This window comes from Vicugna pacos, chromosome 24 (genome assembly GCF_048564905.1).
Source record: "Vicugna pacos chromosome 24, VicPac4, whole genome shotgun sequence".
NCBI lineage: Eukaryota > Metazoa > Chordata > Mammalia > Artiodactyla > Camelidae > Vicugna > Vicugna pacos.
In genome coordinates this window covers 16,854,026-17,056,998 of record NC_133010.1, presented here as the reverse complement: position 1 = coordinate 17,056,998, position 202,973 = coordinate 16,854,026, and the positions used below count along the sequence as shown (strand labels likewise).

The following is a 202,973-nucleotide window of genomic DNA, read 5'->3' as shown; positions in this document are numbered from 1 at the left end:
GCTGTACAGTAGGAACTTACTGTTTATCTACTTTATATATAGTAGTTTGTATCTGCTAATCCCAAACTCTTAATTTAGCCCTCTCCCCTTTCTTTATACTTTGTTAACGATAAATTTGCTTTCTATGTTTGAGTCTGTTTCTGTTTTGTAAGTAAACTCATTTATATAACTTTTTTAGGTTCCACATATAAGTGATATCGTATGATATTCGTCTTTCTCTGTCTGAGTTACTTCACTTAATATGATAATCTCTAGGTCCATCCACGTTGCTGCAAATGGCATTATTTCACTCTTTTTAATGGCCGAGTAGTAGTCCATTGTGTAAATATACCATGTCTTCTTTATCCAGTCATCTGTTGTTAGGCATTTATGTTGCTTCCATGTCTTGGCTACAGTAAATAATGCTACTATGAACATTGGGGTGTATGTATCTTTTCAAATTAGAGTGTTCTCCAGATACATGCCCAGGAGTGAGATTGCTGGATCATATGGTAAGTCTGTTTTCTAGGGTTTTTTTTCATTTGCTCACTTTGTGTCTCTGTGTCACATTTTGTTAAATATCTTGCAATATTTCAAACCTTCCACCAGCAAAAAGATTATGACTCACTGAAGGCTCAGATGTTAAGTATTTCTAAATTAAGATGTGTATATTGGTTTTTTAGACATAATGCTATTGCACACTTAGTAGACTATAGTATAAACATAACTTTATGTGGACTGGGAAACCAAACAATTTGTATGACTCTCTTTTAATGTGGTGGCCTGGTACCCCGGAGGCTTGTGATGAAGATGGCAGTGCCACCAGGTGGCTCCTCCACCAGTCGGTGGGTGTGTGGTGTCCCGACCATGTCTCCCCTACAGGATTGGACATTGTCTCCCAAACTGGAAAACCGAGGAGAGGAGCCTGGTGTTTCCCCTCTCATCGCCCTGTTCTCCTGGAGCAAAGCCTCTGGCTCCACAATCAAGATGGTAGACCTGTCTTACTTCCAGACCCTTCTGTCCCTAACTGGAGCCCCTTGCCTTCCATTCGGGCACTAACTAAAGGCCTGTTAACCAACCACGGGCTCCCTGGTTATTTTGGGGGGTTGGAGGAGAGACCAGTTTATTGCTTAGAAGCCTAGTATATCCACTGTAGGAAGGGGTTTGAGAGAAGAAATCCCTTCCAAATACCATGGTAGGCTGGTGATTGGGCCCCAAGGGGTTTAGGTGGGGTCAGATGTGCATTTACAGGTACAAGAGAGATGGGCATCTGTCCTGAGACCAGTGCAGCCCCCCTGGTGTGGCCCTCACCGTCCACACTGGAAGAGAAGCCCTGAGTTACAGCGGGGCCAAGGGATGTTACTGGGGGGGTGGGTGCTGGGTGGGGGCCTCACCTGGCTCACAGACCATGTGGCAGAGGCCACAGCTCAGAAACGTGGAGGTCAGGAACGCTCCTGACATTTGTTCTGCACCTCCGTGTGGGACAGGAGGCTGGCAATGTCCCCGGGAGGCACTCCTAGGAAGGTCTCCAAGTAGAACATACAGCCAAAGGGCAGAGGGAGGGACACTGTGGCTTGACAGTCAGTGCTGTCTCTCTCCACTCAAAATCTGGATCGGTGGTTTGACATTGAGGACCCGCAGCTGCTGCTTCTGTAGTTTAAGAGCCTGAGCGTCCCTACGGGTCTGCCCCCAGGTCGGGTTCGTGCTGCGTTTCCTTCGTGCGCTTGTTTCTCACGACTTGCCCACCTGGATGGCGGAGGGGCTCAAGGGAGGAGAGCCGAAAGGGTTGTGGTGGGAAAGAATGAGGATGGGGCAGCAGGCAGCTCTGCCTCCCAAGCCCTCAGTGGCTGAGCAGCCTGTGCTCCCGGGCGCCTTACTCTCCTCTCGGGTCCGCAGGTCCTCCTGTGCCGGGGGAGATGCCTACCTTGCAGGGTCACTGAATGTCTAGTAAGCGAGTGCCCAGGGACGAGTCTGGGACGTGTGAGATGCTTCGTAAACTAAAAGGTAAGCGAACAGACAGACTTCCTGCTAAATCTGACACCCCATAGATATTTCCTTCTGACCCAGGACAAGCTCAGCTTCAAGAATTGCAGCTGTAGGGAAGTTTGGTGGAAAAGAACTTGTGAAATCTGCCCTGGCAGGAAGCACGGAGCTTGGAGACCTGTCTTTGTGCCGCGATCAGGAAGTGTGTGCAGGAAAGAACGTGTAGGGGCTGTTTTCTCTGCACTGACGCCCTGCGAGCTCCCCGTGTCCACTGCCAAACCTCTTCAGGGTCTAAACAAACAAGGTCGAGTGCAGTATATGAAACAGCCATGGGAGGGTCTTTTCATCCTGGATTGAACAATTTCAAACTTTCATCTGATGTTTTTTCAGGGGAAGGGAGGGGGAGGGTCTTAACTCTTAATGAAAAATCAGACCTCAACATCTCCTGTAGAGCCGAGGCCTCTGGTACTGGACCTGGAGCCTTTGAGCTCTGAGAGTTTATTGTAAACATCAGTGTGGCCAAAACCCACAACCGAGTGCTGTTCCTGGGAAGTGAGTGGATGAGTGTGTTTTTTTTTTTAATTCAGCAAATAACATGGCTTCTCTCTGTATCTTTATTTCTCATGGGCTCTGGCTTTGCCAAGACGGTCAGTCTCTTTTATAGATAAATATATGCTTATTTTATTAAAAACAAAAGCCACTTAAATGCAGATGGTACGCTTCCTGCTTGCTAGTCCTCACAGATTCCTTGTTGCAACTGAAGCGGGCGTGTTACTTTGATAGCCGTATGAAATAACCTTAACTCTGCCTGGGGATATTTATAACAAAACATGCAGAATTATTGCACCATAAAGCCTGCTTCACTGATTCTTGCTGATTAAAAACTTTTTTTTAAAGACTAATGTAATAAAAACCAAAGACCCAACAGCTGGAGCTCTGAAGACAGCCCAATTGCAGCCACGGCAACTCCCCCTCTGCCCTTTGATTCAAACCCTGCGCCCAGAGCAGCCAGGCCTGCTCCGTGGCCCCTTCCCAGAGGCGCTTCATGCATCACCGACCTTCCCGCCCCAAGCCCAGGCAAGGGATGAATGGCCTTGGGAGGGACGGGCTTGTCTTTCTGCCACGCTGCAGGCCAGAGCCAAGTTTGGCTTCAGGAAAAACTAAAGCAGAGTAATCTCTGGTATTAAGCAAGGCCAACCCTGTCCCCTGGCAGACAAGCCAAACAGGACAGAGGCATTTCTAATTGATGCTAGAACCTTGCAGGGATAAGAAGTTGGCAGGAACTGACATAACCCTTTATTCCTCCTTCCAAGGTGCCCATTTACCGGGCATATCCTCTAGGGCACTGTGAAATCAGATCCATGAGTGGGGTTTTTTCCCTTGGCTGTTGGCCAGAATCAGACTGGTTTCGTCAGTCTCTGCGTGCGGACGTGGTGTGTGTTAATTGGTGCATTCAGTGTTAATCCGCATTTTCTTTAGGTGCTACCAGGAGCTTTCCCATAACCTCTACCACCACCACCCTCTTCTCTTTTCTCACATCCCCTCTTCCTTCTTCAACCCCTCCCCTGGCCACACACGTGCTCACACAGACTTAACACTTCATCCGTCAGAGTCAGAGGTTTCCCTAAATCTAGCGCGGTTGGAAAATCTGTTAACAGAAAAAAGCATTTTCATATTCCTAACAGGTGACCAAAGAGAATTACAGCACATTCCTCCTAAGCCCCGCTGTCTGGGAGCTCGGGCTGAGAAGGAACTGCTGCTCTGTTAGAGGCGCCTCTGACCGCCGATCGCCGATCCTGGGTGACCCTCACCGCTTTTAATGAGACTGAATGGAATGAAAAGACTCATGAGCCAGGGAACACCCATGCGCCCCACACTCACTTAGAATACAAGCCTGTTGCTCTTACCTCTAGGTCTCCTGTGCACCCTCCTGATCCATCTCCTTCTCCCTCCCCTTGGAAGTGGTTCATCACCCTAAGTTGTGCGTTCATCAGTCCCTCTGATGTTGTTGTTTTTTTTTTTTAACATTTTCATGTATATTGAGTATCTCTCCCTAGAATATTCAGTTTGTAAGTCTCTGGACTTCATACGATGGAATGATATTCTGCACCTTGCTTCTGTCTGGTAACATCAGGCTCCTTGTGCAGTGTCGCTGCCACGCTGAGTACCATTGCGTGGCGATACTGATTCTGATGGACATTTAGACTGTTTTCAGGATTTTACTATTTCAAACTTCCCTGCTGTGCTATGTACATTCTAGGTATGTCTCCTTATTCAAGACTTGCTCTAGAAGCAAAATGACTGGTTCTAGAATGTGTTCATCTTCAATTCTCCAACGTGGCCGGGTCAGTTTCCACTCTGCTCCAGGGTAGTGAGTGTACCGTTTGTTTCCTTACCAACACTTGACATTGTCTTTTACCTGTGCCAATCCAGTGAGCAGAAAGTGGTAGCTCACTGTGGTTGCGATTTGAATTCCCTTCTTGGTTAATGAGGATGGGTATCTTTTAATATGCACATTTGCCATTGTGACGCTCCTATTCAAATATTTTGCCAATTTTTCTTAATGAATTTATAGAGATTCTTCATGTATTTTGGATTTGACCAGTCCTTAGTCAGTTATGTGTATTGCAGATACATACCCCCAATTTTGGCTTATTATTTCACTCTCTTTGTGGTGCCTTTTGATGAATAGAAGTTATTAATTTTAACATAGTTAAGTTCTCTCATCTTTCCCTTTAGAATTTGTATAATTGTGTCTAGTTTCAGGAATCCTTTCCTACCACATACAAGTTGATAAACATAGTCCTCTAAGTTGTTTTTTCAAAGTGTTGTAGTTTTATCTTTTGCACTTAGCTCTTTCTTTAGCCGAGCTTAAATTGATTTATTTTTTAATTATGTGAGTTCAGGGTCCAATTAAAACTTTCCCTCCATATGGGTAAGCCATATTCCACCAGTTTACTGATTAGTCCGTTCTTTCCATTGATCTGTAATGCAGCCAATTTCGTATCAATATTGGTCTCTTTGAGGCTCTCAGTTCTGTTGGTCAGTTTGTCTATCTCTAACACCATACTGTTTTATTTACTATGGCTTAAAATAAATGCTGATACCTTATGATGCCAGTTCCACACTCCTCCTCCCCCGTTCTTCTTCAAGACTGTCTTGGCTGCTACGCTGTTCTTGTCCCTTCACACTTCCATATAAATTTTAGAATCAGCTCATCAAGTTCTACAAAAACTCCATTGGTATTCGAGTAGAACTGAACTCAGTCTGTAGATGGATTTGGGGGAAATTGGTGTCTTTATCGATTAAAAAAATGTTATACTACTGTAAATTGTACTTTTTAAACAGTTTCTAGCATTATTTGTTGATAGATGAAAATGAAATTGATCTTTGTATATTGATTTTATATCCATCCAACCTCTTTACTAAAATTCCATCAATACTAATAATCTTTCTGGTAGATTTTTTAGGATTGTTTTTGAAGACAGCGCGTCATATGCAAATAACAACAGATTTGTTTTTTCCTTTGTGATCTTTACACTTCTTATTTCTTTTTCTTGCCTCCTGTTGGCTTGAATCTCTAGTACAAAGTGAATTAGAAGTAGTAAAGTGTGGACACGTTTATTTGTCTCGTACCTGATATTAAAAGACACACATGTGGTGTTTCACCACATGATGATGTCTGTAGAGTGGTATCTAGGCTGAAGAAGTTCCTTTACGCACTTTGGTTGTTAAGAGTTTTTTGTTTTTTTAAATCATGAGTAGTACTTCAACAGATACTTTTTTTGCTTTAATTGAGAAGATAAGATGACTTTACTCCTTTAATCTGTTGATGGAGTAAATTATATTAATTGATTTTCTTTTTTTTAATTGATTTTCTAACGTTTATGACCAATTAGGTCATAAGTGATTTTATGCAGTGCTGGAGTTTGTTAGTGTTTCTGGTTATTTCTTGTTGCAGAACAGACTACCTCAAAACTCAGTTGATTAAAACAATATCCATTTTATTTTATCTATAATTTTGCTGGTCAAGAATTTAGGCAAGACTCAGCTCAGGGATTTTCCTGTTTCTGTATGGACTCCTTGAGGTCACCTGGTGGAATTAACCTGGCAGATGGGCTGGTCAGGCGGGTCTAAGGCAGCCTCATTCATACGTCTGGTGCCTTGACAGAGATGGCTGAAAAATTACTCATCTGGGATTGTCAGTCACAGCGCCTTCATGTTGCCTCGGTAGCTGGCACTCGCAGGCTAGTCTTACTCCTTACGTGGCTGCTCAAGGCTCCTAGAGGACATTTCTAAGAGACTAAGGCAGAAGCTACGAGCTTCTTCTCACCAGCCTAGGAGGTCATGCCGTAGCACATTCTATTGATGAAGCACTTTTCTAGAGCCAACCTAGATTCAAGGGGGAAAGAGTTAGACTCTACCTCTTAGTGGGAGAAGTAGCAAAAAAAAAAAAAGGTGCAGTCATCTTTAATCTGCCATTGTTAACTAGCAGTTTATTATTTTTACATCTATATTTCATAAATGAGATTGCAGTTTTCCTGTTAACTATGCTTACCTGTTTTTGATGCCAAAGTTATGCCAGCCTCATTAAAATGAGATGGTGAGCCTTACCTATTTTTCTCTATGATAAAATAATCTAAAACTAGTTTCATTTCTTGAATGTTGGTAGAATTAGCTGGTAAAATCATTTGAGCCTTTCTTTTTGGAAAAATTTTCAAATATTGTTTTGATTTATTTAATGGTTACAAGACTATTTGAGTTTGCTATTTTTTTCCTTGAGTTAGTTATATTTATCTAGTAGTTTTTCATTTCATGTATGTTTTCAAACTTTTTGGCATGAATTTGTTTATGATAATCTCTTAAATCTTTGCGGTATCTGCGACATCAATAATTATGCCTCATTTTTCATTTCTGATATTGTTATCTGTGCTGCTCTTTTTGTCTTGATTGATCTTGCCAGAAATGTATAAATTTTATCAGTTTTGCCCCAAAACCAGCTTTTGTCTCTTTTGATTCTCTCTATACTTTTGTCCTCTATTTCATTAATTTCTTATCTCTTTTATCTTTCTTTGGGTTCATTCTATTCTTTTTCTATCTTCTTAGGTTGTATGCTTAGCTCATTACCTCTATTATAAATTATGTATTTTAGTGCCTTTGAGTTATAAGCATAGTTTAAAATTTCTAACCATTAGGAAGTTATCTTTTTGTTATTGATTATCATTTAACTACATTGTAGTCAGACAGTGTGGTCTGTGTGATACTAACACTTTAAAATCTATAGTGTGTTATCACTGAAAATAATTTATGTTTTGTAGTTGGTATAGTTTTCTACAAATATATATTGGATCAATCTTATGGTGCTGTTCCAATCTTCTGTATTTGTACAGGGTTCTTTGCTGTTTTGTTTTATTTTTTGTTGTTGTTTTGTTTTGCTTTGTATTCTTGGTGTCTCAATTGCTGGGACAGGTGTAATAAATGTTCCGACCCTAAGAGTGGATTTATTTATCTCCCCTGTAAGTATCAACATTTTTTCTTTTATATATTTAGAAGCTATATTTTTAAGTGTTATACATGTCAAAAGTTGCTCCATTTTCCCAGTAAACTTAAACTTTAATCACAATATAGTGATTCTGTTTATTTCTAGTAGTGCTTCTTGTCTCGGTGTCTATTTTGTGTGCTATTAATTTAGGCACCTCAACTTTTTTGATTAGCATTTTCCTGGACTATCATTCTCAGTCCTTTTTACTTTCACCTTTTATGTTCCTGTGTTTTAAATGCGTTACCTATAAACAGCATATAGACAGATTTTTTTAAACTGAGATTTTACCAGTTTTTTTATTGATTGTGATTACTGATTATATTTGCCATTTTATTAAAAACTTTCTATTTGTCTTAACTTCATTTCTTTTTCTCTCCTTACCTGGCTTCTTTTATCTTTTTAATATTTATTCCTTATTTTAACTTTTTTATTACAAAAAAATTTTAAACACATACAGAACTGGAGAAACCACTTCTCAGCTTTACTGAAGATCAATAAACTTCTTCTGTCCTCTATATTTTCCACAACCCAACATTAAATTGTTTTTAAGCAAAACAAAGCCATCATATGACTTCATTCATACATTCCTCAGTGTGTACCTATAATATTTAAGAGGTCTTTTATAAAACAAAACCACATTATCATTTCACATAATAAAAAAAGTAATTCTTTAATATCATTAAATATCCAGTTAGTGTTCAAATTTTCCTAATTGTCTCACATACACAATTTTTTTTAACTGTTGGTATCTTTGAATTGGATCCAATAAGGCCCACCTGCTTCTTTCTTCTTTTAGAGTAAAAATTATTTCTACCTCATTTTCCCCTTTCTATTCCCCTTACCTGAAAATGATACACTTTTTTTTTTCATTTTTTCTTATTCTATCACCAGAGTCTAAGGCTCATCAGTATTTTTTCTCTCTTTCTGAACAGTATATGATTTGGGGGGCACTTTAACTCCTATCAACAAACCCTTCCTCTAATTTCAGATTATATGCTATAATGTTTTATATTTTGATTCGCTAATTCTCTGCTCAGTTATATCCAATCTGCTGTTAAACTCAACTACTGAGTTTCACATCATAAACATTTTAATTTCTTGAAGATTTTAAAAATTCTTTTTCAAATATGGCTGCATATAGTCTCTTGTCTTTACTCGTGTTTTAAATTCCTTATTTTGTCTTTTAAGATGTATATTCTGTGTCTCATAATTCCACGGGTCTGATTCTCCTGTGTGCGTGTTTTTCTCCAGCTTGCACTCACTCGTGTTTTGTTTCCTTACGTATTTTGTGACTCTTGACTGTGAGCTGACTTCTGTGGGAATTCTTTGCAACTTGATTGAAGAGTTTCTCTTGGGAAGATTAGTATCTGGGGCACCTCCTGTCATAGACACCTGTAAACTAAATATTCAACTTAAAGTTTTTCCTTCCTCCTCAGTTCAAGGTTCACAGAGTTCCTTGCACCTCCTCGGAGGAGGAAATAGATGAGCCTATTTCTCACTCACTCGTACAAGGAAGATAAAACCCATTGGGGTTCTAACTTTATGTAGGGGGTGTTCTACTAGACTCCGCGCCTTGATTGGACCTGTTTCCTTCCCCCAACAAGGCTGTGAAAAACAAAATTTTAGTTCACTGTCACCACAAATGTCATCAAGGAGAAAGCTGGCTTCGGAATTCTGCTTGTCTCTCTGGTTTTTCACTTGTTTTCAGTCTCCTGCCATTTTTCTGGCCAGACTCAACAATGCTTGTCATAGACCAGCATTGTTCATTGTTTTTCATGGGAGGATGGGTCAGCACATCTTCTCCATCACGCCCTAGAAGCAGAAGTCCTTCCAATGGTTCCTACTCCAGTTCCTACTCCCAGAGCGCTGGTTCTTGTTAGACAAATTTTGGGGAGTTTCCAACTTGAATCAAGCAAGTCCCCCTGGCGGCTTTGCAGTCCGTGTCTCCATCTCTTTCAGATGCACCTTCTCCTCTGCACCTAGACACCAGACCCTCAGAGGCACCTCTGCTTGCTTACACTACAAAGTACAGGGAGACCATCAGGTATGAGTTCTCTCATACTCTGTCCTCGCCGCTTTTCCTCTTTATCCTGTTAATCCTCCCTACTTATTCTTCTTTTAAGTCCCATTTGGAAAAGTCCCTATTTCCAAGGCCAGCTCCTCTCTTCTTGCCATGAATTCCATCTTTGCAGTTGGTACTTCTCCCTCCTCACACGCTTCTGTTGCATCTTTGCCCGTCATCCTGGTGCTAATTTTACAAGGCTGAATATGGTACTTTCTCTTCTGTGATGCCTTTTGAAGTGTCCTTTCCTTTTCATCCCACACTTCCTCTCTGCACTCCAGTAGCAGTTTATTGCCAACATGAACAAAGGACTGAACTCTGTCCTGCAGTATTACTGTGTGTGTAACAGTCATCTCTCCTGCTAAATTGTGGGCTCCTTAGAGAAAGCACTGTTTTTCATTTTATTATGATTTCTTACTGTGCTTTGCACATGGTGGCTCATTGTCAGTTAACACATGAATTCCTCCTTGTCTTTTCTAGAAATCAGCCTTTCCAATTAGCTCTTTTCCTTACTCATTCTCCATCTTCACTAGACCCCTCCCTTCTCTAGTCAGACACATGCAAGTATTTGACTTTGAAGGGAAAGAAAATTATCTTCACTTGGTCCTGCTGTTCCCTTTTTTTAATCTTTTTTCCTTCTAAATATCTCAAACATATGGTCTATGACTTCTATCTTCTTCCTTTGCCCTGAGTCTTTCTCAACCATCTGTAATCTAACCTCCACCCTCAGCGCTTGATTGCGATTACACTCTTAAAAATGAAATTGTTCCTTCTATTACCAGCACCTCCTCTTGTCCGCGACTCTGAGCACTCCTGCTGGGAAAGCATCCTCTGCCCGGGTGACCCTGCAGGGCCTGGTGCCCCTCCTGCCCCGTGACGGCTCCACCCAAGCCTCTTCTCAGTCCACAGCATACCCGTCTGGACTGAGGGCTCCCCTGCCTTCATGACTGTAGCCTTGATTAATGGGGCTTCTTTTCGCACCCTCCATCTAATCTCTTCTAAATCTAAAATCTTACATCCCTAAATTCTCTGAAGCATTTTCATTTAGTGTCCCAATGCTCAAGATGGCTGACTGTCTTTCCTAAATTTTTAACATTCATCTCTTCCATCACCTCCTGGGTCATTTAGATTAAAAAATCTCCATGTAGTTTGGTTCCTCCCACTTTCTCACGCCTCTCTCCCTTGCCTCCTGTTAGGCTGGCTCAGCCTTCACAGCATCCCTGTCCCTTCCGCCTGCCATTACTCTGGTTTAGGGTCTCATCCCCGGATCAGTGTGCCACGTTCTGTTATCGGCCTCTTTCCTTTCTCAGCCAACTTGCCTCGTGTCCCAGGAATTTCCCTTGGGATATGGTGAAAGGCTCTGGAAACAGAGTGTGGATTTTAGAATCAGATGAGCCAGGATCTGAACCCCAGCTCCACTGCTTACTGGGTGGGGAGTGTCAGTTTCCTCAACTGCTACGAGAGTTGGATTTTAGGGAGTTTTAAGTGAGATGATATAAAAAGGTAACTTCCATATTCAACGAATCAGTCTGAGCAGTTAAGTAACCTTCCCAAGGTCACAGTCTATAAAGCAGAGCACATCTGTGAAAAGATTTTTCACACATCTCACAGGTCAAGGTGAATTAAGCCTCTAATTGGCTTGTATTAATGAGCTCATATTCCTAATGTCTAGAAACAAATTCTAGATTCATCTGGTTCTTCAGGCTCCAAGAGAAGCACTGACTGTGACGGGACTGGAGCAGGTCCAAACTGATGTCAGGGGCCGGGACCTTACAGACAGGGCCGTGCGGGGTTGGCGTGGAGGCCAGCACGTGCAGACGCGGGGAGGAGGGCACGGCGAGGAGAGGGAAGATCGTGTCCAAAGGACCCCTGCCCAGCACGACTGTCCCTGGAAAATGAGAAAGGATGTGGAGCTCATTGTGTGTTTTTACGATGTTCAGCGTATTTAATCCTTTTCTGCCTACGGCGGTTCACTCTTCACAGGGGTCTTGGGGATTTGGCCAATTGTGAGAATGTCTGTGGTGATATTAAAGCTCACTGTATGAGGTTGGCAGCCATTACTTTCAAACCATAAATTTCATCCTTTAAAACAATGAGAATGACCGCTTTGAAAAAGTCCATTTGATGATGGAAAGTACAGTCATAGGAAACACAAAAACAAAACTCAGGGTCCCCACTTCTGTCTCAGTCCTGGCTCTGACTGGGGTCAGGCGTCCACGCCATGTGAGGGGCTGGAGTCTCCCCGCCAGGAGCCTCTGTGATGGACACTGTGGTGGAGCCACGAAAACACCCAGGAACATAATCTTAGAAAGAATGGAGGGAGGAAGGAAGAGGAAAGCACCTCGGTCCATGACAACCCCCTCTTCTTGTCTACTTGGGGTCATACGTCTGGTCTTCAACACGGAGGCAGCGTGGCCTCGACTTACTCTCCCTCCCCTGTGTCGGGGAGCTGTGTCTTCTCCCTTCTGCTTCACACTCTTAGACCAGTGGCTCCAGGGAGCCGTTCACTCAGAACTCCTCAAATATAAGCGTTTTGTGCTAAATGCTGCATGTTATTCTCTCCTGGAGATTCAGTGACCATCAGCAGTGGAATTAAGACCCTTCTGTTGCAAATAGTCTTTGGGGCCAGGGCGATAGTCCTTGGGTTGTTCCCAGGGCCCACGGCAGGCCCTGGAGGAGGGCAGCTTGAGGAGTTACAGAAACTCTCACCTCTCCGGGGATGGCTGTGTGTCCGTGGGTTTTTGGCGGGAGCTCACTAGTGAGCTGGGGAGGACACACTGGAGGAGGGAGCAGAGTCTCTTTCCAGCCTGCTCACAACCATAAGCTCTTGGTTGCTCCTCTCTAAGACCCCTTTAAATAATTTGCTTCCCTGTGTTTTCCTCTCTCTGATAGAAGGAGGAAATCCACTTTCCTGTGCTGATGGATACTCTGCTGCTAGTTTAAACACGTAAAGTATGGTATAGGGACGGAAAAACTTGAAACAGTGTTTTGGGAAACAGCTTGCTTTATTATGGCAACTGAAGCCACTGGCTGGTGTGCGGTGGGCATGGGGCAGCAGGGATGGGGAGTATGCTCAGGAGAAGCACTGGGAGTACCCCCGCCCCCGCACCATGGACATTGTCAGAGGCCAGAGGTCACAGATAAAATCCAGGGCAGAGGGTTCACAGGGGAAACTGGTGCCTCTGGATGGGCATCCCACAGTGGTTATTACAGGGCAGTGAGGACAGTAATTTTGTGAAAACTCAGCCTTCCATCCAGACTGGTTCTAACTGCTCGAATTCTCTGAACCCTCTGGATTGAAGATATTTACTTTGGGGAGCTGAGCAGAAGTCCCAACAGTCAGTCAACATTTATTAGACTCTCACCGTCTGCAAGCGTGTCCACCTTCCCACTTCACACTCGCAGCACCGCTGGGACTTGTGGCAGCAGAGTATTTTATACCCATTTTACAGATGAGGAAATTGAGGCTTAGCAGGGCCGCATCACACCCTCCATGAAGCTGGGTAAGAAGCCTGGGCTCCCACTCTGCACGTTCCACTTCAGGGGACAGGTTGGAGTCTTGTGTGGAAAACTCACATTCCAGGCAGAACTTCAAGCACTAGAGAAATAAGAACCTAAGAAATCACATCCACGTTGGAAAGCTTGCTGCCTTTCACGCCATCCGTCCCCTCAGAGAGGGTCTGGCTGGGTCTCTTCTCAGCGGGTGAGAACAGGCAGAGCCTTCTGTCCACAGGGCTTCCTTCTGTGGGACACGGAGTCTGACCCTGAGCCCAAATGGGATTCTGAGATCACCCGGGGCCTGTCCTTGCTGGATGAACCCAGGGCTCGAGGGCAAACGGGAAGTAGGAGGGTCCTCCCCAACCCTGTGACAATGCAATTTCTTTTTTTCTCTCCAACACTACCTTCTCCTAGGGATGCAGTGGGAGAAATTCTCAGGGAGTTCCAGAGGAGTTTGGCTAACTGCTGTAACATATGGAGAAGGGGACTGCGGCTGCCAGCACTTAAACCTTCGATGTGGCAGTGCTGTTTTCAAGGCAGCACTGGCTTCTGACTCCAGCAGCGAGCTGCAGGCCGGCCGCGGGGAAGCCCGAATGATTTACTCCAGCTGCAGCGCAGGCCCGACCGGCTGGAGAAGAGAGAGTCTGGAAAAGTTGTCTCTGAAGTAAGTTGCTTATATGCCATTAAAGACACAAGTTGAATAACTTGTCTTTAGTGGCATATAACATTAAAAAATTTGTCAATATCCCATAAAAGATTTAAAAAATATTTTAAAATCTTGTGTTTGAAGAAAAACCTCAAGTAGACCTTGGAGATATGCAGGTTTGGTTCCCAACCACTGCAATAAAGAGAATATTGCAATAAAGTGAGTCACACAATTTTTTTTGGTTTCCCAGTGCATAAAAAGTTACGATGACACGATAGTCTATTAAGTGTGCAATAGCATTAAGTCTGAAAAACAAAGTACATGCCTTAATTAAAAATACTTTATGGTTAAGAAATTCTGACCAGCATCTGACAACACAGGGTTGTCACAAACCTTTAATTTGAAAAAAACAAAAAGCCTGACATCTGTGAAGCGTAATAAAATGGAGCTGTGCCTGTAAAATAGCAGTAACGCGACGATACAAGCACAGGGCCTTTCCAGGCCGAGACTGGAAACTGCCATCTGCTGGGGACGGGTTCATCCCCTAAACCACACCCACAGCTGGCTGCCCCGGCCTGTGGCCTAGATGGTCACACAGGGCCTGCGCTCAAGACCCTGAACTTGGTGCAGTGCCCTCCTGCTGCCATCCTGAAATTCCGAACACTCGTTCAGCAAGGGGCCCTGTGTCTTCATTTTGCGCTGGGGCCCTGAGCTATGTGGCCGTGCCTGCCTCACTGGTTCCCTGTCCCTGCAGAATGAAGTCCTGACCTGTAAGCTCCCCGGGCCCAGCCCTGCACACTTCCCGGCCCTCCCTTCTGCTCTCTGCTCCGGGCTCAGGGCGGCTCTTCCCAGGCTCGGCTCCTCTGCACTCCCCGCACGGGCTCTCGCCTCTGGCTGTGCTGGGCTGACCCTGGCCTGGGAGGCTTCTCCCTCCTCCACCTCCTCGGGCAGTGTCCTCTTCTCCTTCCTCCCTCCTTGAGCATCCCTCCTCCTGCCACTGGTCCATCTCGGATGCTCACATCCCTGTGCAATCATCCGCCACACCCTCCGTGTTACACCTGCATCCTGTGTGTCTGCCCCTCCACCCAGTGAGCCCCTCCAGGCAGGCACTGGGCCCAGCATCCATCCCCAGCCCCAAACGTCAGAGGCGGGGTGTGGCACGAGGCAGGGCCAACTTCTCCACTAGGTACAGCACACACAGGGCCTGGGGCCCAGCAAAATGTTTTAATTTCTTTTAAAAACAGAAGAATGACTATGATAATAATAAATATATAATATTAATATATAAATCCAGCCTGGATTATATTTGTCTTCATGCCAATACAGTCATAAAATATAATTTTTCCTGTTTTTTTTTTTTAATAGAGGAAGGGGCCCACAGAGGTAAAGGTGCCTTGGATCCCAAAAGGCCCAGCATGGCCCTGTGTGTTTGGCATTACCTGTATTATCAGATGCCCCATAACTTCTGTCCTCAGGTTCCAGCAGCAGCAAGAGAGTAAGCCAGACAATTCTGAAGGTTTGTTAAGAGTGGGTGGGAAACGTGCTCTGAGATCCCCCTGCCCCCAGGCAGCCTAAGAGAACAGTGCGCTGTGATCACGGCTTTAGGGGGGGAGGCTGCCGTGACTGCCGATCCGTCAAGGGCGCAGGCTGGCACCGCTCCTCCGGGCAGGCCCTCCTGGTGAGGCGTGGAGCAGGGCGCACTCTGCCTGTTCTCCCTCCACGGGATGAAGGCCCTCTGGTATCCTGGGGACCCAGGCAGCCCCCAGGAGTCTTTGCTGGAGTGGATGCTGGTCATGAAAGCTTAATTCTTGCGTTTATTTTTTTTCAGGAAATTCCTTTTAACTCCTGGCTTAATGGAATAGTGAGAAGCAAGTGATGAACAACAAAGGTTCTTCATGCCTCACGGGTAAATTCATTACCTCCTCTGTGTCTGAGGGCACTAGGAGCCTTGGGACAAATGCCTGTAGGGTGAGTCACAAAACTCCCCTGAGGTCAAGCACCCAGAACTGACAGTGCAGTGGGCTTGTGGGGGCACCCTTGTGTCACTGCGGGGGCCCAGGATGAGCACTAGGGCAATCTGGATCAAGGTACCAGCACCAGTGTTTCTAGCTGTGAGTGGGGCAGTGCCCTTCCCAAGCCATGATGGTATGCCAGGTTCTGGGCAAAAGACTACAAGCACTTCCCAGTTCAGCCTCACCACAGTGCTCTCAGGGAGGTACCATTGCACCCATTTCACAGAAGAGGAAACTGAGGTATAGAGGGGATATAGAGAAACAAGATGAATTGTTCAGTGGATGACCCTCAAGGTGTCTGGCAACAGGGTCTCTGGGACAGAGGTGGGAGGGCTGGCCATGGTCTTGACTTGCTCACTGTCTCCAGATCCTGGGCACTGGCACTCCAGCACCTCTTTGAACAGACCTGTCTATGCTCAGACTTCTGAGTACCCTGACACGATTTGTCCCTCACCCTTCAAGATTGATTTTATGGCTGTTAGAAAGAGAGCTTTTGTCCCCTGGAGCACAAGCATGGTGCTCCTGCAGGGGGAACAGCACCCAGGCCCCAGCTGCCCCTTCTCCCCGTGAGTTCCAGCATCCCCAGTGACCAGCGCAGCTGCCTGTGTCCGTTAGCATAACCGAGGTCACACAGCTGGCCAGAGGCTGAGCCAGGACTTACACTTCACTGAGTGAGTCTAGAACCTGTGCTCTGTGCGGGAGGGTACAGCTCAGTGGTGGAGTGTGTGCTTAGTGTGCACGAGGGCCTACGTTCAATCCCCACTTCCTCCATTAAAAAAAATGAATAAATAAACCTAATTACCTCCCCCCACAACCAGAAACACACCCAGTTATTAGAACCTGTGTGCTGAACCACTGCTTTCTACTGAAGTCTTTCTGCTTAAGTGCTGTTTCTTCATCAGAAACAGCCTAAGTAAACCTTGCCCTGGCTTTCTCCCCAGGTGTCTGGGAAGGTCAGAAGAGCTGATGCAGGCAAAAGCACTTGGTAAGTTGAAAGTGCTATGCTTCTTGGCTTAATACCCCCCCCATCACTCACCCCCTTCACCTTCAAATTCCTTAGTCAACGGCTGACTTTGTTGTCTTGATTTGGGGCAGAAACGATTTCTGATAAGCAAAATTACTGTCACGTGCAAGGTCAAAGCTCTCTCGGTGGCTATATTTCAGGATGGTGTGGTGACAGGAGGATGGCAGGCCGATGTCAGGATGTCTGACTTCTGGTCTCGGTCATGTCATTGTCCTCATTTTCCACCTTTAAATGTGGGCGCCATCCTTTCATTCTCGAACACTCTGCTATGACCAGACTCTCTTAGACACTGGGGACAGGAAGAAACTCTCACTTCTGGCCTTGAAGAGGTGCAGCCTAGTCTTCCCGGCTGTGTTTTGACTGTAGATCATACTGTTGTTTGCAGCTGTGTGCTGCCCTTCTTGTGAGAGGACTGTTTTCCTCTGTCTCAGTAACGTTGACTTGGGCGGGTGACTTCCACTGGCCACCGAGATGTGAGTGACAGTGGCATGTGGACTTGTGAGCACGTCTCCACCGCTCCTTTGGTTCTTCTTCCTCTGTGATGATACCCGCTTGCCCCAGAGAGGGCTGCACCCGCAGCCTTGGTTCTGGAATGGAAGCAAAGCTGTAGTTGACTCAGAGAAGACGTGAAGTGTGAGCGAGAAAAAAACCTGTTGTTGTTGTTGTAAGACTCAGATTTGGGGGGACATTGGTTCTGCAGCCTAGCCCAGCAAAAGCTGAGTGATTCAGAAGGAAAGAAGTGGGCTCTACTTTTCTGCTCCCTTGTTTTATCCGTTTGGTGATAAACACAGTAATCCTCATGACTAAATTGATAGATTTCATGTAGCGTAAAAACTTGGTTCATTCCTTTCTTGTCTTGTGAGCCTTGGGGTCTAGGCAGCCACGGAGGAAGTCCACCGCCCACTTGCCTACGGCCCTGGTGGCCCTTGGGTCCCAGACTTGAGCATTTCTGTGCCACTGTTTCTGGTGAGTGGTTGGTTCTTTGTGTCGAAATTGCCCTGAGCTGCTTCCCTGCCCACGTGTGTAAAAGGCAGGATCCTGGGGTGGTTTGTCCTTCGTGTTGAGTTAGGAGTTCACACTGGAAAGAAGCTCTCTGTTAGACAATCGTGAACGGGGTGCAGAGGAGGCTGCTGCCTGTCTGCTTTCCTGAGTTCCATCAGAATCCACCCCTGACAGGTGCCCTGAGTCCCTTCTCCCTTTTGTCTCTAATTTCTTCTGTTTACTCGTGGTTACTCTTTTTCTTTCCCGTTGCATGGAACTGGAGGCGCAGAGCCAGCCCCTGCAGACGGTCCGACTTGGAAGACAGAGTTTCTTCGTGCTAGTACTGAGCACCTCCCACAGCCTCACGTCCCCGTAGGATGGCACTACCCAAGGCCCGCCCTGCCTGCCCCCTTCCCTCCCTCTTTCACTCCTTCATCCTTTCTTTCTTCCAGCAAATAGACATTGAGCCCCAGGGATATTCCAAGTCACCACTGTAGGCCCTGGAGAGGCTTCAGTGAATGAAACAGATCAGGAGGTTCCTCCCAACAGCTGGGGGAGTGGGTTGGAATGTCGTTCTTTTATGCAGGAACCTGCAATATTGGTATGATCCCATTATTTTTTCAGTTATTGTAAATGCAGACCTCTGGGTAGAGGTAAGACTGACGGATGAGCAGATGAAGGCAGGACTGGGAACAGAAGGTCACTAACAGTCTCTCCTGGAAAATCTCTCTGTAGGTTTATCAGGCTGGGCCTTGCTATCTTCTAAAGGTTGGAGCTAGGATGGGGATAAGAGACCGTTAAGTCCAGCGCTCTGCGGAATTTCTACCCAGGGGCCCTAGAGGGAGGGCAGCGCAAATCACTGTGCCTGAATGAGACAGACTTAGCGTGAAGCTGCCAGATAGAAGGGAGGTGTCTTTGAAATATCTTTTGTGATTTAAACATTAATCTAACTTTTTGCATGCTTTTTATATCATAGCTATTTTTTTCATATAAAAATTATCCTCCCAAGACTATATATTGTATGATAACACTTACATGCAATGCCCAGAATAGGCAAATCTCTGGAGACAGAAAGTAGATTAGTGGTCGCCTAGGGCTTCAAGGGCCGGGGAACAGGGGAGGAGACAGCTAAATGGTGCAGGCTTTCTTTTTAGGGTGATGGAAATGATCTAAAATTGATTGTGTGATGGTTGCACATTCCGTGAATATTTAAAAAAAACCACATTGAATCATGTACTTTAAATGGGTATGTTGTATGTGATATGAATTATAGCTCATAAAGCTGTTAAAAAAATTGTCCCCCCCAATCTTCATGTAAAGTTGGCATTCTGGTAAGTTGAGTAACGTGTACGTTTCCACCATTGAGTAAGCTGGGGTTAAATGCATCCATTTGAGAAGGGAGATTCTGGTCTAACCTTACCGGTTACAGATTTATAGAAGCCTGAGGAGGAGATGGGACTTGCCCAAGGCCTCCAGAGTAGGGAGCAAAGCCAGGCTTCTGAGTCCCAGTCCAGGGCCACAGGGGAAGCCTCCGAATGTGCTTTGCGCTCAGCTTGGCATCCACCTTGTTTCACTTCCCTGCATCATCTACTTTCTGAGTCGGTTCAGCCACATATGGTCCCTGGTCTGTGTGTTTAGCCCTCTTCTCTTGGCTGTCTCTGGCTTTCCATGTCCTGCATGTTCCCAAAACAAGTGGCTAAACCTGCGGACCCCTCACCCTCACCTTCCGCAGGGGCTGGGTGGCCGTGGCGGGTGGAGGAGGGGCCCCACCCGTTCTTGCCAAGGGCGCCACTGAGCCAAAGGCCGGCTCTGCCTTCAGAAGCTGTGGGAGGAAGAGCCACTGTCTGTTTAATCATGAAAGAACCAGCAGTATCTGGATGGAATCTCAGCCAGGACACTTTCATCCTAACCTGTCCAGCGTTAGGCAAGCTGTGAACATGAGCTGCTGCCATCAGAGGTGAGGAGGGCTTGTGTGTTACCTACAGCCCCCACGCCGGCCTTCTCCACATCACCCGTGCCCAGGGACCCACCAGGGTGTCCAGAGCGAGGCCCCTCCCTGCCAGTGAGGGGCAAGCTCATAGTGTCTCTGGTGACCTTGGGGTCTGCCTTCCACTTGGCTCTGTAGAGTTCCTGCATCCGTTTGTTCTTGAGATCTTTACAAAGGTCTTGTGACATAGGCAAGGCAGATATCATTTACCTTCCTTTTTCAGATATGGAAACCAAGGCTTAATGCAAGTTATTTGCCCAAGGCTTTTAAGCCAAACAAGTGAGGGAGCTGGGTCTGCTCCAGACTGCGAGACCAGGCTATTTCCACCACACCCCAAGCCCAGCTCAGCAGCAGCCATGGGGAATAGTGCAAAAAGTGGCCCATGGCCTTAGAGGGACAGTGTGAACATTCATCATCAAGCATTTGAAGACCAGCTCCAGAATCGTTTCGTTTTAAATCCATGCCCAGGGCTGAAATTAGACTTAGAAGATGTGAGAGACAGCAGTCCTCAGTGTACTCAGAAGTTATCTCCTCACAACTAACTGTCCCCTCCTCCCTTTCAGGCATGTGAGAGGTCAGGAATGAGCGGTCGTCGGCAGGGATGACAGTGTGAAAGAGTTCACATGGACAGTTTAATGCCCAAGTGTCCAGCAGATGAGCGACCGGCCCTGGTCACTCCAACAGGGAGCTAGTCCTTACAGAGCCCAGAGAAGGAAACGTTTGAAGGAAGTCTGGGGTCTGGAATGAGGGGGTCAGGACATAGTTATTTCCCTGCCAGACAAGATCCCCCGCCCCACTGATTGAAGTTCAGATGTCTTATTGTTTTTGAATTAGATTCATAAGATTAAAAATAATCTGATTATCTAGTCTAGAATTTTTAAAGCACTTTTAAAAAGCTTTAGAACTCTTTTTCCCCCAAAATAAATAAAAATTCATACATCTGAGAAAAGGAAATCTGGGTAAAAGCAGCACTTGGGGGGTGAGCTACCCAAGGCCCCATCCTCCAATTGTTATGGGAGCCCCTCCAAGTCCTCGAACTGCCCTGAAGACTGCTGGTTTAGTCTCTCATTTCACATACGGGGAAACGAGGTGTAATAGTAGTGCTCATGAGTATATTTTACCACATCTTACTGTGTGCTTGTCTTTTTATTCCCAATGGCCCCACAAGACAGGTGTTATGTTCTGGAATTATCAGAAGAGGAACTTGAGCCTCAGGAAGGCTAGGCAACTTGCTGGAAGTCTCCCAGAGAATGCGTGCAGGACAGAGGGCTTATGTCCAGGACTGGCTGGCTGCAAAGGCAGCTCTGGGCCAAGTGCTCAAAAACACAGATTTCCCCCAGACCCAGGCTTTGTAGGAACAAGACCTTAATGTTGAGACTTGATGTAGATTTGTTTTTCTACCCCAGAAAAGGCCAGCTTTCATGATACCTACTTTGAACAGTGGAAGAGCCCTAATTGATAGGTCTTCGATCGAGTATGTGGCTGTTGGTGTCCTAGAGGAGGTGTTGGCTGTTTGTCAGTGACTGAGACAAAAGTCAGACCAACTTCTGAAAGTCGCCTTGAAGCTGGGGCAGCAGGGACGAGGTGTCTCCATCCCTGACACAGAACGATGCTGTCACTGAGAATGACTTCTGCTGATAGTTGATGTTTGTGCAGGGAACTTGGCATTGTAGAAAGTTAAGAACTTTGGAAGCATCTGGCCCAGTGCCCTCATTTTACAGATTCAAAAAGTGAGATATGGAGTCACAAAAAAGGAAGAGGAGGAGGAAGAGGAGATGGCCCAGGGAAGCCACGCCCCCAGCAGTGCGGTGGTTGTGGTGGTTGTGAGCTAAGAGCACCTGCATTGGAGTAGAGCACCAGGAACAGCAGCTGTGGCTTCTTCATCCAGCAGCTACAGGATGAGAACTTGTCATGTGCCGGATTCTGTTTGGGGTGTGGGACACATGTGTGAACAAAACACAAAGACCCCTGCCCGCAGGGAGCTCACAGCCCAGCGGGTGAGCCAGACAAGACACAGTCATCCTCTTGGTGGTCTTCAGAGTTCACTGGCCGTGCAACCCAGGAGTGCAAAGTTTTTGATGCTCTTCCTCCACTGTAAGTCTGTTTATTTGTAAATTATATACACGTGCATCTCTACTGTACTGTATTATGTATATTTAAATCTATTCCCGAATAGAAAAATTTAAAGAACAAATTAAAATAGACCCAAGATGGTCCAACATTTTTTTTTTCTCTTCCCAGTTAGATTGGATTAGGAACAGATTTGGAATACTCTGGGGAATTCTGGACCAGTGCCCTACAAGCTAGAAAATTTAAGAATTCTGAGGTCAAACGTTCAGTTTTAGGTTGTTTTTTATTCTAAGTTGCAGTCCTCTCTTATAATATCATTACTTCATTCAAAAATTTTTTTTAAAAATTGTGGCAAATTGACATAACATAAAATTTACCATTTTAACCATCTTGAAGTGCACAGCTCAGTGGCATTAAGCACATTCACATTACTGTGCAACCGTCACCACCATCCATGTGCAGAACTTCTTCCTCTCCCCAGACTGAAACTCTGCACCCATTTAACAACTCCCTCCCCGCCCCCTCCCCACCCTGTGGACTCACCATTCCGCTTTCTGCCTCCATGAATTTGACTACCCTGGGTCAGTAATTATTTTTAAGCTCCTGTGATGACTCAGGTGGCAGTTTGGCTCACGGGATTCAGTGGTGAACAAGGCAAATGAAGTTTCTGCCCTTCAACCTCCAGTAAAGGCTGCTTTAACTCGCCTCACCCAGGACTGCTTTAGGTTAGTGTCTGGAAAGGCAAGGAGGTGGGCAGTGCCCAAGCTTGTGGCCAAGTGTGGTAGACAGGACAGGTGAGCTAAGAAGGGGTGCGGGCGGTGAGGCTGGAACTGAGTGAGACCTGACTGGTGACGACCTAATAAAAGAGAAGTACCTTCCCAAGGAATTCCTAAAACATTGGGGGAGAGGTGGGACTTACTGCATTAGGTAGGTTGAGGCTGTATTTATTTTTATCGAATGACAGAGAGAAGATGATCCCAAAAAGCTGTGTGGACACAGGAACATTAAGGTATCATTTATTAGTAGTAACCTTCAAATGACTGAGGCTTCAGGGCATGGGAAGACCAGGTTTCAAGTGGAGAGCAGGCTAGAGGGACTGGGTGGTCCTCCTCCCGTGAAGCGCGGCCGGGTGGCTGGAAGCCTCCCCCGCCCTGCCCCTCCGCCTGCCTTTACCTTAGGATAAAATTATACATTTCCAATTACAGGGCTGGTCAAAAATCAATACAAAGGTGGGAGAGAACAGATCATTTTTCTTATGGAAGTCACCGTTTTCATTAATTTTTCATTAGTGCTGCCTCTGTTTGGCTATCCATCACAGGCGGGGCTGTAGCCTGCCTTTCCGCGAGGGTGCATGCTTCTTGGATTCAGGAGATAGTGGTTGATAAAGCCAGCACGTTACTGCCAGGACTGCTGCCTGTGGAACCGGTCTGGGTGACTGTTCTTGGACCATTCCGTTGGTTAAAACATGCTTCAGACTATCAGGTTTCCACTCACCAAAACTCAGCCCTAACTCTCTTGCAGACATTCCGTCTATAGAATAAGGTTGGGCGTCTGTTCTGTTTCTTTTCGGGGATGTCTGTAAGTCAGTCTCTTGGTGGGTCCACTTGGCAGGTGCACTTGGCTAAAGCTTGCCTTTGGAGCTGGGGTCTCAGTGGGGAGGGGGGGAAGGGCAGGGTCCTGGGTCTTTGCACGTGTACTTCCCTGTGCTTTCAGTGCAGTTATTTTATCCTTAAACTCCTCCCCTCCGCTCCCTAACCTCAGCCTGCTCCATCCCCCTCAGCAGCTTAAACATCTTCTCCATGAAGACCTCACAATCCTGCACCTTCTCAGAATTGCTCGACCAGTAAATCTTACCTCCGCTCTCCTCCTGATGCCCTTCACGCTGTGCTGTGTGGTCTCCTCCCGTGGGCCTCCCCTAACCAGCCTTGTGTTACCTGAGGACAGGGCAGTGGCTTTTTAGTTTTGGATTTTCAGCACCTTAGAGCACCTGGCGAATGGGAGGTGATTAATGAATGTTTATTAAATGAAAGAAACGACTGGCAGTCTTTCCTTGCTGTGTGTAAGCCAGACTCAGAACTCCCATCAGCAGTGGAGGCGAGGCAGGCCTGACACTCCCCCAGTTGACTTGTTCTATTGATGTCTGAAGAGCTAAGCACTAACCCCAGCTCTGTGGCCAGTTAGCTGTGGACCCAGGAATAAGTCACTGACGTGGTTCTCTTCCAGCCCTAACGTCCTTAACCCCAAGAACCCCTGCCCTTGGGGAAGAATTCCCCATGTGTCACTTCTCCAGCTGCATGACCCGTGGGCCTCCGATGCTAACCCTGGGCGGCCCCTGCCCGGGTCCCTGGGTTGACTCTCTCTCCTTCTCAGGCCTTAGAGGCCTGTCTGGAGTTACGCCTGCGTCTCTGGTTGTTAACCCAGCCCCTCAGCCCGCTCCTGGCCTGGCTCCATCAATTATCTCGGGACCCATTCTTATTTTCTAAGATGTGTATGAACATGACTACATTTTGGATGACTGCCCTCATGAGACGCATTTTCGTTCCCCCAGAAAGTTCCTTCGAGCCCCTTTCCGGGCATTAGCCCCCTCCCCCGTGCCCCCACCCTAGTGGTGCCCACCACTCTAACCCCCGTCCCTGGGAGCCAGCGTGACCGCTACTCTAACCCCCGTCCCTGGGAGCCAGTGTTGCCAGTTCTGGAACTTCACAAGCCAGACAGCACCTGTTCCTTCGGTTGCTCATTTTTCTCATTCAGCGTAACATTTTTGGGATTCATTTGTGCTGTTGCATGTCCCTGGAGTTCATCCTTTTTAATGAGGCTATTTTTCTGTTTGACTAAATCACAGTTTGTTTACCAGTTCTTTCACTGGTAGACATTTGGACTGGTTCCAGTTTTGACCTTTTCGTGTTTTTAACTTCTTTTACATTTGGCTGTTTCCCCTTAATTTCTAAACATAATAAAATGATTTTTTGCAAGTTCACCCTAACTCACCACACACGTGACCCTGAGCGGGTTATTTAGGCTTTCTGAGCCACAGTTTCCTTGTCTGTAAAGTGGGGTCATAACACTGTTTTTTATAAGATTTTTTTCAGGTATTGTTTTGGGTAATAGTATCTTTTTCATAAGATTCTTTTGGGTATTTTTTTTTATTCCTTTCAAGGGTAAAAATTTTAGTTTTGAGGAACTTCATACTGAACATTTTCAAAGAAAGTCACATAAGAAAGCAAAAAAAATGTTATCTTCCTTTCATCCTTGAAATAAATAGGAAGGGCATAAAATTTATTTTAAAATCATGACACTTGGAAGTTTAGTGCCAGCATCCAAAATGAAGAGAAAAGGGGAAAAAAAGCATTTACTATATGTTTCGAAATTCTTTGGTTGGGGTTCTCTCTCTGTGGGGTCAGCATTTCCTCTGTCTATTCACATTACCGAAACAGTAAAAACCAGGAAAAAGATATTTCACATATCCATATGAATATATACCCAAATTATAATTTTTAGGTTTGTATGTTGAAGCACTTAGGATATTGCCTGGAATGTAATAAACACTGTGCACATGTTTGCTATTATGTATATTATTACTGAACGGTTGTGAGGATTAAATGGGTCACACTCGATTCATAGCAGCACGTCTGTGATGCAAGAATTACACAAGGAGCGTGGATTTTGAGCCTCATTCTTATCACTCACACCCATTCTCATAAATATCATGTAAGCTCACTTGTCAACCTGGCATTAAATTTTTTTTTTTTGCTGCAAGAATATGAGATGATATGAATAGATATGGTTCTCAAATATTCCAACTGAAAAAAATAGTCTCACCCTAATGTGCTGAGCCTGTACCCTCCCTCTACAAATGCATTAGTAGGAATCGCTGGGGTAGAAAATATTTCTAATCTTTCTTGGTCTGTTGTCTTGGTAGAAGACAATAACTACAGCAAATGGCTCGTGTTAAGGCATGCCATTGTCATGAAGTAAAAAGATAAAAAAGGATCTACATATTTCACTCTGCCATTTCCTTCTGGCTGCTGTCCTGGCTCTCCTCCTTCACAAGTTCTTTTTTTTTTTTTTTTTTTTTTTTTTTTTTGCGGGGAGGAGAGAGAAGAACAGCTTTATTGCTTTGTCAGACAAAGGGAGTCACAGCCGGAGAATGCCTGAAAGACTGACCTTCACAAGTTCCTAAAAAGAATTATCTCCAATCACTGTCTTCCTTGCCTCTGATTCCCTTCTCAGCTTGCTGTGATCAGGATCGGGATCCGAGCACTTCACAGTTGCTTCTCAGGGGTCAGCAGTGGCCTTGCCGTCACCAAGCCCGCTGGACCTTGCTCTGCTCCTGGACATGCTCGTTCTATCTCTGAAACTCTCCCTTCACCGCAGTTTCCCGCCCCACTTTACACTGGCTTTTCTTCACCCTCTTGGCTGTTCCTTCTGGATCTCCAACTACCTCTAAGAGTTGGTGGCCTTTCCAGGCAAGAGCCACTGCCCCTCCCACCCCCATTGCCATCCCTGGGCCTCGTGGGCAATTTCTTGTGTCCATTCTTCCTGCCCCTAAGTCTGGACATCTGATTGCCCACACGCACCCCTCCTGCCACATGCTGGAAACCGAACCCTGCTGAGAGTCCTCCTTACCTGCCCTACAAATGCAAGCTTCTTCCTGGCCTCCAGCCGTCTCTCTCCTACCGGTCCCCCACCATCTGGGAGCCTGGGGTCCAAACGTTGGAATCACTCTTGAATCTTTTCTCTCCTTCACCACCCACATCAATTGCTCATCGAGCTCTGTCGTTTCTACCTTGAAATCTCTCATGAATTCACCCCTCTTCTACCCTCCAGTTGCTTTCAGGTACCCTGACTCCGTGAGACCGCTGGAATAGTCTCCTGATTTATTTCTCAGTCTCGCCTCCACTTCCCTCTCCACTCTGCCACCAAAAAATAGTATTTCTTTAAAAGAACAGATCTAATTGCATCACTCTTGGGCTTTAAAATGTCACTGATCCCTTGTCGCCTGTGGCTGGTTCCCACACAGGGCTCCTGGCCCTGGTCCCTGGAGGTAGGTTCCTGGGGCCCCACCCCAGGGAGTGTGAGTCAGGGGGTGGGGCCTGGATATCTGCAGTCAAAAGAGCTCCCTGCCTAACTTCCCCAGGGGGTCCTGGAAGCTCTCTTCCCTGCCCTGCTCCCGCCCCGCAGGGAAGGTGCTATTCTTAGCACACTGGCCTCCTGCTGGTTCAAGCCGCTGTGCTTTCCGGCCTCTCGCTCTGCTTTGCCAGGGCTGCTGTCTCTGCCTGAAACACCCTCTGCTTCCTACTCCCCCTCCCTTGTATTCCTGGTGGGGTCATGCTACAAGATTTTGCACTTGCCTGCAGCTCAGGGAAGCCCTCTCTGGCTCCCCTGGGATAAATGACTTGTCCCCTCCTCCATGTTCCCCGGCAGTCTGCACACAGCCTCGTCAGGGCATCTAGCAGCTCTGCTCACATCTGATCAGGCCACCTGCCTCTCTTGCGGGCTGCATCTCCTGCCCATGTCCCTGGTCCCAGCACAGTGCCTGGCACACCAGCCGCACCTTAATGCTCAGCCAACGAGGAAAAGAATGAACCTCCCTCGTCCTTCCCTTTTCTTATTCCAAGCGCTGCTTGTCAGATGATGCCATGGGCAGTGCTGACAGTACAAACCCAGTGTTCTGAGTTTACAAGTGTTGCTTTAGTTAGGTCTCCGAGTCTGTTTTGGTAAATTTTATTTCACTTCTTTCTTTCATTTCAGCAGCAGAAAATTAAGGAGAGATTGAGGAGGGGCAGCAGGAAGGAGAACTCAGAGCCTCCCAAGGGAGCCTTCTCAGCTCTGCCTCCTGCGGGGCTGTTTGGTTTGGGCCTATGAGAGCCCCCCGCTACTTCTCCGTAAAGAACGTCCAGCCTGAAAGCCCCACTGAGGTGCTTTTCCTGGTTGCTGGGAGTAACGTTCATTTCTTCAGCTGCCTTCTGGCCTAACTTTTGTGGCCTGGGGGCCTCATAGCCTGGGGGAGTCCGCAGCCAGGTGTCCTGCTGAGGGTGAAGGCTGGGGGAGAAAAGCCTTCTGGAAAGACAGATGTGGCGTCAGGCACTCACCTGGAGGGTGCGTGCGCGTTCCCGGCGTGAATTTTTCTTCCCACCCGCGCTAGGGCCTTTTGCTAGGAGTTGACCTTAGTTTTATTTTCTTGTTCATAGGAATGCAAGAAAGTCTTCTGGAAAAATAAGATAGGTGAAAAGTGACGAGGAGGCTGAAAGTGAAGCATATGGGAACTTTGAGCGCCCACACAAAAGGGGGCTCTCTTAGCTTTAGTCAGAATAGGAGGAGGCAAAGTAACAGTGAACATTCCTCGAGCCCTGTTCTCTACCTGAAGGGACAGGCAGTTCATTCACGCAGATCCTCACAAGATCTCCATGGGGTAGCTAGTGCTGTTGCCTCCATGTTTTAGATGAGGACTCTGAGGCACAGAGAGGTTGCCTAACTTCCCCAAGGTCACAGAGCCAGTGAGCTGCGGGCAGGGATCTGAGCCCACACTGGTATCCACCACATGGGGCTCCTTAGGGCAGGAAGGAGGGAGAGATCTGCTGCTGAAGGTGTCAGGGCAGCATTGCTCGTGGCCGAGAAGGCGGATCCACCTCACTGCTCTTTTGTTCCTACCTTTCCGATCTCAGAGAACGGACTTCAAATAGGAAGGAATAAAACAAACCCAGTAAGGGAGGACCTGGACCTCAGGATTGGTGCAGAGCGTGGGCTGGCATGAATTTAAGTCTCTTGGCTTAGATGAAATACAATTCCAGGTAAGGAAAGGACTGGGAGTTGTGTTAACTAGTGAGATTTCCTAGAGAAAGTGGGGGGCGATGGGGGATCCAAAATCAGTAAGCATTCCCACTATCAAAAAGGATCCGAAAATAAACTGTTAGTGGCACCTTTTCTCAATTATGTATTAGGTAGGATTTCTTAATTGCAAATAACACAAGGCAATTTAACCAGCTTACCTGAACATGGAATAATAGAGCATTTTATGAGGATACAGCTCAGTCTCACAGAAGGGATGGCAGCAATGCACCAGGCGTCAGGAGGGAACCAGAACCAGGGAATCAGTTGCTGTCATTGCTGCTTCTGCTGTACATTTGCCTCTGAATTTACTCTCAAATGTGAACTTGGCGACCCGCGTGGCCCAGGTTGGTAGTTTCTCTTATCAAGAGCCCAGAATGATCGAGATCAGAGTCTCTCGGACCCACTAATACCTTCTCAGGAAAGGGGCCCTGGACTGATGAATGAGGGAGGGTCCTGGCTAGACTGAGCTGCTCCACCTTTGGTGGGAAGGGAGGATAGTTGCAGAGAGGATGTGTGTGTATGTGGTCAGTGCACAGGGAATTGGGTGGGGGACAGGTAGGGAACTGTTCTCAGGTGACAGGATGTCTAAACCGATATCCAAATGCCTCACAGGCCTGTGAGGTCATAGCCGTTGACCCACGAGTCAGGGACTGGCGTCATCCCGGAGAGAGAACTTGGATGGCGTGCTTCAGTTGGACAAGTACGCCCGTAGCTTGGAGGAGGATGGACAGGCCATGCTCACACAGAAGTCTCAGACGACTCACAGCTGGATGGAGAGTGAACAGCTTCCTAGAGGACAGGATGCAAGATTCCCAAGGTGCCCGAGAGGCAGGAATGAAGGACAGACACCAACTCTGTGAAATTCCACTGGGACTAATGGTAAGTTCTTCATCCAGTTGCAAACGATCAGCTTCTTAAGAGACACGGGATACCTGGCCTGATGGAAGGCGAGCTCAGGGCGGTGTCTGTTTCTTGGGCCGCACTAAGTTGGGCACAGTGTTCACATGAAAATGGGGCTGCCTGACCTGGTGAGGAAAGTTGGAAAGGGTGGAGCCAATGCCTTTCTTCAAACAGCAGGGGCCAGTGGACCAAGGTGAAGGTGATCCAGGTAACAAGGGCACCTTGCATCGGACCACATTGAGCTCCCCATAACGGCGGCCACTTACCCTTGTGCAGGGTTTTGCTGTTTCACATTCTCTTCATTTGTTCCCCACACAGCCTTTGGTAGAGTTGAGACAGTTGGAGACATGCTCTTGTTACAGTCAAAGAAACTGCACAGCTAAAGAAAGAGCATTTAAATGACCTGCCCAAGGTCACACAGCTCACGAGCGGCAGACCTGAGGCTGGAGCCCTGGTGTCCTGGTTCCCCGTCTGATGGACCCCCCCGAGCTTCCTATGATCAAGGTGTTGAAGGAGAAGCTGGAGGAGCATGGCAGGTGTGCTGTGGAGGTGAGTCCTTCCGAGCCCCAGGTCTGAGCGTCTGTGATCGTGAGGCTGCCCCATGCTGGACGTCAGATTCTGTGGCAAACTGTGTCCGTCAGCGTGCAGGTGGTAGGAGGCTGCAAGCAGCTGATGCTCTCACATCCCCCGGCAGCCACCCAGCAAACACCAGCACGGCTGCGAGCGGAATGTTCGCTGTGAGGGCTGGAAGACAGTGCTCTCCCTGACTTCTGCGTTGCACCATTTTTTTTTCAATGAATTATGTCATTTATTCAAAAGGATGATTTAGTGAAATAGCTGCTTCTGCCTTCTGGAGCCATGTGTCTGCTGTCAGGGCTTCACTTCAAGCACTATTACTTCTGAATTAATTGCAGAATCAAGCTTTCGTTTATCTGAGACTTCCTAATTGGTGGGAGCGGCAAATCAGACACATTCAGTGTGGGTTAGAAAGTGCTCGGCAGGAGGACAGCTAAATGTGACATGTGAGCCTTGACTGTTTCCAGAACTGCAAACCAGCCAAAAGGATTCTAGAGGAAATGATTGGGACGAATGGGGAAATCTGAATACTGACCCTCTGTGCACGTGGGTGTGTGGGTATGAGCCATTATCGCATCAGTGTTAAATTCCTTGAGCATTATGTAGGAGTGTGTTTTTCTCTTAGGAGACTTCGTGCTGCTGTACTTTGGTGTAGACTGTCAGGATGGTTGCAGTTTATCTTTAAGTGGTTCATCAAAAACCATGCACACAGTGTGAAAAACGGGAAGAGCAGGTGTGGCAAAATGTTAACAGCTGGTGAATCTAAGTGAAGGGTGTAGGGTTGTATTTGTCCGGGTGTTTGGACTTCTCTGTAGGTTTGAATATTTTCAAATGAAAGCGGAGGCAAAGGTGGTTAACACTGAAATAAAGGCAAGTTTCAAGAAATATTTTTTACTTTATTGTAAGTCTTAAAGTGAAAAGCTCCAGGGGTAAGTAGGCAAGTTGAGGCAAACCATGTTACCTCTTTTCTTTTCTTAGCCGTGTAAAGCCAGTAAGCCACAGAAGAAAACAAAGGCTATTTTGTGTGGTAGATGAATTCATTTATCAGCGCATTCAGACTGGAGAGGCAGAGGGAAAGATCAGACTGTTTAAGTTTCTTTTCTCCACCCCTAGTCCATCGCTCTGATTAACCCTATAGTTACTCCCCGATGCTTGTAAGAATGGGAGGCAGCCCTCCCTGAAACTAATAAAGCCAGATTCCAGCATGGTCTTGCACATAAAGCATCTTTGAAATACAAGCCATGATTATTTTGTGATTTTTTTTGGCCACTACTCTTAGTTTGAAAGAAGTATAGAGTTTAAGAATCTATTTTTTTTAATTATCTTAATTTTGAAAGTCAGATAATTTGCCAAGCAAAAAAGTAATTAAAAGATTACAATTCATTTAGAGAGGAACAAAATATAATATTTTTTACATAGAAGTGTGGCTGAGAAGTGTTTGGGTTGCAAATGTGTCATTTGGAGGATATTAAACTTGTTAGAGGTACTTTTATGGGCCCAGGAAAATTTTACACAAGCCTTGCACAACCAGTTTGTCAATCTGGTGTGCCTCTCGGAACCCTGGAGAGTCCACGGGATCCGAGCGTGACAGGTGGCCAAACGTGGCTGGAAGCTGGGCTCCTCCGCTGAGTGCTCTTAGGCCCATCCCTGATATCGACTGTTCGTGTCCTCTCACTTCTTCCCCCTCATCAGTCTAGCCAGGTGTGTCAATGTTACTGATTTTCTTGAAGAACGAGCTTTTGATTTCATTGTTTTTCTCTATTTCTTCTTTTTTTTTAATTGATTTTTATTCTGGTCTTTATTATTTTTGCTCTTCTGTTTACTTTGGATTTCATTCGCTCTTCATTTTCTTAAGGTGGAAGCTGGGGTCATTTATTGGAAACCCTTCTTCTTTTCTCATATAGACGTTTAGTGTTAAAATTTTCCCCAAGTAGTGCATTAGCAGAATCCCACACATTTTGGTATGTTGTATTTTCATTTTCATTTAGTTTAAAATACTTTCTTTTTTCTTTGAATTGAAGTTCAGCTGATTTACAGTGTTGGGTTAGTTTCTGGTATACAGCATAGTGATTCAGTTATACACAGTCATACACACATACATATTCTTTTTCATTATAAGTTGTTACAAGATATTGAATGTAGTTCCATGTGCTGTATATTAGGACCTTGTTGTTTATCTGTTTTATATATAGTATTTTGTATCTGCTAATCTCAAACTTCTAATTTATCCCTCCCCCCACCTTTCCCCTTTGGTAACCATAAATTTGTTTTCTATGTGAGTTTCTTTCTGTTTTACAAATAAGTCTATTTGTACCATTCAAAATACCTTCTAACTGCCGTTCTGATTTCTTCTTTGACCTATGAGTTGTTTAGAAATGTATTATTTAGCTTTCAAATATTTGGGGATTTTCTAGAGGACTTTCTGTTATTTCTTTCTAATTTAATCCCATTGTGGTTAGAGAACATTCTTTGTATGACTTAACTCATTTCTGTCTTATCTGTTAGGGTTGTTCAAGCTGACTCCATCATTACTAATTTTCTACTTTCTCTATCAATTCTTAAAAGATCTGTGTTGAAATCTCTTCAATAATTATCATTTGCCTGTATGTCTTAGCAATTACATCAGTTCTTGTTTCTATTCTATTCTGTTCTAAATACTGTCATTATGTGCCCCCTCAAAAGGCTAGAAGTGTGTCTTCTTGACCTCTTTATAATTAAGAAATGACTTTTTTTTTATCCCTAGTAATGTTCTCTGCTCTGAAATCTAGTTTGCCTGATATTAATATACTACCTCTACTTTCTTTTGACTGGTGTTAGTATGGTGTTTTTACTCCATCCTTTTACTTTTAACCTTTTTTTTTTTTTGTATTGAAAGTGGTTTTCCAATAGGAAGCATATATTTGGGTGTTATATTTTCATCTGCTCTGACAACCTTTGTCTCTTAATTGAGGTGTTAGGCCATTTACATAAAACGTGATTATTGATATGGCTTAATTCTATTTGGAGGCTCTGTTTTTATTTATTCCATCAAACTTTGTTTGCTTTTCTTCTTTTTTCTTTGATAAAATGAATATTTTTAATGAATTTGTTTTATCCCCCGTGGCTTATCGGTTATAACTCTTTGTTGCATTGATTGAGTGGCAGTTTTAGTGTCATTGTATCATCTTTCACATATCACGGTCTGCCTGTGAGTGACATACATCACCTGACAGATAGTCCAGTGATGTGAGAATCGTAGATCTCTATTTCTCTCTTCTTTGTGCTGTTATCATACATTTTACTTCTACATATGCTAAAAATGCACAGTGCAGTGCATTATTTCTGCTTTAAACAATTACCTTTTAAAACTAAACAGTAAAAAATACAGCCTTTTATGTTTACCTGAGTAGTTACCATATCTGGTGCTCTTCCGTCTTCGTATAGATGCAGGTATCACTTCCCTTCTGCCTGAAGGACTTCCTTCAACATTTTTTTGGGTAGAGAGGTCTGCTGGTGATGAATTCTTTTAACCTTTGTATGTCTGGGAAAAATCTTCATTTGGCCATTGTTTTTGAAAGATATTTTTACTGGGTATAGAAATTCAGGTTGACAGCTTTTGTCTTTCAGGACTTTAAAGTTGTTACTCCAGTGTCTTCTGGCTTCCATTGTTTCTGACAAGAATTTTGCTAGCATCCTTATCTTTCTTCTTCTGTTTATAATATGTCTTAGCTCCTTCCTCATGGCCGCTTTTAAGGTTTTTTATCACGATTTTTAAGCAGTTTGCCTATGAAGTGACTTGGTATGTTTGTCTTCGTGTTTCTTTTCCTCAGAGTTCACTGAACTCCTTGGATCTGTGGGTTGATAGTCACCTTCAAATCTGGAAGATATTCAGCCATTGTTTCTTCAAATATTTTTCTGTTTCTCTCCCCACATTCTTGAAAGAGACTCCAATTACATGTATATTAGGCCATTTGAGGTTGTCCCACAGCTCAGCAATGATCTGTTCATTTTGTTTCAGCCTTTTTAAAAAAAAAAAAATCTGTGCTTTATTTTGATAGTTTCTATTGTTATACCTTGAAGTTCACTAATTTTTTTCTTCTCTAATGTGTAATCTGCTATTAACTCTATCAGGTTTATTTTTTAGGCATTATAATGTTTATTTCTAGAAATTTGATTTTGTTCTCTTTTTTACTTCCTATGTCACCAGTTAACATGTTCAGTCTTCACTTTAGCTCCTTAGAATATAGTTTAACAGCTGTTTTAATGTCTTTGTCAACTAATTCTATCATCTTTGTCATCTCCAGTTTGGTTTGGATACATTGATTTTTTTTCTTCCTATGGGTTAAATTTTCCTGCTTCTTTGCATGCCTGGTAATTTTTTATTAGATGCCGGATATTGTGAATTTTACCTTGTTGGGTGCTGGATATATCTGTATTCCTATAAATATTCTTGAACTTTGTTTTAGCATGAGGTTGAGTTACATGGAAATAGTTTGATCCCTTTGGGATTTGCTTTTAAGCTCCGTTAGGTGAGATCAGAGCTATGTTTAGTGTAGGACTAGTTTTTTCCTACCACTAGGGCATTCTGAGTATTCTAGCCAATGCCCCATTAACTACAAGGTTTTCCACTCTGACTGGTGGGAATAGGAACTGTTGCTGTCCCTGTGTGAGCAGTAGTTTTAATAATCCTTCTACATTGTTCTTTGCCTAGCCTTGGGCAGTTTCCTCAGCCACATGCACTGATCAGTACTCATCTGAATTCTCCAGGAAGACCCTCTTCAGTTCTTTGGTCTTCCTCTGTGTATGCAGCTCTCTCCTCTCTGCTCTACGGACCCTAGATGACTTGGCTTCCCTGGACTGCTAGTTATGTCTCTAAACTCAGGGAGACCACTGGCTTCTGTCTGGGTTTCCCTCCCCTGCACATGCCTGGCAGTTAGTCTGGGCAACTGTAGGGACTCACCGTCCTTGTTATCCACTTCACAGACGTCACTGCCCTCTGTTGCCTGATATCCAATGTCTTGGAAACCATTGTTTCATGTATTTTGTCCAGTTTTTCAGTTGTTTCAGGCGGGAGAGTAGATCTGTTATTCCATACTGGTCACATGTGGAAGTCCTCCATGATTTTTAATTGGGCAAAATCCAAAGGACACATTTAAAAACCTACAGTGCTTGAGCGATTTAATATTACTAGTAAAGGATTCCTTATTGTAGGCTGGTTACTTTACATATAATTTTCATTTAGTCTAGTGTTTATGAGGACTAACTCCCCAAGTGATAGGGTTAGTAACGTGAAACACACACTCTTCCTTGCTCTAGGAGTAATAGACGCCATTTGTTACTTCATTTGTCATCAACAAACATTTCTTTAGCACCCACTCGGTGTGACATAAATATAAATAAGTCAGATTTCTCCCACTGAAGATCTTAAGTTTGGCCATTAGATGTAGACTTGTACATAAATATTTCAATATTATGTGGTAAGGGCCATAATAAAAGTACAAATAGGGTGCTTCAGGACCTTAGAGAAGGATTGCCCAGCTGAGAGCCACATGGGAAGGTGGCAAATAGGTAAAGGGAATCTTCAAGGATGACTAGCAGGTGATTAAGCAAATAGGGGGATAAGCATCTTCCAAAGCAGGGAGACATGACACATGGGGGAGCTAAAAGCTCCCGCACTCATGCAGGAGACCAGGGGTGGCTGACCACAGATGAGGCCGAGAGTAGAACTAGGAGTCTTGGATGCCACACTGAGGAAATGAGATGACTCTGAAAGCAACGAGGAAATACTGTTGGGCCTTTAACCGGGGAATGAGAGGCCACAATGTAGAAGATGCATTTTAGGGATGACAGCCCCATTCCTGGCAGAGAAACTGATTCAGTTCTTACGGCAATAGTACACTTAAGCGGAGCTGGTACTGAGATGCTGAGAAGTGGCAGTAAGGACGGAAGAGGAGGGCCTGGTGTGAGGACGGCTTGGGAGATGCTTGCGGTGTTTACCACCTGCTTTGTCACTATTGTTGGTGTAGGTAAGCCATTTCCTTTGCATATGCTTAATATTAACACAAAAGCTTTTAGTGATGGTATAGAAGTATTTTGATCTATCACTTGACTATTTTTGCTTGGAGGAAAAGATCCGACGAATGGGCAGGGAGATGGAGGGTGGTTAATGAAGACGGGACAGAGGCAAAAAGCTATCGGAAGGAAGGATTTGGGGGTGGGTATGTAGTTCCCCAACTCTGCAGCTGTGGGAAATAACTCTGATTTTGAAAGTATAATGGCAGTAGGGAAAAGATTTTATCTGTCCATGTTCGGTTGTAGAAATACATCTACTCTGCTTAAAGTAAGAGATATAACTGAATTATTTTGACAAATACGCAACCTATTTAACAGAATTCCAAATTTTCTGGTATTTGCATATAGCAAGAAACCACATGTTTGAGACAATGACTATAGGACAACAATATCTGACATAATACAATACCATTTTACATAAAAAGCAATAATGGATGCAGCACTTAAATTTTAAGGCCCACAAGCGGTCCACCTCCCCCCATCTCCTCTTGCCAATCCAGCTGCCCATTCCTGCTGACTGACAGGAAAACGGGCTGCACCACGTAGATCAATCAAGTTGCAGATTTTTAAATGACTTTCTGAAGCCTCCTCAGACTGGATTTAAGCAACTACTGGTCTTGCTGCTTTTCCAACTGATGTGAGACTTCTGTGACAAGGATTTGGTCTTCGGTTTCCAGATCAGGCTTTCTGAGTCAAGTTCCAGAGTTTGAATAGCATGCGCAGCAAGTGTTCTTCTGACTGTTCCAGTCCTGTTAGCCAACAGTATAATTTAACACCTGTACTATCTGTTCCTTACTCTGACAAGCATGATCTGATAGACAGACTGGGAGGAGTGATGAGGGGTGATGAAACGCTGAGTTTCACACTGAGAGGGAGAGGGGAAGGAGAGACCCGAGGGGTGGGGAGAGAGACAGAATGAACTTGAAGTTGTGTGAAATACAGGCACGTTGAGCTCTCTGAATCTCGTGTATGTCAACGCACCTGAAAAAGAGTTTCCTGTTAAAATGATTAGGGTTATAGATTTACACACCCCATCACATTCTGAAGGTCTAAAAATTATCATTTACATTTCAAAGAATCTCACCCAAATGAAAATATATGGGAAACGCTGGACTCCTGCCCACCTGGAGTGAGCTGTGGTTACAGGTGGGAGGTGCTGCTGGCATTAGCTCCTGCGCTGTAGGGTTTCTGTTCGCTCAAGCCTCTGATAGCTCTTTAAGAGGCGGTGAAAGGTTCTGTAGCTGGTAGACTATTTCCACAGGATCTACCTAATTAGGAAAGGATGGGGGCCCTCAGATTAAATTTCAGTTAAGTACTTCCCCACTCCCACTGACGCCATTTGAAGTATTCAATCCGGCCTTCAAAAGAATGGGAGAAGCCCACTGTTGTTTAATAAACATCAACCAAGTTATAAAAAGGCAAGTGACAAAAGCCCCCCAGAGGGTTCTCATCTGCTCTTGGCCTGGGCTGACGAGGACATCGATAGTACCCAGCATTTTCCAACCTTCCCTGATGGGAGACCCACCTAGAAGAGCATTGTTAACATGCAGCCCCCCAGGCTCTTTGCTCGGAGACTGTGATTCAGGGCATCTGTGGGGAGATGTGGTCCAGAGGCAGGTGGTGGAACTGGAACCTATAACTTTAACAGGTGCCTTCTGTGTGTCTTAAGAATGGGCACGTCTGGGGACCCCTGACGTAACCAATGTAAACCTTTATTGAGAAGAGAGCTGCTTGACAGTTACAATGTCAGAGATGACACGTCTTCTCCAGGCTTGGTAATCCTTACCCTATAGCCAGCGACACTTCTGCAGCGACAGTTTTGTCCAGGGTCTTTATAAGGAAGCTGGCTGAAGTTGCCAATGACAGAGTAAAACCATTTTTTGCATGAGTTAGAAAACCAGAAAGAGTTGAGTCCAAGGTATTAATCAAATATGTGTGTACGTGTTGTGGACTCCGGCAAATTTTTTGTGACATACCAATGTTCTTATCTGTAAATTGGGATAATAATCCCAACTTCATAGAGCTTCTATGAGAATTGAAGGAAAGGACAACTGTAAAACCCTGAGCTCAGGGCCTGGCACAGAGTAAGCGGGGAGTGAAGCAGGGAATGGTCATTGTCACCATTGTCAGTTATATACCAGGGTGTAAATTCTTCATAATCAAGTGATATTATGACCGAAAGTTTGCCTTAAATTATCTTACTTCATAAAAGGCATGTTCTGACACCACAGCTTGGTTCTGGTGCCATCGCATATGATTCCACCCAAATGGAGTTCTCCTAGACTGTTTTATTATTTTGTAAATTTCAAAGCTACAAACTCTGCAGATGTCGTTTGGTCTGTGCATTTGAAAAGAAATGAGTTCATTCTAACATTCACGTCTAGAAAATTCACGCACAAATCTAGATTGCCGGGTATGAGAAGTTGGAGGTTACAGGCTTCTGGTTTTCCTGCTGGAGAACCTGCCGGGGTGGAGGAGGGGCTGCCCCCTTGAACAGGGCGCACATGCCCCTGCTTGTCTGCCTCCTAATTTCTGTGACTCACCTGGCCCTTGTAGACATCTCAGTGTGTCACCCTGACATCCAAGGTGGTGTCTTATTTTCTTATACATCTTTGGATTCTCGGCTCTTAGCCTGGTTCGTAGTCATAAATGCATGAACTGGAAGAAGCAGTCACTTCACTGCCCCTCACACCAACACCGTTCCAACCAGTCGTCTGCAGACTTTGTAGGTGAACGTTCAGAGCCTACCTCCTGTGACTCTCCAAAAGCAGCTGCATCGAGTCCAACTCCCACCTGACACTCCAGATCAACCCCCGCTCCAGTCCAGTTCCACTGTCCTTTCCTGCCATGTCCCACTTCTCAGTTAACCGACTGCGTCCCACACCATTCTTTGAACTTGCCTTCTGTGTCCCCAGCTTGGAGCCTCTGCCCTCCCTCTGTACGCCTTCCTTCTGAAAGTCTGCCCCTCTGCCAGGTGCCACCTCCCCTCTGATGCTTTTCTAATTTCCCCAACTAGATGTGATCCCTTATCATCTGGCATTTCTCTTATCTTCTGTTTGTAAATATGACACACATCCATAGTGCCCTGTACCGTAGTGAGCTGTGTCCAGGCCCTAATTCTGCTGCTCAGTGTGCGGATACACCTACCCCTGGTACCCCATGGCAGAGACCATGTCACAGACATCACATTATTACCAAAACCAAGTCCCTGACATATTGTAAGGGATGCTTAAATACAGGAATACAGTTCCAGTCTAAGGAGAAAATGCTACCAACTAATAATCTACTTTCTTCCTCACCCTATTACAACATGAAACCTTACTTTTTCCCAATTATTTTGTTTTGGGTCCCCCTTAGAAGGCATAACCGAACATTCGCCTTTGTTACGTCACTTACTTGATGTCCTAACAGTTCCGTTAGCTGAGAAGCAGGGATAACGCAACCTCTAGTGTGGTCGTAAGGGTTCAGGGAGTTACGTGCTGGTAAAGGGCTTAGCCGAGAGCCTTGGGCAGAGCGAACATGAGGGCATGGCTAATATTATTACTACGTGGAAACTCACCTAATAGTTAGAAACCAGTTTAGAACTGGCTTTGCTTCATTCTATTTTTCTAAAAATACTTCTTAGTAAAGAACAGGTCAAAGATTATAGTTTGTGTGACTTAGACTAAAGAAATGTATTTTGCTCAAAAGAAGAAAAAAGGGGGTTGTTTCAAATACCAATGGTTCAGGCAACAGTAGCTTTTTCAAAAGTACACGTTTATAACCGCCAAGCTGACGACTGATTCAGGAAAAGACGACCGATGAAGGGAAAAACCGTGAGGTGAAAGTGTGCTGAGGAGCAGGGATTTACAGTCTCCCAGTTCCGCCCCATACATTAGTGATTAATTACAAAGGGAAGGGATAATTTTATACTGGGGAAACTTGGTGACTGTCACCTCAACCAATTGGTTAAGAATTACCATCACCAAAGAAAAACCATAATGGACATGCGATAAGGTATGCAATAGCAAAAAATAAAAATAAAAGGAAAAACTAGAGATAAAATTATCACCATTATGAGCCAGTGATGTGATGTGATATAATGGAGAAATAACATCACCTGCGTAGTATTCTTGCAAAAAAAAAATTAACCTGACTCTACCAATAAGGAACCCACCAGACAAATCCAGATTGTGCAACAAACTCCCAAACACTTGACTCACACACTTCAAATAAACCAAGGTCATGGAGAAAGGGAGGGAGGGAGGGAGTGGGGAGGGAAGGAAGGAAGGAAGGAAGATGGGACAAGCTTTCTAAATCAGTCGAAAGAGACAATAATCAATGCAGAGCATGAGCCTTGATCTGATCCTCTGGGGGAAAACAAACACAGCTATAAAGGCCCTCACTGGGACAGCTGGTGAAGTATGAGCCACCCTACATACTGGGTAAGTAAAAGTAGGGAAAAAATAAGATGAACCCAATTATACTTCGACCAGCTCTTTCCTGAAGTACTTTGGTATCTGGGAATCTATTCGTTGTAAGATCTAAAAATGTGAACGTTACACGTGGTATGTTTGCTCTTTTGAAATGGATCAGAGGTTTCATAGAAAGAATGTACAGTTGGGTTGTAGTCATACAAATGGGCATAAACGCTTAGAAATGGATAAAGTGCACATAATTCTGTGGAGTGTTTGGTTGGGACAGTACCAACTGCCCGGAGAGAGTGCTGGGTAAATGTCACCTGCTGACAAGAACCAGCAGAAAGTCCCCAAGTGGGACCCTTGCATCACTGCTTTTAGGAAATTTTACCTACTGGGAATGGACTACTCGTGAAGTCACACAGCAGTTTCCTTCTCCTTTCAGTAGATGTGGGTGCCCAGGCAGCCCTGGCTGCCTCCGTGTGGAAGACAGCAGTGTATTAGTCTCAAAAAAGGGGAAACGAAACAGCCGTGTGAAAGCCAGGCTGGCCGTCACTAGTGTAATCCAGTGTTTGGGCCGCCTCTTCTTTTCAGGGGGTGATAGGAGCCATTAACAGCTTCCTTTTAGTTTCTGAGGCCACCGATATTTTCATTACTAGTGTCCTCAGGCACAGAGTTTTTAATTTAAAAAAAGAAAGAAAGTTCAGGATGGAAATAGTCCTTCACCACAGGAACGTCTCTGCAGCAGAAACATGTTATAGTTTACCTGTCAATCTTATCATGATGCCAGGTTTATTCTGAGTGTCTGGAAGGAGGAAGAGGAAGTAGGGAAGACAGGTGATGGTAGGGCTGTCAGACGCGCCTCTGGAATCACTGACACCTTGGAAAAGCTGAGGGCTCAATTCCAAAGTGGTTCTGAAGTCACAGGTTTCTTACCTCTCTGGCTAACAAGAAAGTGATCATTCTGGCTCCGAGAGATTTTCCCTACTTCTTCCAAAGCCATTAGTGTCCTACTTCTTGGAATTTTTTTTTTTTTTGGACAGGTGTGTAGATTCAGGTTGGCTACAAATTCTTTGTCACTCTCCCCAGCAGGAGCTGGACTTTATCCCCGCCCCTCCTTGCATCATGGCTGGCTCTGTATCTGCTGAACTAACAGATCACCACAGAAGTGCACTGAGCAGTTCCGGGCCCAGCCTTCCGGAGGACTGTGGCTTCCTTCCTCCCTCTTGGAACCCAGCTTCCGTACTGGGAGGAGCCCAAGGCACACGGAGAGGCCCAGAGCCGGTAGGGACTGGCAGCACCATGGGGGAGCCAGCTTGGACGTCCCAGCCCCATCACGTGCTGGTAAGGCCAGTCCACACAAGAGCATCACAGAATCATGACACGGGATAAAATGTTTTTTTAAGTGGTTACGTTTGGGTGTGGTTTGCTCTGCAGCAAAGATAACTGAAACCTGTAAATGAAACGTTCACAAGGAGGAAGGTTTATCTTCTAAGCAATGCAGAACAACAAAGCACAGCGTTACACTTAACTGAGCGGGAACGGAACCGTTCAGAACAGGTGTCAACATCCTTCTCTAGTGGGTTTCGGCCTCAAGACTGGCCTCAGCTTTTAGGCCTCTTTTTGATGCTCGACACAGAACATTTTAAAATAGAAAAATTTCATTTTAATACAGCCTCACACCAACACGTGTGTTTCACACAGACCCTTATTTTTTAAACAGAGTTTATTGTATTTAATACATTATAAAATTTGAAAAATTGTAGGAAAGCAGCAGACTCAAACTGGAGCAACTCTAACAAGTAATAATTCTGGCCCCTTTGCAAAACTGATCAGTTTAAAAACAAAGTAACGTTCACATCTGGGAGGCGGACAAAAAAGTGTGACTTCTGTACAAACTACATTTAAAATTTCATGTCTAACGTCTTTCGAATGCAGTGTGCTCAGGAGAGGTTTTTTTTTTTTTTTTTGAAGTCCTGCCCGGTCCCCGTCTAAAGAGAGACACGAAATGTCCATATGCAAAGAGACGCAATTCTAGGTGTTTTGTTTTTTTTTCAAAAAAAAAAAAGGGAAAAAAAGACAAAGGAAAAAAGAAACATTGGATGGCTGTTGGCAATGGAAACCGTAAGGAGATTCGTCCTCACTGCTCATGGCTTGTTTATTGGTCAGAGGCCTTGGGGGCCCAGGACACTTCACGGCCATCACAGCACCAACTGTAGCTACCACCTTTTTTCTTTTTTTTTCTTTTTTTTTCTTTTTTTTGCATTTCCTACCTTTTGACATATATATATATTTATATATTTTTTACACCTTGAGGATATCACTATTCCCAATTGTTCCCATACGAATACAGGTGTGGTCTCTATTGGATATAAATGTGTCTTTTATTCAATTTTAGGTCCAGGACTTGGTTTGCTGTCCCAACTGCATATAAATGTCCCTTTTTTGTCTGTGTTGTTTGTTGTGTATGTTTCTTTCTTTTCTGCATAAGAAATACGTCCATTTAGTCCAGAGGCTCTTGCTTTATCCGGATGACAGAGGGTCCACGGGGCGTCCGCCTCAGTTCCCGCCGCAGGACATATTCGCTGAACTGAGATGAGTCCACTCCTCCCCCGCAGGAGCCCACGATTTCAAATCCTCTTTGCTGCAACCTCTCGAGGACCTGCAAGGGGCCAAGACAAGCATCCATCCGGTTAGGGGCGAGGTAGGTCCTTTGGCCACACAAACAGCCCAAAGATTGTCCCAAAGTTTGAGATCACGTACAGCTCTGGTACATCTGATCCAACCCCTAAACCTCTCCAAGTTTCTGCTTTCAAATGGAGACTCTGGATTAAAAGACAGGAGAGATGGAGCAACTGTTTCTAATACCTAAAATGTGCCTTTACAGCTAGCTTTGCCCATGCCAGGTCCACTTACTCATTACAACGACATGGCGAAATGGATGGAGTTAGCCCATTTGATTGATAAGAAAACGGAGGCTCACGCCTAATAAGTAATGAAACTGGGTTTCCAACTCAGGTCTCTAGTCTCAAATCCTATGTGTTTTGCAATATGCCATCAACTTTCTCTGCAGAAAGAGAGGGTTCATATTTCAAAGCTCATTTACCACTAAGATATATTCAATTTGTTGATAGAGACTATGGAAAGACCGTGATATTATCTGTATTTACTCCACCTGTGATTCATCCTAAACTTATTCACTCTTGATTCGGCCACTGTTCATGTTTCTTGAGACTGAGTTAATATATTTCAGCTTGGAAGACTGAGGCAATTTCAATCGCAGAACAAATGGACTATTGAAGAGAGCTGAGGTTTATCTACAGCTTTTTGAGTTTGTGGCATTTGAAATGGATTTATTGCCTTGTGTGCATGCAGGGAGGTAAGAATAAATGCAGTGGTTACATACGCTTCTCATATACAAATAACCCACATAATCTCATCTTTATTTTTGAAATCAAATACTGAATGCCACAAAGATCCCTGAGTCTGTCACTACATGTCTGACACTCTAGGATGCACGAAACAGTTCCTGCAACTCTTAGATATGCAAAAATACAGAAAACTGATCTAAAGCATTTTGTTTCTTTTGGAATCCAACAAATATTAGACTTGCAAATGTTCCCTGCCAGGATTCTGGATATAATTAAATTATTTCTACACCACTCTAAAGGCAAGATGACTCAATCAGAACTTAAAAAAAAAAAAAAAGCCTGGCTAAAATTTGTATTATTTTGGGAATGAAATGAAATGTTACCAAATAACTTGCAAAATGTAGTAATGTACCGTGAACCCTCCTTATTTTTTGGTCGCCTACTTTTATAAGGAATATAATCTGCTATTTTGCAAACCAGCTAGATGAGATTGGAAAGCAAGAAAGTATGCTTTCTAAAAAATTAAAACTGCAAGCACTGGCAAATTAAAAAACAAATAAACAACCAAAAATCCAAGTCCTTTCGAGAACAAAATGAACACTCTACCCTGCAGTGCTGTATTTCTGTACATAAATTCACATTGCATATGCACACCAGGCAGCAAAAAGACATGATGAAGAAAACAATCCCTAAGTTCAAAATTAAGAGGTGCTCTGGTAGCAGGTGAATAAAAAGGTGAGGAACAGCTCGCTCTAAGGAGATTTCCCCAGTAGAGGCAGGAATGTAGCTTGTCAGCAAGAAACACTCCAGTTCATTTGGCCAAGCCACTGCCCCGGAAAGGATTCCCTGCCTTGATGGAGAGGAATTACAGGGGGAACTGAACAATAAAGAACTTAACTCTGATATCATTTGTCTTTCACTGTTGTTTGTTAGTTCGCTAAATTGCTAATATAAGGAAATCCCTAAGCTTCCTCCCCTGAGGGTCTGATATACATATGATAATTATTCAATATGATCCAAGGTTACCTTGGACGTGGTAAAGCTTATTCCTATGTAATACTGATAGCTTATGCTTCTTGGCCATTACTTTTTAAATATCAACTTGTTAATAGCAAAGTTTCTTAAAGTGAGTGATGGGGAATATTAAAATCACTCTGCGGGATCAAGCTCCTGTGCCTTATCCCAGAGCCTCTGCAGAGGATGGACCCTATTCCCTGGTCCACGGAGCAGGAAGCTAGTATGGCTGTCATATGACGACGTTAATCCAGACGAAAATTTCCACATCTGATCAGACTCGAATGACAGGGAAACATGACAGGTTTATAAATTCACAATAGTTATTCAATGGCCCGAGGGGTGGGGCCCTAGAGAAATGATGAAATGCTGTCTTGAGAGAGCCGGGGCAGGGCGTGGGTGGGAGGGGAAAGGCCTCTGGGGCTCTGGAGGCCTTTCTCAACAGCAGAGGCCCTGCTCGGGAAGGCGCGGGGAGCACCTGCGGACCTGGACCAGCCGGCGGCCGCTGGGAGTGTGCACTTCCCGTGGGCGCGCCTCGGGCTCCGGCCCGGCCTGGTCCGGCTGCTCTGCTCTCAGACGTCTGTTCAAAAACTAAACATTATAAATAGTTGTGAAACCATCCTCAAAAGGCAGACTAGAGTGGGTGCTTCTAGACTTGGAGTCTGGGGAGAGGTTTTGTTGGCTCAATATTGAATAAAGTCATGGGTCCTTTCCAACGAAAAAGAGGGAGGAAACCCCCCCAAACTCTCATTCCATTAACTTCAAGTCGCTTTGGGTCATGTGGACCTGGAGTCAAGTCCCAGGTGTACTTCCGCTTTCTCATCAGCAAGACCGGAATGACCAGCGCTCACCTGTTAGGGCGGCGTCAGAAGACATCACACGTACAACCCTGGGCCCAGGGCCAGCACATGCTCCTTAAGACGGTGACCTCACCCAGCAGCAGCTAAGGCACACAGCACCTCACATGATGTAGACCAAACCTCTGAATTTCACCCTTCATTCTCCTTCTCCCATAAACTTCTCCATCTCAGAAAATACTGATTCCCTTCAGCCAGGTCCTCCATCAAAAATCTTAGTCATCCTTGGTTTCCGTCTTACAACCCGCAGCCATTGTCAGAAAACCTGGTTAGCTCTACATTCCAGATACTCAGAGTTGGACACGTCTCAGTTGGTGCTTGGACCAGAGCTTTCTAGCCAGTTCCCTCGCTTCCCCTGGTTTCCACCTGTTGCTAGAAGATGCATTTACAAATATGAGGTACATCATGTCACACTTCTGCTCAGAATCCTCAAATGGCTCTCCACTTTACTCACAGAAGCACGGGAACCAAAACAAAAAGAAATCAACACAAAGAACCCCAGAGTGCTTCCCACCGGCTGCGAGGCACCCCACCCTCTGTCCCCGGCCACCGTGGGCCTTGGGTCTGGGCAAGCTCGATTCCACCTTCGCTCAAGCCACGCTGGCTTTCCTGATGCTCCTCAGGATGTCAAGCACACGCTCCTACCCCAGGGGCTTCAGAACTCGCTGCTCCCTCTGCCGGGATGCTCTGTCCCAGGCATCCTCTTCTCACGACCGACCCAACACTTAGGTTGGTTACTATCTGCACCAGCCTCCCCGCCTCCCCGTCCATTCCCATAATGTAAGTTCCGTGAAAACAGTGCTGCTGTCTGTTTCCTTCTCTTCTGTATCTCCACTGCTCACACCAGCACCTGGCACACAGTGGATGTTCAGTGTGTGTCTGTGGGGTGACAGTGCTGTAAAGGGGTGACTAGTTTACCCACAGAAGTGTTACACATGAGAGCTCGCCAGCTTCCGGAAGGAAAGGCACCCTGGGGTGGCAAGGGGGAGTGACAGCATTAAGAGCGACATCTGATGCCACACGGTGTATGACAGCGCTGTACCTGGACTGAGTTGAGGTGACAGTAGCCGTTTAGTGGAAACCTGATGACGTGCGTCGAGTCGTGGTTCCAGCCCGCGTTGACGGAGTTACACATGACGTCGCCGATCTCCGGAAACACTTCTTCTATCAAGGACTTGTCGCCGCTGAGTGTGATCCTTTCTCCGAGGTCTGGGGCAACACGCACCACTAGGCACTCACAGGGCCTTGAGAAGCGGCCAGTTTCTCTGTCCTGCTTCCATCTTTCCATCTCCAACAACATGGGCTGAAGCTGGAAGTATTTTGCCTCTTCATATAACAAAGTGTAGTCCTGAAGGGGAAAAAAAAGTATTTCACAGTGTAAAATATAAACGGAAGGCAGTGAAGATGTCCACATGTAAGAGGTGGGTTTTTCACCGCTGTTATTTCTGCCATCAAATCACTTATGACACATTTGTACAGACCCAGTCTGCACCCACTCGCTTGTCATTCATTCGTTCATTCATTCGTTCAGTGATTATAATAGGAGCTGAGGGGATTAAAGGGCGGGGGGACCCTTTAGGTGCCTTCCATGAATTAAGACCTGTAATCTCATAACTGCCAGTGACTTGGGAACCGTTCTTATTCCCATTCTGCAGCTGAGAAAACTAGGATGTGAAAGGATTCACTGAAGACCTTTCTCTTTCTGTGGGAAAACGCCTTTGGGTATTTAAAGTCTGATAGTGTGGGTGAGGAGGATCCACCTGACCTTCTGGATGGAACATGTCTGTGGGCTGAGGGGCGGGGGGCAAAGCTGAGCACCTGCAGGGGCAGCTCCTGAGCCTCTTGAAGGAGGCGGGGTGGGGGGCAGCACGGTGGTGGCAGCGGGGTGCAGAGCTGGTGGGTGGGCGCCCAGAGGGCCCGCCTCCTGCTTTTACCTAAACTGGCATGTGACGGAGAGACACCCTGCCCTCAGCCAGCTGCCTGCACCGCAGAATGAGAGCGGCGAACAACACTAGGCCTTGACTCCTGCTGGACGAGGGGCAGGAGGGGAAATGGGCCCCCTTCCGAAAGTGCAGCCGCCCTGTCTCTGGGCACGGTTTCTCTTCCTCTTGTCTTTAAAAAAAACATCTGCTGAATCAAAGGAGGAATCTAGCAAACAGGTATTAAAACACACAGAAGCCACCAAATAGGCGGACAGAAGAGGACGAGGGGGAGGCAGCCACTTAGAACAATGTTATCAGCAGGTCAATATTGTGTCTAAACGTAGCTATGGCCACAATCATCTCTGGCTGTGAGGTACGTGGATACTTGTCCAGACACGTTGACTGAGAACATTTTAATCAACTGACACAGGCATTTTGCCTTCCTTCCAGGGGCTGGAGCTGGCGGGCGCTGCCTGGTGCCTGGGCCTGCGGGAGAGCCGGGGCCTGCGTGCCGTGTGCCCGGGACGGAGCGCGGGGAGCGGGGACCCACAGGAGAGCTGCTTTTGTTTGGCACTTTGCTCTTTTTCTTGCAAGTCAACAGCAGCAGCAGCATCATTCAAGCCTTCTAGAGAAGGCAGTGTGGAGAGGCTGCAAAGCAGGATTGGGCCTCTAGCTGGATCACCTGCCTTCCACGCTGAGAAGCCTGGGCCAGGCTGAGACTCATCAGCAGAAAGGGCTGCCTGACTCTGTCCTCTCCTAGTGCCTCCATCGCCATGAGGTGGGAAGCTCCATTAAAAGACCAGCAGGACCCCCAGGCCAGGCCACTACTCTCTTGCCAGCACCACCTGGTTCCACGGCCCAGTGGCTTTATCTCACTTTTTGCCTCTGAACCGGCTTACTTCTAGGAAAGTGGAACTTACCCCTAAAATTCTATTGGTTCCCTGAGCTAACTCCTGATTGGTCCATTTGTAGTGCTCACTCCTGATTGGTTATTTCTCTCACTCCTGATGGGTCCATTTCTATAAAGCTTGTTCCTAATTAGTCAACTTTTGTTATACCTTATTCATATATGATGTGGCAAAGTGTAAACTGGCAGCCTATAAAAGTCTGTGTAAACCTACAGATGGGGTCCAAAGCTTGGAGTATTAACTCCTCTGGGCCTGCTGACGTAATAAACCTGAGTTTTCCAACTCTCCGAGTGCTGCTTTGTCTCTTGCCCAGATCCAGGCTGCTGTCACAACTGAGCTGTAACACTGAGCTGTCACATGCTTTTCTGCAATAGCCACAGGAGCCTTGCTTCCCCGCAGGAGGGCAGCCCACTGCTCTGACCACCTTCCTTTCACCTGCTCAGCCTCTGGACTCACAGGAGACACAGTTTGGTCTGAAGAGTTGAGAACTAAGCAGAACTGAGGCTCCTCCCAGTCGCCACTACCGGGGCCCCCCGCGGTATTTGAAGCCCACCACCTGTGAGATTCCAACCTCAGTACCTTACTTACTTATCAAGGTGACAGCTCCAGGAGATTTAAAAACAGTACTGAGAGTTACACAAGCAAGAGAACTGCTGCTGCTATTTATTCTCCTGTGAGATTTAATCAGAAGTTTTTGCACAAAGAAGAACCTGGACTCTGGTGAAAATATGCCATCAAGTCTTCAACCTTAAAGGTACTCCCAGCAGTCTTCCTGACCAATCCTGACCCTATGGAGGAATCCTTTCTAACATCACTGAGTAGTGACCATTCAGCCTGTGATTGAATGCTTCCAGTGATGGGAAGCTTACTACTTAACAAGGCACAGTATTTACTTTGTTCACAGCTCTGATGGTTGTAAATGTCATCATTAGAATGACCTGAATTTCCCTGTAACTTCAATTTATTTGTTCTTAATTCAGCCCCTGGGATTAGAGTGATCTTAATCTTTCTTTGACATGTTAACCCTTCAAACATTTGAAGACAACTGTTAGGTCTTAATATTATTCAGTCTGAAAATACCCAACCCATGCAGAAAATGGTAACAACAGCAAGCGAGACTTTATGCGTCTGAGCCCCGATCTACCAGTCTGTCCACAATTACCCAAAAGTAACGAGACTTGGGTTACAAGTCCCCCTACGCTGACTCTGAATCCTCTCCACCCTCTTTCCCCTGCTGAGTCCACAAGCCTCACGTGTGATAACCCACTCAAGTCTGACCACGGACTGACAGCACCTCCCTTATACAACGCTGCTCACAGTCATCGTTATCTGCTCTTCGCAAATTAAGGGAACACTGGCCCTTATCAGACTTGGCCCTGCTCAGTGTCATCTGAAGGATTCTGCTAGGGGTCATGAAAGTGAAGGATGAAAAGGGCTCCCCCGAAGGTCATCCTGCACTTGGGACGTCATCTCACGGGCCTGGCCTTGAACTACCTGCAGGTGTTCTTTTACTCTCTTGACTACCCTGGCTCCCAAGTCCCTCACCATGCTGTTCCAGCTGGTCTCCAGGGCAGTGTGCTGGGGGAGCGAATGCAGGAGGACGGCTGAGCAGCTCCCCACGCTCACTTGCCCCCCTGTGCTGCCGGCCCCCAGCCCGAGATTGAAAAGGTCTCACTTGCTTTGTTACCATTTTCTGCACGGTTAAGCTCACGCTGGCCGTTTGTCTTCTTGGTTGGCGCCTCTACATCCGTCTTTCTCCGCTTCCTAGGGCCCGATTCACTTCCCGACTCATCAGAGAACTCTCTGCAGACAGACTCAGTCCCCATGGCCGCTCTCTTTACAGACTTTGGCCTCCTTTCCTTCCTCAGTCAGGATCATTTAATTTTACTGCCTAAATTTCACATTTTTTTACGGTTTATCCCATTTCTTCTTAGATTTTTCTGGCCTTGTGCTCATCTCTTCTGGTCTGTCAGTCTTTTGAAGTCTTTTTTTCCTGAAGCCTCCATTCTTATCTGATGATGTCCACCTTCTTCTCTTTGGCTTTTACAAACTCTAGATGACTCAGACTCTTGTTCCCAAGGAACGAGGTGGAAATGGGCCAGAGTTTTTGGGGCTGCAGCAGGTTTGGCCCCAGTTCTTCTTCTGAAGGAAGTGAATCCATGCATCCATGTCTGCTTTCAGCAAAGCAGCTCCAGAACGTACCAGATACCGGCCCTCTGCTCTGCTCCCGTGCGATCTTACCTGCTCCAATTAAGAAAGCACCAACCGCATTCTTGCTTAGGTTCATATCCAGCTAAGGAGAATGAGCATGCCCACAGACCCTTATCGTGTCTAAATGATTTTGAAATCCTAGAATATTTTTATTTAAAAAAAAATTAAAGACTTTCAATAGGCAAATCTTTAGGCAGGAAGATCAAGATCTCACTTTACAGATGTATACACTGAGCTTCCCTGAGACCTTGGAAATGGGGACACGGAACAAGACGGTAAATGTGGGTGGACTCCAAAAGGCAGATGGGCCATGTTTCAAAAGCTTATTTCTCGATTAAATATCTGGAACTCAGAAGACATCTTCCCTACAGGGAGGAAAGTGATATACATAGTGTATTAGTTTCCCACTGCTGTTGGCAGAAATTTGGTGGTTTAAAACAGCACACATATATTCTCCTACAGTTCTGGAGGTCAGAAGTCTGAAATGGGTCTCGCGGGGCTAAAGTCAGGGTGCTGGCAGGGCCACTGTCCTTCCGGGGGCTCCAGGGGAGAATCAGTTTCCTTGTCTTTTCCAGCTTCCAGAGGCTGCCACACTCCTTGGCTTGTGGCCGGCAGTCACACCACCCCTTCCATCACATCTTCTCTGACCCTGACCCTCCTGCCTTCCTCTCTCACATCTAAGGACTCCTGTGGTCCCATGGGGCCCCCCTGGATAATCCAGGATAGTCTCCCCATCTCATGACCCTTAAACTTAGTCACATCTGCAAGGTCCCTTTTGACACAGAAAGTGACATATTCACAGGTTCTGGGGATTAGGATGTGGCAACTTTGGGGGGTCATTAGCCTACCACACGTGGCTTCTAGTCCACAAAACAGTTCAAAGGCTTATTTAACTCCTACTGTACATGAAGTTTTACATGGTGGCACGCAGGTTCTTCCCCTCAAGGGGCAACTCAGCCACTCACGTGTTCGACATCTGGTTACGTGCAGCTGCCAGGGCACCCACCCCACGCACCGCGGCACAGCCCACCTCGTGCACCCTGGCCACAAACAGGCTTTTCCTAGGGGACCACATCCAACCCCTCCCCGGGGCTCCAGGAGCTCTCCTGCCCACGCTCGGGGCAGTGGGGTCCGTGCTTGGGTCCCAAGAAGGCAGGGTATGCATGTACCTGCAAACAAGAGGCACCAAGAAGATAAGGGGGCACGGAAGGGTTTTACAGTCTACATTTCGACAACAGCACTCATGGAGTAATAATTAGAAACAAAACCAGATCCCTGCAAAACTTTCCTAAAAAATTGGTTTGGTTTTTTTTTTGAGGGGGAAGTGGCCTATCACAGGCTTTTTCAGAGTTTGAGATTTGGGGGCCTCTAAGGTCCGTATTTCCCTGGCTCTGCAATACTTCCCCGAGCTAGTGTTCTTTCCTCCCTCCTCCCTCCCTCCTTTCTTTTTTAAAGGATTTTAGTTTTTAGAGCAGTTTTATTCACAGCAAAATTGAGCAGAAGGACAGAGATTCCCCACATGCACAGCCTCCCCAATGATCAACACCCCCATCAAAGCAACAGCCCCCAGAGCAACACCCCCACCAGAGCAACACCCTCACCAGAGCAACACCCTCACCAGAGCAACACCCCACCAGAGCGCTCCGTTTGTTACAACCTGTGAACCTATGCTGACACATCATAGCCACTCAAAGTCCACACATGAGGGTTTACTCCGGGTGTTGTACATTCTATGAGTTTGGACAAATGTTTAATGACGGGTAGCCACCATTACAGTATCAGAGAGTAGTTTCCCTGCCTTAAATCTCATCCTGAAAGCCTGTTCTGGCCTCCCCGCCCCCAAACCCCTCTCTTTTCCTCAAAGCCCAGACGGACTGGCCCACTTGCTCCCTCTCCCCTGCAACCAGTTGATACTTGTGGCCAGGAGGCTTCCTCCCTGTTCACTGCCATCGACTTTCAGCCTCTCCCGACCACTCGTGTTTTCCTCGGGCAGGATGCCCAGCCTGAGATTTAACCTGATGGCCGTTAAGGGAAACGTGAGTGGTGGCAAAGTCCCTCCTCTGCCCGGCCACCGTCTCCATGCCCCACTCTCTGACTCTGCTAGAGAAAGGCTGAAGGCCACACCGGCAGTAATGACGGGCTGCCTAGGGCAGAGCAGAAGGCAGATCCATCTGCATTCTGAAGCCACACCCTGGCTTGGCAAGTCACCTGGACACAACGCTGTAGGAGTTGAGTCTAAGTGTAGGGCGTGGCGAGAGCAGGGGGTAGAGATGCTCTCTGAGATGGTGCCGGGGCTGGCTGACGCCCGCCTCCCAGTCCTCCTTGGTCACTGCAGCTAGTCCTGCCTCAGCGGGAGCGTCCCTGAGAGAAAAGGAGTGGGCCTCGGCAGGAGTACTGTGAGTAGCAGTCTCCGTACCAGGGATGCAAATTCTAGGAGGCAGCAGCTGAGACCATGGGCTGGGGTAGATGTCCTGAGTGGACCCTCTCTTAGGTACTAGAAAAGAAGAAACATCTTGAGGGTCTACCCAGCTCCCCACTCCGCCTTCTCTGAGAAAAGTTCAACCCTCAGGAAAGGATACCTAGAAGCCATTCTGTGTTGCCCCAGCTGATTGGCTACAGCATAAGCATCCAAGCCAACGTAAGCCAATCAGGTGGTCTCTCTGCAGAACCCAGGAAGGGGAGAGAGACCCTGGGCATTGCTGGGGCAGAGCCACGTTAGGGGCAGCATTCTAGAAGCCTGCAAACTCCCACGACCGACTCCCTCAGAGCTGCCCTCCTGTTTCCACTCCTGAGAGAATGTCCCCACTAATCCTACGAGATAAACTAGAATCCTTCCCATGAATACTTCCTCTTTTCCTTAAACTAGGACATTCTGCAGTGTCTGGAGGCACCCTCGGTTCTAAAACTGAGAGGGGTTGGGTGCTACTGGCGTCTGGTGGGTGGAGGCCAGGGATGCTAAACAGCATCTATGATGCACAGGACAGCTCCCCCCGACACAAGAAGAATCACTTGGCTCCAAACATTAATAATGTGAGGTGAGAAACTCTGAGCTAGACAGGGATCACGTCTGTTGCACCCGATCCAATGGTCAGTCCTGGCAACATTAGTGGTGGTCCAACCACATATGTTTGCTGATGTGATGTGATATGAAGTACACAGCATCACTGCAGACGTGCTCTTGCCAAAACACTTAACTTAAACCCATCAAGCCTTCAGATGCAACTTGCAGTTTATAGGAAATGAGAGGATAGAGGAATGAGCTCAGCTGGCCCTGTCTCCTCAGCAAGTCAGCATCATATAAAAAAGGGCTCTGCCGCATAATAATTTTTAAAAAGGGACAGACCTAGATTCAGTGAAGTCCTGGATCAGATACCAGCTTGGAAAAACTGCCCAGAAAGCGCATTTTGGGGTCAACCAGGGAAATCTGAATATGGTTGCAGTATTAGAGGAAATACAATTTGATTACAATGGAAAGGTAGAGATAACTGTCTGAAATAAGCATAGAAGAGGACCCAGAAGTCTACACACAAAGATTTTAACATTGGCAATCCCTGGGTGGTGAGGATATACTGTTCAAAAATTTTTTTGCTCGTGTATATTTTCAAATTTTATACAAAGTACATATACTTCTTCTATAATATGAAAAGATTTTTTGAAATAACTAATAGATTTTCAAACTGAAGCCAGGGAGAGGTAAGCTGGGGACTGTCTGCCAGCAAATCTTTCTGTAAGACATTCACCCAGACCACAAAAGATGTTAGCAACATGGAGGACACTTCCAAAAATGTTCAAAACACAAGCCTAGAAAGAGGTAATTTTGTGGTTCCCCATCAAAAAAGGAACCAAAGCTCTGGACTCCTGGTGTACCAGGAATTACAACTGTGTGCGTGTGTTCATGCGTGCACGCACATGCTCATGTGTGTGTGGGTGTGAGCAGAAAACAGAGCAACCATGAACAAGGCAGTACGGTGGGGGTGAAGGGAAGAGGGACGAACAGTCATATCCGTGATAAAACACTGCAGGGAAGTTCCACAATCGCTTATCTAGGGAACACATTCCAACGCCTTTCAGTGGGAGCAGGGCACACGCAGCTGCCACTTAAATGGTGTTGTGAAGTATGAAATTATCTAAATTGTTAAATGGGTATCTAGCTCAGACAGCACATTTGCAAAATGAGATTTTAAGGGGCGTAGGATGCTGTGATTTCAAGATTTCATGCGTTTACTCAACCCAGCATTAAATAGCTGGAGAGGGAAGCAGGTAATCAAGGAACACACTCCCCAGCAAATCCAGTCAGAGAGAGTCTCTCCACAAGCCAAATGCCGTGTCCCTTTTCCAAGGTCAGGGAAGAAATTGGCGGGGAAGAAAGAGAGGGGCAGACTGAGCGCTCAGCTGCGTGTGCCTGTATCTGTGATTTTGCACAAACTGCTCCATCATCATCCCCAAGAGCTGAACCTCAGCTTCCTTCTGCTGCTCCGCCAGGTTCCAGACTCCCTGTGATTTACCGCCCGTCACCCAGAGGCTCGTGGGAAACAGTCCAGGGCCCTAAGTGAGTTTCATTTGACATGCTTTTTGTCTTCTTCCTTGAGCATGGGCTATGGTTAAACCCATAGCCAATTAAAGGGTGTGTTCTGAAGAACAGCAGGTCCTTTCCAAATCCCAAGGGAGCACAAAGGTGCAGAGAAGCACCAACTCAATCCTAGCCAGCGGGGGTGACTGGGTGAGTCTTCAGCAGGCTGTCCTCTGCAATCGGCCGCAGGTGAGCTCCCATGTAGGGGTTTTTCTCCCTCCAGCATCTAACCTGAATGTTCTTGGAGGAAAAATCATGCCTGCCACATCTGACTGTGTTTCAAACCCCTAGCTCTGCATCTGGAACGTATGCAGCTAAAAACAAACGGCTACTACTATTTTCGAACTGTAATTATTTTGTATTTCCTGGAGCCTGCATCTCTATTAATCATGGGAATTATAAATTAATATTACCCTGGTAAGTAGCTTAGGATGATGATATTACATACATACAAGTTTTACTTTTTCCATTTAGTCCTATATGGTTTTAAATAAAAGTTCAGTGCCTACTTATAGTTAGCTTCCGGTCTCCTGTGACTTTTTCTTTACCTTTTTCTGCTACGTTTAAATTAATACTAAGCAATTATCATGTGTCCAACACACAATGTCCTTTAAAAAAACATAAAAATGCCCCTGTTTCTGACACACTTACAAAGTAGTTAAAGAGTAAAGATACACGCACAAAATATCCAGAGTTCAAATATAAGGAAGTATCGGCCTAGGTATGAACCAGAATCTGGTTTGAATGTGGGACCCACTCCATTCAATCTACTCATCCATCCATGTGTTCATCCGCTCAAGGCTAAGCCAGTGTGACAGGTACTGCAGGCTAGCTTCCCCAGAGCCATTGTCCATTTCTCTCACTATAAAGACTGAAAAGGAAAAAATCACCTTTTGGTCTCTTCTGCAGCTCGGGGAGGCTCAGTTCTAGCCAGTGAGTTAGTATACTAGGAATCTTCCAACAAGGACAAAGTCTTGTGAGTTACAAGCCTTCTGCCCTCCCTCTTCCTGCCTTGGATGAGGATGTGATGCCTGGAGCTGTGGCAGTCACCTTATGACCTTGAGGTGACAAGCATGAGGCCAAAACGTCAACACTGAGGAAGACAACAAAAAGACAGAGAGTCTTGTCCTTGATAACATCACTGAGCAGATACCACTGCCAACAACCATGGACCTCTGACTTCTTATGTGAGAAAAACAAATCTCCATTAGTTTAAGGCACTGTTGACTGGCTATTTCAACACTTGTAGCTGAAAGCACTTCTTAACATACAGCTAGGTGTATAGTGCTAAACAACAGAGACAAAAAATTATATATATACTGTGTGTGACTACAGAATCAGAAGGTATAGGCAAATCTAAGCTAGACCAGGCACAGGACAGCTTAGTGATGAATCCAATGAGCCCTAAGTGACAAATAAAAGCCAGGCCAAGAGCATCAGACAGAAGGAACGGTCTGCTCTGGGTGGGGCAAGCAGATGGCATGGCGTATGCGCAGAGGAGGAGCCGGGTAAGGTGGGTGAGCCTGGGCCCCGTGGGCTCTGACGAGGAGGTGCTACGGTCCAGGACTGGGAAGCCTCTGCAAAGTTTTAAGCAGGAGCAAGTCACGATACACTATGTTTGGAGTCCCTTGGTGAAGGATGGGGTGGGAGATGGAGGAGGGGGAGAGGGAGAGGCTGTGACTCTAAAAGGACAACAGGAGGGACCCCCGTCATGATGGAAACGTTCTGCACCTGGGCTGTACATCCCAGTTGTGAGGCTGAAGTATAATTTTGCACAATGTTATACTGGGGGGAACTTGGTAACACAGGATCTCTCTGTTGCTTCTTACGACTGCATGAGAAGCTACAATGATCCCAAGAGGGAAAAAAGGTAATGAAAAAAAGTGTCCCCTGGTTTCAACATGGAGAGAGGATGAGAGAGGGAAAGGGTGGGACTCTGAGTCACCCAGAGAGCTCTCTGGCCTTGGACTGGAGAGGGCGTATGAGAGGGGTGGACTGACCCGAGAAGTATCCGGAATGACGGATGCATGTGGGATGGCCCGGCCCGGAGCAGGGAGGTGGGTTCTGGCACTTTCACGGAGACAGGACGCGACGGAAGAGGAGCAGGTTTCCCGGTGCTGGTGGCAGGAGAGGGGGAGGTGGGACTGGCCAGCTCATGTTTGGACAGCTCAAGTTCAAGGAGCCAATGAACAACCTGGGCAGAGGTTCTGAGTGGGCATCTGGAAATGCAATCACCTTAACATAGACCAAAGGTGAGATTTCTCTCCTCTAGCCCCTCTCCCACTTCTTCTGCCTGCTGTGGAGGAAAACACGAGGGAGGGAGGGACGGAGGGAGAGAGGAACAGATGGCTCTCTGGCCGCCGCCCTGTCACACACTCAGCCCTCCCTCTACTTGCTTTCTTGCTCTCCAGGACCTACTGGGGAGCCAATGCCCGGCAGCGGGGCGCCCGCTATGATGAGAGGCCGGGTCACTGCGGACGTCGGTGCCCATGTACTGCAGCTCCTTTCCCCTCCCCGACTCCATCCTTCACGCCCTGTGCCCAGTGCAGACCTCGGCGCGCTTCCCATCCCCTCCAGGGCCCCCGGCTGCTTTCTTCCCGGCTCCCTGTTCCCGCCAGCTCTGCCGTCCTGTCCCAGCAGGTGCGGCCCCAGGTTTGGACCGAGGGCTGCAGGTAGGAGACTCCCTTCCAGCCTCTGGAACCATGCTTGCCAGACGAATGACATGGCTCGAGGGATGGAGGGGAAGGCAGGAAAGGGCCTCGAAAGTTGGAGGGTAGAGAAAAGAATGTACACGTTGAAGAGCATCCTCGAAAACCGTCTAGGAAGGGGCCGTGTTGGTGCCTCTCAATACGTCATCCTTCCTGAGTTGGAAAAGATCACCGCTGATGAAGCTGCAGACTTTCATTGTACGAACCAGCTTCACGTGTCTGTAAACGCTGGGATCACGCTCGGCGCCCGAGGGGCGCCCCCGAGAGGCCCCCCGGGAACTGCCGCCGGCCCGGGAGCAGCGGGGTCAGTCATTTCCTCGGCTCGTTGCAGGGCTGCAGGGAACTGCACGCACTAGTTGCGGTGCTTCCGCTCTTATTTTTCTGCCAAATGTATATTGTTTTCACGTAAGATAAATGCGTACACGGTACGACTCTTTACACGCTCTTTTCCACTTGGCTAATCATGCCGGCACGTGCCCCACTGTTCAAAGTCCTGAAGGAGAGGCGGGATGGGAGGCCCCCTGATGCCCTGTTAACTTGGGGTCTATTCTTCCAGATCTTTTTCTATTTACAGACACATACGCATCATTTTTAACATACACAGAAACATACGACACATATTCTGCAACTTAGTATTTTCACTGAATAAAATCTTGGTGATTTCCGCCCCCACCACACATCAACTATTTCACAGCATGAATGTTCTATAATCTCTGTAACCCTCTGCCGTTGTTGAACATTTTTGAAATTGAGCCCACTTTTTGCTTTTACAAATATAACTACATTAAACATCTTATGTACATATATCTTTGCTTATTTGTGTCTTATTTCTGGAAGATAAACTAATAGACACGAATCGCTAAATCAAAGAGTATATCTGTTTAAAAATTTTTAAATTACTACTAAATTGTCCTTCAGAAATGTTTAGTAGCTTTCACTCCCAACCACATTGTATATCCCCCAACACTGTATATTACCAATTTTTTAATCTTTGCCAATCTGATGGATAAAAAGAGGTATCTCATTTAAGTTTTGTTTCTTTAATACTACAGGAGTTGAACATCTTTTTAAATGTTTATGGCAATTTCTATGCTTTTGGAAAATTATTGTTTAAATTTCAGTATGTTTCCCACTGGGTTGTTCTTATCGATTTTCAGGAGCTCTTTTATGATGGATATTACTTTTGGTGCAAATATTTCTTCTAGTCTGACTCTTGTTCTTTATGTGTATGTGGTGTCTTTAATGCAACGTTTGTTTTTCTTTTTTAAAGGATGCCTTCTGGGTAGTAAGTCTTGCTTAAGTAGGCCTTCTCTGCCTGAAAATTATGCTTGTAGAAATTCCTTGTTATTTTCTTCTAATACTTTAATAGCTTTAATTTTTATGTTTATTCCTGGAATTCTGATGAACTTATGAGATAGTACACTTTTCCCAAATGTCTTGGTGCCCAATTGTCTCAGAACCAATTACTGACAATTCCTCTGTTTTCCCACTGGTTTGAAATACCACCTCTATAATATATTAAATTCCTATATATACACATATCTGAACCCTACTCCTCCCTGTTGATCTACGTGCATATTTTTAGCCCTGCCAGGATCACACTTTCTAATCACTATAGCACCACAGTATGTTTTGATGTCCACCTTGCCTACCGTTACTATCACCACCAAATATTTTTAGCTATCCTTGAGCATTCTTCCCTTCCACACAAACTTTATAAGTGGGTCCAATTTCATTAAAAAAAAATCTGTGACTTAAATGCCTTTGCATTGAATGTATAGGGTAATTTGGGCACAGCCTACATCTTAACAATATTGAGGCTTTCCATTCAGGGACACAGAATGTCCCTTCACTCTTGTTTTAAAGTTGTATGGTTTGTATGGAGAAATCTGCAGTTTTCTTTTATCAGACTTTGCGTATTTCTCAAGTTTATTCCTAGGTGTTATAATTTTTACTATCATTGTAAATGGTATATTTTCCCACTATATCTTGATTGACTTTTGCTATTCTGTTGGAAAGCTATGGCTTGTAACACATCAATCCTGAATGTAGATGCTTTAATGAGTTCTTTATTAGTTCTAATAGTATTTAGTTGATTCTTTAGAATCTTCTCCTTAGAGAAGTATTAACAGCTACAGAGATAACATTTTTGTATACTCTCGTCTAATATTAACATTTTCTATTTGTTCTCCTTGTCTAATTTCATTGCCTAGAGTTGCCAGCACCATGTAGGACCAACTTTAACACTTGTCAGTAACTTTCAAAGGGGATAATTCTAAAATTTTACTGGTATGTATAAGGCTTGCTTTACATTTCTGGGAGAAAAAGTCTTTATTAAGCTAAGGAGGTTTCCTTTTATTCTCTGCTTCACTAAGACTTATCAGAAATAAGCTTTGAATTTAACTAATTTATTTTCAATGTGTTAAAATGAATTGTGACTCAATTCTTCAAATAAAAAGCGGTCCTCTTTCGGTTGTGTAAAACTTAATGACCATATACTCTGTTTCTTAAAGACAGTATAACCATGAGAGAGACCTCGGATGCCATTAGAGTTGGTATATGTTAAAAATGTAGAGCTGGAAATATCTTTTGGAGCATATCAAAACAAATCACATATTTACGCTATTGGTAATTTAAGATGAATCCCTCACCTTGAAATCATCGGGAATGAGGAGTTTTGATGTTCGTAGAAAATTCAAGATATATCTGAACATCTGTCCGTCTCTGTCAATGAAATAGTGCTGTTTGAGACTGTCCAAAACAATGGGCTCTGTACCATCAAAAAGTCTTCCGATTCTGTGATAGGAAAGAGGGAACAGTGAGGACAATTAGAATTGCTTAAAACCACTAAGGCTAAGAGCTGCTACTTTGTGTCACTGTCAACGGTGGCACTTTTGCAGATGACAGTCAGGAAAAATCACCTGTTAAGCAGTTATGGTTCTCTAAGAAGTACTGGTCCCTGCTTGATAAATATCTCAAGACCAGACAATTCAAAATGATCTCAGGCTTTCTCAAGTAAATTCTGTTATTCAACGTCTTTTACCTGTAGAGAAAATGTTCCTGACATGGTGATTATGGCTCAGTGCTATCACTGTAATGAAAGATCACGTCTTTCCCTTTGTGTTACTTTAAACAAACTTCTCCGCTCCTTAAAAAAAAAAACTACTGTTCCGAAGTGTCTTTTAAGCAAATTCTATGAAAAAAAGCAATTTTGTCTTTAAGAAATCTGTTTTCTGAGCTTTCCCCACCCATGAATTTCAAACTTTCTAAAAAGAAAGCAATGCCTATATGCTAACATCTACATTTAATTATAAAAAAGAATAATTGAGAATATTATTCATTTAGAAGAATATGTTTTCCATGAACAATATACAGTCTCATTTCTTAGGTCTCAGCAAAATTCATTTGCAACAGCCAGGGATCATTATAAAATATAAATATTTGACCACCCCAAAAATACGAGCTCGTTCTGGAATGTAAGTGCTTATGGGTAATTTTTAAAAACAGAAATCCATAATATGTTTACCCATTTATAGAGGTAACATTGGAAAAGTGTGCTACAGTTAAAGTGCTTTGTATCCATTATTATTTATCTCCTTAAGGAAGGCTAAACCTACACTCTATATATTTAATACATACTCAACTAATAGAACGTGGTAACATCTATACTAGGAACAAGCAGAGAGCATGCTGACGACAAATAAATATCCTACATCAGAAAACAGGATTTACACACTTGAAATCACTTTCTTTACCAAGAAGTGTATTTACTTTCATTAACAGTATAGGCAGAAAACTTGCTCCATTTTTTAAGAAAAGCTTTTGTGGACCTCATCACAAGTCTCTGATGTGGAACACCATTTTATTGCTTTGATGATGACTCTGATTTGAAGATGATTTTGAAATCATACATTTTCTAATCCGGTTGTTGAAATGGGACAGATGGAATGGTAAATCAGTAATTCCACTCCTCTTAAAATATCACAAACAAACCAACAAATAGGAAAGCCTCTTTTCGCCCTCCCAAAAAAAGAAAGACTTGTGAATTTCTGCTTCAATGAAAATCTTTCAAAGATAATTAGAAAATTCATGTCCTACCTGAAGGTAGTAAGCACAAAGAAGAACAACTAACTTGTCAGGTCATATTTCTAAAACTCAATATATTTTTCTCACCTAACGTTTTTGACCAACATTCCAGAAAATGAGGGTGATCGGCCAGGGTACAGATTACAACCATCGTAAGATTCTTTTACTGCATGCTGCCTTGGCATTCATTTCTCACTAACACATCAATCAAACAGTAGACTATATAAAAAAAGAGGCAGTGAAATGAAAACACACTTAGTCACTTATTTATAGTGTTTCCAGGACAGTTTGGTGCAGGACAGGAAAGAATGAGACTTGTTTGCCTATTATTAAAACATTTTGCTCTTCACTGTCAATGATAAATTTACAGTTGACAGGGGAAGAAAAGGGAGCTATATTTATTAAGTGCTTTCCAGATACCCTGCACTTGCCTAAGCACTTTATGTATGCAACAAATCCATTATCCTCCTTTTAAAGATGAAAAATAGGCTCAAAATGATGAGTAACTTGCCCAACTAGTTAAGTAGCATTGGGGGATTTGGGCACAGTCCGTTTGATCTTAAAGGGGCCTCCCTACAATGATTGGAATGAAAAGAATTAACCACTACTGAATGAAAGCTTTTGGTCTAGAGTTTTCATTTCTATCTTACACTTGTTCAGCAAGAGTTTTATAATGAAACCCCAATGTGTATACTGATTATTTTTGTGGCCTGGAATAAATTAGTATCAGTGATTACAAGGCACTTTACTAAGGAGGTGAAAAGTAAATATTTTACTTTAAAATAAATTCCATGCTTTTAATTCTTAAATACTCATTTTCAAAATCTAGTCTTGGAAGGTCGCCAGCACAGAATAAGCGATTAATAAATCTTTACTACGTGAGTGAGTAAAGGGGTGACTGAGTGAGGAGGGGAACAAGGCTGGGCCATTACAAGCTGTCATCTGCGTGAATCAACTTCTCTGCGTCTCCATTTTTTATAAAAAATAAAATTGTTTCAGTTTACTTTATAAAATTACCTTTTTTCTCAGGGTTAATGAAAAAAATCAGAAAGGATCATGGCACATTCAAAAAGAACACAGCAAAAGAAGATTATCTCAAAGTAGCAAACAAAACTTTCCACGAAAGCAGCTCTTGGAAGGCTGCAGGCACTACAGGGTACAGGACTGAAGGAGCAAAAAGTTGAGTCTTGGCTTAAGTGTATCGTTATAGCCCTTTCCAAGATAGTAGAGACACGTCAATTAAGAGGTTTTTAGGATACAACTCAAACAAAACAAAACAAACCCACCTCTAGCAGACACAGGAAACTGCACACAGCTGGACTCAGAAGCACCTTCACATCTGACTGCGATGAAATAGGAAAAGATGCAGAAGAAAGAGGAGAGAAATGTGGAAGGAGACCCAGCGCGGGGACAGGGAAGTGGGCACCGGAGAGAAAGGGTGCGAGTGGCCTGGGGAGAAGGCCTAGACTCTACCCGGGAAGTGAGGAACCCCAACCCCGCAAGGGTGGGCGAGGGCCCGGAACCCCTTTGGCCCCGGAACCCTTGCTGTGAGCTCGCGGCAGGCTGGGGAGGGCGCGCTTGGGGGACCGGAGGGCGGGGAGGGCGTGGCCTGAAATTGGTGGGAAAACTCTTCCTGCGGAGGCTGCGTGGTCTACGCGGGAGTCGAGAGGGAGGGAGGGTCAGGAGGGAAGAGCCTCTGGGCCGCACGGCTGCGCATTCCTGACAGTGAAAGCCCCTCGGGGAAGAAAGAGGCCCTGCGTTTCAGGCAACAACTGTTAGGAGTAATAAAAGGAGGCAGAGTGCTGCTGATTTCTGCAAACTCTAAAAGGAGAAAGGTTTTGAATTTGTGAAAACAAGGCGGAAGGGCAGGGTGGTGCCTGTGATCGTAAAATGGGGTCCCGGCCGGTCTCGAGATTCAGTGTGCTGTGAAAAGCATTGTTTGGCTAAGCAAATAGAGGGGAACCTCGACACAGGCTGTATTTCTTGTGGACATATGAATGGAGTTACAAATCAACTGCAGTGATTTGTAAACTCTGGTGCCTGAAAACTATGTGGAACTGATTACAGTTTACTAACCTCGGAGAACATTCCTGTTTTTCAACTGACCAAGACCAAGCTGGCTCCGGATGATGTATGCGCTGCCCTTTTTTTAAAAAATTTTTTTTTTTAAAAAACACTCATTGAATCAAGTGGCAATGCTGAGAAAAATGTCCTTCCACAATTTTCCTTTTATTTTTTGACTTTTTTTTTTTAACATTGTGTTTTGGGCAGTTTCAAACTTTATGCCAAAGCAAAAAAAAAAAATAATATTATGAACTCCCACGTGTCCATCCGGCTTCTAAAGCTGTCAACTCTTGTTCAGTCCTGTTTCACCTATACCTCTATGCCTCCCTCTCCTGCTCTGGGATTTTTAAAGTAAATTGCAAATATCCTATCATTTTTATCTGCCAATATTTCATTAACTAAGAGGATTATAAAGGTCGCAAAAATATGCATTAACACATATTGAAAAATATTCCTCTTTCTTGCTTTTTAGTATTAGCACTCTGGTGATTACTCTCGTTTATGGAGCAAATAATGCCGCCCCAAATCTCCAAGGAAATGAAGCTTCTTTTGGTGAAAAGTTAGTCAGCTTCCTCGCTATGACTCCCCCACCCCTGGCATTAAAGAATGGTCTTAAGTGAAAGAGAGTATAGGGGTAGGACCTGACTTACCTAGTTCAGTATGAATCAGTCATTAAGAATTTATTGTTTCTTGTGTATTCATTCATTTACAGGACCTGGTTTCTCTAATTTACTGTGACTCAGTTCCTTAAGAATTTCTTTCCTTTTTTCTTGTGTAGTCATTCAGTTATTTGTTCATTCTTCCCACCAGAATTCACTCAGCCTGATCATGTGAAATACAGGGGATGCAGTGGTGAATAAGCCACACTCCTTGCTTTCGTGGAATTTAAATCTGTGGGGCTGGGAGTGCAGATTAAGTACATTTTGATCGAGTGTGTCAGTGGGTATGCAGAGTGGGCTACAGGAGGACACAGGGAAGAAGCAGAAAGTTCATAGGAGAACCTGAAGAATAAGCAGAGTGGGCCAAGTACAGGCGTGGGAGGTTAGATAAGAAAGGAGAGAGGTGGAGAAGACATAAAGGCTCGAAGGTAGAAAAACCTGGCATGTGATTACTCTCCACTGGGGTGTAGAGACAGGCCAACTGAAAAAGGAGGCTGGGGCAACAGAAGTCAGATCACGAAGAGCTGTGTAAGCCTGGTCAAGGAGTTTAGATTTCATTCCAAGGGCGATGGGGAGGCTATTCTCTCAGCGGTGTTAAGGAAAAGAGCAATTGAAAAGTGAGACAATCAAACTACAGTATCTGAAATCACATCTCCTCGCAGAAGCAGCCTGTGGCTTATCCAAGTCCTGTTTCCTTTGCCTTGCTTTTTGACTGTGTCATTTACGTAGAGCAGTGCTTCTTAAGCCTGGCTGCACAATGGAATCACCTGGGGATGTTTAAAAAAATACTGATGCCCAATGCCAGATATTCTGATGTAATTATTGGTCAGGGTTAGGACCCAAGCATCTGGATTTCTCAAAAAGCTCCCCCAAGGAAGTCTAATGCACAGCTGAGTTGAGAACTAGCGCAAGGGAGGATGCGCAGAAAGACTAAAGAGAAGCAAGTCAACGCTGTCGACCTGAGATGCTCTCAGTTAGTCATTCTGTCCCTTTGAAGTGTCATAGCACTTTTTCGTAAATAGCCAACCACACTTTTACAAGTGAAGGATCTCCAGGATGACCTAGATCAACCTCCCGTTCTAGCATTGGAGAAACGTAACGCTCAAAGATGCACAGCTGGCTAAACACAGAGCAGGCTGTAAGCCCCCCATGCTGCCCCTGGGGTGATGGGCAGAGGATGGTCACATCCAAGCCCCTGGAGGGCAACCGCTCTAATGCTAGTTACTATGTATTGAATAGTATTAACAAAGCGTGAGCTGCCTGTTTTATGGCCTTTACCTCATTTCATTCTTACAATGATCCTATGAGGTGGCCACATTATACCCATTTCACAAATGAGGATGTTGAAGCCCAGAATGGCCATCACCTGGCTTAGGCTCCAACCTAGGTCTCATCCTAAAGCCTCTGTTCTTCACCACTGAATATAATGCCTCTTCATTTGTAATTTCAAAAGACAAAGCCAAAAACAAACGAACAAGGAGACAACAAATAGACAATGCCCTTTGGGAAATGCACAGTTTTTATACAGTTCAGTAAGAGTCTGCTAATGTTGCACCTTCTCCCAAGAAAGCTTGATTATTATCAGCTTTGTAGGGAAGCTAATTTACTTAAGTTGGGATACAAAAAGTTGAGGCTTAGGGAAACTGAACTGAATCAAGCCAAACTGAACCCAAACACCCCAAGACCTCAGAGGCTATGTTCAAAGTGTTGGTACAACCGTGACATGATGGGGCAGAAGAAGGGAACGGAAAGTCAGGGTTCTTAGGACAATGAAAACTTCTTCTGGGGAGAGGAATACACATGAGGTTCTAACTCCATTTCCTCGCAGCTCTTATGCTCCATCGTGTGCTGTGCCCTACATTTCATCCTGCCAACCTGCGTGGGATTGTCACTTTACAGCTAAAGAAATTCAGCTTGGAGAGGTTTCCAACCCTTCAGAGCTCCCTACACCCAACAGTCCTCATGCTGCCTAGGGAACACCGTGTCATGCGACATGTACGTGCGGCACATAACACAACACCAGGCCCTACTTTACCAGAAGCAGGCGGGTTAATCCTTTCAACTCTCCGGAGGAGCCAGTGCACACACGGCAAATTACAGGGGAGGGAGGAGGCAGAAGAGCTCATGGTGGTGCCAGCGCTGCAGGACCAACTTGCTCAGGGAGGGTGGAGAAGACCCCGCCCAGGGGTGGGGTGGAGAACAAAGACAGACGGATAAAGATGGTGAGAAAGGGCAGGACTGGGGTTGTGGGAGCCTCTCACCCACTCAGCTGTCCTTGGCCAAGAAATGGCTTTTCTCTTCACCTCTGGGTTTCTAAGCTGTGGAAAATACAGTCTGAACTTGAGGAAAAGATTTCCTTTAGTTTCTGGCCCAGATTTATTTTGCTGGCTAAGAGATTCAGAGGCAACTTCCAAATGACCTCTTTAGCACAACTTCTGGGGGATATTTTTAAATTATGAAAGCGACACCTACTCATTGCTGAAAACTGGAAAAACACAGAGGACGAAGCAGCAAAATTCAGAAAAACAACTGGCCAGGAGTCCACCAATCAGTAGAACAGTACTTAAAAAAAAAATCTGATTTACAGAGTATTTTTCTATAGAATAATTTTATTTTCAGAAACGCTTGCGGCTTCATACTTTTTAATGTCTACGAACCCAAGTTAGTAGATTGCCAACCAGAGTTCTGTCCTAATAGCTGAAACCCAAGGTGGGTAGAGGGCTGGGTGAAGGTGTGTGTGTACCTGTGGATGTGCACTTGTGTGAGTATGTGGGTGTGTGTGTCTGTATTTGTGGGTCTGGGTAGACAAATGAGAGGTATGTGGGGAGCAGTCACTGCAGGTGGAATCCTGGACGTGGAAATAGCAGGGAAGGAAGGAGATACAGGTAGAAAAGCCAACATTGCGACCAATGAGTACCCTGCCCTCCTTTCTGCTGAGATGGGCGAAGATGGAAACACAGTGAGGGGAAGGGAAGAGAAATGCTAGGTTGATACCTGAAACTTTTTAAACTTGAGGGTTCTATATTGTATTTTCTCTAGTTTTGCATATATTTTTTAATGTCACAATACAAAATTTTTCTTAAAAGGAGGGGACGGGAAATGCTATGCTGGGCATTATTATAAAAAAAATCACCAGTCAACTTACTGTTTTAGAAACCTTAATTATAACAAATAGCATTTATAAGCAAATTATAACTTTTTAAAAAAAATCTAGGAATAGTTCTTTATAGTTTTCACCACTTGGGAAGTTTCATCTGTATTTCATGAACACAGATAAAAATAAATTCAGAGCTTGTTACAGAAATGGACAGAAGTAATTTAAGAAAATGGAGAAAATACCTTCTAAGTAAAAGCAAAGCAAACAAATTCCATCTACTTATGGGAAGTAATGCTTCCAGTACGTGCTCCCGGCGGCAGCATCATTTTCTATGATGCACAGAGCTGAAGAAAGTAGAGGGGAAAGGAAAGGAAAGTTTAAAACACAAGAAGAAGTATGAGAGCCCCGACAGTCCCGGAACTTGGCCTTGTGGGGCACTGACCACGGGAGCCCGGGGCCACAGCGGGGCTGCTAATCCTCCAGAAGCCTCTTGAGTCCTTCCCATCGCTCTGGCTAGAACAGTGTTTTGAATCAGGAGGGTTACATTGATGGCTGACTATAAGAAATATATTGTTATAATTAACCTGATTTCTTTAAAAAACCCAGAATTTATATAAGTAGGCTCCTTATTTCTATATTTATTGAACATCTACCTGGTGTTCCTGGTGCTCTGCTGGGCCTTTTAAACCTAGGCATGATATAGTCCTATTGGGTGGCATGGAAGGACAAAGGAGAGGGACCCAGCCAGCCTGGAGCAGGCAGGGAAGGCTTCCTGTAGGAGGCAATGCCTGTGCTGGGTCGTCAGGATCACCAGGTGTAAGCAGAATGGCACAGGGGCTTGGGAAAGAATTTTAGGCAAGAAACAGCATGATGGGTGAGGTGGGGACCTGGCACGAGAGGAGCATCTCTCCCCAGGCATCAGCCTGAGCAGAGCACATGAAGGCACAAGAGCTTGGGCGCAGTGCTTTCAGTAACGTCAGTGCTTTCAGGAGCCCCCCGACGACGTGCAGCTCTAAGACTCACAGACCTGGGCTGGAATCCTGGCTTTACCATCTTCAAGACCAAACCTGTTTGAGTTTTGGTCTCTTCATCTGAGGGATGGGATAACACCTTGTCCAAAGGATTCTTATGAGGAATAAATGGATGTCTTGTAAGAGCTACATTGACTGAACGTCCGCTACGTGACGGCACGGCACTGAGTCTCCACAACAACTCTCCTAGACGGACACCATCACCCCCATTTTACAGGTGAGGACACCGCACGGCTAATCAACGCCCAGCGCGGAGCCACAGCCTTACTGCCCCGTGGTCACTCTGCTCCTCGGGCAAGCGCTGTGCCCGCCTGGCCCAGGCTCAGTAAATGCTGCCAGAGTTTCATCCTTCAGAGAGTATGTGCTGCACCAAAACAGAATTCGATTGTATGTAAAGTCCTGTTGTGCAGCTTGAACTGGAAGAAAACTTTTAAGATCACCTGGTCCTGCTCTTTGGTTTGAGCAAGTGTCTGTTTAAAAATGATTTCCAGGGCAAACGGCTATTTTTTAAGATCAGTCCTGGATCAGATCGTCATAATGTCCCACGGGAGCCCACGTTGGTATTTTCGGTTCCAACGGTTTCTGTTTAGGTTTCTCTTGCTTTCTCTTCAGGCAGGCAAGCACGCACATGCGCACACCCCCGCCGCCCACTCCATCCTCCTCCCAGCAGGCTGTTCTGTATTTGATGTGTTCCTTTTTTCTCTTGATTTAAAACTCTAGCATGTTTCCCATTTTACAATAATAATTACTATTCAGAGAAGCAGCATTACAATAGCTAATTTTTTGTGTGTGTGTGAGGCACTCTGCTAAAAACTATGGATTATCTGATGTAACCCTCACAACACCTCAGAGGTACTGACAGGTGCTGTTTTGATGGCGGTGATGGTGACACTGAGGCGCAGAGCAATCGGGTAACCTGCTGAGGGCTGCTGGGCTATGTATGCAGTCTCTCGTCCCGGAAGAGTGGGGGCCGGCCCAGCCTCATCTCTGTCCCCCACTCTCCGGGTCCGCGGTCCCAGAACTCCTGCCATCCTTTCTTTCTCACACAGCCCCCCTCCAGCCTTCCTGTTTCTAGTTTCTTGTTACATAAACGAATTCTTTCACATGTGTTTCCACTGAATTTAACCTATTTGTGAGTGGCTGCTCTTATTCCTGGAATTCTGGGTACTGGCATCCCCGAGTCTTGAAGGAGTGCCTTCTGAGATGATGAGACAGTCCTGACTCCGCCGTCTCTGCCACCAGTCTCTCTAGGAAATGGAACGGACTCAGCCCATCACCCCGAGAGTGTGCTGTCCCAGTGGCCCCACTCCCTCCGCCACACTTTGAGACGATCAGTAACAACAGGGTGTGGAGTGGAGCCTGTCCCCATTGCCTCGGGTGTTTCGCTGTTCCAGACTGTTGGAACTGGCTTACAGGACGTCACAGGAGTCCCTCCAAATTAAAAGCATCCTATTAATTATATGACACAATAAGAGGACCGTGGCGAAGCCAGCTGTTTCTATTTTCAATTTAACAGCTTTTTGCTACTTGTAACGGGGCCAGCAAAACAGCAGTTTACAATGAAGTATTTAAATATTTTGCTTAGTACCTAAAAGTGAAAATCCAGAGTCTTGACACAGTGCTTAATAAAAAAAGAATAAGAAAAGGTGATTTATCTAAAGATTCATTAAATGCTTTTTGAAAATGTACCAGAAGACATAGGGAATACGTATAAGTAAATTATACTGACTCCTTTGTACCCCTTTCCTACTTGCTGTCTCTCACACACAGACACACGCGCGCACGCACACAGTCATTACTGACACCACTCAAGGGTCTTACTACAGCAACAGGGTATCATGTGAATACTCAGGAGTATGGAAAGGTGGTTGGATGAATGAAAGTGAATTATTCTGTCATTGTATGACTTCAGAGTGACTAGGAAGCTTCTTAAAAACACGTTCAGGTGACAATGAATATATATATGTTCATGTGTAACTGAAAAATTGTGCTCTGCACTGGAATTTGACACAGCATTGTAAAATGACTAGAACTCAACATAAAAATGTAAAAACAAACAAACGAAAAACACTTTCAGAGACTAGGCTTCGAGAAGACAGAGCCAAAAGGAGGAAATCGCGCTCCGGGGCTGTGAGTTTCCTCCTTAGAAGAAGGAAAGAAAGCCGCTAATTGGACAAAAGTCCTATTTACGTGGCCTCAGACGTTATCTAAACATTTTAAAGAATACAGAAAATGTCCGCACCACCCTTTTGTTGAAAACAATGTCTAACTGCCTCTTCAAATCATGGTGGATGATGAGCCTGGCTGGCTCTGTTCTCTGAGAAGCTTTAAGATTTCAAATTTATGTCGCAAGATTATTTACACAGTCACCAAATCAAAGTGACATGTGAAGAATACGAAGTTTCTATCAGCTCATGATTCAAAGACAACATCGCTGGGTGTGTGTGGTTGGGCAATGAGGAGGGTGGCCGCTGACAGCGCCTGCCTTTGGCTGTGGCGTGGTTGCCGATGTGCTGTCATAGGTGCGTGTCTTGTGGAACCTTCCACGCCCTTCTGGGGCTCAGGCTTGGTTTATCACAGTTTAAGAATTTGCCCGAAGGCGCCAAGCTAGTTCATAGACTCGCCGGGCAGTTGGTGTGTCCCCGTCCCTTCCAACAAAAATCAGACCCAAGCCCTGTGCTGCAAAACATTTAAAGGAACAAAGGTATCCCAGCTGAAGACAAGAACTTCTCATGCTCCCTCTTCCTTTTCACGATAGACACAGAACAGGACAGACCGCAGGAGCCATCTGATACACTGCTTCCCACACTGCTTATTCCCAGACCTTCTAGTTTGCAAGCCCTGAGTGAACAATGCACTAAAGCCAAAGCTTATTTTACAAATAACTACTTTCTCAAAGTTCTAAAATCTACTTGAAGGATTACAGATAGATCCTTCAAGAGCCTGGGAGGATGTGTCCTTGGAGATACAAACTGTATCGACACTGTTGGGTTTTCCTAATCATCACAGACGTCTGCCAGAGTGGAGACCAGAGCTTCGTTCACACTGAACGTGGTTCCCCACGTGTGCTGGCTTGTTTCAACCTTTATTCCAGCCCATTTTAATGTGTCCAACAATTTCCTCTGAATTCCACCCCTGGTGCCATCTGGTTCCTTCTGCAGCACATCAACAAAACGGCGATGCCTTGATGAAGTCCCTTCCTTAGGGTCCCTAAGATTATGGGTCAGCAAGACACACTTAAAAGACACTCCTTTTTTTTCCTTTGATATTGACTATTTTGCACCACTTTGAGACGAGGTGCGTTTTCATTTTTTAGGTAAGCTCTGAAGACCTTCGGGCCTTCTGAGCTTTTTTTTTTAAATCAACTTTTGAAGGGGTGGCAGGGGCCTGGCCAAGCCCTAATGAGGCTGGGTTGGAGTTCTGGAACACGTTCTGCTCAAATCAAGGGAACAGGTTTGGGCGAGTCCAAATTCAGCCCTCGGTTATGAAGCCCTCTAAGCCTGGCGAGGTCTGCGGCTGCTTGAAGGTGGTGGTTAGCTTCTATGCACAGTTGTAATTTATCTTCCGAATACGGGGAACACAATAAGAAAAGCTGCACCAGAGTCAAAATACTCATTACCACTAAAAAAGATAAACAGCCAGGTCATTACTAAGCAAACCAACACACGGCTTTTACGTGGCAGCAGGCAGCCATTATCCCAGTGACAGAGGCATTTCTACTGACACTGCACCTTGATTAGATTCAGACGGTCCAGCAAATAGCTGTGATCATTGTGGGACTGGAAAAGAGTTTTTAAACGTTTTATTTGTTTATTTACTTATTTCCGCAAATGGGATTGCCACCGAAATGGAGCTTCGGGGTCGTCTGCCTTTGGAATATGACTACATGAAATGCATACGCCTCGTAAGAGCACATCTGACTTCTCATCACGCACCACCTCTCACATGCCCGCATCCTCCCACCTGGGACCACCCCGGCACCTGCAGCAGCCCACACAGCATGCATTATGCACCCACTTCAGCCTGCTGCTGGGGGGCGAACAGTTGCTACTTTCTATCCCAGGTACCTTGAGAATAATCATTCAGAAGCAGGAGAGTGATAATTCATCCATTTGAGGCTATACATCCCGCATATTTCCAATGAAGAGCAATGACATTTTAATGAGTTATTTATATATTAACAGTAGAACGAGCTGCCGGACATGCAAACGCGGTGACATGGACTCTTCTATGACCACAGCCTAGGTTTCAGCAGAGGGCATCTGTGTGTGCAGTGGACCCACAAGGGACCCTTCAGTGTCACTTTCTGAGTTTTTTTTTTTATTTTTAAGTCCTCAGAGTTTACATGCAAATTATAACATCATGTGTTTTGGTTCTGAATAGATGCTTCCCTTTGGAAGTTAAGGGGGTAAAGTTTTATTTTCTGCATTGGCTTAATAAAAAGGACTCCCCTAACTTTAGAATAACTTGTGCATTATTTCACTCCAGCCAAGAATACACACAGCACAGACACACCACTGTGTCCCGACCCCGGAGTGCTTCCTCTGATGCAAAGAGAAGCATGTCTCTGAAGGAGATCTAGGAAGATGGTCTCAAGAGCTACGAGGTAGACACAAGGTTAACACTGGGGCGTGTAATATTCCTGCCCACAAAGCTCCCAACGTGGCCAACATGCAGTTTATCTTTTGGAAATGCACCTGAAATTAATATTGGTTCTCATTTGCTGTAAAGAAGTTCTCAAACGAAGCCCTCAATCAGCATCGGAGTTATGTGACCAGCAGGAACTCCAGGGTGTGAGGAACAAGTCAGAGGAGATTTGTGAGCTGGGTTGTATAAAATAACGTTGTCAATTTTTAGCCCTTTTACTGGAATTGTTCTCAAAAACACAGTCAAGAGGAGCTTATTTTTCACATATTAATCTTGTACGAGATTACAGGAATCTTCTTGAAATACCTACAAATTAACTTGCCAAACAAGTGACTAGAATATATAGCTTACTATGATAAAAGTACTTCTTGTATGATAACACAGAGCAAAGCGACCTTGGCACGGCTCGATGACCCCGCTCATCACGAGGGACCAGAACGAGCAGAGTCAGGACAACGGTCCCTGTGCTGAGTCTCGGCCAGAATCAACAGGAAAAGCTTCGCTTTGACAGCGTGTCTGCGGCCATGCCCCCGCCGTCGCTGCTGCGCTGCACGGTGATGCCTTCCCGTTTTACTCCCCTCTCTGCAGGTCCAGGGCCCAGACTCTGAGATGCAGGCGGGTCACCTGGATCTCTGCTCATTTCCCTCACCTCCTGAGATACAGAGGGTGGGCGGGGCCCAGGAATCTGCATTTTTCAAGCCTCTCCGATGCTTTGACCCTGATCCGAGGGGATCAGGGAGCAGGTTATCAGCTGGAGGAAAACATTCTAAAGGCAGGTGTCACCCTTCTGTTAATCTGGTTCATGGGTGTCTGGGTTGTAACTAGATGGATCTGTTCCCTTCTCCTTACTTTTTCCCCTGCAGGGACACTAGACTAGAAAACCCCTTTCTTCTCTTCCTTGACGAAAAAAGGACGTTACTCTTTGCCACTCACACTGGACTAGGCCTGCTGAGACCTAACGTCACCCCAGCAGCTGATGATTCCAAGCATTCGGCCCTCAGGGCGCAGCAGCCCCGTGGTGGCTGAGCGGCTCCAGGTCATAGCAAAACTCCTTCAACATCCAACAAATATTGATCAAGCACTGCCAGGCACAGTTCCAGGCACTGAAGGCTACTGGTGGGCCCATTATTGGTTTAAAAACCTAGGGCATGGGCTTAAAGGGCAAGTTTTAGAAATAAAATGTTTAAAATCTTTAAAACAATTTTTCTGACTGGTGCACGCACGTGTGTTTCGTGCACTGGCGCGAACCTGGGAGAGTTCTGCGGCACTGCAGGGCGCGCTCGCGTCTCCTGTTCCATCAGCAGCAGGAAGGGAGGAGCCCGGCACAGAGGTGGTGACTAAGACATCCGTGGGCCCAGACACCCCTGACCTGACGAGCTGCCCTGCCTGGCCTGACGCTGGCCAGGGCCCCGGCGTGCTGGAGCCAAAGCTGGGCACTGGATGCTTTGCACTGACAGATGATTTTCTCTTCACAGGCACGAGCAAGCAGCCATTGGCAGGTGACAAGGTTGCTGGTCCAAGGCCAGCTTAGTCCCTTGCTGCGGGAAGACTGCATGCATTGGACGTGGGGGCCCCCAAAAAAGAACTTCCTCAAACGTACAGGCAAATACAAAGAGCCATTTAGCACACTGCCCAGTCGAAGGTGGCGCTTTTCAGACTTTCTGAAGTCATGACACACACAGGAATTAACAGCACCGCATTTGTACGACACTGGGCACAACCGAAGGCTGCTCACGGCAGGAGGAGACCAGCCAGGGAGCACTAGCACGTCGGGGACTGCAGGGGTCCCCGCGCGCAGCGCGACCCCAGCTCTCGATAGGAAGACGAGGTTAGGGCCACCTGGAGGGCAGAATAGCTCGAGATACTCTAGAGACCTGCCCTCTTGGCTAAAGCCCACCTTCAGAACAGAGTTCAGGAAGGAGGAGGGTGGACTACAAGGCTAAACGTGGGGAACATGACAAACCCCGCGGCCAGGCCCTGCTCCAGGCCAGCGACATCGGAATTTTTGCGGGCAGGGCCAAAGTTTTTTGGGTTTTGTTGTTTTGTTTTTTGTTTTGCTTTTCTTGAGTCCCAGTTGATTCTGACATGCCTCCAGGACTGAGAAGCACGTCTATAAAAGAATAAAAACCAAGGTCCTGGAGTCAAGTGGGAGCTGGAGTCCTGGCTGTTCCCCGTCTGCCAAATAAGAAGCCGATCCTCTCAGAGCTGCAGGTGCCCACGTGGGAACCAGCTAACTCACAGCCCCTCCTGTGAAGCACAGAGGCGAGGAAGCCAGCCCACCCTTAAACCCAACTTTCTATTTTGAATGGCTTTACTCAATTGATGGCTTTCATTCATTATTTTGAGGATCTGGCCTCTGTGTACAATATTTTACCCAGTGACTAACTCATATATTAAGCAACCTTCGGAATGTCCACTCTGCAGCAAGCCCGACAGCAGGTACCGGGAAACAAGGAGGGAAACTAAGAAGAAAGAGCTTTCCGGGGAGGGGCTTTCTGTTTAAGCTGAGGCTGAGTTCTGGGCAAGGGAGAACTCACTAAAGGTCAGGACAGTGACCCCCAGTCCTGTCCCAAGTTGTTTCGCACTAACTACCAGTGTTACTCGCCACTGTCACTGCCCTGCCATCAAAGGTACCGCATGGGTGACAAGGTGGCCACACCTTCTCACCTTCTCCCTGGTCTGAGGAACGCACTGAGGGATACGCCGGCCTCATCAGTATTTGCCTTTAAGGGGCTTCTCCCCACATGTCCTTGAATATCTGTTAACTCTCTACTTTGGTCAACACCAAATGTAACTTCAATCATCACCAAATGCAAAAGTAAGGAACGTGTACCAGAAACAGTAGGATGGTTAATATCACCAGCGAGGTGATCTTGAGATGACGGTCTGGCCTGGAGCTGCCCCACACCCATGGCCCAGGCAGCACACCTCACCACGTATCTCCCTCCTGCTGAGATGCAGGGTGAACATACGTATTTGCCACACATCAGATGACAGGAGGTGAGTGCCAGACCTCGGCAGAGGCAGCTGACCATAGACTGGGGGTGATGTGTGCTCCTGAAGTGACAATAATCTGCTTCTAAATCTACACCAACACACAAACTACATTTTGTCTCAAAAATGTAGATGAACAAATACAGATGTTTCCTGAAGAAATGAAACACAGAATAAAATTATCTTTATATTTAACCCAGGAAGCAAACTGCATCCCAAGGCTGGCCTGTTTATCCTGTGTGTTAGTTTTCTTCCTACTTGACTTACTAGCAACTCAAATACTGTTGATTGATTGTTTACTTGTTTACTGTCTGTGCTCCCTCCCCACCCCCACGTGAACTACGAGAGCAAGGACTGTCGTCATCGGCCGGTATGTGCCCTGGTGGCCGGGGAGCACAGAACAGATCCGCTGAACGAACTAAAGAACGTGACAGCGGAAGTGAGAGACACCGTAGTATGGCTGTGTCTTTCTTTGACTCAGGCTCAGAGGTAAGACTTCATGAGTTAGGTTACTTTAAAAGCCAGGCCTATCCTGTTCCCCAGCGGCGAAGGAAGTCTGCTGGATCTGCCAGCGGTGTGCTGTGCGTTACTGAAGCTGGCTTTTCAGCACTAAACAGAAAACCCAGTTTCATCGTTTTGGGGAAAAAAAAAAAAAAGAAGTCTTTCGGAGCTGGTGTCATTTACTGTTTGCCTGTATAACTGAGAAGCAGTTTCGGAAAAGCAATATTGTAAGATGAAAAGAAGAGACAGAAGAGGAGAAATGGCCCCTATTTTCCTGGAGAAACTTTCTATTTTTCATTTGCCAGGTGATGCTGTCCCTCCTTTTACCTTCCTCCTTAACTGATTTTCTTTTTCTTCCTTTTTTTTTTTTTTTTTGAGATCAATCTACTTTACCAATCAGAACTGCTCAGCCTTAGACCGCCCTCACTCTGTCCATTTCCACAGGCATCTTCCCAGCACTGAGGACACATTCTCCCTTTCCATTTGTGCTCAGACCGTACGCCCCAGGGTGACTCCCACTCACCTAAACTCCAGGAACCTATTCTGTGATTTTTTTTAAAAACTTGAGATAAACATAAAATTATAAACCATGCAGATCTAAAGAGTGGGTTATAATAAAAAATGCTGTATTCAGTGCCCTGGAATGGTTCTGAATGAAAGTTTAGGGGACTACTTGGTAAACAAGATGTATTCATTTGGGGGCATGTTTGTTGAGGTCCTGAAATGTGGGCCTGCATGATGACACCATGGGACCTGCCGAGTCTAGGGACTGTGACTCTATGAAGTCAGAGCACAGAGCCCCCAGCCCCAACAGAGGATTCCAGAAAACTCTGAGGCGGGTTCACAGCAGTCATATGGAAATCCAAACATGAGAACTCAGTTGTCCTGAGAGTGCGCGCGCCAAGCCCTTCATGTCGCAGCACCCGACCTTGCCTCCGTCCTGGAGTGGCTGGCACGTGGAGGAGGAGCATGCCACGCCGGCTCTCCGCTGGCGAGGCAGCCGGCCTGGCATTGCCATCCTAACGCTCCAGCTACACTCACCCCTTGGGTGGCCATGGGTGTCGACTGCGGGGCTCAAAGCCGAGTCTCTTAGGTTTTGCAATTACCTACGTATGCCAGTGTGCTTAGTAACTCTGCTGCTATTTAGAAGAGACTAATTTAGCATAATCTCCTCATGTGGGAGTTGACTCATGTACTGGGTTTAAAATATACCAGAGCTCTGTCAAGCAGGCAGATCGGGTGGCTCAGGGGATTGTAACAGGAGATCTTGTCTTTCCCCTCAAGGTTGCATATCTCCTTCAGCTAAGATCCCTGCCTCATTGCTACCCAGTAAGGTTGGCTAATTACCAATATCAGCTTGCTTCCTGGTATTGAAAAGTCCACATGTGAATAACCATCAATAGAGCTGCTATTAGTGGAGGAGGGTATAGCCCAGTGGTTAGAGTGCATGCTTACCATGTGCAAGGTCCTGGGTTCAATCCCCAGTACCTCCATTAAAATAAGTAAATAAATAAACCTAATTACCTCCACCCCCTCCAAAGGTGAAACAAACAAACAGAGCTGCTGTTAATATTGTTTCTGTTTGAGATGACAGTAAAGGAGGAAATAGACCTAACTTTGAACTCAGACTTCTTCTTTTAAAGCACAGAATATTTCTTTAGTATCACACACACACACACACACACACACACACACACACACAAGGCTAAGAGGATATTGCAGAAAGTCAAAGGTAGATTTTAAAGAGGCCATGTCATGTGGCACCAATCTTAATTACTCATGACAAATTAGACACCCAGATTTTGTTACCAATGATGTTAATGGGTACCGTGGATTTCTGAGTCAGACACAATTGGATCTGTCCTTAAAATTTGTGAGACCCAGGGCAAGAGTACAAATGAGCCCTCCTCTTGTATGTCAATATATTTATGACTTACACACCAAGCTAACACACTGTGAAATACAATACGTTCTATCTTCTTTGTGTATCTTCTATTTAAAACATTTTCATGCTGGAGGTATATTTTTCTTGACTCTTTTTTTTGGTTTTGCTTAGGGGACGTAAGATGACTACAGATCTGAACTGGGTGTTTTTTCTTGGTGATCACAATTCAAAATAGCAACCGGCACTGGAGACTTGGAGGCTCCTCGGAGAGGGAGCAGCGTCCATCACTGAGGTGCTGTGAACCAGCCTCTGTCTCATAAACTCCTCTGAGGACCAGCTGTGCATCCTACACAAAACACTGGTAAAGGCAGACCCCACCACAGACGTGTGCCTACTTGAAACCTAAAACCCCTTTTTTTCCCCCTTCGGTTTTAGGGACCAGTGAGGACCTGGAGGGAGCATGGGTGTGGGCCAGGGGCTGGGGAGAGAGACTTAACGTCCAGTCCCTTTAGCTAAAAACCACCTGATAATGAAAGTGAATAACAATGTGAGTGATTAACTTTGTTGTAAAATTTAAAAGTCAACTTGCTTAATGAATCTTTCCTCAGGCTTTACAAGCCCCCTAAAAAAGCACCATGTGTGTGCACACACAGTGGTACCAGGTAACCTTGCTAATTAAAGAAACGAAGATCAAAATGTATTTTCTCTGGTGGAATGGCCATTATGACATAGCCTGAAACAGTCATTGAGTAAGAGGTCTATATTCAGTTTGAGGGACCCTACATCTTGGTGTTGCTTGAAGCCAGATGGTGAAAACCAGGATCTCTTAGGAAGAACCACAGAGATTCCTGTTTTACTGGTCTGGGGCAGAGCCTCCGTGGCCTTTTACTGCTTCCCGGGTGCTTTAATGTTCAGCTGTGTGGTCCAGTGCACCACTTTCTGGGGAGGACGCTCTAGAGCTAGTCTTTAGCCCAGAGGGCAGTGAGCAGAGATAGAATGAAAAATCACCTACAGTCTTTCAAGATGGAGGAAAGGCCTTTGGCAAGACCTTTGAAATTGTAGAAGGACATTACATCTTTTAAGGCCACTTGTTACAAACACCTTTGGTACTTTTACACTGCAAGTCTCCCCTTGGAATCCAAGAAAAGCAAACGGAGGAAAAAGCCCCCTTCCCCTCCGGGCTACACCAAGGGAAAGGTGGCTGAGAGAGGAACCAGGGTGCTCTAAGGGGAGACGGGGCAGGGAATGGTCCCTTGGGGTGAGATGGGTTCAAAACACCCCAGAATCCAAAGAACTCGACTTGGAATTATTTGTAATTCTATGGTCACAGACAACCCAATGTCCTACAAGTTATCTCCAAAGGGTTGGTGATATACAAGATACCTGCCCTGAAGGTGGAGGGAGCACCTGGCACCGATGGGGACAGCATGAAGAACTACTTCTCCCCTGCATCTCTGACTGCTAAAAGTTGTGGACGGGTCCCCTTAAACTGACTTGCTTTGAAATGAACATTTAATTACTTACTAACCACCCTCCACCCGGCCCCCCAAAACCCAAGACGAAGCAAAGCAACAGACAGTGGTCAATTCAACATCTACGCCATTGCTATCAGACCAGTGTCGTCTGCTTTAGGGGTAAGCAACGGAAACAGACGTAGCTTGTAGGGCTTGTTTCAAAGAGTCTGGACACGTGCTTAGAAATACCTCCTAACAATAAAGATGATCTTGAAGTGGCTCCGCAGGTCTGCGACAGGTGGGAGCATTTAAGATAAAGGGCCAAGGACCAGAAGGTGCAGGCAAGGAGTTCCCGGGGCCTTTAGGAACTCAGGCAAGTATCCAGAAGTGAAGCTGTTTCCGTGGTCTAGGAAATGAAGGAATGGGATATATTTGGAATTTGGAAGGCAGTTTGAAAAGAAACAATTGCTGGATTTGGCAGAAGATTAAGTAAAAGGCAATACTATGTGTTGGGCACAGGGCCTTGGCGTGCTTTCCGTAATCACATTTAATCCTCCCAATAACCTCGGAGAAAGACGTGTTTGTATCTATTTTACAAGACAGAAGACAGACGCTTAGAAATCGGCCCTATCCATGGCCAACTGTTGAGTGGGAGTGCCAGCATTCAAACCTGGGGCGAACGAACCACGGATTATTTTTGATGTTGCTCCTGTGAAACTGTGGTCCACTGGTGACAAAGAAGCATAAGGAAAGATCACCAAAAAAAAAAAAAAAAGAGGAACAACTTTATCTTTTCTAATTCAGTTGGTGAAAGAGAAATTCAATTTATGATGCATGTAAATATCAGGTTTGGGGAGGGGCAAGGATTAAAAAAAAATCTGTGTATATACAGTTCAGTGCTGTCCAACAGCAAAAAAAGCGAGACACATCTGTGATTTTGCGTTTTCTGGTAACCACGTTGAAAAAGGTAAAAAGAAGCAGGTGAAATTAATTTTCGTTTTTCTTATTTAACTCAATATATTATCATTTATCATTTATTTAACTCAGGATATTATCATTTATATAACTCAATATATTATCATATCATCACTCCAACACGAAATCGATATGAAAAATTTTTGAGATATTTCCTGTTCTGGGGGTACTGAGTCTTTAAAATCCAGTGTGTATTTTACACTTGGAGGACATTTCAGTTTGGACCAGCCACATGTCGGTCAAGTGCTCAAAGCTGCATGTGGCTAGTGGTTCCCATACGAGACGGTACAGACACCAGGAGTCCTGATTCAATGCTGAGACGCCAGGAACGTGATGCAGGTCTTGTGGGTGGATAGCGAGGAACAAAAGGGGGCCTTTTGGGGGGAGGGTATAGCTCAGTGGTACAGTGCATGCCTAACACGCATAAGGTCCTGGGTTCAATCCTCAGTACCCCCATCAAAGATAAAAAAAACCTAATTACCTCCCCCCTCAAAAAAATTTTAAAAAGGGGAGCCTCTTAGAACAACCCATGTTAAGTTGGCACGAGGAAGGTTCTCCAAATGAGATGCTCTCAGAAATCTCTAAGGTGATTAAACTGATTGAAGTGGCGAATTATTTGAGAAGAACTGAATAAGCCAACCCACTCACCGTCTGTCTGTACCAATGCCAACACGCCCAGTGACACCAGCGAGCGTCACAAAGGCCCAAACCCTGTGGGCCCGAGTCAGTGGGGAGAGACCCACCCAGCTGCGATAAGCACTAGACGAAACCAACCCTTTACGCCTCATGCAAATCGTGTCATGAGCAAATAGTGTAATGATCGCCTGCCCCCCCGTATCACGGTATAAATATCAGGATGGAAGCAAAAGGCCACCAGACGTGACCGGTGAACTCTGCTACGGTTGGAACCTGCTTTTTGATTCTTACGTTTGCTTTGTGACTTGCCCCCAGAATTAAGTGTTTGTCTAAAGAGGCACAGTGATTCTCTATTGTCGATGTTGGTATTAGCAGGTTAGAAGGAATGCAAATAGACATTTTGTTTTTAAAAAAAGAACCCACTTACATAATGAGATTCTTAGAAATAAAGCCATCACGTAACCACTATGTAGTCTCCAGTAACAACGCACTTAGGGAGGGTGGAGACTCAGTGTTACTGATAACTGATGATACGATCATTTCATTTAAAAAGGTACAGGTTTTCTTGGATAATTGAATTTATAGACATCTATTTTTTTAAAAATCATTTCATGTCAACTGCAGAAATTAAATCTAGAAATCGAGAGGGAAAACATTTCATCTTTCTTCTCAACCGTCACATTCTTTCCTACCAGGTAGGGGAGTGAGAGGAACAGAACAAAACAGAAATGCAGCCTTTGCGGAGCTGTAACAGGACAGTGATTTTTACGTCGGCGCTCTCTACTTAGGCTGTAACTTCCCTGATACCCGTCACATCGTAAGACGTTCTCAAAAGTGCGATCCGTGCTTTTCTGAAGCCCAGGCGCTGTGTTTCCATTTCATCTGAGCAGAAACAAGCAGAGAAACACCCTTCCTCCTGACGTCAGCCCTCGCAAGTCCACGCCTCCTCCTCTGCCCACCAGCCAAGCGGCTGAGGACCAGTCCCCTGACAGGAGCTGCCACAGCCCCCACATCCAGGCAGAACCAGGAGGGACGCAAAGGAAATTGTTTCCTGGGAGCTCTTGTCGGAATGGGTGGGCGGGGCGTGGAGGGGCGCTCTCTAAGCCTAGGGTGCACTGCCTGCCTGTAAACCACTCTCCCCTTCAGACGCTTTTTGCATTTACTTATCTGCCTTGAGCTCTCATAAGCTCCACTGCCCTTTATTATTTTTCTCAAACAAGACTCTTGGCTTCCTGGACTTTTGCCTACTATTCTAAATATGCTGCCCCACTGATAAGAGTCTCTCTTATTATGATTCTTTTTCCCTCCAGTTTACAAGTTGGTGGGCCCAGGGATCCCCTATAACATTCTAAGAATCGATAAGAAAGGGTGTTCTAGGAGATGAGAACAGAAGAAAGGTCGGGGGTAGAAATTCATCTTTGATCTTTGAGGAGTGAAATATCACAGAACTCCATTCTCAGTGACACTTTTACATGCACTTGACTAGGCTGTGGGTCAGACCCTGACTCGTACGACATTTACAGTCACGTCCCAGAGCAGCCCCAGGAGCAGGGGGCCTGCACGAGGCTTTCCCATCCCAACCCCGGCCCCGGCCAGGCCACGCTGCTGGGCTGGTCAAAGGAAAAACAGATCATCAAACACATGCATTTCCGAGTGTGACTTTTCGGTTGTTCGATTTACCTTGATTCAGGGTATTTGGTGAGGGTGGCCAGGCTGCTGGTGTACATGTGGCCGCCCACGTCAATGTGGACGGGCGCATTGGACTTCGTGAGCTGTGCTGGAGTAGGAATGCCTTGGTTGTTCAGTGGAGAAGCAGGAGATCTAGTGATCAGAGGTCTTGACATATTGGGCCGACTGTCCTACAGAGAGATAAGCAAGTTTAGACACGTTTTCTTTTTTCAGTGGAGAGAAAGGAAACACATACATCATAAAGAATAAGCCAGTGACTAGCGCTGACATTTGTTCAGCGATAGAATCTGGAAAAATCGGCAAGCTCTCGCTTTTGCTGTAATGAATGTCGGAAAAAAGCAAAACAAAGGAAAGCATCCCATGTTCAGAATCAAGGAGCTGAACTAATGTTCACTTCAAATTGTCCTGAGCACGATGATGGCTTATTTTACTAACGAGCTCTCGCATTAACAACTGGTTAATGGCACGTGGAGAACTACTATTCACTGCAAAATGAAAAGATGATCAACACTTAGTCCACAAATAAATAAAATACGTCTGCTCCATCCTTCTGGAAAACATCCTTATGGCTGTGGGCTCGGGGTAGATATAGACCTTCAACACTTGGGTTCTGCGAAATGTTTTCTTTAATTTCTATTTTCCAGAGCAGGAAAAAAGAGGGCATGACTGGACTAGCCACCAGCTCAGCGTACTCAAAGCAACCTTGTGAACAGGCACCACAAATTCATCTGTCAACAGACAGAGAAAAGAAAAAAATCAACCCACACTCTATCCATTTGGTTCCTGCTTCTCTCCCTGTATAAGACTTTGGGGCTGGGGACACTTTGAAAAGCGTGTCCCCTGCAGTGATTAAGGACATGCTTGGGCGGGACTTCTGGAAGATTCTGGAGATCAAGTTCCCAAGGTGGGGCTGGGGCAGATGTCCGTGGACAGCGCACTGCCCCACAGGCGAAGGTCCCATGGGAGCAACGGAGCAGAAGGAGGCTACCACGTGATGGCCGCGAGAGCACGGTGAAGAAACCGTCCTCTTGAGAAAATAAAATATTACATCCTTTCCATGGATACAATATAAATATTTCAGACACTATCCAAACATGGTTGATTGCTTTTCAATTACAGCCCAAACCACAGACAAGCCAAGTCAGGTCCCTGGCATTCAAGGAAGGGGGTCAACTACTCAGAACCTACGACCGAGGAATAAGCTAAAATAGCATTTATGTCTGAATTCTGCAAGGCGAACGCCGGCGAGGATACGCGCAGATTTACAATGTAACCAGAGATTGTTTGCAAACATGCAAACGATGTGTGGCAAAGCCAGTAATAAGGCATAAAAAGGGAATTTTGAGAAACGCCTTTGATGGAGATGACAGAGGAGAAGTCATCTAGTTTTGGGGCATAAAACTCAGCATGGTAAAATATAAATTTGCAAAACATCCTAGATTTTATGATCCGGAACAGCTTGAGGAGTTACCTGGGGCACAACTGCGAGACTACTTAGCATGAACCACATGTCCAGGCAAGACGGAACGCACACGCTTTCTGAAGCTCGGCGGCTGCTGCGACCGGGCCTTGACGCACTGTGCTGCCCGTCCGTGTTGCCCTCTGCTCCACGCCGAGTTAACAGAGCCCGAGTACAGTCCCAGAAAAAAGACTTCAGGTTTTATTTGTTAAATGGCGCGGTGGACTCATGAATATTCACCGTATTATTCTTTGTATGTTCCTGTACATATTTAACAGTGAAAAATTGATACCCAAAACCACAAAGGGATGTTTGTAACACAGAGAGAAAAGTTAAAAGTAAGGCACTGGACAGGGGGAGAAACTAAAATTAAACAGACACAGTTGGTGGCAAATGTAAAACAGCTAAGGTTTGGAAATAGGAAAAGTAACATTTTAAAATGTGGATGTCAGAAAAATGTATTTTTCCCTTAAAAATTCAATCATATAATGTCTACTTTTTAAGAGAGACATGCTACCAGACTTCCTCTTAGAAAATGATTTCTTGGCTAAAGACATACACACACGCACGCACCCTCCCTGTTACAATTCAGCCCATCACAGCACCGCGGCGTCTGTAATAGTTTTTCAATTGGACACATTCTATACTCTGCCTCAGGGCACTCGGGTGAAAATGAACAGATTTGCAGGGTTAATACTGTAGTTAGACTGTGACCTCATTCAGCACGGCTCTAACACTGCCAGGTCTATATGGAGGGAGAAAAAAAATCAAAGCATAACTGATCGGTTGAAGGATTCCAGATTTCTCAGAATATATACCATTTACCTTGAAAATCACATATGTATGGATATTGCTACATTTAAAATTAAACCAGTGTTTCCTCAGCTGGGGGTGGGGTGGTGGGGGGGCGGAATTAACCCTTAAGGGTGAGGAGGGAGTTTCCGGCTGGCTGGGCTCAGGCAGACTCTACAACTTGAAGCTGGAACTGGTCTTCGGTGAGCTCTTCTGCGAGGCTCTCTCTTCCCCATTCTGGAAGATTTCTGTGTTCTCTATTTTTCCCCTTAGTTATAATCATTTCTAAGGCACTAACTGCTATCAGCTAATGGAGCAAAGGATCTTCACTCTGTGTTTTCTGTATTGGTGCAGGCTGCAAGAACTTTTTAAAGTCCATGGGCTGGGAGGTCTTGGCGCTGGTAGGAGGCACTCAGCATCCATTGCATCCACACCAGATGCTTCATCTAACACGACTGTGGCTGCCTCCTTCCCTTGCCAATGACCGGAATTGACACTTTCTCTTCTTCACCTGGACACCAAGGTCCCCGACGGGAAGTGGCTACTTCCCTGCCAACCTAAGGATGAAGCCAATGCCCAGGGTGGCTAAGCTGAAAGCTGGAGAGAACCTGGGTCCCCACTGGCACTGGTGAGACACAAATCAACCAACTCGGAGCCGCCAATCTCTAGATTTCCTGATACTTGGGAAAATAAAATCATTTTTAAAGCTACCTGGGTTGGGTTTCTGTTACCTCTCCTGATACCTGCCCCTCCTTTATACCACCGCCTCCCCTTGAGGCCACTTGGTTCTGTGAGACTTAGCTGTGGTGCCGAGAACAGCCGCCTGCTAACAGATGCAGCAGAATTTTCTATCATATTATCACCATTCTTCAACTATACCTTCCCATCTTCACCCATCACCATCTCAGTTTGTATACATCTTCAGCATTACTTCCGATGAAATGCAAACCATAAATTTTAACCAGAGAGAATGTAAGTGTCTCGGATGTATCATTGTCACCACCAGAGAAACAGCTCAGAGCACTGGGGTGTATTTGGAAAGGTGGCCAGACAGACAGACAGACAGAAAGGCGTTTCTGATAATCGCCCTTCTGGAACAGACTCTTCACCCAGGCGAGCTGGAGGGGAGGAACGGTTCCCTCCTTCCACAATATTTGTTAACATCCCCTAAGCACCAGACACTGTACCAAGGGATGGATGCATATACAGCAGCGAACATGACAGACTGGTCCCTGGCCTCACCAAACTTGTTCATAGGCAGAGAGGAGCCAGGAAACGAGCAACTACAACCAAGCCGGGAAGGCAGCTTGCTGCTCCGGCTTCACTGAGGGGACGGCGACCCAGGCTTGGGGGCTGGGAGGAGGGGTGGGGAAGGTTCCCTGGAGACAGTTGCAGCTGAGATCTGATGGATGAGACATCAGCACACGATGGGATGCAGGAAGGAGAGCACGTGGTACAATCTAGAAATTAAAATGTCAGCACACTATGAGGGTTCTCCCCAAGTGTGGAGAGAGCAAACAGAAGCTTGTCGGATGGTGGTCAGAGAAGCACAGAATTAAACAGTAACTTACAATGAAAAAATTAAATAAACCCACCATAACAATCTTAGGACTGGAAAAGGGGAAGAGGAAGCAGAAGGAAGCTCAAACAGCGCTGTCTAGTAGAACTTCCTGCAAGAATGGAAACATTTGGTCTCCGCACCATTTAGTGGGGTAGCCACTAGCCACATGTGGCTATCTGAACACGTGAAGTGAGGCTGGTGCACCTGACAGACTGAATCTGGCATTTCAATTTATTTCAACTAATGTAAATTTTAAGGTAGGTAGGCCACGTGCGGCTAGGAGCTGTCATTCTGGGCAGCGTGGTAAACCCTGCTTGAATTTTTCTGAAGATTTGGAAGCCCAAATCGTGACAAACTTGAACCCCTCACTCACGTTTAAACAGAGAAGCAGGGGTCTCTTAGAAGGAAATACAACTGGTTTATGATCCTCCCAACATGTCCATTTCCCTCTCCCCTTCTACCAGTATCTCCCCTGCTTTACTGAGGAGCGCGTCCTGAGCGACTCCATTCGCACCAGGTTACAGACAGCAGAATGAACTGTGATGACACAGCTCTGAACACTGGCCACCTTTGGAGGTGGCGGTGGGCACGTGGGGTGGGGGAGCTGACTAGGAGCGGGTAAGAGGGAGCCTCTGAAGAGCTAGGGAAGCCCTGAATCTTGATCTGGGAAGTTAAACAGTTGTGGACGTCTACCCCTAAGATTTATTCACTTGACTCTTCAGTTATACATAAAAACAAACCAAAAGTAATCTTGGAAGAAGCTTCTCCAATCAAAACACTTTGCCGCTCAGATACTCCTTTCCATTTCTGTGAAGTACTGCCTATCACAAATGTGACTCTGACACTCTTGACATGAAATGGCAACTGAAATTTTCTAGCTCCTTAGAAACTCTTTCCACCCTGTAGAGATCTCCCAGGCACACGGATCAGTTTATCTTTCAAATTTCCATTTCCCTCTGTTTTCAGGCTTCGGCTTCCTTGTGGCTTAATCACCCATCCCACCCGCCCAAGGGGGCGGCAGTCATTTTTTTAGTAGGACAACCCTTCAAGGGATATGACTTTGGGCGGCTTTCAAAAGAAGCTAATGAAAATTCGGCCCCTAAATCCAGCCTGGCTGTGTGCTGTTCAAACAGGAGCCCCAGGGGCATCGCCGGAACAAAGGAGCTGAAGTTTACTCTGAAAGTTCCAATGACTTTATTTGTTAAAACTATACTTCAATTTAAAAAAAAGTTGAAAAAAGAAGCCTATAAAAAAAAAACACACACCCCCATCTTACGTCATGTTTCACTATCAAGTTGGACTGTGTTACCTCTTTTACTGGGAAAAGAAATAGGTTTCTTAGGGATGTTTCCAGAAAAGCACATCAATAGTAAAGTATTTATCTATATTATTTGATATTGTAATTCATCATGTACACTAGAGCAGCGAAGAAACTGAATACAAATCATAACTTCCCGCAAATTTCAATCTGGGTTTAAAATACATGTATTTATATCACACACACACACACACACACACACACACACACACGTACTCTAGCAGCGTCTATGTTCTGTGCAACGCCTGCAGAACGGAGTGTTCTGATGAATTCTGTTTTCTTATAGCTGGCCAACCATTCAGGCCAGGCAGCCTGCAATCAAAGTATCCTAGGCAAGGATCCTACTCCTCGGATGGAAATTTGTGGGTGCCTTGGCGGTGTTAGTTTGGGGCTGACACAATCCCATTGGACTCACAGTAATGGCTCTTGTGGAGAAACATCACTTCACTGACCGTAGTTACTTAATCACAGGACAAGACTCTCAGCCATAATGTCAACATATCGGTTAGGGCGCTCCTTGTTTCTTCATTCATTCAAGTATCATTTATTTGGCTCCTGTCGTGTGTTAAGCTTTAATGGTCTCTACTGACTTTAACTAAACAACAGAATGACCCTGGAGAGAGAGGGAAGAGAAATCTTTTCTTACAACTTCACAGAAGTTTTAAAGAAAAACAAACCCCCAGCAGTACTTCAAAATTGAAGACAGTTTCTATCCATCTCTGAAGTCAGCAGAGAATTATCCTTGAAAAGTCTTCTGAGCATCCAAATTGGATACTGAATCTTCCATGCACTTTATTCACAGGAACTCCCTTTTAACTCATAGAACTTGCTTACTCTTAATTCAGACCGTCCTCACAAGAGCGGTCCCTGGTCTTCCCTAGTCTACCCAAGAGTTATCCAAAACGAAGTCACCCCCAGATCAAGCCCCAGACTAACTTAGACTGAAAAGTATATGATATATTGGAGAAAAGTTTCTACCCAAATATGGTAAAGAAAAACTTTTTTTAAAAAAAGGTAAGACAACTTTTAAAATTTCATATAGCTGGAAAAAAAAAATCACCTACACAGAGCACCTAAAAGGTGCAGGGGAAAGAGCCCGGGTTTTTGGAATCTGAAGACATGGTTTGAGCTCAAGTTCAGCCTTTGTGTCATCCTGGAAAAGCTACCAAACCTATAGGACTCCTGTGCTCTCACCCCTAAGACAGAGATGAACCTTCTCACCCCACGGACGGAAAGCTGGCAGCGGAGGGGGGGATGTTGGTGAAGGCATACAACACAATGCACGGCACGGGGAGAAAGACAGAGGAAGTTTCTTTCCTCCTGCACGTGAAAAATGACATTTGATGCCCCAGTCCACCTGATAGCCAGAGAAGCCCGCGTCTATGGATCGAGTGAGGGGTACAGAGGACTTTGAAAGGAGTTGAGGAGGTAAGATCCATGGACGAGAAAGGCAACAATTTACACTGACAAAGTATGACACTGCAGCGTCCAGATAAATAAAAACAAAATGGGATAAAGTGAAACAAGATGTGAGTTAATGTGCTTTGGACACAGCGGATGAACAGAAGTGAAGAGTGAGATCATCACAGTAGGTTCGTAAAATGAAATGGCACTTGAGCCGTATTGATTTTCTTTTTTCAGGTCAAATCTTAATTTCACAGATTTTTTTTTTTCACAGATTTTTTTTTAAATGGAAATAAAAAATAGGAGATTTCAACATTGTTTCAAAATTACATGCAATTGTGTTAAATTAACCTGTAATTACTTCCCAATCTGAAATAGCAAAAGATTGCTCTTCTTGCCTGGGGCCAGGAGGAGGGGTTACCACCGTTCATCTATTTTAATGCCCAACCTTTGCCAGGTAGGGAGTGAGTGCCCTCAATGGGCCTCTTTTTCCCGCAATAGTGAAATATGTATGGGAGAAGCTCCCTTACTAGATTACCAAGCTGAGATCACGAAAAGAACAACTATTTGCCAAGATTTCTCTGCTTTTTTTTTCCCCAAAAGCAAAGTAAACTTGTAAAAAGAGAACATTTTGATAGCATTTTCCTGTGCTTATTATAGCTGATTAATTTTAAATTTGATTTCTTGGATATTTTAAAATGTACTTAAAACATCACAGAGTATTTTAAAATAGACATGACAGCTCAGCTATGCCTATGACTGATTTTTTAAAATTAAAACACGGCATTGAAGTGAAAGCAGGCTGTGTAACAATACTATAGGGAAAAATATTTGCAAAACTATGTGTATGTGCCATGAAAAATTGTGAAATTAAATTAAATTACCCTCAAAATACCAGTAGAGGGTAAGACTGGGGGACGATGTCACAGGGAAATTTTGTTTTTGTTCTTTTGTGCTTAATGGTGCTGAACGTTTGTTACTCTTGAAATTAAAACAAAAGCTGTTTTAAAAAGGAAGAAACAGCACTATATTGCCCAACTAAATCAATTAGTACATACTCTTGGCACGCTGTTATAATTTACTTTCTTAATCAGGACTTTTTTGACATTTTTAAATGAAGGACTGAATGAAGAAATACAGAAGCGGAACAGAACTTAGGGATAAAGCTTCCTTTCCCTTTATTTTCTGACCAGGGAAGATGTGTGCGGAACAGAAAATTAAATGGGCCCCAGGTCACGGTAAGCTCATATTTAGCTGACACAGAAGTCTATTTCGTTTGATCCTGAAAGAAAGGGACAGGAGTCTATGGTTTCCACACTCTTGGGAGCGATCCAGTCATCTGTCCCCTCCCCAGGGTCCCCTCCATCCTCAGACCCAAAACCCTGTAAGAATAAGACAATAAAAGCTGTGCACGCACACCTCCTGCGTTTCCAGAAGTCAGGTCCACACACCTGTCTTGGAAGGAGGATCCAGATGGTAGCAAAGCTTGGCAATGAAGTAGAGTCTAACGCCCAGAGGGGGACGTCTCTCCTGAAACCAGAAACCTCAGCCCAGCGTTAAGTATTATCACTATTTCGCAGAGAAGGAAGCTGACTCCGAGGTCAAGTGGCTTAGCCTACAATTATCTGGTAATGAATTTACTGTGATACTTTACACGCTGGCCATGGTGCAGCGGGATGAGGTTACAGCTCTCCATCACCAGGCGGTCCCCGCTCTGGCTCTCACAGGAGGTGGGAGAGATCTGCCTTGTTCCACCCACATTCTTCTACACGGTCTGTTTTGGGCTGAAGACAACTGGCTGGAGGGTGTGAAGGATGGTCAGTGGTCAAGCAGGAGGCAGGAGCCACCAGCTGGCCCAGGAAGTGGACACTCACCCCTCCCCACCCCGCCTCCATTTCCCCAGCGGGGAACTGGCATTTCACCTACTCCTCTAACTGTAAGTCCTAGATGTTCACTCCAGGAAACGTCTGCCTCTAAATTAACAGTAAACCTGACTGACGGATTGCTTGGATGTGGTCATAAAAATTCCTTGTCCCGCAGAGTGTCAAAAACTAAGTGCGTCCCTTCTGACCTTAACTGAATCCCAGAGAATCTCCTCTTAAAGATTCTTAGATGCCTATATGCCTGGCCTTTCTGCATTAAAAAATAAAAGATTAAGACTCTAGTTTATAAGTGCGCTGACGTACTCTCACATACATAATGTGTGTGTTCAAAAATTTCATTTGCTCACTTGTTCATTCGCTGAGAAAAGACTGGCTGGCTAGTCTATTCGGTGCCGGGCTGAGGCACCATGGATGTGAACAATTCAGGGAGCTGAGGGTCTCTTTTGCGAATTAACCTCATGCACAGAGAATTCCTGGTGACAAGAGATTCCTATGTAAATAAGAAAGTTAAATCAAATTATGCTTTAAATGTCATGAGAACTACTTATTGACAATCGTAAGCGAAATCATTTGAAGGACAAACAATACTTTGGAGCTGTAAAGAATAAACCACCCTTGGTTTTATGAATCCAGAGTACATTATTTTTAAATCAGACGTATCTATACTTAGTAATTCCACATTATAAGGATTGGACTCCTAACTTTTGACCCAATAACCTTTTAAAGAGGGAACCAGTGACAGTGTTTCTAACAGCGTTGACATAGATCATTTCCAAATTCAGAGTTTTTCTGAGGATGTGACAGAGTGGAACCCCAAGTTTTAGCCTGAGCCATGGCCCTGATGAGTTAGGTGGCCTTGGCAAATTATTTCATCTCTCACTTCAGTTTTCCCATTTATAACACGCAGTTGAAACAGCTGGCCTATAACGCTTTTTTTAAGTTCTGATTTTTAAAATAAATTCTATGATTTTTAAAAATATAAACCATTGAGATTCAAACGCCTTAAGAAAGTTAGCATTCTAGGAGGGCAGAATTGGAATTCAAAATTGTTTTGAAAGAAAGAAGAACTGGTCATGAAATGAAAGTCATTCCAAAAGTATGAGTGGAAAAAAGAAAGAAAGAGAAAAGAAAAGAAAAAGAAGCCAACACAGAGAGATTTCTTAACAATCACAGCATTTCTCTAGCTGATTAGGAAGATTAAATTTTAATCACTACCGCTTTTTATTTCCCTTTTATTTGCCTTCCTTGACAGGAGGAAATGGCCAATAAAATATGGTGCTTAATGAGCAGAATGGCTACTTCACAGAGATTTTTTACATAGTGCTATTTCACTAGAGTATTGTTACATATTTGTATCTTTCCCTGTTTTAAAATACTAGAGTGGTCTGAGAGCAGCTTATTTGCGGTTCCCTTACAGAATAGAAAAATCTATTCTAGTCACAGAAAACTAATGCTTTTTTAATAAAGTGAGACTCTCTTGTAAGCAGAATTCGTGCCATCTTTTCAAAAAGACGTATTGGGTAATTTTTAAAAATCAGGGCAACTGAGAGTAGCAGCCTCAAAGTTTCAGGCGTGTCCTGGTGACAGGCCTGCCAGGGGTCCAGCGGTTTGCCGAAAACGCTTCTCCCGGGTGACATCTTGCGCTAGGCAGAAGCTGCAGCCGCAGAAGAGGTTAGCTGGTTCTCTTCCGGCTGTTTGGCTCATCCCGGTTCTTGGTTACATTATTCCCACTGGAGCTGCCAGTGGGAACCGGCGTTAAGTAAGAGCAGAGGTGAGTCCATGGGCTACTCTGGCTCTGCTCCTTAAGACGGGGTTCAAGCCGGATCTGCCGGCGACCGTGGGAGGCACGACAGCTGAACCGCCAGCCCTAGCATGCGCCCAGCAGCCGTGTCTCCTGGGGAGTTTTAGAGGGCGCGTTCATTGATGAAATCTCCTGCTTAGGGGCAGATGGATGAGGAGATAGCACTGAAGGCACAACCTCGCAAGGAAGCAAATGGGCAGCAAAGGCAGCAGCGAGGCGGTCACCATCCCTCCGTATTTTATTGCAACGAGCAATTCCTTACAGTTTTCTTACCGTAAAAGAGGAGACATCTGTGTTCTTGGAGAAGTATCTTAAAATAATTACCAACAAGAGTTTAAAAACAAACTCACTTTTTAAAGATCAACCTGACTGGGAAGAAAAGTTTGGTACAGAAATGGAAACGGAGTAGAAAAAGAAAATCATACCTGGAATTCACATAGTGCCTTATGCACATGAAGCAGTTAGTTATCTCTGAGATCTCAGAACGCCGAAGACCTCTGACAATCTTAACCCGTCAGCCTTCTAAAAGGTCCAGAGAGGGAGAGGGCAAGGCCAATACCACCTTTTGTAAAGAAGGAAAACCCAAGCAGGAGTATTCAGATTTTGCCCTAAGCTGCCCAAGGTCATAAAGTAGTTGATTGAAAAATCAGAAGCAAAAGATTCCAGGCTCTACGCCTACATTCTCGCCTCTGAAATTGCCTCAGTTTGGGGCAATCCAGACCCACTAGGACTTGGACCGAATTTTTAAACGAGCCCTTTGATTTGCCTGAAGCAGCAGATAACACTGCACTGGACCATTTCCACGTAAGGAAGCAAAATGTGCGGCAGAATGCCTTTAGTAGTCTTAAAAGCCCCGGCTTAATTTTATTAACTGGTTATTTAACCACAAGACATAGTTATATGATGCCACAACAATGCTGGGGGGGGGGTAATGAAATTTCATCTAAGGGGAAAAGTGGTCGCTACTAGGGCAGCAGGAAAAGGACAGAAAATAGCCCGAAAACAGAGCCTAAGAAGAAGGGTCGGAAGAGGGGCAGGAAGGGAGAAAAGGCCAGTGATGTGGGAGAGAGACGGGAAGAGAAGCTGATGGAAAGGGAAATTCAGGAGAGACAGGAAGAGACAGAGGAAAAGCATGTGTGATGGGGGAGTGGAGTGGAGTGGATCGGACTAGCTTTATCTTCTCACTCCCCAGCCACCTGTCCACTTATCTACTCAGGAGGTCAGTTTCTAATGCCCGGCTGTGGCCCACAGGTCCTCTTGTTCCGTCTGCCGTCGAACCTCACCCGATCTCTCTAAGTGGGTGCCCATGAGAGAGCTCTGTGGGGAGGGTTTAAAGGGTTCTCTGGGTCTTGCAATTTGCTGTGGCCTCCTCGATAACCAAGCTGAATGATCCCTCTCTGTACTGCTTCCTTCTGAAGATCGTGGGCACGAAGCCTAGTTTTTGGAGAACCATGTAAATAGATGCTTGATGCTGATGGATAGTCGCCCGATAAATGAGCTCCCAGGTCAACAGTTCTAGCCCGGACGACGGAAGGTCACAGGCACCTATGCAAGCCTACAGTCACAAGCAGAACGAAGTCAGGGGGGTAAGCACTACCCAGTTATTTCTCCTACCAACTCCCCACAGCACCTAATGAAAGACTTTTTAATTTTTGCACCCAGTGGAAAATGAATAAACAGTACGGATGGTGATGAAGCGAGTCCACAAGGCTCCATAATTGAGAGCTCCGATGGCCTTCCAGTCAGTGACCTCAGTGATTTCTCCCTGAGGGCAGTGGCCCTCAAACACTTTTTGACTTGTTATTGACCCATCCCATCCATCAAATAAAAAAGAAAAAAATAAAACCCACTGTCTCGTGGTGTTAATAGGCACAAATGCCAATTAAGGAAAAAACCAAACACGAATGAGGCGACAGGGATGTGGGGGGAAACGCAGAGGCATAATACTGCCCGAGAAGACAGAAGCCTGCCACTACCATAAAAACACGGCGCGGGGAGGAACCCCGGCAGCGAGCAGTCCGCGTTCTGAGAAGCAGGGCGTGCGCGGCGGTGGTATTGCTGAGGTTTACATTATAATGACACGGTGGCCAGTTGCCCTGGGGGCTGACCCTGGGCCCCTGCAGTTCCAAGGTCCCGACTCTGGGTGGGGTGGGGCAGGCCGGACCAGAGAAGAAAGTCAAATGCCACCACGTCCCAGTCTGGGGTGAAGAGTTTCACAAATGCGATGTGCTCAGCGTCACCCCTGGAACTCAGCCAGACTGCGGCGTCCGCGGAGACCGGAGCAGGGTTTCGTTCACAGTCATGGCACCGAGCCTGACACTGACGGGGCACTAATAAAACTGAGTATCTGAATCACTGAGTACTGAATTCCAGGAGAGGCTGTGAGAGGTGGGTGCACCACGGCTCCCCATCTTCCATCTCCCTTCACAGAGGCTTCCCTCTCTTCTCTCCACTAACCATGCAAGGTGCGAGAAACCATTTGAGAGAGAATTTGTATAGAGACTAAGAGCAGAAAGAGAAACAAAACACTAACCCAGGGAACGGAACAGAGCAAGATACAGCTGCACGTTATTTACACACCAAGGCTGTGAGAAACGTTATGATTAACTCAGGCGGACGTTTACTTGGTAATAAGAGCATAACATTTTTAAATGAAGTGAAATATTTTATGGTATAATCTTATGAACAGACAGCTACTCTTTATAATTCTATTTGGAAAAGTATTTGCAACACATCAGCAATGGCAGACAGAGGCAGAACGGACCGGAGAGCTGCAGGGCCAGAGCCCTGGGCTTCAGTCCTGCCTCCATCACGTGCCGCCTGTGTGATCTAACCACTCCGTGCCTCAGTTTCCCCATCTTTAAGAAAGTAATAATGCTTTTCGTGATTATTGTGGAAATTCAATAATTCATGTAAAAGAGTAGACAGGTTATGAAAAGCACTTATCCAGTGCCTGGAGTATAACCTTAAAAAGAATGTAAGCTCTTCTTTTTTTAACAGAGGTACTGGGGATGGAACCAGGACCTCATGCATGCTAAGCATGTGCTCCACCACTGATCTGTACCCTCCCTACTGTAAGCTATTTTTTGGTAAGCTATTATTTTTAACGATGGTTTTAAAAATTTTACAGATGATAACTGCTATTTCTAAAGGATTTGATGATTATTGTTAAGAGATACTCACAAAATACCCATCCACACATCGGTCGCTCCTACAACCGTTCCTAGTCCTTTTTCCAGGAGTTCTGAACTGGCTGCGAGGTCCCAGCTTACTTTACACTGCGCTGTACACTACACAAACACCAAGAGACTTGTTATCTTTCCTACCGAGAAAAGAGAATATATATATTATCCAATATACGTTAACATCTATCAATGAACTTCTGATGTCATTAACTCCCAAGAATAATAAGCAGTACATTCCTTTTTTTCCCTACTTTTATTTTATTTTTATTTTTACTACTTTGTTAATTTTACTACTTTATTCTCAAATCGGTTTAAGTACAACTTCGAGCTCAGTGAAGACAGCAGGTGAACGAAAACTTGCCTGACTTTCACAATGACGTTAAATCCCCAAATACTGCTTTTCCCATGTCTTCAGGAACGCCGAACTCTGCTGAGGGTCTTAGTCAGCCACAGCCCGGAGAATGTCCACGTGGATGGACGTACCCTCAGAAACAGAGAGCGTGCCTCCCCTTTGTAAGACAAATAAGGGGAAGATGAGTCTGACATGAGAGTGAGGTTAAAATATCAACTGCTTTGGGGAAACTGAGGCACGGAGTGGTTTGTCAGTCAGTCCAGTATCGTTTGGGGAAGTGCCATGTTAAAACAAATAGATATTCTAAATCTTTACATTTAAAAAACACGCTGGCCCTCTAAGGGAAATCCTAAACTAAAAGGTAATCAAATGAAGTTAGTCATCGCGACACTTAACTTTCTAGCCTGTTTATCACCATTTGGGGAGATGATCTCTTAATAGTCACACAACCATTTACAGCCACAAAGACTCAAAATAAATTCCATCACTGGAATTATTTTATCTGCTAATAATGTGCTTGATATATCCTGTTGCACGTAGTTGGAATATGGAAATTAAATTAAGCAGTGATTACCACTTCTCTCTCTAAAGCTATATTCGGTTGCACTAAGATATTTAGTTGGATGAAGGAGACAAGAGGAGGTAAGAAATCAGCATACTTGAAATGTAAAAAAAAAAATCGTGGAGCGGGACTATGGCTGTTTCAGGTAAAAGTCTATACACTCAGAGCCAATTGCTGCCAATTGTTACTGTAAACCGAAAAATCCGAAAAGCAGCGTCAAAATCAACTCAGTTCAGTCTTACTGAGACACCTCCGGCAGACGCCTACTCATTGTACCTGTCCAGTTAGCATGAATATGTCCTCACCGACTCTGACAGACGCCTAGCGAAATTAATGTCAATTCCGCAACACGGGACCATGCTTGTGCTCGCAGCTCTAAAGCACAATTTGCATATCAATATTTTGATAATAAATAGCAAATGAACTCCAGGATGGAAAAGAGCTAGCTTGTGACTGTTTCCCAAAAAAGGGAAACTGAGGCTCAAGGCCTTGCTCTGGGTCCACAGCTGGGAAGCGCCCAGTGCGCCTGGCGTCAGTGCCAGCTCTCTTCCCTCTGCTGTCTCCCCGGAGAGAGCTTGAGCTCTGTGGCACCTTGTGATGCCACGTGGAAGTCACATGAGAGCCCACCTAAATTACTGATGACAAAGAATGTTTGTTCAGGCGCCACAACAGAAGACCTCACATACCCCCGTGAAGGTTATTAAGTATAATTCTTTGCTTTGGAATTGCCACTTAAGCTGAAATTACTACCTCTTCAAGATGGATACGAAGATAATTCAGAGATTTTGTTGGAGGTAGATGTCAACACACAAGCTAATTGACCTTAATTCACACATTATTTCAAATGGGATATGAAGGGGAAGGAATGAGGAAAATAGGACAAATTAGAACTAAAAAAACAAAAATAAAATTAACTGCTGAAAAGATGGTGCCAACCGGTTCCATATTTCAGTTCTAAAATGTTTAATATATCCCAGACAAGGAGTAAGATGAGTAAGGTGGGTAACTTTCCATATACATGCCTGTAACCATTTACACCAGCCTGGCTGGCCCTGAAATGCCGAGATGGATAAGGCAGTCCCTGTTCTGAACTCGCACAACATCACGACATCTCAGTGCCGGGCTGGCATCGCCCCTGTTTTAGTTACCTACAGGCTGGAAGTTTGGAGAGCTGGGTTCGAGTGTTCCTGCTGCCTGAAGGCGCAAAGCCTTCTCCTGCCGTCAAATGAGGAGGCTGGAGCTTCAGGGGAGCACCCTCATTTGTTCACAGGGAACTTCTACTTTTCAGAAGAAAGCTTACACTTTAATTGCAGTTGAAAAGCAGAAAAAGGCAGTGCTGCTGGCAGAGGAGGGAAGGGGAGGAGAGGACCACCTTCCCTCTGCCAGACCCACCCCTCCCTGGAGGAGGGGAGCCCTTCCAGGACCCTAAAGGGTGAACAATGTGGGCCTGGGTTTTCACAGAGGGGCTCCAGCTGGGACAGCCCGAGCCCACTAAGAACTAGAGTGACAAGTAGCACTTGAGGGGCCCTGGCCCCAAGTGTGCCAGGCTTTACACTCTACACTTAACTCACACTGTCTTGTTTAATCTTTACAAAGAACTTGTGACACTTCACTAAAATACCATTACAGCCATATTCCAACATTCTGATGTTCAGCTCCTCTCAACTAAACACATTTTCCAGGTAGCAGTTAATCAAAGACAAAACAAACAAAAACCCCACAAAATGCCCTAAGAAATTGCCTCTTTTATAAATGAAGAAAAGAAAACTTACCTCACAAGGCTGATCTGAGGGTTTCATGAGAGCATAAGGTATCTAATACAGGACCACAGGCATAATTAGGAAATAATCAATGTTTTTTAAAAGATCTATCAAAACTGCACTCCATCTGGCTACAGGATTCTAAGGGCTGGATTTATAGTTATGAAAAGCTTCTAGATTCCTGGGGAATCATGGTTCACTTTAAAAGCAGACACAAGCAAAAAAGCCAGCACAGAAGAATATATATACATACTGTAAAATTTCACTTATATGAAATGCTAGAAAAGGCACAACTATAACTAATCCACAGGGGCAGGAAGCAAACCAGGAGTGAGTGCCTAGGGGCCAGGCTACGGCAGGGGGCCGACTGGGGTGGGAAAGGAGGAGACTTTCCAGGATGATGGAAATGATCTATATCTTGACTGGGGTGGTGGTTACATAGGCGTACACGCTTGTCAAAATTCACTGAACTGTACACTTCAAATGGATGCATTTTGTTGTATGTAATTCAACCTTAATAAAGGTGACTGGGGGTAAAAAAAAAAAAGGCTATTCCAAGAAAAACAAAAAACTAGTACAAAATCCCAGAACTGAATATTAAACCAGATCTCTTTTCTCGTATAAGTTCTTAGTGGGATTGACCTCATTATCAGTGTTGTGGGTTGAACTGTTCCCCCAAATATTCCTATGTCCAAGTCCCAACCCCCAGGACCTGAGAAGGTGACCTTATTTGGAAATAGGGTCATTGAAGGTGTGATGCGTTTCGATGAGGTCACACTGCAGGTTAGGGTGGGCCCTAATCCAGTAGGACTGGTGTCCTTAGAAAAAGAGGAAACTTGAACACAGATGAGAACACAGGCAGAACCCCACAGGGATGTGAAGACAGAGACAGGGGTGCCGTGACTGCAAGCCAAGGAACACCAGAGGTTGCCAGCAAACCACAGGAAGCCAGGGGACAGGATGCAACAGACTCCCCCTCACAGCCCTGGGAAGGAACCAAACCTGCCGACACCCTCCTGGCCTCCAGGACTGAGATAACATATTTCTGTTGTTTAAGTCATTTAGCTGGTGGTACTTTGCTACGGCAGCCCTAGAAAACTCAACTGTAATTTTCTCAAGTTTAATCAAATCTTGATGGCATCTATGCCCCAGACAAGAGTCTACAGACTCTGTTGAACAGCCAATCTGCATGCAGCTCACGAATAAAAAAGTGTTTTCTGAGCGCTTACTATGCACCACGTGTTTTACGTGAGTCAACTCATTGAGTGTCTGCAATGACCCTAAAGTAAGAATTAATAGACCACCATTTTCAGAGAAACTGAGGTTTACAGAGGTTAAGGAATCTGACCAGACACAAAGCCAGGAAGTGGCTGAGAACTAAGGCAGATTTCAAGCATCTCCAGTAAGTGCTTCTACGCTGCTCCTTGAAGCTGAAAGCAGTATTGGTGGCTGACAGTCATGTGGGTAGAAACTTGCAGTTTCTAAATGATCAGAGCTAAAATTATTTTAAATAGTACAAATAAACATATAGAGACGCATTTTTTAAAGTTGCAAAAAAAAGTTACGTTTTCCCCTGGTGATGTTTTCCAAAATGCTATGAGAAGTTGTAGCGCTAGGTATTAGCAGGTAGGGGAAGATGGTGCATTAATGGTCAACCAGTTTGGGAAACACTGAGTTAAACAGGTTTCCTTACAAGGGGTTTCATTGCTCAGGAGCTGCCATGGACACAACACTGAGGGGCAGGGAACCTGTGAGCTTCTCAACTGTTACCCTGCTGGCTCCTAATGCAAATGCCCTGAGGTCACCAGCTGGGGTATCTCCTGCTGCCCAGCTCAGGAGGTGCATCGAAGAGCTACCACCAGATGAGGTGCTCACCCTAAGGACTGGACTAGGATGCTGGCCCTCACCTGCACGAACAGCCTGCTTTCCAGCTGGGGGCAGGGATGGTGGGCACCTGCGGGTCTCTGGGAACAGCTCCCAGGCCCACGTCCGTGCTTTCTTGTGGACCACACTGGCTGCTCAGAGGCCAAGATGAAGCGCTCACAAGCACACCAATCCCTCTCAGCCTTTGCTGAGAGACAGAAGAAAAGACTGCAAAAGATTTCCCTAGAATATGCATAACCGGAACATTCAAGGTCCTATTTTATTTTTCACACAATCTGTCTCTATAGATAGAATTAACTCCACTGAACTACACATATGATTTTAATTTTTCCCCTGAGCAATAATTTGTACCGTTTATGTGAACCCCCAAATTCACTCATGCTCAGGAATCAATATTCCAATGACATGACTCTACCATCTTTCTACCTCGTCTGATTTTTCTTCCAAACCTTTGAGTAGCCGCTGTACTCCCAAACACTCAGGAAAGCACCACCTTTCAAAACTCACATGGGGTGCGTGTGCAGTCTGTCTGAATGTGCATATGAAACGTTTGAATCATACGAATTTGTAAGAAAATGTACCAGCGGTTCTCTCTAGGGAGAAAAGTGGGGAACTGAAAGTCAGGAGTAGGAGGCAAGGTGATTTTTCACGGCATATTTAAAAAATGTAATATGCATGTATTAAATTATAAAACATTCTTTAAATTAAGAAAAGAATCTAAAGGCACAAAACCACATACACCCTCCCAGAGTTATCTGTCAGAGCTACAGCTTTCACTCTTCCCCTAACGAAATGCCTTGCTGTCACCGTGTGTATGAACTGCCTGGATAAATTCCACCCAGACAGGTCCTCTGGAAAGAACGCTGCATATCAAAAGAGTTCATTTCCCTAAAAAATCCCTCTCCTAGAAAACCCAGTCAATACCAGCCGCTGGTCTCCAGAGCCTTCCTTTGAGGAGTCTGGCAAAGAGCAGAATTACCCAAGTGACTTTTCAAATCTGGGTTTGTCTCACAATGCAACTCTTTCTACCAATAAGGACTTTCCAGAAGGCCTCAGGGGTTCAGAGGAAGATGTGGCTAGCATAGCCTTCCCTGATGCTCCAGTGGGCCAGGCCTTGTGCTAAGTGAGGTACAGACAGCTCCATGTGTCAGGCAGGGCCCCTGGTAAGGACCCCTGACAGATCAGACGTAGTTAAGACGCTATGTCACCTGCTACAGGCCTCAGACAGATTGCAGCAACGCATGTGCTCTGGTCCGCTTTGTGATCTGCTTTGTGCCCCGTGCTGAATTCTGGGACATGGGACTCTGTGGAAGCCAGGGTCCCTAACTCCCCATCACCTCCAGTAAGGTCCAACCGACTGTTCCACCTCATTCCCTGCCTTGCAAACCAGAAATAACTTGATACTTCCCCATGATTTCCCCAAACTTTGGCACGAGCTGTTTCCTCTGCCTAAAACCCTGTGCCCCATCTAAGCAGCCCCACGTCCGCATAACCACCTGTCCTGTCCCTGGGGTTTCTGGTTCTGTACAACTCTTACTACTATATCCTGTTTTCTTATTGTTACCTATTTCCCCTTTTTGTCTGTCTCGCCCCTGAGAATATAGAAGCTCTTGTCAGCCCGACGGGCAGCTCTCCTTCCAGAGCCCACGCAGCACCTGTGGCAGGTGTTTAAGAGTAGTTGAGAAATATGCAAATGATCCCAGTATCTCTAAGCTCCACCCCCAGGGTGGGGCCATCGGTTTACACAGTCCTGGAGGCAGGAGACCAGTCTCTAAGAGGAGAAGAGGATTTTCCTCTGAGTGGGGAAAAAAATCCACAAATGCACAAAATTGTGAGTTAGGTGACTATGAGCAGAGACCAGCAAGGAAGCAGCCCTTCCTTGACGTTTCTGGGGGCCAGGGAGGAACCGGACGAGGGGGACCACGCCTGGCACGCACGCTGAACCACCCACTCCAGGGCATCGACTCAGGGAATCTGGGGGGTCCTTTGGGCTCTGTGAGGCTGTGGTCTCGACGGCTGTTTCCAAACAGGGGGATGTTCGCCTTCTTGTTTCTAAATAGTTTTAAGTTGTTTCAGTGAGCACTAGAAAATACAGCTAGCATGTCAAACCTGTGACATTGTGATTACTATCACTTGGGATGAGTGTGAAACAGTCCATAGAAAAATACTAGGTAAATACGAATTCTGGCCAAACAGAGATGTCAAAAGTCACGACAACGGTGCACTGCGACGTCAGAGAAGAGATTCCTATTTCACCCTGGTTCTCACCCAGAGGGGACGCTGGCGTGTAACCGAGGGGACCTGGGCGAAGCCTCGGTGACGGGGAACACAGCGCGGGAACCAGGAAGCTTCACGTTAGCCCAGGGGGCCCTTCTCTGAAGAACTGGTATTTTCAGTCCAATTCTCCCCGCACATTTGGGGATTTTTTTTCCCCAACAATTTTCGAACCACAGAATTTACAATGACCAGTTTTCCTGGGCTTTAAAGCAACATATTTTCTGTACAAAGCAGCCCGGAGTGAAAAAGCAGAGCCCTGAACGCTAACACTTTAACCCCTTAATCTCCAAACTACCTTTCCTTGTCTTTCAAGGCCCCTGCTGCAAACACTGTCGCCAGTGCCTTTAAGAAGCAGGGCTTCTCTGCTTCTCTGCTGGCCCACAGAGTACAGAAACCCGCCCTGCCCAGCCCAGGAGAGGCCCAGAACGCTCCTCAGCCGGCTGCCCTGGGGCGATTGGATTGAGGCCGGTCAAGGGCGGGTCTCTCTGCCCCCTCAGCAGGCCATCCCTCATCCCCCTTTCCCCAAAGAAGGGAGAAAAAAGCCTTCCTCGAAATGTTAACTACAGACAGCTTAAAAAGTGGGGCAGGGAACACTTACAGAGGGAAGAATAAAGCCAGAATTAGATGCCTTATTGCTTCAAAGTCATAATTCCAGGTCAGTGAATGTTTCTTTTAGGTACACAAGTACTCAGAGCCAAAACAAAGCTGTTATCAAGGTTCTACTAAAATCTTCAGAAGGAGAGGCTGAAAAACTAATTTTTATGTTCACATGGAATAAGATTACTGCAAACAAACACACAAATAAACAAACAGGGGAGGGAGGCATGACGAGGAGGAGCACAGGGCAGTGAAACCGCTGTGTGGGCGACTGCGCTGGGGGGGGCGTGTCCTTGGACATTTGTCAAAACCCACAGAACGTACAACGGCAGGAATGAACCCTGATGTGAACTATGGAGTTTGGGTGCTAAGGAGGCATCAGGGGAGGGTCACTGATTGTAACAACGCACCACACTGAGATGTCGATGGTGGAGCAGGCTGTACTGTGCGGGCCGTGGTGTCTATGAGCACTCTCTGAACTTTCTGCTCCGTTTTTTTAGGAACCTAAAATTGCTCTAAAAATAATTTATGAATTAAGAAAACATAATAAAAAATTACACTTGTTGCAAATCACTGTACTTTTCCCCCCAGAAAAAGCCAGCAAATAGAAACCTGAAATCTAGAAACTGTCTCTCTCTGCACACATGCACGACACTTGACATCAGTTAAAGTGATGCCAACAAGCGCCAGTCTTAATTCTGAGAAACTTGAGGACCCAGCACGTTGCACAGAATGCAACTCATCCGTCCCCTCCCTGGTCTGAGGAACATTTTCAGTGTTCCTATTTTATCTAGCTGTCCTTCCGCTAAAATGGGCCCCTACCTTGGACGTGATCCTCTACTTTGTCACTGACTCTGTTAAAACATAAAGGATGTTCTCGTGTTGAATGCGGAGCACCCTTGAAGTGGGAGCCGGGATCTTTTATGACCAGGATCCCAGACTCCCCAGGGAGCTGGGTGGGCCGATGTGATGAAGGGGCCTCTGAGGGCCTGAGGGGCAGGTGAGGCCACAGTGTCGTCGAGTCTAACCTGGGTCAGTCTTTTCCTTCTGTGATATTAGAAAAGTCAAAGCCAGTCGCCCCACTTGTCCTTGGGGTCTGGCCACCCCCCACCCTTCCTGCCCTCAGTCGATTCCTCCCCACCGGCATGTAAATATGTTCATGTCTCTCTCGTGTTAAAAATGCACAAAATCCCCTCCAAACTCGTCTCCAGCCCCAGCTCCCGCTCTCGCTCTCGTGACCCCTCTAAGCATCAAACCTGAAAGCAGCCCAGCTGTTTCCCTTTCCCCACCTCTTACCCCTCCCTCGGTTCCCTCCACGTGGCCTCTGCCCACTGCCCGTCACCCCACAAAACTGCTCAGCAGAGAAGCCAGAGGATGGACACGTGGTCTCTTTTTGAAATCTCAGCGGCGTTAACAAACTCCACCACTCCCACTGGTCCTGATACTCTACAACCCTCCGTCCCCTCTGCCCCCCTGGATGCACGCCAGCAACTGGTGAACTTCCAAATTTTACCCTCCAGCCGGCTTTTGCCAGACCTGTTTATCTACCTGCTTATCCATCACTTCCCTAGGGTGTCCCAGCAGCCTCTCAAATTCAACATCTCCAAAGCAGAACTCATCACCTCTCCCCAGGGCCCCCTCGCAGAGGCCCCCATTTCAGTTGGTAGCACTGCCATCCATCCATCCACTGCCTGAACTCCTTCCATCCCCAATGCCAGCCTCCATGTCCTGTGGCTTCTACCCCCCCCCCCCCGGGAGCTCTGGGACCGCCTACCACTTCTCCCGACTCCCACGACTGCTATCTTAGTCCCTGGACACCATCACTCTCCCTCGCTCCAGTTCCTCTCCAGTCCAAGGTCCACGTATCTCAAATGAAGAGAACTTGTTTAAAAAAAGAAGGGAAGGGAGGGAGGAAGGAAGGAAGGAAGGAAAAGAAAAAAAGCAAGCACGTTGGATCCTGCCCTCCTCTGCTTGTGTAACAGCCCAGACCAGAGACAAGGTCTGAAAGTTTAACGTGGGCTAGACGCCACGACGTGGGTGCCCGACACTTCAGCTTTCTCTCTCACCCCTTCCCCAGCATTCTCCAAGTGCAAAGCCCACAGACTTCCTCTCTGTTCTGGAATATGCTGGAACGTACCATGCTCTTTCCTGTCTCAGGGCCTTGGCTCGTACACCTCCCTCTGTCTACCACGTCACTCAGATCAAACTCTTTCCTTCCTCCCTCCTCTGTTCCCTCTGCATCCCTGTGAAATGACAACTAAGAGCAAAGCCCCAGGGAGAATAAGAACCAAGAGAAATCTGTATATTGAAAAAAAGCACCCAGAAGGGAAAACAGACAGGTAGGTTTCTACCCTTTTATTGACTGGACTTCGCCCTCTCAGACCACGATCTTTAAATTTAAAAGAAAACGTAAGCCAAGGAGGTTGTGCCAAGCCGGAACAGACCTAGGTTCCCAGTAGGAATCAAACAACGGTGAGGGGATGGATTTTATTCTCCTTATCTTTGAGCAGCCAAAAAGCGTCTGGAGTCCGCGATCCAGTCTCATAAAGGAGAAACGGCATTAGCGACCAGTCACTGCTGCTTCCTAACATAGCATGTGTCCTAATATCGACAGAATTAACCCAGGAGAGCGAGAAGAGGCCAAGTAGCCACAAAAGCTCAATGCAGACAGACAGACAGACAAGCAAAAGGAACTCTTCCCTAAACCCAAATTATAACACCGACGCTTGAAAGTCGGAGTTCCCTCCCTAAGAAATCAGCTCTATACTTTGAGCTAACACTACATCTTGGATGATTCCATGAAATCAAATGGATTCCGCTATAAAAGGTTTCTCTTAGTTGTTCTGGGGTTGGAGGCTGATCAAGCAGAGGGGAAATGAGGGCTCTGGGAAAAGGGAAAAAAGAACGAAAAGAAAATCCTGAGCAGGCTTGAGGTGGAGAGGTGAAGGACACTGGGCCAGACCTAATGCACAGAAGAGGAGGCTGAAGTCCAGCTGTGGTGACCTCGGGGCAAGTCCACCTTGGCCCTGCACACCTGCATCCCCAGAGGGCACGGCTCACCAGCCATACCCACATCTCTTCTAGGAGAGCTCCAATACCCTTTTAACCTGGCTGCTGATTTATTTGGGTGTATGCCATCCCTGGGCTAAGAATTCAACAGAAGAGAACAAATTACATTTGGAACGTAAGCAGTACAGAACCTGAATTCATCTTCAGGGCACTGTCTTCTTTGCCTGACCCTTCAGAGCAGGGCATGGTGCCAGGCACACAGTAGGTGTGCAACAAATACTTAATTAAGGAAACGTAGGGTTTTTTTTTAATCCTATGTGCTTTTTATTTCTAAACTTCACAGCTAAAGAATTAGTTTTCATTTTTTCAAATGAGAGTGAAATATTTAGATCCATTCTCCTTAAGGCTGGGAGGGTAAAGATTATAAATTAACCTTTAATGGTATTACAAAATATTTTTATTCATTTCTACAAAGACTTTTGAGCACCTAAAATGTGCCAACCATGGTGCCAAGCGCTGGGAATGGAGCAGTGAGGAAAAAAAGCAACATCCCTGGAATGGACCTTGGGCAAAAGGTTGAATGAATAAAAATCATGAAAATATTAACTCTCACTCTTAAAAATATTCAGCCATTAGATTTTGAAGGGCTACTCTGCACACAGCAAATAAAAGATAAAATAACCCCAAATCAGAAAATTTCAACCACAGGTTGAAAATATGTCAAGTCAGAAACATTACTTTCTATATCATATTAAGTCAAATATTGTTTAAAAAAAAAACCTACATCCTTAAAACATAAATCCCTTCCAGAAATGGCAACAGACACTAGAACGCATACCAAGGCATGTTTAACTTGAAATGGCCAGACCCGACACCGGAATTCTCATCAAGGACAAATGAGAGCTCGAAAACAGCATTTCCCTCCGTGTCTTTCAGCTGTGGTCTAAGCTACAAACATTTCACTTGTAAAATTCTGCTTTGCAGACATTTTCGCCAGGATGAAATCATAGGTTCTCAGGGCACAAGGGCTTCTAAAGGTCACCTGACCAGGTAATCCGGTAACATCTGTCTCAAGGAGAAGGGCTTCCCATAAACTGGTTTAGGTGAGTTAGGCTGATTGACACCCAGTGAGCGGAGGGCAGTAACCAGCAGCCATGCCAGCTGATCTCATTCCCAAACGTTAATCCCACGATCCGCTAGCATCACAAACCTGCACTGAGCAGTGCCCACCCACGCTGCGATGTCTTTTGACTCCATCGTGACCCCTCAGCTGCTTACTTTTCCAGGAGCGGGGCGACAAGTACAGGTTTTCTGACAGATGCCCTCAGTGAGGCAGGGTGGGGAAGGATGGCGCCCAGACAAAGTCCTCTGAAGGCATGGGAGGCATGATTCCAGGATGGGAATCAACTGAAGAAAGTCTGAAGCAATCACATCACAAAGGTTACACCTCGCAAAGGAGGTGGCTCTGTTGACCAGGAAAGCCGTTCTGAGCCTGTGAATCAAGATCACTTCCCAATTCCTGATCAGACTCTGCTGCCCAATCCTCTGGGTCTCTGTTTCCTCCCCCTGCCTAACAAGCTGAGGCGTGTATGATCAGATGTGCTGTCCACCCGGAGTGCGTAAGAAAGGAATGATGCTAACACCTGTTCTCCATGGTTACCCGTCCTTCCCCTAAAATTAGGTCTGATGTGGCTCATTTAAAAGTGCGCACGTTTACCTGGAGGAGTGGATGAGGCCAGTCACAAGTCCGTCTGCTCCGGGCTCGCGAGGAGCCTCATCTGAGAGGAGGCTGGCCGAGGGGTCAGTGTGTGCGGCCCGCTCCTGTAGGGGTGGGACCCACCTGATGGAGAAGGAGAGGGAGTAGCCACCCAGTGACTTCAGTCTATTTTAACGATAGTTTTTAGTTTTAACGTCTGTCTCTCCCACCTGAATGTCAAGTCCATGAGAAATGAGACCTCCTGTCTTGTTCTCTCCTGGGTCGTCTGGCACATGGTAGGTGCTCAATAAGTATCTGTTAAATAAATGGTCAAGAGACCTGGGATACAATCCTGGGTTTGCTGTTTACTGACCGAACTTCCCAGGGCGGGCTGTTCAGGCTACAAGACTGTTATGAGGATTGGATGGAATCTCGTACACGGAGTATTTACAGTAACGTGCGACACACCTATGTTAGCTACTGCATTGATCACGGGGACGAATTCTTCAGGAATGAGATGTGGAGCCCTGCTACCGAGCAATGCCTTGGAGGCCGAGAATCTAATCACAGCTCATACTTCACGATGCACATAGTATTTACTGACTTCATTTCTAAATGTGTTGGTACAAACTAAATGACTAAAATGTGAGATATCTGATGGTTTCTGTCAGTTGAGCAAGTCTTTTATTTGCCACGTAGGAAAAGAGAGTTAAAGGCATGACATAATTTCACTCAAATTAGCACTTTAACACAAAGAGTGCCACTGTTCTGTGCGACACATTGCCAGCAAGTTCCATATTCTTTATTGTATCTGGATGAGGTCTTTCCTGGTTGTGAAGTGGACATGAGAATGTTTTTAAAACTACTATTAAAAAGAAAAAAAAAAAGCCCTGCAATTTATCATCTGGTCACGTGTTGTTTTTAATGATAAGTTTAAAAGATCCCTAGCTCCGTATTCTATACGATTCAGATATTTTTTGCACATTCAAATTTAGAGCATGCTTTACTGGGATCACAACATTCTAATGAAAATTGTAAATCAACAGAGATCCACTTCTATCAATTTGTTGCCTACAATTAGGAAAAGTCAGATTGTGTATTTTTTAACGGGACGGATAGTTTTATTGAACACTGAAGGTTGAAATTGTCAGTACTTGTAAGTCATTTCCACTTTTTTCTGTTTAAGGTCTAGTGGGAGTCCAAAATCAATCCTTTATAAACATTTCATAGTTGTGTATTTAAATTATCCTGTTCATGGTATAAAGAAGGAGAGAATAAAAACTAGAGGATTTAGCACACATTTAGCATGCATGGGGTCCTGGGTTCAATCCCCAGTACCTCCTCTAAGAATAAATAAACCTAACTGCCATAAATAAGTAAAAGTAAGTAAGTAAGTAAATAAATAAATAAATAAAATTTGACAATTTTAAAAGAAGCTTGGGGATTTAATTTTATTTTTATATTTTTGTGAGTTACACGCTGGCTCAGACAGGGGTTACCCAGAATTTAATATCCATTTTCCTCTAAACCTGACAGTTTTTATTATTGGCCTTTTGATTATCATTGTTCTGTTCTTACCACAGATGTGGCCTCTCTAGCTGGTTTCTTTGCATGTTTCCATTCTTTCACCTACGTTTATAGATATTTTGTGATTTTTTTGTTTTTGGGATCCTGTGTCTGAGCTCCAGAAGAGCATGCTGAGGATCAGCTGGAAATGGTACGCAACCCTCTGCTTCTCCTCTAGCCTGTCAATAATCGCTAAGTAACTGGAGTGTCTTTGAAGTTATCAGTTATTTAGCACTCACTATGGGCTTGTACTCCTCACCACAGGAGTACAGTCAGCCCACCACATCCTTGGGTTCTGCTTCCACAAACTCAACCAACCACAGATCGAAAATACTGGGGAAAAATTTCCAGAAAGGTCCAAAAGGCAGAACCTGAATTTGCGACGGACAGGCAACCACTTACATAACATTTATACTGTATGTACAACTACCTGGGTGGCACTTACGTTTGTTTTGGGTATTATAAGTCATTGAGAGATGATTTAAAGTATACGGGAGGGATGTGTATAGGTTATAGGCAAAGACTGCACCGTTTTATAGAAGGGACTTGGGCATCGGCGGGGGTCCTGGAACCAATTTTCCGAAGATATCGAGGAACAGCCGGATTCCCGTTATCCCACCTAACAGAGGAGCTAAGTACTCGCCTCAGGCCATCCTGAGCATGATATTCTGTTAGCTTTAGCCCGGTCTCGCCTTCGGTAGGTCTCATTAGAACTGACGGAGAATGTCAGTTTTGCTCCAAACGTCCTGTAAGACTGGTGATGCCTGAGCGACTTACCTCCCCTTTCCTTTTTTGCTACTGTGTCTTCCCTGTTTCCTTTTGGCTCCCGTGTCACCAAAGTGTCCTTTAAACCTCGTGTTATCTGCTGTCACCAAGGAAAGGGCTACCCGTCTGTGGCCGTCACTTCCCAGCGAGGTTCCTGCAATAAGAAGTCAGGTGACCCCAGGATGACAGAACCTCCCCGGCTCGCCCGCTCCGGCTGGGCAGGGTGCCTGCCGAGGAGCAGCAGCGCGGAAGAGCCTCCGTGGGCAGGCCTGTCATCCCGTGCCAAGAGGTAAACCCTGGCCCCATAAAGTGCCTTAGTATCATTAAACATTTTCTATTTGTCAGGCACTTCATTGTCATTTTTATTGGTTCTTTTTACAAGTCATAACTGCATCAGAACTGTATTCACTTTTTCTTTTAATTAAGTGCTCTGGCTGAAGTGGAAAAGACTGGAGGCCTGAGAGGGTGGGGGGAGTGAGGCTTCAACAGCCAGACAGACAGGGAACAGACAGAACCCTCGCTGCTCCCCGTGGGGCCAGCCCCCAAGGCCTGTGGAAAGGGCTCCCGGGAGCTCGCCCAAGGGTGCGAAAAGAGCCCAAGGCCATCTGGCTAGAGCTGTCAGCCACCGAGTGTGTGCCGGGCCATTCTAGTCCATCCTAACCCAGAACATTCCCTTTTAAATAAAAGGGAAATGCCACAAACACGAACATCTCACTAAGACTCTTTTAGTTTTTAAAAACTAAATCCACCCACATCCTTGTGCTTCAGTGTCCTTTTTATCCCTTCTTTCTCGAATGCTTAACTGCACTGCTTTGGTGACTTCAGCTACAAATCACCGCCGTGAAAGTACCGCGGCATGAGAGGCCTGCACGGGGACTTGGAACTGGGACTTGCACTTCGCTCGCTGGGAGCGAGGTGAACTTGCGAAACTGCCTGACCTCTCTGAGGATCAGTTTTTCTCATCTGTAGGATGGGTGTCATCGGAGTTGCCACCCTCCCCCTTCAGCTGGCTTATGCTGTGTGTGAGAGCGTCCCCAGGACTTAGCCCACGTCACGGTTTACCTTCAGGTTACTTGGCTGCCTCCCCTGTGAGACTGGCAGGCCTCCAAGGACAAGGAACTGATCTGTGCCCCCACTCCTATCTAACCCAGACCCTGACACTAGGAAGAGCTCTACAAAGACAAGAAAGCCCTTTGCAAACTGTCAAGCACTCCTCTCATGTACCTTAGTAATCGAGTACTCATTGTGTGGCCCCCTCGAGATGTGAACGAAATGATGCCGGCACCAAGGGAGCCAGGCTCTAGCAATGGAAGAGCTGGGACTGAAATGGAAAACTGGGACTCAGTTATCTGTTCTGAATTTCTCTGGGTTATTGCACAATTACTCAGTCTTAAAACATGTGGATTGACAACAGGGTGAACCTTAGAGGGGCTGATACGGGAGAGGGATGGGGCAGCCCCCTTCGTGCTGGGACATCTAAGAGAGGAGGGCACTGAGGCTTTCCCAAGAGGGCTCAACATCAGCGCGGTGAAAAGGCTTACATTTTGACGAGTTGAGAGTTCACTTCCTCTGAGTTTTCACATTCTCCTTACACACTTCTGAGGTTAAACGTTTAGTCTTTCAGTTTGGTTGGCCAACTTCGGGCCCATTTTTCACAAAGTAATACACCCCGTTCACTCTCCAGGCCTTCCTGGTGAACGGTCATGAGACGGAACTAGGCCCTGTTCCCCTCCGTCCGGTCCTCCTCCTGACCTGCCCTAGGGAGCCCCACCGGAGTGTCTCCAGCATCTTCTCTTAACTATTTCTAAGTTACTCCTTACCTCCAAATCCCTGCCCTTGCACATGGTAAGTGCTCAGTAAATGAACCCTGTTTCCAGAGTTTCTCTGGATAGCCGTCTCCTTCACCCTGACTTTTCTTAGATCATCACTCACATCCCAAGAGATGGTTCTAAAATATATCGCTTGAGATAATAGTTAAATGCTGGGGATAGGACCTAGGATTCCAAGATGCTCTTCATAAGTTCAAAAAAAAAAACAACTTGAAAAACATACCAGGAGCTTTATCACACCTGCTCCTCCTTAAAAAAGAATCCTGAAAACAGTGAAATCACCAGCACATGAATATCCTACCGTTAATTATAAAAATTCAACGTGTGAATGAACACCACATTGAGAAGAAAATGAAGCCGGCATAATCAGTTTTCTAGTACTCTCGTTATACTTTTATTTAGGTCTGTGTGTTTCTACAGCAACATATTTTCCACTGAAAAAATAAGTAGCCTGCCAGTCTCTCTCTTTTTTTTTTTCTGAAATAAAAAACAATGAAATATTTGTTCAGGATGGAAAGAAAATATCTAAAATCTATTTATATATCGTTTTGTCTGAAAGAATATCACAAGATAGAAACTGACATTCCAGATGAGCTGGCTTAGTGAAATTAATAGAACTATTAGTTAAAGTTATTAATTATTAATTATAAAATTAATATAATTCTAAAACCCACAAACTTATACTGCAGGGACCACAGTGACTAAATACCGTGATAATTTGCAGAGCAACCTAGATTAGAGGTAACACATCCCTGCATGCCTTACCGATCATTTTCATGTTACAACAGCACTCACTCCATCAAACTAAAAGCAAGTCAGAAGAGCTCATTAACTGGCCAGCGGTGCTGCATCAGGACACCAACCCATTACCCTGATTCCACAGTCTATTCAAACATTTATTAGTACACATCAACTCAGAGTAAAACTTATGATTCCAAGACAGAAATCAAGAATTCGAAAATTATAGTCCAAGTATGCCTTAGGGAAATGCAAACAGTATAACATAGGATCTAGCCAAATACAGGCCCTACTTCTCGGATACTGAAATTAAAATTTGCAAAAGTGATTACCACCAAAGCCTTCGCGATGTTTTAAGAATCCCAGTATTATGACTGCTCCCTTAATTCCAAAGCATTCCAAATAAAACTCGCTCTCTTGGGCAAAGCTGCTGATGCCATTCTCAGCCAACTTCTCTGCATCCTCTGGGGTCTGGGCAGCAATTACACCCATCACCTCCTACTCCTATTCTAGCAGTTAAAATCTGCAAGGCTCTGAAAAGAGGGGAATGGGAAGGGTCTGCAGGACACACTCAGAAGAAGGGGTGGAGATAAACCCTGCCGGGGCCACTGTGTATGCAAATCTTAAAAGCAGAGGGGAGAAAAACCTGCTTTGGTGTAAAGCAGCCACCTGGACGGGCTGTCTGGGCTGCAGGGAAGGGGGCGCGGGGAGCCACAGAGCCAGAGGCCTCCCACGATTTCCCACCTAGCAGACCAGAGGGTGCGGCTGCTGGCCCGAGGCAACAGACGCCCCAGAAGGAGACGCGGCGCGGCATTTGGACAAGATATTTACAAGAGAAGAACTGAAGGCTGAGACTGGGCTTTATCGGCGAGATTAGCTGACCAGTTTCTTCATCTGCAAAACCTTCTGTGCCAAGCTAATAAAACGAGAGCAAAAGCTCATCGAGTGCTCATGTTTTAAGAACTTTTCAAACAGTAATGCTGATGACCCAAGAGGCTGAGTGCGACCACTGTCCCCATCTGACGCAGGAGGAAACTGAAGCACGGGTTAGCCATCCTGGGCAGAGCTGTGATTTGGCCCTGGAGTCTGCTCTTAACCTGCTCTATGTGATGGGGCTTCTCAAAAGAGGCTGATACTGTCCCCAGATTCAGCAGAGGCTGGGACCACACTCAGCAAAATGGAGGCATGTTAAGTACTGGAAATACTCTTTTGTGTCCCCCCTCCTTTTTTTTTTTTTTTTTGCTGTATTTTAATAAGATCTTTCTTTTTTTTTTATGAAGGTACTGGGGATTGAACCCAGGACCTTGTGCATGTTGAGCACACACTCTACCACTGAGCTATACCCTCCCCCCAACTTCTCTCTTCTTAAGTTGCTCTAGGAAAGCTCATAAGGTAGTGATATGAGTCTAATGTTATATCATCTTCTCTTTACTGGATTCTTTTATATGAATAGTGAAGAACTGTGGAATCAACAGGCCATGGATTTAAAAAGCAGACTCTGGAATCAGTCTTCGATTCAAATCCCAGCAGTCACTGACCAGTTGTTAGACCTTCAGCAAATTAAGTCAACATCTATGACCCTTAGATTCCTTCTTCGTAGAATGGAAATCATAACCATGACTCCTTGAAGGACTGGCTAGACCTCTGCTCCCAAGGGGTGGAGAGGCTGCTGGTCAGGGGCCCACTTTAGAGCCCTCAGCTTGTCTTGGTTATTATTATTCATCATTACACCCTGCTTCCTAACACAGAGTCAGCTAGAGGTTGGGACAGTTGACATCAAGCTCGGCAAGGAGGGAATCACGTTTGTCTCTGGACTGCAGCCCAGTGAACCAACAGCCCCTGACCCCCAGTTCCCTCCCTCCACTCCTGCCTGGACTCGGTCCAATCGTCCACTCGCTGACCCAGAACAGTGAGGAAGTCAGGATGGTGAGCGTAGGTTCCTTAAAAACGACACAGCAAAAACCACAGCAGGTTTAGGTATCAGAACTAATCCAAGCCCAAAGGGGACCCCATGCTATAAACAATAGTTCCCTTTGTCTCGTGTTAAGAGAGGAAGGATGGGGATTGAGTGGAGAGACCCTGGACTGAACTGGGGACGTTAACCTGGACTGGGGACCCAGAGCGAAACTAGAAACTGAGAATTACAAGCGTCCAAACTAGTCTTGACATTCGGTAACCGAATTACTCACAAAGGAAGCAACATTTATCTCTGACATCCTTCAGCATTCCTTTCCGAATTCCCCTCCTTTTCTCCCAGAAGCCTACAACCTAATGCTCTCTTAAATCTGTCAGCCCTTTGCAGGTAACACAAGCTTGCCTCCTTCCTTACAGACCAGGTCAAAACGCCCATCTGCTGAGGTTCACTGCCAGGTGATCAGCGGAAAGCAGAAAGCAGCAATTCGGGGTGTGAAAGAGTCTACGTGCTCCCAGGAAAGGCTTGCATTACAGAGATGACTTCCAAATGTCTACATTCGGGTGGGGATGGGGCTGAGGGGGCATGAGGCCAAGAACAACTGGTGACTGGGGAAGTGCTGAGGGGCCCCAGCGTGTGTCCCATGCTCCCCTCCAGGTCCCATAAATGGACTTGACGTAGGAGACCCTCACCACCCTCCCCTGCTCCCTCACACCTTTGGGACTTCCCTGTGCCATCACCACCCCCCGGCCCCCCACAGGATTAAAAGCAACTAAACTCACTGCCTGGAGAGCCAGCAGGAGCTGAACTGTTTCCAATTGCTAAACACAGATCGCAAATCTCAGAAAAAGGAAGTTCCCACCAGGGTTTGCAAAGCAGCCCGAGAGGGAACTGCTGTGGTGAAAACTCCAATTAAAGCTCAGACGCTCTGGCCTTATGATTCTATCAGGTGTTTCCTACTTCCATTAGTTTTGAAAATTCTGTTACCCAAGACTGGGACAAAATTCAAGATATGATATGAATTACCTTATAAAAAAAAACCAGTCACTAAGGAAAGCTTGCTGTCAGACAGAAATGCATCTATTTAAGGGAAAAAGAAAAAGTTCCATCAGACTGTCAAAGTATAAGCTGAAAGGAAGAAAATCTAACTGTAAAGAAGGTGCTGGACAGAAAGACACGGAGGATTCCTGAAAACCTGAAACACGTCTAATGAGGCTGGGCCTCCTGCCGTCTGCAGGGATGACACACCGTGGTCCGTGGTCTAGTTTACAGCCGGGCGTTCGGTGATCCCACCTCCTGCCCAGGTTTCATCTCAGCCCTTAGGCCCTTGCTGCAGCGAGATATCTCAAAGGGCTTAAACGCCCATTTACTTCTAGGCCATCTAGAAGGTCTTTCTCTGTTATAAAGACTTGATACCATTCAGAGATTGTCCTCTCTCAAAAGGAGACAAAGAGAAACTTGTTCAAATCTGAAAACCCAAAGGGCCTAAAACTTTACAAGACTGTCTATTTCCCCTGGGATAGTCACACATCAAGAGAAGAATCACTTCAGCTGTGAAGCCCACTGAGTTGCCCACCCTCTGCAAATCCCCACTGAGGGCAAAATCCTGCTCCTCCTGGCAGCGCTTAGCAGGTAGCAAGGGGTTCAAGTGACAACAGCTGAGCTGAATTCAGCAACTTTAGAACACCTCTAGAGTTAAATAAAAATGGTGATCAGCGCAATGTTTCAAATCCTAAAGCTACGTCTTCTTTCACTTTCGTTTATCAAGGTCAATCAATCTCCCTTCTTGGACCAATTAATTCCACTACCCCACCCCAATCTAAGTCCCCCAAAGAAGGCTTGTAAAAGGCATCCTGATTGGTATAATACAGTGAATGATCAATCGAGAGAAGTAAAACAGGTCCTAGAAAGAAAAGTTCTAGGTGACTAGTCTATGTTTGAACCTAAGGTTTTCAACACAAGTAACCACCCAGCAACTCCTACATCAATTTTGCTTTCGAAAGGGCAGTTAAGATTCCAAAAGATAACTTGACATTGAACTTTTTATTAAATCGCTAAAGTGGAGCTTTGGCCTAGGTCAAGGTGAAAACCTAAAAGGTCTCACATACAACCAGCAGTTCCGGCAGAAGAAAGAGCTCATCTTACTTGCAATCTACCCACAATGACAAGAGGGTGGCCTTTTAGGTGACGTTTGCTAGGGGAGCCAGATTTTAAATCAGGGTGACCCAAAGATTTACATTTTAGATGAATGGCTTCTACTTTCTCCCTTAGCAGCAAACACTTCTTTTTCTATTCCCCAGATCAGATCTAATAGAGTGAGCTGATATATACATGGGTTCGTACCAATTTAAAGTCATACACCTGAGTTCTCACTGCACTATTAATATGCAAGAGTAAAATTAGATTCTCTCCCCAAGTGACTGTTGCAAAACATTGAGTGCATCCCCTTTCAACTTTATTTTAATCTCATTTTAATATTTAATGAGGTCAAAATCTTGCCAATGAGACTACCTGCCAAGTGGAAAATGGATTAATTCATAAAGATTCCTGGTACCAAGCCAAAATAGTAGGTGCTCAGTAATTGTTCCCTGAATGAATGAAAAAGTTCTAGACTTATGTTAATGCCATTTAGTTTCTTCACCAATTTAAACTTTCCATTAAGAGAGCAAACATTCCTGCAGCAGAAAAAAGAATGTAGCCACAAAGTAATATTAAAAATCAGGAAATTGTATGTGATGAGCTACTTCTGGAAAAAAAAGAGGAAAATATCCACTGTAAACACGGCAGTTGATCCTAATCGCTCCAGATAACCTACCATTGAGATAGTTGTTAAACACACTCTCTTGTCATGTTTACAGAGGTTTGATTCCATCTTTAAGGGAAAAAAAGGAAAAAAAAGAGGATCCCTCCCGCCTAGTCTCCAAATTCAAAATGAGACTTCGGCAATTATTTCAACGGTACACAGAATGCACATTTTTTCTAGTAAGTAGCTAGAACGAATATTCCTTCTCTCTTCCCACATGACAGCACTTGAATGAAGACTGGTTTCCAAGTGCATCTGGCTTCTTCAAAGGCAAGGTCATGATCCACTGGGTGCGCCCCACAGGGAAGCTGCCCTAATTTTCAGCTTGGAGACTCTAAGGACAGGCCCCTAGTGAAGTCGACGAGACAGAAACCCTGGACCTGCACCGCCAACCCCAGGATCTTTCCACTAATAGATCTCCTACTTACAGAATTCCTTAAAAGGATTTCTGGCAATAATCTGGGTTGGAGTCAAGTAAATCCACCAGGAGACACCTTTGTCACAAGCTGACGAATGCTTCTCAGTGTGTTTTAGGAAGCTGATTTTCACATTTTTGTTTGGTGCCGGGAGAGGGCCACCGTCTGTGAAAACTTTAGCAACAAAACTAGTGATATTTAGAATCTAAACTCCTACAAGTATTCTGTCTTTTGTAAATGATAAAGACTAGAGTTACAAATCTGTATCATCCCATCTAGGCTGAAGTCCTGTTGTCTAAGGCAGGAAAATGCTGCCTTTTCACACAAAGAGAACAGCTGTGGGTTAAGACTGCTAAACCTTTAAATAGGCACCATGGAACCTCCACCTGGGAGCTAGGAAGTTGTACCAGTGACTGGCTCGTCTTAGATCACAACAGCCTTGTTGGGGGAAAAGGGAACTAAAACTACTGCATATTTTGAACACAGACATTCAAGAGAATCAAAGAGTGAACCAGTTAAGGTAACCATCATAGCCACCAGCACCGTCCCCCTCTCCCACAAAAATAATTAAAGCCAGGCACTTCACATGAGTGAAAAAACAAAAATCACACGTTCCATAATCTTTGTTAATCCTTGGGTGCATTCATTTTTCAACTAGTCCCTTAAGTGATACACTTATTAACGCCCTCAAGAAGTAAAAAGAGTAAATGCATCTACAGTAACAGGCTCTTCATTTTTTGAGAAACCTGCGATGTTAGAAAAGACTCAAGCATCACGGTGTGACTGTGTTATCAAGAAGTCTAGAATAACACGGTCCTTAGTGGAATTCAGCGTGACTCCACTTGATAAGGTCTCGTCAGTATTAAGTATAGACAGCCTGTGTTTATAATTAAGTAATAATGACTGAAGCTTGAAGTACATGAGGCACTTCCTGGGGATTAACGACCAGCCAGGGGAGTTGCTGACCTAAAGCAATGCCTCCGGCCAGTAACCCCAGCCAGTCATTAATCCCCAGGAAATGCCCTGAACCCCAACACTGATTTTAATAAATACAGAAGGAAAAAGTTTAATATCAGCTTTGTACTTAAACTAAACATCTGTTTCATACTTAGAATGCTCAGATTTCATAAAGTGAGTTCTACAGGAGTTACTAAAGAGTTCCCTTAAACTTCTTGATACTGATAAAAAAATTTTTTTACTGTAACATTAGGGAAAGCAAAGAGAACTTTTCCTAGTGTTTTAACTGTAAAGGACTTAGCTAAGATACTGTTTGAGAGGCATCATGATAACATAACCAAACTATGGACACTCAAATCTATATTTAACTTGGGAGCTACTTGACAATAACTCAAGAATAAAAGAATCAGTATTAAGGTTTATAGAAATGTTTTATCTCACTCAAAATAAAAGACTGACAGAATGATTGCAATCCTTGGAACAAAATAAAACCAACTGAACACCGCTTCCCCAGCCCCCCAGTCTTTGGTGGATCTTAAGTCATGATTCTATATGCCACTGGTGTCAAGAAACCAGTAGACAGATGCCAGGGGACAAACTATTTCATTATTATTCCAAGCAGATAGGTACTTTAATAAACTCTTTTAGGCTTTTAACTCTTAATTAATCAGGTGCTACTCGAAACCAGGACATTTTATGAGCTTCTACTTTATCAGGAGAATGTGAACATTAATTTTTGTGCTTTCAAAAAAAAAGAGCTAACCCAAATTCTCCAAAGAGGAGAAATTCTCCTTTCCATACTTCACACTCCCTAAAACCACCTCCTGGTCTGTCAGAAACTATTGCTCACACTCCAAGCACAGAAAGACCCGGATCCTCTGGACCTTGTATATTCACAGCCCCTTTCTCCGCTGGCCTTGAGGCTGGTAAACGTTTGAAAGGGTCAATCTGTCCAGAATGGGAATTTCCACTTCGGAAAAAGCACAGAAGTACCTGACATCTGTTCCTTGAAGGGCCTACACACCACCTCCCAACTTAGAGTTGGAATTCCTACTTCTGCCTGATGGCAGGGAGGGCAAAGTTTTAAAACCTCCAGTGTCTATTCCTGCCTGAAGAATAGGGCACAGTCTCCAAAGACCTCTGGTTTCTGGCTCCAACAGCAGAGTATCCAAAAGATGAATCTAACTTTGATGACATGAATATATTCCCCTAGGAGAAAGAATAAGACAAAAAGCATCCAGTGGAACCCCCAATCTCGACCTAGAATTTGGTACTGCTTAGAATTAAATAACTATAGTGTTAAAACAGTTCCCTTGTCTCTAATGAGGCTACTGAGGCCCAGAGAGGTGAACCAATTTGCCCAAAGTGGCTCAGCATCCAGGCTAGCACTCTTACTTTGGTGTTCTTTCCACTCTGCCGTGCTGTTTATCTTAACCATCTAACTTCCCTCCTCTTATTTGCTCCCTAGCTGATGAGCACCAAGGCGCTCGGGAAAGACAGTAAAATGTTTCAGTGCCTACAGTGCTGGGCACCAAAGGCCAGGCTCCAACTGGGAGCCTGGCTGGTAATGCAGGTACTGCCTTTCCATAACTTTAACAAGTGACTTTTACTTTATGGAAACTGCATCCCAAATGTCACTTTAAATTCAACTACATCTTACAGTTGAAAGTGGTTCTCAACTGTCAGTCTCTCCAGAAACCGCCCCCTTACAGGAAATGGGATTGGCATCTTTTCTTTTTAATAATTTATAACTGTTTTTCTACCTTCATAAATTAGGCTGAATATGTAATAGAGTATTTTAGTGGTTACTTTACTCAAACATATTCTAAGTAACTGCTTCACTTACATGCACAGCATTCCTCACTCTTTGCCTTATAAACTCAGGCATTCAATGGAAGAGGGGCTGTGAGGGTCGAGCTGACCCTTTTGTTCTGGGAACTTTGAAGTTTTCAGCGCAGCAGTGATTGTTAGAACCTAGCCCTCTCACAGCTTTTAGGTTAGGTGGAAACTTTCCTGAAAAGCATCAAGAGTTAAGCTTCTAAGGGTGAAATGAAATCCGATTCAGTATATTTGCGACTTTGAAAAACTTCCCCCCAACCCAGACCTGCGTTAGCACAAGTTAGTCTCCAAGTGGTACCAGAGAAACATTTCATGCAGAGTTTGGTTTGGTTACCTGGGTGGGGGAAACAATAGCAGGTGAAACTACTGTGGGAGAATTGGTGCTTCTGTGCCCATTGGCTTCTGGAAGAAGAGGCAGGGGGTCGTGTTTCACGGAAACCACCACCACCGCATCCACAGGCTCCGAGGGGCGGATACAAAGTCTTTTGGGGGAAGAGGGGCCGCAGATTTCCCCCGACCCGAACACGGATTCGTACAGGGAGCGCTTGGGCGCAGCCTCGGATTTCACGTCGGGCCCGACCTGGCTGTCTCTGGGGAGAATATAGGTGTTCCCCAGCGAGGGCGGCTGGGGGCGGTGGTGGTGGGAGGGATGGGTGGGGGGGTGGTGGGAGTGGTGGCGAGCCGCCCCGTTTAGAGCCTCGGCGTAGCAGCTCTGCGGGGCGGGAGAGCCCAGTTTGGTGCCGATGCCCGCGATACTGTTGAGCGTGGCGATGGAGACGGCGCCGATGCAGTGGTTGGTGTAGGTCTTGGAGAGTTTGGCCGCCTTGGAGAGCATCTGCATCCTGGTGCCCAGCAAGTTCTTGCCGATGGCTTTGTTCTCATACCAGGTCACATCGCCCTCGCTGCAGTGGTCCCGGGGCCTCTGGAAGAACGCCTTGCAGAGGGGGTTGCGCTTCGACAGGTACTTGACGAAGCTGGCGTACGGGCAGAACTCGGTGCCCGTCTCGTACATGCGGGGCAAGTTCTCCTCGTCGCTGCTCTCGGCGCGTTTCTTGCTCCACGACGACGAGCGCGACTTGTGGTAGGGCCCGAGGGACTTAAAGTAGACGAACTTGCGACCGTCCTCGTCCATGGCTAGCCCGAAGGAGTCCTCCTCCAGCTCGCGCTGGTTCTCGCGGCCGCGCGTGCAGAAGTACATGCACGTCTCGAACCAGACCTTGTTGAGCAGCCCGAAGGGCGTGTTGGTGCTGAAGACGCTGGAGGTGTAGAGCTTGCGCAGGTCGGCGCGCGTGATGGCTTGCTTTTGCACCACGGGCCCGGCGCCCTGCTCCTCGAGCTTGCGGATGACCGCGGCCAGCGTCAGGTTGGCGCTGCGCAGCTCGGGGTCCTTGGTGAGGTCGAGCGTGCGGCAGTACGGGGGCTCGTTGAGGTAGCGGTTGAGGGAGCTGCGGATGCTGATGAGCGACGACTTGCTATAGAGCTGGCCGCTCTTGGAGCGGGCCTCGGCGTAGAAGGAGCGCAGCACGCGGCACAGCGCCCCCTTGTCCATGGTCTCGAAGTCCGGGCTCTGCGCCTTCTCGCTCAGGTACTCCCGGAAGATGCGCACGGCGTAGCGGGTGGCCAGCCGGGTGTTCTCGCTCAGCCGAGCCCGCTCGGGGCGCTGCAGCACGTCGGGGTCCAGCTCCGCGCCGTCCCCGGGCGGCCCGCCGCGGGCCCGGGGCGCCAGCAGTCGCGGCGGTGCCTCGGGCTCCAGCGCGGCGCTCTGGTCCATATTGATCATATGGACCGGCTCGGGCTCCAGCTCCTCCCCGGCCGAGTCCTCGGGCTCCAGGGGCTCGTCCCAGTCCAGCCCCATCTCTTCCTCCTCCTCTTCCTCCTCCTCCTCCAGCCCCCCACCTCCGTCCTCCTCCTCCTCGTCCCCCGTTATCTGCACCTCTTGGATCTCGTCCTCCTCCTCCTCTTCCTCCTCCTCCTCGCCCGCGCTGCAGTAGTGCGGGCGGCCGTGGCGGCGACCGCGGCCCCCAGCACCGCGCTCGCCCTCGCCCCGCTCCCCATTGTTCTCGGCGGCGGCGGCGGCGCTGGCGCTGCCGCCCGCGCTGGTGTTACAGTCCCCGCTGCCAGGCATTCTCGCCATATTGCCGTCTCTCTGCCAGTCCTCAGGCAGGGCGCATGCGCTATATTGGACCGCAGCGCTGAGAGCTTTTGTGTTTAATGACCTTCAGCTACCGGGAGGCAAAGCCGGGCTCTTAAAGGAGCCGCGCTCCAATTGTCAGTTCGGAGCGCTGCTCCGGAGGGGCAGCGGCGCGCAGGGGATAGAGGGGTAGGGAGGCGGGGGTAAGTTAGATCGGGAGAGCTTAAGGACCGAGGCTGGATGGACCCTCTTCCTCCTCCACCCCTCTCCCCACTCCGAAGAAAACTTTGAAGGGGGGAAAAAAAAAAGAAAGGGGAGGGAGAGCTGTCGGTAGGGGTGAAACACTCCCAACTTACCCTCTGGCAGAGTGGCGCGCGGGCCCGGGCGGGAGAGAGGGAGGGCCGGCGGGAGGGCGGGGCGGTCTCGCTTCTCTAAGTAATGCCCGAGGAGCAGTGCCCCTTCCACCGCCCCTTCATTGCCCCCCGAAGCCGGGGGTTCGGGGAGGCGGCTGCGCCGGGCGGGCCGCGGATGCTGCTTCGAGAAGCCGGTGTCTGGGGCCGCCCGGAGCGGAGCGGAGCAGGCAGGTTAATGAGCAGGGTGGAGGAGGCACGGCGAGGCCCCGCACCCTCTCTGCGCCCGCGGCCAGGGCGCAGCGGGCGAGGCTTGGGAGCGGGATGGGGCTGGCGGCGGCGGCGGCTCCCCCACCTACTTGCTGGGGGCGAGGCACGGGGGCCTGGGGCCAGCCGCAAGGCTCCCAGCTCCCTTTCCGACTCTTGCAAAGTAGCGAAACACGCCCCACGTCAGCCTCATCCCTTTCGACTTTTCCAACAGCCACTTTTAAGCTGTCATTAAAGACCTGGGGCGCTCCCCGTAGGTCTGGGGCAAGTCCGCGCCGGTCCAGCCAGCCTGGGGAAGGAGCAAGGAAGAAACACTGGGAGGGGCGTGTGGGAGGGGAGACGCGGGGAGAGGCACTCGGGACCCTAGGGACCCCTCCCCACCTGCCCAGGCCACCGCCCTGCTGCCTCAGAGTAAACTGACACAACTCCCTCCGGCGAGGCGCTCCACTTGGTTGGCGCTAGAGTTATGTGGGTCCCTAAGACCCGTCGGGCGGACGGGACGAGAAAGTGAACTTGGGTCTCGGCCGCCCCCGCCGCCGCCACAATTCCGGCAGTTCGGATCCTGAGCGCTCTCTCGTTCCAAGTTTGCCAACCGCCATTCGTTCGCCCTCAGGGCTGCGCTGCCTTCGGCGCGCGGGGGCGGGCACCTCCGAAACTGGAAAGGCGGCCAAAGAGCTCGCCGGGTCCCGCTTTCCCATCGGAGACACTGTCCCACTTCCAGCTAAACGCCCGCCCCCGGCGCGCCCAGGCTCCCGGCACGTCCTCGCGTCACCGCCCCCAGGTCTCCTGGCCCCGGGGCAGCGCCCCCAGAGCCGCAGGAGACCTCAGCTGATTTATTTGGAGGCACAATCCCAGCCACCTCCGGAGCTCGCACTGCATTCTAACTTTCTCCTCCTCGGGCAGCCCGAGTGTCCCCCTGGCGCGCCAGCCAACTCCAAATCCCAGGGACGAGGGGAACCCGCGGAGTCGGGTACCAGCAACGCGCCCCCGGCCCTGGCCGGCCCAACTGTGAGGCAGCCTCGCCAGCTACTCGAATGGGTCCTCGGATTGGTCTCCGAGTCCGAATTCTCAGCATTTCGGCAGTGAGAATCTTGTCAAATGTCATTTCTCTCCCACTCCCCTCCTGGGCCTTCTGTCTTGCTTTGAGGGCAGTTTATAATGTTGCACATCAAAAGTAACTCATCTGCCAATTTGTAATTAAAACAAAAAAAGAAGGAAGACTAGGTCTCAGGGCCGTGTTGGCGTCTAAGTGGGAGATGACAGTGTCTCTTCCAGCTATCAGTCCTCGCCCTCCAAGTGCCTCCTCGGCCCTGGACGCCGAAGAGCTTTGGGGAAACGGCGCCAGGTGTGAACAAGTTAGAGCAAGTCCCTGCCTCGCGGGCCCCCTCCTGCTCCTCCGGGAAACACACACACACACACACACACACACACATACACACATACACACGCACACGCACACGCACACGCTCTCATCCGCCCTGCCCTCCGAAAAGAACCTTCTCAGGAGGCAAGGAATTTGGCGGTGGCACTCCTCGGAAATAGTCCCAGAGATGCGGTCGGCTTTGTTCAAAATGCATTGCCCCCCGGAAATGTGTAGAAAGGAACCCAGGGCAGTAGGCAGCTAAATTAGTTGTATACGCGGACCCGCGCACACGACCTGACACACACCAGTCGCACCGGCTACTTCCGGAGGGCTGGCCCTTTGTTCTAGGATGCTCCTAGGATTTCGGGCCGCCAGAAGGCTCCGGCGGGGAATTTCAGCGGTGCTGAGAATTCAGATGGGCGCCCGGCAAGTTACCTGCCAGGGGCTGCTCCCCAGCGGCCCTCACCGCGAACGCGGTGAACCGACGGGCCGCGTTGGCCCCGGACTGCGCTCCCGGCTGGGCCTGGGTACTCGTCCCCACGCTCCGGTCCAAAAACGGACACGCCCCCCAGGGCTCCCCACTTCTGCGGGCGGCGAGGGTCCCCCGGATTCCCCCTCCTTGGCTCCCCTCCCTGCTGGGCGAGCTGCTTTGAATTGCTCGCAATTTGCCGGAGGCGGTGTGCTGGGTTGGACGCTCCGGGAAACAAAGCAACCAAAAACAGCTCCCAGTTGACGTCAACTTACTTCCAGAAAAGAAAATAGTTCTGTGCTCCCAGGACAAAATCCCCCCCAGGGCAGGTCTCTACTGGCAAAAGCCAGGCGGCGGGGTGGAGAATAGCAGAACCAAAAAGCCCCAAGCACAAATAACTTTTTAACGGACTTGGAAAAACAGCAGCTTCAGATGCTGCCTGGATAGTCTTCAAACAACGGGCAGGACCCCGGCTAACATTAGAAATGAAAAAACGCACCTTACAAAGTACGCCTCGGCCTGATTATTGGGCGACTGTGAATCAGCTTCGTGGCACCAGCTCCTGAAACGCTACCAAAATTCTTTGTCCATGATACTTCATCAAATATTGGAAAAGACCTCTTCAGGTTAGTACCCACGGCATTTACCAGGAAGAACACCCAGAAAAACCAGGCAGTTATAAACCTGTCCCCACCTCGCCCCCCCACCCCCATAAATGTTGCTTAATTTTTAAAACCCAATAACACAGAATTACAGCTGAGTTCATAAAGGAGTTCAATTCCAGCTTTAATAAATGATTCCTTAAAAACATCCTGTGGTTCCGCACACTCAATTCCAAATTGAGGGAATCAAAAAAGCTTTCTTACTATTTTGGTAGAGAGGCAATATTGGTTATCTTCTGCCTATCAGCCCAGCCCTGATTTCACCACTTTGATTTTGCCCTTTCATGATGTCCATCTAGCTAGCTCACCACTTGAAACTGACAACTGCCCCTCAATCCTTCCTAAGGACAGTTATTTCCTGTGCAGAATAGCTTCTGCATGTGTAAAACACACAGCTTCTTTATATAAAAACGATTCCAGTACTGTACAGAACATTTACTGCAATTATTTAACTGTCAGAACTCTTTACTATAAGCTATCCTAAGAGGTTTACAACTTCAACAAGATGCGCCACATTTTTGTCTCTTTCATTATCATTACAAAGTACCATCTATATATTTGTGCTTCTCCACTTCTTAGATTAGTTGAAAGCAGTGGCGTGGTTATTTTGGAAGGAAAACCTCCAAATGTTCACTCCTCATTTTATAGCCCACTTACTTACTCCCAACCAGTTCACACTGTAAGAAAGATTACTCCATAAACAAACATACTCAGCTCTTCCTTCTCTTTGCTTGAAGTCTTCTGACCTCATCTGTTATATAATTGATGTAGCTGCTTTTTATCTGTTTCTTCTCCTAAACATATATACCTTTGTAGTTTATGCTGGTGCCTGGGACACAGAGAATGCTCCAGTTGTTTACCTTTAGTGAATGAATGAATAGGATCTGTATTTAGTTAACCCTTATATTTAGGAAGAAACATTTTGGAGAAAAATTTGAATATCATGGATCTGAATTTCTATATTAAAAATCAGGACAAAAAATAACTACAAGGCAACATTACTATTTGCAATAATGTTTACAAGTCAAAATGAATGTAATCACTGCTTTAGTTTAACATTTCCCTGCCATTAATTCACTCTCCAGCGGAACACATTATAGGAAGTTACTGCAGGAGTGAGGGACAGGAACTGGAGGGATCTAAGTATTAAGGGAAGTGAGTTGGGGAGAATTTAAATGGATAAATTTAAGAAATATTGTGGACTTTTTGGGAGCAAGGGCCAGAAAAAGCATTTAGTTCTTCATCTAAGACACTTTTTAGTTCATCACTATTTTGAGTTCATCACTTTTAAGTCATACTTTCCTGATCTGATTACTAAAAGATGCACAAAGTACTTTGGAGGTTAAATACGAATTCAAACTGAAGCTATTTTGACATATCTTTGTTTCAGAGTTTTACTACTACATTCTGTTGAATTTAACTGAAGATCATCTTGAGTCCTGTTTTTTGGAACTCAGATGAAAACAGAATCCATGTAATCTAACTCTACGAGGTGGAAGAAAAGAAAACTCTGTAGGAACAGAAACTGCATCTTATTTATTACTGCATCTGTGGTTCATTTCTAATACTGTTCCTTAGCATATCTTAACAGAGTGGCTGGGACATAGTAGACACTCAATGCGCATACAAAGATGCATGTGTAGGGAGAAAGCTAACCGCCACAAAAGGTCATCGAGCAGAGTGGTTTAAAAATTGCATCTTTGGGTTTGAATCCTAATTTGGCCTTACTGGCCACCTTTATTATTTTATTATCTGGATGATAATATTAATAGCCCCTACCACATAAGATTATAGTGAGAATTAAATGGGTTAATATGAGTAAAGAACATGATACAGTGTCTGGTACATCAGTAAATATTCAACTGTTAGCTCTTAGTTATTAAGGCTCTGATATTTTCCAGCCTTGATTATAATAGGAAAATCAAGGCCAGAGAGGCTCACGAAGGTTAAGCCACTTGCCCAAGGTCTCCTGGGCCTCCATAGGGCAGAAAAGTGTGGCTTTGTACCCCATGCTTAAGCAGCTTGCCACATTCAGCTTCTAGGAACCAAAAAATGAAAAAAATAACAATCAAGATCTTCAAGGAAACAGTTTCCTACCATTAAAACACTTCTGCGTGTTATTTGATTGGGAGTCTTGGAAAGCCAGAGTAGAAGTAAGCCAAAGCCTAGGACTGTGAGCACAGCAGAAAAAGCCCAGGGAACTGTCACCTTTATCACTTGGCACCTAAAACACTGGCACTGTTTTCCTGGGCAGTACAGACCCATTTGTGTCTTAGAAGAAATGACAATGAAGAGGCAAAAGGAATGCCCATACACACAACCACATCAGTTAGGGGTTTTCTATTGAAACCCTGGGCTGGCCTGCATAACTCTCCCGGGGCAAAGAGGGCTTTACCTGTTTTTATCTTTGATGTTTTGTTAAAAAACAAGTCAGAGTGAATTTACCACAGTGATTGGCAGGTGTAGAATTTTTAGTTTCTAATTGCCACCTGTTAACTATAATTCTTGATCTTTCCACCTAATAATCATCTCCCAGTTTCTTAGCCTGTTTTTAAAACAGGTAATGTATGAGGGAAGTGTAGCTTTCCATAAGAAAATCGTGGGTTTTTTTGTAGAGCTTAAGAGTGTGCTATTTCTCTTTGGTATAATGTTCTGAAAATGAAACTTCTCTTGGCTAATAAAGAAATCAAATGTAAAGGCTGTCAAAGTTAAATCAAACAAAATTAATAATGATAGTCATTTCTTTATCTTCTAGTCATATATATTTTATAGGATTAAAATGGATGTTAGTCCTATTATTAAATAGCATTTATTTCAATGCTGTTACAATACTAATTATGGTGGAAAAGGAGATAAAGATATGTGTTAATGTCATGTAACTAAAAGCATATTATTTTAAATAATGGAAGAGCTATTTACAATTGTCTCAGAACATAAAATATTCCTGAAACTACTTGCTACATGTCAAAAAAATAGCCTATTAAATTAGTAAAAGCAAAACAAAGCAAACAACAAAAAAGTGAAACACCACCTTATCGCCAAATGTTGGTCTGAAAATGTTATTCTGATATATTTTTATGTCAATATCAATTAAGATAACCTTTTAAGAAGGCAAGTAGGCAACCTCTCAAAAGCTACAAAAATGTTTCTGACCCAGAAATCGCTTCTAGCATTCATCTCCTTAAGAAATATCTAATTTTATTGTGTTTAGGTAAAGTTTGGCTTATTGCATCTGGACCACTTGGACAAATGAGATTTGCCGTATACATTGTAAAAGTGTGCTCTAGAACTACGTTTCATAATGTCTTGGACACTGATCTTTGTTCACAAACATTTAGAGAGTAAGTATGTATTGAATGAAGGAAGGAGACAATCAATTAGGGTAGAATCACGTCTTCTCATGTTCTATAGCAATGTCAAGCACCCTTTGACAAATACCCATAGTGATGTTGAAGATAAAGTATATCAGCCAAAAAAAGGGCAAAGTAAGATAATTTTAAAGCCCATATTGCAGTATCTTCACGAGTTTGAGAAAGTTTAAGGACCAGATTTTGAAGCTCTAGATATCAGAAATTAGTATCTAGGTATGTCGTGGCAATTCACAGGATGTGCTGAGGAGTGGGTATGTACCTGCCCCCTGGCTGTTTCTAAATGAACTAAAAAAAAGGGAGAAAAAAAAATCCCCTTTTAAATACCCAGAAGCACTAACCCACATTTTGAACTAATTGACTTACTTTTTCTTAGGAAAGCTTAATTTAACTGATAGGGGCACATGGGTTTATCTGAATATTTAAAGAAGCCCTGGGATGGGTTTGTTCTATTTCTTTAATTTGATGCTGGAGATCCAGGCTTTGCACCTGATGGAAGAGAAGATGCCTGAGAGAGGGGCGGGCAAGCAGGAAACACTGTGACCTAACCCCCCTATTTTGGGTTCTAAGTTTGCAGAGCCAGGGCAGGGCAGATACCAGTACAGAACTCATTCTTCCTCACGTTACTCTTCTTACAGACTGCGCTTAGACTAGGATACCCCAGAGGTCACACGTTGTCTCTACTCCAAATAAAAACAGACTCCCCTGACGGTGATGGCATCTGTTTGTTTTACTATCTTTTCCCTCTTTATGGCTCCTTCCCTGAAAGTAAAAAAAAAAAAAACCAACAACAACAGCAAAGCAAGACACACTGTAGTTTATCATTCTCCCTAATTATAAAAGCAATAGGTCCTCACGGGGGAAGATTCAAAGAGTATGGAATCCAGAAAAATATATGTGCACCATATTCCGTTCTTGTTAACATTTAGAGAGTGCTTGCTGTGCGTCTGTTTTTTTTTTATATATATATATATTAACACTTTCAAGCCGTTCTCATGAATGTCGGTGAGGATTGTTCCTAACTGCCAGATGAGTGGAAACCCAGAGAGCTTGAACAGCTTGCCCGACATCACAGAGCTAGCGAGGGCCGGACTCGAGCACACGCTCTCTCTTAATCCACCAGAACGGGTCCTTCAGTTGTATTTTCCACTGCCTGGGAAAAAAACCACTCTTTACATTCAAGTGTATTTCCATGAATTTGATCTCATGTGGTTTACTGTTTAAGGACTACCTATTTCAAAATCTGTTATTCAAAATATGCACTCGGTGGATTTCTGGCAATCTCTGCCAAGCACACTGTAAGAGGCAGGAGGAGCAGAAAATTCTCTCCAGGGACATGACTGGCCTGACTCCAGGGAGGGGTGAACCTTCAGCAGGTCCATGTGGTCAAGAGTTTTCCTTCTGTCCTTCTTATGTCCATCTGCCACAGAAAAACATGTTAACCTATTCTTTATCTAGCTCTGGGAAGTTGAGTTGGACCATCAGAGTTTGAGGATGAACCTCATTTCAGATCTTTTTTTTTTTTTTGCCATCCATTTGGTAATACACACAGAATATAGCTTTCAATGACCCCTGAAAAGCCCAGAAAAATCTTTGCTCTGGCTCTTGGACCCAGTCCTGTGGCACTGTGGGCGTTGTAAGGCTGTGTGTGCATTAGCACCGTGCTTTAATGGCTCGACCTCACTACTAATTTAGCTTTCCTAGAATTATTGGCTGTTGACTTTAAAGCCTCAAGCAGTTCATGAAACTTAGAACGCATCAGAATCAAGCAGTATCAACTTCTTTTAAATAAAGATTCTTGGGTGCCAGCTCCAGGGATTCTGATTCATAGGTCCAGGGGGTAAAGCCCAAGAACACACATTTTTAACATTTTTAGCAAGCAATGAAGTAATTTCCTCTCTATGGCAATGATTACTAAATCATTTTGGGGCCATGATTTCATATGAACATTATGAAACCTCTTCCTCAGAGCTGCTCATTCACAACCAATTCTGCCTACGATTTAGTGGGGTGGGGCTGGGGGCCACTTGCATTCTCAATATGCTGTCACGTGGTCTCCAGCACCATTCGAGTGCTTTCCCTCCCCTGGTCAACAGTCTTCAGGGCTTCTTTCTACTTTAGTTTCAAGTCCAAACACCCCATAATCTTGCTCCAGTCTAATTTCACAGCGTTCTTCCTTACGTCTCCCTAGGGTGAGTCCAGCCCTCTGTGGGCACGTCTCCAGAGAGAACAACCCTGGAAGGGGAGCAGACATGGCTGGGAGCCCCCAGGACGTGGCTCCTCAAACCTGAGTGTGTAACTGGATCCCTTGGAGGGCTTCTCAAAACAGAGGGCTGGACCCACCCGCAGTGTGTCTGATGCAGCAGGTGGAGGCTGGAGCCCGGGAAGGTGCAAGCTCCCAGGTGATGTGGATGCTGCTGGTTCCTGGACCCCACTTTGAGAACCGCCAGCCTAGAAGAAGGTAGAGAAACGTATCCAAAGGGAAGAATCCGCACTGGAAAGGAGGAAAGATGGGGTTGGAGGCTGAGGGCGTGGAGCCTGGTGAGACTCCCTGAGTTGCCTCAGCAGGACCAGGGGGAGGGAGTCTTGGCTGTGACTCCTATGACTATGATGGGAGGAACAGTGGGAGGCTTGAACCAACCCTAACTACCAGCTTCCTTTCGGACAGGAAACTCTTCTTCTCCTTCCCTCTGCTGATCTAAATCGTCCAGATTCTTTACAGCCCAGCCCCAAATCCTACTTCCGCATGAAGCCTTCTCCCACCGCTGCCGCCGAGGCAGACTGTCTCTGCTTTCGCTTGTCCTCAGGCCCTTTGGTCAGTGCCGCCCACGGGGGGCGGGCTCTGCCCATTGGTTGCCAGTTGCAAGGTCTCAGGGTTGTGCTTGGCTTTTCTTCCTTCTACTCTCACTCCTTGGGTTTTCTTCTCTTTGGGAGGCTTCACAAGGTGGGAGATTATCAACACTGGCTACACCTTAGAGTCACCAGGGGCAGCTTTTAAAAAGTAACAGCGCCACTAAAGAACTTGAGGGAGACATGTCAGCCCTCACCCAGCATCCTCCTCACGAGAAACAGAACAAATATGGCAACATTTAAAAAAGTGTTTAATTTTGGTTATGTGGGTGTTCACTCTCTCTACATTTGTATATGCTCAACAGTTTCCCAATGAACATTTTCCCCACCCTGCCCCCTGACTCATTAAAATAAAAACTCCTGCAGCCAGGTCTGAGACCCTGAGAGCCCCTTGTACACTCTCCGGTTTTCTGTCTTCAAATAACTTCTTTTTCTCCTTCCACAGGCCTCTCCTAGACTGCAGTGGTTTTCGCCATCAAGTGCCTGTTAGAATCATCTGGAAAACCTGCAGAAATACTGATGCCTAGATTCTTCTTCTAAAGAGCATCTGATTGACTTGGTCTGGGGAGGGGCTTGGGGGTAAGGAGTTTCCAAAGCTTTCCAGATGATTCAAATGCGCAGCTAAGGTTGAGACCCACTGGCCTAGACTGGGAGACCCATTCACACGTGTCCACTTGGGGGCCTTTAATATGAAGTCTTAGGATTTCCAGGTGGTCTTCTGGCGGTCTGCAAACTCGTGGAAATTGTATGCCAGATGTTCTCTATATGTACATCTGTGTGTTTTCCTAGAACATTTGCTGCTTTCAGCAGAATCTAAAGGGGTTTATGATTCAAAATAGTTTAAGGAACATTCGTATGAATGTGGAGAAATAAGCACAAGCATCCTGTATTGCTAGAAGGATAGACTGGTACCGTGTTTCTCAAGGACACTTTGGCAGGGGCTGTCCACACACAGAATGCACATCCCTTTCAACCCAGCAATTCATTTCTAGGAATCTAGGCTGCACACAAAGAAAAATGTACAAGGATGTTCTTGAGGCATTGTTTGTAATAAAGACTCATCAGATACCATTTAACTCTAGAGATGGATGGTGAATAAATACATTTATGTCTCATCTATTCAGCAGAATCCTAGCTGTAGATATAAAGAATACCATAGATTTGTAGGGATGGAGTAGAATGCTTTCCAAGGTGTTTTATTAAATGAGTAAATATCAATGTGAAGGATGAGTTCACTTGTTGAAAAAACTGAACCAAAATGATATATGCACATTTTACAAATGTGCCTAACCCAAAATCAAAATAGCGATCTTCTTACCAGCCCCACTGTCCATTCTAAATGTATCAGTTTTAGGGCCTGGCATAATTCGTTTTGCTTAGCAGAGTTACTGGCACAAAGAAGATATTCAATAGATACCAGCTGCATGAATTTTTTTCAGTTATTTTTGTTTGTTTGTTACATGCATTATAATTGTGAATTTACTTGCCTGCATCGCCCATTAGTCCGTGAGTTCCCTGCAGTCCATCTTTGTGTAAGGAGGGGCTGTGAGGTGGACGTTAGACTGAGCACGGACTCAGGGCCAGACAGCCTGCTTTAGATCATTGCTGTGTCACTTCCTGCTGTTTAACCTTGAAGTCACTCTTCCAGTCTCACTGCAATGAACTTTACCCACATCCACAGGCTGGGCTCTAGCTCACTGCATCATCACATATGTGGACCATCGACGCCCATTCACGTCCTGGGACCTTGTCCATGCAGCTCCCCTCCGCCCAGGACGCCTTTCCCTCTTACATACTTGACCCGCTTCCACTTCTCTGTACTTAATCTGACCCAGCTCATGTCTTAAAGGCTTTCACGAAGCCATCGCTGATCTTTGTCCTATGCTAATTCTTCCGTATTTTTTATTGTAATTTTACTGTCTCCATAGAGAGGCTCCAGCGTGCCTGTAAGTGCGTGTGTGTTTTTCTTAAGAACAATTGTACAGGGTCATGGAACATACAATATTTATTCAAAGCAAGCCAAAAGGAAACCTCACCAAACATCAGAAGGAAAAAGAGATACTTGTACCTGTATCCTAGAATGATATGATCATGAGAGTCAGGTCTTCTAAAAAGTTAGACCAACTTGTCTTGAAAGAGTAGCTATTTGGGGAGTAGATGAGAGGAGAGGAGGTGAGGAATTCATTACTATTGGTATGATCCTTTGAAGATGAAGACGGCCAGGTGAGGGTGCTAAGTATCGGATTACTATGTAATTAGGGATCAGATCTGTTCCAGATCATCTGCATCTCTGGCAGAGTCTCACTGAATCTTTGCAAACAATTGAATTCTTTCATTCATAACCTTTCCCTTCATCTGAACATGGTTCCAAGGGGACCCATCAGAGGGCTTGGATGATCTCATCCACTGAGTCCAGTTGCCTCTATAGATTATGTTATGGAAATGAAATCTTTACCTCCCATTCTGTTTTAAAAAACATGAGGAAGCAAGACTCTTTTTGAATATGGAGCAAGACTTTCCAGAATATACTCTGGACCTTAGATCACTGAGAAATAGAGAAAGCCCATCCAGAATGTCCGAAGGTACATTAAAGAGTGTGTCATGCCCAACTGCAAGAAATAAACGTGGATGCCTTTTTCCGGTGACTTTCATTTTGTGGAGAGTGGTTTGAGTCTTCTGAGTCCCAACTTACTTTTTTGAATAAATTAGACTATCTTTAATTTGCTGCTTGATGCTTGTGTGGGGGTAAGCATGCTTTTTTTCCAGAACTTCTTCCCTGTGGGATGTTGCAGTGTTAGTGCCAATTTTTTTTTTCCCCCAGAAGATGGAACAGTCAGGTTTAGTACTGAGGATTAACTCAGCAGTGGTCGCTAAACTCTTTGAAATCATTAGATGAAAGGCAAAATTAGATCTGCATTAAGTACACATGTCATTGCTGTTTTTGTTATTATTGTGGGAATTGGCCATTCAGAGTATTTTTTTACTGAACAATTTTCTCTCTGGATTTCTGACATCTTAAGTTCTATTGAGGAAAGATACATTTCTTTCACAAGTACTCTTTGTATTTAGTACTGCAAATAGCTTTGGATCTTAGTAGAGTCTGAACCCTTTCCCTGTGGGATACAGTCCATCTCTTTCTTCATTTCCTTCCCAGTCCCTAACATAAACCCAAGCACATAGTAGGGACCTGCAGCCGCGGGTTGAACTGAGTTGAATCGAATGGCTTGCCGTTTTGAAATGTGATCCAATAGCTGTAACTAAATATTGTTTCCTCTTCCACTAAGTCAACTCAGAGTTTTGGCATTTTAAACCATGTTTCTTCCTGAAATTCCAATTTTCAAGGCTTCCTGCTCTGCCCCGGGACCCCAGCACTGTGTCTGCGGGCTGGGTAGGGAAGTAGGAAGCTGGATGCCATCAGGACAGCCCAGGCTCCTGCCCTGTGTTTTCCCTGGCTGCACATCCTACCGCATCAGGTCCACACCTGCACGGCAGAGGCACCTGACCAGTTCCACCGCGCTCCTTCTGGCTGTCCTAAAACAAACCAACAAAAGCTTGCCACTCTGGGTGCGCTGCCAGACTCTGGGTTGGTTAACAATTCACCGAGAAAGACGGCTCTGAAATTGTTCCTGCCTACAGAGCGTGAGGGTGGGGATATATAGAGATTTCCAACTTGACGAAGCCTGAATTTACATTTTGGGGAGGGAGCTTGTTCCCGGAGCATCTGCAGGAACATTCTGCTTGGAGCAGCCTGTGTGCCATGAGGCTGGCACTTGGAGGTTCAACTTGACTCTGCAGGCTCTGTGGTCTGATCCCAAAGGCACAGCCCACACAACTGGCATTTCCCCTGTGGGCTTGGAGAATTTTAGACAATAATCCCCAAGCTCTGTATTGGAAGCAAGATTTGAAGGGGAGATGATGGGGTTGTGAGGAAGCCATCTGTTCCTTTCCACCCAGAAGTCTGTGCCCCTATGTCCTCCGGCTGGTCAGGCATCAGCTTTGAGGTTAATGCCACAAAAGGCTGCTTCCTGAGACACGAGAACAAGGGATGGCTTTCCCTGCTTGCAGGAGGCTCGCTGGGAACCAGAGAAGAAGGGAGCTGACTCTGAGGGTCTCCTGCAAACCTCTCTCTCCCAGTAGAGTTCAAATGCTGATGTATTCCACAAAATATTTTTAAAGAGCTGTATCCAAACATTAATGTCTCTCGAATTGGATGGTTTCTGCTCATCTCTATGTAAAGATAAGACATTTCCAGGCATTTCCCATTGTTTCAAGAAGTGTGAAATGAATTCTAACATTGAAATTGGCAAATTATTTACATACAAATTATATAACTACCACCCTGGAATCTATTTGCAAACTGAGCATGTTTTCTTGAGAGTCAGGGGGTAGAGTTAGGGGTGATGAGAGGGAACTTCTGTTCTTCTAGAGAACAATCTAGTAAAATCTCCTTTTAAAATGCCACCATATCAGGTGAAATAGGGGAAGGGGATTAGGAGGATACATACTTCCAGTTATAAAAGAAATAAGTCTTGGGAGGCAATGTACAGCATGAGGAATATAGTCAGTAGTGTGGTAATAACTCGGTATGGTGGCAGGTGGTAACTAGACTTCTCGTGGTGATCATTTCATAATATATGACAATGTTGGATCACTATATTGTACACCAGAAACTAATATAATAGTGTATGTCAATTAAAACTTTTAAAAAATCCATAGCAAAGAGGAATTGAAGACGATGTTTGAGATTTCTAATCTATGCAAAACAGTTGTCTCTGTGTCTGACCCCACGGAAGAAAACCAACCAGGAAATGATACATTTTCAGAAAAATACTGTTTATGAAATCAAAATCAAGATAACCAAGGCCTTACTTTCTCAAACATTTGTAGGATTTTAAGTTAGGACGTTTGGGTCCTTTTCTTCTCTGGCCGTTTGAAAATTCATTCTCTGCCTGTCTCCTCTCTACTTAATTAGGCATGATTCACAGATTCCACAGGTGATGTTAAATGAAACCCAAGTACAGCAAAAGTAATGTAAGTGGAATTATCCAGGGGAAAAGAGTGGAGGAGTTAACAATACAACTGGACCAGCTTATGCATTTTTAAATGATTTTTTTCCTTCAACCTTAAAAAAAAAAAAAGAAAAAAGGTAGGTAGGTGGGATGTAAAGGCAGTCCATTTATATAACTGTTGCATCTAGAACCATTTCACTGTAGGACAATACAAGTGAAAAATAGAGTAGCGAACAGGATCCATTGAGAGCTTAATCAAGGCCAACACCAGGTTTGCTCCCTGTTAATTCATAACTAATTTGCTGCTACCCATACACTTTTGAGGCTGAACTCAGTTGATTGGAAGCTGAATCCTGAAAGCCCTGAGAGCTTCTTTTGCCAAATGGACCTTTGTTGGTACTGCTGAAAAAACCAAAAAACCAAAAATACATCTGCATTCCTAATGTATCTTCCTTGTCAAGTATGCAATGTTATTTTTTCTTTTCTTTCTTTCTTTCTTTTTTCTAAAATGACATAAAAATTTGCTTTGGGTTGCGGGGAGGGAGAGGAATTACTGTTGAGCATTTAAAAAAGGCAATCAGCCTGTAATTAATCCTACCCCCACTGAATAAGCAGCATTTTATCATAGGGACCAGACCAGATGAGCCGAGGCACCTTTAATGGTATGTAATTGACCTTTGCAGGATGTGTTAAGAGTTTACAAAGCACTTTCGTATGTTTTATCTCATCTAAACGTCACAACAGAGTGAAGGCGTGCTATTGTTAGTCCCCACTTGGCACAGAAGAAGGCCGAGGCAGAGAGCTTTTAAACAGTGTGCCCTGAAATGACTCTACCCAGGTATTAGGATGCAGTGAACCCGGTCCTTCGATCCCAAATCCTGTATTCCTTCACTACTACAGCTACCACCCAAAAATTACAGCACCCAAAGGGGCTCGGAGAAATAAGCTTGGTGCTTTGAGCAGAGCTTCACACAGTAACTGATAAAAACCCACTCAGATCTTTCCTTGCCTGACAATTCACAGCCCAAATGTCATGGAAAAGAAACGCTTCCTGCCTCTCTCGCCTTTCTCCCGCCCCCAACACTCTTCTCTTCAATTCAGGCTGTCAGATTCTTCTTGCAAAGCATCTGAGACTCAAATCAGGGGAGGAGAGGGCACTGTGGCAATGACAACTAGACTGTTACATTAATTGTTGAGGGGGAAGTAGGGACACAGATTATCCACAAAGAACAGAAAATTCCCAGCTCACCTCTGGTTATGAAATAATTCATCTAACTTGATCTTAACCCTCTCCTGGTTCATACTTCCTGAAATCACTGACTGGAACTTGGTTTTAGACAGAAAGACACATTGCTTATAAAGTTATTCACTCACAGATAATTGAGTAATATAGTGTCTGAGAAACTAAATTGATTAGATATTGGCGGTGGATTAACAAAAACATCATGGAGATTTGGCACCAAGGCCAACCAAAGTCCTGTGCAAGTTACAATGCTGGGGGAAGCCAAGGGCCCATGAGTAAGAACAGACAATTCCTGCGCCGTAAGAATTTAACTTCTCCACAACCAAAGATCCTTGACAGCAGTATTGAGAAAAGACATATTAGTAAAATCATTGACCCACAATGCCAACAAGGCTGTACTCACATGCTAGGTAGTAAACAACTAAGTTCCAAACAGGATGAACTAAATACGCTTTGGAACAACCCAGGTGGACTTCATGGAGGCGGGAAGGTCTCTGTGTTACCCTTCGGGGAAGTGTTTGCTCAGGCTCTTACAGTTCTCATACTGGGGAATGACACAGAGAAAGCTGTGTTCTGGGAATATTAATTTTGTAAGAATGTGCAGACATTCTGGAGGAGAAAGATGCTTTAGAGAAGCAGAGATGCAGAAGGGCAAAATCTGAGGACCATTACAAGGAGCGGCTTCTAGAACAGACTATTGATGAGAAGGAATCCAATGAAAACATCCTCGTTGGGGGGACAGGGCCACAGTGAGTGCTCGCCCTAATTTATTATGTGACCTCCGTCTTCAGGCAAATAATCGAGCCTTTCTGGACTTCTTTTGAAAATGACTAAGTTACCTTCTTTCTCTGACGTGGAAGAATTCTGTGATTCTGGCGATTCAGACCTTGGGGACAGGGAAAATGGTGCTTCACTTGACTGAAATGAGCAAATCTGGAAAGAGGCTTCTCATCAGGGGGACTTGTAACTCCATTCTGTCTGAGAATACGCCAGTTTTACTATGTTATAACTCCATTACTTTCTGAGGACATCCCTGTAAACTCTGACATGTAGCTCCGTTTCTGTGTGGGGACGACTCAGTCACAGACAGCTCCTTACCCTGCCGGGATGCCTTAATCATCCTCTGAGTACAAGTCCATTATTCTGCGAAGATGTCCAGTCATACTCTGGGTATAAGTCCATTACTGTCTGAGTGGGCTCCGGGTACCACCATGGCTCCCAGAATATTTTGCCAGATGAAATTTCCAAATTCTTTGCTTCTCTTGCTAGTAATGATAAACTGTTTTTACTGTTAAATATCCATTGCATCTAAATTTTCCCAGCTTTCTTTTTACAGAACATAAGGGCTCAAGAGTAAATTTCCAAGTAACCACTGAGTGTGAAAAAAAAAAAATTCTCTCACTAGTCCTAGGGCAAGGACTGAGTCCCATTCATTTTTGCATTAACAGGAACCAGTGTTGTCCCTTGCACATACTAGGCCAGGAAGTGTATGTCGTTGAATGAATGAATAAGTAAATGATTGACAGAGATCCAATATTCCAGACTTTGGGAAAACTGACATAGCCTTAACGAAAAGAGGAGAACTAATCAAGAACACTCCATGTCGCAGTTTTTAAAAATGCCCACATCTGAATTAAAAAGCTAGTGTTACATATAAGTGATCTGGAATCATTTACAGAGATCACGCATATTAACTGGCAGTCATAATATAGTCCATTTCAAACAGACATTCCCTAAGGAACAGAAAAAAAATCACCGGATAGCAAATGTAAGCTTTGCTACAACGCACCTAGATAGATAATGTTCCATACTGTCTTTTTAAACAAGGGCACTGAAGTGTTTGGTGTAGTTGCCACGGAGAACAAATTACCTCCCTGAGTGAGTTTACACTGAATGCAAAATGGTAGACGGTACTTAATCCTGCAACCATTTAAAAAAATCTAACCTCATGCCAGTGGTAAGCTTTTTTATTCTTAGCTGGTGGTGCCATTAAAGAATAGCAAATGAGATTTCTCTCCGGGTGAGAAATCTGCCTCAGGTAATTCAAAGAGAGTGACATCACAGGCATGGGGTACAAACTAGTGCGAGAGTCAGATCTTACCAAGTCCTCTTCCTTGGTTTTGGGTGGTGTTTTAGAAGGGCCAGAGTTAGCAGAGGGGCTGACGGAGGTCACGTCGGGGTGACTGGGACAGCACGGTGCTCCTATTAAAACTTCTCAGGGCGTGGGGTCACGACACCAGGGGAGGTGCTTAGCTGCTTCTGGGGGCAGGAACTGCGAAGGGGGATGTGGAAGGACATGGACGAGCCTCTTGGGGCAGGGCTGCCAAACACTCCAGTTTTCTTCCATCTAAAATGCCTTTCAGTCAACCTCGCTGCACTTGTTTATTCAGGAATTGCCCAGCACGCTGGAGAACCCTGAGATACCAAATAAAGCAGATCAGTCTGGGCGAGGAATTCCCATGTATGTTGATTAGAGTAAATTCAATTTCAAGACGGTTGTCATCTCAGATCAGATGGAGCGAATCTGGAATTGAAACAGTGCTGGAAAAGCTCAGGCAAACCAAGGCCCTCCTCAAAACAGCTTAGGTTTGGAGGAAATGATTTTATTCTATCTTAAATACATTACTAAGTTAAAGGCGGATTGTCTAAGACACAGACCATGTAAATGTACTCTTAGCTGATTCATAGATACCAGTGGTTCTAACCCTATCAGACCCAATGCCTTCTTTTCATAACAAATATCTGGTAATTCCTCCTTACTGCTTTGCAACACAATTCATCGATAATATACCCTATCTACACACAGACTCAAAAATCATCATACTTGGGGTACTAGCGTAGTCACATTCATAGAGACAGAAGGTAGAACAGTGTAGCCAGGGTGCAGGGGAAGGAGAGAAGCAGAGTTGTTTAATGGGCGTAGAGTTTCACTTTTGCAAAATGAAAAGAGTTTTATGGTAACGGTTGCACAATGGGAGCATATTTAATACCACTGAACTGTAAACTTAAACGTGGTTAAGACAATAAATATTATGTTATTCCTATTTTACCACAGTTTAAAAAAATCATTATATTGACCTACTTGTAACGTAAAAGAGAGAAAAAGGGGAAGTAATTTCTTTTGGAAGACAAACAACAAAATGTTAATGCCAGCCACAACTATGCTAGAAAACGTAAGGAGCTGGTTCGAAGCTGGCTACCTACGGAATCACTGTGACGTGAGCGGTGCGGATTTGGCCTGATGTGTGTGTTTCCAGAGCAGTGATGCTGAGGGTGGCATTTACCAAATGGTGAAAGACTCTTGGGAAGTTCCGCACAAAACAAAGACCAATTTTCTCTGGCAGTACAGGGTAGTTGCATTTTGGGTAAATTCAGTGCATTTAGAGTCATGCAAAGATACATTGTGTTCATATGTTAAAAAAAATCGGATCCCTAGGTAGTTATAAAGCAGGTTTTTCACTTATATATTGGGTTGTGAAGGACACAGGGTATGTCTTTGTGGTCCCAGACTGTTCATAGCACTGCGGGACATCTCCCATCCCTGGCCCTTGCCAACCAAATACCAGTAGTACCCACAGCCCTTGCAACAACCAAAAGTTCCCCCAAATTTCATCATGCCCCTTCTTGAGAGCCACTGACAATGCCAACTTTGTGCTCCAGACCCAGTCACCCTCTCACTGATGCTGTCTCAAGATTTCTCATCCCACTAGGATTTCCTCCTTGGAGCTCATCACTTGCTTGACTTCTATGATCATAAATGATAAAATGGCTTTTAACAGTGTTGCCCAATTAGCTGAAAACCCAGTACAGAGAATCTTAAGCAAGGACACTCTACTCTCTACTATGATAAATGCTGACAAATAATTGAGCTGATATCAGATATGGATTCTATTACTATTATTTTTCAGTGGAGGTACCGGGGATTGAACCCAGGACCTCATGCATGCTAAGCTACACCCTCTCTCCTTATATATGGGTTCTAAAAATTACCCATGGTGCACGCTGCCATGGGACTCCTCCCCACTGGCCTTCGGGCAAGTGCAGTAACCTGAAGTGCCTCCAGTCATTTGCGGAAGATAAACTCACATTCAAAATGGGTCCCAGTTAACACACACTTTTACCATAGTCTCTTTACTAAAAAAAAATTCCGTTAATTCTCAAGAAAGCAAGTGCTCGGAGGGCAAGCCCTCTTCGTTTTCCCGTTTTCTCACAGTGCCTCCCATGTATCTGTAAACCCCAGAAGCACTTGATACATATTTATTAAAATGATTTGAATCTGCCCAGGTAAGATATTTATAGTAACTGCCAATACTAAATTAATCCCCCCCCACAAGCTTCACTCCCTCCAGGGAGATAGAACTTCCATGTACTATTCACTTTCAAGTATGCCATCATCCCACAATCAATGAAGGCAAACATGAGTCAGTCGTGGTGAAGATCAAAACTTCACGAAGCTATTCTGGCAGTGATTTCATCGCAGATAAAATGAAGTAACCTGAAATCTGCCGCGTAATTATGTCAGATAGCCTCACGTCATCACTTATTCATTCCCAGGATAAAACTATTTCTCCTGGGCCCTACCAGAAACAAGTTTGGCTAAGGCAAGCAAACTCCCAATTATAGTGATATCTTTGCTGTGGAAAAAAAATAATAAACGTGTAATTAAACTTCGCAGGTGCAACAATCCTGCCACCCCAGACCACGGAGGAAACCTGTGAAATTATCCTGAGTAATTTTCTCTAGTGTAATTTGGAAATTAGCCCACCTGGAGACGTAAACCCACAATTTCCTCTGCCACTGTCTTATCACATTTATCTTGTCTTAAACGCTGAGACTCCTGTTGCAAAAAGAAACAGGTTTGGACACTGAAATCTCAGTAACAGGGTCGAAGATTTCCAAAGTTTGAGTTCCAAGCCCACTGACTTTCTTGGTGGCTTCAAAGACCATAAGAACCAACTGAAAGTTCTGCAGGGCATAATCAACCTGCCAGAAAAGCCTTGCCGATCGCGGCAACTTGGATACGCGTGCAGACTTGAAACGCTAAGCGCTTTGCCATGGCCTGCCTGCCTTGGAAACCACACGCATGTGTGTCCTGAAGGTGTGTGTGCAAACCGGGCTCAGGAAACAACGCTTGTTAACACCAAGTTCTGCGACCCCTTGAGCAGAGCCATTTTTAACTTTCCTCTCTGTGTCTTCAGTGGTGGAGGACAGGGCCTGATGGCAAAACCAGAACAAAGAGGCGAGACAGAAAAAGGTGTGGTCTGTTTTGTTTCTCCAAGTGCCTGTCTGTGTGACTTGGGGAAATGGCTTTCTTAGCCTCAGGCTTGCCATCTGTAAGAGGAGTCTTTATTTGCAAAAGTGCTTTAGGATCTTCAAAGAGAAGACGCTCAACCATTATGCAAATATTTGCCTGTCTTTTAGGCTGTGCTGGTCATACTGCATCTTGCCCCGACCCCAGATTTCTCAGGGAGTTTGGATTCCTTGGAAACTTGAGAATTTATCTTCTCTTCCTCAGACCTCCCCAAAGCCTCATGGAACACACCGAGATTGTAGTCATCGGAGCTCTTCAAACAGAGCCAAGGGTCAATGCGGCTCTTAACGTCAGCTGTGGTGATATACGGTGTCACTCTGCCATTGGCATGGCTTGCTTGCTTTTACTTCGTACACATACTTACACACAAAATACCTACAGAAGCGCACACTCCCTGTCTGCCTCGACACTCATACAGCTGCCCTCCGTTTGGACATCACAGCTTTCAGGAAGCCTCAGGAACACTGCCCCCCACTTCCCCTCCTCTCTAGGGTAGATGTCCCTTCTTGAGCATTCTGCCTGCACTTAACAGCCAGGTATGGTAATTATGTGTTTGTTGTCCTTTGAGCCAATGCCTATGAATTCCCTGAAGGCAAAAGATTGTATTATTTATTGCCCTTTCTCCTGTGATTAGTACAATGCATAGCCCACGGTAGGAATTCAGTATCTTTCATAAAGGGACGAATGGATATATATGTGTGTACCTATATTAAGGTTTTAGGGCAGGAGGCTATAGCTCATTGGTAGAGCCCATGCTTAGAGGGCAGAGGTCCTGGGTTCAATCCCCGGCACCTCCATTAACAACAACAAAAAACTATTAAAAAAAAAAGGATTCTAATGTATTTTTGCCATTTTCTTGATTTATTCATTTTAATAAATTGTTTTTAAGTTTTCAAGAGTTACAGAGACTCCTGGTAATCATTTCAAATAATTCAGAAGAAAATTAAGAGGAAAAAATGATTCTCCCATCTCTTTTCACCAATCCCACTCCATTCCTCCGGTGGAAACCATTGTTCAAGCCCTTTCTTTGCACTTATAAACATCTTTAATATATCAGCAAAAATATTTTAAGAAACACAATAGGTTTCTATTTCAGGTATTGTTCTATGTATTGCTTCCCTCTCCCCCCCACCCCGATGGGTAAAATATCTCATTCTTGTTTATGTATAAACTCAGAATATTTCTTCTTTGTTTTTTATGAAAATGTTCAATATACTTGTTTTTAAAAAAATCAAACAGTGCAGAAAGAATAAAATGAAAAGTAAAATCGTCTTTGTCCTTTGCTGGTCTTTTGGCAGGTCCATGCCTCAGAGGCAAACACTTGTAATCTTGCCTCATTATGTTACGACTGGTGGTTATCCCAACAACTCCAAATGACTTCTTGATTTCTCAGCATTAGATAGTATCTCTCAACGCCTTGATAACAGAGTTGAAGAATTCTGTGCTTTTACTCCGCCCCCTTCCCCCTTCCCCCTCCTGATTTTCCTTCCGTCTTTGTGTTTACTTATTTGAGTGGTTACCTTGATTACCTTATATAAAGTCTTGCTGCCTGAACCTCAGCCAGCAACCGCTGGTATATTCTGCTGGTGCTTTGTGGATGTTAGAGCATCTGCACTTTTCCTCTCCCTCCGCTCCTTCAAACTTCTCCCGTCTACGCCATTGCTGTCACGGTCTGCAATATTTATATCTGGACTTTAGCGGTTTCCATTTCTCCTGTGCTCTGCTTCTGTCATCCAAAAATTAGATGAGGCTTCTTGTCTGTTAGTAACACCTATCTTGTTGTTAGCGTTCTTATAAACCAATTCTTTTCAGGATATCTTGTATTTTTGCTGGGGCTTGGGGAGGTAGTTAAGTGCTCAGGCTGCCATCTTGAACTGGGCTCTCATGCTTCTTTTGAATGTGGTTATCTCTTTCAGATACATTCATTAGCATTTCTTAACTCTGATTGCCTGTAAGTACGATTCTGTATGTGATTTGAATTGTCTTGGAATTTGCGGGTTTGGAAAGATGTCAGTCAAGTTGTTATGTCTGTGTCATCACTGTACTTGCCGCAGTTTCCCCTATTTTACACATCTCTGCTTTGCTTCCTAACCAGCAACGACAGTGAAGTTCTTCTGTAAATAATAATTATATGTTTGCTCTTCCATAAATCGCTTGGACAAACTTTGGCAGCATAATGTTGTTTATGAAAGAACTGAACTGGCTTTAATGAAAGTATAGTTACACTAAAATCAAAACTCTATCAAGGAATTGAAACTGCTCATCTCACCAACTATTGTCACTATTTGTTCTTCTGTCCTGTCTTCCCAAGTAGATAGTGAACTCTCTGAAGAATTACAAAGAGCTTCTGACACTGCATCTTCTTCTTCTTTTTTTTTTTTTTTTTTAGTTTGTACCTAGCAAAGTGCATGTCATGTAGTTGGTGCTGGATTAGGTTTGCTGAACTGAATTGAACCGACGCCAGTAGATTCTCCACCGTAGACTTCTGCGCTCTACGCCATGCAAATAGCAAGACTGTGCCCATTTCTTCCGCAGGTCATTGTATGGAAGAGGCCTCGAATGCCTGAGAAACTCCCTTTTAATCATAATTATACGTGACTTCTCTTCCCCTTCTTAGTGTGCCCGTATTAACTGCAACAGGGAAACTGATTTCAATTACAGTGGATGCCTTACCCTTCCAGTTCATCAAATTACACACACACCACTTCCGTGGGGGTGATCCAGTGTAATTCTTACTGCTGGGGAGCATGAACAGGGTGCCAATTACTCAAGAAGTGCTCATTAGGAATTAGAAAGCAAATATAATTACCACATGCCAATTGCATAGGAAATAAGAGTGCTTCTCAACAAAGCCAGGCTTATTTTATGTGTCCCATATAGCTCCCGCAGGACCTGTCCTTACCTGTTTATTTTATTTTCTTTTAACTCCATCAAATACTGAATACACATGGAAGAAAAAGACCTCAGAAATAGGAAACACACTACACTGCAAGCTCCTTACTTGCCTTACTCCTTTGTGTCTCCAGCACTGAGCTGTGCACACTGCGGGTGTGCTAAATGTACTCTTGGATCTTTTAAATACCTATGGTCGAAGAAACCGAATTTTTTTTTACAGTGTGAGGTTTTTCTCGCCACCACAATAAAAGGATCCAAAGTCCTGAATGTGCTAGGGTGGCATTTAAATTTATAAAAACTTTTAGAGCTGGAAATTACTCTAGTGATGAACAATCTACCCCACCTCCCCGACCACCACCTGTACCCTCCACAGTGGGTACAGATAAGGCGCAGTGTGGCCATGTGACCCCAAGGCCAAAAAGCCTCCTTCCTAGGTTTATGCTCTACAATCTCCACTTGGCTGTAATCACCCCATAGGTAAAGACCGCATCAAACATTAGCCCTGTATCCGCCCTGAACCTCACCTGTATTTACCCCCAGTTAGTGTCCTAAAATGTCTTGCATACTTGGCAATCATAAGCTATTTGCTGATTGGTAATTGTATTATTATTATTTTTCACATGACCTTAGGAACTAATTAAATCGGACGGCTATTTTGTAAATGACTTCAGAGAAAATCAAACTGTACATTCTTTTCACTAACTGTCCTCTGGAGTGTTCAACCTGATTTACATAAAGTTTACTTAGGATTTTCTGTACTGCTTCCTCTAAGAGGCTTAATTTTCGTCTTCAAATTCAGCTGTGTTCTACTTAAGATATAAATATTACATAGAAATATTTTGGGTAAAATTCAGATTTTCCATGAATTACAAGCAAGAACCAGAAGTTGTTTCCTGTCATTAAAATTTTATGTTCCCAATGATACAAATGAACTTATTTACAAAACAAAAAGACTCACAGACATAGGAAACAAACTTAATGGTTAGTAAAGGGGGAAGGTGGGGAGGGATAAATTAGGAGTTTGGAAATAACATATACAAACTACTATATATAAAAATGGATAAACGACAAGGACCTACTGTATAGCACAGGGAACTATATCCAATATCTTGTAATAACCTATAATGGAAAAGAATCTAAAAAGAACAGATATGTATGTATAACTGAATCACTTTGCTGCACACCTGAAACTAACACAACATTGTAAGTCAGCTATACTTTAATTAAAAAAAGAGAGATGATCAAGACAAAAAAATTCATATTCCCAATCCTTAGTAGCAGGAAGAAACATTCAGTAGTGTTGAAATGGCCCGGCAATGGCCAAACCAGAGCCTGAGAACAATAGGTAGGCACCTAAGTGCTTTGTTTTTGACTCAAGCTGAAAGGAGAAACCAGAGCAGGTGCCCGACCAGATAATTGCTCTGGTTTTTCTCCTTCCAGCTTAAGAGTCCGAAACAAAGCACTGAGATGCCTGCCTATTGTTCTCGGGCTCTGGTTTGGCCATTGCTGGACTGTTTCATTGTTGGTGCTTAAATCTCCAGACGAGGGAAGGAGACCTGTTTATCCTTTTGAGTCACGGGAGGAAATGCAGGACAATGAAGAAAATGTGAGCTGCCCCCGTTTTCGCCTCTCCTCCTCCATCCGGCTGTCTGGGGATGGTGGCCAACGGTCCCCTGGTCCTCGCTGATTCTCTCTGAAGCAGACAAGTTCCATTCTTAGGAAGCCTCTCCGGGTTTATGAGACTGCAGGACCCACCTGGCCAATACCAAGTGGGTGACTTTCGAAGGGAGGTGATTCACTCAGTCAACAAATATGTAGTGAGCACCCACCACATGCCAAGCCTGGTTCTAGGCTCTGGGAATCTACGTACAGTGAGCAGGGCAGGCAAAGTTCTGCTCTCTTTCTGGTAGGGGAGACGAAGAAACACGTGCGTATATAATGCACTGTCGGGTGTCAGTTGTACGCCATGCAATGAGGAAAAGACAGAGCACAGCTGGCGGAGAGAGATGAGCGGAGACCGCCAGGGGTGGGCAGGGCTTCCTGCTGGAAAGCGAGGAGCTGAGACGCCCAGTGGCCGCAGGGCTCAGCGAGCGGTGAGTCCCGCATGAACCCGGTGGACCCGGCCCGCCGTGATAACCAACGCTGCGGGAGGGGACGGGCAGCGGCTGGGCGCCGGCCTTTGTTTTCTGCAGTTGAGGATGTGGTTCACTTCTATTGTCACTACTTCAGCAATTGTTCTTACCTCTGTTGGTTTAGAGCAGAGGTCAGCCAACTGTGGCCCACGTGCCAAATCCAGCCCACCGTCTGTTTTTCTGTCTGTTTTATATGGCTATGGGCTAAGCATTTTTATTTACTTATTATTATTATTATTTTTACATTTTAAAATGGCTGGGACAAATTTTAAAAATATATTTTGTAACATGTGCAAATGATGTGAAATGCAAACTTCAGGGGTCCGAAGTAAAGTCTTACTGGAACACAGCCATGCCCATTTTTCAGGTACTGTCTATGGCTGCTCTTAGGCTGTAACAGTAGAACTGGATCGGTGTGAGGAGACCGTATGGCTCACCAAGCCTAAAATCTGTATGATTTGGCCCTGTAAGAAAGAGGCTGCTGAGCTCTGGTGAAGAGTTTGGGCTCAGCAAGGAGCTGACTACAACGTTTATGGTATATGCTGAAAAAAGAATACTATAGCCTTGAAAAAGAATGAGATCAATCTCTATATACTGCCACGGGAAGATGTCTGCACTATGCTAAGTAAAACAGACACAAACAATTTGAGTGCAGTGCATCTGGATTCTCCGAATAGACCACAGTGATATAAGGTCCATGAGTGCAGCCCTTGGTTGGTTTTTTTTCACTGCTGTATCCTCAGTACCTAGAACCTTGTGACCCTTGGAACATGCTCAGTAACTATCTGTTGAATGAATATAACTCAACATCCAGGGAGCTATAAAAGGGAAGATTTATAACTTTGGCTATATAAAAACTTAAAAATAAAAAATAGTTTTTGCACAGTGAGACCACCATGAGCAGGCAACAGATTACCGATAAACCCCCCAAAAAAGCATCAAGAGTCGATTCCTAAATGAGCTCCTACAAATCCATCAGAAACCCAACAACCCAATAGAAAAGTGGATGAAGGATACTAACAGGCAATTCTCAGAAAAGGAAACGGCAAATGGATGGTCAAGCTACTTAAGAGAGAGAAGCAAACTAAACTAAAATTTTCCATCTCATCTCTCAGCTAATGAGGACACCTTGTACTAGGAGAACTATAAATTGGCAGAACTTCCTAGGAAGTAGTTTGACCGTATCTAACAAAAATTTAAAGGACATAATCCCTTTGACCTAGTGATTCTTCTTCTAGAAAGTCATCCTGCAGAAACAGTCACAGCTGAAATGATAGTTACAGTTTTTTTTATTGTGATGTTGTTTACAATCCCAAAATATTGGAAATAACCTAAATGTCCATCAGTAGGAGAAATAAATGAATGTTCAGCCTAAAAAAAAATCATGCAGCCTTAGATAAGCATTAGGCAGCTTTTCATGTATAGGTGTGGAAAATCTCCAAATACTAAGGGAAGAGGTATAAAGAACATGTATAGAATGAGACCATTAAAAAAAAAAGGAAGAAAAAAGAATTTATATAGAGTTCCGTGCACAGACTATTTGTAGAAAAATACACCGGTTAACAGTGGTTGCCTCCGGAAAGGGGAACAGTTTGGCTGGGCAACAGGGAGGAAGGAAGCCTCACTTTTACTTCATGCCGTTTGATCCTTTTTATATCATTTTAAATAAAATGTAATTAACATTGAAAAAGGAACTATATTTTAAATGAACTTAATTTTGAAAAAAATACCGAACATACATAGGAAACTCTGAAAGGATATAGATAATTAACATTATAGGGAACTTGCACTTTTAAATTACATATTTCTATAATATTTTTAATAGCGGCTAGACAGTAATCAAGAAAAATAAGTCATAATGAAGATATAAGAGAGCAAAAGTGAGAATGGGCTTCCATTTATTTATTCAGAGCCTAGGACTTAACAATGACAGCTACTGCAAACACCAAGTCAGCTAAAATATGTAACTGGGCTCCATGCGAGACTTCATTCCGTGCAAGTGGGTGCTATCTGATGCCCTCCACTTTACCTTGTAGGAATTCACAAGCACTTGGCCATAGATAAATTGAACCAAAATGCATAAAAGTTTCTTTCATCTGATTTATCGTCTCGATCTTTGGCACAACAAAGATACAGTGAGGTCATTAGTCAGTCATGTCAGCTATCATTTTAATAACATGACATTTTCTTAACAGATGTTTTGGGAAATTTAGAAATAGCCTTTCTGTTTAAGAAAAGCGGTTGGACTTCTCAGTCTATCAAAATACGAGATCAACTCCTAAGGACCCCGGGGGAAGATTATGACCGTCTCAATCACGGTTTCTACTTTCTCACTGCACAGGACGGCCAGCCGCCCAATTTCCCTCCAAATGAATGCCAGGCTTTCCTCAATTTTGAGTTTAGCCCGTTGTTTTACATCCTCAGGTTGACCTTAGTCTAAAGGTCAAGGGCCAAGTCCGACACAGTGGCCTCTCTGTATTTTCCAGATGCCAGATGGGTTTGGTGCTGGCCCAGAAGGTTGAGATCATTCCTGGTCTGGAAGATTAGGATTCTGAAGCAATATTGGGATTGGAGTAGGAGTTCTGATGGGCCATGAGTATCCTGAGGATTGAAGATTTAAGAGTAAACAAAAGAAAGAAACAGAGCCCCAGCACCCAAATGGAAAGAGCCAGGGCTCTTCCCGTGGTGTCTGCGTGGCATCCTGAAGTTGGAAAAGAGCTTCGTGAGGGTGCGCTGTGTGTTTGTATGTTCACCCGTGACTACTAGTGAGAGACTAGCTTGTGTTGGCAAACTCTGTTTGCAGAGTGATCACTATTTACCCACCACTCAACTAGTAGTTTGAAAAGAAGCCCTGGGAGGAGGGGGTAGCCCTTTTCCTGATTTGCCCAGAATTCTTTCCTTTAACACACCCATCCCTGTGAGCACGGGAGCAGACACACAGTACCGATCATGGTACCCTAGCCACCGCGACTGGTCCAGGGATGGGCATGTGATGCAAGTCCAGCCAATCGGGAGCTTTCTCCGGGATGTTTCAGTAGAAGCTGAAGAAACCCTTACCACTTCTCACTTGTTAGGAGCCGTGCGATTGTGACTTGGGAGTGGCCAGTAGCCATGTTCCCAGCCAAGGAGGGAAACCTGAAGGCATGAAGTTCCAGGAAAAGCCTGTGCATTGCAGTGGCCTGATTGTGTATGAGTCACAAGCCAGCCCCGGGCCCATTCCTGCCTAAGGTCAGCTTCACATTCTTGGGGTTCAGTTACAGGAGCCCGAGCTCTGCTTTTCGCCTTTTGAGTTAATTCACTGTGTGTTTCTCTGCCTTGCAATGAAAAGAAAACCGACAAATATAGATTGATTTATGGAAAAACAAGACAGGGCTGCTGCCCTCAGAGAGCTTATGATTCATATGGAAAGACAGGGACAACTTCAGAAGAAAATACAAGTTAAATGTACGTAAGCATTACGTTGTGCTTCTGGCACCCCTGCCTGTGCGGTGGCTGAATCTATTGTCAAACGGAAGAAGAATGTGCAAGAGTAGACAGTTGACTGGTTTAGAACAATGACCATTGTTCAGTTCCCTGCAGGACTGAGACATTTCTAGTCCTGGTTTTAAACTATTTCATATTCTGGAAGACAGCAGAATGAAACAGAAAGAACACAGGCTTCAGAGCCAGACCGGGGATGAAATCTGGGTTTGCCACGTCTCAGCTGCCTGATTAGGTCAGTCTGGATGTCTTCATCTGGGAATACCACTCAAATGACTCAAAATGCCTGGAACACCATAGAAACGTACTTTCCAACCCTGTAAGTCTGGAGGTAGAGTAGCTTCGGGGCTAGTGAATTCAGTGGTCCGATCACATCACCACGGACCCTGGTTCTGCAGTCTGTTAGCATATACCACATTCTCATGAGGTTAACTCTATTATAGTTATAGCTAAATTTAGTGAGAAACGTGGCATTATTTTACATGTCTGCAAATCTCTTTCATGCCTGCCTTCATAGAAGACAGCTGGAATCTAACATCTGCTTCTGCATTCAGTCTGTTGCGATATCACGTCACGTGGCCCCTGGAAAACTCTGCTCTCACAATTGCGAGGGAATGAGAACAAAAGAGGCAAATTGTGTCATGTTGTATTGTGAAAACAATTTTGACTCACAGGGCCCCTGGAAGGTTTTTGGAGGAACCCTGTTGTCCCTGGATCACACTTTGAGGACTTCTGGCAAAAAGATTAGCTCAAAAGGGAATTTATACTCTGTGAAAAACAGAATTTGAACACAGTGAAGTTTATCAATAAGTATGGAAATACTGATTTCTAGGTGGCTGGGACATTAGTCCTGGGGGCCAAGGGTGCACAAGTTGGGGTGACAATTACCCAGGTGGCAGGTGACATCAGGAACAAGATAGCACATGGGTGCAAAACCCATCATCAGAGAGCTGTTTTCGGGGAACTGAGGAGCATAGTCTTGACTGCAGCGGAGCGTAAGACACTGGGATGTGAAGGAAGCACAGAGAAAGAGGCCCAGCTGGGGAGGGGCTTCAGGCTACTCGGAATTTGCATGAGCTGGGAACAGAGCAGAGCCACAGCCAACACAGAGCTCAGCCAGTCCATCGCTTTTCTACAAGGACTGGAAACTCTTTTTCAAAAGAATCCAACACAAAGCTCTAATACACAAAGCGTAGAAAGGTCTGGTTGAAGTTGGGAAGGGGTCTGTGTGGTCTTGCTTATTCCTCCTCCCATCCCCACCCCAGGCCCAGCCAACCCTGAGGCCTGGCCTCCCATCTCTACCCTTCCAGGAAACATGACAGGAAAACCACTGATCTGTCTGCAGACAGTCAGCAGAAGTGGTAAATACTCCGAGTGTCTGGCCCAAGGTTCCCCTCCCCTTAGCTCACGTGTGTGGGAGACGGACGGGGACAGGAAGGCTTGGAAGGCGGGACCGTCCACAGGAGGCTCTGTCACAGTGAAAGCCTCTGACTAGCCCTGTGTCTGGGGGACAAGAGCCGGCAGATGGCAACAGAGAGACGAGACCCAGGGGGCATTCAAGTGTGAGTCTTGTACCCTGGGCCAGCCAGCTGGCCACGTGGGGACGCCATGAAGGTGAAGGGTTAATAACAATTAGCATTGAGAACTTCCTCTGTGCCAGGCCCTCTGCTAAGCACCTTCCAAGGATGACGCTGTTTAACCCTCACAAAATCTCTATGAGGTTCGATTACCTTCCACATTTTACATACACTGGAGACTGAGGAAATTGTGTGAGCAGTGGAGCCAGGCTTTGAACTCAGCAGAATGATCCCGGAGCCCTTGTTCCTAAGCACTACACTGTCCTGGTTTCAGAAGGACGGTGATGAGCTCGCATATCTACCATTCCTCCAACCAGCCACTCGACAAACAATTGTGAAGCGCCCACTAAGTACCTCGCGGGAGAGAGAGCGGTGAACATGGCCCCTGCCTTCAGGGACCTTGATAAAGCTGAAAAAAGAGATTGTGATCTAAAAACATTCTAAAGTGATGTGTGATTAAGGCAAGCCCTAGAAAAACCATTTAAGTGTTGCTCTGATATTTTATATTATATTCTCTTAAAAAAATCAATATTCATATATTACTAGCATCAAGTTTCTGAAATTCAAGGAAAACTAGTCATATAGTCTTGCAGACTTTAAATAAATGTGAAAAAATTTATCCAAGACATGCCAACAATGCTTTCCAAATATGGTGGCCACTACTGTAGTTACTATTAATGGTCTACCTATTGGCCATTCCCTTTCTTGCTTGCTAACAGCACCTCAATTTTACTCTGTTATTTCGTGGCCATATGAAACAAGGCAGGTTGGGCCCCACCTTGATGCTAGGGGGCCAGTCTTGACTGGTTTAAGCCCAGCATCATGATTCCATCCCCTTAACAATTCAGATATGAGCACACAAGGCAATTCTGGACAGCGAGATATGAGGAGAAATGTGCTAAGGGACAGTTATATGCTCCTGCTGATAATGCATTACATGGGAAGAAACAGCCCCTTTTCCCACTTGATGTAGTGATTCTACATGTGACACCCAGATCTGTGGCAGCTATGTTGTGACCACGAGGGGAGCTGATGTGAGAAGGCAGAACTGAAAGGAGGCAAAGCTTTTGTGGCTGAGCTGCTGAATTAGTAAACCCTAGAATAACTCAACCTCTGTCCTTAAATAATAATACATTTTTCTTACTTAGAAATGTATTAGATCATTTTTGAGTATTTTATTATTTGCAGTCCAAAGCATCCTAAATGACAGTGTTACTTACCCTATCTATTTAGAACGGTAGCTTAAAATATACATTTGTCTTGCTTTAGTGAGGCTTCTCTAAGGAAATATAAACTCAGTCAGGCTTTCTCTGCTTATCTGGTACCATTGTACCTGCTGAAAAATGAATAGCTATTTGCAGAGCAATGTTAAAGTTTACATGATTCAGCTGCAAATATTCACTTATTTAGGTTACTGTTAAAGTTCCTTCATGGGTGAAAATTGCCTATATGCATTTGTGGTATTTCTAACTCTAGAAATCTGGATCTATTATATACATCAAGTATAGTATTTTTTCACGTGTTCAATAGATTGTGGCCAGGTCCCATATTGCCCCCCTTACAGGGACTAAATTTAAAAGAAAACCATCTAAATAATGATTTTTTAAAAAAAGATTTCCATGTCCAATAGTCCTGATGGTAAGCTCCAAGTCCTTGGTGGTTTATTTGATAGGCCAAAAGAGTTCACTGTTGATATCCACATTAAGGGGACTACAAAGAATCAACGGTTCTGATTTAAGTGTATGAAACTACTTTGAAATACTAAATTATTTTGCAATCTACTCTTATACATCTTTTAAGGTTTATTTTATCTTCTTTCAGAAAAGGTAACTGAAGATGAAAGATGAAGCCCATATTGCCCGAGAATTTCTAGCTGATAAAAGGCCCTGAACTGGGGCTGAACCCCAGGACTGTAGGGCCCAGATGTACCCTAAACTCCATCCAACATGCTGGAACTACCCCCTTGCCTTCACCCACTATGGCCACCTGCCTGCAGAAATTGTAAGAGGTAACAAACTGTTCAAAAGGTGCACAGAAGGAGGGAGTCGAAGCAAAAACCTGCCTAACGTCCATACCCAGTCATCAGCTGCACAATTTCTCTGGTTACCCTTAAGTCCTCTCGAAAGCAATTAAATGAAAATCCTGGGACAATGAATTATTTTTAACATTACAGCCTAAAATCACACACTTACACAGTCACCATAACTACTGGTTACTCTGTTACTCTAGTGACAAAGGATTAGGCTCTCGGTTTCTATCTACTAAGAGGGGAATTTACTTCATTCTTAAAACCCATCCTTAAAAAACTCCTTATATTACAAAAACTTAGAAACAGGGTTCCCCTTGCCCCTTGGCTGGAAAAGTAATTCTTCAAAACTGTGTAGTTCTTCTGCAGTGAAATAAATGAAGTCACACTGTATAACTAGTATGTCCTTTTCAGAAAAAAACATGAAAAGGATAAAATCTCAGAATCCCACGGTTACCTTAGGAGCGTTCACTTACAACATTTCCATGGCTATTGTATCACCAAGCTGTAACGGTTTTATGCCTATCGCTTCATGCTTACCAATCTCTAGTTCCCTCCAACATCCCTGCGGGGTTTCTACCTGACATGCTCACTCTGCCTCTACTTGGACAGGCCTCCTAGATTAATTCACCGTCCACTCATCATGTTGACCTTCTCTGCTCCAAAGAACTTGACCTTGACCTCCACTCCGCCTCAGCAACCCACCCCAAGGCCACACCCTTGAGTTTGTCTTCCCTGGAAACTGCTCCAGCTCTGAAAGCTTAAACGTTATAATCCTCTTTTCTCTGCAACTTCCTGTTTTCTGGTTCTCTCCTGTCCCTGGAGGCGGCTGATATAATGGGCAAATAAAACACGGGTTTGGGAACCAGAGAGAATGGGGTTTAAATACTGGCTCTCCCACTCGCTGGCTGTGTAGCCTCGGGAGAATGACTTTGTATTTCTGAGCCTCACAATCTCCGATTTTGCAGGACTGTAATGTGGGTTACAACGAGGGGACTTAAAGCACCAAGTAACACTCCTAGCTGATGCCCAGTAGAGCTCGTGTCTCCCCCTCCTTCACTCTAACACCCACAACTTACTCTTAGGTCTCAGAGAGAAGGCTGGTCTTGGGACCCTTCCAGCCTCTCGTCCCCCTGTGGCTTCACTCCCCCCGCTGCTGTCCACCCCGCCCCCCGCCCTGGTTAGCACCCACCCCGGGGAAAATGCCCCACTTCCCTGGCTCACTCCCCCTCCCAGGCTGCTGAAGGCAAGCAGCTCGGCCCGGAGGCCCAGGGCATCTCTGTTTTTGAAGCTTCTCAAGGAGAAGGGGAGGAGGAGAGAGAGAGAGGGAGGGGGAGGGGAAAAGAGGAAGAGGAGAAGGAGGAGAAGCGGGAAGGGGAGGAGGAGGAATAGGAGGAAGAAACAGAAATCTGAAGATTATGGACAATTTAAATGTTTACATTTGGGGGAAATACTCCCTCCCAGGTCAAGAAACCCCATTAACATATAAGTGGCCATTTATCAACCGGGAGAGTTTGGAAGCAGCTCCTCCTTCTCAGCCTACAGGCTCTTCCCTGAGCTCCTTCGCAATCCTACAGGGGTTGCTTCCACCCCCTCCAAGTGGGGAAGGCCTGGGGCGATCGCCGCCAGTGAGTGTGGGTAAAATTGCCTGAACAGACCTCCGGAAGCTCATTTACTTGCGGCTGTGTGCTGCATTCCCCAGGACAAGCTTATTTAGCAGTAAAGGTAACATTTTAGCATCCTTATGCTGACTCTTAGTTTTTAATTGATGCTTAGAAGCGCTTTTTTATTGGGTTCCCTTAAAAATCCTGAAGTTTGCACTTAACAAATTAGGTTTTTAATGCTGAAAATGGCACATTATGTGGTGATCATTTTGTAACGTACAGAAAGATCGAATCCCTCTGCCATGCGCTAGGAACCAACACAGTGTTGCAGGTTCATTATACTTCAGAACAAACACACTCATAGAAAAGGGGATGGGGGAATTGATGAATGGTGGAAAGGCACAGCCTTCCTGTTACACAAGAAACAAATACTAGGGTTGGAAAGTCCAACATGATTAACATAGATAACACTGCCGTGTAAGTTCTATATCAAAGCTGTTAAGAGGGGAAATCCTAAGAGTTCTCATCACAAGGAAATGTATTTTTTTTTAATTTCTACATGAGATGGTAGATGTTCACTGAACTTGCCGTGGTGATCACTTCATGATGCATGCTAAGTTACTTACACAGCGCCATATGTCAATTATATTTCAATAAAACCGGAAGGCAAAAACACACGGACCCCCCCATATATATATTGCACTGTGATTGTGCTATCCATATGACAGAGAAATTGAAACAAAAATCTCAGTGCACTCTATGTAGTGTGATCTTGAAGACTGTTGAATGTAAATGCTGTACAGCACAGGCTGCAATGTGAGCATTTCAATCTGTCAGTGTGACCTCACAATCCTGGGATGCTTCGTTGCTTGTGTCCACTTAGCTGGGCTGGGGTGCTCTGCTGTGTGGTCAAGTACCAGTGTATATGTTGTTGTGAAGGATTTTTTAGCCGTGATTAACATTTAAATCAGTGAACTTTCAAGGGGTAAAATATAGCTCAGTGCTTGAGTGCATGCCTAGCATGCACAAGGTCCTGGGTTCAATCCCCAGTACCTCCATTAAAACAAAAAATAAGTAAACCTTCCCCTGCAAAAATAAACATAATAAACCAATCAATCAGTGAACTTTCAGTAAAGCAGAATTTCCTCTCCATAACATGGGTGGGTCTTAACCAATTAGTTCCTTAAGAAAAAAGACTGGATGAAGGAATTCTGCCTCCAAACCACCTTTGGACTCAAGACTGCAATCCCTGTTGGAATTTCCAGTCTGCCCACTAGCCTGTCTTCTTAGAAACTCTTTCCCTCTCTATCTCTCCATCAGTGTCTCTGGCAAAGCCTGACTCACACAGTCCTACATGTAACTATGTTTAGACATAACCTTGAAGGTCCAAGTTTGAGGTCCTTCATGATGTCAGGCCTGGCACAGGGTCTCCCCCACTCCCTTCCCCATCCCCACGATGGGCCCTGAGCATCTGTACATTTCTCATTTCCAGCTTCAGTTCAGCCGTCCGTTTCATTAGGATTCCACATTCTTCTCTGGTGGGGCAGAAGCGGCTAGTGATCTGCCAATAACTTTTCTCCATTCTTTAGTGGAAACAGAATCCTCACCTTTTAGGTGAACACTTGGCCATCTGGAATAACTACTATGTTTCCAAGTGTCCCTTGCGGGTACATGTTGCCGTGTCACTACATTCTGGCCAGTGGGGTGTAAGAGGAAGTGGTCTGTGTAGCTTGCGGGCGCTGTTCTTCCTTCCTCCTTGTTGGCAGAATGCAGATGTGATGGCCAGGTCTCCACAGGGTGACTGGGATGGACAGCCATGCACAGAGGAGCAATCACACAGAAGCAGCCTGGGTGTTCAGCACTGTGGCTCCATCACCTATCTTGAGCTCAACACCAGTAGATCTCTTGAGCTGCCATCTGCTTTGAACTAGACCCTCTGAGTTCCAAGCTTTATGTTTTTTTTTAATTGAGTTATAGCCAGTTTACAATGTTGTGTCAATTTCCAGTGTAGAGCACAATTTTTCAGTCATACATTAATATACATATATTCATTTTCACATTCTTTTTCACCGTGAGCTACCACAAGATCTTGTATATATCTCCCTGTGCTCTACAGTATAAACTTGTTTATCTATTCTGTATATACCTGTCAGTGTCTACAAATTTCGAACTCACAGTCTGTCCCCACCCCTCTCCCCCAAGCAACCACAGGTTTGTATTCTATGTCTATGAGTCTGTTTCTGTTTTATATCTAAGTTCATTTGTCTTCTTTTTAAAATTTTTTTTAATTCCACACATGAATGATATCATATGGTATTTTTCTTTCTCACCAATGTTTATGTTTAAGAAGAGATGCCCTTCACATTAAAAATGCAATGTAACCTAGTCCTAATTGTTGTAGCTGGTAAGGAATTTCTAGCAGCTGAGTTTCGTGATTAAACAGCTCATGCTTTGAATTCAGATCTCCATTTGGATTCTACTACGTCCCTAAGAGTTGAGTGACCTTGCCACCTTGACCAAGTTTCTTTACCTTCTTAAGCATCGGGTTCTTCTTCTACAAAATGGAGACAATAATCGATATCCAACTGACTAGGCTGTTGTGAAGATTAAAATAAATCAAATCAAAGTGCCCAGGAATAGTTTAATAAATAGGAAGGGTGTAATAAATGACATTGGCCAGTGCTGTTGCTTTTACTATTGTTATTATTCTCCATAATGGTTGTTTCAAACATTCTTCTCTCTTCAAGCTTTGAGCTCCATCTCTGTCACCCTCAGTCTCAGGAAGCAGAGCCCCAGCTGGGAGAGATGGGGATCTAGAGGGAGGGGCAGACTGGCGCAGGTTGTTGGAGCCCAAGCAGGGCTGATGGGAGGCAATTCCAGAGAAGGGAAGCCTGAGATGGAAGTTCGAGCCCGGAGCTAGGGCAGGAGGGCAGCCCTCCAAAGGAGCGCTCCGGCGTAGGTTGTCAGAACCTGAGCAAGGTGAAAAGGATGCCCATGTGGGAAGGATGGAGCACCTTGAAGTGCTGGAAACCGAGAGGAGGACACCCATGCGGGTTGGGCAGTAATGGTGATGGAATATTGATTACATATAGGGAACTGGTCACGTAAGTAAATACATTAAGGATAATGGGAGTTGATTCTCACCATCAGAGAAGGGAGTTGACAAATATGAGAGGGGAATATGGTGCAGTTTTCTTTTCTGTGATGTCTTTGCCTAGGTTTGGTATCAGAGTAATCCTGGTTTCATAGAATGAGCTGGGAGATGCTCTCTCTTATTTTTTGGAAGTGTTTGTGAAGCACTGGTATTTATTTATGCTTAGGTAAAACTAGCAAATGGTACAAAATAATATCAAAGATACCAAAATGTTGTTAGTATCAGATAAGTCTCTTCAGGTTCTCATTTCACAATTCCTCTTCCCAGAGGTGACGATCTTTATCGCTTCTTCCCTAGGCTTTATTAACTTATCAGCCACATAACAGAACTCATGAACTTCCCCCGGAGAATTGCTCCTCCTCCTGGCTTAATAACATCGCAATTCAAACCTTAAATTCTCCTTTCCACATCCATATCGGTTCATATTAGGATCAGCTGAGAAAACAGCTACCCTAAATAATAGAAGCCTAAATGTGGGTTTATTTCTCTTTCATTTCAAAGTCAGGAAGTCGGCAGGCAGTCCAGGGCTGATGTGGTGGCCTCATTCTACTAACTCTTTCGGTACTCACATTCCTTCCAGCTCTGCCGTCCCCAGGTGCAGCCTTTATCCCTTATCCAAAATGGATGTTTGCATTCCAGGCAACAGGATAAGAGGAAGAAAAAGAAGTAGGCAAAGGGCAAGCCTCAAGGGTCTTTTAGTGAAGGTTCTAGGACACAGGTGCGTGACACACCTGCTTGCATCTCATTGGCCAGGACGTAGTCACATGGTCTCCTTTAGCTGCAAGGGAAGCTGGGAAATGTGGTCTTTATTCTGAGTTAACAGGGACTCAGGAAAACTAGGAGGCTTTTTATTGTGGGAAAAGAGGAGACATAACAAGTAGTTCCTACCACACATTCAATCTGTCAGTTCTGTCCCCAAGAGTTTTCCAAATTTGTCCCATTTTCTTCTCTATTCCTCCATCCCTTGTACAAACCCTAATCAATTCTCACCTAAATTAGTAACTTCTTAACTGGTCTTTCTTTCCTCTAGGAAATTGTGCATTATATATTTTTTTCTAAAATGCAGAAGTAATCACATCAGTTGCATGATAACTTTCCAGTTGCCTTAAGAATAGAAATTCCAAACTTCTAGATGTGTCTGACTTGTAAATGAAGTTCCTTCCTGCTCTAGCTCCAGCTGACACCTTCATCTTCCGTTCACCTCACTTTCTGCTTGAACTTTATGCACAAGACACACCTAATTCTGGCTTTCTTCTGAATCTACCACCATCTTCCATTCACCTCACTCTCTGCTTGAACTTTATGCACAAGACACACATAATTGATTTAAAATGTTGTATTAGTTTCTGGTGTACAGCATGGATGGACTTGGAGGGTGTGATGCTAAGTGAAATAAGTCAGACAGAGAAAGCTAAATACTATAAGATATCACTTACATGTAGAATCTGCAAGAATCACAACAAACTAGTGAATATAACAAAAAAGAAACAACTCACAGATGTAGAGAAGGAACTAGTGGTTACCAGTGGGGAGGGAGAGGAGGAGGGGCAGGATGGAGGGGGAGGCTTAAGAGGTACAAACTATCAGGTATAAAATAAGCTACAAGGATGTATGTACACCATGGAGAATACAGCCGCCAATAGTTTATAATACCTGCAAATGGAATATAACCTTTAGAAATTGTGAATCACTATGTTGTATACATATAATCCTGTACATCAACTATACTTCAATTTAAAAAATATGATACTGTAAAATAAATACATAAATAAATAAAGTTTAAAAACATCTATCTGAAATAACTGTGTTGCCAATACTCTCTGAAAGTTTCAAATCCTTAAAGTTCCTCAGTTGTTCAGTTTAATTGTCAGTCACATTCACCAGTCACTGCCTTTGCAAACAGGCTAAAAATGTACCCATTTGCTTTTAATGTCCTACTGTGAGCTTCCTTAGAACTGATTAAAAGTCACCCGGCTTGATTTCTCGTCTTCTTTGCCTCACTAATTTTCTATTTCTAAGTGAGAGTAGAGATGGCTGAGAAAATTGTTCTAACCACAGGTTTACTGGCAACTGGGTAGGATTTTGTGACCTGTGGCTTCCAATTCTTTAGATTTCACCCCATTCACTCAGAGCTTCATTTATTATGTGCCAGTTGGACATGGTTCAATTGTTAGTCCTTAGTGCGAAATGATAACTAACGTTGGGACAGAATGGACCTGAAGAAAGGCACGAAAATGAGCCTTGGAGCACTGCAGCATTCCGGGGAGGAGCCTGGGAGAAGATACCAGCCCACACTCTGGAAGGACTCTCGTGCGCATCCTCCATCCTCTGTGCTACCAGCCTAGCCCACCGCCCTCTTCATTACCCTTGGTTGTATTGTATGGGTCAGTCCCCAACGTCTGAATGTATAATTAATCACGTCCTACGTCTTATTATGCACAGAGATGCCTCATCGACTTATTTGAAAGAAGGAAATCTAGTGGCAAGAAGTGTGCTGTATGCCTCTTGTAAGATCTGATATCCTCAGAAAGCACCCCTGTCACAAGCCAGCTGTTTCTGGTGTCAAAGTTAACAATCATTTACATAATAATACAACAATAGCATTTAATGCCTTTCATCAAACCAGACTGTAAACACTAATTAGTTATACTTCATTGTATTCTGCTGGGGCGTAGTAAATTATGATGCTTGTTTTACAGACCCTGAAACACAGAGGAGAGAGGAGTGACTTGCCCAAGGCTGCAGAAGGTGATGTCAAAATTGCGGTGACGACGCTTGTGCCCTGTCCACTGGACCTCTCTGGATCCATAGGATAAAACTTTAAGGATAATGCAACTCTAGGATAATGCAATGAAAAAGTCCTGCCATGGCAGCCATTGCATTTTCTCTGATTCATTTAAATAAAAATTTCTCAGCATTAAATATTTAAGAAGAAAAAATTTCATGAAAAGAGTAAATATCTCAAGTGCCTGGCACTAGTGCATCATGACCTAATTCTTTCTAAAGGGCTGTGATTTTTCAATGAATTCAGCTCCCACCTCCCTGGTGCAGTACACGGTCACGCTGGGCAAATTAAGCCAAGTGCATTGAGGCAAGAGGTTTCTTGCTTAAGCATGAAGTTCAGCCCTCAGGTTACTGGGGCCATATTTCCAGGTGATGGACCACCATGTCTAAAAGTGGGATCTCACCAAGAGTTGAAGGGACAAGGATGCCTTGCTGTACATAAAATTCTTTGCTCTTTAAAATTCTTTTTTTTAATTAAAAAATTTTTTTTGCTCTTTAAAATTCTGAATACAATTTACTTTCTAAATCATTGACTAATATTCCTCCCGTTAAGATTATTTCTCAGAACGGTATGGAAGCCTGGCTTTTGAGCTCTAAATGGGTTAGTTTGGATTGACTCCAATGCTTAAACTGTTAACATGCCTGCCAATCTGATCACCAACAGGATTTTGTTTTCTCAGTGGTTGAAACTACAACCTTCAAATTCTAGAAAAACCCTTGGAAATTCTGCAAGCAGAATTCTAGAAAAACCCTTGGAAATTCTGCAAGCAGAAACCCATTTGTGTTTCATTTGGGATAGTGCACTTAAACCCCAAAGGCTCCGATGATATAAACTTCTAAAATGGTATTGCTAAAATTGAGCTAAATTTCCTTCCTAAAATATATAAAATGTTTCAACTTGCTGATTTTGGTCTGTAATCTGCAAAATGGGAAATCTTTGCACTAGGCCCACCTTGTATTTTATCTGCTAAACAATTAACAACTCAGTAAAAAGGGCTTCTTTAAACATTTTATTTTGAGAAGTGAAGAGAAGGAGGTGTGTGTGGTGTGGTGTGGTGCCTGTCCATATTCACCTTGCAACCCTGTGTGTAACCGGATGCAAATCCCCGTCCTGGGTGAGTGTCAGGGAAGGGAGGGTGAAGCAGATCAAAGATGACCAGGTGTTCTCTAGCATTCCTCCAGGGAGAGGCGGGGTCTGTATTCCCTCCTTTTGAATCTGACCTGAGCCTCTGACCTCTTTTTTTTTTTTTTAACATTTTTTATTGATTTATAATCATTTTACAATGTTGTGTCAAATTCCAGTGTTCAGCACAATTTTTCAGTCATTCATGGACATATATACACTCATCACATTTTTTTCTCTGTGATTTATCATAACATTTTGTGTATATTTTCCTGTGCTATACAGTGTAATCTTGTTTATCTATTCTACAATGGAATACTACTCAGCCATAAAAACTGACAACATAATGCCTCTGACCTCTTTTGACCAAAAGTACACTGCTGTAGAAATTGCAGGGCTTCTGAAGCTGGATCAGGAAGCCTTGCTGTTTCCACCTGGGTTTCTTGACTTTTTTGTTCTTGAGAAGCTCCCTTTCAGAACTCAGCTGCATGCCCCGAGGAGCTGGCCCTGGTGGAGCTTCCGGCCATGGGAGGAAACCATCCTGGATGTCCCAGCTCCACGGACTCTCAGCCCCCCAGCACCTCAGCCCACACCTCTCAGAGCAGAATAACCACCCACTCAACCCACAGAATCCTGAGCAGTAACAAACTATACCTCAATTAAAAAAACAAAAAGACAGACAATGAATGTTCACTAATCCCTTCCCCTATCTTTGCTGGCGCTGGACTCCCAGTCTGGAACTCCCTCCAGCCTTTACGCCCACACAAATCTTACCCACCCTTTATGGTTCCATCTCTAAAGAAGACCTTCCCCATTTATTGAGTTTTCAGAGCTCTTTATATATTCTGGATACAAGTCCATTGTCAGACATATGCTTCACAAGTATGATCATACAGTCTGTAGGTAGTTTTAAAAATCTCAACTTTGATTAGATTAGAACTTTAAAACTTTTTCAAGTTAAATTGATCAATTTTTTTTAAACAGATAGAGCTTTTGGTCCTGTATTGAAGAAATCTGCCTAATCCAACATCACAATGATTTTCTCCTAATTTCTTTTAGACATTTTATAGTTTTGGATTTGCTATGTAGAGTCCATTTTGAGTTACTTTTTATATATAGTGTGAGAAATGGTTCAAATTTTTTTTTTGGCATATGAATGTACAAATTTGTTGAAGACTGTCTTTTATCCACTGAATTGCCTTTGTATCTTTGTCGACAATCAGTTGTACATGCCTGGGTCTGACTGGGCTCTCTGACAAGAAATCTCTGTCATCCTTCTCTTTCATTTTTCTGTAGTTAGCACTTTTTCCCCCCTCTGATTGCTTCTAAGATTTTTAAATCAATTTTGAGCAGCTTGATTAGGACATGTCTTGATTTAGTTTTGTTCATGTTTCTTGTATTTGGGGTTCATTGACTTTTTTTGGATCTGTAGGCTCATAGTTTTTAAGAAGTTTGGAAAGTTTGGGGCCATTATTTCTTCAAATAAAACCTCCTCCCTGCACTGCAGTCTAGAAACTCTCCAGGAAGAATCACAGCATAAGGTTCCCGTCTCTCAGGGGTCACGGTCCTTCATTGTCTGGTGGCCAGTGTCTTAAAAACCAGCACGTTTGATTTTTGCTATTGTTTAAAATGGAAATCTGGTCCCTGTTAGTCCGTCTCAGCTGGAAGCAGAATTCCTCGCTCATTTGATTCTTGATTGCATGGTGTCCTCTATCACTTTTTAACATTCTTACGATCATGTCTTGGCCTGCCAATGGGATTATAACCCTTGCGATCAGAAGCCATATCCAATACTTCTTTCCACCAACCATAATGCCTGGGCTGGTGCCCCGCACACACTGGGAGTGCAAGAGATAGCTGAGCTCACTGGCATATTTTTGGTTCCTCGGACTCAGCATACTGAAGATTGACTCATGATGGAAAAAAAAAATCAATGGATCTGAAATCTCTTATTCAACTTGATATTTTTAGTGTGTGAAAAACAGCCTGAAACTAAAGTAGTTTTGTTCCTATCTTGTTTTCAAAGAAGTGACACTCTATTTCCTTTAAAAATTAACAGCCACGTACATTATAGCACAGAGCTGTGGAAGAAATGCTTGGGCCCAAACCACCCAGACGGTGAAGTAAAATGAACAGCCTGTCACCGCTCATCTGGATTTCCAGTCTGTCATTTCTATTTCTCTCTCAGCTCTTTTCAAAGAAGGATGGAACGCTATTTGGTACCCTGTCTTTCCCTGACAAGGGCCTGAAAGGAGTAACAGAGAATAAAATTTTTGGTTTCTTTCTGGAGATTCAAAATAACTCAGTTTTTTGTTATAATGCTAAAGGAAGGTATCCCCTGAGATATAAAGAGACTCTGGTCTAAGACTTTCCAAGGATGAACTGTTTGAATTTTATAGCTATAGATTCATGGCTTTAATATAACATTTGCAAGGCAGGCAGGAATTTTTGTCCCACTTTCAACAAAGAGAGAAGAGGCGCTTTCATGTGACCAGACTGCTGACAGAATGTGCTAATGCCATAGTTTTATCCAACAGTTATCAAGTGTGTCTCTACCTCAGGACCTTTGCACTTACTGTTCCCTCTGGATTATTCTCCCGGATATCTACAAGTAGGCTCACTTCTTCACTTCATTCAAGCCTATGTTCAAAGGCCACATTCTCAGCGAGGCCGTCCCTGACAACTGTATCAAAAAGAGTATTTCAGCCCCCTACTCCTACTCCAAGTGACTTTTTTTACTTCCCCTGCTTTATTTTCTTCGTTACCTTTATCACTCACCATCTGACAGTCCAAAAAAGTACAAACACACATACATGTTTATCCAACACATAGGCATTTATTTATTGCCTGTCCCCTGCCTGGCTAGACTGTCTACTCCACGAGAATAGAAATTTTTTCTGCTGAAGTCTCAGCTCCTACAACAGGGTTCAGTGCACAGTGTGCATTCAGTAAACATCTGCTGAATGAATGAACAAATACTGGCTGATTTCCTGCTCTGTGCAAAAGCACTGAAGGGACTCCTGGATGAACTGCCCCAATCCTTGCTTTCGGGGACATCATCTTCTAGGAGGAAGACAAGCCCGGGAATCCAGGGCTTTGCTACCAAGCAGAATGGATTAAATAACGTACTTTGGAAGCACAAAGGAGGCAGAGTGGCTACTGAGATGACTCTTAACCCCAGAAGTCTGACGCTGGGGACTACATCCTGAAGGCACAGAGGGACCTCGGAGTCCCCGGCGTGGCATGCCGGTTTTGCTGGGTGGGTTTGTGATGAGGTAGCAGGAGACAGGCAAGAATGGAGGTTCGGGGGCCTGATCACAGAAAGCCAGCAACTGTTTTTGAATTTTATCTTTAAGGAGTTAAGTTGGATAGTATTTTAAAACTGTCTTTAGCTAGTCCATCCTCTGTGCAGGAAAGCTGGGTGTTCATCAGCATATCATTGAACGTGGACTCATTAACGTAGTGACTCTGATTCTCTTGATCCCCTAAACATATGTATGGACACCTTTCCTCTGAGCAGTGATACACCGTGCAAGTGCGGCACCACTGCGAGCATAATTAAGGGCTTTCACTGACTTTTTAAAAAACAATAAATTTACCTTACAAGGCCTCTGCATTTATGTTTTCATATAAAAATGAACCCAGTATTTTCTCAAGGAAGCCTCTGGATCTGATGGTTACATGTGCCAAATGAATTCCACGCCATCAAAGTAAGAAGGACAGAACAGAGAAGGGGGACAGAAATTGTAATATTGTTCCCACCTGAGCAGGGGAACATTGTGGGCTGATGGAAAACTGATAGACAATCAAAGCTTTGTAAACAGCTTCCTACCCCTTCCCACCCCACCCGGCTCACACCAGGCCCACCACTTCATGGACGAGAACCTAAGTTCCAGCCAGATGGGATGGCGGGGTGGTGGCTCCCGGCTGCCCAGTGGCTGAACCAAACCTGAGTCGGGTCCGAACTCTTTCTACCCGTCTCCTCTCTGTGACAAAAGTGGCTTATGTCAGGGCTGCTGGAAACCGCAGCATCGATGGGGTCAGTTTTCTAGTCTTGTCCGTTTTACTCAGAGTTTTGGGGAGGAGACTGTTAGTGGAGGAGGAGAGAGAAGCATTAAATGATTTAAGAAACAAGAAGCATTGAGCATTTTCACATTCTGTTTGAATGGAGTGCAAAATCTACTTGAGTTTTAAAGCTGGAACAGGAAATGTCAAGGAACTGTCTGCTTTGGGTGAGCTTTTCCAGGCATGGTACCCTGTTCTCTTAAAGTACTGGTCACTTATAAGCTTGAGATATGGTATCCTGCCCACTGTGACTGGAACTGAACCCTCATCTACCTGTTTTTGAATGAGGGTGTTTCTGTTGGATGGAAACAAAAGGAAATTCCAAGGATGGCACCTGGACGCCGAGGAAACATGACAGCACTAGCCCATGGCGGCAGAAAGTGGAATCATCGGTGCTTTCCATTGTCATGGAAGACAGTAATTAAAACATTTTCCTCCTTTTTCCCCTTCTTTTCCTAGTTGAACCTCAGGTGCTGAGTTGGAGTTAATCATTCTCCTCAGTTCTTGGCTCGTCTTCTTGAGTCTGTGCCAGGCCCTCTCTCGATGGAGTGATCAATATATTTGATCGAGTACCTTTTCTCCCCATCTCCTCCTCCATCACTCCTCCCACCACAGACCACCTTCCTCGGGGGTTTTAAGATGTGTTTCTTCGTTGTGTGCATTCTTGCCAGATGTGGATTGTCGTTTTATATGCCTGTTTTGTTTTTTTCACTCTATACCATTCCTTCAAGGCCCATCCATTAGATTACGTCTACATCTAATCCATTACTTCTAGAGCAACCTGGAACTCCACTACGATTTACTAACCCAGTCTCATCAGCGATGACACAGAGATGGCCTGGCCGGAGCTCTATCTAGTCCAATAGGCTTTTACTTAGAAATTCAATTCTTTGTATTTCGCCCATGTGGGGAATAAGCAAAACTTGTCCTGTTATTGTCAGACAGCTGCGTGTTCCCTGCCGGAGCCTGACTTGGTGCAGTGAGGACGGGGAAGAGGGTGGGGGGTGCCGAGTTTGTCTTTCTCTGCTCACTTAGCACCTCTGAGCAGTCGACTCGAGCATTTTCAACAAACTGGCCATTCCAAGATAATCTGTCAAGGTCACGTCTCCAGACTGAGTCCATTCAAAAACACTGCTCAAGAAATAGATTATGTCCTTATGGATCAATGAAACAGAATACAGAGCCCAGGAATAAACCCACAAACTTTTGCTCAATTAATCTTCGACAAAGGAGGCAAGAACATACAATGGAGTAAAGACAGGCTCTTCAGCAAGTGGTGTTGGGAAAGCTGGACAGCTGCATGTAAATCAATGAGGCTAGAACACTCCCTTACACCATACACAAAAATAAACTCAAAATGGCTTAAAGACTTAAACATAAGAGAAGATACTATACACCTCTTAGAAGAAAACATAGGCAAAACATTATCTGACATACATCTCAGCTAGGGCAATCTACGCAGGCAATAGAAATAAAGCAAAAATAAACAAATGGGACCTAATTAAATTTGTAAGTTTTTGCACGGCAAAGGAAACCATAAGCAAAACAAAGAGACAACCTACAGAATGGGAGAAAATATTTGCAAAAGATGAGACTGACAAGGGCTTAATTTCCAGAATATATAAACATACAACTTAATATCAGAAAAACAAGCAACCCAATCCAAAAACGGGCAGAAGACCTAAACAAGCCGTTCTCCAATGAAGACATACAAATGGCCATTAGGCACATGAAAAAATGCTCAATATCGCTAATTATCAGAGAAATGCAAGTCAAAACTACAAAGAGGTAACACCTCACACCAGTCAGAATGGCCATCATTCGAAAGTCCACAAGCAGTAAATGCTGGAGAGGCTGTGGAGAAAGGGGAACCCTCCTACACTGTTGGTGGGAATGCAGTTTGGTGCAGCCATTGTGGAAAACAGTTTGGAGATTCCTCAAAAGACTAAAAATAAATTTACCATATGATCCAGCACTCCCACTTCTGGGCATATATCCAGAGGGAACCTTAATTCAAAAAGACATCAGCACCCCAATGTTCACAGCAGCACTATTTACAATAGCCAAGACATGGAAACAGCCTAAATGTCCATCAACAGACGACTGGATAAAGAAGATGTGGTATATTTATACAATGGAATACTACTCAGCCACAAAAAGAATAAAATAATATCATTTGCAGCAACATGGATGGACCTGGAGGTGGTCATTCTAAGTGAAGTAAGCCACAAAGAGAAAGAAAAATACCATATGATATCATTTATATGTGGAATCTTAAAAAAAAAAAAGACAAACAAACTTATTTACAAAACAGAAAGAGACTCACAGACATAGAGAACAGACTTACGGTTACCAAGGTGGGGAAGTGGGTGGGAAGGGATAAATTGGGAGTTTGAGATTTGCAGATATACTAACTAATATATATAAAATAGATAAAGAACAAGCTCATACTGTATAACACAGGGAACTATATTCAATATCTTGTAGCAACCTATAATGAAAAAGAATATGAAAACAAATGTATGTATGTTCATGTATGACTGAAGCACTGTGCTGTGCACCAGAAATTGACACAATGTTGTAAACTGACTATACTTCAAAAAAAATTTATATATATATAAAAAGAAATAGATTATGTCTTGAGTCCTGTTAATTCAGGGCCCAGAAACAGGCATTGCAATAACCCACAGAGCTCATTATATCAGCCAAGAGGAATGGACGCTGTCAACCGCTGTACAGAGACGCGTATCCTAGCTGGAACTTCTCAGCGATCCTCTCCCGCGCTTTGTCCAGGGAGAAGAGTCTCACAGTAGTCAGCGTAACTAACAATTTAGCTTTTGAAATAGAATATGGGAAAGTCAGGATAAAGAAGTCAGTGTCTTTTGGCCCACTGGATACTTACTGAGCTAAAAATACGAGAAACCAAAGGGGATGTTTTGTAAATAATGAGAGATATTTTAAGTAGCCAACAATATAATTTTAATGCATTTAATTTTTCAAACTATACCACAGTCTCCTGTGTGGGAGAGAATGGTTTTGGCCTTTAGAATGTGGTATCCAAGTCTTCCATATGTTGGTGATAATTGAGCCAAAAGTTGGACCGGGCAATAAGAGGGTGTGGGTGGAAAAGAGAACTTAGCTTAATGCATTTGTTTTCACTCCAAACACTGCAGCTGTGAGCTTGGGGTTAAGCAATGAGAGGCCCATAGACAAGGAGAGAGAAAGGGAGAGAGGAAAAGAGAAAGAAAAAAAAGGAAGAAAGGAAGAAAGACAGAAAGTCTCTGTGAACTTCTCAAGCATAACCCTTCTCAACACAGCACAAGTCCCCAGTGCTCCTGCGTGGACCATTTCTCCCTATGTGTAGGTACCAAGAGTGTGCGAATGAGGGAAACAGTGCTGAACTTGGATGAATAAGAACACCTCAGTTAAGAAAAACCCTCTGCCACTCCCTGTGGCCTTGAGCAAATCATCTGTCCTTTCTAAATGCCCTTTTTTCTCATTTGTACAGTAGGTGAGATGGCCATCTGATATGGGATCGTGCAGACGAGGTGAGCGCCCTTGGAAATCTTCACCTGTTACACCAGGGAGACAGATTCTCACAGGTTTCAAAGAAGATACCCCTCCAAGGAGGTTAGTAGAAAGGATCGGTTGCTGAAGCAGCAACTTGGGCGTACTTGGCTTCGTCAGGCCTCCCTGGTGATGGATTCCGGTGTCTGCATGATTTCCTACCAAGTGGGCTGGAGCTCATGATCCAGGGACTGGGTATCTTCCACCTACCACTTTTTTTTTAATCCTTTTTTTCCCGGGGCGGGGTGGTGGTGGTGGTAATTAGGTTTATTTATTTTTTAGTGGAGGAGGTACTGGGGATTAAACCCAGAACCTCCGGCGTGGTAAGCATGCGCTCTACTACTTGAGCCATACCCTCCCCCTCCACCTACCACTTCTAACTGCGTCTTTAAAGAACCGCAAGTCAAGGACTCAAGGAAACACGTTATCAGAATCCACAATGCTTCGATCTTGATCTTTATCTTTCTCAGACGCTCAGGGCCTCTGACTAAAATAACTGTGAATGGAAAAGGATTTTAAGGCAAGAAAATGTTCGAGGAATGACCCTGTGAACCTATCCTGTTAGGTCCTCTGTAGGACTTTATGTGCAAGTCCACTTCTCACACAACTCTCAAATTCTCACTCAATTATTCTCTAGTTGGTAGAATTAACACAACTGACATTGTCCTGGTCTCCAATTTTCAGTCCTAGAAAAAAATTTAGCTTTGATATGTTGTGAATATAGGCCTTTGTTGTTGGGACACTGTGATTTTTAAGAAGTGTCTATTTGGTCTTCACCCCCATTTCTGGCACCTAGCTCCTAAAAACACGGAATTTCATACAGAGAACAATAAGGGTGTCTTTTGTTACGTTAATGAGATGACTTTTAGACCTCACTTAAGGATGGGGGCTGGCTGCCAGGAGAACCAATCATGTAAGCAGAGGGTTGAAACTTTCACCACTCCACCACCCCTCTTCTGGGAGGGGAGAAGGGGCTAGAGGTTGAATATATCACCAGTGTGTAATGACTTAATCAATCCTGCCTATGTGATGAAGCCTCGAGAAAAACCTGAAAGGATGGGGTCCGGAGAGCTTCCGGGTAGGTGAACAGGTGGAGATGCGGGGAGAGCCGTGCACCTGGATGGGGCTGGACGCTCCGAGCCCTTCCCCCATACCTTGCCCTGTGTGTCTCTTCCATCTGGCTTGTTTCTGACTTAAATCCTTTTTGTAATAAACTGGTAATCTTGTAAGGTAAAATGTTTCTCTGAGTTCTGTGAGCCATCCCAGCAAATTAACCGAACCCAAGGAGAAGGCTGACAACCTGGATTGTGACTGGCGTCTGAAGGTGGGGCGGGCTTTTGGGGGCAGTCTTGTAGGACTGAGCCCTTCCCCTGTGGGATCTGACACCGTCTCCTGGTGGATATGACAGCCAGCTGGTTGATGTCTGAGAGCTGCTTATTGGTGTAGAGAACCCCCTACCCCCAACATGTTGGAGCTGGGTGCAGAGCCTTCTCATTTACAAACTACTTAGTGTGTCCTAAGTAGCTGTCTAACTCCATTTGGATAAGAAATGTATCAGATGCTGCCTGTGTTCCTACTCCATTCTTCCTCTTACACTGTTTCCTCAACAACTGTCCCAAAGTGTTGCTTATTTCTTCATAGATTTTACTGCTGATTATAAAAAGACTATATGCTCACTTAATTTGGAAAGAGAAAAGTGTAAAGAGGAAAATGAATAATTTCCATAATATTACTTCCCGGCAATACCACTGATAACATTTTGGTGATGCTACCTGCCTGTCTGTGGGGGTGATACGGATGTGTTGTGGCTGATCCTGCAGTTGTTTAAGGACAGCCATTTCTCCCCATTTCCACTGCTCTTAGAACTTGATCATGCTCGGGCTTCTCAGAGCTGCGTGCTTGAGCGGGCCTGCTGGAGCCATTCTCAGATCTCACGGTGCTGGGCCAATGATTGCCTTATAAGGCCTGGGTGATGGGACCAGAGGAGATGTCTGCGGATGGGTGGGGGGGGCCTGTAAAATAGAAGCCTGGGAGGGAATCCCTTCTGCACTGACGCGGGCAGTCTCTGCGTCTTCAGGTCATAAGGGAAGACGATGCCAGAGCTGGGAATGGCAGCGTGGAGGAAGGAAGAGCCCCTCCCTTCTCGATGGGCCATCGCGGTCCCGGACTCCCAAACACCGTCTCTGGGCTTCCTGTCCTGTGGGATCACAAGTGGCCATCTTTTGTAAGTCACGTTTAGTTGTGTGTCTGTTACTTATAGCCCAAGTCGTACCACCTACCCCGTACTCACTCTCAACAGTGTATTGTGTGCGCTTTCCTTGCCGTAAAATGGTCTTCAAAAGCAAACCCTGCAAAATTGGAATAATTGGTTTGCTTGTTTCCCACAGGACTTTGAGCTCTTTGAGTGCAGAGATTTGGGTTCTTTGTTGAGATTTTATTTATTGTGTGAGGGTTTTTTTTTTTTAACTTTCCTCTTTCGTTTTTGTTTTTTGCCCTCACGCTCAGACCCTAGTACTGTATCTGGCAGGACACGAGCACTGGGATTCTGTGGAATGAGGAAGCTGATGACTGAAAAGCCACCCAGAGTAGGTGACAATCACTGAGCCTGTGCATGGAGTCGGCAGCTGACCTGTGGGAAGCTGGGCTACCAAAGCCACGTCGGAGCCTGCATTTGCTGCAGGTAAATCTTAGGGAAAACAGCTATGACATGTTTAATCTGAAGCTGTTTCATGATCGGGATCAAAACTGAAGACTGGATATCGGTATTAAAAACAGAGATACAGGTGTGACCGCCTTTGCTGGATAGCACGCATCCTCACACAATAAAATGATGCTCGTCACCTTCTTGACAAGAGAATTCTTCACAAAGCAGTGTTTAAGAATTCATAAAAAAAAAAATATATATATATATATATATATATATAGGAGTGCTGGTGAGTAGTTTGGATGAATGTGGATGGGCCCCCTAATAATTGCTCCCCTCACCCCATGGCCCTCCGTTCTCAGAACAGCATTCATGCCAGTGATCACTTGATCTGTGTGTGCTTTGCCTGTTCGACCGGAAGCTCTGTGAAGTCAGGGACCACGTTTGCCCTCAACTCCTGAACTGTGCACCTTCTAGTCCACACTTTGTTGAATGATGGCTAAAAACTGAGGGAGAAATTCATGGTCACAAAATCCGAGCTGTCCATGAGCTGATTCTGTGGTTTGGACTGTAAGTGGGGAAAGAGGGGGGAAGGAGGGATGATGTGGGGGGTGGGGGAGTGGAAAACCTGAAGGCAAAGGAAAGATCCAAACTTTACCTCCCCACCCCCACCCCAGGTATCCTAACAAAATACACTAATATGAAATACGCACAAGGGGGCAGCCCGGAGCTGCAGTGAGGGCCACTCTGTATTTTGCTCCTGGAAATGTTATTATTATTATTTTTTTAATAATATCTGTTGACGCAGAATTGGTTGCAAGGACACCTTCTCTTATTAAAAGGCACTGGAACAGCCAAATCTTTCTTTAACAGTATCATCTTGCATTCCAGAAAACACATTTAATCCACGTTAAGAAGGAACAAAATACTCTTTGAGGGTCCTTGTTTGCTTTCTGTGGCTCTTTGTGAGGGAAGTAAATTGGTTCCAGAAAGGAACCAAGAAGTTCGTGGATTTCAGACAATCAGTTCCCAAAGCTTGACCTACACGCCGGTACTGCGCATGGGCTAATGAAAGGGCACTGAACTGTAATTAAAAAAAAAAAATTCTAGTCCAGGTTTTCTCTTTAACTAGCTGTGTGGCTTTGCGTAAGTCATTTAGCATCTCTGGGACATATTTTTCTTATTTGCAAAATAAAAGGACTTACTAGGGCCAACATTTCTCAATCCAGTAAAACTATGGATTGCAAGCGATCTGAATTCTCTATTGAAGACCACAGAAGTAAGAACAAAGAGGTGAGGGAGGCAAAGAGGAACCAAGTCATGACAAACTAAGGGGAAGAGAAGAGGAGGGGAAACAGCTTGGGCTGAGAAAGATGTGCCTCGTTCTGGGAAAGCCCTGGACTAGGGTCTCTCCCAGCTCCAGACTCTGCCTGGCTCCGGCTTCCTACTTTATATTGTCACTTAGCTGTCCGCCTGAGACTCAGCCTGCCCACGTCAGAGCTGCCGTCTTCTCCCCATAAACCAAGTGTCTTTCCCAGCATCCCTGCCCATCAACAGCACACCAAACCTCCTCCTACTCACCCGGAACCCAGGCATCCTTGCCAGCCACTGATCCTAAAACTAAAGTCTGGTGTCAGAAGACAGTAAGGGGTTAACAAATACACGGACTATTATAAATGGTTCTGTAAAGGAAAAAAAGCAATTGGGGAGGAGTGGTATAGCTCATGGTAGAGTGCATGCTTAGCATGCACGAGGTCTTGGGTTCAATCCCCAGTACCTCCATTAAACAAAAGAAAAAAAGAAAAGGATTTTTAACAGAAAACAGTGTGCACACGTGTGTGTGTGCCTGTGAGAGTGGGACCTGCTGTGGGTGGCCAGAGGTTTCTCTGAGGTGACATTTAATCTGGGACTGGAGCAGGAGGATGAGGGCTGCTGAGATGGGTGGGTGAAATGCCTGCAGGGGCACTGGGGCTGCAGAGGGCATGCCCGAGGGCATCAGGGTGATGTGGGTGAGCTGGGGTAGTGAGGGAGCAAGGAAGGGGCAGGACGCAGGTGGAAGAGGCACATGGCTGTGCTCCAGGGAGATGGCAGGTCATCTTTCATTTAGTCATCTAATTCGTTGTCTCTATCCAATCAGTCATCAAATCTGGTTAATCTTTGTTTTTTACCTCTTTCCTGTCTGTTACATCCTTTCATATTTAATTCCAGACCTGATTCTGATCATAATCTCAGTGCAAGTTTCTTCTGAAGGGCGGAAATAAACCTTCATATATATTTTTTGAACAACTTTACTACACATTAGGTCTAAGGTTATTTTTAGCAAATACCATTTGGTTGACCAATAACTTTTTACTGGTAAGGTGTGAAGGCACCTGTCATACATATACATACACACACACACACACACACACACACACACACACACACAAAGGCACATACACATTTATATTCATAGACCTGATCTGGATCATAATTTCCTGTGTAGCATCTACATGCAAATTTCTTTTAAAGAGTGGAAATAAATCACATGAGCAACACACATTTTGTGAACAACTTCATTACAGCTCAACCAGATTCCTTAAAACATGCCAAAGGCGTAAGACGGACAACTTGAAAGTTCTAAAGGAAGCAGTTTGCATCTGGGAAAAAAAAAATTGTAAAAAAGTATCTGAGTGATTTCTTAAGTGGTAAAACCTCCCTTTTTGCCCTTTTTCTTGAGTTTTAAAAACAGCCTAAATGGAATCTTACTCAACTTTCTACAAGAAAACATACCTTTAGGCTGAGAGACAGCATTAGAAATTTCATCCTGAAGAATTATTTTTGGGGGGGAATGGGGTGGAGTTATAAGAGCCTCAAGATAGAGGCTTCTAATTAAATTGCCCTCGCAACCAGAACTGCAGAGCATACGCTATAATCACCACAGTTCAGTTTAAATCTGGGACAGAATGATAATTTTGTTAGTTCAGAGGTTTTTAAACTATAGTTCATAACTGCTGGAGAGTTTCCGATGCCTTTCCAAAGTTCTGCAAGGCACGGGTGTTTGCTGGGGGACCAGGGGACCTGCAGCAAATGAATAAATAAGGCAGATTTCACAGTCTCAGGAAGTTTAAGTAGGTCTCAGATGAGATGAGATCAGGAAGACGATCAGGAGGTGCTGCGGTTGTCTTTCTGGCTTTGCAGATGGCAACCAATCCACGGCGCAGTATTAGGGAGGAAGTTTTGAATGCTTTTCCTACTAATGGTAAAGCATTTGCCCTTATTCACCCGCATCCTTCATCCCAGTTCATCTGCAGTGTGGGCTTGGGAAGTCAAAGCTGATGATTGGATGAGTAAAAGGGAAAAGGAGGAGATAGGTCCAACCCACAGTCTTGGCCTCAGCCCTTCAAGCTAACCCACTGAGCTAACCAGTCACAGGCAAAAACGGATCATTCATTCACTCATTCACTTAGTCAATAACCTTGATTGAGTGCCATGTTGCAAGGGGATACCGAGGCAGAAAATGTGCACAGAATCAAGAAGCTTATACTCTAGGGGGAGTAGACGTTAATGGGTAAACAATCAAGTAATATGTTAATTAAAACTGTAATAAGCTAAGACAGAAATGTCAAGATTTACTGAGAGCACAGAACACAGGAACTGGGTCTTATTGAGCTGTGGGTCCAGGAAAAGCTGTCCTGTGAGAGAGATATTTAAACCAGAATCTCAAGGATAAGGAGGAACATTGACCATTGTGGGATCAGCATTCCAATCAGAGGGAACAGCATGGGCAAAGTCCCTGAGGTCAGAAAGAGCTTGGCCCTTCCAAGGAACAGAAAGGAGCCCAATGTGTCTACAGCAGTGGTTCCCGAAGTGTGGTCCACAGGGTCCTGGAGACCCTCTCAGGAAGTCAGGAAGGTCACAACTGTATTCATGATAGCACTGAGATATGTGCTGTTTGCTGTTTTCACTGTGTCGACATTTACACAAGTGGTGCCAAAGCATTGGTGGGTAAAATTGCTCGTGCCTTGCTGATAATAAAGGACACCGAACAGCACCCGCAGTCACTGTTTTTCACTGCCACACACTCAGTTTAAAAAATGCCTCAACAAGAACATTCTTAAGGGTCACAAACAAAGTCTGAACAAATGGAAAGATATACTACCTTCTTAGATAAGAAGGTGAAATATCACAAAATCATTCAATCTCTCAAAAAACAGATAAATATAATAGCATTATAATTACAGTTGCATAGTTTTTTTCTTTCCCCTTTGGAGTAGGAGAAGAGGCTGGATAAATGACTTTAAACTCATATGAAAGAATAAAGGCTCAAGTATCTAAAATAGAACAGTAACAGGGAAATTGCCTGACCAGACATCAGAGTCTAATATGAAATCATGAAATAAACATGGTATTGGTATGAGAATGAGAAATAGGTCAGTAGAAACGAAAAAAGAATCCAGAAATAATGTTGTATATGAGAATTTAATATATATTATATATCAAATGTGGTGGCTCAAGTTAGTGGGAAAATAATAAATTATTTTTAAAAGGATACCAGTATAACTGCCATCCATCAGAAATAAAACAAAATTACACCATATACCAAAATACACTCTCCAGAGATTAGCCTTGTAGTAAACAACAAAACAGAACAAAATATTGCAGCAATATCTAAGGGGACTCTGTGTACAATCTAGGGACAAGGAAACCTTAACAAGATTGGAAAACACAGAGACTATAAAAGAAAAGATATATCTGCCCACATTAAAAATGTATATGGTGAAAGGCATAATCAGATTCAGAACTCAAATGATAAATTTGTGAAAAAAAATACTTGTAATGACAAGTACTTAACTAATTTATATAATATTTATATCAATTAATATAGTATAGAAATCAATTATATGTAATTAATAGAGGAATTAATTTACATAATACAGAAAGATTTTTATAAGTTGGCAACCCAATAGAAAAATGATCAAGAAATATGGAAAGGCAATTTATAGAAGCACAAATCCAGACAGCCAACAAATGTACAAAAAAAAAAAAGCTTGAATTTACCATAGTTGGGGAAATGCAAATAAAAGCAATAAGATATCACTTCATGATCAGCAGGCCAGTCAAAATTAGAAACAACTACAACATATATTTTTGGTGGAAATGTAAATTTTGCAGCTTTTGGGGAAAGAAATCTAGCATTATATATTAAAATTTAAAATATATGTACGCAGAAGAATAGATAAACCACTGTAGTACACGCATACAATGGAACACCACTCAGCGATAGAAAGGACTTGTTCTACCTGCTGCAACAACATGGTTCAATCTCAAAACCACTATGCTGACAAAACAATCCAGACACACAAAGTGTCTAGACTCTATGATTCCGTTTATGCCAGCTTCTTAAACAGGAAGAACTCATCTACAGTATTAGAATATACGTATCAAGATGTTTCATTAGAGCACTACTCAGGGTGGTAAAAAACTAAAAAGAAATCGAATCCTCGTTAGTACAGAATGAATGATTCTATCACAGTAATCCCCATGAAGACTAGCATACAGACCATGAGAAAGGAAGGAACAGGTATACCAGTTGGCTTGGAGGGGTTTCTACAAAGTATTGCTGATAAGCAAGGGGCAGGAGAGTGTTTGCAGTAGAATCCCGTGTTTGTGAAACAATGACTCCATCCCCGTATGTAAATGTGTCTGCACTTTATATGCATGTGTCTGCAGTGTCTGTGGTGTCCGTATCTCGTATCTTGTTACAGGAATATGAAGGAAGATACGGAAGATGGTGTCAGGTATGTTAACGCAGATAACAAGGGGAAGGGAATGGAAGGAAAAGGGAAAAGGGCACCAAGCTAAAAGAGAAAAGAATGGGTTAAAAGCAACAGGATGGACGCTATGATTACATCAGTGCATTGGTGTGTTTAAAGTTTTTATTTATAGAGGACTCCTCAGAGAAAATGCTGTCTCTCTTGTACATATTTTGAATTTTCATCAGGGGGTTAAACTAGACCTTTGGAACTAGGTTTTTGGACTACATCCTATTGGTCCTTCTTTATTTGCACTTGAAAATTAAGTAAATTGAACAGAACGGTAGCCTCCTCTGTTTTACAGAGAAGAAACCAGAGCTGTAAAGCTTAATTGACTCGCCCAAAGGAGCACAGCTAGGAAGTGGCAAACCATAGATTTGAACCCAGGCTGTCTAACTCCAGAAGCCACACACACACCCCCCTCTCAGTATGTGTTAAGTGCTTCCTAACAGTTGAGCAGAAGTGATGAGACGCACATCTTGGGGGGGAAATTTCAAACGGTGCTGAGAGACTCAGAAAGCAGGAGGAATAATATTTGAAAAAAACAATCCACACTGAACAAAAATATCAAAATTTTCAATAAAGCCAGGATCCCACCCGTACTTGCACAGCTGGGCCTCCCGTGCCTCACCCGAGCGAATCCCAGTTCCTCTGGATCTTGTCTTTCTTGAAAATTTTGGTATTTTTCTCATCATGGATATTTTTACACTCGTTTTGATGAATTATATTAATATGACATTACTATACTATGTACCTTGATTACTGAGTTTTTTGGCGCCTCCTTAAATGCTGTGCCTTCCTCAGTCATGCTGCCCCCGAGTCTGAGTACGTGGCACAAGAACTGAAGCTAGAGCAGTGCTTCTCTCACGTGTTAAAAACTACATTCGCACTGGGTCAGTCTGGGGTGGGGCGCAAGAGCCCGCACTTCTAACAAGCCCCCAGGTGGTGCTCCCGGTCCCGGTCCAGGGGACCCCTGGCTCTGAGCAGTGAGGAGCCGTCGAGCAGGACCCAGGGTGAACAGGTCAGAAAGACTGAGATGCACCACAATGATGACCGGGCCCTGTCCAGCCGCAGCACTGTCGTGAGCATTCGCATCTTCCCGATTAGCCCTGTAAAACGGCTTCTGTTAGACCGACACTCATCACACAAAGCTAGATTATTCCGCTTGCTGCAGGAGAGAACCACACCACGGAGCCACAGGGGGGAGGTGGAGGGGTTTGTTATGGGATCTGGTCTTGCGCTGGGGGGAGTCTCAGGAGGGCTAAGGACCTGGGTGCCATCCAGGCACAAGGGCAACTCGACAATTGGGCAGCTTGTAATTTTTTTTCTTTTCGGTCCAGGAAGAGGATTAACGTGGGAAGAAGTTAGAGAAGCAGTAGTTGCAGTTACAGTTAATCATAAGAGGGGGAACCTAATAGATACACAAGGACCTACTGTAGAGCACAGGGAACTATATTCAATACCTTGTAATGGTCTGTAATGAAAAAGAACAGGAAGAGGAATATGTATGCATATACATACGTATCACTGAATCACTGTGCTGTGCTCCAGAAACTAACACAGCATTGTAAACCGACTATACTGCAATTTTTTAAAAAAAATGACAGGAACTAACACAACATTGTAAATCAGCTATACTTCAATGAAAATGATAATAAATTTTTAAAAAGAAGAGGGGGACGTTAATTATGTTTGCGGCTGCAAGTGAGCTTCTGTTTTGTGTCCTGAGTGACCCCATTGCTGGTTTGTCCCAGCAGCCACGCAGTGACCTTGTCTGATTACTGGTTTTATTCTGTGAGTGATGTTTAGCTCCTTTAGGGACACTGTGGCCAGTGCCGTCCAGATTTGGGCAAGCTGGGCCCCCGCTCCGGCCCCGTGCCTCAGAGGGCCCTTCACGTCGGAGCAACTTCCTCGGGATTTTCCAAGCCCCTCCCTGGTGCTGGGACTGGCCAGGGCTGCAGTGGCATCACCCCGGGGGCACCCTAAGCTCGGCCTGGGACTGACCTTTCTCCCCTTCAGAGCACCCTGTGAATCTGCCCTCAGCAGGGGTCCTCCTGATGCCCTGCGGGGCTCGAGGGCCCATGCCCAGGTGGTCCTCCGTGGGCTGTGTGTGGACACCTGTGCCCGGCGAGCACATCTTTCCCACGGGCTGAGACAGAATTCTTCCTGCACAACTCTGTGAAACTGAGCTGCCAGACTGGTGCTGATCGGGAGTAACTAGTTTTTTTTCACATTTAGTGTTTTGTTTATCTTTGATGCATATTTTAATTTAAAAATTTCAGCTCTATTGAGGTGTAATTGACAAATGAAGATTGGAAGATATTTAAAATGAACATCGTGATAATTTGCTGTATGTAGACATTGTAAAAGCATCCCCCCAATCTGGTTAATTAACACATTTATCACCTTACACATTTGTCTCTTTTTTTTGGTGAGAACATTTAAGTTCTACTCTCTCAGCAAATCTCATTACACAATAAGTGTTATCAACTACAGTCGCCATGTTTCACAGTAGATCTTCAGACCTTACTCACTGTAGAGCTGAAAGTTTGTGCCCTTTAACTAAGTTCTCCTTATCTCCCCCAACCCCCAAGCCCCCAGCAGCCACTTTTCTACTCTCTGTTCCTGTGAGTTCGACTTTTTTTTTTCAAAGATTCCACTCAGATTGCTTACACAGACAGGGTCCCACAAAGTATATTTGCCTGAGGTCTCACACATCCAAGGGCTGGACCCATCACAGCTGCCCGGGGCCATTTTTCACCTCAACTGCTACCACTCCCATTACACAGAAAAGGAAACCGAGGCTCACAGAGGTTAAGCCTCACCCTGGTGATTCCCTGGCTGGATCGTGGTGAAGCAGGGACTTGGACTCCAGTGAGTTTGTAACCCACACGCTGCCTCGCCCATCTGGCCAAATCCAAGGGCACCTTGGATGAGTCCAGCCCCAGCGGCTGTGCTGCGAAGACTGCTGACATTTGGAAGAACAGGGCTCCTGCTTTTTCAAATTGCTTACATGGTTTTTGTTTGTTTTGGGTTTTTTTTTTTCCTGTGAGGTACTTAGAAATCTCCACGCACCTTCCACACATGGCTCTTTTGCTCCCTTCTCCTCCTGACTCCATGTCCTTTGGACCATTACCAGCTAGGGGTGCCACGTGCTCCTACTGCGCCCCAGTCCAGATCTGTCACAGAACGATGGAAACGCTCTAGAGCGTTAACTTTGGCTTCCTGTGAATGCTAGAGACTGTGAACAACGAAGGATGTTCTCTCAAATGGCACGGGGACTATCCAGATTGCTGGGGGTGGTGCTGAGGCTAGCTGTGAGGAGGAGGTGCCTGCGTGGGGGCAGGAAAGAGAGACGTGTTAAATCTTCTATTATGGGGTGGGCAGTGTCCCTAAAGGAGCATCCAGGGTGGGCACCCTCCCCGCTGCCGATTTTAAGAACAAGAAACAGAGGGGAGGTGGCCCATGACTAAGAGGCTCTGTAATCTTTCAGCGGAGGGAGGAAGCCCTGTCACTTCAGTGCGATAAGGCTTGTTTTCTGCTCTTTCCGGAATCTGCAGATTCCAGAACACAAAGAATTAGGAAGGCTCCTCTCTGTGAGTTCAGTGTTCAGTCTACCTTAGAAGCAGTATCTATAATGCAAACAGCACTGTCTTTGGGGTCTACTGACCTGGGCTGGAATCCCAGCTCTGCCAGTACACGTGCGACCCTATGAAAGTTACATAAAAACCCCTGTGCCTCAGTTTTCTCATCTGAAGAATGGAGATAATCATTCCTTCCTCAAACGGTTTGTTGTGAGGACTGAATAAGATGATGGTGGTACAGCGCCTGGTACAGAGGACACTGTAGCTAACATTATCATTCTTTTTGTCTTAGATGGTCTCATGGAGCACAGCCTGAGATCACGGCCTGGCTTTTCCGTGTGTTACTTCAAGATTCTGGGGAAATATCTCCCACGTACGTGTAGTCAGTTTTGAAAAACCAGTTGCAACTCAATCATCCATCAATATATACAATCATTTTGCACCCACTTTCTATTTCTAGCCTGTGTCACCACTGCAGGTAATGAAATTGAAGAGCCCCCAGCCTGCTACGTAGAATAGAAGCTTCTTTCACTTATCTTAAAGCTCCTGCTCTCACAGTTCCATGGCAGATGGCTTCGAGTTCACTCTAATCCTAACCATCATTTCCTAGACACTTGAACATCTCCTTCTTTGAACATTTTATTTATCTCTCACTCAAGTTTTTCTAGTAACTGTAAGACTTTCTTAAAGTACACCTGCAAGAGCTTTCCAGGGCTGAGCACTGTCTTCTTTCTCACCCTCAGTGTTTTGTGGGCTGTTTGGGTATCAGCACCTTAGCTAGCAGCCCTCATTTTGAGGTCAGATGTATCTAGTTTGAGTCATCTCTCTCCTGCTCTCTCCTGTTTATCAGCCACATGACCCAGTCCTATTCATATGGTGGCGGCGGGTTGATTCGTACCTGCCCAAGGCTGGCGGGGGTCCCGGGGCCCACGCGGGCAGCGGGCACGAGGCAGGAGCTCAGGACCGGGCGCTGCCTTCCCCCTGAGAGCAAAGCCTCATCTCCTCTTTACTGACTTTCTGGCCTCCCCACCCTACCTAATTTGCATACCATTGCCAACTTCTCTTCCGAAAGTGTGACTTGTAGCATGTGACCCTTCTACTCAAAAAAAATCTTCAAAAATTCCTCCTTGATCAGTCTTGCATGTAGAGCCCTGCCTGGAAGAGCCCCACAGTTTCCTCCCTCCACCTGTCTTCAAACATCTGAGGATCCTACAAATACCTGGAGATGCTGACAGGACCGTGGCCCAGCCCTCAGTCTTGGGGAGCCCGCAGTCCAGTTGACAGGGTGTGACACCGGCCCAGAGTCCAGGGGGAACCCAGAGGGAGAAACAAACACCCCAGGGAAGCTGAGGTCCGAGCTGCGTCTCCTTGTGTGAACAGGGGCTAGCTGAGCGGTGCTCACATCAGAGGAGACCTTGGGAAGAAAGGATGCCATAAAGAGAGAAGGTGCTGGCAGGGCACAGACTCTGGACGCACAGAAGCCTGGAGAGACTGAGGTCTGGGGCGTTAGTGGGTGGTAGAGCTGACACCAGTAAACAGAGCCAGGCGGGGGTGCAGGGCCCCCGAGGCCAGCCCGGGGCTTTGGGGTGTAGCCTGTGGGTGGTGGGAGGTTACGGAACAATCGTAAGTAGGGGGTGTAACATCATGTAATTTCCAAAGAAAAGATCGGTTTAATGGTCTAAAAGGATTTCATGGGTATTACAGAGAACTGGAAAAATATAGAAAATATAGAAAAATAAAAAGTAGAAAATAAAAATCCAGTGGCCCAGAGATAAACATTGACAACATCATTGTATTTACTCCTGATGCTCTCTCTCTCTCTCACCCTGGCCACTACGGGACAAGTGCTCGCTGCCTACCTAGCATTGGCACCAGAGCTTTCATCCGCACCCTAACAGCTGTAGACAAAGTTATTAACAGGAGGAAGCTTTAAGAAGCTTCTCTGGATCTCAGGGTCAGTAATGGCAGAGTTGGGCTTCCGGCCAGATTACGGGGCTCCGGCACCTGAGTTCTGAACCTCTAGGCTGGTTGGTGATTACACTGATCCACATCCACACACACACACATTAAGTTTTCTTTAAAATAGAGTTCAGGACCCTAATTTTCTGGATTGGGACTTTAAAAAGGATTTTGCTGAGAGCCCGAAGGCGCTGTCTAGGTGGGGGGGGGGTCAGAAAGTGTGGTGGGAGGGAGCGGGTAGATGGGGGCGGCAGCGGTCACGTGGAGGGTGATGGACACGCGAGGCAGCGAGGGTGGGCGCTGGGGGCGAGGATGCACGCAGAGACCCTTGGGAGGAAGAAGTAACAGACCTTGACCTGGGGCGTGTGTGTCTAGGCAGGAGCTGAGAGGAAGGCAGGCGCGAAGGAAACACCTGAGGATTCTCTACGGAGCACCTGGCGGATGGGAAAGCCATTAGCGGAGGGAGACGTTTGGGAGACCAGGCGGTGGCGAGTTCCCCTGGGGACCCCATGGGAGGGCGCGCCCCGCCAGCTGGACGTGTTCACTAAGCAGTTGGAGACACAGAGGGGAGTTGCTGCATGTTTGTACTGAAGTCAAGGGACATGGGGTTCCCTGGGAAGAACAGGCAGATAAAAAGGAGGCAGAAGCAGCTTAGGGACATGGGCAGAGAAGTTAACAGGGTAGGATAGTTGGATCCCAGAGTGGCCGACACACAGGGACCACAGAGCAGGGTGGCTGGGAACAGGAAGGGCCTCCGGAGTCACGGCTTTCTGCCCCAAACCCCAGGTTCGGGCTAATCCCTCATCCGCCATCAAACTCATTTTTAGGTGTTCATTTCCGGTTCGATTTACCTTCCCGTCCTGGCCTGCTGTGCCTCTGTGTCTCTAAGGCTGATTTATACTCTTAACCTCCTCCAGGAAGCCTTCCCAACTTGCTCCACTGGGCCTCCAGCTCCCTGCGCACAAGCCCCCCCTCACCCCGCCCCAGCATCCCTTCTGCACCATCACAGATCCTGTTTCCCCCGAGCTCTGCCTCCTTGGAGCCCGACGGGGCCTCATAACAAGGTGCTGATCAATTGGATGTTTATAACCCACAGCAGAGAGTGTATTATTTTGCCTGTATAGTGTGGTTTTTGGAAATACACTTTCTGTACCCCAGAAGCTCCTCTGCCTTTTTTAGCTCAGTCCCAGCTCCGTGGATTTTTCCCATGGCATATTCTTCCCGGTGGCCTGGCATTTTGCAACTCAAACACTCCACAGGCAGCCTGGGAGCTGAGACCCCACTTCTGTTCGCTTTCTTTCCCCATTTCTCCATCTTCCTCACTCCTGTTTTATGACAGCCCCTCATCCTGGAACCCACCGTGCCTTCCTTCCCGTGTGCCATGCCTGCCCAACCATGTGACTCTTTGTAACCACGTAGCTCTGATGGGGTTAAGGAGGGTGTCGTCTGCTCCATGTGCCTTCTTTTGGGACAGAACTCAGCAACATTCCACCAGCCCTCCCTAGGCAGCTACAGTAGGTGGCAGGTAACAGATCTCCAGAGAGCTTCCCAGCTTCACCTTGTGTTCCTTCAAGACTCACAGGTTCCCTGTAAAGCCAGAGAGAATCCTCACCCGTAGACATGTGTATCTGTATCTGTAGATGCGCGTGTGTGCATGATAAGCCAGTGACACTTAGGATGACAGTGATGTTGATCATAATAACTACCATTTGCTGATCACTTAGCACGTGCTGGGTACTACACAAAGCGCTTTACAGACAGTGCTTCATTTAATCCCCTCTTCCCTGCCTGCTGCTCTTTCACGCCCTGTGGAATCTTGGGGCTGCTCTGAAATCACTGCCATGTTGGATAGGCATTTTTGGCTTTCCCTTTGCAGGTGTGATGGGAGTAGACCCAGGAACTCTCCATGGTTAGTACGCAGGCTCTGGGGGAAATCCACGGCAGCACTGAAGTGAGAGGAGCCGGTCCTGCCTCATCTCTGCCTCTTACCGCCTCTCCCTCAGAGAGAAGCCACAGGTCAACTCGGGGAAGCAATGACATTTGACCTTCCCCCAGAGAGCCAGTGCCTGTGGGGCATGTGTCTGTGACAATATCCTACAAAATAAGCAATACTTGATGGAATTCTAGTTAGCTGTAAACAAAAAGATGCAGTTCAGGGAAAGTGTCCTTAAAAAGAAGAAACCATCTTCCCAATCTTGATTTTTAAACTTCCACTCCTGCTTAGGGCTATTATCATTTCAGGTGGAAAATGGCAGCAAATCAAATAGTACTGGTGTAGAAAAATACAAAATCGAGCCATAACCACTCCCTACTTCCTTAAATGATTTGCAGAAATATTCAGGGGAGGAAATAAAAAAGAGAACTTCAGAGAAAGAGGACTGGATTTGGGGACAAGCAGAGATTAAATTTGGTGTTTAAGGACAGGTAAGTAGCACAAAGCACTGGAAGACAGCAGAGGTTTTGATCCTAAGGTAAGTTAAAAATAAAGCCTCCTGGAACATCCTGGGCTTTGCAATGCTGTTCCATGCGTACACTAAAATAAAAGGTGATTTGAAAAGTACAGCCTGCGAGGGAGGAGAGGTGGGAGGGAGGTGTGAGTGGCCAGATTGTGGGGGGAGCTGTGTGCAGAAGTGGCTGTGAGCTTGCGAGGAGGGAGGCGGTGAAGCAGGGAGGTTTTCTGTTTCCTGTTGAAGGTTGATGTCTCCGTCAGCTCGGGCTGTTCCAATAAAATACTATACAGACAGGGTGGCTTAAACTGCAGAATTTTATTTTTCACAGTTCTGGATGCTGGGAAGTCCAAGGTCAAGGTGCTGACTGATTTGGCTTCTGGTGAGGGCTCTCCTCCTGGCTTGTTGATGGCTGCCTTCTAGCCGTGCATTAGCCGTGTGTTCACATGACTTCTTCGTGCTCCAGAGGAAAGAGTGAGCTCTCTGGTGTCTCTTCTTATAAGGAAACTAATCTTATCAGATCAGGGACCAACCCTTATGACCTCATTTACTCTTAATTATTTCCACAAAGGCCCTACCTCCAAGTACAATCAAATTGGGAGTCAGGGCTTTGAACATATGAATGTGCAGGAGGGGTAGGGGGACACAGACAGATGGGTTATTCTGCAAATAGTTAAAAGCTAAGGGGAAGGGGCCAGTGGAGAGAGGACAAATGAGAAACTGAGGAAGGGACAGCGGAGATGGAAGAGAGGACTTGTGGAGCCAAGGATGGGATTTTTGGTGTCAGGAAGTACAGGGAGTGGACAGTGTCTCCATAATTGTGAGGCCAGTTTACCTGGTAAGTGGGGATGGGTCTGGAACCTAAGAAGAGTAAAAAGATCCAGGAGAGCCTCCTTGGGGAACAAGACAAGAAGTGAACTGGGCACTGCCATGTGACATCCAAGGGCCAGCCAGCCACACTGAGATAAGTCGATTGCCATCAGGCATCAGCTTTAATGTCACCTCTTTCTGGAGGTCTCACCTGACCACCCTGTTTTAATTTTCTGCATAGCACTTAATCGTATCTGAATTAAGCTCTTACTTCTCCCTGTCGGATGTAAACTCCATGAGACCCTGGACTTTTCTGCCTCGCTTGTCGCTGGATTTCTAAAACGTACAGCAGTGCCTGTCTGTAGAATTCGCATGCCTTTCCCTTATTCAGGCCACATTCACCGCCCAGCAACACACATGACTGGCCGGGTTCCCGTGACTCCACTGGTCATGAACTCTGTGGCTGTTTCTGCTAAGAGGATCAGCAACACTGGAGGTATGTCTAGAAACTGCAGTTCTTAAATAGCTAGTTTGACTTGTGCAAACTTCAACTGGTCCATGTCTCAGATACTTTGGATTTTTGACATACAGGACTGTCCACCACTAAAGAAGCAGTCATTCTAAAAATGTGGCCCTCATTTAGAGAGCTGTCTGTTCTCCCAAACCTCACTTGGGCATCCTGCAGAAAGTAAGTCCATTTGATTCTAGACTCTAAAACCTGTCTTTTTTTTACCAGGCTTGGAATGGCGTTTCTGAGCAGAGAAAGGCTGAGCTACTTCATAACGCAGGTGAATTTCTTTCTCTGTTATGAGTTCCTGAAAGTCACAGGCAAGAGAGCTATGCTGAGAGCTGGCTCTCTTGTATGAGAGGAAGGTGATGGCCGTTCTAGCAGAGTACCTGGACCTTCCTACCTCCTCATAAAAGAATGAGCTGTGACTCTCAGGAGAGGAAAGAGTGGGACGAGCCCCAAACTTTGCTGGCCATTCATCATGTTTGAAATGGTTCTGAGGCTATAAATATCTAAGGGCCCTGATGGAAAACTTAAAGGGTAAGACATTTCACATTTTCCACGTGCCTCATCTTATACGATTGGAACATAACCCCGCAGTCCTTCACTGCTGATTTCTCTTCTCTCTGAATCACTGTGGCAGTTATAGCGGGACCCACCTTTTAGTGCTTTAATACATGACGGTCTCACCGGCAATTTGTTTTCCTGTGTTACTGACAGAGTGGGGCACAGAGTAAACATTTTTTCTTCATTTGATAAGATGGGGAAAGTACCCACCTTCTAGGGTGGCTGAGAGGATTAGAGGAGTTAACATACATGGGGCTTCTAGCACAAGGAAAGTGTTTAATAACTACTAGCTAAAATTAGTAACAATCATTATTAATAAGAGACAGTAGTGCCTGGGGGGAACAAAAGCATGGACCCTGCAGCCTGCGGCCATCATTCAAATCCTGTGACCTTGGGTGAGCTACTTCATCTCTCTGTGCCTTGATTTCCTTATTTCAAGACTGGGGATACCAAGAGTACCGCCTTCTTGAATGATGAAGATTCGACAACATCGCAAAGTCCTTGGAAAACAGCCTGGCACACAGAAGCATCACACTGGTGTCACATACTTAATTCATAGAACAACCCTCTGAGCTGGTTGTCAGTATCCGTACTTGTACAGATGATGAAGCCAAGGTTTGGGGTCACACCGCGAACAGTGGGTCCACAGTTCTAAGCGACTTGAAGACCAAAGCTCATTTCACTACCACACACGAGAGGGTTACATGTGGGTCTATGGTTGCGCGTGACGCTTCCATCCCCTGGAGGCACAAGCCTACTAAAACGGGTTATCATCTTTCCCGGTATTCCTGATTACTAACTGGCAACCTGGACGGACGCTCTCAACCCACAGCAAGTGGTAGCATCCTAGTTGCTGGAAGTTGACAGCACTTTCTTCCACTGATTTACTTTAAGCAAACGAAACAGCCTCTTGGAAGCCGGCAGTGAGTGGATCTGACAGCTCACAGTGCCTGCTCTCTCTCCCTTGCCTGGACCACAGCACATGGGTGACTCCAAGGCGTGGATTCTTCCAGCTATCCAGTGGAGCCTCTGTTATTCCTGCAAAGGAGTCAAGGGAGGTTTTAAAAGTTGGCTCAGACTTCCTTTTCCACTGAGGGTGGGGCAATGTTGAGAAACTAAGAGAAAGACCAGAGGCTATTCCAAGAATTTGCTTGTGAGTGTACACCACTGCCATCTGCTGGATGGAATGGGTATCAGACCAATTCCGATGTTTCTCTGCTGCGTAATAAACAAATTCACTGGTTCCCATTGTGGGTGCAGAACCCAGTGGTTTCATCATTTCATAACAGCAGTTCTAAATGTCTGCATGTTTTGGAAACTTCATGATACTTGTGCCTAGAAGGACCTTCACGTGAGTCATCAGAAGATAAACTGATGACATCTTTGAAGCAATGTCCTATTTAGCACTAATACTGCTGATCAAATTTGGTCTGTTCCCAAATGGTTGATCTAACTGGTTAGCAGAAGCCCACAACTCTCAGGCAAGGGCATGTAGCAGAACTTGGGCCCTCTTGTTAAAGGCAAAAAGCTCCTACAGGGAAGTGAAGTCACTGCCTGGCTTTAATCTTGTATCTTCTGAAATTCTGTGTTCATATACCCAACAATTATTTATCGTGCACTTATCCTGTGTGCCAGGCACTGTATCACTGTATTAGGGGTTGAGAAAGCAAAGATGAATGAACATAGTCCCTGCTCTTAATAACAGCCTATGGATATTTCCTGAGTGCTTACTACGTGCTGGGCGTGTATATCCAATTACATCTCATTTGATCCTCAAGACGACCCTAGAATCTATTCTAATCTCACTTGTAGTCTTCTCATATGATTACCTCATTTGTAGTGACTTTTACTATCTCAATTACCATTCAGAAAACTGAAGCTGAGAGATTTAATTAGTTTATCCAAGAAAATACAGGTAGGAAGAGCCGGAGTGGGATCTGAATACTGGGGTAGTAGGAGCAGGAAGGCAGAGGAGAGATGTGTTGATAACATGGACCAATGTAATTCCCCCACAACCTCCATAGAGAGTCTGGGTCTTCCATTTCACACACATCTTCTGTCCCATTACCTAGTTTTCCAACAAAGTGAGAGGATTACAAAACAGTAAGTGATGACAGCAGTCAATGCTTTGGAAAGATTTATCAGGAAGAATATCGCTTCCTCTAGCAAGCATTTGAAATCTATCTAGTTAACATCCTTTTTAGTTCATAACTCTTCTTCCTAAGAGCAGCCTTGGTGTCAGCAGCAAGACCTGCGTTGTTGTCAGTTCTCACTGGACAGAAAACAACTCCGTGTTTTGGTCAGCGTGACAGAGGACGCGAGAGGGACAGATTTGCTCAGCACGGGCTAGGGAGCAATTTGGATGTCTGAGAGCAACAGTCTCAAGCTGCTTTTTATTTTTCCTCCCTCTTGGTATAAGAGGGGCTGCTGGTGCTGGTGGAGAGATACAGGGTGGGCAGTGGGGAGAGGAGAGGGAAGAGAGGATGAAGAGAAGCTGCAGGCAGAGAAGAAAGTGCTCTGTGCCTAGTGCCTGTGCAAAGTGCCCAGATGCTACTACTGGACAGAAAACCAGGAGTGTAGGGGGCAGAAAAGTGCCTAATGGCAGGTTAGGGCTTTGTTGCCAGCCTGCCGGGCTACAGTCCCTGCTCCACCACTAGCCTAGCGTTTGACCTCAGGCAAGTCACGTGATCCTTTCTAATCTTCACCCATGAGTTGGGGTTGCCTCACAGTGTTGTTTTGGGCGCTCAGTGACGTAGTCCAGACTGGCCTTGCAGCAAGGGGCCAGAATTCAGAGGGAGCTTTTAGAAAAATTACTCTTTAGGGTTGCTTGATGCTACTTATTTGCACATCAGTTTTTGCCATTTGTGCTCTGGAGTTTTCCCTCTCAACAATCCCATGAGGCAGGTTAGCGAGATATAAATCATCGCCGTATATACAGAAGAAATAGATCCCCAGGTGACTTAGCTAAAATGAAGACGTTTTTCCAACCAGAGCCCGCCCTGAGGGCCACCCACCCAAGAACCACCAGGAAAAGCATCTTACGGAATTGCAATTGTGTCTCAGACCACAATGCAGAGAGCGATATTCAAATTGTTTCCTGGAAATAACTGAAACTCAGATTTCTTGGAAGGAGCTCCCACCTGGAATTTCCTGGAAGGAGTACAGCCAGAAGGGGGAAAAGCTCTTATAAAGCATCCATGGCAATTTTTTTTGAAAGTCTCTTTCTAATAGATTTTGAGGATGAAAGAAAAACAGAACGCTGAATTTTAGATTATTTTAAAATTAATCAACTCGTCATCAGCCAATGCTCTCTTTGTGGTAAATAACCACCAAAACATGATTTCCCTATTGTTATACATGTTTGTGAAGCCAGATGTGGGGGGTGAAGTTTTAGAGAAATAAGAACAAATGGAAATAAGAGAGAAGATATCAGAAATACCAAAAAAATAATGTCCACTTAAGGAACGTGTAAAAATGTTGCATTGAGACAAGACCAGCTAAGGATCAGTACAAAAAGAGGCACGTGAAGGAGAAACACAGTAAAATCTAACTGGGAGAAAGCAGAGCTGAGTAAACTCTCATCAGACCAAACTTTACTGTGTTAAGTTCCTTAAAAGTTTTTTTTTTTCAATGAATGATTTGCAATAATTGTGCCAGTTATTTGTATGTAAGTGGGCTTTTTAAAAGCATGATTGAACAGTTAATTTTTATAGTCATTTAATTCATGTTTATATTATTTTTCGGCACAATTAATTTGCACTGTAAGGCACAGACTTGATTTTGTTTCAGAAGGTTAAACACAGGCCTATTCAAATGATGAATTCCAACAGAGCTGGAGTTGGAGAAATGAAACATCACGGAGCAGTTCATAAACGAAAAGGCATCTTGGCTAACAGGACAAGAGCGGGGAGATCAGTGCCTGACACACAGTAGGTGCTCTGTACACGGTTGGTGAACAAATTGGAGGGATTAAAGACTGACCTTGGTTTCCCACGTGAATTCAGTTAGGATGTGAATGAGACTTGTCTTTGCTACTCATTCTGGCTAGAAATAAAGTGAAAGGTACAAAATCTACCCAAGTCTTCAGAATCCCCATGTCCATCCCATTACTGTGTTAGAAACCCAGGTGTCCACTTGCCATCTCTGTCTCTCCTTGTTAACCCATCAGGTATCCTTTCCTACATGCTGTCAATTTCACCTTGCAAATGGATCTCCCATCCCTGTGTCCCTTGCTACTGCCCTAACCCCAGCTGTATCTTCCCTTGCCTGGACGACTGTAATAGCCTTCCAAGGGCTATACTTCATCCACTCTGGGCCCCTCTATTCACTGCCCACAGTGACACCAGAAGTATCCTTGCAAAATACAGATCTGATTATGTCAGTGCCGCCCCCTCCCAATTCTCCTGGCCCACCCCTTCACTCTGCTCTTAGGGTTAAGACCAGGGGCCTGTTCTGCAACCGCCTCTCCCATCACTGCCCCTTCCCTCTCTTAACTCCACCTACCTAATCCTTGAGTCCTCCTCCCTGGGCCTCGCCTCTCCCTGCTTGGAAAATGCCGTTCCCTCTTCCCTCTGCCTGGAACCTACTTCTGTTCTGTCGGCTTCTCCTGCCCCTGCCTCTTCATCACTTAGATCTGCTTGTAATACTTCCTCTGGAACCCTGGCCCCAGTCTTGGCTACTTTGCCTCTATTCGGTTAGTGCTATTGGAATCCCATGTTTCTTTTCTTTCAAAGCACTATTCTCTGTCTGTCCCTTGTTCAACTGTTTGATTAACATGTGTCTCCCTACCTGAATCATAAATTCCAGGAGACGGAGGACTCTGAATGCTTTTTCTCACCGTTGTGGTGTCTCTGGCATCTAGCAGTGTCTTGCACACAGCAGGCACAAATAAATGTTTGTGGAATGAATGAATGAGCTTAATGAATACTGTCTTGTTACTCTTAAAGGCTAATCTCTCTGTTTTGCTCTCTGCACGATTATCTCAAACTAAAATCACCAAGAAGCATAATGTGATTTACATCTAGTATGTTTTTATGAATGAAAACACTGTTACAGTGCCTATGAAAACTGAATTGTCTCACTTCTGCATTAATTAAAAAAATTCTTTCTCACTTCTGCATGAGCTATTAAAATAAGCATACATGCTTGCATCTAAAAATTTCATTCTTCCCCAAGATAGTTCATCCTAAAGATAAAGAAGATAAAAGCTTCATTGGCTTGGGAAATTATAAATTGCACTCTCAAAGAAGGTTGAGAAATGCAGTGTAACATGCAACTAAATAAAAGCCTTGGTGAACTGATAGTTCACAAGTGAACCAACATCCTTTGAATGACTCAAAAGCCATGTAGATGGGAAACTATATTAGCAGAAAACATCACATTTCAGGATGAGAAAACAATCATTCTGATTTTAGACACGTCAAGACAAGCATTGGTGCAAGCAACTTATTCCTACAGGTAAACGGAAGTTTAATTTTCAGAAAGTTCTCTGATATAATACATTTTTCGCTAATTCCTTTTACATTTAAAAGCAAATTGCTCTGGATAAATAATTGTAGGCCAAAAGGTCCATGATGCTATTCAACGAATTGAATAATCTGTTTTCATCATCATGTAGTAGAAGTCTTATTACAGTTACTTTCCTAGTACTTAGGTAGGATAATTTGTACAATAATTACTGAATATTCTCCAAAATAAGTACCTCACGTCAGAGTAATGTGAATGGCCAGTAAATTACTATTACTCAAATATGTCTGAATCAAGCTATCATTTCCCATCCTATGATGCAAGCCCTGGCAAAGAATTATAAACAAGAAAATCTCACAGCTTAGAAGAGAGACCTCTAGTGTGTGTTAGAGAACTTTATATTGGGCTTCAGGCATAATGAATACAGCAAAATCACTGCAGTCATTTTGAATACTGTAGTGGGAGATTTTTTTTTTTTTTGCCAACAATCATTCACGCTTGGTTCACTTCAAAATTTCTTCCCAGCAAATGTATGATATTTTTGCCTAATCAGTTCCTTTCTTTTTATAAATATAACTGCCTAAACCAACGAAGTTTTCTCTGGGATGCAAAGTTTTAAAATTCAATGATCACCTTTGCGACCTAATTAGTAAACATGAAACCTACTGTCGTCATAACAATTGCTAACAATTCTTTCCATTCAAGCAGCAGCAGGACACCCGAGCCAAATTGTTGTAGTCAGTGTGTAGTCTTCTGAACACCAGCCCCTCCTGGTAAACCAACTGCCACACAAACATAAACACGCGGAATAGATGGGCACACTGCCCATTATCCAGGAGACAAATGGATCCACTACTATTTCAAATTCACCAAGTAGGTTAGCTGTTAGTTTCCACAGATTCCCACATATGCAGGTAAATTCCTTGATGTAAGATCAGGTTTGATGAATCATTCTATGGCATCAGCCTCTGCCTTTAAAAACTCTTTTATTTTCTCCTTTTCCACATTAAAAACACATCTGAGATACACACAGACAGTATTTCTCTAAAACACACACACACATACACACAAAACAGGAGGTCTCTTAAGGAGTCTACTGCTGAGAAGGTAAAAGCATTTTGCTCATTTTTAATTTGCTAAAACAATCCAAGCATGCTTGGTACCCAGAGGGTATTCTCAAATAAACTTGTATCTCTAGCTGCCAGCTTAGTTGATTGAAAACAGAAGGCAAACGTTTCTTAAAGAATGAGTATGTTAAACTGTTACGTCCCTCCCAGCTCCACCACGGACACACACGGACACACACACACACACACACACACACACACACACACACACGTCAAGGATTTGCTCGAAAGCAGCCAGTTCTACGATCTGGGAGATAATGCAGCATTTGTACCAAATAACTTCTGCCTACTGCGGGGCACGTCTGAGCGAGGAAGCCAGTGTGGGCAGTTCCTGCGTGCCTTTCTCCACGCACAAAGCCGACACCCAACTTTGCTAACTTAGTTGGCTCCCGCCCAGCCGGCCCCCGAAGCACAGTCACGGTGAAAACGTTTTAATACCAGAAAATCATTTCCACGGCACAGTGCAAGTGTTCGAAAGCACAAAGGCAGGCACTGTCGACCCGCGCTAGATAGGAAGTTGCGGTACTCGGGGCGGCGGCGCGGAGCACGCGTCCAGGTAAGGGATTCCTGCACCAAGGCTCCCGTTTCCTCGTCCTGGTGGGTTTGGGGGCTCTACCTCACTTTTCACGCGAATTCACCAGAACGCGCCCCCGACTCGGTTCTTTTTCCAGGAGGCGCTTACTCTATTTTCCAGCCAAGTCCCTCTGGGGGGCGGGAGAGGAAGCACACTCCACATTTCAATAAAGAGGGGCGGCGGGGGTGGGGGCTGGGGGGAGCAAAGAGGTCAGAAAAGAGCCGAACTGTATCCCTCCCGCCCACCTCGGTGCCCCAAGCACCGGTTCAGACGGCGGAGACGGGAGGCGGTCAGGAAACTCTGTCCCTTTAAGGGAACCTTGGCCGCCAGAAGGGGAGGGAAGGATGCGGGCTCCGGACTCGGCGCTGCAGGCACCGCGGAGCCGAGGCGAGCGCAGCAAAGCCACAGCCATTACCTGCAGCGCTCACATCCTTCCCCTGCCCCGGCGCCCCCTCGCCGGTCCCCGCCTCCCAGGGAGACCTCTAATCCGGAGCACGTGCCTTGCCCTTTATCAGGGGAGGAGGTGGCGAGAAAGAGGAATGAGAGCTTTTTAAAAATAAATGGAACGTTTGCACCCAAAGCGGGGGGTGGGGGGCTGGAAAAGGGAGGGGGTGGGAGGGGGCTTTAAAGGCGCCCGGGTGGGCGGAGGCGGCGAATCCGGATCAGCCCGGCCGGAGACGGACGGCGGACAGCGCTGGGCACCCGGCGCCGCTCACAAAGGGGAGCGGCGCGGCCCGGCCCGGGCACCGGGGGAAGAAAAAACCGCCCCGGGGCCCAGTCCGCTTGGCAGCCACAATGGCGTCTTTCACGGGGCGTCGGGGGGCGTCGCGGAGGCTGCCGCGGGGAGGGGGCGGCGGTCCACCCCCCGGGCGGGTGCGGAGCCCCGGGCGCAGCCGCCCCCGCGCGCCCAGCAGGGCCGTGCGCACCGCTGGGGGCGCTCCGGCCGGCGGCGGCGGGTCGGGGCCCGCGGCGCCGGGAGGCTCTCGGCGGGGCCGGTTCGCGGGCGCGGAGCTCGGCGCTGGGGAAGAAAGGGACGCGCGCGGCTCTGGCGAGGAGGGAGGGGTGAGGGAGGGCGGGGAGGGGGAGCGCGGCTGCAAAGCGGCCGCCGGCGAGGCTGGCGCGCGAGCGGCGGGCGGGCGGGCGGCGCTGGCACGGGCTCCGAGAGCCGCGGCCGCTCCGCTCCGAGAGCCGGAACCGGGCCCCCAGATCCGGAAGCCCGGCCCCGGCACGCCGACTCCCGGCCTCCCGGCCCCGGCCGGCCGCGCCCGCTCCTGCTGCCCGCTCCGCCCCGCTCGCGCCCGGGGAGGAACGCCGAGGAGCTGCGGGAGCAGCCCCGGAGGAGGCGGCGGCCGCTGCCCCGCCGCCAGTCCGAGCGGCTCGCGAGCCGCGGCAGCGGGCTGTGTGTGTGCGAGTGTGCCGCGCTCTCGCCCCATGCCTGGCACATGCGTAAAAGCGAGTTGCGCCCAAAGTCCCAGCCATACCCTCCTTAGCAAATAATAACAAACCCAAACCGTCAGATCTTACCTGAAACATTGAAGCACAAAGTCTCTCTCCAAGTCCCCTTTTCCTTTTCCTCTCCCCCCTTTTCCGATTTCTCTCCCAGCGATCTGCTCGGCTCGCCACACCAGAGAGAAATGCAATAGCTTGGCTAAGGTAGACAGAACAAAATACAGAGAAGAGTTGCTCCAGGGCTTTGAAACCCCTCAAGGCAAGGATCAGGATACAATTAGCTCATGCCTCTACCTCCAGTCTAAATCAATCTCCAAAATAAAACTTAAATCAAATTAGCTGATCACAGGGCAGACAATTGATCTCCTTCAAAAATAAATCTCTACATAGACGTATAGATAAATATACATATAGGAAATTTTTCCCCAGTTTTTTGGGGGGGGGGTAGAGAAACAGTCTTATTCCAGCCTCCAACTTGCTTTTTACCCTCCTCTTGCACAGAAAAGCTGATTTTAATCGTTGTGATTAGTTTTGATGTAACGTTTCCGCGGGCGATTTCTGCAAATGGATGGAGTGTTTCTTTGCCAAAAGAGGGAAAAGCAGCAGATGATGATAATTATAAGGATTGTTGGTTGTTTCTTTTTATTTGTGTTTAGGGCTCTCTCTTCACTTTCTCAAGTTGACCTGACATTGCGGTTACACCGAGGTCGGCAACTTGTTGATGAGGGTCACCGCCCTGTCTGATCAAAGGATAGGTGATAATTTGGCAATAGAGCAGCACATTTTTGGTTCCTTTGGCGACATAACGTCCCAAATGACGTGGATAAAAATAAGCACATGCAGTCTGCTTTGCCCCAATCAAGTCTGAATCAGCGCCTGGGGGTGATACACAAACTCATTTCAAATGTTCAACCATGCAGAATTGCAAAAAGATTGAAGGAGTTGCACTGCATTTTTTTTCAATAGCCAAATTAAAAGAAAACAAAACCTACATTAGGTGTAGCCAAGGACCTACCGTTTAGGTTTATTTGATCAGCCTGGTAAACATACCTCCCCTGCTCCCTTCTCTTTGCTTCCCTCCACCTGGTATCTTTTATGGAGGGGTTTGTATAATTCCATTATTTGCTCAACAGAGCTAAAAAGACTCTCACATAAACACATTTCCCCAGATTGCTACTCTAGTTCTGACCTCCCCCACTCCCCATCACTTCTTCCTCCCTGGGTCTTTGTTCAAAAAGACTGTGCCTGAGCCAGTCCTTATCTTAATTCTCTTTAGTTAGAGTGGGATGTTTGGTTGTAACTCAAGGGTCACCTCCCATTAGTGTTATATCTGTGCAGGATACTTTTTGAAATGGTATTTTTTTTTGAGCACTTCACAGTTCATTAATTCAAAGACTTTGCTGACATTTCTTATGAAAAAGACCAGGCTGTAAGGCCAAGGATACTAAAAAAAGAAAGAAAGGGGGGAAAAAAACCCTAAATAGAACCAGACATGTCCTGTGAATACCTGCAATTGGCAGGATTTCACAGGAACTATTTTTTTTAAGCCAGCCTTTTACCTTGAAGGTCAGCAGCCTCTCCAATACCAGCAGAGAAGGGAAGGTCCAAGCTTTGAAAATGTGTAGTTGATCAGATCAGTGCTGTCATGACAAGAGAGATTAATTTCATCATGAGAATCAGGGGTGTTGGTAGATTTTTTTAACATTAATAAGTTCATATGACATAGGAGTCTGGTTTGAGAACATCAATACCTTATATATAGCAAGAAAAAAAGAACACCTTTACAAAACAACTCAAAATTACGTTGTTCTTCGCACATTCTCTTTCATTCTCCCCTCAACACACACACACACACACACACACACACACACACACACACACACACACACGGTAGATGTATTCTCTGATCTGCAATCAAAAATTTTAAATGTCTACAAACCCCCAAATTCAATTGAATAAAACTTTGTTCTTGCCCCCAAATGGCACTAACTGTTAATATAGGAGAACTTGAGAAGAAACAGCCTCAATTCATTGATATGACTTAATACATTAAAGGTATGGCCTAAGGTGACTTTAATCCAAGTCTGGAGAACTGTGTATCATTGTCCTGGAATGTTAGGGCTGGGAAGGACCTTTGGGGGAGGGCAGCTGGTCCTCTGCATCATATTTACAGATGAGGAGACTGGAGCAGCTTGCCCAAGGTCACAAGTCAGCCACTGACGGGGCCAAGAGAAGGCCACAAGAGGCAGGACAAATGAAAGATGTCCCCTGGAAGGCACTCACCTTGAGAAACTGTGCGGCATTCTAAATTCTGCTGACAAAGCTTAAACCATATTTCCGGAATTCCCTTTCTGGAATTGTTCTTCAAAGCCTGTTAGCACATTCTTTTTAACATCTCCGATGTCAACAGATCTTGTCCTTTGATGTTTA

General features: G+C 45.2%; 1 protein-coding gene, 1 long non-coding RNA gene and 1 other non-coding gene across 10 annotated transcripts; 1 reads left to right on the top strand and 2 right to left on the bottom strand.

Moving 5' to 3' along the window:
- Nucleotides 1-42,247: 42,247 nt before the first annotated feature.
- KCTD1 (potassium channel tetramerization domain containing 1) lies at nucleotides 42,248-202,183 on the bottom strand. Of its 8 annotated transcripts, none has more exons than XM_031690305.2 (6): nucleotides 202,103-202,183; nucleotides 200,619-200,742; nucleotides 83,810-83,988; nucleotides 60,752-60,896; nucleotides 46,824-47,129; nucleotides 42,248-43,201 (listed from the first exon to the last, which is right to left on the bottom strand). In XM_031690305.2, the coding sequence occupies exons 2-6, from the start codon at nucleotides 200,625-200,627 to the stop codon at nucleotides 43,043-43,045; spliced, it is 798 nt and encodes a 265-aa protein (XP_031546165.1). In that variant the 5' UTR covers nucleotides 200,628-200,742; nucleotides 202,103-202,183; the 3' UTR covers nucleotides 42,248-43,042. The 8 variants fall into 8 exon arrangements, with proteins under 8 accessions (XP_031546165.1, XP_072805172.1, XP_072805176.1 ...); XM_072949071.1 differs by lacking the exons at nucleotides 200,619-200,742; nucleotides 202,103-202,183 and adding exons at nucleotides 97,220-97,326; nucleotides 97,583-97,681; XM_072949075.1 differs by lacking the exons at nucleotides 200,619-200,742; nucleotides 202,103-202,183 and adding an exon at nucleotides 125,353-125,418.
- TRNAV-AAC (transfer RNA valine (anticodon AAC)) lies at nucleotides 115,532-115,603 on the bottom strand. The gene has a single exon. It is a non-coding gene; the product is annotated as a tRNA-Val (tRNA).
- LOC140688890 (uncharacterized) lies at nucleotides 133,015-134,762 on the top strand. Its single transcript, XR_012063737.1, has 3 exons — nucleotides 133,015-133,254; nucleotides 133,462-133,608; nucleotides 134,089-134,762. It is a non-coding gene; the product is annotated as an uncharacterized lncRNA (long non-coding RNA).
- Nucleotides 202,184-202,973: the final 790 nt, after the last annotated feature.

What these genes read in the sequence shown, in the direction of transcription:
- KCTD1 (XM_072949070.1), bottom strand. Translation starts at nt 124,317, where the DNA reads ATGGCGAGAATGCCTGGCAGCGGGGACTGTAACACCAGCGCGGGCGGC. An exon ending in ACCAAATACCCTGAATCAAG is followed by an intron (nt 60,897 to 83,809) that starts GTAAATCGAACA and finishes TTCCTATCACAG; the next exon opens with AATCGGAAGACTTTTTGATG. An exon ending in TCATTCCCGATGATTTCAAG is followed by an intron (nt 47,130 to 60,751) that starts GTGAGGGATTCA and finishes TTTCCCCTTCAG; the next exon opens with GACTACACTTTGTTATATGA.